Source organism: Elgaria multicarinata, chromosome 5, assembly GCF_023053635.1.
Source record: "Elgaria multicarinata webbii isolate HBS135686 ecotype San Diego chromosome 5, rElgMul1.1.pri, whole genome shotgun sequence".
Classification (NCBI taxonomy): Eukaryota; Metazoa; Chordata; class Lepidosauria; order Squamata; family Anguidae; genus Elgaria; species Elgaria multicarinata.
Genome location: NC_086175.1, coordinates 99156901 through 99445258, shown reverse-complemented (window position 1 = coordinate 99445258; position 288358 = coordinate 99156901). Strand labels below are relative to the sequence as shown.

The following is a 288358-nucleotide window of genomic DNA, read 5'->3' as shown; positions in this document are numbered from 1 at the left end:
TTGGGTCAAGGCAGATGGACGTTCTGCTCTTTCAAAATCTGCTTTGCATGAGGGAAATAGTGGGTGACATTTTTGCAAACAACCTCAACTGGAGAAATCAACGCAAGTAAAATGATGCTAACGATGTTGCACAACGATTTACGCAAAAGGGCAGTATGGAGGAAGTGGGAGACTTGTGGCTTACCCAATTTTTGAGCGACTGTAAGCACCATGTCCCATATTGAAACGTTTAGCCATTTTCAAATCATGTGAAAGCATTAGCTTTACTGAAATTTGTTCTACGCCACCAGATGTGCTCTGCTTGAATCAGTTTGTAGCTGGTTATCGATTCAGGCCAGATTATTCAATGAGCTACCGTATATCTACGCTAGCTGTTATTCCATTAGCTACAGAATAGATGCTGCCCAACAAGCTGTATGATGCAGCTCCCAGAATTGAACCTATGCATCTCATAGGGGATCCCACATCCTTTCATGAGGCTGCTGGGACTAGCCCAGCTGATTGGGATGTATGAAAGCCCTTTCCAGGCAGAAGTAAAAAAGACAAGCCCCTTCAGGTGTTCAAAAATGAACATGTGAAGATTGGAGGGGGTGGAATTGTGCACATTAGCCCTGTCCCCATAACTGGCAGTTTTTCATGCTCTCAGTGCAAGGATCTGGAGCTCCTTCCCACAGGGACCAGGACATTGGTGGGGGAGGATTTGCCTCCAAAATCCCACTGCACTCGTCATGTGTTCATTCAGAACACCTAGCTAGTGTTGTTCATTTATGTACCATTCAGTCATTGATGGTTCACATGATCACTGCAATCCACCATTGCTTGTTTAAGCCATGGTGGACTGAAGCACATATCTGGTATTTTTGTATTTGAATATTCAAGCCAGAGTTGCAATTTGTCATGTCATCTGAACCCGGGCAGTGGGGGTTGTGCAAAGGTTAAACAACCCTTGCATAACCCTAGAACAGGCCATGGATTATGTGAGGGTTGTTTAACCCTTGCAACCCACCACTGCCCATAGATTACTCACACCCTGCTTTAATTTTTTCTTCAGAGCAAAGGTGGCTTATGATATCTAATTTGTTTTTAATTAGAACCCCAAGATCCACCAACTGGAGCCAAGTGCAAAATAGTGGCTAAAGAGAGGGGACATCAAATTGCAGAATAAGGTGGTTCTGGCCCAGGAATTTGATTTCTGTACCAGGACTGGAACTTGCACATACATCTTTCACACACATCAAGCATTCTTGATTTCAGCTGCCTAATTTAGGAGGGGAGAAAGGCTTTTTGATATTGCTACAGTTAAACTACTGGAGTCAGAACCTTTGGTGATCTACTGCAAATCACCTGGAGATCTACCAGTAGATTGCAATCTACCTTCTCCAGATCAAAGTGTGGCACTATTCATTTTTCCCATCCATAGGTGAAAAACAGACTCTCAGAAAGCCTTCCCACAAGCAGACTTTGTCTTGTTTTAAAGCGCTACATTGTTTTAAACTATAGCAATTTTTTCTGCTTCCATTGCAAGGTGTACAAGCTGCTACCAGGGAACTTTCTGCTTTGCATGTTCTAGTCTGTGCCATCTGGGTTCCTGAACCAGTTGGTTCAGACAACTAGGCGGTGCTGAATCAATGTTATTAGAACACTTGTGCTATACTTTTGATCAATTATGTAGAATTATGGTTTTGTTATGATTTCTGCCTTTCTTCTTCTGATGTAGCCCATCTTCATGAGTATATGTGCAGCAACTTTTAAAATAAATAATATATAAATAAGTAAAAGACTAGTCATTTCTTGTTTCCCCCTTGTCCCGTCTTTGGATAATTTAGAAGATAGCTATTCTATTATTTCAGCTGAGTGTACAAACAAATCTTAACTTTATGATCATCTACACATCAAGTTAGGTTTCATTTCATGAACAAGGGAGATTCTTATAAGACATTTAGCCCAAATGATCCAAATATCACTGAAAACACATTTCCTCTGTTGACAAAATAATGTAAAGGTCTCTGATCTGTTTGTTCCCTGCAGAAAGGACATTCAGTGTTGCAGTAACAAGGACATGGAAGAGTGAAGTTTTAAAAATGCCCTGGCTTTTGTCACAAACCTATTTTACTCTTAATAAAAACAGTAGCGTTTTGAACTTTCACAAAGGAATGAACATGAAAGCTTCCAGAATGAAGAGATTAACACTGCAAGGAGGAAAACAATAGAATTCTTAGAACTCTCTATCTCTGCAAATTAACAAAAAAAAAGTGTTGACAGACTTCTCATTAAATTACCATGGTTAAGATTTAAAACAATTGTAATTTTCTCTATTAAATAAATTTTGTTCGCCATCCATAAATATTTGTATGTACTTCTCATCTCCTTTTGCAGATGCCAGTTTCTGTAACACATAGAGCTGGTGTTTAAATGCTATTCTCATGGCAGTGTTATGTCCCTATGAACTTCATTTTCTAGTAAACTGAATATGCTGACAGCTGGCATGGGAGAAGCACACAGAGAAACAAACCAGGATCTGAAACGCATGCAAATGCCAGCATATAAACAAACATATTAACTATCTCACATTACCTATCTCACATCTTCCTCACATTACCAATCTGTGATGGGGAAAGTTCTGCGTAATAATTTTAAGAAAGCATAAGCAGGGTTGAGCCATACATAACTGCAATGCCAGAGACAAATTGGCTTCTCTTCTGGATATTGGATCAATTACTGCTTATTTGCCTGCGTGTATACCGAAACCACCAGGCATTTTTTGGAAGATTTGTGACTTCCATGCTACTTGAAACTGCCTTTTTCTAATCCAAGTTGGTCTTGGAATGAAGTATGGGAAGAGAGCAACAAAGAAATCCACATAAATATTTACATTTGATTTATATCCTATTGGTTTTTTCCCTGAATGTAAGAGGTAGTTCAAGCATGAAACAAGCAAAGATGGGAATGCTTCATCTTGCAGTCTACAAACCCAGAAGAGGCAGGACTTCCCCTGATCAAAGCTTGAGACCAATTCAGTGGGCAACAGAACAAATCTTCACATACACAAGAGTCAGGTCTAACTGTCCAGCACTCTCAACAATGGCCGATTGTTGCCCAGGCAAAGGCCAAACACTTATAGCTCTATCATGAACTTCCTGGAAGGATGGATTTGCTCTAAAGCAGCCTTCCCCAAGCTGGTGCCCTCTAGATGTTGTGAACTACAATTTCCAGCATTCCTGACCATTGGCATTGCCGACTGGGACTGATGGGTTGAAGTCCAAGACATCTGGAGGATACCAGCTTGGAGAAGGCTACTCTAGTGCCTGGAAGAAGCTCATTACATAGGGAACATTTCAAGATGCAGCTCTTAGTGCAGTTGTGGGCACCAGGTGGCCCTCCAGATGTTTTTGCCTACAATTCACATCAACCCTCACCATTGGCTATGCTGAAAAGGGACTGATGGGAGTTTTAGGCCATCCCTGCTTTACTGGTTCACTACAAGAAGCAGTGGGGCAAATTATAACCCTGATGGCTTCAGATAGCTACACTCCAAATCACAGTTCAGTAAACTTTGAGTAAACACGAAACACCATTGAAAAATAAAAATAATTGTTCAAAGCAAACGCTTACCTGCAAGATCACTTTCTCCTGTACAATCCGCCCCACACACTCAGGTCCTCTGGGAAGAATTTACTCCAGTCAGACAAAACTAGGCTGACAACCGTTACCCAGAGGACCTTTTCTTCCCAGACTTTGGAATGGCCTGCCGCAAGAGATTCGCTGACTTAACAGTCTTTCCGAATTTAAGAATTGAAGAACACATTCATCATTCAAAAGAATTCTGAATAACACTGAGCAGATTTGGGCCCTTTCTACACCATATGGGTATAGCAGGAAGGGGGGGTTAATCCTGGACTTACCTTCTTCTGGGATCGTCCACGTGTCCAAATGGAAGCGCAACATCCGGGATGGGAGGAGGGACATTGCGTGAGTCACGGCCACATTTCTTTCTTTTTTTACGGAGACAGGAGCTCGAGCGCACTCGCGGTCTGGCTCAAGTTAAGTTGGGGGGGAAGGCCCGATCCTGCTCCCCCGCACCTCCAATTCCTCCCCGCCAGGCTCCTTCCCTCTACTGATCTACTAGTGGGGAGGAGGGAAGAAGCCAGGACAGCCGCCCACACATCACATGGTCTCGGGACGATCCTGAGACTGCGGGAAGAATCGGGTTTTCCCAGGGATTATTTATCCCTGGGAAAACCCATGCTTGTCCACCCCTTGCCCCCAGGAGTCCCTGTGCATCATTTGGACATACAGGGAGTCAGCTGTGACCAGCCCGGATTTCGGGGCTGGTATAGAAACAGCCTTGGTAGCTGTAGAGAAAGGGATCATTTGCTGCCACCATATATTATATATTTTGTTGGTACCAGATATCACTCACCTACATTCTAGTTGACTTCTCTCCCACTTTAGAGACTTCATCTATCCTGTATATCCGAGGATGGAACCAGTGGAGGCTGGTGGCTCCAACATCAGTGGAACAGTGAATCCGATCTGGGTTTCAGCCAGAACTGAAACCCGGAGCAGATTCACTGCCTCACTGATGTTGGAGCCCCCTGCAGGGTATTCTTTCCCCTGTAGTATTTCTCCCCCTAAATATTTTTGGTATTCCTGCAAAGTCCGCTGATACAGAAGAGCCATTATTCATGGTTGGTATCAATTTAGCTACCTGGTACCAACCATGAACAATGGCTCTTCCATATCAGCAGACTTTGCAGGAGAATGTGCTTACTCTTAGTATATAGGACTGATCCAGAATTGTCAAAGATTTTCTTATAATGAATTGTCTACTTCTTTCCCATTGGTACAAGGAAACACTTAGAAATTCCTTTTTTCCTAATCGTTGGAAAGAGCAAACCATCCTTTGGACCATCTCATAAGACAGCGGTCTTTAAAAAAAGATAGTAAGCAAAGCAAATGAATTCTGGAAAAGCTTGCTGGAAATATGGTAGTTACAGAAAAACTTATCTTGGCAACAGACTTTTGTTAGGGTCATCTCATAGGTAAACCATTTATAACAGTGCCGTCTTTCAAACCTTTCCCAGTCAATGTTGTTTCAGCTGTTTCATTTGGATTCCCAATTCTCCCTCAGTACCTTTAATAATTATTGCTCATTACACGCAAGATCATTTTTTCCTGTCAAGCTAAACCAAATGGATTATTTTTCAATTGCTAGATGTCTTACTTCAGAGCCTAAATAACCCCAAAAGTAGGACATATATTTACATTTCTCACTTTCTCCATTTGATGATTAGGATTTTGAAGAGAGGGCTCTTCCATTACCATCATCATTATCATCATCATCATCATCAATAATAATAATAATAAACAATTTCAACATGTTCTTAAAGATTACTATGTAATATCAAACTATCACCACCCCCATTGAATTTTGGGTTTAAATATATTTAAAAGCATCAGTTTTCCCAATTTGATTGTTGGGATACAGCTTACATTTTGGAAAATCTAAAATTCCCCATTCTTTGCTTTTGAGAATGCTTTTTCTCCCTAAAGGTGAAATTTCCATAGTGAAAATGCCCCCCAAATGTTGGAGAGAGGAAAGTTATATACCAGCGAAGGCCCTGCGTTGGGTCCATTTCATTGAGAAAGTAAGGTACAATATGTAGGGGTGGGAGAGGAGAAGCAGGGCCTTCTTCTCAGTGGTAGCCTAATGTCTGCGCTCAGCTGGAGATTAAGCTTGCTAGTTTTCAGAAAATGTCTAGATTTTATTTATTTAGAAATGTATATTCTTCTTTTCTATTGATACGAATGCTCATAGTGGAAAACATTGCAAACAGCTCTGTTTCAGACCTTAAGAATGTCTCTGTGCAGTTTTTGTGTTATGTACTTGTTTGTACTTTATTTTCCTTTCTCCTTTGTTCTCTGCAAGTGGCTTGCATCTCGTTTATCTAACTCATTGTCAATGCAAATGCAACTCAATGCAAACTCATTGTGTGAGTGCTGATCCGTATATATTCAGAAAAGCACCATCCACACAAAAGAGGGAGATACCAACAGGCTTGAAAGAATCCCAAACTTTGCAGAAGTAAAAATAAAAATAAAAATACTTTAGGGGGGAATGCCTAAGGGTGACCCCAAAACCCCATAAGCATTCTTCATGGGCACAGAATGCTGGGTATCTGTTTGGTGGCAGAAGCAGAAAATCTGTGGGGATGGAATGAAATATCCTGAAAGAGAGTATGGGCTGAAACCCTAAGCAGAATTCTCCATGCTGCAAGATTTTGTTGCCTAACCCAGTTTTTCTTCAACAGCAATGATAATGGGAACATTGAACATAACACTTTTAAGGAGAATTCTGATCCAGGGTGAGTGGGTGGGAGGAATCTTCTGGGTATCCACATCTGGGGAAAAACCCACCAGCTGAAGATTTGTCTAGTGTTAACTTTTCAGCTTCTAAATTAAAATTAGACTCCAATGGCTACTTTTTACAAAGGGTAAAATAGTAGCATATGGAGAAAAGTGAAGATCGAAATATCATTTCCAAACCTCAAATTTTATGCAATTTAATGCTGGCATTCTTTGGGCTTCAGCTGTTTTTGAGAAGCATTGAAATGACTGCCCCTAGAAGTGTTGATGTGAATTCAGTAACAGCTACGTAAATGGTTTAGTGAGTTTAGAATGGAAAGTATAGTGAACCAAATCCTGCTGTCACTCTATACTTTCTTTAATTCTAGAAGTATGGTTCAGTTTTGACCAAAGTGGACTGAATCCAAACCTGAACCCTTCTGACGCTTTGTTAGTGATTCAAAGGGACCCAGATCTACAACTTGCATCTAGTCATTACGAATGTGGAATAAAAAGCAAGATATAACACTATAAAAGTGGTGTATGGATTAGAATGCAGATTGTGCCCCAACAGTTATCAGTTCACTTCAATACCCCTATAAAGAAGTAGTGTAGATCTAGCGTTTGCAACAAATTATACATTTTGTGGCTGACACCTCTAGCTTCTGAACACAGTGGATGATTTTTATCAGGGCTCTCCAATCCCAGTGCTTTTGTGCAGGGATGTTGAAGTAATATATCACAATGTTCAGTGCTCTTTGCTAGTTCTTTCTCCCAGGACCAGAAACCTAAAAAGAGAGTCTGTGGAGTCTGTGGGAATGTCTACACCAGCCCTATATCCCAGGGTAGTCCTTGGACCATCCCTGTGCATCCAAATGACACACAGGGGATCCAGAGGGCAACCCAGGATGACCAAGGACTTTCCCCAGGATGGAGGGAACCATGGAAAATCTGACTTTTCTGCGGTCCCAGGACCATCCCGTGGAGCGAGGGCCATGTTGTGTGGCTGTCAAGACTCTGGGGGAGGAAAGTGGATGCTGGTAAGTCCGTGATCCTCCCCCTCCCTCCCTCTACACCCTATGGTGTAGAAGTGCTCTGTGTGACCTGGGAGGGTGTAGCACTGGGTGCTTACTTGACAAAATACTGGATGCTCAAATTCTTCTGTCACTGTCAACTCCACAGCCATCAGACATCTCTGTCCAATTGCATTTGTAAACTGTTTTTCATCCCTCATAACACTCTAGCCCCTGCACCTATCCTTCTGAAATTTTGCATGTCTTGCCTACAGACACCTCTATGATGTAGGTCATTTTCATACAAATTGTCCCCCAAAAAATAGGGGGGAAGCAAATTGCACATACACACACACACACACAGAGAGAGAGAGAGAGAGAGAGAGAGAGAGAGAGAGAGAGAGAGAGAGAGAGAGAGAGATTGAAGATTCCTGTTCCAGACAAACTACTGCCCTCCTGGGGGAAAAATCTTTCTGAAATTTTGCAGATTTCTTAGCTAGGACTATCTCTATACTGTATGTCATTTACACATCACTTGCAACACTATACCCCTCTATTTAATTCCTTCAGCCATGGGATTAGTTGGACATGCACATACTGAATTTAACACAAATTAGATTTTGGAATCTGAATGCAACTGCAATTTTTCAATTACTGTTCTTGAAATCTATGTGTAAGTTGGATATTAAAGTAAGACACTGAAGCAGTGTAATGACCTGAGAATCCATCAGAAGGTGGTATGTTGTGCTTCTTACTTGATACTCCTATAAAATCCCCACATATATCAATAGATTATGACTATTTTCTTGCCACATAGAAAGGAGGAGAGTTGCCTCCTTTCTATATGGAATTAGGCAGATTCACTGTAGCTTGCTTAAATTTCTGGCATCCATTCATGGACTCCATTTCTCCATACTTCATTTTGCAAATTAGCGGACAACTGCACTGCCTGCAGAGGTGGTTGTCAGGCAACCGTTACAAAAGGGCTATTGGATGTCACTCAACTAAATCCCTGAACTTATTTTGAGAAGCGATGAGCACACAACATCTTGTAGGATTCTCTTACAGCTAATGTCAGCTAAACCGAAGTTAGGAAGACTTTGCAAATAGATCAGATAAACATTTGCTGTAATATGGGTCTGCAAAGAAAGAAAACATCCCTTTGACAAATACTTTTAGCCTGCATTCCTGCACATGCTCACTTGGAAATAGTGAGCTGAAGGGAATGCAGTTCTTAGTGTATGTACTGGATTGCAATTTGGATGGTTGCGTGCCCACAGGAAGAATTGTACAGTGCATTGCATTTAGAAGTCCCCTATGCCAGTCCAGAGTTTATATATGTTCATTTAATTACCTTGCAGGGAGCTGATGTCCAACATACCAGTATCAAGAAGATGGTTTAACAATCAGATGCTTATATAAAATTTGGGTCATAAAGGATTGAGCTGGTTGCAAAAGTAAGGGAGAAACGTTGGCCACCACAGCGGTATTTGGAAAGCTGTCTTACAGTAAATGTCACCAGCTATCAGCCAAGTCTATAAATGAGCATCACAGCTGCTACGGTATTATAGAAAGGCAGCACACTTTGTCTTTTTCTACTTACTTGTGCTTCTTATGGTGCTAAATGTTGGACAGTATCATTGCAAAGTGTTGCAGTATTGGCAATATTGCTCAGAAAGGGCAAGACGAGATTTAACTGAATCGTCCCATTACTTTCTGGATTATTTTATGTGTTCAATTGTGATGCTTTCGCTCTACCCATTCTCCTCTATAATTATGCCTTCTGAGATCCTACTGAAACAAAGTGGACTTACTTCTACGTAAACATGCTTATAACCAGGCTGTCGTTGTTCTAGGGTTTCAACATTTAGGAACATAAGAAGCTGCCTTATACTGAGCCAGACCCTTGATCCATCTAGCCCAGCATTGTCGGACACAGGTTGGCAGCAGCTCTCCAGGCTTTCAGGCAAGAGTTTTTCCTGCCCTAGCTGGAGATGCTGGGGATTGAACCTGGGGCCTTCTGCATGCAAAGCAGGTGCTCTACCACTGAGCCAGGGCCCTTCCTTTGTGTAAGAAAAGCACACCACTTGCTTCTATTCCCCCAATTTTCAACTTTATATAAAATTCCAGGTAAATAATACATATATAGGTCGAAAAGTATAACATTTACTTTTGTTGAGGTCTACAGTGACCAACACTGCAGGATAGATAGCAAAATCCTTTAAAAATGGGAGAATACCGTACAAATTCCTTATAAGAAGAAATGGGTGAATCTGCCGAATTCTGATCTCTGTCACTTTCCCCTCATTAATCCACAAATGTATAAAATTCCTCACAAATCTCTCTCTCTCTCTCTCTCTCTCGTATATTAATGTCTATTTTTGCAGTGTAGGGATTAGAGTTTTGGACTCAGGAGACTTGGGCTCTAGTCCTCGCTCAGCCATGAATCTCACTGGGTGACTTTAGGCCAGTCACTGATTCTCAGCCTAACCTGCCTCACAGGGTTGTTGTGAAGATAAAAAGAGAGAAGGAGAGGACATTGTAAGCTGCCTTGGGTTCCTTGCAAGCAAGAGCAAAAAAGGCAGGATATAAATGTTGTTCTTGTTGTTGTTGCTGCTGCTGTTATTTTATTAATTATTATTATATTTGTACTGAAAATTGCAGAGAAGTGTGAAATCTGGTAAATGGCTTTCAGGGAAGGTGTAGAGAACTTTATTGCCTCTCTTAAACAAGAGAACAGAAATAGGAAACTCCTGGCCACCAAGATACAACTAATAGTGTCTAAATTATATAATTGCACCAGCAAGAAGCTAACAGTTTCTTTAAAACAACAACAACAATGAGTGTCCCTCCTGCAGTCATATATACTGCTACAACCTTGGGAGGAGGCTGAGCTCTTCTGGACCCCAGCCACTTACAGATACCCTGGAAAGAACAGCACTGGCTGCTTCCCAAGGTCACAAATGCAGCCTCAGAGGGAAGAGAAGGGGGCATTCTGGTGGGCAGGGGGGGGGGAAAGAAAAGGCCGTGATGCAAGAAATCTTCTGGCCTCTCCATCCCTGGCCCAGCTTCTAGCTTTGTGTCTTCACTAGATGAGCCCATCTAGAGGAAAATGTTGTAAATGGAAGAAAGAGAGGCAAAAATTGCCCCCATTTCTTCTCCTACCTTGCTGACTGCAGCCTGGCAGGGCTTTGGATATTCAGAAACTTCCAAGACTGGAGGTTTCCTTCTAAGGGAACATTAGTAAGAATCAAAGAAAGAATAGTAAGAATCAAATACTAAGGTATTAGGAAGAACCAAACATAATAAACAAAATGCATCCAGCTAGAAAGGCAATTAAAATCCAATAAATGAGTACACCTAAAACCAACCACAGCCCAATAAAACTCATTTTATAAAAAAAGCCACTGAAAACAAATGAAACATTAAGTCTTTCCTAAAAGCTTGCCATGATGGGACCTGATGGATCCCCAGTTGGCAGTGTGTTCCAGACATGGGGACCACTCTTGAGAAAGCACTCTCCATCATACCAGCCAACCACTGGCATGAGAAGGGCCTTGGTTGCTGATCCATGTGTAGTCAGGCTGATAGGAGTGAAGGTGGTCCTTCAAGCAACTTAGTTCCAAACTATCTAATCTTTTAAAATTATTATTATGTTTGTTGTTTTAATCTATTTTATTGCGTGGGCTGCCCTGCAAATGTTGTTAGAGGGTGGCACATAAATAAAATAAATAAGTAAATGCTTTAAATTGGGCTGGGGGGGGGAAATGGCAATTAGTACAACTGGTGCAGCACAGGATGAAACTGAAAGCTTATATAGCCGGAGCTTCTTGAGTCCCACCAAGGGCTCAGCTGAAGTTAATTACAGGCCCTCTGGTAAAAGTCCTGCTTGGGAGGAGCCAGGCCTTGTTCCCAATGAGTTCGTTCTTCTAGAGTTCTTCTTTGTAATCTAACACTTCTTCTCAAAGGAATGCTATTGGCTTGCCTCTTGAGGCACCGACACTCTTGGAGGTTAGGTATCGCTCAGCATCTCTCTCTGCCTCAGAAGCTGAGCCTTTTTGCCCCTCAAGGAGGCAGATCTGAGGGCATCACTCCTGAGGGGCCAGGACTGTCTTGAGTAGTGCCAGGGTACTCTGAAGCAACCTGTTTCCTGGGAACATCTGGCTCTGAAGGTTCAAGCTCTTCCTCTGATGACCTAGGGGAGTCACGACACCTTTCTCAAGATTGTAATTCTTAGTTATGCTTCGGGTACTATCAGCATCTTGGACATTTCACTTATAATACATGCCATTGTCCAATAAAAGCCAATCCATATGATCAGAGCAGGTGTTAGTTATCAAGTGTTTAGCTTATGACCCAATACAGATTCCTCCCATTGACAGGTGCCATGCTATTGTATAAAAAAGGCTATTGTATAAAGTCATGTTATAACTGCCATTATTAAATGCAAAACATGATGATGTGAACTTGCCATAACATAAAACAGTAATTTTTAAAAAGCAATTTACTTCCCCCGTTTCAATCAGCTGTAAGCTTGTATCATACACGTAATTAAAGAGATGAAGCAACACTGCTACATTTTTTTTCTAAGCAAACGTTCTTCATCACTTATACCAAGCCATCAAAGTTGCAGAACGTAACAGTTTGGCACTTTTGTGAACCGCACAGAGAGCTTAGCCTGTGGGGCGGTATATAAATGTAATAAATAAATAAATATAAATAAATAAATTTGTGCGCTTAAGGAGACACCACAACTTAATAAAGATTAAAGACAGATTGCTTTTCAATAAAAGAACCGTAAAACATGACAATGCCGAAAGGAAATGTTTGTTAGCGCACGCACACACATACACACACACACACCTCTTTTCCAATAAGGACATTCCTTGAGCTTCCAAGTCCAGGAAGGGCATCTTCCATAGGTAGTCCACCCTTTTGGAGCATTGTCATCTCTAGTCCCTCTGAATTCTTTATGAGACGGTGTCATTGCCTGGTTCTTCAAGCTTATATTGGGTGGTACTCAAGCCATGCATACTCCGGCACTCTGGCTCTCCCCTTGTCTGCTCTTCTTCATGAAAAATTTAGGTTTCAGCTTTTTCCTGGAGTTTTGGGAAGAACTGATGTGATTCATGCAGCCGACTTGGTTCCAGAAGTGTTAAGCCTATTCATGTCCAAAAAACCTTGGAACCTCAGCAGTCCTTCTTCCATTACCCTGGGGTAATCTTTTGCGAAGACTTCCTTCCTCAGCAAGCTCCTGCACAACTGCTATAAAGTGTTTGTAAAGAACAACTAATTCCATCACTTCATAAAAATGAAAGGTTTTTGGATGTCATGTACAGGTTCAGTTTATTTAAAAAATTGAAAGAAACCAGTCCCAAAATCTTACCAGTAGCATTGAATCCTGTGGAAGAGCCACAAGATTTACAAAAGAACACGTGGATACAGTTGGTTTTGTCACAAGCCCAGAGGGATTCTGGGATACGGTGGGGATGCGAGCATGCTATAATTTTTCATTAAAGTCGGTAAAAATAAATAATGAAATGCTGAGTATAATTTAGGATTTTACTCCTGGGTTATGTCGAACAGGCTGTTTAATTGCAATAACAATTTATAATAAATAAATGCTCTGTATTTATTAAGAACAGCTCAACTGGTGTTTGAAAAATAGTGAGGGATACATCCATACCTACTAAGTGAGAATGATTCACAAAGGTGTGGGAAATAAGGGGCTCCATCCGCCATCATGCAAGTAGATTTCATCTCGCAGAACAGGACTTCCCCTTGCTCTCCTCCTCCCTGCACTTCCCCTTGCTTGTACTCCAAATCTACTCTGGAGAGTCCCTCAACGCTCCAGAACAAATTTGGGGTGGGTGTGGGAGGGGGATAGGAATCCGTTCCACCAGCAATTTCTGTTCTGCTGGGCAGATAGACAGCACTGGATACAATCCAATGAAAATAATCAAATTAAGTGTCATAAATAGAGCTCTCTCTCTATATATAAATTACTGGGAATTAGCCAAATATAGAGAGGCAACGTGGAAACAAACAACCAGGAAATTATACATAACATGCTGGTGCATGTTGTCATGATGCATTATGTGATTCCATACCCAAGATTCAAATTTGATATTGCATGTGCACAAAACTCGTATCAACAGAACAAGATCTTGAATTAAAGGAGAACACTTGTCCAGGTTTACACAGATGAATTCATATCATCCCATCATTATTCATAATGAGTCTTTCAGTCAGTAGTTCTACATCATGAGCAAATAGCTCATACGACAAAATCATAAAGGAAGGTTTTACCCACAGAAAACTGAAGTTTCCAAATACTTCCAACCATCATTCTGTTGCCAATATAACCAACATTTTAGCACCTCTGACAGTTAGTTGGTAACATAAAGAAAAAACAAAAGGCAAAGATTTTGAAATCCTCTAAGGATTTCAAAAGTGCCTTACTGTAAACACAGTCCAGGATTTCCCAGAAATAACAAAAATGATTCTCTTATCTTTGACATTGTAAATTTCAGGTTTCAGTTTCACTCTAGCTAGAAAGAATGGGTACATATACAACATGTTCTCTAGAAGTTTACCAAAAGTGGGCTCTTGGCCAAAGCATTTTCCTCTCCAGCGAAGTGCTGTTTCTCACAAAGCTAGCAATTGATTTTATAACTATACATGTTCCCTAATAGGGTAAAACACTGAAATTATGTCATTCCAACTGTTGGGCTTAAAGGCATTCTAGATCCAGGAACCAAGGACTAATTACTTGTACCTGTTCCTTGCCATTTTGCTTTGCTCACAGAGAGAACAGAAACCAGATCCCTCAACACTCACGCCAGTGCCATTGCTCCCAGGCATAGTCCTGTTGCAGCTGCCACTTTGTTGGCACTCTGGACTCACTATTGATGTCAGTCTGCGGGCGTGGGGGGGGGGGGCGGAGAGAAAAATTCCCCAGGAAGGGGAAAGTATCTTCCTTAGGAGATATTTTGCAAGCATGCCTTTGGTTGCCTAGTAACCTCAACCTGCTTAACACCATCTATTGTCTATGAGGTGATAACAGCAGGGCTGAAACTGAAATACTGTCTACTCTAGGAGTTGTTAGCTGAAACAGGGTGTCACACCCCTCTGTTTCTCCAGTATATTGCTATTTACAAAACCATTGTATTGCATATTTAGGTCCTACAGTTGGCTGGGGAATGTTGGGAGTTGTAGGACTAATTCCCCCCCCCCCGCTAAACATGCATAGGATCGCGCTATTAGTGTACAAATAGACATAGCCACACTATGATTTGTTGGGTTTCACATCACCTACCACTGGCTTTAATTTTTGCTGGCTCTACTCTGCCATCCCGATTTCCTCTACTTTCAGTGCCTCTTTACTTCTCTCTGTTCTCAAGCATTCCCCATCCACTTTCTCTACCACTCTTCACAGTTCAAAGTGCACCATTTATATATAGCAGATGGGCACAATGGAAGGATTGAGGGAAATGTGGGAAGGAGATTTCGAAGGAGAATTAGAGGAAACTAGATGGAACAAATGATGGAATAACAGACCATTTAGATCAATTCCAGCTTCTATTCAAGAAACTTCTTTAAAAATATTGCATAGATGGTATCAAACACCAGTACAATTAGCACACATCACTAAAACTAGTAGTCCTCTCTGTTGGAGAGGCTGCAAGATAAAAGGCACGCATTTTCATTTATGGTGGTCTCATCCATATATACAGGGATTCTGGAGGTCAGTACATAGAGAATTAATGATTATTTCTAGAGAAACAATTGTATATGATCCAGAATTATTCTTATTATCAATATATAAAGGACTTAATGCTGGATTGAAATGTAAAGATTTAACAATATTCCTGTTGACAGCTGCTCGTCAGACAATCACGCAGCAGTGGAAAAAATTGGACAATTTGAATTTGTCTGCATAGTATCAAAACATATGGTCTGTGGTAATATCAGAAAAAAATCACTTATGACTTGCTTCAAATTCAAGGAAAATCAGAATCAACATTGTTCGAACCCATATGGAGGAGATTCATTCAATATGGGTCACAACCGAAAGTACAACAATGCATGCCTGTTTCAGTTCTGAATATATGGACATTGTAACAACAAATGAAGGAATACAGCACATTTATTATTTAGGGGTTGTTGTTTTTTTTTGTTTCTTTTCTTTTCCTTTTGTCTCCTTTTTTCTTTTTAACTTTTCTTTTTCTACTTTCATTAAGCCTCTTTCCCCTAGAAGTTGTATCAATCAACTTTTTTAAAAAAAATCCTTGTACATTATACATATTCATATAACTGTTGGTTTGATATTAATTGTTAGGGGATTGTTTGTATTCATTCCTTTTTTGTATCACTTTAAATAAAATAAAATCTCTTCACTGGCTGCTGATTAGTTTCCAGGCGAAGTACCTTTAAAACCCTACATGGTTTGGTTCCAGGCTACCTGCGGGATCGCCTTTTCCCGTACAATCCATCCCGCACACTCAGGTCCTCTGGGAAGAATCTACTTCGGCTAGTACAAACTAGATTAACAACTGTTACCCAGAGGACCTTCTCTTCTGCTGCTCCCAGACTGCGGAATGGCCTGCCGGAGGAAATTCGTCATCTTGACGGTCTTTTAGAATTTAAAAAAGCAATAAAGACTGATCTATTCTGGCAGGCCTATCCAGTGAAATTTTAGAAAGTTTTAAAGTTGTTTTAATGTTTTAAAGATGTTTTAATCATGTATGGTATGTTTTTAATCAGTTTTTAATGTGTATTTTATATCATGTTTTTAAACTGTTTGTTTTATACTTTCAATGGTTTTATTTTTTGTGAACCACCCAGGGAGCTTCAGCTGTTGGGCGGTATAAAAATGCAATAAATAAATAAAATAAATATAAAATAAATATATATAGCAAGAATTAGAAGCCCTAATCCAGATTGAGAGCCTGGTAGGGAAGGGGTTTCTTAACCAACCCTTCCAGTTGCAGTTTTAATCCAGATCAGGGCCCTCTGCTCCTGCTTTTTGCATTCAATGGAAAGCTCCCTTTGGCACCATTTTCCAAAATCATATGAGGATCTCCAATCTCTAGCCCTGTGCAGATGACAATCAAAAGTTAACCACCCTATGGAAGGAAGAGAAGGAGCACAGCAGCAGACTCCTGGAGCAGATCCACACATAGGCTTCGGGACGGCCTGAAGGCGCTTTGGGGTGTCCCGAAATCGATGATGTGTACCCTACCTTAAGCGTTCCAAAAAGAGGAGGAGGAGGAGGAGGAGGAGGAAGAGGAGGAGGAGGAGGCCCCGCATCGCCCCTCGCGGGGACGGGATAAAGAGTTGCCTTCGCCGGGGAATCAGCTGCTGCCCACCTACCCGCCGGCCTCCTTTTGCCGGCGAAAGAGCCACCCGGGCCCACCTCCGCCTCTTTTTGGAACGCTTAAGGTAGGGTACACATCATCGATTTCGGGACGCCCCAAAGCACCTTCAGGACGTCCCGAAGCCTATGTGTGGATCTGCCCCTGATCTCTATGTGTTGATGGACTCTTCTGCACAGAGTCTATGCAGATACAATTCAACCTATGCACAGGGATGGTGGCAGCAATCTTGCATCCACCTCCACATATTGATTCACCTTTGATTGTCATCTGCCCAGGGCAGCACACACTTGTCCAGGAAATACTTAGTGGGGGACACTTGGCTCAGCAATACTTGGCTCAGCAATACTACAAGCAAAAAAGATCTTGGAATCGTTGTAGTTCACAAGCTGAATATGAACCAACAGTGCGATGTGGCTGCAAAAAAAGCAAATGCTACTTTGGGCTGCATTAATAGAAGTATAGTTTCCAAATTGAAGGAAGTACTGGTTCCCCTCTATTTGGCACTGGTTAGGCCTCATCTAGAGTATTGCGTCCAGTTCTGGGCCCCACACTTCAAGAAGGATGCAGACAAGCTGGAGGGGGTTCAGAGTAGGGCAACCAGGATGATCGGGGGTCTGGAAACAAAGCCCTATGAGGAGAGATTGAAACAACTGGGCGTATTTAGAGATGAGAAGAGAAGACTGAGGGGAGACATGGTAGCACTCTTCAAGTACTTGAAAGGTTGGCACACAGAAGAGATCCGGGATCTCTTCTCGATCATCCCATACGGAATAATGGGCTCAGGTTACAGGAAGCCAGAATCCATCTGGACATCAGAAAAAACTTCCTGACTGTTAGAGCAGTACAAAATGGAAACAATTACCTAGGGAAGTCATGGGCTCTCCTGAACTGGAGGCCTTCAAAAGCAGCTGAACAGCCATCTGTCAGATATGCTTTAAGGTGGATTCCTTTATTGAGCAGGGGTTGGACTCAATGGCCTTATAGGCCCCTTCCAACTCTACTATTCTATGATACTATGAATGCTAGACACAGGCCATACAGCAACTATGTACTATAGCTTGTGATTTTCTATTCTCTAGATGCAAGAAAGAACAGATATGGGGAAGGAAAGAACAGATACTGGAGGAAAGGGAAGAGTGGGAGGTTATGAATAGTGGGCATGAGGGTTAGCATGCAGAATAAAGTTTTGTGTAGGAAGACATCCTCTATTCACAACATCCCTGATTTACAACTTGTAGTTAAATACAAGTAAATTAACCTGTAGATACAAATATTTCCAGCATATGGCAAGTGGGCTTTGGTGGAAATAATTCTCCTCTTTTGAATGGATGAGTAATATCTTGGATCTGAAGCTTGATGTGACTGTTAACATTGTAAATAGCTAGATAATCTTAAATGGTTGAATGATTTCTACCATACAGAATGTTACCCCTTTTGTTCAACCCTGAACTCATCAATATGGTTTCAATAAAATGTTTTCCAGTAATCAAGCTTACAGCCCTTCTAAGAAAAAAGCAAATTCTTTTGTAATTTCCTTTGAGGCAGTATCTTACTCACAAAGAAGATAATCATGAGATTAATTCAAGTCAGATTTTTCCTTGAAGAGAATTTGATGAACATTATTTATGAATATGAAATACGGAACAAGAATGTAATACACCCCTTTCTAGAATTGGAAGATGTAAAGATGATAGTGCACACACTGATAACTTCGAGGCTCGACTTCTGTAATGCACTCTACATAGGGCTACCTTTGTGCCTAGTCTGGAAACTTCAATTAGTTCAAAATATGGCAGCCAGTTTGGTCACTGGTACACCTAGGGGGGACCACATTACACCAGTTTAAAATCTCTTCACAGGCTGCCAATTAGTTTTCGGGCAAAATATAAAGTGTTGGTTATTACCTTTAAAGCCCTACACGGTGTGGGTCCAGGCTACCTGCGGGATCGCCTTCTCCTGTACAATTCACCCTGCACACTCAAGGTCCTTTGGGAAGAATCTACTTCAGTCAGCCAAAATTAGGCTGACAAGTATTACCCAGAGGACCTTTTCTTCTGCTGCTCCCAGACTGTGGAATGGCCTGCTGGAGGAGATTTGTCAACTTAACAGTCTTTTAACATTTAAGAAAGCTATAAAGATTGATCTATTCTGGCAGGCCTATCCAGTGAAATATTAGGCTGTTATATTATAGGATGTTTTAATAATGTATATTATGTTTTTAATCAGTTTTATGTATTTTAGACTTATAATTGTTCCCCACCTCGATCCAAATGGAGAGGGGGTAAGAAATAATTTTAATCATCATCATCATCATCATCATCATCATCATCATCATCTGAAACTTACAGAAAACCGTTTCGCGTTAGAAACCTCAAGTTAGGCACCATGATAGCTTATCCATACATGCTTGCCAAGCCTCAAGCCAATCCAAGCCTCCCCTGATTTTGGGGGAATTTATGAAAATCGGACACCCCATTTTCAGGCATGGACTGTTCTCCGACATTTTGACAGATAAATTCTTTTGAAGTGGGCACCCTCACAGATGCCATCTAGATCCACAATCATGCCAAGTTTCAAGCAAATCCCATCATCCCCTGATTTTTGGCGGGGCTTTAACCTCTAACGCACCACCCATAACCCCAATTCACACCCCTTTCGATATCTCCATCAATTTTCAAGTTAGAAACCTCAAACTCGACACCATGATAGATTATCCATGGATACACATGCATGCCAAGACTCAAGTCAATCCCATCATCCCCTGATATTTGGGGAATTTATGAAAATCAGACACCCCAGTATCTCAGAGATTTAAAGCTGCAGACAGCTCAATGGGGCCATTTCAAAGGAAATCCCAACATGCCATGAATTGGGGAGTAGAGATAAACCTATATGAATCTTCTTCCACACTTGAAAAATTGATTTGGAACTTCCAAAAGTCTAAGTGAGCACAGGAAGGACTTATCCCCTGAGTCAAAGCAAGACACACACAAACCATCCCTGTGAGGTGGGCAGGGGAGGAGGGAGGGAAGGCAGGCAGGCAGCAGACATTTCTGGGGGCATAAGGAAGTGAGCCAAGGATAGTTTCAAAGCCAGTAATGCAAACCATCCCTGTGAGGTGGGAGCAGCACAGAGAGATGCCTTTTCTTTTGCATCCCATAACTAGGAGGCTAGGAGGATAAGAGTAAAGCTTTGTGATCCTTGCTTCAGAGTTGATTGACTGCACTGTGATCACAGCCATTACTAAACAACAAAATAATAATGTTAATAGCAGTACTAATTAATATTAATAGCAACAACAACAACAACAACAACAACAACAAAGAGTTGAACCACAATGAAAGCCTGCCTGACTTCACTGAAGAGGAAAAGCCAGGAGAGCTTGGGCTATGGGGTGTAAATATAAAATGGAATAAATAAATAAATAAATAAATAAATAAATAAACAAACAAACAAACAAACAAACAAAGGAGGGGTGGAATTAAAAGCAGCAGTGTTGCTGAATAAACAACAAGAAGATTTTTTTTTAAAAGGCTATATCTGTCTTTTACTAGTAAGAGGAAAGTGGACGTGCCCAGGGGGAGGGGGAACTGTGCCAATTTTGACTGGCCCTGTCTAGGGACCAGTCTTTAAGAAGCGACCTGCCACTTCAACTCATGATAGGCATTAGTCTCCACTGGTTAACCTTTGGAGGACTCTGATGACCCTCCAGGGCAGGACACAGTGTGTGTGTGCACTGGGCACGTCCGCATGCCCTAGGGGACCTCGTCCCCTTGCACCACATCTATTCAGTTGTTCACCAAGGTTAGGGTGGGTAGCAGTGCTGTGTTTCCTATCTTATTCATTTGCTTAGCATATGATTTCAGGTTGTGTTTGTGCATTTGGTGGGGCTACTGTTTTAAAAAACACTGGGGAAAGTCCGTTCAGACTAAGAAAGAGAAGTTTCCCAGTATCCCAAGTTACCCGTTTTGCCTATCCCCTCCTCCAACTTTGGGATCATGTGATCATGAATCTCCCTCTCAGCACTTCAAAAAGGTACCTCTCCCGCTTTCCCCCCCCCGATTTTAAAAAAAATTATAGCAACCGAACCGCACCACGCAGAGAGCTGAGAGTAGGCTCAAAATGACCCCCATCCATGACTCTCTAAGCACAAGAAGTTTCAGAAAGATAGCTTAAAAAACAACACTGTTATCCCCTATTCTTTTCTGCAATGCAATCCTATGGGCGAAATTTTCCAAAATGGCGATCGGGTCGCTCTGCAAAAAGAGAAGCACTCCGCCTATGGGCGCTTCTCTTCGCCGTGCTTCTAAGGGTCCGCGGTCCGCTTCTACTCTGCCTCTGGACAAGGCGGAGCAGGCCAATTCGCTTCTGATTCTCCGATTCTAATTGGAGCGGAGCACATCCCTAGTTAAAATCCCTCTAACAGAACTGCAGGCCTGGGGGGCCAAATCTGTCCTGCCTGCGGTCCCAAACTTAGGTTGCCCAGATAAACTCACCTCTCACCCACCAAAAATTTGGTGGTGTCCTGGCTTTTGTACAGTTTTGTTCTCCATTATATAAGGTTGAATTGCCTCTCCTATGGCACAGTTGCTTGCAGTAGGAGCTTAGACCTAAAATATGCTGGTATTTGGGGCCTTGTCCCTTTTGGCTTTGGCTCCACCCACCACTGGAATGTGGTCCCTGAGAGCTTCTCCTGCTCTAAGACAAATTACCTCAATCCATTCAGTCCAGTGTAGAGATCTAACACCATCTCCATCTACTGCAGCAGCAGATGAGGAAGCCTGCTGTTTATGAAACCTCATGCCACAGTAAAGCAGGTAGGCGCTAAGATGCCGCAGTACTTTGACTTTTGGGGGGGAAATATGTATCTCTAAGGGTGATGAATCATAGAGTAGTAGGGTTGGACGGGGCCTACAAGGCCATCGAGTCCAACCCCCTGCTCTTTGCAGGAATCTACCTTAAAGCATACCTGACAGATGGCTGTCCAGCTGCCTAGTGAAGGCCTTTAGTGAGGGAGAGCCCATGACCTCCCTAGGTAATTGGTTCCATTGTCATACTGAATCAGTCATGCTGAATCAGACCAGAGGCTTATCTAGTCCAGCATTCTGCTCCCACTGTGGCCATCCAGGTGCCTACGGGAAATTCTCAAGCAAGAGATGAGTGCAATAGCATCTTCCTCCTCATGCTTCTCAGCAACTGATATACAGAGCCACACTGTCTCTGAGTCTAGAGGTAGTAGACTAGTTGCTATTAATAGTCTTCTCCTTCATGAACTTGTCTACAATCCTTTTAAAGCTTTCCAGGTTTGTGACCATCACTATATCTTGTGGTAGGGACTTCCATAGTTTAACTTAGGCTGTGTAAAGATGTCCTGAATAAACATCTAGGCTGAAGGCAGATGACAGTTTTTTTTAATGAGACTTGAAAATGCCGCCATAGATATTGTCTGTTTTTATGCTTTTGATGGTTTTAAATTTTGCATATTTGTTTTTAATGTTCACTGTTTGTAATCTTCGTAAACCGCCCAGAGAGCTTTGGCTATGGGGTAGTATATAAATGCAATAAATAATAAACCGATGCTTCATTTCCCATAGTGTACATACATAAATATTTCTTTGAAGGTTTTTGAAATACTGCAACACCTACTGTATTTAGCAGAGGCAATATGACAAAGTGAGCAATTATGCGTCTATCATAACATCCCTAACACTTTGAAAAAAAATACCATCTGCCCCTAAGGGCTATCTGCCAGAATTCAATGCAATGACAATTCCAAGTGTATGTGTTTTATGGGGTGGGGCTCCCCCTGAAAAGGTCCAACTCTACATCACTTTTTCATTCATAAGCCCTGTTCTTCTGGGTCCAATTATTATTATTATTATTATTATTATTTATTTATTTATTTATTTATTTATATAGCACCATCAGTGTACATGGTGCTGTACAGAGTAAAACAGTAAATAGCAAGACCCTGCCGCATAGGCTTACAATCTAATAAAATCATAGTAAAACAATAAGGAGGGGAAGAGAATGCAAACAGGTACAGGGTAGGGTAAGCAGGCACAGGGTAGGGTAAAACTAACAGTAGAAATGCCCAATGCCCAGAGGGAGAGGGAAAAGCAAGTAGAGCCTCCCTCTCATAAGAACAGCCATACTGGATCAGATCACAGGTCCATTTAGTCCAAGCAGAAAACAAGTGCATCGGCACCCTCTGATACTGGAGGAAGCACATAGTCATCAGAACTAGTAGCCATTGATAGCCTTCTCCTCCAGGAATTTGTCCAACCCCCTTTTAAAGCCATCACTATTTATTTAATTAAACTTATATACTGCCCCACAGCTGAAGCTCTCTGGGCGGTTTACTATGTCTTGCGGTAGCGAATTCCTCTCCTTCTCTTAGCTCCAGTCAGCCCTCCTTTGCTTGAAGGGACAGGTGAGCCAGCAGCAAGTAGTAAGTATAGTGGGCTTCCAGCTGGGGGATGGCTGGAGCAAATGCACAATGATGCTGACCCCTGATAAGAACATAAGAAGAGCTATGCTGGATCAGACCAAGGGTCCATCCAGTTCAGCATTCCATTTACACAGTGGCCAACCGTCAACCGGGATTTCACAAGCAGGGCATGAGTTTAACAGCACCCTCCTGCCTAGGGTGACCATATGAAAAGGAGGACAAGGTTCCTGTTAGGGGTGTGCACGGACCCCCCGCTCCGCTTCACTTGCAGATCCGCCATTTTCCGGATCGGGCCGCTCCGCCCCGCCCCCGCTCCGCCCACTTCCGCTCCGCTCCGCCCGGAGCTCCGGATCCGGATCTGGAGCTCCGTTTCCCCCCCCCATAGGCTTGCATTGAAAGCTAAAAAATTATACAACTTTTTTTCTGTTCAAGTTAGAAACCTCATGTTTGGCACCATGACACCTCATGGGGATATACACACGCACGCTAAGTTTCAAAGCAATCCCATCATCCCCTGATTTTTGGGGAATTTTTGAAAATCGGGCACCCCACACACAACATCCCTGCGAGGTGGGCAGGGGAGGAGGGAGGGAAGGCAGGCAGGCATGCAGCTGGCATTTCTGGGGGCATAAGGAAGTGAGCCAAGGATAAGCCAGTAATGCATATAAAATGGAATAAATCAATCAATAAACAAAGGAGGGGTGGAATTAAAAGAAGCAGTGTTGCTCAATAAACAGCAAGAAGAATTTTTTTAAAAAGGCTATATCTGTCTTTTACCAGCAATAGGGGGACGTGCCCGGGGGAGGGGGAAGTAGCTGCCAGTTCAAGACAGCCACCAACAGCTCTGAGAAGAAGTAAAACGCTCACTTCAACTCAGAACAGGCATTGCTCTACCACTGAAAAGTGACCATTCACTTCAACTCATGATAGGCATTGCTCCACCGTTTTACTCTCTTTGGAAGGCTCTAATGGCCTTCCAGTGCAGGAGAGAGTGGGGGCACGTCCACGATGAGATGCCCTAGGGGAGCTCATCCCCTTGCACCACATCGATTCAGTTGTTCCCCAAGGTTAGGGTGGGGAGCAGTGCTGTGTTTCTATCTCTTATTCTTGGCTTAGTATATGATTTCAGGTTGTGTTTGTGCATTTGGTGGGGCTACTGTTTTAAAAAACACGGGGAAAAGCCCGTTCAGATGAAGAAAGAGAAGTTTCCCAGAATCCCAAGTTACCTGTTTTGCCTATGCCCTCCTCCAACTTTGGGATCATCATGACCGGGAGCTGACTCTGCCCCTCAGCCCTTTGAAAAAGGTATTTTTCCCGCCGATTTTTTAAAAACTTCTAGCCCGCGACCCGTACGATGCAGAAAGTTGAGAGTGGTCTCAAAATGACCCCCATCCACGACTCTCTGTGCACAAGAATTTTCAGAATGATAGCTTAACCCCCCCCAGTTATCCCCGATTCTTTCCCTCAATGCAATCCTATGGGCGAAAAGCCGAAAACGCAGTTTGAGCCGCGCGGTTGACCCGATTTTCACAAAAATATAGCCCGCGACCCAGACAACGCAGAGAGGTGAGAGTGGTCTCAAAATGACCCCCATCCACGACTCTCTGTGCACAAGAATTTTCAGAATGATAGCTTCAAAAACAACGTAGTTATGCGCGATTATTTGCCGCAATGCAATCCTATGGCGAAATGTTTTCAAGATGGCGACCGGAGCGCTCCGCCTGAACTCGGAGCTCCGAAAAATGGGCGCTTCTCTTCGCCTTGCTTCTAGGGGGTCCGCGGTCCGCTCCTACTCCGCCTCTGGGTAAGGCGGAGCAGGCCAATCCGCTACTGCTTCTACGCTCCTAATCGAAGCGGAGCACATCCCTAATTCCTGTATCTTTAACAGTTGCATAGAAAAGGGAGTTTCAGCAGGTGTCATTTGTATATATGGAGAACCTGGTGAAATTTCCTCTTTATCACAACAGTTAAAGCTGCAGGTGCCCTGCCCTCTTTTAAATCTGGTCACTCTAGTATAGCTCCTGCACTTTAACTGTTGTGATGAAGAGGGAATTTCACCAGGTTCTCCATATATACAAATGACACCTGCTGAAATTCCCCTTAGCCCTGTCCTCCTTTTCATATGGTCACCCTACTCCTGCCCATGTTCCCCAGAAACTCGTGTACATAGGCATATCTCCCACTGATACTGGAACATAGAGTCATCAGGACTAGTAGCCTGACTAGTAGCCAGGAGAAGGCTGATGCCAGCCCTGCTTCGGTGCCCTGCTAGCTTGTGACTCAGACAAAATTGGGGCTTAAGGCAACAAAGTTGCCCTTTGTTATGGTCCCCACCCTAATGTGGCACAAGAGAAAGAGAGAATATTATGCTCATTATTAAAAATGTGAGATGAAAAATGTAAAATATTGGCTTGTCCAAAGCCAGGAGTGGTCTGTACCAGAACTGTGAGTTCTTGGACCAAAATGCAATTCTTAAAAATCTAATGAGCATTCCCTAGGATTGTCTAATTGATGCCACCCTTTCTGAGTAAAAACAGCAACAAACCTCTCACACCAGGAATCTTAATTTTCATCATGAAAATGGATGTTAATAGTCTTTTATACGAGGTTCTTTACTTTTATGCATCTTGACAGGATTGGACAAATCTCTTGTTGGAACGGCCATGCTGGCAGATGTTTTCCCTTGTGCACTCTCCCCCACCACAAGCAGAATGGCAGATTTTGTCAAATAATTGAAAAGGCAAGTGCGCAAAACCTTTAGCCAAGTGACAACGTCCTAAACTTTGGACGGCCTGTTGGAAATAAGTATTTATCACTGATGGAAGATATAGCGTTTAACCAAATAGGTTGAGGATCTTAAGGCAAATGATCTAGGCATGAAAGCACACGTGGCCTCCACTTCGTCGCTTCTGCTTTATTTATTCAGAAAGCAGAACTGTAATGTTTGGCTTTTTAAATCGTTCCTAGCAGCTGCTTTATATATATAAGCAGTTATGGACCAGGATGGAGTTTAGCTAGGGTGACCATATGAAAAGGAGGACAGGGCTCCTGTATCTTTAACAGTTGTATAGAAAAGGGAATTTCAGCAGGTGTCATTTATATGCATGTCGCACCTGGTGAAATTTCCTCTTCTTCACAACAGTTAAAGCTGCAGGTGCCCTGCCCTCTTTTAAATCTGGTCACAGTATAGCTGCAGTATACATCCTGCAGCTTTAACTGTTGTGATGAAGAGGAAATTTCACCAGGTGCGACATGCCTATAAATGACACCTGCTGAAATTCCCTTTTCTTTACAACTGTTAAAGATACAGGAGCCCTGTCCTCCTTTGAATAGCTTTAGGCTACTAGTTTTCAAAATGTGTTGCCACAGAAGGTAGAAAATACTCTGTGCCTTCCCTCATGCATGTAAAACACTTCCCTCCACTGTAATTGAAATTGGCAACTGTGGTGTAGTGGCTAAGGTGTTGGACTGGGAGTCAGGAGATCCTGGGTTCTAGTCCCCACTCGGCCACGGAAACCCACTGGGTGACTTTGGGCCAGTCACAGACTCTCAGCCCAACCTACCTCACAGGGTTGCTGTTGTGAGGATTATGTATGCCACCTTAGGTTCCTTGGAGGAAAAAAAGCGGGATATAAATGCAATAAATAAATAAAAATAAGGGCACAATCCTATGCATGGTTAGAGAGAGAAAAAGTCCTACAACACCCAGCACTGAATTGAAGGACTTTTTTCTGTCTAAACATGCATAGGAATGCATTCTAAGGGCCTTGCTAGACGAGGCCTTAGCGCGCTTTGAGACCCGGTTTCCCTGCTGTGCGTCCAGATGACGCACAGGGGAATCCGGGCCCAGGCCGCACTGAAGCCTGCCTTAACGTGCCATAAGTGAATTCGCTTATGGCGCGCTTTTTCCGCAGCCCCGGCCTGAGGCCGGGGCTGTGGAATGTCTAGCAGGGTCCGTGGCTTTTTGCGGCTACTCGCTTACTCACAAGTAGCCAGGAAAAGCCACGGACTGGGTACAGCGCTCAGCGCTGTGCCCATCGGGCCGGTGGGATCCCGGGGGGGGGGGAGATGGGGGGAAGGCCGGACCGGCAGGAGAGGGGGAGGGCGCAGGGTGACACGGGACGATGAGGGAGGGCAAGACAGGACGACGAGGGAGGGCAAGACGGGACGACGAGGGAGGGCGAAGGGTGGCACGGGACGATGAGGGAGGGTGAGACGGGACGATGAGGGAGGGCGGAGGGCAACACAGGGGATGGGACGGGGAGGGAGGGCGGGGAAAGAGGGGGCAGGGGGCTTACTTTAAAAAAGGGTGGGGGGCTAAATTTTTTTAAAAAACCTTCGCGTCCCTGCGCGTCGGCCGTCTAGGAGGCTGGGCAGCGCGCGCTAAAGTTAGCGCGCCGTCGCCCCACCTCCCTGTCGGCTTATCCGGCTTATCCCGGCATATCCGGCTGGGTCTAGCAAGGCCCTAAGTTTCCTTGTTGAAGGACCTTAAAAGCACAATCCTATGCATGTTTAGACAGAAAAAAAGGCTACGAAGCAATAGGCTTGTTGTCTGCTTGTGGCTGGTAGGGGCGGGCATAGTTACGGTAAACAGAGATAGAGATCATTCTAGGGCCATGTTTTAATGACAGGTGAAACCACTGAAGGTTTTGCGGCCCCAGTAACGGTGCGGGGGGAGGAGGATAAGGGTTACCTGTGAGGTCAACTCACGTCAGTGTTTTGACCTCACAGGTCACCCACTCAGTGTTTCGCAGCCCAAGAGGAAGTAACACAGGAGGCCCCCCAGGGGTGGCAATCTTTTATTTATTTATTTATTTTAAACATTTATATCCTGCCCTACATCAATAAGATCTCAGGGCAGTGTACAGATAAAAGCATACAGTATAAAACAGTAGACACCACTCAGCAGGCATAGAATGTTTTGCCCTATATAATGGCTAGCTAGTTGCTGGCATAACTTAGTAGCCCAGCCAGAGTCTCTCTTTCAATTAATGTGGTCTAATTTTCATACCATACACACATGTCCTATCTCTTTATTTCTTCCCCTCCTTTCATCAGCAAAGGATAACACTCTTAAGTTTTCTTCTTGAAGGACCTTAAAAGCACAATCCTATGTATGTTTAGCCAGGAAAAAGGGTCTACAACTCCCAGCATGCCTCAGTCAGCCATGCTGGCTGGAGCATGCTGGGAGTTGTAGGCCTTTTTTCTGTCGAAGCACGCATAGGACTGCACCCTAAGCACTGGATCCCCATTCATTAACAAGCCCTCCCCCACTTTCTTGCTCCTTCTTGCCTTTCCATTGGTATTGTCTCCATATCTTTCGCTACTGTTCCAGTGGCCACTGGTATTCCAACCTCAGGCCCTGCCTGCCCCCTCCCCATGTTTCCTTCTGTAGCACATGCACATGATTTAAGACCATTTGGAAAAAGCAGGTTGTTTGAGGAATGTGCATTCCTCTATGTATCCTCCAGTACTTTTTTTAGCAAATTAAAAATTCCATACTGCCTTCTTATGAGCTTGAGAACAGCAAGGCATGAAATCATAAACTTCCTTGCCAGGTTATATTGGAACGACCAGAGGACTTGCCATGATCAAAGAAAGTGTGATTCTTTTCATTCACCAGCCATATCGGCATGGAAGCTTGGAAAGAAGAATTACATAAGAGTAAGGAATTCAGAGCAGATTCTCTCCTTATTTGTTTGTGTATTTCTTTTTGAGCCTGACAACTTAACTTTGTGAACATTACAATAATAGCCCGAATCAAAGAAAAACGGAACACTTACATAGCACAAGTTGAGACAAAGTAGAAAATGTCCTGATATGCCCTTTGTAAATATGTACGTTACTATATTGCGCAAAAATAAAAGGAGCCTTAATTAAAGGGCTTTGACAACACAAGAACCTTTCATCGTTCTCATCCCACAAGTCTTTGAAACACTTGTTGCCCACATCAACACATGTTGCCCATGTAAAAGCTGTGATTTTAGCATTGCACTCTGACAGACTTCTTGCAGGAAATTTGTGCTGTCTGTTGAAAGCTGACAGTGCACTACAGGCTCCACAAAGAGATTAGCAACTTAAAAAGTCCCTGGCAGGGCTCTTAATACAGACTTGCAACAGCATTTCTCCTTGGTCAAGGAGAAGAGGGGACAGTACATAGTTAATTGAGGGGACAGTGCATAGTTAATTCAACATAGGAATATAAGAAGTGCCATGCTGGATCAGACCGAGGGTCCATCTGCTGCAGCGCTCTGTTTGACACAGCAGCCAACCAGCTGTCGACTGGGGACCAACAAACCAAGACATGGTGCAACAGCACCCTCCCACCCACGTTCCTAAGCAAGTGGTGCACACAGGCTTACTAACTCGGATACTGGACACTGCTTGAATAAATCTCATTTCCTCCGCATACAGAAAAAAGGGGCTGTGTGCTGTCTCTGTTCACACTTGCATCAAGATCTATCGTTGTCCTTCTATTCTAAGTGGCGTTGAGGGGCTTGAAACATCTCCGTATCTAGAGGATAAAATGCTCCTATTTCCATACATAGCTCTGCTGCCTATTGGAAATGTTAGCTTGTGGTGATTGAGTATGACTGGGTTCACACAACACACTAACCCACAGTTGTTGTTGAACTTTGGGTTGTTGGTTGAACCATGGGTTAGCATGTCTGAACTCAGGACAGGATGGCTTTTCATCCATGCAGTCTTGCTTGCTAATCACCCTGATCAATCCAACAACAAACCATGGGTTCTCAGCATGGCTTGTTCGAGAAAAAGAAGTCACAGTGCATGTTAACAAGCCACCCTGTGGAAAATACCTTGGGTTTAGACAAGATGTTAACCCACAGTTTAATAATAATCCTCACTCAACCACTGTGAACAGTCCATTGTCTTGGTTCCTCATTTAGTTTGGCAACAGATTCAGAGCCTAGAGGAATTCTAAAGGAATATGCCACCATTGGCTGATTCGAGATCACCAGTGTCCTCTCTGTCCCATGGCAGGGATGGATCCCAATGTGCAGGCCTTAGGCATTTGTGATTGCTTCCAAACCTATTGTGAATGCCTTTGATTGATCTGGTTTTATGAACATTAATCTCTGGTTTATGTATATAAATTAAGTACTATGACTGTATATAAATGAAGTACTATGGCAAGGAAGCTCTATGGCTGCAGACCTAGGCTGTTTCTACACCAACCTGAAAATGTGGGTTGGTCATGGCTGAGTCCCTGTGTGTCTAAATGACACACAGGGACTCTTGGGACAAAAGAGGGATGAGCACGGGTTTTCCCAGGGATAGGTACTACTTGGACAATACAATTCTTCCCACGGTCTCGGGATCATCCCGAGCCCACGGGAGGTGTGGCCGCCCATCCCGGCTTCTTCCCTCCTCCCCATGAGTAGCAGGGAGAAGTAGAGGGAAGGAAACAGGCCAGGAGGAATCAGGAGTGGGGGGGGAAGTAGGGTCGGGCCTTTTCTTTTTTTTTAAAGAAACCCTCACATTTTGTTGGAGTGCACACGTGCTCAATTCCTTTGAAAATAAAAATTTTAAAATGGCAGGCGCGACACCCTCTTTCCTCCGGGATGTCATGCCCGCATGTGAGCTAAGGGGAGGATCTCACAATCAGGATATTGTGAGATCCTCCCCCCTCACTCCCTCTATACCAGACTGGTGTAGAAATGGCCCTAGACACACTTATTTGGGAGTAAACTCCACTGAAAACAATGGCACTGTTAGGGCTCCATCACACCAGCATTTTATCGCACTCTTGACATGCCTAATTTGCTGTTTTGCAGTGCGGTACTCACATGATATCATGCCTGCCCTGCCCCACTTCTCCATTTTTCATGTTTTCCTAGAGCGGGGAAAGTCCAGCTTCTTTCCTCCATATGAGATTAAAGTGCTCTTCTGCCTCTGTGTATTGCCATCCTCGCACTATGTCCTTTGTTGGGGGCATGTGGTTTTAAGGGAGGTCTTGTTGATAAAAGAGGGCAGGGCAGTTCTCCTTCTCCAGCATTCCGTGTTGAACGAATGGGCTTGTGCTGAGTCAGTTGAACGGACGTTCACTGCTTCAACCCCACCCCACCTATGGGAGTTAACAAAAATGCTTATAGCTCTGTCATTTTTAAAGATAAAGAGATGAAACTTGGCAGTGTGATAGCTCTTAAATAAGGCATATAATTATTATTATTATTATTATTATTATTATTATTATTATTATTATTATTGCATTTGTATACTGCCCCATAGCCGAAACTCTCTGGGTGAGGTTCACATGCCAAGTTTGAAGTAGTTCAGTTCATCTCTTGATTTTTAGGATATATATTTTTTACAGTTTGAGGGGTGTTGTTTTTTTAAAATAAATAAATAAATCCATTGTCATTTTTAAAGATAAAGAGTTGAAATTTGGCACTGTGATAGCTCTTATGTAGGGCTTTAGGCATGCCAAGGTTGAAGCAGATTGGTTCTTCCCTTGATTTTTTTAGGAACTTTTTTATTTTTCTCCCCTCAAACCATTCCCCCCATAAACACACACACACACACACACACACACCCCTCTGATTCTACATTAATTCACCCCTGCACATTTGTGGAGGAAGCTTTTATCCTTTACTTTGCAGATCCACAGCTGATCTCTATTTTTAAGATTAGAAAAATAGCGCAACAATGCATGCATGTGAAATAGCGCAATAATGCACGCACGTGGAGCTCTTAGTCTCATCTTCTCTTAAGAATGAGTACACCACAGGCGTATTCCCATTGAGACTGGTGAAATAAAGATGTTATTCTGAAGTACCGCACTTGAGAAGAAGTGGCTCTTTCATTACTTTTGTAATCTTTTTACAAACAAACAATTACTCTTCCCATAGTTATCATATGCAGGAGTTCTTATCACTATGAGTTTAGTTGCTCAGTGAGAATGTTCCCTTTAATATTTATTTTTCTTGGCCTCATAGAGTTCTAAGGGACCTCCCTGCTCAATGCAGGATCTGCAGTGCAGGATGCAATTGCAGCAACCATGACAGATGGCTGACCATCTGTCAGGCAGAGTAGAACCCACCATCTCCCAAGACCGTCTGTTCCAGTGTTGAATAGCTCTTACCATTAGGAAGTTTTCCCTAACGTTTTCCTGAAATCTGCTTCCCTGCCATTTCCACCTATTGGTTCTGTTTTAGCTTCTGGAGTGATGGAGAACAAGGCTGCTTCCTCTTCTACATGAGAGGTTTTCAGACGTTTAAGATGCAGTCCTATGCATTTTTAGACAGAAAGAAGTCCTGCAACTCGCAGCATTACCCAGCCAGCATTGCGTCTATAATGATAGCTTTCATGTCTCCCCTTAATCTTCTGTTCTCCAGGCTAAACCTATGCAGCTCTTTTCAACTGTTCTTCATAGGATATGCTGCCCTTCCGCCCTCCCAGGCATATGTGCAAAGGAGCAACAGGGCAGATTCTTCTACTTATCACACTGTTGGCTCATATTCAGCTTGTGATCTACAACAATTCCAAGATCCTTCTCGGCAGCAATACTACAATTGAGAAGGTTCTTGGAATTGTTGTAGATCACAAGCTGAATATGAGACAACAGTGCGATATGGCTGCAAGAAAGGCAGATGCTATTTTGGGCTGCATTAATAGAAGCATAGCTTCCAAATCGTGTGAGGTACTGGTTCCTTTCTATTCGGCCCTGGTTAGGCCTCATCTAGAGTATTGCATCCAGTTCTGGGCCCCACACTTCAAGAAGGACGCAGACAAGCTGGAGCGTGTTCAGACGAGGGCAACCAGGATGATCAGGGGTCTGGAGACAAAGCCCTATGAGGAGAGACTGAAACAACTGGGCATGTTTAGCCTGGAGAAGAGAAGATTAAGGGGAGACATGATAGCACTCTTCAAATACTTAAAAGGTTGTCACACAAAGGAGGACCAGGATCTCTTCTCGATCATCCCAGAGTGCAGGACACAGAATAACGGGCTCAAATTAAAGGAAGCCAGATTCCGGCTGGACATGAGTAAAAAACTTTCTGTCTGTTAGAGCAGTACGACAATGGAAGCAGTTACCCAGGGAGGTTGTGGGCTCTCCCACACTAGAGGCTTTCAAGAGGCAGCTGGACAACCATCTGTCAAGTATGCTGTAGGGTGGATTCTTGCATTGACCAGGGGCTTGGACTCGATGGCCTTTTAGGCCCCTTCCAACTCTACTGTTCTATGATTCGATGATTTGCTGCTTAACTTGTTCTGTACTGTTTCCTCACAGCCCCCCCCCCAGAAAGCTATGACTTACTTCTGAGTAGACATAAGAGTGTGCTGTAAGTCTGCAACCCAAGGCACACTTACTTGTGAGTAAGACCCATTGAACTTAACGGGGTGCTCTGGACATTGATTCTGAGCTTGGTGGGTGGGAGAATTTGATCTCTCTTTTCCTTTTGTTGCAGAGAAGCATTTTTAACCTCTTCTCCCTCCAATTGGTCTGCAGTCGAGAAATGTACTGAAACATTTACACGGCCGACATATAGTTTGAACTGAGGAAAGTCCTTCCTCGGCAAGTTCATAGTACTACATTGGCATTACACACTGTTGATGTGGCACCATTAACTTTTATTACTAGCTCCTCTCCAAGAAGGATAAAGCGGGAAATGTGCAGGAGATGTCCTGGAGGTTGACGATGTTGTGTAAAAGACCCACAAAATTCTGTGAGTGACCAACCATGAGCGTGTAATAAATCACTCAAAAATGAAGAAAAAGAAAAAGAGATAAGGTTGTTTGGCAAGACTTATTCTTAATAAACCCATGCTGGCTCCTAGTAATTAAAGCATTATTTTTTAGATGCTCACAGACCGACTGCTTGTTAATCTGTTCTAGAATTTTGCCCAGTATCAACATTAGACTGACTGGTCTGAAGTTTCCCAGATATGCCTTTTCCCCCTTTTCCCATCTCCAGTCTTTCAACATGTCACCCATTCTCCAAGAAGTCTTAAAATTATTACCAAAGGCTTTGGATAATGTCCACAATTTCTTACTTCTTTAAAGTACCCAGGTATTCTCCAACCATCTCCTTATTTATCCTGGGTAGTAAGTCACTCCTTATATCATTTGTTCTACTTGTTCCAGGTTTAATACAATTGCTCTTGTGGGAGAAGACTGGGATGAAATAGGAGTTGAATAGTTTTGCCTTCTCTCTGTTACCTGTTAACACTTCATCATCTTCCTTAAGCAGCGGATCTACCCCTACTTAATTGGGTTTCAAAGTGGAATATATTTAATAATCATTTTAGCAGATTTCTTAATTTGAGTGTTAGTTAATATAATATTGTGAACTTCTTCTGCCCTCTAGTGAGAGACTGTTATATTTCATAAAGAAAATTATTGAAGACAGCAAAAATTGAAATGTTATTATTGTGTTGAAAGAATTCAGCCCCTCCCACCAATTTTCAAGCATGTTTTCATTTTACATAAGATGTTTAACACGTGAAAACTGCAAAATTATTTATCTTTGAATATTTGTAAAACCATTGAAATAATGGCATTCAAAACTATGCTTAGCGGCTGCAAACACATTGGCTTAGAATCAGATTAAGTTAGTTGCATTTACTAATTTACTAATTTGCATTTACTAATTGCATTGAAATCAATGGATCTTAAGTCATGACTAACTTGTCCAATTGATTTCAATGGAATCTAAGATCAACTAACTTTGGATCCAACCCAAAGTGTTTCTGGCCACTAAGTATATTTTTGAATGCTGTTATGTCTGTGTCTGGATCAAACCCAAAATTAGGTGTGCTTAGCCTATTACATCAGTGAGAATAAGCATGCCTAACTCAGTGTTAGATTAGTAGTTCTAGCTACTAATAATCAAAAATTAATTTTTCACTATCAATTAAAGAAAGCATGAACAATATCATGGAAGAAAATTGCAGAAAATGTATGCCATTTATTGCCTAACCTATGAATCATTACATCAGTATCAAATATTCAGAATTGCTGTCTAGCGGCCCATATGTAGAGTTTTTCTACATGAAGCTGTTAATTGGCTGTTAATCCACTATATCTACTTTCCATTTCATGGCAGAATTGAGATCCGAGCACTACATAATGTGTGTTTCCTTTCCTGCTTTTCTGCTACATACCTTCTAGGTGGCACTGTAGTATAGCGGAATAAGTGCAAATACACAAGGGGAAAAGTGGTTTCTTTGCATTCATAATTAAATGCTGCATTTTCCTTGCTCTTAAAAAAAAATGCCAATTGCCAATGGCACAGAAGAGAAACCTGAGTGCCATGGCATCATCTTCAGAACCCATAAACAATCAATAATAGGGAATAACAAGCACATGATAAATGCCTTGTGTCACCTTTTGAATACATTTTTGCAATTTTTCACAACTTATTATATTCCTCCTTCACAACAGCTAGCATCACCAAAGATATTGGGTTGAATCCAGACTGTTAGTTGCATATTGGTACCATTGAAAATCTTGGGTCAAGATTTAACTATCATTAATTTCAGAGGGAACTGAGTGCAGCTGAGTATGGATCCAACCTGCTGAATTTGGAATTGAACAAGAAGCAAATATTATTCTATTCCTTGGCTGTTATCTGCAACTATGTTAAAATATGCAGGAACATAGGAAAATAAGCAAGCTCCTTCTCCCTTTTGGGCACCATAGAATACATAGTCTCAATTCCTTTCTCAAACCTTTGATCTAGAAGAAGAATAGCAAGTCTTAACTGGTAGAAGGTGGAGATTTGCTGGTCCATACTGAATATCAAACATGCAGCTCTTTCTTGGCTCTGATGTACCAGCTACACATTACGCTCAGACAAAATGATAGTCAATGTTAAGGTAATAATCAACTCAACAGTTGTTTATCTAGGGGTACTCCCACACAACATGACAATATTAACTGTGGTATGGATTAGGATTAGCGCTGGGTTGACCATTAGTCCACACTGAGTTGACTCACTCATCCCCCACCCTCTCTCACATCCATTCAGTCCCCCCACTAGTATCCCATCAGCCATTGCTGCCAAAAATCTATCCTGCCAGATGGACTACAGTGGCAGCCACTGCTTTGACTGCTCTTGCCTTGCAACTATGTGGCTAATGAAATAATCAATCATGGTGAAGGAAATACCCAATGGTGCCCTCCACACAACATGATAACCAATGGTGGTTCAAATAGCCAACTCGGTACAGCATTGGTGATTTCAGCCAAATAACCAACTGTTAGTTAAAAAAAACTCCCTCCACACAACATGATAACCCATGGTGGTTTGAATTACCAACTGTCAACTATTTAAACCACCATGGGTTATCATATTGTCTGAACCCAGCCAAAGACTTCTGGGTGCTTCCTCAGAACAAAACAATCCTTGATATGCCTTCACAGGTTCTAGATAAATGGATTCAGAAGCAAACATTTGCTGTCTACAGTGGAAGGTTCTCACATCATAGCCATCAACTAGATTATCAGCTACACGATCAGAGCCTGTCAGGATATTCCCCCGCATGCTTGCTGAGAATGCTGGGAGTTATAGAACTTTTTTCTTTCGAAACATGCCTAGGATTGCACCCTTAATTCCCTTTTCCATGAGTAGCTTTCAATTTTGCTCATTTTAACTAAGACTAGGCAATATAATTCTTCTAGTCCTGTCAACATGCAAGTTGTAATCCAGTTTAATTGCAAGAGCTGTGTAAATAGGATCAGTGGACCTTTGCTGACTTCCAAGTACAATCAGCATATGGAAAAGCAGCAGGTTTTTAGTTAGCAGAAGGCATGTGCCCAAGGTACTGTAAATGACTAAGAATGGCAGACCAGGAAATTCAGCATGCTTACCACACACCATTTCCTTCCAGCTCAACCGTGGGCTTTTGTACATGCATTTATGCTTAAAGAACAGTTGGATATTTTTTTTAAAAAAATGACAAAAATAAAAATTTGTCAGGTCTCTTGTTTCATCTTCTTAAGTTTATGGTTGGATTTACTAGTCAACAACGTAAGAAATAAACAGCTTGTACATTGATGCAGCAACAATACTGAATGCAAAAAATGAAGAGGACAAATAGCACCTTCTAGGGATGGGTGGTTGGAGAAAATGTGGGACTTTGCTATGATGGCAAAATTAACATATTATATTATAACTGTTGAAAAAAGAAATGGAGGGGATGCATTTGTTTAAAAAAAATGGACATGCTTTCTTAATTTCTGTAGACAAAAAGCAATATAACCAAATATTCCATTTTGTTTTGAAATAACTTGTTTTATTTATAAAAGGCAGTAGGAAACAGGAAAGAGGAAGGAACTGATATCCATAAGAAGCATAATGTATATACAAGTGAGTGCAAAAATGTATATATGTTATTTAAGTGATTTAGAGAAGGGATATCTTGTTGATTATGTATTGTATTCCTCTTGTATGGTGGAACAAACATTTGAGGATCATAGTACTAGCAGAACCACAACCTAATAAAAAATGAAAAACCTCTTTTACCTATCAGTGAAGACAAAAGATCATTATGGAATAGAAAACCAAGTCCCAGGAATGGTTATGTGAATTAGCCCTCATAGAATTGTAATGTGCAAATTAAGTACTATGCATCTGTATTCAAAGTATTCCTCCTTGAACTGCCTTTTATGTTTGGAGAATCAACTGAGATGGGTCTTGCTCTGATTTTTTTTAATCAGTTCAGAATCTACAGGATGCAACATATGACTAGGGTTGATTTCCTGAATATATCCTCAGGGTTTTTCATTTATCATTAAAAATGAACACATTCCAACATGGAAAAGAAGCGTCAGCAATCATTGTACAGGTAAGTTCAATGTTAGGGCAAAACTAACACCTGCAAGAAACGAGGAATATCCCTTTCCCCACAGCGTTTTTACACTTCTTTCTCTGGCCATGAAAAGTGAAAAACACCCAGGCAAACAGCTTTCTCTATGTAACTTGTCCATTGATGCTACAAATATCTACCACTGTTTGTCCTGACTTTGGCCTTACAATCTGCAAAATCATCTTGGATACTGCTGAGCATGGCTTAAGGCAAACTACAGCCAAACAGAGAGCTCCGTCAGACATGGTGGAAGGATCACACTTACCTACCGTCGCTTCTCCACCCCCGCTTTTGTTGCTCGATACAGGGAGAGGAAAGAGGAAGTAAAGTACATGTGGCCCATGCTTCTCCTGCACACAGCGGAGATAGCGGTAACTTCTGTCTTTAAAAATAACATGGACTTACCGGGGGCTTTTTTGTCTTGCAAAGAAGGCTAGAAAAGGTGGGAGGCACGTGGTAGACAGATGATGTTGTGAGAGGGACCCGTGAAAATCCGTGAGAGGCCAGTAATGAATATGCAATAAAACACTCGTTTGATGATGCCCAGAAATGTCCCATATTTTTGTTTTTTAACTACTGTAAAGAAAATAATTCACACCTTTGTGTGTGTGGAGGGGGGGAATGGGAATGTTCAGATATTCGTAAAAGTGGGGTGAGAAATTCAGGGATTAAAAATATTTGTTGTTGATGATGATGATGTATATTCCTGTTATGGCTTAGCCCAGCTGAGAAGGCACCATCTGATTAATATTCAGATCAATCAATTCCTGGTAAAATGCTTATTGAGTCTCATGCTTGATTAGTCAGATAGCTGCTGGCATGGCAGCAGACTATATTTAACCCAGCGTTGGCAATCAAATGGGATAAAGGATCTCATCTGATTGATGGGAAACCTTGCAATAAACTTTTTCCCGGCCTCAGGGCAGGAGTTGAAGAGGACACAGAAAGGCTGTCAGAGTAATAGGTTTGATTTGTTCCATGGTTACTATGGCAACTTGGTACCTTTTCTTAGTATCATCCTATGGAACTTTAAATTCCTTTAAAGAAAGGAACTAGTCCTTTCCTCCTTTATTCTATTTTGCACACTCTTTTTTCTTGTACTGAATAATATGTGGTGGCTCAGTTTTAAGCCAAAGATCATTAATGACCTCACTGTCCAGGACACCTGGCTTTGACATCACTCTTAATAAGGTATCGTTGAGGTAAAATGCCGAGGCGGAAAGGTGAATAGCTAAGGTGAAAAGCAAATGCTCTACTGTGGCCGGGGAAATCGCATAGCACTGCAGGTGGGCGGCCTTAAACTAAAAGGCCTTTCATGAGTCTGTGAACTGAAATATTGAGCCCTAATATTGATCTTCATTTATGTGCATGTAAGACAAATATGCTGTCCCACAAATGCAAAAAGTAAAATATTAAGGGAGCAAAATGAAGATATTCTGTTATTTTCAGAATCACTCCCCACCCCCACTCAACAGCATTTTTAATTGAGTTTATGTGCAAATGATTGTCTCTTAGACAAGGAAATTTGGGTAGGGTGACCATATGAAAAGGAGGACAGGGCTCCTGTATCTTTAACAGTTGCATAGAAAAGGGAATCTTAGCAGGTGTTATTTGTATGCATGTCACACCTGGTGAAATTTCCTCTTCATCACAACAGTTAAAGTTGCAGGAGCTATACTGCAGCCATACTGTGACCAGATTTAAAAGAGGGCAGGGCACCTACAGCTTTAACTGTTGTGATGAAGAGGAAATTTCACCAGGTTTGCCATATACACAAATGACACCTGCTGAAATTCCCTTTTAGATACAACTGTTAAAGATACAGGAGCCCTGTCCTCCTTTTCATATGGTCACCCTAAATTTGGGGGCTGTCTAAATGTTATCTTTGCGCCATGGTGGCTGCAAACTGGTGATGTGTCAGTTATGGGCTTCCCAACAGCTGAATACTTAACCATTTTGGGATGTTTCTAATTGACATGAATCCACCTGACAGTTAAGAACTTCATCTGATTGTTTCAACCGTGCTTTCTCAGGTGTGCTAAGTTGTAACAGGAATGTGGAAATCTCAGCTATTAGTAAAAGGGTTTTAACATCTTTCTTGTTGATTATGGTGCTTATTTCCATTACCAAACCTCACTCTCAAGAGTTTAAACAAATTCTGGGGGCTACACTGCATAGGGCTTGTACTAACTGAGACAAAATGATTCAACAATGACACAACCTAGTATTTTGCAGGTGACAAAAACAGAATTTTTAATCTACTGTCACTTCAGTTTGTCTTTACAAGAAACATCTCATTATCTCAACTCCAATTATCCAAATGTCCTAACTATGGCTACATCAATTGTTTGCCCTCAGAAATGTGGGGAACAAAATGGAATGTTTGTGGAGAGGGATATATTATTAGCCTCCCCATACGTGTTCCAGCCACTTTTCAAATCCAGTGTACACCCACTAACTCCAATCTGTAGCTCTGGTGCCATTTTTTTCAATGGTGTCTTCCTGAGATGATACCAGCCAATCAGGGAACATGTAGGCAACTTGATGATGTTACATCATCACACAGCCAATCATGGATACATGATAACATCACACAATCAGATGGTGTAAGGATAGGCAGGAAGCCCTGTTTTAAGGGCCCATGTAAATAAACAAATTTGTCTTCATGATTGTATTATAATTACAAAGCGAAGCCAGAGTGTGAACAAGGCTCCCTACTTGAATGCAGCCATTTCACAGCCACCTTGAACAATAGCTGAAAGGCAATTTTCACTAAATGATTCCCCTCCTTCAACTCAGCCTGTGTCTTAAATAACCAGATTTACTGCACTTCCCAAATAGTGTCATGTCAATGTAATCTATGCTTAGTATTCTTCTTTTTACAAACTACCTAGCATTTTGCCCATTCTCCAAACTATTTTGGAAAAAGTAAGTGGGGGGAATAAGGAGGTACAAGTATTAAATTCAGAGATAATGAACCAAGCTCTATAGGTCTGTGAGGCAACATTTTGCTTTAATGGAAAACGTCTATTTAGCTGCTGGTGGTGGGGATTTCTCCCTGGACAAAGAAAAACGTAATTAATGAGAAGTATACCTGGCTGATGTGGTCAGTTCTGGCTGCCCAAAGAGTTCTCCATTTCAAGGATTGCAGAGCTGAGCTCTCATTACGACCACCTGTCGTTTCTAAACTAGATTGAGACCTGACCCCTCCCCCTTATAACTTCTCTGGATTAATAAATTAACAGATGGTAAATGCTGATCTAGTTGGATTTGAGCCAGTAATTGGAAGGAGAAAGGTACCATATGCTGATGTTAATCTCCAGAAGCATCAGGACCCAGCACACAGCTAATTTTCATCATGAGTTTATCCTTCTTCTATCATCTCTTGCCAGAATATCTGCTTATGGGCTTTGCCACTTGACTCCAGTGCAGGAATTTTAAAAAGTCAGGCTTATAATATGTTAAAACTAGCCCAAGTGAAGGGCATACATACCCCCCAAAATACCCCCAATTTAATTTTCAGTTAAGTGTCCTCTGAAAATTGAGTTTATCATAATCCCTAACTTGGGTTGCTTGCTACGCACTCATAATTTTTAATTAACTGTTCATATTTTGGGTGGTTCTGTCTATAGTAAGCAGAATGCTGTGTCTTTGTATTTGTTGTGATGGAGGCAGAATTGTGAGTGAGCAAACTTCAGTCAATCCTGCCTTTGGTTTAAAAATTTACATTTAAGAAAGAAATGGTGGGTGAGGAATAAAACGACCTCTCCTAGGCAGAAAAGAGCAACAGCTAGTCTGTTTAAACTAATTTTAAAGAGCTAAGTTTTGTTTTGTTTTTTTAAATATAACATATATTCTTTTGTCATACTTAGTCTGAAAAATGAAATCACTCAGTCAACTAATAAGGAGCCATAATGACCATTAGGGATTAGTAACCACTTTTCTATATTTAATAAATAAAATTACATTACTCAATAGCTATTATTCTAATGGTCTCAATAAGGACTTTTCTTTTCTCCTGGTTTTGCCTCATGGATTGGTATGATTGGCTGCATTTTCCAGTTTACCAGGTAAAAGGGGGGCATCCTACCTAGTACTCAGTATTAACATTTTTATATTACAAAGACTATCACCATAGAATCATAGAATAGCAGAGTTGGAAGGGGCCTACAAGGCCATCGAGTCCAACCCCCAGCTCAATGCAGGAATCCACCCTAAAGCATCCCTGACAGATGGTTGTCCAGCTGCCTCTTGAATGCCTCTAGTGTGGGAGAGCCCACAACCTCCCTAGGTAACTGATTCCATTGTCGTACTGCTTTTAACAGTCAGGAAGTTTTTCCTGATGTCCAGCTGGAATCTGGCTTCCTGTAACTTGAGTCCGTTATTCCGTGTCCTGCACTCTGGGAGGATCGAGAAGAGATCCTGGCCCTCCTCTGTGTGACAACCTTTTAAGTATTTGAAGAGTGCTATCATGTCTCCCCTCAATCTTCTCTTCTCCAGGCTAAACATGCTGAGTTCTTTCAGTCTCTCTTCATAGGGCTTTGTTTCCAGACCCCTGATCATCCTGGTTGCCCTCCTCTGAACACGCTATAATGAGCACTGTGCTTTGGAGCACATGATATGGTATTAAAGAAAGACAACATGCAAGAATCAGCAAGAAGAAAAGATTATAACAGAGCTGTTTGTGTGTGTATCATTCTAAGGCTCAGCAGGTGGCGACAAACGAGTGGCTGTTTGGTGTTGGCCCCCTAGTATAAGGAAACTTGCTTGGTGCCTTTACTACTATCTTTCTGGTGCCAGGTGAAGGCTTTCCTGTACTCCCAGGATTTTTTAAAAATGTCAGAGTCTTTTAAAGCCTTTTAAAATATTTTAGCATTTTTGTGTTTTATTATCTTAGACCCTGCAATGTTGTCTATTATCCTAGTTTATTACCCAAGTCCCTGCAATATAATATTGTATTTTATGCTGTGTTGGCATGTCTATTATTTCTATGTTGTTGATTTTATTTGTTTATGTATCATTATTTTAAAAGACCTAGAGAAATTTATTTTAAGAGGCATTTAATACAATAAATGGGGAATTAAAACTGAAGCTTCAGTAAAGCTATACCTTCTTATAAGCTGACTGCATCAACCTTGAAAAACTATATTTTTGCTAATAGCATTGTAGCATTTTAAAAATTAAAAAATCAGCTCAAGTGTTCCAAGCAACTAGTTAACAGAAGAATTCAAGTAATAAGAAGAAAAATTTGAACTATGGAAAAACATTTCCAAGCCTGCTGAGCTGAACAGGAGGCATAGTGAAATAATAAGCATATGGTTTAGAGCTTAACATTATGGAGAAAAGATCCGTACCATCTGTTCATGTGCTATAATGTGCTCAGCAACCACAACCATTCTTGCAAAAGAAGAAATACAAAAAACAAAAAGAATCACCCCCGAATGAAATAATGAATGCAACAGACTTCTTTAATGAGAAAGATATTTACTAGGGCATTCATTATTTTGTATCACTGAACTTTTATTTATAGTCCTTTTCACATTGTGGGCGATTCTTACAATTTTTACTATTCAGACTATTTGTGCACCAGCAGTATTGGAGGAGAAACTGAACAGATCACATCCAGTTCCCACTCTCCCTCCCTCTCTTCCCCTGAACTGTCCTTCTAATATGACATCTCCAAGTGACTCTCTGATGTCTCTGTTTCGATGCTTTGCTGCTTTTTCAAACTCAATATTTTATTTAGTCATTTATTTATTACATTTCTGTACTACCCAACAGCTGTAGCTCGAATATATGTCCTGGGCTCCGCTTTGCCACCACTTTGCTACTAAACCCTGCGGTTTCGCTGCTGCAGGGTAGCGGCAGATAATCTAAATTGCAGGAGGAAGCGCAGGCATTCCAGTGGCCATTTGGCTCGCTGGGCCTAACCCCTGCCCAGCTTCCAGCAACCAATCACTGGTTGCCATCCACCCTCGAACACCCCCGGTTCGATGCCAGAGCAAGGTCACATGGCAGAAGGTGACCTCGTAAAAGTACAGATCTTCCGCTCTTTCCCCTCAACAAAAAATTCTGGTCCACATAATTTATTTTTTAACTGTGCAGTAAGTCTGTAACCAACAACAGCCTTGTGGCACCTTAAAGACTGACAGCTTTATTTTGGCCTAAGGTTTTATGGACTACAGTCCACTTCATTGGATGCATGACCAAATATGAAAACAGATGTGCACATATTTCTGTCAATATTTAGACAAGAATTATTATATAGCTTAAATAAATTTCATACAAAATAATACCATAAGTTAAACAATGTTACAATGCATACAGATTTACTACATGGTAAAAAAGAAAGAAAAGAGGACTTGAAAAGGAGAAGTAATATTTGTGGCACATTTATTTTTCTCTGTTTACTCTGTAAAATATGTACCCCTTTTATCATATATCATTTTATACAGTATGCTTCCTTGGGTAGTATAGCAATTGCAAAAATGTCTAAGGTTGGCAGGTAAATTTTTCATGTTTCCAACGTTTGTACATGTTCAACATGCTGGTTATAAACTGTGCATGGCAAGGCTACTGACCTATTTACAAACCATTGGAAAAAGCAATTAACTCGTTTTGCTAGTGGCCTCAAACCACAAAATGATGCAGAACTAATTTTTCTAGGCTGTACCACTACAGTGAATCAGGACCTGATAACTGCTTCTTAGAAAAATAGATTTGTTGATGGTTCAGCAGCAAACTGTCAGAAATCTCTCTCATTCAGATAGGATGAACACTGACAAAATAGATAAAGCACAATCAACTGGGACATTTTCCTGCAGACGTCCCACTAAAATGAATGGGAGCTGTGTCACTACAGTGTTTTAGCTCACCTTCCTTGGCCACAGAATGAGGCTTCTGTAGAACAACATCTGGTTGATTGTCTCAAGAGTTAGCTCTACTAAATAGCAATGGGAGAGGTGTGCGTCCTTTGATGGTCTGTATATTTCAGGTTTCCTCTCTTACAAGCAAAAAAGCTTGAAGTCTAATTTTGCTAATGCCACATTTTATCTTGGGATGTGTACATCTAAAATCCCAGAAGTAAAATGTATTGCTGGTGGAAGTAAGTAAGATTATAAACTGTTAAGATTATATTCCTTGATTATATGATTTATTTATTTCTACCCTGCTCTTCAGCTGAAAAGATTCCCAGAATGGCTTACAAATACTGATAATAAGACAGTGACTTGGTTCACATAACATGACAGCCCACTATAGTTTAATTTACCTGCAGAGCTGTTGTGTTGTGCTGTGCGCCTACAGGTGCCAATTTGCATGGCGCCCATGGGTGCCCAGTTTGCCATGTCATACGAACCCAGAGGGCAGAGTTGTTTCATGGTTAGACAACTGCTAAATAACCCTAAAACAAAAAAAAGCAATGGTCTATTTGACCAATAGTCTATTTGAGGGTTGTTTCTCCCTCCAACAACTCCTGCCACCCTGGTCCAGACAGCATGGCAAATCTCGGTGCCTTCCCCCCTATGCCAGGAACTGAATATTCAAAATGGCCACACTGGAATGCACTGCAAGCCAGGGTAGGCTGCAGTGATTGTCCGAACCAGATCAAAAGACATAATACAAAAATAATTGGAGGAGAGGAGGGAAAAAAGCAAACTCAAGCACTAGTTATTAAAGTTCTTCTTTTTGGCAGAAAAGGGTGAAACAAGTTCCCTGCAGCTGCTCCATTTTTGGCCAATGTATGGGGCTGAACTGTTCTCCTCCTTTCCACAATATTCTTCCTTAGGAGTCAGGGTTGGGGCAGCCTCCCAGTGGCTCTTGGTCCTCTGCCATTGGAGGAGCCCAGGGTGTGCTGCTCCTCAGCTCTACAGTCACAGGGCAACCTTTGCTGCAATCATTTCCCCCCACCCACCCAACTTTTAAAATCCCATGAGATATTTTTAAACCTAGGTCTAACAATGTTGATGTCTTGACTTTGGAGTTATATTTACACATTCCTGTTTAGTCATGTAAACCTATTAGCTTTATCTCTCTTTCTGGAAGGAGTAGAATGGAACAGTGGAGGTGCTGACTTCCTCAACAAATGATTATAGATGCATGCAATGCATACCAGGAAACCACTATCTGCAGGTCAAACCAGGAAACAACTTCATTTAGTCCTTTGCCATGCCTGAGCTGCCTTGGTAATTGCTCTGTGGTGCCCTCCTTCTCTGCAAGAGGCAACTAATCTTTTACAATATTCTTTGGTCTAATCCTCTTTCATCAAAGCTGAGAGAGTTCTTTTGTAACTGCTTCCGCAAGACAGTCCTGAAGTCTTTAATACAGATTGGGCTTCCATCATTGTTGAGCACACTTTCCTATTCCCACAATGTTAAGTTCACTAGAACTAGCTGCCACTGACGTAGACCAATTATCTTCTCAACCGCACAGTTGGTGAACAACTGTTCTTCTTTCAACCTATATATCACATTACACACATCTGTGAATCCCAGGTTGGGATTCTCCTTCACTTTCTTTTAACTGCAGCCACAGGAGAGGAGATCCACAGTGGTGCAACTAGGTAATTTTAGACCCCAGACTTCATGGCCTTATGAGGGAGCCCATTAGATGCATGCAGTTAATATTTGTCTTCTCCACCGCCACCATTCCATATTTTACAACTGTATTTTCCATCCCTGCTCCTATCCCACAATACTTTGTTTCTTCATGGAGAAGAAAGAGGAAGTAAACAAAGACCACGTAGCCCATTCAGGGGTTGTTTTCATCATGCCGCTTTTCCTCCACACAGCAGGAAACGGTGGCACATTCTGTTTCCCCCCCCCCCAAAAAAAAAGTCAGATTCAAAGGGGTCCATTTTGTGATGGAAAAAAAGGCAAGAAGAAGTGGGAGGCATGCAGGAGGTGGATGCCGTCTAAAGAACGCAGAAAAACTATGAGTGGGCAGTAGCAAGTGTAGAATAAAACTCTCATCTGATTGCTCTGCTTCAGGCAGCAAATTGTCTTGGTCCATCCCTGTGTGCATTGAAGGTCTTGCTGCATATTGAGAACACCAATCCCTGCTAATACATGAAGGCCTCTAAACCAGGGGTGGGCAAAAAGTAGATCTCCAGATGTTTTCAACTACATCTCTCAGCATTACTGATCATTGGCTAAGCTGGTATGGGCTTCTGGGAGTTGGTCCAAAATATCTGGAGATCTACTTTCTGTCTGCCCCTGCTCTAGACAGGCCCTTGCAACTTTGAGGGCTTCTGAAACCTGGCAGAACGGCAGTGTAACCCACTAACTCACCCCCTGACCCATAATTCTATTGCAAGTTATACCTGGTTGGAATAGCAAAAACTGTCCAAATTAGATGAATCCACAAGTAACCCAACCTGTGTGTACAGCTTTTCAACAATGTGTTTAATGTTTAAGGACGTAGTTGCTATATAAAAGACAAATAATAATCCCATGGATTCTTGAAACAAAAAGCATTTTATTGCAGTGAAAAATAAACAGGTATTATATACAATAAGAAAAATGTTTCCTGTATACACAATGAAATATTCATTTTTCAGTATGACCAGAACCTCTTCAAGGCTAGCATTCAGAAAATCAGGAGCTATTGTTGAACTGCGTAGGTCACACAACACAGATTTGGCCTATCCTGTAGAGAATTTTCTCCTAAACTATTTGCTACATTAATTTCGATCAAAGCCTGCAACCAGATTTTAAGTCTGCAATCAAAGTTCAACACTTATAAATAAACCCACTTATAACTAAAATTCAATTTATTTGTATAACTGAAGCTGTATCTGCACTTAGCTTACATGTTATGTAGTATTCGTTTGCATTGCTTTCAGCACATTCGTCTTAGCAGGTTGTATTTCCTGTGCACCCATGAATTATAATTTTCTTTGCCCCTCTGCCTTCATTAAATAGACGAGGCTGGGGTAACTGAGCTGTGCCTTGAGATATTAGGACTAGAGTTCTTGTGTATCACAAGCTCATATTTTAAAAAGCAACAAAAATCAATCAATCAATCACAAGAATTGTGCTAAAACACACTCCTGCCATAACTGTGTAATGGGCAAGCAATTTGAAAAGCTCTACTTAGACAAGTGTGCACTCAGCTCAACCCAACTATGACAACCTTTATGGCAATGTTTTCTTGAGCTATATATTATGGTGATATAGAACATCATCAGACGGGTGGATTTTCGTGTTTCCCTGCCATCATTATGGCCTCCCACTGCTGTCCCATAACAGCTATGGGGTATGTCTAGACCATGAGGGTGGAGGGGGAGGATCTCACAATATGCTGATCATAAGATCCTCCCCCTCCGTCTACATGCAGCGTGCGAAGTCCTGGGAGCAAAAGGACATCGCGCCCACCTTTTTTAAAAAATAAAAAATGAGCACAGGAGTGCTCCAGTGATAAAGGTACTTAAAAAACAAACAAACTCCCGCTCCCCCCCCCCCCCCCGTGCCCAGTTCCTGGCTCCTCACGGTTACTTGCGAGGAGCCGGGACAAACTGGAATAGCTGCCCACACGTCCTGCAGTCTCAGGATCATCCTGGGACCACGGGAAAAACTGGGACTAAAGTGTAGGGCAATATCCCGGGGAGATGCAGGGATCTTCCCTGCCTGCTTCCGGGATCCCCTGTGCATAACGTGGATGCACAGGGACAATCCCCGGGATATCGCCCCATCTAGACATGTCCATTGTCTCTTTACACAGGGAAAGAGGTAGTAGCAATGACCATGTGGCCCATTCAGGGGGCATTTATGTTGCGCCGCTTTTCCTGCACATTGCAGGAAATGGTGGCACATTCCATTTTTTGAAAAACAGACAGATTACAAAGGGTCTATTTTGTGATGGAAAAATGAGCAGAAGTAGTGGGAGGCACGTGGGAGGCGGACGTTGTTGTGTAAAGGATGCACACACATCTGTAAGTGGGCAGTAGCGAGCATGCGATAAAACACTCGTCTGATGACACTCTTAGGCCTTAGCTAGACCTAAGGATTATCCCAGGCAAATGGAGGGGTCATCCCTGCTTGCTCCCGGGATCCCCTGTGTGTCATTTGGAAGTAGAGGGATGTATCCTGGGATATCCTGGGATATAGGCCTGGTCTAGCCATGGCCTTAAACTCTTTAAACTGGGATGATTTGTAAGTAAGATTACTCTGTGCCTCAATTCCAGCTGTGCTTCTTGCAGATGCCACAGGGAAAAGGCACTTTAAATTCACCCCAACTGAAGATTCATGTGCAGCAAAGCAATAGTGCAGACAAGCCCTAAATGGCAAATTACTGGTAGAGTATGAAGGCAGACAAGAAGGGTGAAGAGCTGAGTAGTTATTCCACAAGCACCATTTTATATAGTAATGCATTTCAGAGTCAGATCCCAGGTTCCCCCTCCAGATGTACTGCAACTCCCACCATCCCCACTGGTCGTGATGGCTGGGGATGATGGGAGTTACCATCCAACACATCGAGAAGGCGCTAGATTGGGGAACGCTACTCTAGGGGTATTCTTCCAACTGAAAGAAATGTATGCTAGAGAATTCATCATTCTCCTTATTGAGCTTCTTCTGCTCAACTGAATTGCAATAGTTTTGGGAAACCCAAAGTTGCAAATAGCATGGAGGCATTTTAAGGCTGTGGGATGGTATTGTACATGTGAAGATATTGAATGCTGATCACAGTTAAAACAGAAGCTATTCTTAGTGTGGGGACCACCCACATTAGTTTGCATCATAGCTTTGAATGTGCCTTGATTCTCCACAAGGAATATGACTACCAGAAAAACAGTACACTTAAAAAGAGGAGAATAACTAGATGTCCTGGATTTGAACCAGAATGATTTTTAGCATAATCCCTCCACTCGGGGGTATAACCCACTTCTATGCCAAATGGTATCATATTGTGGTACCAACTACTTTACATAAGTATCAATGATTAAAGAAACTAAAAGCCAGAGAGCCAAGTCAACTGTGCATGTGAATTCCCAGGATAAGTATTTATCGCTTATTGCTATCTGATGAGTTCTCAGTTGGAAGTGCATAATAAAGTTTTGCAGTTCTCTGATGGAGGTACATAATAAAAATTTCGCAGCACTTGCCCTCCAGCAATATTAATACATTGTTGGGACAAGTCCAGAATAATCCCAACCAAGGCTAGATCTACACCAAGCAGGATATAACACTTTGAAAGCAGTTTGAAAACTGTATATGTAATGTGTCCTGGGCCCGAACAGTTGTCAAAGTCATTATAAACTCTTATAAAGCAGTAGTGTAGATTCTGCCCAAGAAGAGGCCAATACAACCAAGAAGGGGGTGTTGTGAGGAGGAGAATCACCGTAGCAATTCCAAAGAAGTAAGAACTTCAATAACGTCTGTCTAGTCTAGTGGGTGAATGAGCTGGAATATAGTAAACCCTGTCCTATCTTCGATTATGGCCTATACAAAACCCTTATGAAAAAGTCTGTTAATGAGAAAAAAAGCAAGATACACAGTAAATACACTAACAATGCCTAAACTCTTTCTTTCTTTTTACTCTCCATTTATTTAATTAAACTTCTGTCAAAGTCAAACTCTTGTTAGTAAAAGAAAAAAGTTTTTAAATAGCGGTAGGATATTTAGTCCTTCTTGCCTCAAGTCATCAGTCTCAATGATATAGGTACAAAACTAGGATGCAGCCACTCTCCTATTTCTTTTGGTGGAGAGGGATAACTTCCTAGATGGATGTTCCAACTTCTCAAGGTTATGAATAGCATGAATGCCAACAGTAGGAACAACTAAAAGGTGCAACTGGCAATCAGACATTCTTTACACTGCAACCCTATGTATATACACTCATTTGTAAATCTCATTGGCCCTTTCTACACCTAAGGGTTATCCCAGGAAAATGGAGGGATCATCCCTGCCTGCTCCCAGGATCCCCTGTGTGGCATTTGGATGCATGGGAACGATCCCGGGATATAGGGCTGGTGCAGACATGCCTATGGATTCAACAGGACTTAGTCCCATGTAAAAGGGTATAGGACTACAACTTCAGTATGTTCTTCATAATAGTTTTTTTCTTATAAATTTATGATGGGCAAGAAAATCTAAATCTGCCTTACATGCACAATTTCTAGATAACCAACTACTGTTTATACTTTTATTAACTTTTATTAATGCACCAAATATTCCCTTTTATTAATGGACCAAATATTCCCTATTTCTGTGCAGCAACAGAAATAAATCTAGAAACTTGTCACATGCAACCCAGCATTTACCTCCCTACTAACACTTTTTAAACAGCAAAATGTAGCCCTCCAAAGCAGGGAACACCAGATAACATTTCTTATTTTTCTTTTTTATATACCAAAAAGAGAGAGGGGGGAAACATTCACAAGACAAAAAATAATAGTTACAGAGCAGTCTATGTGTCCGTTTTATTAAAATCAGCTCCTTGTTACAAGTGAGTGAAATTGACTTTCATGACCTTTGCAGCTCCATCATGGTCATCTTCCATGATGTTTGGTTGCATTCTGAAAATCCAAAGATAAACAGCCTTCCCTACATTTATCCATTCATTTAGAGGATGAGTGAATCCCTGCAACAGCAGTTAAGACCCATCCAATTCACTGAGAATATTAAAAGTAACTTTGCAGCCGCATCAGTGTGTCAGACCTCTAACAACACTATCCATCTTCATTTCCCGTGATCTTTCTACTGGATCCAGTTTTAAAGCAACTTCCTGAAAGGAAATAAAGGTAGCAGTGATTATTTAAGTACTTGTCAAAGGCTGCATACAGATGACACAAAGACCGGGAATGCAGATTGTACAGCTGTTGTTACCAATAGTACCCAAATTCACGTTTTCTGCCTGTGACACTTGCTATTGCCATTAGTCAAACTGACTTTGCAGCTTTTTACAGGACTTCCAGAAGAGCTGGAGCAAGTTTCCAGAAGTATCAACACCAATGCTGCAATAGTTATGCGTACACTTTGGTGTGACCAGTGTGTGAGTCACTATTGGAGTGTCTGACAAGTAGCCCAGTCTACCCTAGTGTGACCATATGAAAAGGAGGACGGGGCTCCTGTATCTTTAGCAGTTGCATAGAAAAGGGAATTTCAGCAGGTGTCATTTGTATATATGGGGAACCTGGTGAAACTCCCTCTTCATCACAACAGTTAAAGCTGCAGGAGCTATACTAGAGTGACCAGATTTAAAAGAGGGCAGGGCACCTGCAGCTTTAACTGGTGCGATAAGAGGAAATTTCACCAGGTTCCCATATATACAAATGACACCTGCTGAAATTTCCTTTTCAATACAACTGTTAAAGATACCGAAGCCCTGTCCTCCTTTTCATATGGTCACCCTAGTCTACCCCACATTTGCCTAGATAAATTCTGAACATTGCTTTATTTTTAGCACATAAAATATAGCTCTGTATATTTACTGTTTTATACTGTATGCTTTTATCTGTACACTGCCCTGAGATCTTATTGAAATAAATAAATAAATAAATAAATAAATAGATAGATAGATAGATAGATAGATAGATAGATAGATAGATAGATGGGTATGCATTCATTCATCCACTCATGTAATATCATAAAAAGTGTTAAGTGCAGGTTCCCTTAGGAGTGAAAGTGACTAGACCAAAAGCTGATCTAACCTTTCCCATTATTTCTTGTGAATTAAATGAAACCAAGGAGGATGGTTACAATGAGAAATCGGGAAGACAAAGAAACCTCATAATTTCAACAGAGAGACTCTTCCCTTTTCCATGACATTAATATAGTTATCAAGTTATGAATGCCAGGTTAGGGCTACCACCATGGTAGCAGTAATGGGAGAGCAGCTCCAGAGAAATAATTATCTTTGCACAACCTACATTTCCTTCAAAAGGTACAAGAAAGAACTTACTTTACTGACCACGTCTGGGAAATATAAATTCAATTTTTAAAGAAAAGTAATTCATAATTTCTAACAAGACAATGGTGCTCTGGTTATTGGGTAGTTTAGAAATGAAATATGTAAATAAATAGTGCCTTAGCCTGGTTGGAAGCTGCATCTTCTGACATGGCAGAACTAGGCATAGTTATTCAGCTGTTGAAGAATGGGCATTCTGCACATGCTCAGGAGCAATCTCATATTTAGTATTATTTCTAATGCTACAAAAACAAAAAGGAGAGTAACAAATTTGTCGCAGCATAATCTTTCATGGACTAGAGTCTACGTTATCATAGGCATACAATATTATGGCATAGTCTTTAAAGTGCTTACTGTTTTTGCTGTAAAACAGACTAGCATGGTTACTGCTCTGGATAGTGGCCTAATGCTATGCAGCCTTGACATTAAAAACAAGTTCTGGGACAGGGCATCAGTACGAAGAAAGCCATGTGAACCGTAAAGGAAATTTGGAAATACATCCATCCATTCAAAATTAAGGACATAAATGGTTGAAAATGCAAGTTTTAAAATCACAAATTGTGAGAGCCTGGGAGGACCGCCTGAGATTGAACTGGAGGCAGAACAAAGGAGAGATCTCACTCTGCTGGGTCTGCCTCTTTGCCAACACCCCCTCATCGCGCCAACTGGCTCGACAGTCCCCTCCTCGGGAGGAGGTGCTGCTGCTGGGTCTGTGCTGCTGCGGTGGCTGTACCACCGTACCGCTCTCCACCAGCCTTTCTCCCTTCGCTGCCAGCCAGAGTGCCTCACAATTCACTACTCGGCTTACTGCTTGTGTATATGGCATTCATGTCTTAACCTTTACTCCAGGAAATTTGTATAAGTGAAGCTGTGTGAGTTTTACACAGTGATGTATTTAAAATAAAGTACATCACTACGAGCTTTATATAACTTTTGCCAAAGGTAAATGCAGCAAAGAGTAGATATCATGAAAAGTTCCTATCTGCTCACTTATTATATCTCCCTATTTTGGCTGCTTCTGGGTGGAAGCACCAATACAGAATGCATAATATTTTTGCAGGCCATTGCATTTTAACATCCTTACTAAAATATAAGAACTAGTTTTGAGTGACCCAGAACATAGACCGGAGCTTGCAGACTACATTTTATCAACTAATATAACAGAATCATCAGAAGGTGTTCTAATGAATTTCCATCAAAGAGGCCAAATAGTTGGGTTACAGGCAGCTGGCACAGAATTGCACTGAGATTACAACACTTTAATATGACAAGCTTCCAACCTCTTACCATCCACAATAGCAAATATAATGTTCTACTAATGACTACAGGTTCTCTGTTCATTACCTTGTTGACTTCGTAGAATCAAGGACGACTAACTTGTAGGATTTGTGTTTCTGACAGCTTTCAAACTCCTATTTTAAAGGAAAAACTACTGAATATTAGCTAGTCTTAAACAAAGAAGCTGAACAGTCTCACCGGTTTTCTAAGATCCATTTGATCTTTCTGCCAAAAATGGCTCAGTTTTGACTAATGCTTTTAGATGGGCCCACTTCTACCTCAGAGCATTTAATTGTCTTCTTAAGATGTTAAAATAAAGCACGAATAGTTTGAACTTGTAACTGCACTAAAATTCAAGTCCACAATCAAATACAACAGCCTCTCTCTAAGCATAGTGGTGCCCGGAGATTCTAACAAATTGCTGAGTTTGCAGAAAGTTTTATATTCATATCAAATTTCTAATAATTTCAGAGGGACTTCAGCTCAGGTGACAGAGCACCTGCTTTTCATGAAGAAGGTTCCAAATTTGAACATTGCCATCTCCATGTAGAGCTAGTAAGAAATCCCACCTGAAAACCTGGAGAGCCACTGGCAGTCAGTGTTGACAATACTGGACTTGACAGACCAATGGCTCTGACTCCATATGAGGATTTTTCCTATGTTCCTAATACATGTTGTTATTATTATTATTATTATTATTATTTATTTATATAGCACCATCAATGTACATGGTGCTGTACAGATAACACAGTAAATAGCAAGACCCTGCCGCATAGGCTTACAATCTATGTTACTCAGTGGTAAAGCACATGCTTTGTATGCAAAAGGCCCCAGCCTCCATCCCTAGGTGGGCCTGGGAAAGATCCAAGCCTTAGCTGAACCCTATAGAACTGCAGCCAATCAGTGTAGACAATACTGGGCTAGAAGGACCAATTGGCTGAATCATTATAAGGCAGCTCCCTGTGTTCCTTCTTCACACACTGTTTATAGGTGGTGTGCATTCTGAAGTGTAAGGTATTGTTCTCGATGTAAAATGACTAGATGCTGTTATCTATTGAGTAGCAAAACATCTTATTGCTTTTGATTAACCTCACTTAGAAACCATGTTAATTTACAGTGTGTGACGGAGTTTGGTCAAACGAAATATAGGAAGCTGCTCAATAGCAGTTGTGACAGTTATAACATATATTGAATACATTTCTCTTTATTAATATAGATAAAGATATTATCAAATCACTGGGTTGTGAACAAAATTAATTTTAACAATAATTAAAATAAAATACAAAGGTAAAAACAAAGAAACTACTAAGCTAGGCATTAAAAACCACTATGAAATATAAACAACTGGGTAATTCTAAAGGAATTCCATTTTAAGAATTAGGAAAATAAATTATGTTGACTTGATGCTAATAATGACCAGTTTTGTACAGTGTTATATTTCCATGAAGGTGTTGCGTTTACTTTCTTCCTTACAGTTTGTAATATGGTAATTCAGCTGATCATTGGGGATCCACACAAATTTCAAATAGAATGTTATTCAACCCACTGTTTTAAAAAAATAAAATGAGCTCCTATATTCTTTTGAATTCATCACTATTGCATGGAACACAATGAATGGGTTCAAATGAGGAACATTTACAGTAGCATTTAAGAAAATGTCTTACTCACATTTGATGCTGCCTTACAAACTCTGCAAACTGCCGATCTTTGGCATAAAGTTCTATAATCCGTATTCTGTCCTGAATCTCCTGCAATGCAGGGAAAAACACAGTAGTTATAATCCTAAATAAACCACAACAGTTCAAACTAAAGATGCCCTGTTTTACCACACAGAATGGCACATTGTATGATATATTTTCAGCTCTATTAACTATGCTTTAATTTAAAAGAAATGCATTCCACGTTTAACACTGAAATTCTTTACTGAAGTACTATTATTTAGGGAGATTCTAGACAAGGCTTTTATTGTGCAACCTCCCTGCCGCATTCACACAATTTTTCAGGGGGTCCAGGCATCAATGTCTTCCATTTGTAACCGTCTTGCATTTTCCTACTTGTTCTTCTGTCTCTTGTCTTACCACTGAAAATCCAGTAAGGAGGGAAAGATGGAACAGCTGTACACCACCTTTTTACTGGGAGCACTAGAAACTCTCTGCCTGGAAGCACCAAAGTCCTTGAGATAGGATAGAGCAAAAACCAAATTAGATAAAGTTACTCACTTCTTTAGTTAGCTCACTATGTTCATAAATGTGCCTGATCTCTTCACTGCTGTACTCTGTGGATGTCTCATTGCTTGTTGAGCTGTACGAAGTAAGCTGTGGATATCTCCGATAGTAGTGGCTGTGTCCGGTAGCATCACTCTCATACATTGGGTTGTATTTCACTGCGTTTTCAATGGATGAAAGGCTGTCTCCTTGCCTATAAAAAAAATTAAAATGAAAAGACGTTGGACACTGTATTCCTCACTTGGAAGTTGAATGGATAATATTATCTGACATTCTAGGCAATATGCTGAGGAATAACCAGTGCCCATGGTGTCAAGGGCTCCATTTACAGTTCTATGTTGGTAAGACAACCTTTGCAAACTAGGACTCTATGACAAATCATAAAGAGTGTTGCCAAATTGAAGCAATGCTTCCAAAAGTCAAGCAACTGAGAATCTCATTAAATTTATTGGGGCCTACACAAGCTTTCTCAATAATTGTGGAGGTGATACCCTACTGTGGATCCATAAAGCTGCCCAACACAGTAGGGCCTTTCTTCCACCTCTGAGGCATTGGGTTGGCCTTTGACTTTGGCTAGCAGGTCCTAACATTCCCATGATACATTTCTTCTCAGGCTCTTATGCTTCTTTCTCCCAGCAAGGCTGAGATTGGCTTACTGATACTTCCAGTTCCCACCCATCAGCCAGGTTACTCTCAGGCTTTTCTTATCACTTTTTGTAAACTGCCCGGAGAGCTTTGGCTATTGGGCGGTATAAAAATGCAATCAATCAGTTTTAGACTTACCTAGAAGCAAACAGACAGGCAGTTCAAAAAAGCCTAGTGAAAAGCCACTTCAGTTTGGTGGACATATGTAAAGCATGGTTGTGCTCCACTCACAAGGATCCTCTGCAGTCCTGCGCACTTGCCTGTCCCCTGGCTCCTCTGATTACCCATCAAGCACGTAGGATTAAATGACCTCTTACTGATACTTACCCTAAGGAGTCCTCAATTTCACTCTTTGTGTACTGATCCCGAAGGGTTCTGGCTAGGAAGAAAATGACGGCGGATGCTACGAGGAGGAAGCCGGCTACCGAAGCAATAGCGATACCCACGACAAGCGGCTCTGACACATACTCTTCACAGTGCTCTCCTCTGTACCACCAGTTCTCACCTACACGGCATCTGTCATACACCCATGCCAACAGAGGAGTGATAAGAAAAGATGAAGAAAAGTTATGCTATTGTCAATCTGAAGTGAGAGAAGCTCACATTACATGCTAATCTTTACCAGTGGAGAACAGCGGCTGAGCAAAGCTCCAAGATAGTCTGCAACTAGTTATAACTGACTTATTTTAGTCATGAAAGGAGCTAGCAGACAAGTTTAAGGTACAATAACCTTTTCTACATGAGGCATTTATTGTGAGCTCATCAACGGCTGTTTACAGATTCTTTAGATGACATTGTAACCCTCCAGTTTCGCTTTTGTTTTTTAACAGTACTTTCAAGGAGGTTTTTTTAGAGCAGGGAAAAGATGATATTATTTAAAGAAACAGAAAGTAAATGCTATTTCCATTTGTGCTAGTCTGCTATATCACAGTGCCACCTAGAAGTTATGTAGCGGGAAACCAGGAAAGGAAATGCTTTTTGCGTAGTGTTTGGATCTCAATTCTGCCATGAAACCAAAAGTAGATACAACAGATTAAAAGCCTTAGGTAGGAAAGCTGAATGAGCAAATGGCTTTAGGGACAAAACCAGTATGGCTGCACAACTCCCTATAGTTGGGGTCATACTTCAGGGATCTATTGTGGTTTTATTTTTTATTTTGTTTCACTTTAATCAAGAATAAATATTAAAACTGGGGTAATGCACAGATAGGCCAATGTCTGTGATTTTCCATATTTGAAAGCCAATTGGACAATTTTTCACTTACCTACATATTGCCCCTTGCCCTGGGATTATGTCACATTTGCCATCATTTTGACAAAAGTCAGACTGCAGATCACAAATGCTGTTACAAGGCAATCCTTCAATGCTTAGATAGCCGGGGTAACAGACACACTCGGCTTCTTCACTCCATTGGTTCACCAGGCATTCAGAGAACTCATTGCATGCCTGGAACTTGCAAGGATCAGCTTGATCTCCTGTGAACACCAACAAAAAAGAAAATGCAAAATGAGGAGTGCCTGGTTCAGCTTAACTCTGTTAAAACACTGAAAAACCTTTTATTTATAAAGTTTTTTTTTAAATTAACATAAAAATAGAAATGGATGTTGAGAAAAATAAAATAATTATACTATTAGAATTGATACAAGGGATTTACTGTACAAGGGATTTACTGTGCACTCTTTATTCCTTATTCTTGGTTGTTTATAGGTCCTTTAGATGACGTTGTGACCCTCTAGTTTCTCTTCTTTTTTAATAGCACTTTCCAGGGGGTGTTTAGACTGGGGGGAAATGGAGTATTATATGTAAAAGCAAAAGAAAACTTTTTTTTTACTTGTGTAATTGAAATATTCTGCTATAGTACAGCACCACCTAGAGGATATGAAGCAGAAAAGCATGAAAGGAAAAACTTTTTGTGTAGAGCTCAGATCTCAATTCTATGACAAAACTGAAAGTAGAGCAGATTAACAGCCTCATGTAAAAAGCTCAAGGTTTGTTTCTTATAGTAAAAGCTAATTAAAATGCCCGTGCCATGTGCTAGTAAGGGCAATGTATACTAACTCTATGTTTGTGCTGAACTGTACTTCGTTTTTATAACTAGCCCCGTTTAAAATTATGATGACACAACCAATCTACCATAATGTTATTCTTATCTATGAGATCTGAGAGATGGAGAAATGGTGGACTGTTATGCTTGCAAGTCTGAACTGTGAATCAGGAACACCCCCCCAGGCCAATTCTCACCTCATCTGTGAATTCTTTAAAGCAGCTTTCCCCAACTTGATGCCCTCTAGATGTGTTGGATTCCCATAATTCCCAGTGAGCATGGCCACTGGCTGCACTAAAGAGTTGTTGTGTAAGGATTACCAAGATGAGATATGTGTGGCACTTTGAACATGAAGGAAGAACTCTATAAATGGCGATATGTTCATCATAGAGAACTAGCATGCCAGGGATAAACTCTGCTTAGCAAACTAGCATGTTAGGGAAAAGACTAAGCTGGAAGCTATCTCCCTAATATCTCATTTTCCAGACGGGGCAGTGGGGGGAGATGTTTGGTTTGGAAGAACTTTCAATTATCTGAACACCCATTTGCAGTCTGAAATCGTACAGCATAGGCAAGGGTTTGCTGCTGCAATGAGAATAAGGCCTGATTCTTCCGGCTCACTGCCGCAGCAACAAGATTCATTCTTTGCAGTACCTGATTCCACATCAAGGGAGTACTTGTCAATAGCCAGGTTCATGGTCTGGTAAGCCGTGTTGCAAAAGTCTTCCAGAATCATGTACACAGCGTTAGTGACATTACGAGGCACGGGTTTTGCAAACTTCATTCGGCTGTTCACCACAATGCTACCATTTCTGAAGTTCAGAATTTCCAGATTCTGGAAGCCTGTTAGATTGGACTGCAGGTAAGGAACCAGCTACAATAGAGGAAATAATAATATATCAATGTAGTGATTATGTTTCTTTTTTCTTGTCTAAGGCCAGATCCTGTGCCCATTTACTTGGGAGTAAGCACTATTTAATATAGAAGGGCTTCTGAATAAATATGCATAGGATTGCACTGCACATATATTTTGCTCCTTTAAACGTAAAGGCGGAATTCAGATGCCCAATTTTCCTATGTGTGCATTAGCTTTTAAATGCAAAGTCAAAATCATAAACTAGTTTTACTTGATTGGCAATGCATGTTGATTGCAAACATTACTGCACATTTAGTGGGGGGACTCATTAATCTGAATCCATATAAAACAGATATCTGTTCAATGTTTGCCCATTTTAACATCAACAACAGCAGTATGTGTTCATAGAAATTTCATTTAATGATTTGTTTTGTTGCACAGGTATAATGCAAAAGCATAGTACTTTATCTAATTAGAAAAATCCTACATTCCACTATCGGAATTTTTCCTTTCCCTTGATAAGTCAGAAAGACTGAATCGAAGTATTTGAATGTGAACAATCATAGCAGATCTAGGTGCATATCACTAGATCTGCTATGATCTACAAACATCAAATGTCACTGCAAACATCAAATGTCACTGATTTATAATCTATTCTCTAAAAGCAGGATCCCATTACATTTAGAATCATACTGTACCCCTGTGTTGCTTGCTCCCAGATCAAAAGTATTCTTGCTCATAATAGCAGCTGGAAAAATCTGAATTATAAAATAACTCTTACCAGTTCTAAGAATCTCTGTTCCAAGGCTTTATATTCAGGGGAATTTTTATTAAACAAGTCCTCTGAAAACATCATGTTGGTAACTCGAAGGCTAAAGAACACCACTAAAGCCCGTGCAGGTACAGTAACGTTACTGAGATTTTCATGAGTAGCCCCAGCTACACTGGCCATCTCTGTTGAATGGGCACTTGTAGATAGCTTCATATGACTCTCAGTCATGCTTCTTCCTTCCTGGTTCATTTCAGGGGGGTAATATGTAGTGCCTTCACGGTCCTGTTTTGTAATCAAATCTTCCTCCAATTCCTTTGCAATCAAATCTTCCTCCAATTCAGCAGAGATAATGGTAGATTGAAATACTGTTGGTTGTGTGGTAGGCATGTCAGTGAGGACAGGGATAGAGTACTCTGGTGTAATAGTCACTATTGCAGGGTAGCTTACTGCACTGTCAAAGCTACTAGGAGGTGTATTAGTGATGTGGGTTGTACTGAACTCTCCAGTGAAGTCATCAGAAGCTGTTGTCATTTCTATTAAATAAGGAACAGCAGTTGAAACTTCAGAACTAGTTGATTCTACTGAACTTGTGACTTCAACAGCAGGTTGATGAGTGACACTTTCAGCAGGAAGAGTAACTGGCTTCAGAGCAATTGATCCAGAGGCTTCTTGAGCTGTTGAATGAGGGATCTGCTGGTCCACCATAAAAATATCAGTCACTGGCCTTTCCACGGAAGGATCCGCTGTTAAAATTATTCCTGGTTTTTCTATTCCAGTTCTTGGAGAAATACTGTCTGGTTGTTTTATTGTAATGGCTATAATTGGATACTTTGTGGGTGACTGCTCTGTTACTGTTTGGTCTTCTATTCCAATTACTTCAGGAATGATTTGATAATCCTCACTGGAATCGTCCAATTCTATTATGTACTGCGATGTACTGTACATCTCAGTAGATGAAGCAAGAACACTTTCTGTTGTAGGTTCTTCTATTCCAAGAGGTGACTGGGATATGACTTCATCTAGTAGCTCCTTAGATGTATAGTCCTTTGAGGAAGTCAATATGAAATTTGTTTCTTTATAGTCATACATACCCGATCCCTCTGTCTCCAATGTAGGTCTATACCAAGGCCATATCATTGTTTGTGTTTCCTGTCCTGAACCAGAACCATAGTCATCTATATTACCTTCTTCTATATATATATAAGGTTGTAGAGTTTCCTCTTCTACAAAACTTGTAGATAACACTTCTTCCGTACTAGGCTCTATGGCTGATACAGAGGCCATTGGTGGTATAGGAGTGAGAGGAATCACAGAATCGCTTGTGGGTGGGATTTCTTTTGGCACCATGTGAGGGGGAGGTCTTGAAGGCAAAAGAAAACCTTCTGACTCCTTAGAATCCCCAAGCACTAAAAATAAACAAACACAAGGTTAAATAGTTCTTGTAAGTGTAGCATATTGGAGTTTTTTTCCTAGATCCCTCCCCCTCCCCACCAGGATGATCAGGATGATGATGATGATGATGATGATGATAATGATGATATTCTTTCTTAAGTAAATGCCACAACCACTTTAGGGCACATCCAAAATTAGAATCACATGGAGGGGCTCCCTAGAAAGGCAGGTAACACCTCCTTCCATGAACCAATGGCAAAAACAGGAATTCAGCAGTGCAAAAACCTCTGTCAACACAAGGGCATCTTGAGGGAAAGGACTCCTCCCCATACTTCCAGTATATGCAACAGCACTATTTAAAACTCCTGTTAATCCCCTGATTGTATCTATGATTTTAACTGTGATTTATATCTTTCTCTTTCTTCATCTGCACAAAGCAGGAAAAAACAAAAGAAACAACTGGCAATAAAAAGCATGATTAAAATGTAATACATTATTATTATTATTATTATTATTATTATTATTATTATTGCTTGTATCCCACCTTTAAAAATGAATTCAAGGTAGCTTATAAAATAAAACATCACAGAATATATAAAAACATATACAGCTATTCCTAAAACAAAGAAATGTGAACATAACAGGCTAAGAGGAGCCATACAAAAACAATCCCTAAACACAGTAGTCATAAAAGGATTAGCATTCAAAATATAAACCAAGAGAACACTCAACCAAGAACCTTCTTAAATAGTCATGTTTTAAGCAACCTCCTAAAACAATAATGTGTTGGCGGGGGCGGTGACGACTCTCACTTGGTAGGGCACTCAAAAAGACCCTTCTCCTAGCTGTTGCCCACCATGCTTCATAGGGTTGAGAGATCTGGTGTAACACCTCAAATGTTTGACAAAGCATGCTGGGGAAACATATAGAAGAAGGCGGTCCTTAAGTCTTCAAAGTTTAAAACCAGCACCTTGAATTTAGCCTAGAAACAAACTGGCAACTAGTGAAAGTCAAACAAAATGGGCATAGCAGATTCTCAACACCTGGCTCTGGTCTTCACCTTGGCCACAGCATTCTAAATAATAATAATAATATATTATTAATTTATTATTATTATTATTCTAGTATCAGTATTTGCGACATGACAAGAAGACTAAAAATCAGAAAGCCACTTTTAAAATACAGTTTCTAAAATATCCGTTTCCTTTGGTGCAATCAGATCCTGCTCAATGCGGGATTCCTCAATGGAATGTACTAAAAAGAAAAGGCCCTACTACATGACAGGCTTTCTAAGCAATGTAACCTTTGTTTCAATCTAGAAGCACGCCTAGAAAAATCTTTCTAAGTTACATAACTGTGCTGTTCAGTAGCAAGATAAAAGAATTTACCATCTTCTAACGAAAAAATAGAAATGCTTTCCAAGTCCACAGGAGAATCAGTCTCTAATGTTGATGGTGTGATGGGATGCAACTTCTGTTTTTCATCCACAAAAAGTAGTTCATCTGGGGGAATGGGGATATCAGTTTTTGAATGGAGGGTAGCTTTCGGTGTTGAACTGAAGTTGCTTTCGGGGCTCAGAAAGCCATCTGGTCTTAACCAGATTTCATTGTCATTGTATTGCTCCATATCAAAGATGAAACCAGGTCTAGTGAAATCAAGTGGCAAGATGTTGCTTACAGTTGACTCATCAGCCGAGGGCCATTCAGATACCACAACACGATCCTAAAATAAAGACCCATAATGGTTACAAGCCATGATTATGCCACTTTAGCAATCACAGTGTACAAGGCTCAGGGCTCACTCTCATATCCCACCACTTGTACAGTCTAAGTATGCAAAGAAACAGATGGGGACACAAATGCTCATCTCGCCACTGACCTAGGGCTCATCTACACTAAGCAGGATATTCCACTATGACAGTGGTATGAAAGCGGTATATAAAAGGCAGGAGCCACACTACTGCTTTACAGTGGTATTGAAGTACACTGACAACTGTTGGGACCCATTGACACATGCCATATACCGCTTTCATACTGTTTTCATAGTGTTCTATCCTTCTTGGTGTAGATGTGTCATGGCCCCCAACAGTTGTCACTGTACTTCAGTGCCACTATAAAGCAGTAGTGTAGATCCTGCAGTGCCCTTCAATACTGCTATAAAACAGTAGTGTGGCTCCTGCCTTTTATATACTGCTTTCATACCGCTTTCATAGTGGAATATTCTGCTTGGTGTAGATGAGCCCATAGTTACTTTAGCCTCCACTTTGCTCCAATTTCTAAATTGCTGAGGCTGAAGGCTTGCCAGCTGATGTTCTGATAGGGACAATGAGTTCCCACAGGGTGAAGGAATTTGGGTGCTGTGTCTCTCCATTGCTTGCCTGCTGGCTACATTGCTAACTCCACCTGTCTTCCCTTTCCTGATTTCCTGATTGTACAGTCTTCAGACTTCCTTTTTGTAAAGGAGTATGCAGGGGTGTCATTATGGGTGCTTCCAGACGGAGGGCTCATAGCGCTGCCAATCAGAAGGCATCGTGCAGTCATTCTGCCCTTTTTCCTTTAATGGATTAAAGTAAGAAGAAGCAGTTGGGAAAATACAGGGGAATTATGAGCAGAAGACTAGGACATATGGAAACCCCCACCCCAATAAAATTCCCTGAATGAGGCAGGATGATAGTGCTATAAAAGCATCATCTGGAAGCATCCTATGAATAAAGAAGCAGAAGAAAACAGCCCTCAAACATGCCCATTTGCTCTCAACATCATGCATGTGGAGGACTGTGGGAAGGAAAAACACAGGTGGGAAATTGAGAAACAGAAATGACCAGTGTTGAAAGGGTTAGGTACACACCCACCACTTCTGTCCCCCTCCCATAGCTGTTTTTCATTTAAACACATTTGTGTATAACATATTTAGGCTCTTGCTATCATGGGGCAGGCAGACAATCTGCCTTATTTCCACCCGTCTCCCATCTTCACTGACTGCCACATCAATAATTAACATTTAAATAATTAACATGCGAGACAAACCATGGAAATATAATACTGTGCAACACAGAGAAAAATGTGTAGAATTAAATATAAACACAAAGACTTGGAACAAATAATTTTCAATAGGAATTCTTGGAGCATTTGTATATGGCTTCCAAGAATGACACTTCATCATTTATTTAAATGCATAGACATACTACTGAGGCATCTAATACTATTCAAAGATTCTCAAAGTGGGACAGTACAATAAGAAATATAATATTATTCTGGCAATTTTTGCTTTTTTTGCAAATGCCATTTGAAGAACACACACACACACACACACACAACCTATTAATAGAACAGAAAGACCATTCTGCAAAAACAAAATATTTTCCACAACTTTCTGCCAGCAAGCAGCAAATTCAATAATTTAACACTGACCCTGTCTCACAGAAATATACAAAACTATTTAATATAAAAGCTATCATAAATGACTAAGACTTCTATCAAGTACTTCTTGTTAAACAAGGACCTGAGAACATTTTGATTCCATTTGAAAGAGCATTTGAAAGAGCTTTGACTTTTATCTTATTGTACTTCAACTATTTATATAATTTTATAAGAGGTTGAAAGACAACAAACTGCTAGATCAAGAAAACAAGATAGGAAAATGGACTTACATCATCAATAGGCTTAGCAGTAATTCGAGTCGGGTCTTCAGTTACAGAAGAGACTATTTCCTTTACTGTGGAGGCAAATAATAAGGCAGACAAACATGAAGCTTATGTAGAGTTTTAAATTTTTGTTATCCTAACTGGACTAATTTCATTTCCTAACTCATTAAATTACAGTAATGCCAATAAGAATTTGGAGAGAGGCCAGTCTAGAGCAAGGGTGCATAGCTCAACTTTCCACAAGGACTACTATTATTTTATTTATTTATTTAAGGATTTTTATGCCGCCATTCAGCCAAAAAAGGCTCTCACGGCGGCTTACAAAAGTATTTCTTGACAGTCCCTGCCCACATGACCTCACCATGTACATTCTATGCATCCTATATTAGAGATGGGGAACCTCCGGCTGTGGAAGTCCTCCATCCAGCTTGTGGAGGTTCCCTCCTCCAAGCCCCGCCCCCTAGAGGCTAGTGGGGAGATGAATCTGAGGGGTTGTCTCCAATGCTTGATCAGAGGTAACAACAGAGAATGATCTCCCCACTAGTCTCCTGGCAGATTGGGATGATAAGCAGCAGCAGGCGGATTGAGTCAGTCGCTCCTCCAGCAACTGCTGTTATCTCCATCCACTGATCAGTGAAGTTTTGGCTTCGTGTATAGCATATCAACTGAACTGAGTTAGTGATGGATATGTGAAGACAAGGACTCAGCCAGTGCTTGGACAAAGGCCTTATATCCATGAACACATCAAACAGCCAGAGCCACAAATTGTTTGCCCAATTTGATAGTTTTGTATAAAATGTGGGCTCTGCTGACACAGAATCCTTTTCCAAACAAAGGTTCTGAATATTCTGTAAGACATACATGCATAGTACCTTCTCTGTAGGATATATTAAATTACATTACACACGCACATATACGTAGACTCTTTCACACACACAGCCATGTGCTCAATCCCAAGAAGACAAGGATCTCTGTGGCTAAGAACAAACAGGATAGGTCCACCCAACAGTATGGAAGCAGCTCCAGCACGCAACAGGTTTGTTTTCTAGGATCTTCTGTGAAGTTTCAAAGATCCTAGAATATATTAGCTCATTCACAGCTTATGCTAGTGTGAGGTGCCTGAGGCCAAATAAGACATCAAGAAAAGAAAAAAAAGCACGTAACGTAAACTGGGAGGACTGGTAATTATGGAGATATTTACATTTAAAAACACACATCACCTGTATTTTAATGGAAAAACACGCTGATTATCAAGTGTAGTTGGGTCATAAGGGCAGATGCCAAGGACAGAGCAGATGCTAAGAGGAAGGTGTCCCAGGCTCATGTGTGTTATTGTAAAAGATTTGGGGGTCAACCTGTGTGGTTGCATCCTGCATCCATTTCCTTCGTTACTTTGTACTGGAGGTTGGAAGACCATTTCTGGGGAGGGGGGCTCATAATTCATGGACTGCATATAATGGGGGTGAGGGCAAAGACAGCTTGGCCATAAATTCAAACACATGAGGCTTTTCGAGGTCTGATCCAGAGAGGTGGCTTTTGACTAATGGCAACCTTCGCCAACCTAGTGCCCTCCAGATATTTTGGACTGCAATTGTCAGCATTTCTGACCATTGGCCATGGTGGCTGGGGCTGATGGGAGCTGAATTCCAAAACAATTGCAGGGCACTAGGTTGGGGAAACTTGACTTAGGAAACATGTAATACATCACAGTCTCTTAAATTCCTGAGGATAGATGCTAGTCTCATAGCACCTTATCAGAGTGAATACCACTTAACTTAAATGAAATAGGATTTCTTATTTAATACACACCATTAATGAGCTGGAGAGAGTCGGGATCCAGGTTCAACGAGGCATTCTCAAGTAAAGAGTTCTTATGAAGGATTTCAGCAATATAATGTCTGAAGTCACTGACTGTGTAAACAACCGTTGGGTTATCTTCAATCTCTAGAAAGGCATTGTCTTCCACTTTGTTGGACTGAAGGTTAATCAGGTCCCACGTAGCATTGCTGATGGCTTCCCCATCAAAAACCACAGTGTACAGAACCTCCACACCACTAAACATTTAAGAAAGGAGCTATTAGAGAGAAGCACGTGTGGTACAACTGCTCTTCTTTCCAACACTCACTGACCATTTTTACTACTCATATTTCTTTATGATAATGGCTAAATTCTTGTGAACTAAATTTTCATGGTTTGAGAATCAAAGCAAATGTTATTGTGTATGTAGCAGCTTCATTGGGCAACATAAACACACACACACACACCTTAGACACTGAGATTTTCATCATGACTGCAGCACGTGGAGCTTTGACCCTTCCCAAAGCTGCAATCCTAGTGAAAATCATCCTTTTCCTCACTGCAGTTAGCCTTAGGGGGGGAAATGCTCCCATTGGTGCCGATAACTATTAATCAGCTATTGCAATTCACTACAAAAAGCTTTCTAATGTCACAGTGGATCTTTGCTAGATTTGATGTCACAGCCTGTGATGCCTTGGCCACACAGCTGGTGCTTTGGAGCACTGGAAAAATATCTCAGCCTATCTTCCAAGGTCCATGGGTAACTTTATTTATTTATTTATTTATTATTGCATTTATATGCCACCTTTTTTCCAACAAGGAACCCAAGGCGGTGTACATAATCCTCTTCCTCTCTATTTTATCCTCACAACAACAACCCTGTGGGGTAGGTTGGGCTGAGAGACTGTGACTGGCCCAAAGTCACCCAGTGGGTTTCCATGGGTGAGTGGGGACTACAACCCATATCTCCCAACTACCAGTCCAACACTTTAGCCACTATATCACACTGGCTCTCACTTCTGACTAAACTAAAGAATTTTGGAGTGCATTTATGCTAGCAGCTTTCAGAATACCTTGTTAGTGCATGTTGGCTCCCTGGTCTTGGAGCCTTTCACTGCAAGGGGACATGACTGCTTATAAGGTAGCACATTAATAACCTATGAGTAGGACAAAATAAGTATTTAGATGTTTTCTTTACCTGTCTTCCGGATGAGACCTAAATGTTGGGATGGGGAGAAGTTAAAATAAAATGAGAAAAGGTGTTTGCCATATAAGCATTACAACTAAGCCCCCCCCCCCACTCACCCAAAGCAACAAGGCAAATCAAGATATCTGTAAGCAATTCTTCATAGATGATGATGATGATTCTACTTCCATACTGAACCGAACTTGAATATTCATATGATTCAGTGGAGTTTTTAAAAGCCAATATCTAAGTACCCACAATGTTGCCTTTACTGGTGGGAAACCTGGCTTCAAATTCTAGTTCAGCCATGTGTGATCTTAGGCTAACAAGGTAATTGTGAGGGAAAACCCACTTTAGACACCCTTAGCTTTTTCAAGGAATGGCAAGATACATTTATGATAAATAATGATTAGTAGTGAGAATGATTCATCCTGGCCAGATCTACACCAAGCAGGATATGACACTTTGAAAACAGTTTGAAAACTGTATATGGAGTGTGTCCTGGGCCCCAGCAGTTGTCACTACTGTTATAAACCATTTTAAAGCAGTAGTGTAGATCCTGCCCTGCTCTAGGTAAATGATGTTGTCCATGTAGATTAATGTAATGCAAAAAGGGGAGGGAGAAATAAAGCAATGGGTTCAAATGATTTCTACCAGAGCACTATTCTGACAAAGGTTTAACTCACCTGTGTTTTATAATATGATCACAATATAATGATTTCCATGGTCTTAAGCACATTTAACTCTGCGTTTGATTGTGTGGCATATGTTGTTATATGAAAGTCTGGATTACAACCCCCTCTTACTGATCTGAAAATTGTACCAGCCTGAAGAGAGGCAAAACTATCCTCCTCCAAAAAGGGGTTTTGAAATACCATGAACCATTTTTTGTGTCAGAAAGCATAATATATAAAGTGACCCTCAGAATAACAAAATAAACCAACCTCAAACATGCCAAGTTGCATTCAGACAACATGATAGTCAACATTGGGGTAATAATCAACTCGATAGTTGTTTATCTAGGGGGTACTCCACATAGAACATGCTAACAAACAACTGTGGTTTGGATTAGGATCAGCATTGAGTTGACTATTAGTCCACGCTGACTTGACTGACTCATCGCCCGCCCTCTCTCTCCCATTAGTCCTTCCACTAGTATCCCATCAGTCATTGCTGCCAAAAATCTATCCTGCCAGCTGGACAAGAATGGCAGCTGCCATTTTGACCGCTCTTGCCTTGCAACTCTACGGCTGACGAAATAAGCAAGAGTGGCCAAGGAAATTATCAACAGTGCCCTCCACACACAGGCAGAGATCACTTTCCACCAAATAAAGGAGACAGACATTAAAATACTTCATTTCACCTCTTTAACCATCTGTGTAGTCTTCAAAACATTTCTCCAAACCAAATTAGTGAGTCTTTGTTCAGCAGGGTGGAGTCTTGCACTGGTAACTTTAACCATATTAATACAAGAAGAGATGTAGTTTCACATGCTTATAAAACTTCATACCTGAATTCCGTGACATGGATATTCTGGTATCCAGGCAATCCTTCATATGCACTTTGAATCTATTTGAAAGACAGAGACAAAGATGATAGATTATTTCCATTTCCAGATGCTTCTTTTTTGTTTTATGTAATAAATATCCAAATGTTACGAATTTGTTTATTCGGTCAGGGATTGGGAGCTTCATCGAATCCAAGGGCCAAATTCCATTCTGAAAAGTTCTCATAAACTGCATTTCTCAATCAAACTGCCAGGGAAATTAGATTTGTCTATGCTGTAGTGCAGCTTTCCTGAACCTGTTGCCCTCCACATAACCTGCATCATCCCCAGTCGGCAGAGGCATTGGCCAGAATAGCTGGAGATGATTGATATTGTAATCCAATACATCTGAAAGGTGCCAACTTGGGGAAAGCTGCTCTAATGCAGCCACTATTTTCTTGCAAGTGCAATATAAAGTGTGGCTATGCAAATAGCTCGGAGACCGATTTGACAGTGTGGTACGTGGGTAGAGCATTAGCTCAGAACAGGAAAATTAAGGTTCAAAGTCCTTGCTCAACCTTGAAATTCACTGTGTTGCCATGCCTCTATCACTCAGCCTAATCTATTTTACAGGGTTGCTGTGAAGCTAAAGTGAGTTCCTTGGAGGAAGAGCAAAATATAACTATAATATATAAATAAAAATAATGTCGGTGCCATCATTAATTATTAGCAACACAATTCTTTCCCTATATGCAAACTATTCTCTGAGCTTAATTTTAAAAAATAAAAACTTATTTGGAGGTTGAGCCATCCCTATCCAGTACAGGAATTCATGGTTTTCAAAAGTGACAAACACCACCAGCAAGGCCACCTTTTTCACCTAGTGCAATGTCACATCTTTCATTAACCTTTTGCAATGTTTGTTCTTCCTCATCATGGACAGAGCACACATCTGTCCTATTACTTTTTTTAAAAGAGGTCAATATTTATAACCTCTGCAACTAGGTTCTCTCCTTACCCATTAATGGCCTAGAATGCCATTTTCTTGGTGGGAAGGTGGGGTATAAATTGAATAAAGATATATCTTTGTAAAAGGATATTAATATACTAATGCTTGATTAGGCCTACTGGGAGTCTAGCCCAAAGAATAAAAAGGTTGTTTTACTGTATACAAAGACCTTAAATATGCTAAAAGTACTGTGATTTTTTAAATCTACATATAAAACCATTTAGAAAAGAGGGGAAATTTTATTTTCATTGCACTTTAAAACAGAGTAGGATTTATTTACAATGCAAGTGAAGCAAGTTCATAATTCTATAAGCAAACTTGCCTAGGTGGCATTATAGTTACTAAATATTTATAGTAACTAAAAATGAAGGAATTGTAGGAATGTATTCAACATCTCAAGATAAGTCTGTTTCTTATGCATGAAAGCAATTTGACTCTTCACCTCAATATTCATTCCTTCTCAGTAAAAAATCTCTGTCCAGAATCAAAACCATCCAAATGCTGCTAAGTAGGAAGGGTGTCTTTGTCCAAGCACAGAGAGAACTAGGCAAAAGATGAAAGGAATATCCTGGTGCCAAGTGGCCTTTGTCCGATCAGACATTGCTTTCATTTATGGTATGGCACTGTTACTTGGCCACATACCTAGGAAAACTAAGACTTCTGGCCTAATTTGGCCATGTGTAACCATCGCAGTGATTCTCTTTGGCTGTATGATAGGAGAGGGTATATATTCCCCAGATGAGACGCTGTCAGAAGACTAGACCAGTATACTAAATCCAAAAGGACTTTCCAAGGCAAGATCCAGGTGAGCTGGAAATATATATATTTTAACTCTTATTTCATGGATCTCACAACAGCAGCTGTCCTAGTAAGTTGAGCAAGGGTTGTTAAGAGCACACTTAGTCAGTGGTGGCTAGAAAGCACATCTTTTCATTGCCAACTGCCTGAGCAGGCCAAAGCTAATGTTGCATTTGTAATGTGGCAGTGTATTCGATACTGAGCACTTTATAATTGATATCATCACCCAAGCCTAGGCTGGACCATTATACTAGCTTTTATATATGAAAAAGTGAATATCAAAACCCATTGTTCTCCCCTCAAGCAGCTTATAATATAAACAGATGTAAGGTTATGAGAAAGGGCAAACATTGTGAGGAGATGAGGAAGGTGTATAGTTACAGCAATAATATGAGGTCAGTATGAACCGATTTGCATCTGTGAGTTTATATCCTGTGAGAAGGCAAAGGAAGCTAGGGAGGCTTCCAGACCCCAGAACGTTTATTTTCTTTCAGTACCAACCTCTCTCAAGAAGGATGCCAGATGAAGAGAGAAACAAAGGCCTCAGCTCACATAACATCCTTCACAGTAAAGCTGTGAGAAGGGATGAGAGAACTCGGGGGAGGGGGAAACGGTTGCATAAAGGTGTGAGGTGGATTCTCTCAGTAACATGGCATAGAGTTAGTCTATAGATTTGTGGCCACTATCACCTCAAGCCTGAAACATATTTCAAGAAAAATGGGTGAACTATGCAGATAATGTTTTACTTGTTTTAATTTTAAAACATCAACAGTAAGATGGTAGATGTGATTTTGTTATCTTGTATTTCTCTGCTGGTGTTGGGAAAATAATGTACTCTTCTTGGAATTTTGATTATAGAGTGAATTGCCTTCAGACATGTTGAGATGGCAGCTTCTCTTATTATCAAAATCATACGCTGCACTGTCTTCTTCTTCTTCTTCTTCTTCTTCTTCTTCTTCTTCTTCTTCTTCTTCTTCTTCTTCTTCTTCTTCTCCTTCTTCTTCTTCTTCTTTACATTTATATACCGCCCCATAGCCGGTATATAAATGTAAGCTCTCTGTCTAATGAAAATATTAACGCCATTGCCATATTTGTATCACCAATGGTCCCACAGGATTCCATTTGCTGACAGACTCTACAGCTGAATTTGTGTTTGAGCAATATACCAGCAGTTGGGGGAGAAAGGTACTACAATATAAAGAGTAATCAATGGGGACTGGACTTTTGCAGAACAGTCACTCTCTTGGAATGAGCCAATTTTTCTAGTTACCAGTCTGCCATCTGCACAACCAGAGAACAGCATGGGAATCAACACAGTGCCTTTCTGGCTCGTAGGAATCAGGTATACTAAACAGATGCTTCTGACACAAGTTGAAAACCATCTGGAAGCACTCCTAGGCGCAAACTACAATTTATGAGGAAAACGTAGCTGCTACCAAATGACATCTTCTCCTTGTATCTCCCAAAGAGACATGTGATGTGATGTCATCATGCTTAGACTTTTCTTACTTCATTGGTTGCTGCTTATGGAGTGAAATTCTGAAACTGATGACATCATATCATCTGTTTTCTTTATGTAAATGTTCCCAAGAAGACTTAAAGGTGCTGGTCTTACTGGGAGCTATATTTTCTCTACCTATAGAGGACAGTAGCTGAAACAATGGAAGAATTTAGCTATTTGCCCCCAGAAAAATCCATGAATGACATTGCCTAAAAATGCCCCTACTCTTTCATCAACACATGAGACACATATCAAAACTGAACAGGTAAAGTCATTACTTCAGAAATAAACTGTAGAGAGAGTTGCTGGTACTCTTCAGTAAAGGGGTCACTCAGCTTGTTGGTGTATTTCTCTTCCGGAAGAAGAATGCTGAACTCAACCATCTGTTCATGAGCTGGTTTCATCGGTTTCCCATCGTCTTTTTTGATCTCATTGTTGGTCTGAGGAAAAAGAAACAATTTTATTTAGTAAATTGAGGTTAGAATCTTTTGACTCACTGGTACAGTTTCTGCAGCAGTTAGAATGAAATACCCTCACACATCCTTCATGCATTATACACACGAAGGGGTCCTCCTCACACAATTGTCAGATTGAGGGTCTGCATTGCTGATTTCTCCCCTAATGTTCCCCAAAAGTGAAACTGGGGTGAGGAAGTTATTGGGGAATGGTGATGCTGAAGATATGGAGGGACATACTGGGAAGTGGGAATATTGAGTGGGTGAAGAGGGAAGAGCTGAATCAAAAGGAAGTGGGTGGGACTACGGGATCAAAAGGACCACATTTTTCTTTCTCTCATTCTGTTGTGGTCTTATTGCAGTATGATTCTTTGATAAGGAATGTGCCAGGGTAGAGGGCTGAGTTGGATCACTTTCAGCTCCCTTCTAGACTTTTCAACTCTGAACCACAATACTGAACCATAAATAAAAATAGATTCATCTAAACAAAGAACAGGATTTTCATAAGTGCCAATCCTGAAGAGCTCATTGCACATACTTCAGGGTCTTCACTTTTGTTTGTGGTTCTCTCTGAAGGACTCTCAATTGAAACCACATCAGGAGGTGGAACATTGGCAGCTGCATCTAAGGATAAAAACAAGTGTCACCATACTTTAGCTAATTATATACTTGCTAGACTGTAGGATATTGTTATCTCCACTATTTCACATCACCTAATAAATAATGTGAGAGGGGGGAGACATAAATATGATGGCCTGAAAGGAATATCAGATCAACTCTAAGCTGGTTTGGAAATATTTATAAGATTTTTAAATGGTGGCCATTGCAGTTCAGTGAAACTACATCAGTCATTTTGGTTTATGTCTATTATTTCCTTTCTGGCAATGTGTCAGGAACGCCAATGACTCAAACTCTGATCCAGGGAACATCTGTAAGCTGCAGCAACACAGATATTGACAAGCTCCACTGCAAAGCCTTCTGCACAGCAAATTCTATTCCCTTCTTCATCTTTGATCCGGCTAGAGGTCCTTTGTGTCAATTTCTATGAACAATGTACCTCAAAAAGCCCAGCAGATACCATACAAAGAACTAGAAGTGACTGGGCAATCCCATGAATCATCCAGCTCATTGTTAATTAAAAACATCAGTCTTCCCATCAATTTATGAAGAAGTAAACAAACAAATATGAAGTAGAACAAACCTCTCAATGTGGTAGCATCACTAGCTGGAGAAGATGTTGGCATCCCCAAACTGAAAACCGAAGGCAACAAAAATAGATTAAGTGTAAAAATGGGATTAACGTTTTTCTTTTCAGAATAATCTTGCTCTTATGCAATGTAAGCCCTGGGGACTTTTTAGCAAATTGAAAAAAAACTGCTAAATAAAGTTGTCACTATGATAACATCTTATCATTGGCCATTATGAGTTTATCTTGGCCAGTTTGTTGAAGCAACGCTCTACAAAGTGATAGCTCCACTCTTTCTACCTGCTTGTTAGTGTTTGCATTTCAAGATTTGTCAGGGTGAGAACAAAATGGAAATAGAGGAGGAGGGTGCCTCTACAATGGTGAACATGGGTAGGGTTCAGTATGATAGGAAGAGGATCTCATCAGAGTGGCAGAAGAGCTAGATGGCTACGTGCCACCCCCTTGTAGATCCCTCCCTTATTCCTCAAGTTTTTGGTGGCCTGGCTACTGCACCCTTTGGCCTGGTGGTGCTATTGGTAAACACCAGGTCAGTCCAGAATAAGACCTCAGTCATCCATGATTTGATCTTGGATGAGGGAGCTGACATGTTGTGTATTATTGAGATTTGGGTGGATGAGCTGTGCAATGTAGATCTGACACAGCTTTGTCCACCTGGATACTCAGTGCAGCACCAAGACAGGCTGGAGGGTCAGGGTAGAGCTAGTTGCCTTCCTCTTGTACAGCGCTAAGGGTGCATATGTGGGAGACAGTGGCTCCTCCTCCTCACTATTGCACCTATCACTCTCGCATGGTGAGGCAGAGTGCAAGAAAGCAAGCAGTGGGGATCTGGCCTCCAAGGAAAACTGTAAGTGAATGAGTTGGTGGTATTGGTGAAAAGAAAGGAGAACAGTAATAAGAATATAAGAGGAGCCATGCTGGTTCAGACCAAAGGTCCATCTAGTCCAGCATTCTGTTCACACAGTGGCCAACCAGCTGTCAATGGGAAACCCACAAGCAGAACATGAGTGCAACAGCACCCTCCTGTCCATGTTCCCCAGTAACTAGTGTACATAGGCTTACTGCTACTGTAGGTAGCACATAGCTGTCAGTACTAGCAGCCGTTGAAAGACTCTCCTCTTCCAGGAATTTATTCAAACCATTTATTTAAAGTCATCCAAATTAGTGGCCATCACTATGTCTTGTGGTATCAAATTCCATAGTTCAACTATGCACTGTGTGAAGGTCCTTACTTTTATCTGTCCTAAATCTCCTGCTAATAAGTTTATGGCATGATTTCAGGTACTAATATTTTGAGAGAGGGAGAAAAATGTCTCCCTATCCAGCAGGCCCCTGTTGGGACATGAGCCATAGCAAGTACTTTATCCATGCCAAACGCTGGAGCTGGACCTGCTTTGATGACATTTTCATATTAAAGATTTCTCGGCCCTGTTATTGTAAGCAGAAATCACCAGATACAATTGAGGGCTGGCTTGTGTGGGAATATATGAGGAACCTCTATTTCTTTTAGGAGATTTTTTTAAAAAATATTTCGGTAATGATCTTTCACAGCCCCAAAGTTGTGTGATAGGGAATATAAAATCTGACTACACACTTAACAAACTGTGCTTAGGTGTAATCAATGGAAGCTGATGCCAAATATTTTTTCAGTGCAATATACGGTTTTATATCTACATGATAGCTTTTGGAATGCATCCTCTGGGCTCATATATGTACAAAATAGTTTGTTGGATTATGCTGGATTATTATATCCACGCAGGTTGCTCAATGATCATTCATTTTACTGTCTTTGACAGATTTTAAGGAAGGATTTCCATATACACAAAACCACCATCGTCACTGCAAAAATCATCATGTAGAATCTACACTTTAGATTCAAAACATTATTCAAAACAGACCCTAAGTATAGTTAAGTATCACAGTCTCATATGATAAGAGCCATTAGGACAGAACAGCGAGTCCATGAGTACAATGAGATATGGCTACTGTTCAGTTATGCAATGTGTAATTCTAAGTTTTGTGATATTTGCTATGGGTATAATGGGAGCAAAATGGGCTTTTCAAGGCCAAGCAGAACACTCCTGTGAGTACAATATAATGTTATGATATGAACAAGCACTGCATTTCTGAGGATGGACCTAATGGAGAGATTATGCATCAGTTCTGTTTTTCAAAGAATGCAATATAAATTTATTAATTTTCCATTCCTTGTCAAATAAAACTGTTGGTGCATAATGTGTGGTATGATGAAGATACCGCTATCACAATTCCGAGATTGAACCTTGAAGCAAAAAAGTGAATGTAACATTAACTAGTGATGCCTAACATATTGGGAGGCCAGTGGGAAATGGCAGGAAATTCTGCCATTTAGGACAAATCTCAAAACAAAACAAAAACCCCACATGTGCACATTTTATATAAAGTTTAATATTAGAAAAAAATATAAAATTACTGTTCCTAGCATTGCTCTTGAGAGAGAATTCACAAGAAACAGAAATATAATTAAAATCTTCATCTCAAGGAGCTGAGTCATATCTAGGAACCTGTGAATCCACCAATTCTTCATGCAAGGTAGGGTGCAGGCCAACACCCACATCATCACCACATGTAACCTGGTGCATTTTGTCCATGAGCCAAATATGTGATACAGCTGTTTCCCACAATCTTTCCATCATGTTTTTGAAGTGGGAGAGTAGCAGAAACTGGCCATATTGGGCAGAATCCAATGGGACATTTATACCCCTGCCAATTCTTCTCTACCCCACCAATTTCCTTCCACAAGCAATAGATCCTGATGATTCTGTTGCTTACACAACAGAGATTGCACATTTCCTAAGGGAAACCTCAAAACAAGTAGAAACACTCATTTCCAGAAGGAGACAGGTCAGTGGAGCTCTCTTATGCAAACTCTGCCAACCTCCTCCTTTCAGAAACGAGCATTTCTGCTTGCGTCAGGTTGCCTTAGAACTGCTAAATTACTGTTGCAGAAGTGGTGGGGGACACTTGTGCAACTGAATTGGCCCCATTGGATTCTGACCATGGTTTTTAATGAAGTCTGCCTAATGTTACTGCATATACATTTGCACAGGTCCACATCCCAACAAGCATAAGGGATCGTTGGAATTAGCAACATGTGAACCAACTCAAGGGAAATAATGTCTTTATTTTACCATATTGTGGATGGAATGTTGGACTTGGAAGGGATTATCTCTGTTAGGAATCCAGCATAGCATCTCATTACAGCAAAGAGGTTTCATAGCTCTAGGATCATAGGAAGCTGCCTTACCCTAGGCCAAATTATTTGTTCATCCAACCCCAGTATTGTCTATTCTGACTGGCAACAGCTTTCCAAGGTCTGAGTCAGAGGACTTTCCAATCACATGGTAGCTGATTCCCTTTTAGATGGAAATATCAGGAACTGAACTTGGGACATGGTACATGTCAAGAACAGGTTCGGTCACTGAGCTATGGTACCTCCCTGTCTATGCAACTTTTCTATTCAGTTGCTAATAAAAATAGGGCATGATTTCCTATTATTTAAATCTAAGTAGCCATAATCTAAACCCATTTATTGCATGTGTTCCTTATCAAACAAGAAAAGAATCATTGTTAAGCCCCAGTGAGTGCCACTTTTCTTGGTAGAAAAGCAGGTTACAAATCACATAAACAAATAAATAAACTAAGCCTTTTCTTAATAGCAGCCTCTTAATGTTGTTTTCTTTGTCTGCAGAAAACTCAGCAAATATACAATAAATGCCATAGGAGAATAATGAAAAATGAAACCAGTCATATGCACGTTTAATCCAATGTGAACTCTGAAGAACAGCTTTGTGTTGAGATCCACAAATTTAGGACATGTTGGAATGGGAGACCGTGGGAACATGGTGAGAGACAGAACATGTGACACACTCCTAATCAGCCCTGTGTGGGTGTTCAGCCTGCACATATGAGTGCTAAATGGAGGGGGCTCACATACATGTCTCACCACCAATGTCCCAGGGTGCCTCTAAAGACTTTTGTTGCATAGTGCAAGGTCTGTAGATGTTGTAACACTCTTACAAGTCTCCCTGTGATTGGGAACTCCGTTCAAAAATCTACAGAGGAGCTCGGCATGTGGAGATGTTGGGATAGTTTGCATAAACAAACCATCCACCATAGGCTATTTAAGCCATGGTGGGTTGCAGTGTATACAGGTGTCCATTTTGAATATTCAAGCCATGGTCACAGCTTGTCATGTCATCCAAACTGAGGATTGTTGTTTAACCCTGACATAACCCACGGTCCCCAGGTTCAGACGATACAGCAAGCTGCAGCCTGAATATTCAGGATGGTGCCTGTGGGTGCCGTGGCTCATCGTGGCTTAAGTAAACTACGATGAGCTGCAACAATTGGGCAAACCTGGTAGTTGTAGGCTGGACTTGTGTGCATATCCTCACCCACCACATTTTTAACCCTTACATGTACAGGATAAACACATATATAGGGCTATTTAGGTACCCCTTTGAGATTTTACTGTGGAGGGAAATGAGTGAGTTGCACTTCAGACATTATAAAGGAATGCAAAGAGGAAATGCAGTTTCTGGTGTCTCCCTTAAAATCTCAAATCTATGCTGAAAGAAACTGATTCAAACCACAAGGCCACCTTGTCTACTAATTATTGAGCTCCCATTGCAATTCCTCAGAGGATCCTTCATGTTTTCAGACATGCCTAGCATCATATTCATTTTAAAAACATAGCAGTTTTATTAATTCAAGGGGGGAAACAAAGAATATTTAAGTTCCACTTCACGACTATCAATCATTGAGAGAATGGCTCTTGGCAGAAAGGCAGTAACTTTGTGAGCTATCTAGGTAGGAGTGTTTTTTAGCTGAAGAATGTATAAGTTGAAAGAGGTAGATAACAGGTTCATATAAACACTCTGAAGTAGTAATCTCAGGTAGAACAATTCATTGCATAAAATAAATTAAACAGTACCAGCTTTGAGGGATGAAGTTGACGGATGTGTCTTCTTGTTTATGCAAAATGCTTGGCGAGGGGGTTGTGACCACCACCACCCAATTTTCCTGAGGGGAAACTTCATTTAGTGCCAAGGAATCTCTGTGGATGATTTTCATAGAGATTACTTAGTGCTCAATGAAGCTTCCCCTTCAGGAAAATCAGGGAAGCACACCTTTCCTCCCCCACCCCACACCTCCCTACCTCAAAGTAAACCTCTTCCCCAGATTAGGGGAAGGATTTCTCCCGCGGCTTGTTGGTCCCTTGTTTGTGAGTGGGCGGCTGCTTAAAGGTCCCAATTGGAGTGAAGGAGTCGGAAATGTGTCATTCCTGTCCCCTCCCCCGATACTGTTCCAATCGAGGCCTTTTCTATAATCTCCGGGAATGATACAATTTCCCCTTTAAGGCAACAATTGGAGTAGTGGAGTAGCAGTGCACTTCCGGGGGCCTCTGGAAAGCGTGCTTTCCCCTCCTCCGTGCAAATCAGAGCCTTAAAGGGGAAAACATGTCATTCCCAGACATTATAGAAAATCATAGAAAATCCCCCGACACACAGGATAGAACAAAAACACCAACATATCCAGGGAATTCCTGACAGTTGGTCACCCTAAGTATGCATTCTCTCCTGCCACTGCTTTGCTGCTTTTCCAAAGCTTAACTATTGCTCAAAATAATTGTGAAAATTTGGGGATATCCCCAACTAGTCAGGATTATCCTACATGCCTCTTCCTTACAATACATAATAGACAGATTCTATAAAATGCAAGCCAGTTTGCAAGGTAGGTTATGTTAAGGGCATTTTCACAAGTCTTGCTAAAAATGTCTTTTAGTATGGAATTTATCTGTTATTACAATATTTGAAATATTTCTATCACAGCTTCTAGCATAAAATGTCCAAGATGACTTGCAACATAGTTTTAAAACAAATAATAAATAACAATAAAATAAAAACAACAGCATTTTTCTACAGCAATGGAACGCATGAACTAAACCACTAAAAAACAATTACAAGTCATTAAAAGCCCAGGAAAACAGAATTGTTTTTACCTGGTGCATAAAGGTCATAATATTTGGCACCACAAGAACAGAAAGGGCCCAATCTCTGATAGCCATCTCAACTGATATAGAAGAAACACAGGTTTTCTAATTCACGAAGTCACAGATGCAGGAAATGAAGGTTTTAACAATTCAGACAAAAACACAACCAGACATGTTTAGAAATCTTTTATGATTAAGCAATGAAATATTATATTTAAAGTCAATATTCTGAAAACATCACACAGAAAGTAAGAAAACCAAATTTATCCCTAAATGCAGTCAATGATGTAACCTCCATCAGGGCAAAAGTTGGGCTTATTTAGGCTGTAGTTCTGTACTCATCTACCATTGAACTCAGTGGCACTTATTCTGATTAGTCATGTGTAGGATTGCACTCTTAATAGCCTTAGTTTTTCCCTTAAGAGTTCAAATATATTGCACTTATAAACATAAATGCCTCAGTGGTTCATAGGGGACATAACAGGCTACAAATGTTTGTTTCTCTTGCAGAATGGGAATTTGGGTGAAAGATAGAGACCTTTAAACATTTGTGATGATGATATTCAAAATGAATTACTACCCTTTAAATTAAAATACTGATAAACATATGTTTCCCTTTTATATCACTTGATCCTTAGCACAAAGCAGGGGAGTGGAGAAAGATTTATCCTCAGTCACATCTGTGCAGTCCAATGATGTCAGTAAGAAAAAATTGGTCCAGGAGATTCCTATTATAAGTTGCAGATAAAAAGATACATAACAATACTATAATATCTTTTGCCTACCTGCATAAATGAAGCTCTGGACCAGCATGGCTGGGTATTAAGCAAAATATTAATATATACATGTATCTGTATATAAGCAGTTTTCGTTTAAAGGGAGAATGAGCAATAGAGAACTAAATAACAGTAAAACAGAGGACTTCGGTCACGTAGTTAACTTTTGAAGCACAGACAGCCACAGTAACAGGCAAAATCCAAGACTGCAGGCTTAGTTCATTAGAAAAACCACACTTATACTGAAAACCTAAGATGAATTTGCATGTTCATTTTTACAGAGATTTCCAGTCTCTAAGGTAAAAAAAATGTCACTTAATTCCTTCTGTGGTTCTTGTTTCTAAAAAAATGTGTCTGAGGTATAATCATCAAAAATTTCAGTTTGTGAAAATATTCAGTGCTAGAAATTAATGATTTTTAGCCCTGGTTTCGAATGAAATCTGTTAAAAAAAAATTAACAGGAAAAATTACCTGACAGTGTCACTGGATCCCTTTTACTTCACTAAGGGCCTACTCACACAGTTAAATACATAGTTTGGCCTTACATGCTTATTTTTTCTACTTTACGTACCAACCTCACTGGGACTTATCAGGTCTTAGACCATGATGAGGGCAGCAGGTTTTTAACCCTTTAAAACCTTGGTATGTTTCTGACAAATCCACTGTGTTTCTTTAGTTACTAGTTGTGTTTCGAGGGAAGTTGCCATTTCCAAGTAAACGCATGGGGGGGGGCTGTCTTCATGGTGTCGAGGTGGCGCCACTCCACTACCAAACCCCACAGAATTGCTGGTGCAGGGTGGCAGCAAGTTACGTACATGGAGGGAGACAGTGCCAGCTTTCCAGCAGCCATAAGGCTTTCCGGGCCCGCCCTCTTGCTCTCCTCTGGCTTCTGGTGACAATTAGAGATTGCCTTCCACCCAGGAATGTCCCCCGGTGCAACACCCGAATGAGGACAGACAGGGAAAAGTCGCGCTAACCTTGCTGTGCGTCTTTGTCTCTTTGCCCTGGGCTGGCTCCGAATTGGCAGCTTCATCATATAACCTACGCAGCACAGATCCGGAGCCACCCTGGGGCTTCCAGAGTGTATAAACAGCCCTTAGGAATATGCCGCTGGTTGTGATATCAATAGGACTTCCAGGTGACTAACATTAGTTGGATTGGGGTCACTGTGGGTAGAATCCAACTAAAGTTCTACTTAGAGTAGACCCATTGTAATGAATGGGACTTAGGTTAGTCATGACTAATTCAAGTCCCATTCATTTCAATAGGTCTACTCTAAGTAGGACTTAGGTGGATTCTACTGCGTATATATTTCAGGAAACTACACAAGGGCCCCTGAAACACATTTTTCTGTTTAAAAATATGACATGGAAACAATTCACAAGTGAGTTTGTTTTCTAGAAAGGGCTGAATATTTCTGGGTTGTTTCTGGATTCAGAGAAGGCAAACAGCTTTCAGAAACATCTCACATGGAAGAAAAGATGTCAGTTTCACTGCTCCTATGTACACTTTTGGCACTTCCTAAGTCTTTCCAGTGCTGGAACTCGGGCTATGGAATCCTTGCTAAGACAGGCCCAGCTACCCCTACGTTTAATGACCTTTTGCTAGCATGCAAATGCATTTTTTATTTTTATTTGGCCCATAAGATAACTTGTAAATAAGTTGTAATTGGTTTTATCCTGTTGTTTTTTATTGATTTCATTATTTTACCCTCTTCGTTTTATTGTTTATTGTGCTTTATTATATTGTATTTTTTAAAATTTTATACAAAAGGAACATAATTAGAACAGCAAACATCAGTCATGTAAAAAGACAATATGCATCTTTATACCTTATATTAGTAAATATATGATACCATTTATAACAAATTTTGTTGTGCACCCTCACATTTTCTTTTCCTTACCGGTGGTTACATCCCTCCAAAAAGCTGCATAGACCACTGCTTTGAAGACCGTACATTTGCATAAGAAATAAAAGGAAACAACATTTCTGTAAATGAACCATGTTTTGCCATCCCTCTATTCAGTTTGCTTTTTTGTGTCAATCTTTCCGTAGGTGCTGTTTTCCAGTCTCTTAACAACCATCCATCTAGGGTGTATTCTCTTTAATTAATATTAGCTGCCCTGAGCACCATTTGGTAGAAAGGAGGGATACAAATTTAACAACAACAGTAAATAAAACAATATTAAAAGTTGAGAAGACGTTATATTAGGTACATTGTTATCACCAATTGAAGTCTTCTATGCTTAAAAAAATTGCTGAAGAATGTCTTTGTGCATCTGGCTCATTGACAGATTATATTGAAACAATAGATGTGAAAACAAAACATGAATATGAAATAAAATTCCCCTGCCCCTCTTTCAGGATTTGAAAATAATTTTCTTAAGTTTACATTGAATCATATTTATTCCGGCACTTACATGGGCCTTTATATTCCGTGTTCAAACCAATGGATTTACAAGGTGTCTTACAGCCAAAGGAAACAAGCATAGAACATTAAAGGAACATACAAGATTCCAAATAAAACAAATAAAACTAATAGTAAAACACCAAATAAAACAATCAACACCCGAAGCAGCATAACAACAGGCACCATTCATTAAAATCCCAACTGAATAAAACAATTTTAGACTTCCCAAAACCCAAGAGAATGGGCATGGGGTGGGACATATCACAGATATTCATGTTCTGGAAACATCTTAATTGTAATTTATGTAATGTGTTCTGCGTGGGGATGCCCTTAAAGATGGTTTAGAAGCATGGCATAGGTGGAGAGGAGCAGCTCTACCTTCCTCCTGTAGTATAGCTGGCAGCTCAGAGTGCCATGTAGCAGGACAGAAGACCCGGGGCAAATCAGCAGTGCCAATTGGTTCCCAGGAGTGGGGCCTCTGCGGGTGGACCTGGGGCCCTTCCACATGCCGTACTGAAGGCGCATGCATGCGCCCCAAGTACAACCCCAAAACGATAGTGTGGACTACAGCCAGAAGAGACGGAGGAGGCGGCTGGGGAATCCGGGCGTGTCCTTGCTGCCGCCACCGCCGCCCCGCCGGCCTCCTGCTGCCTGGGTAAGAGCGACCCGGGTCGGAAAGCTCGGCACCCAGGCAGCAGGAGGCCAGCGGGGAGGCGGCGACGGCTGGGGAATCTGGGCGCGTCCTTGCTGCCGCCGCCTCCCCGCCAGCTTCCTGCTGCCGGGGTAAGAGCGACCCGGGTCGGAGAGCTCGGCGGAGGCGGAAGCCGAGCTCTCCGACCCGGGTCGCTCTTACCCAGGCAGCAGGAGGCCGGCGGGGAGGCGGCGGCGGCAAGGACGCGCCCGGATTCCCCAGCCTCCTCCTCCTCCGTCTCTTCTGGCTGCAGTCCACACTATCGTTTTGGGGTCGTACTTGGGGCACATGCATGCGCCTTCAGTACGGCGTGTGGAAGGGCCCCTGGAGGTAGAGTTCACTCCCTGTTCTGCCTTTGGAGTATATAAGGTGGCCCCTCACTAGGCTTTGCTGTCATTGACTTCCCCACCCAATTACTATGGTACTATATGTTACTATGGATGTAGGTTGGCTGCTTGTTGATGAGGTAATTATAAATTTACAGCAACATGCTTGAGAGTAATTATACTAGGTGTTACATATACACTTACAACAAAAAGAGTGGACGGAATTGCCTGGCATATCAAGATTACTAAGAAAATAGGAGTCCACAAACAGAAAGCCAATGTATTCATCCTTTGTGATTTAGCAAATAGTACTCTAGGGTAATTCAAATTTTATGTGATCATCTTATGGTATTGCCCTACAAAACTGCCCATCTTACAAGCAGTGAATAAAGACACCCTCCATCCAACACAATGGATGAAGTTCCCTTCTTTTTTTCCAACGTGGCAAATAAGGGAAGAATTAATGCTTGTTAGCTGGATATAATCTATTTTTATAACACAATTCTATGCTTGTTCCCTCAGAAGCATGTTCCATTGAGTTCAGTAGGGTTTACTCACAAGTAAGTGTGCCTAGGATTGCAGCCCTAACCTTTACAAAGTCTTTATTGTATTTTTATGGTTGCAATCCTAAATACACTTACTAAGGTTTATTCCCCAACACAATTACTAGGGGTTAGGCCTTATTGAGCACAGTGGGACTTACTTCTTAGTAAACATGAATAGAATTCCATGACAAATCATGGAGAAAGTAATCCTATTTCCTCTAGACATCATCTGGGGCTGTGTGTGTGTGTGTTAGGATAGTTCAGATTCCTGGATCTGAGGTCAGAGTCAGAGCTCCAACTGCAGACCCAGGAGTCCAAACACCCCTCCCCCTCCCCATTGGCATGGAGAGAACTGCGCCAGCTGTCTCCCCAAGCTGAAAAAAGCCACCTCTGAGATTATGGGAAGGGGGTGGTTCTGTGAGCAGGGAGGGAATGGGAATGGGGAAGTGGAGAGAGAAGCTAAACCCAGCTGTCCCCAGCCTCCTTTCGTCCCTCTCCACAGAGCCCTACCTAGACAGGCAAAAATGCCCACCTAGAAGAAGTACTGAGACAACAATCACTTCCATGCTTTTCCGCTATGCATAGGACACCCATTAGTCTCTGGGTGCAGAGGATGACATGCATCCAGTTGAAGAATGAGTAGACATGGTACAGAAGAGCACCTTATAAATATTTAAGTAAATAAAATGGAATAAAGTACTAAAGCCTAATAGTTTTCTCTGTATTTTACTTCAGTTGGAGAGAGAGAAATATCTTTAGGTTTTTATGACTTCAACATCTTTATTTTTATTGTATTCTTTTCATTATATTCTCTAATACAATTATATAGTAGAAATTGTTGTTTCTGAAGTATCTCTTCATTTAAAAATAAACAAGTTTCTCTGAAACAGCTCATGGAGACTTACAATCTTTCCATGAGGAAGAATACTCCAGAATCAAGCATATACTATGGTGGAAATTTTGAATGACTAAAATGGCTGATACTATGTTAAAAACTTAGCAGGTCAGGAGAAAGTTATTGTCAGATAGTGATTTGTGCCCCCAGTAAAATACCACCTGATGAGGGTGTTTACTCTCCATGCCACAAACTGAAAATAGGAACACTGAAACTATGGGCTCATCTACACCAAGCAGGATATTCCACAGTCGCCTTAGCTAGACCTACCTGTTAGTGTGCGATGGAGGAGTGAAGATCTCGCATTGGTTTTATCGTGAGATCCCCCCTCTGTTTACACGTGGCACATGACAACCTCAGACGGAAAGGTGTCGCACCTGCCTTTTTTTCTTTTCTTAAAGGGGAAGATGTGCATGAACGCTCGTGCGTAGAAGGTAGATGTGCTTTTTAAAAAAAAAAAAAAAAAAAAAGCAAACTTATTTTCCCCACTCCTCCCCACCCCACCCCTGAGGGGTGCAATGCTCCTGAGCAGCTCTGAACCCCATGCGCGGGTCTCGGTTCCTAGTGAGGAACTGCGAGGAGCCAAGACAGGCCGCAGCGCCTGGCCACACATTCTGCAGATTTGGGCTCAGTCCAAGACCGTGGAAAAAACAGGCCTAAAGGGGAGGGCGAGATCCCGGGGCAAAGGAGGGATCATCCCTCCCTGATCCCGGGATCCCCTGTGCATCATGTGAATGCACAGGTACAATCTCAGGGATCACCCTTGGATTTTGCCTCATCTAGCTATGGCCTATGATAGTGGTATGAAAGCGGTATATAAAAGGCAGAAGCCACACTACTACTTTATAGCGGTATTGAAGTGCTCTGACAACTGTTGGGGCCCATTGACACATACCATATACTGCTTTCATACCTCTTTCATAGTGCTATATCCTGCTTGGTGTAGATGTGTCATGGGCCCCAACAGTTGTCAGTGTCCTTCAGTACCATCAGTAGTGTAGATCCTGCAGTGCACTTTAATACTGGTATAAAGTTGGGCTGTGCTCCGCTCCGTTCCAGATCCCTGAATCTGGAGTGGATCAGTCTGATCCGGACCCCCTAAATTTGGATCCGAATCAGGTCGGGGGAGGTTCAGATTGGTTTGAATCAGTTTGGGCTGATCTGGAGCTACGGACGCCATTTTGGGTCCAACCTCGTTTTTTTCCCCACTGACTTGCACTGGAAAAGAAAAATGCCTATAACTTCTTTATGTTTCAAGATACACACATGTAACTGAGCACCATTATAGATTCTAAATAGATACTTATTCATGCCAGTTTTGAAGTAAATCAAATCATCTCCCGATTTTTAGGGAATTTTTTAAGCTTCCACCCCATTTACAAAACTGCATTTATCTCTGTCATTTTTCAAGATACTCACATGTAACTGGGCACCATGATAGCTTCTAAATAGATCTTTAGTTGTGCCAATTTTGAAGCAAATCGGATCATCCCCTGATTTTTAGGAAATTTTTAAAGTTAAACCTCAACCACAATATCCTTCAGAAATAAAGTGTATTGGAAAGGAGATAGTGAAAGTGCATTTCAGGACACAGCATTTCAAAGGGAACACAGTGTTCCCTTTGCACTGTGTTCCATTTGAAGTGCTAATATTGTCCTGAGATGCACTTTTACTATCTCCTTTCCAATACACTTTATTTCTGAAGGATATTGTGGTTGAGGTTTAACTTTAAAAATTTCCTAAAAAGCAGAGGATGATCCGATTTGCTTCAAAATTGGCACAACTAAGAATCTATTTAGAAGCTATCATGGTGCCCAGTTACATGTATGTATCTTGAAAAACAACAGAGATGAATGCAGTTTTGTAAATTGGGGAAATGGATAAAAAATCACAAAAAATCAGGGCATTATCCAATTTCCTTCAAAGTGTCCATGCCTAAGGTCCTATGTGGAAGCTACCATGGTGCCCAGTTACATGTGTGTATCTTGAAAAATGACAGAGATAAATGCAGTTTTGTAAATGTGGTGGAAGCTTTAAAAATTCTCTAAAAATCAGGGGATGATTTGATTTACTTCAAAATTGGCATGAATAAGGATCTATTTAGAATCTATCACGGTGCCCAGTTACATGTGTGTATCTTGAAAAACAAAAAAGTTATAGGCATTTTTCTTTTCCAATGTAAATCTATGGGGGGGAAATCTGGACCTCCGGATTCGGATCAGTTTGAAAGAGGTCTGAATCAATCCAGAGCAGTTTGGACCTGATCCGGAAGGTCTGGATCAGGATCCAGAGCAGATCGGAATGTCCATGCACAGCCCTAGCATAAAGCAGTAGTGTGGCTCCTGCCTTTTATATACCGCTTATAAGTCCTGAAGGTTCTCGCAGGAATACTTCTTCAATAAAGATTTTTGGAGCAAGGCAATTTCAGGCAATATGGGGATAATTTTTTAAAAAATTAAGGCATTAATACCAGTCTGGCAGCCCCAAAGGCTGCCCTTCAACTGAGCAACATTTCTCTCTCTCTCTCTCTTTCCATTCTCAGGACCCTCTAGGTAACAGGGAGGAAGACTCCAAGGAGACAATGGGTGCTGGATAGGGGAATAGGTGGGGGAAGAAAATGGGAGCGAAGAGTCTGTGAGAAAGGTGCATTGAAATGCTAATAGTAGGCTCTAGTAGTGGCTAGCAAGTAAATTATCAAATACAATGCAGTATCATAAAATCTTAAAGCATACAACCATTCAAAAAACAAGCAGTCAAAGCCTACCAGGGGGGGAAATCACTTGCAGGCACCTACTGTGCAAATGCTTTCCACAACAAAGACATCTTGATCTGTGCCCAGAAGGTCTCCAAAAATTTGGCCAAATTATAATAATTGTGCATGGCCTTTTACATATAACAAGAGGACAGATCCCTGTCCTGAGGAGTTTACTATCAAAAATTCCATTTTTTTAGAGTGGAGCTTTGGGGCTTTGCCCCTGGATCACTTCAGAGTGGCAGCTGCGTCATGCCGCCACTCCGAAGCTACTGCGGGGAAAAGTGCCCGTCTAGACAAGCCCTGGGAAGACAGCAGTGGAAGTGGGAACAAGCAACTGCATTAAAGTTAAGTCTGCTTCAGACATATTTTTATTATTCTCTAGCTGCTCTTTGAAAAAGAACAGCTTTTCCTGTCATGTTTAATAGAAAGCAGCATAGTTTCTTGACATCTAAATACAGTCCCAACCAACTCCCTAGTTACTGTGCCAGTTCATTGCTCCTTGGAATGCCTGGACTTGGAAAGAACCCCTGGCCTTCATCTCCTTCTATGAAACTGAACACATATTGAAATTTCAGCTTTGCAAACGGAATCCAAGCTTCCAGCGCTGGGCACAAATGTTCCAGTGCTTCAGAAAACACTATGCTATAAAAATGCCTTTTAAAATGACTTGAAATTGTTTGTGGCACATGAAATGAGACCAGTTTTAAACAAGTAATTGCTTGAGTTGCTGTTTCTTTTTAGTCAGGTTATGTGAAACAAATCAGAGTTGAAGCAAACCTTGTAGAAATTTATATTAACAAAGGATAAATGCCATACTGGCGTGATTTTGCAAACCTCTACAATAAACAAATGTTGAATTTTGCATCTCAAAATGTGGGCTTTGTCAGTATATTCAAATTTCAATTTGAATACAGATGTTACATGCAATTGTAGTTGCATCTAGTTTGGCCATAAGGGTACTTCAGTAACATAAATGTCTGAGCTGTGTGTACAGCAGATGGCTGTGGATATAGAATGCAGAAAGGATTGCTCCACGAAGCAATATCAGTACATGCTGTGTAGCAGGAGCTATTTGGACACAGCACTGACACATCTCTGAACAGGTACAATCTACGAGGAGGTGGGTCATTCTGCAACACTGCAGACACGCCTTATTTATTTAATATGAATTCCTACCCTGCACCTTCCCAAGGGGGCTTGAGGTGGGCAACAATCATTAGAAACAAAACAAAACATGTACAGAGAGCTTCGACCATTGGGTGGTAAAGAAATGCAATAAATAAATAAATATACAATGTTTGTAATACTCAATTCAATTAAAGTTAGCTCACACCTGCTGAATTGGTGCCACTGAATGACATCCCAAAGAGGTACCTTTTGCAGGTCTTCCAGAAATAAAAGTACATTTGCAAATTTTGATGGACCTCTAGGAAAAAAGGTATTCCATAGTTGTGGGGCAGCCACTGAGAATACTTCTCCACATGGCCCTGTTGTATGAACTTTGCACACAGATAGTATATTTAAGAAGGTGCCTTAACCTAATATCAACAGTTGTGATGGTTTGAAATGGATAAAATGGTCTCTGTGGTATTTACTTGGCACCTATGACTACTGTGACTCATCATGGGTTAAATGACCCATAATGAGTCATGGGGTGTGATCCAAACCTGGTTTGTCTGTCACATGCCCCAGCTAGGAGGTAAATCAATGCATTCTGCACAAACAAGCTTCCAGACAGGCATCATGGAGTAGCCTAATGCAGGGCACATCTGCCATAAGACAAGAATGGATCCAACTGTTTCAGACATAGTAAATGACCCATATCTTGTCACTCCCGGTCATTTCTACCCCCAGAGTTCTACCCCCAGGGAAAGCTGTTAGTAAGACTGTGGGTGTCTGGCAGTGTGGCACAACTTTGTTTTCTCTAAGCGTTAGAAAAACATCTTCTATGATACTGAGGCTAGGAAAGTTAAATGAATGTTTATGGCCACACAATGCAGCTTTATGCAGTGTTTCTCCTGGCCTCAGAAAGATGGAAAAATACAACAAGCCAAATGTATAACTAGGAATAACTAGTCAGTCAAACTTTACTTGGGGCTTTTTTTCCAGGCTCAATTAAAAAACAAAAGAAGCAAAGCCAAATGGAAGCTCATACTGTTCATGGATAGGGTTTTACTACTCTGGTACTTCCTAGTCTCTGAGAAAGCACAGTTTGTTTATGCTGAAGTTGCTTCTCTCCATCTCCTACTACTAATATTACTACAGCACCATTTATAAAGTGGTGAGTTGTATAGATCAAGTGAATATGGGGGTGGGGTGGGGGCACAGGACATGACAAGGGACAGAACAGAAGAGGCCATGGGATCAGAATGGTTATCGTCATGTGGCCCAAGGTAGGATTTTTAAAAAGCAGGGGTCATGAAAGTCCAAAAGAACAGAGATAATAGAGGAGTGTGTGTGTATAGAGAGAGTGGGGCCACCATTTTACTGGAGTAAGAAAGAGATACTATATTGTATTTTGAAAGAGGCAAAAGTAAGGGAATATCAAGGCAGAAATGACTGGAATGATGCACAATGATGAATAGCTGTGAAAACAATATTGGTTTTGTCCAACCAGAATGGTAAGCCAGGATCCAGTGGATCCTGGCTTCCTGTGAATGAGCTGCATACTGGTGCACATAGTCTGTTCACTCCACTTGGTGCCTTCCATTATTATGAAGCTGCTAAACAAACCAAAAATAGTTTGCTTAGTGTGTCACCTGAATCTGTGATCCTAGTTCGTTCTGTTCCTTCAGAAGCCAGGATTGTAAATCAGGCCTGATTCTTTGTTAACAAATCTTGGATTGTTTGGGAGTAGCAAGCCAGAATCCTGGGTTTAGACAACATGCTAAAGAAACCAATCTGCCTGCATGGTTGCATGCAGCAGCACACAGTTTATTCATGGTAAAACAGGATTCCCCAGAAACCTGGATTACGATTCTGTGTCTTCTGTATTCTGCAATACGGGGGGTATAGGAGAAATAAATGTCACCATCTTAGAGGACAGCTATAAAGGCAGTAATGGAACAACTGAGATGTGTTTCAGGCAGTGCAAAAAGGTGCACTGAGCAGAAGAGAAAGGTCATGTACCAAAGGGCATTCTAGAGACAACAAAAGATGGAAGGGTGAAGAACAGGGGAAGAATTCAGTAAATAGGGCAAGGAGAATGGAGTTTGAGAGTGGTGGGCTCTGGGAATGTGGACAGGGCCAAAGTAAGTATGTACATTGCTGGAAGTCTTCAAGATGGAGATGAGTGCAGTAAAGTAGAACAAGAAGGCAAATGGTGGGGAGGGAAGAAGAGTATTTGCAGTGACACGGGAGTGTCTTTGTAGTTAACGTCGGAGAGTAGATAAAGCATTCTACCATTATAAAGGGGTAATTGGGGGGATGTCATTCTAACATTCAAAAAAATCAAAAATGTTTCACCAATCGTCCTGAAATTTACAAATGCCAGAAAGAAATGTTGGCTTTACATACTTTGAAAATTTCAAGAAGATTGGTAAAATACTGAGGGAAGGAGGAGAGTTTAAAGTACAAAAGAAAAAAACCTCTCCGAATCAAAATGGTTCTGATAATTTAGGCTGGCGATACATTATCCATGAAATTTGAAGTATTCAGCCCCTTACCCATTAATCCAGTGGTGATGTCTTCCTCCCTCATTGTAGTTGGTGGAATGGCTTTTCTTTTTTAAAAAAATTCCCTTTGGTTGATTTTTAATTAATATTTATTCATCCTATTAGAGTGAATACAGAAGCCTTCTTCAGGGATAGTGCAACACATGCTCAGTAGCATCGCTCTCCCCCTCCCTCCTGCCTCAGATAGATTAGAATGTTGAAAATAAAATGGAGGGGACACTGACTCTGGAGCAGAGGCTACGCAACCCTCTGACCCTCAGGAGTGCCACTGCCGCAAGCAACAAGCAAGTAGGCCTCCTGTAAGGAGTGCTGGGTTGCAAAAATGGCCTCCTCGGAAGAAAGCAACTCCTCCAGAGTCGGGCTCTGGCCAAAGAGCTCTGAGACTTGGTGGGCCTCTGAATGCCTAATTCAGAGAGCTGGCCACAAACTAATGATGAACATGACCCACAGTGCTGCAAAGGAGGAGTTCTATTTTACTCAAAATACAGATAAAAGAATATACACTGGGGAGGGCACATTTAGGGAATGCAGGGGGAGTTCTCCTTCTCTGACCATACCAGATTATTCCCCCAAAGCACTTATCTCTTTGGTTATCTATCTGTCTATAAAGCTGAACGTATTTGTGTGAGCTTCTAAGTCCAGAAATGTTTACTCACTTCTAGATGAACTACAAACTTGAAATTTGGGATGCTGACAGGTGTTCCTGTTCAATGTATAAAAAAATCCATAGACCTGAATTATTACAGTTTAACTATTTTTAAACAATTTTGATGTAGGCAAATCCTATGATGATTCCTGCAATTCCCAGCATGCCTGCAGGCATGTCAAGGAAGCACCTCTCAAATGCCGGGGCCATCTGCAGACCACCGAAGGCATGTTGGGAGGTGTAGGCATTTCAGAGATCTTGGGGGATTGCACACAGCCATGTGGGCGATCGCTCAAGTTCTCTGAAATGGCTCCACTTCCCAGCATGCCTTGCCTGCATCCACTGAGAGCCACTTCCCTCTGCTCCTCTGCAGTGCTGCTCCTCGAGAGAGCATCATCAGTGATGAGCAGAGGGAAGCGGATTAACATTATTCGGGGGCCAGAGCAATGCTGGTAAGATCTGCTAGTGATGTATAAAATAGGAATAACGCAAAACAATAACCAATGCGAATGTTCTGAAAATGCACTGCAATTGTGTGATGTAGGACATCATCCCTGGCTGGCTGTAGGAGTTCCCCCCCCCCACTGTCTAAACATGCATAGGATTGTGCCCTTATACTAAAGGCCTTTGAACCTTGCTTTGATTCTTGCTCCTGCCCTATTTAAATCTCATTGTCTCAGTGAAATCTGAAATAGCATCCTAGGCATTCTCACATATCTTTTCAAACAGCAGTAATTTACTCCTACATTTACTTCCGCTGTAGGGCATCACACATGTAATGTTTCCACTGCCTCTAGACTGGGGTTAAGTGTCTTATTTTCTCCTATGCTTTACCACAAGGAAGAAATAGGACTGGCCATCCCATATCGCTATGCATTGTGATTAAGGTGTGCTGCGTCTGGTATTTGTGCCCATTAATAGCTATGCTTCACAACTATCTGCTGTTTTGAAAGAGCAATAAACTATGGCTGGATCTTCTTCTAGGAGCAAGTTAGCATGAAGCTACTGACAAGTCAAGGGCAAAGGGTCCTGTCAAGCCATAAAGCAGCAGTAATCTGACATGGCAAACACATTCTGATTTGTTCAAAGTTGTTAATGAAATTCCTCCCCCTTCCACTCTCCAGCAGGGATGTCAAAATGAGTGAGCAAGAAAGGCCTCGGCAAACTTTGTTTGGGAAGCTTCAGCTTGGCCTGCCTGGCACGTGCTTGCTCTCCTCTTCCTCTGAGTCGTGTGCACAGTCACTCCTTCCTAACCTTCCCACCCTGCCCCACCACTTTCTAAAACAAGCCACAATTAATCACATCGTGACAACGAGGCCTCGAAGCCCCTGGAACTGGCTTGGAAGTGAATTAACCCCTTGTCCCCACTGCCGCTGCCTTCCTGGCCATCCCAGAATGCAAGCGCTTATAATAGGAGCCAGCAACTGGGGTAGCAGGCTCCTTGTTCGGGGGGGGCTTGCTCACTCCACCCCCCGGTGCCGCCACTGCCAGGCGGACAGTGTGTTTTGACTGATAGCACTGAGAGACCTCTCTGGAATCTCGAGTTTTATCTTGTGGAATGTTGTTGTTGTTGTTGTTGTTTTCCAAATTGGGGCAAGTCATATTACTAAGTCTGAAACTGCTTACACTCACATGCAAATGGTACGACCGCCATCAAAGTTTAGTGTTATGTCACTAAAAATGTATGATCAGGGAAAGAATCAAGCCTAGTAATATTGGAAGATGCCTAAAACGAATTCAGTGCCCTGCCCAATGCCCACAACATTTTGCTTTACAAATAACTACTTTAGTATTATGTGAGAAGAAGTATATGGGAGGGGAAACCTGAGTAGATGTACTTCCCCTGAAGCTTCTCTGAAACCAGAAAATTTGTAAAGAAGAGAGGAGGCAAAACATTTCATCCAAGTGTAGAAAAGAATAAGTCCTTTTGTTTTGGGAAAATTGCTTTTAGTTTAACTTCATGTTGTTTAAACTGCTATTATGGTTACGCAGTAATTTTATAAGAATTGTTGCATTTTGTTTTTAAAGGTTATCTTTCCAGTGAATCCATTACTCACATATACATATCCAAACCTACTGGCAACATTAAAAGGTTCCTTGTCATAACTTCTGGAACACTGCTTATCAGAATAATGCTTCAGAAATTATTAGGCTACAAGCCAAAGGCCTGAACAAATATGCCACTTTCCATCCACACTGTACATCCTCCTCAACATGTTACTTTCTTGCTATTCTAATTAAAACATTTTCATGTGGAAGCATGCGACTTAATGTTATGTTCAGGAAGGCAAAGATATTTTGAGCATACATGACAAAGGTGCACAGGGCCATGCAGCTTTGAGTTTTGTATGTGGGATCTTTTGCCTCTGATGTTACTTTTTGATGCTTATGAAGCATATTCTTAAGATGCTATTTTTTTACTTAACACCAGCTATAGCTGGAAAGTGAATAGGCTGTGAAGCTTAAAAAAGAGTGTAAGTAACTTACCCACACCACCAATCGCTGCAGGAACTGACATGAAATCAGAATAAAAGAAGAGATGTATAAATGATTGAAACACTGCTTCATACCTCTTACAATGAATTGTAAAATATAGAGCAATGTAGATACTCACCCGCCCATTGCTTCTTTAGCATAGGACAGTTTCTAGAAAGATAGAAAACCAAATTCCAGGTAAGGACCTGCATTTCACAGATTTGAAAGTTATATTTTCGCATCCTTGATTATACCAATCCCATTATTTTCTGCAGGAGAGCCTACAGAATGTAAGACTACTAGATATATATCTGTATCTGTTCAATATATCAGAAACATCCATTTATTGTATTATCAAAATTAAATGGCCACATCGCTGGGAGCTATTATTTAGATTTGGTATTAAATGCTGGTTTGTCATATTACGTGCTGGTTAGAGACAGATTTGCATTCTTTAGTTCTTTAGATTAGAAAGTACATGTGGCCTAATGAATAAGATTGAACTTTGTCTAAGCTTTTCAAAAACTATCAGCAAAACTGAATGGAGGTTCTTAAGAATCTGACTTGTTAACTACAGAACACCTCAAACACTAGATTGGGGACTTCTTAAATCAAATAGCAAAAATGGTCATCCTTTGAAAATGCTGGCCTGTATCCTCTTCTGCAGGTTAAAATAAAGATGATACAAAGTGTAAAAACAAAATATTAGGTTCATCCATAACATGAATATCTTAATTATCTTTTCTTTACTCACTGAAGAGGTTAAATAATTTGTTCAGCAGTGGAGGATGAATTCTAAAATCTGCTTGTTTCCCTAAAAAGACTGAAATAAACTTCATCTCTTGCTACAATAAAGTTCCCCTTTTCCAAACACTTTTAAGAAGTGGGTTTTGCCATTGGGTAGCTGTGGACGAATTAACATGTTTTGAGTGCAGGACATGGAATAGCTTACTACAGAGTGCCCCAAGGTCAGGATCAGCTTGTTTCCAAGCTAAATTTGATGCTTTAGGTGCTCTGTAGCAGCTACAGAGTGCTGATAGGATCAGATTTAGTTTGGAAACAAGCTAATTGTGTCCCTTTGGACGCTTTGTAGCCTCTACGCATGCCATTCCCCCCCCCCAATTCCACAATTTTGGGGGTAGCAAGGGCTACAACAGGGCATGGGAGGACCTGTGGCCCATGGTGTAAGCAGGCAGCAGTAACAGTGGTTGGACAGCAAGTGGTTTGGATAGTGGGCACACTTTTAGGACAGCGTCCTGTGAGCAACCATAGTTTACATTCACAACTCAAGATAAATGTCATTTTTGCCAGAAATTAGAGAATGTTACTGAATTGTTCGAACTCCAAGTCTGGAGGGCACATATAGGTAGCTATATTTTACTGAGTTTAATATGTTTCTTTCCAAATGCATTAGTATATAATCCTGAGAGTTTAAAAATGTTTTCTGTTAAGTTTTATGTTTGACTAGAAGTATTTTCTAGACAATTCTATTTAAATTAATAGGATTTTAGATCCAGGTGCCATGCAGTCAATTCTGCTCCATTTTTTGGATGTCAGCTATTTGGGAGTCTCAGGACAACAATGACAGGTGATGTGTCTTCTGACTTACGTATCATTATATACTCCGTCTCTGGCTAAAGTCTGCGAAGGGTGGAGAAATCTGACATTTTAATTTTATGTTAATCCTTTTGCTGGGTGAGGTTTTGTTGTCATTGTTGTTTGCTTTTATTACCTGCCCCAAGCATTCAGAATAGAACAGGCAATCAATCTAAATTAAAATGTACACATTGCCAATAAGAAATTGAATAGCAATGACATCAATATCTATGTGCCAGTGAATTTTGATGGCATGGCAGATACACAGCTAGTTTAATTAGGTATACTAGTCAACATGTGCATACAGACAGAGTTCTTTGGATCCAAGCCATTTATCTATAATATGGGAGAAATAATAACGGATATCACTAGTGCTGCATCGTTTAAGGAGAAGAGATGCAGGTCTTTTTCCAAATCCAAGGTGGGCTCCACTCCAGTAAAAAGACTGTGATCCTGTGCTAAGTAATAGGAAGGAAACTAGCAATACTATTTTGTAGGTGTCAGTTTTTCATTTAAGACGGCAGTTTTACCAGGTCATATTCAGTTTGTATTCAATGCTAGCCTAAGGAGCCTGTGAGTAACCCATATCAGCTAAGAGATGAATCAATGAGAGTGCCACCACAGCCATTTCATACAGTCTCCAGTGATCTGTAAAATCGTTTCCTGGCTGTAAAGTGGAATTTTGAATGTTTTGACAGTGGAAAAGCAAAAATGGTGGTTTATAACAGAGAATCAAGATGGGTGGGGGAAAGTATGCATTCTCCAGGGGGCTGTCTTCACAGCGCTGAGTTGGCGCTGCTGGTGTGGGGTGGCAGTGAGTAATCTTCATGAAGGGAGGTAATGTGGGCTTTCTGACAAGCATTGTGCCCAACCCCTGCTGTCTGCCCGGGCGGATGATGACCAATCTGGGGTTGCTGTCCACACCACCATGACCCCGCTGCAACTCCAGAGCGAGGACAGACAGCAGATACACTGCACTCACCTTGCTCCAGAGAAAAAGAGTCGGGGACTTACCCTGATTTTTTTCCTCTGCAGCTTTAACAGAAAGCGCAAGGTAGCTCTGCGGTGGCTGCTGTGTTGTGTAATCAAAGCAGCGCCATCGCATACCCACCCCAGGGCTTTCCATGTGTTTAGGCCGTCCCCAGGTATCATGGTTTTAAAGCTTGAAAAATGCCATTTCCCTGATATGACAGATATCCCATGTAACAATTGAGTTCTAAATGAACATCATCTAGAAAGGATATGGATGGAGAAAAATAGTGGTGCAAAAAGCCATCCACAATTTGTTTGGCATTCAGCAGTTCTCTAGCATGCATAGACAGCATTACATTACACGAGTTTCAGAAGAATAGGAATCACAGGTGTCTGATCTATTATTGTACCTTTATCACACGTGTTAAATAAACGGCTAATTAAAAAAAGTTAAAAATCAGAAATCACTCTGAACCTGAGAGACACTTGGGAAGTGCACCTCTGACTTTACAACATCTTAGTCCTACAGAAAGTTTGGATGGCCTGACAATATGAATAGTACCGTAAGAAATTTCTATGTTCCTTATAGTTTTTTGAAGTGAAGACTGAATCCACTTTGATAGAACATCAGAGTATCAGTAGTTTATGCACTCTCTGCATAAGCCCATCAGTTATCCTGCTTTATAGCCTTACAATTCCTCAGAACTGGATATAGCAAATCTGAATAGTGAAGAAAAACTTAAAAAAAAACACGATTCCCCCGAAATACATCTCTCTCTAAATTACTTAGGCAGCTGACCTGGTCAAGACTAGCAAGCTTAAAATAACACTTACCAGAAGTGTTTGGGTTTGATGGCCAATGTAAGTGTGTATTGTGGGATTAAGCACTCCTGCTGTCTGGGCTTAGGAGTCTGAGCAGGTGGCTTTCAGAAATATCCTGCACCAAGTCAGAAATACTGCTACTCCTGCCTGGGTTTGGTTTATGAACAAATACATTAGAAGATGCCTTGAATCTGAATAAGAGAGGTGAATCCTATCTCGGTCTTTCAATATTTTTCTGCAAGTAGAGCCATTTTCATGCATTTCACACACTCGTGCACACACACACTGAATGCCATGAACCTTTCCTCCCTTTGAAACTGCTGGTTGAACCAAAACCATTTTAAAAAACTAGACCCATGTTTAGTGAATGTCTTGAGATGTTAATTTCTGGTTTGTCTTGAGTGGCCATACAAAATTTTGTTCAGATGCTAATATTCAAGGGAGATGTTGCATCATAAACACATTGAAAACAATGAACAGGTGACTAAAACCTGTTTGCTTGGCTAGATTCACAAAATGTCTTGCCTTGGTATCAGTTGTTTACTCTTTATGGCTGCTGACGCACCCACCTCATACAGCCTCTCTCTTTCGAAAGCACCTTCTGTAACCCTTATAATGAAGTTACCCTTCTCTGTGAAGCAAGAAAACTATTTTGACTAATTCCTGGCAGATTCAATTGCTTCCAACAGGTTTCAGGCAAAAACTGAGACCAGAGGACATTTTCCCAGTGCATTAACAACCTGGGCATCCCCTTTCTGAGTTTCCTTCCCTGCAATGGATTCCCTGTTCACTTCAATGGAATGGTGTGTGTGTGTGTGTGTGTGTGTGTGTGTGTGTGTGTGTAGCTGCCCACTCCACTGAAAGGATTGGAGCTGTGTGTATGCTTCCCAGCAACACTAATTTTGGAACAAGAAATTTCCACTGGTGACCTTGGAACAGTTTGATTGATCCTGCCAGTCAGTTACATAATTCCATTAAAAATATAGTCTTGATGTTCCCCTTATAAATATCAACCCCCTAAAATCAAAGGTATATAGCAAAGTCTGCTTAGCCTTTTGAAAGTTAAAAATGAAGTATCTCGTAGCAAACAAGTTGTGTGTAATAGCATACAGTTATTATGTATACAGTAAGTACATACATTTACATGTTTAGACCGCAGGTTGTAACAGAATTTACTAGTAAAACATAGATATTTCATCTCAACAAATTATGTATGTGTAATACTTAATGGCTTTCTTAAAACTGGAAATGCAGGTTGAGTTAGATTGACTCAACATATGTGATGTGTCCCAAGAAAATATAGCTGTGAACACCAAGCTCTGAACAAACTGTTGAAAGCTTCGGCTATTGGGCGGTATAGAATCACAATAAATAAATAAAATAAATAAATAAGCAGTTTAGCCTGCTATGAATGCTGCCTTGAGTGCCATTTTCTTGGTAGAAAGATGGGGTAGAAACACCATCACACATTAAAACATCTGCACATGTTAATTATAATAAGGGAAACTAGTAAAGTGGTGTTTCTTCATATATAACTCTTGGCATTACCCCTTCTGTCCTACAATGGGTCTGTTCAGACAACACACTACGCCACGGTTAGGCCGCTAACCCTTTTGCAGAAAATGGTTATTGAGCATGTTTAAACTGTGGTTATGTAGCCACCATGGTTAGGAATGGTTCACATGACATGCTAAGTCATGGCTTACATGACGCACTCATCAGACGGGGGGAAATGCGGTTCTCTACCATCACTTCTCCACTCCTGTTTCTGTCGCACAATACTTCCTCTTTCTCAACTGAGAAGAGGAAGTAAACAATGATGAAGTGGCCCATTCAGTGGCCGTTTTTATCGCACCGCTTCTCCTGCACACAGCAGGAGATCGCGGTAAGTTTTGTTTTTAAAAATAAATCGGACTTACTGGGGTCTTTTTTTGTCACAGGAAGAAGGCCAAAAAGAGTGGGAGCTGCATTGGAGGTGGATGGCGTCGTGAATAAGACCCGCAAAAATCAGTGAGTGCCCAGTAACGAGCGTGCTATAAAATGCTCATCTGATGATCCCCAATAAATCCCCTACAGATTAGGGAATCCCCTTTCTGATACTGTATTATTAATTTAATCATTTGCATGTAAATGTTAGTTTGTATCAGAAGTAGGGCTGTGCTCTGCTCCGTTTCAGGTCATAGAAGCGGGAGCGGAGCAGCCTGATTTGCCTCCGCCAAAGACAGAGCTGAATCGGGTTGGGGGAGCTGTGGATCGAGCTCCAAACACAGGTAAGTGTGGTGGGAGGGGGGCTTACCTGCTGCCACCGGCACCATTGCTGCAGTCCGTGCGGCGATGGCGGTGGAGCCAAGTAAGGGGACAGGGGGGAGGGGGGCTTACCTGCCTCCATTGCGGTCCGTTGCCAGCTTCAACTGAGGGCCAGGCCTCAAGCCGGAAGAGGCCTGGCCCTCAGTTGAAGCTGGTGATGGACCGCGACGGAGGCAGGTAAGTGGTGGGGGGAGGGGGCCTTACCTGGTTCTGCCACAGTCTGTGCAGTGGTGGATGGCGGAGCCAGGTAAGGGGGATGGAGACTTATTTGCCCCCCATTTTGTCCCCCCTTCCCTACTTCCCTGCCTCCGCCATGGAGGCAAGAAAGTGGGGAAGGGGGGTAAAATGGTGGGCGAATCTCAATCCGACCTTTCGGATCTCGCTCCGGGATCCGATCCAGAGCAGGTAGGGGGAGGGTTGGATCGGCCTGAACCAGTTCAGGCCCAATCCGAAAGTTCTGGATCAGGCCACGAAGCGGTTCGGGGGGGGGGGGGGCTGTTGCACAGCTCTAATCAGAAGATACCTGATATAATATTTCTTGGTGCTACAAAAATAAAAAGAAATATGATATATACCAAGCACATCATTAAAATATTGAAGTTGCAATCCTATGCATATACAGACAGAAAAAAGCCCTACAATTCCCAGCGTGTAAAAATGACTGCAGCACTTAGCAGTGTATTATTGTAATCATAGATATTTCTATCCAATTCATTGCCCCTGTGCTGATATGTTATTTTCCTAATGAGATATTTCACTGTGTAGCTCTTCAGTCCACCATCACCCCTCCAAGTTTCATTCCTGTATTCTGTACTGGCACAAATAATATTGTAATATCACCAAAATGCCAATAATAATAATTATTATTATAATAATAATAATAATCTCTCCTGCCCTTCTCATCCCTTTTTATTCTTAGGCCACATGCCAGATAAGCCTGTAGTCTGGTGTATAGCAACAGCTTAGGCTTGTAGACGATAATGCAGCTAGGAGAAGAACAAGTTTGGGCAGCCCTTTGTGGGAGAATTTCATAATGCTGCCTAATATTTCTAATTCCCTGATTAGGCTTTTAGACACAAGCAGAATTTGGTAAACTGTCCCCACCCCCATGCACACACTTCATCCCTTCACTTAACAAATCCATGTTTGAGACTAGTCAATAACATCTGTAAATCATAAGATTAATATTTTTCTGAGCAGAGCAACTAAGGCTAAAAATTGACATTTCTTTAAATTTATGTCTGCAATATCTTTCCCCCCATTTTTACTCTAGACTAGATGCAGGGCCCCAGTCTGCATCAGGACCCCAATGGGGAGAGTAGGGAGGCTTTTAAGATTTGGATTTCCCCCTCCTGCATCTACTCTAGAGGAAAGAGGGGGGGGGAAATGTGGGGGGATCTACACTACTGCTTTTAAAGCGCTTTAAAGCGCTTTGAAAATGTTTTGAAACTGTATATGCAGTGTGTCCTGGGCCCCAACAGTTGTCAAAACTGTTATAAAGCGCTTTAAAGCAGTAGTGTAGATCCCTCCTGTCACTGCTAGACACAGACTAAAGTAATGTCTGTTTTGGCCCTTATTTGCTGACTGGGTGGTTAGTTCTACTTTTTACTACCTCCTTGCCACACAATGCACTTAGAAAAATATTGCCTTTAGCATTAATGAAGAAAGCAGTAAAACTCAAGGGAAATAATAAAAGCATGGGATCAGATTTGGAAGTGACCAAAAAGCCCATTAAATCCAACCCTCTGTCCAAATGCCAGAACCAACAATCTCCAAACCGATTTGTCCCTGTTCCCCATAGCTCACTCCAAACATATTGTGCCAGAACATGAGAGCAGGTTTACTGTCTAAAGGTGTGGTGCTTGTCAGGAAAATTAGCTCCAGATGATCCAAACCAGCGTGAATTATTTACCACCATTTTCTCAACATTCATGATTTGCATCCTGTGTTGTATTTGCAATCCATGTGCACTCTTCATTTACTGTTACTTCTATATCACTTTTTAGCTGACACCCACAAGCGGCGTACAAAAATAATTCTAATCACAGTAGATCAATAACACAAAATTAAGTTGAAAACATCTATAACCCCTCAGAACTGCAGAAATATTGGACAAGTACCAATAGCAGAGGCTAATTCCTAAAAGCCAAACAATACAGAAGAGACTTTGTTTCTGCAACAAAAGGTGCCAAACAAATGGCTCATTAAACTAAAGAAGGAAAGTGCAAAATTAGAGGGGAAAGAACAGAATCATGGCATCAAAAAGCCATATTCAATCCTATGTGTTGGGATAGATCTGCAAGTCATAAACACAAACCAATTTGGGGGGACTTGATCTCAGCATGTATGAAGCAGTATGCTGAAAGCACATCCCCATAACACCTCAGAAAAATGAGGGAATGTCATTGGAAATTAAGGCTGTAATCCTATACCCATTTGAGTTCCACCAAATTCCATGTGATTTACGTCTGAACAGTCATGTATTAGGATTGCACTGCATATGTGTGTTCTATATCCCTTTCCACGCATAAAACTCCCACTGCCCAGCATGCAAAACAATATTCTTATTTATTTATTTATTTATTTATTACATTTTTATACCGCCCAATAGCCAAAGCTCTCTGGGCGGTTCACAAAAACTTATCTTGGTTACGTTCAAAAAGTTAGTCTTGGGAGGTTTTAAAAACCTGTTTGCCTTACCTTCATTATGAGGCTTTGATGCTCCTCAGACTGACTGAAGTTAGTGCCCATCTCAAATATACTCAGAGTTCCTTCTTCACATAGATTTAGCCAGTTTTGGTATTCTTCATGTCCTGGAAGTCTATCCCAGAAAGTTTTGAAGACTTCCCATACTGCCTCCTGGCACACTTAAAAAAGAAATTAGATTATGATGATGATGATGATGATGACGATTCATCTTACTTACTGCTACCACCACCACCACTACAACAACATAAGATCAAATCAATCATCCTTCAAAGGAAGGCAACCTTGTGCTATCCAGATGTTTTGGACTGCAACTCATATATTGGCCCTGTTCAGACAACACGCTAAACCATGCTGCTTAACCACAAAGTGGTTAATGGAATGCATTAACCTTAATGCACTCCGTTAACCATTTTGTGGTTAAGCAGCATGGTTTAGTGTGTTGTCTGAATGGGGCCATTGTCTGATAGTTGGTCATTCTGGCTGGGCCCAGTCTATCATTTGTTTTCAACAGGGCTAGAAAAAGCCCAGGTCTGGAAAGCCACACAAAAGAGAGTATGAAAGTGACAGTCCTACTCTGTTGTTTGTCTCCAGCATCTGATATTATACCATATTGTTCTGATGATGATGACGACGACGACGATGATGATGTAGCGACTGACTCTGAACATGGAGATTATGGTTTGGATCCAGTGACGGTATTTGCATGAGTGGGAAGCATTTCCACTTGGGCAAGGGTGCGTTCCCAGTTTTTGGTGATTTCTCCAGTTTTTGGTGATTACGTTGATGAAAGGGGAGGGAGAGACAATGCCATGCTCTGCAAAGGGTTGTTCAACCCTTAGGTGCAGATTTTGGGGCTGCAGGGGGAAGGGAGAGACAAGAAAGGCCAAATTGGTTCAAGGAATGGAAGTTACAATCCAAGCCTACATCCAGTATTGGGATTTGGATCAGGGAGACTTGAGCATAACCCCGAACTTATTCATCCATGCAGATCAGTGGATGACCTCTTGGACCAGTCACTGCATTTGTGCTTAACATTACAGAGTTGTGAGAATCAAATGGCATAGCACCATGCATGCTGCCCTACTTTCTTTGGAGGAAGGACAGGGGGGAGCAGGAAACATATGCTAGAGTAATCTTTCTCAACTTGCTGTCCTCCAGATGTTCTGGACTACAATTCCCACAATTCTCAGCCAGCATGCTCATTGGCTGTGCTGGCTAATGATTGTGGGAATTGAAGTCTGAGAGGTCCAGAGTTCACCAGCTTGGGAAAGGCTGTGCTAGAGATTCTCTACACACAGCCTTTGAAAACATTCTTCCTGCACTTCCCATTGAACAGGATGGATTGCTGGACGAAGGATAATCAGCTACTCTGCAGGGGTGTAAGTGAGAAGCTTCCCCATTTAGCTCCCTCCCCCTTAGCTCCTTGCAGTTTGCTACTGCAAAGTTTCTCTTTCTGTCCACCCTTGTCAGATCATGCTCATATAGGAACCCCTCTGTGACCCAGGAGAAATAAAGGAAGAGGATTCCCCCCCACCACATTACTTAGAAAAATAGGGAAATAAAAAATAAGAGAGTGGTGGGTGGGGATGAAGTTGGCCTTAACTCAGCTTGCACAAATCAAGTACCAACATCCAAGCATGCTGGTGACAATTGTGTTCTGAGGTTACACACAGAAGGGTTGACGGAGGGGGCGTGGTTTCTTTCAGTGAAAGTCTAAAATACAGAGACAGGTCCTGGAAAGGACTGACCTTGAACTAGTCATAAGGAAATGAGTTTCTTCAATCAGCTTAGAAGGGATGGGGACAGGGACATCCCTTCATTGCTTTTTGTTGGAAACTCTCTGTACTTACTTTCAAAGATGGGCCAGATCTACACCAAGCAGGATATAACACTTAGAAAGTGGTTTGAAAACGGGATATGGAATATGTCCTGGGCCCAAACTGTTGTCAATATTGTTATAAACCATTATAAAGCAGTAGTGTGGAACCTGCCCCAAGTCTTTGTAATATCAACTTCCACAAAAGCAAAGTTTATTCAACTTTGAAAAATAATAATACCCCCTATATTTTTCTGTCCAGTTGCACAAATTGTGGGATTCACCCCCTTTCCCCCTAAAGGTAATGAGCTTTTAAAAATTAACTTATACAATTATGTATAAACATAGAAAAGTATATTATACTTTACAATCTACTCCAAGTCTTGTCTTTTTTGTCTTTTATGAATTGATTCATGTGCCAAATGCAGCTAACTGGATGACTGATAAGATAAAAGGCATGCTTTTCTTTTTAACCCCCTCTAACCTGTTATAAATTGTATATAAACTTTTTAAACCCCACTAACTTGCTATAAATGATAAATTGCACTTATACTGGCTATCAGATGGATGACTTTGGCGTAACATAGGTTTGGCAGCTTTAATATGGGACAAATTTCTAGGGTTCTCCCAAGATATTTTGTCTACCCACACCACCACTCTGAAGTCAAGGTGTGTGATATTCATAGGTAGTCAAGCTATTTTGGCAACTGGTGTTTAAAAATCCACAAGCACTTCTCCCTCTCCCTGGCAGTAACAATACAACAATAACAAATTTAAGGAACTAACAATTTGCTGCCCTTTTATGACACCCAGAATTAAGCCACCAGAGGCAGCCACCTCACTTTGCTGAATGGTAGGACTGTCCCTATAACTTTAAGAGACGTAAGAACATTCTGACATAACAAGAGTTATGCTGGATCAGACCAAGGGTTCATCTAGTCTAGCATTCTGTTCACATAGTGGCCAACCAACTATTGATGTGAGACCCACAAAGAAACCATGAGTGCAACAGCACTTTCCCCTATGTGGTAATATACAGTAGCACTTGAAATGGGTGTAGCCTTTTTATGATGGTGTTTAAATATGTTCTGTGGCTTCTGGTTTGACAGGCGTGTCTATATCAAAAGGTAGAGATTCCAACGAACAGCTAAGAGGGTGAAACTACCAAGAGTAGTAATTTACAGGCAAATATGAGGCGCACCTTGCATTTCAGAAGAATTATAAAAGCTGATGAGTAGAGCTGAAACAATATTTCACGCAATTTCAGACTTTAACCATTTTAATTTCAAACATTTTTAAAACTTGCTTTTGAAATGTAGATTTGTGGGATACTTTTCAAAAAATAACACTTGTGGATGAATTTCATGGAAACATCCAATCTCGATGTCCAAATTTCAATTCTTTTACAATTTTTTTCCTAATATTCCTAAATTCAACAGAATACTGTAAAGGAGGAGAACAGAAATTCAAATGTTTACAAGCAAATGAATGGTTGAGGAACATTCATTGAAACCTTTTCTCTAAATTTATTTCAGCTCTATTGGTGAACAGTGGCACCATTTGGGCTGGAACTCTCCAGGTGGAAGTCCGTGGGACCTGCTCTCAGCAGAATGAGAGTGGCATGATGAAGCCTCCCTGCCTCCCATCTTTCCTATGGCAATGTGAAAGCCTCACCACATGCATTGGCAGCAGCCACTCTTACTCACATTGCCGCTGAGTGGATGAGGAGGCAGAGGTAGCTAAATTACAAATTTAGCTTCCCCTCTTGCCCCACCACATGGCCTGGCCTTATTTTTAAATCAGGCCGTTTGTATCAAATAAATAAATAAACACTTTTGGCCACCATTTCAGCTTATCACCTGAATCCACCCATCCTGTAGGCCCAGTACATTGGTGACTAGCCTGTTGAACTACTGCTGCTGCCACCTTCAGTTGCCAGTTTGCGGGAGGGAGCATTTATTAAATGGCCAGCGTTCCTGAGGGTGCTACTGAAACCTACACCTGGCTTTAGGAGGAGCAGCATCCTGGTCTTTCATTACTCAGGAGGAAGAACAGCTGTTGCCTTCCCCCGCTTGGCTGTTGCCAAGTTTGTGCCAAAATAGAGAAGCCATTCCAACCCTGAAGGAAGTAGTTGCAGGCCTGGCCTTCTCTCACCCTTGCAATGTTAGTGACTGACTAAAGAGCTGTGAGGAGAAAGAATAGGTTGCCGAGATCACCAGATGCAAAGGGGAAAAAGCAGGGCCAGACAGTCATGCAGTAGGGTGAAGCAACCTGAATTAGGCAGTGCCACGAGAGGGAATAGATGAAGGAATTGGTGTGTGAACAGTGCAGCGAGACCTTTCAAAGTGTTGGCTCTAGCAGTGCGTCGGCGGGGCTCTACTTCAGACAGTAAAATGTCTTGGGGCTAGCACTGGGAACCAGACCCTTGGGCAAGACACCCTCAATGATTTTCTCACAACCATTGTCACCAGCTGTTATTGCTCCTTATCCTCTTTCTTTCTCATCATCACTTGCTTGTTTGACAGGCAGAGAGCTGATGAGCAAGTATGCAATGGCATCTACTGCTCTTCCTTCTCACCAACACCGTTGTCTGGGTGAGAGCGAGAGGCAGGTGAACAAGCAGGTTGCGATGGTGAAGAGCAAGAGCAAGCCAGTGGACCCATGCTGGGATGTGGGCCCTTGGCAGGTGCCTACCCATGCCTACCCTTGATGCTAGCCTTGTTCCTGTACTTTTACAGGTTGTGAAATGGAGGGGATTTGGGCAAGTAAAGCTTGTCAAATCGTAATGCTGCAGGGGTGAGGAAAGAGAAATGCTGTACCTCCTAAGATATCCTCTTCTACACAGCTCTTAAAAGCACAGGATCTACTCTGAATCTGGTCACCTTGGCAGCTGAAGAAGTGCCACCTTCAAACAATGCTGTCCGCATACATGCACAACTTGGAATGAATGACTCACATTATTTTTTTAGGTTTTATGTTTGCTTATATATGTGTATGTGTGTGTGAGTGTGTTGTTGTTGGTGGTGGTTGTATTTTAATCTTTTAGAGTTTATGGTTTTATACTGTTATTTTATTATTTTATTTGTTGTGATCTGCCCAGACTCCTATTACTGGGCAGATTAAAATCTAATATATTATTCATTTCTATAGCGAACATAAACAATTTTCTATAATTACAGAAAATGGGTGATATTAGAAAATGGGGAACAGGGCTTTGTTGTGTGGGATTATTCCACAAGAAAAGTTTGGGGAAACCAATCTAATTTAATAAAGATACTAATTAATATGAAACTTAATTTGTTTACAATCTCAGGGGATATGTACACACGGTAATGAGTGTAAGAGGAGGGGAATGATATGGAAATAAGTAGTAAAGGACTGGATCATTCCCTTACTTTGTAATCTTTTTTCTTTTCATTCTTTTTTCTCTTCTTCATCTCTCTCTCTCTCTCTCTCTCTCACTCACTCACTCTCTCTCTCTATTATTAATTTTAAATTGAAGTAAAGACTTATCTATTATTTTAAGTCTACAAAAGCACCATGAATGCTGAATACTACAAGCAGATTAAGCAGGTCCAACGAACGGAGAGATCCCAAGTTGAAGCTGCCACAATGGCAGTCAACAAAGAACTGAAGAGGTGGGCGGGAACCCCTGGGGATATGCGCAGAAGGGACGGGGTTCACGCCAAAACTCTAGGCTATGGAAGTTTCCCAAATGAAGCTCCGCGCAGGCTCAGAGCCCATCAGTATGATGCACAGAGACCACGAAGAAGAAAGACTTGATCCCATTAAATAGTACTTTGTCTATGTTGCTCTATGCTAAACAAATGGATTGCATTTCAAGACAGGAAGGCGCAAACAGATACAACTGACCAGCAGCTTCTAGTTGTAATATTTATACCTTTGATGAAGTGTTCTGGGGAACTCAAAACCTGGCACAATTTTGTGGAATTTTGGTTGGTACTAAAAAGATTTTGCCCAAAAGTGCTTTTGTGTGTATGTGTGTGTTTTAACTTCTACCAATGTAGAAACATCAGACAAATGCTAACAGACAATGACATGGAGAGCACTGGAGTAATAGGAACTGTTAATTAAATGCAATTTTCTTTAATACAACACAATTTTCTTGCAAAGGACCCCTATTGTTTTCTGTAATAGCTTCAGACTCCTAGTCCTCTTGATTATGACACCTCTCTGCTCATCTTCTTTTCATTACTGTTCCATTTTTTAAAATGAATTAGGCAAGGCTACTGTATCTGAATGCAAGCTGTTCCTTCTTCTAACTGCCTCAATCAGCTCCTGCTAGCTTAAGGATTTAGTATCTGTCCTTCCAGTTAGTTAGTGTGACAGCCACCCCACTGAGTCCAGTCTCAAAAGCACGGCACCATCTGTAAGTTCTTAGTGCATTAACCAAACATGCACTTAGGAAGGTAAGGCCTCTCTTGCGGACAGAACGGATAAAGCTTTGGGAAGTCCGTGCACCTTCTGCTATGTCAGGCAAATCCACTAAAACTGAGGGTACATTTTTCAGCACATGGAAACAGTGCCGAGTCCAGGTTCTTGAGGGCCTTTGGACAAGAGCTCCTCGATGGGGGCCCTTCCCTCAGTAGGTCTACCTTCTCACCACCACTGTAACGAGCTGCTATTGCTCCTCAGCCTCTTTCTCATCTTTGCTACCTCTGGGGATGGGCAAACTTACCACAGCTCACTGGACTCCCACCACCCACCCAAACTTGCTTGCTGTGCTTGCAAGCACCCGGTGAGCAGCCACCACCACACCTGATCCTTTGCAGAGCCACCATTCTGTGTAAAAATGACAGCTTTTTCATAAAGGGCCATTTCCATAACTGGTGCCATAAAGGGCACCATTTATGCAGAAATACAGGCATAAATGGTTTATTTACACCAATAATGTTTAAGATTATTTTTAGTGATTTTTAAGATTATTTTTTAGTAATTTTTAAGACTTTTTAAATTTTAGACTAAGTTTTAGTATTTTTATAGACTATTTACACTTTTTAAGCCTGTAATTGTGCGTAAATGGGCCCTTTATGGCTGCCATTTATGCAAATGGGCCTTTTTATGAAAAAGGCTGACCCACCATTTTTACACAAAATGACTCGGCGAGGGAGTGGGGATCCTCGTGCTTGGGTGACTCAGCACATGCCAAATCAAGCAAGTACGGGGATCTATGGATTGTTGTCCAGGGGGCTGAGGTGGTGAGAAATTGCTGGGTCTTGACTTGCGACATCCCTAGCTACTACTTGCTTACTAGAGAGGCAGAGAGAACCAGTGAGCAAGGAGGTAGTGGCATCTACTTCTTCTCCTTCTCAACAACAGTGTTGTCTGAGCCAGAGTAAGAGGCAGGTGAGCAACCAAGTTGCCATGGTGAAGAGCAGGAGCCATCCAGGGTGCTTTTGCAGGTAGGCCCCTGCTTGGGGAAGGGCCTTTGACAGATGCCTACCCTTCACACTATCCCTTGCCTACCCTTCACAGTATCCCTGCATGGGAAAATGAAATATGCTATCAATGGACATGCTTATAGTGCATACTTAGCAATATTTTGTATGTTTAAAAAAATGAAAGAGAACCTTCTTTATCTTACAATGTTGAAAACCTGCAGCATTTGGTAGAAAGAGGGCAACTTATAAATCATCTGTAGTTTATTCACAGCACAATCCTATACCCACTTCTTGGTAGAAAGCCTCACTCATCTCAATGGGACATACTTCTGACTAAATATGTATAAGATTACACTATCAGTCTGTGAATTTGCATGCCAGTGCATCCCAACAGCAAGCCTTATCTCTGGTAGCAGCCACCTTATGGAATGCCCTCCCCACTGATATTTTGGAGGTGCCAACTGTGGGATGTTTAAATACCAAACGAAGTCCCATCTCCTTACCCAGGTCTTCTCTGACTGATTGTGCTGACCAGTTTGTTGGTTAATGATGGCATTGTGAGTACTTAGTTTTAAAATTGTTTTTTTTCTAAACTATTTTAATGTATTCTCTTTGTAAACCACTTAGATTATTATTATTTTTTGGTAAACATAGTAAGTGGTATACAAATCTATTAAACAAATAAACTTAAACATACCCATTCAATGACAAGCAGTTCTTGAGCCTAGACTGAAGACACTGTAGACTGTGGGCACTGAGGTGGATTCAAACAAATCAGAATTTTATAGTGATCAGATACAAAAGCGGGCAGGGCTCCTGCAGCTTGAACTGTTGTGATGAAGAGGGACTTTCACCAGGTCCTTCATGCATACAAATGGCACCTGCTGAAATTCCCTTTTCAATACAACTGTTAAAGATACAGGAGCCCTGTCCTCCTTTCCATATGGTCACCGTAACAAGCACCAGTAATGAATAATATGACTCCCTCTCTATGACTTCACCATTTTGTGACCTATCCCTATAAGCTTCACCTCTATGGAGATGTGGTGGGAGAACAAAGTTTTCTATCAGAAATGGAATTTCCATTTAATATTTCTATTACACTGTGTTCAAAATGAACTGATTGAAACTCTCATAAGACCTATGGGTGTTTCAACTCTCATAAGACCTACTGGTGTTTCTTATAAGAGGCATTATTGTTTTCAGGAAGTGCCCATTTAGGATGGCTTTTATTGTTCAAGGGCTATTTACCTTTCCAAACAGTAAGAGTGATTTAGCCTATTACGACTCATTCCATAGAAAGGGATTTGCTAGGTTAACTGGAGGGACAGCACATGACAAGTACTGGGTGCTTGCTAGGGGGTGGGTTAGCTTGCTTGGTCATTTGTGTAAATGAGCAGTACTCAGATTTAATCCAGGGGTAATCCCATTTGTACTTCTTAAGGGGTGAACCACAGCAGCTAGTAGTATATTGACTCAGGCAAACTATCCTCTTTTAAAACTACACAGCCAAATGGGCAATAGCTGGTGACTCAAGACAGTAGTGAGGAAATTAACGAGGGATGCCTCACTCCCAAAGATTTTATAGCACTCGCTGTACAATTGCTAATTTAAAGGGGTTTATAATGAAAGGTCCATTTAAAAAAAAAAAAAGCAAAAGTAAAATTAAATGTTCTAGCAGTACTTACTACATGTTGACAGTGGCACAAATTATCTGTGTGTGTTTGGCTACAGGGCTATACCTCACTGGAGGTCTTCAGAGGCTGGAGAGCCCTCTGTTGTGGATGCACAGCACCATGTACATTGATGGTGCTATATAAATAAATAAATAATAATAATAATAATGGATTTCCTGCATCAAGCAGGGAGTTGGACTAGAATGGTCTACAGGACTAGCTCCAATTGTTTTATGAATGCTACCAAGATGTTTGCTGAGTGCGTCAAACTTTATGTGGGAACTGATGGTCGGGCCTAAAATTTGACTGTTTCACATATTATGCTTCTTATATGTATATACAAAATGTCTCATAGGTGAATATAAAAAAGTCAAGAATGCATGTCATGAACACATGTTTGTGAGCCTGTGGATATGCAGGTGTGGACAGCAGAAAGCCAGGCTTTATTCTTCATCTTTTTTAAAGTGCCATCATTGTACATGGTGTGTTATAGAGTGAAATGTACAGGGTACTTTACCTAAGAAAAGTAACCTGTACATTATAAGCTCCTTAGGGCAGCTCCCTGCCCCAAGGAGGTTATAACCTGGTTGTGCTTTTATATTGTATTTTATATTATGGTTTTATACTGTTGTTTTATACTTTGAATGGTTTTAATTTTTGTGAACCGCCCAGAGAGCTTTGGCTATTGGGCGGTATAGAAATGCCACGAATAAATAAATAATAAGCTAAATTCTGATACTGGGAAGACTAACAAAAGGAAAAGAATGAGTGGTGGTGCAGGAAGTTCACCACACACATGGTGGCAAAAATGCATTTGCCTCCTCATAATCTGTGAAGCAGTCTATTGCATTGCTCTGTAGTATCCATTCCTAAGAGAAACAGCATCCTGCTTTTTGCAAGAACTCTACTACAAAGTACTCCCCTTCTATACATTATTCACAGTTATTTCTCATCACAGTCAATAGCTCCCTCCTGGGGGCTGTCTTGACATCTTCTTTGCACCAGGGTGGCTCCTAATCTTCACAGCATCGGTTAGATGATGCAGACACAGATTTGAAGCCACCCCAGGGCAAAGAGCCAATTCCACCCCCCGACTTTTCCAGCCAGAGCAAGGGCAGTCCAGCTCTTCTACCAGTCTGTCCTCACTCTGGAGCTGCTCAGGACCCTCTCCGGGGCATGGGACTGGCTGGCAAGAGGAATGGCCACAGTAACACCCCCGTGCTGCCTTGCCATGGGGAGAAGAATTTAGGGGAAATGAATGCTTTTCTTCCCCCAAGCTGCCACCGCGTCCTCCTCCTCACCCTATGGCTTTTCTTGTCTCTTTTGAAAGGAGGAAGAGGGGTGGGTGACCACCGTAACCCCCATGCTTGCTCCTTGGTGTGGGGAGTATATGGTGCAAGCCCGCAGGAGCAAAATCACAGGGCTTTGGGGAAATGTGGTGCCAACTCAGCGCTGTGAAGCTAGACCCCTGATGACATCAAGCACAAAAGTGACAGTACATCGAAAGGTGTGAATTGGAGTCTTCCTCCATCTTGGAAGTGCTTCCTCTGGAGATTGATCAAGACAAATAAAAATAAAGCCAAACTTCTAGAAGCATTTTCTAAGACACCTTGTACTTCAGAAAGAGGCCAGTTCCCCCAGATAAGACCTGTACATTGGAGTGGATAAAATGTACACCTCCAGATATTTGGGACTTCAACTCCCAGAAGCCTCTGCCAGCATGGCAAATTGTCAGGAACCCTGGGAACTGAAGCCCAAATCATCTAGAGCTCCACTTTCTGCTCACCTCTGCTCTACATTTGGGGGGAGTATGAGAGATCACTGTGATGGGGAATCTGCTGACTGATTGGGGAGATGGAGGACAAGATTTCTGGAGAAGGAGATGGGGAAAAGGCAACACACAGAGAAAGAGTGATGGGGGAAGGGAAAGAGGCATTAAGGGGAAACCTGCATGATCCCTGGAAAGAGACTTTCAGGAAGAGGGAATGAATGATGAGAAGGAAACCCTCTCCTTCTTCTCTATTCTGAGGCCAACTGAGTGAAAGGAAAACAAACGAGTCTCCCTCCAACCCTCCCCACCCATATTGATGCATCCTACTACACAGGAAGAGCCGTGTCAACATCCTTAAGCTTAGATAATACCAGTGACAGGGAAAGATGAGTTATAGTGGCTGAAAGGCGCATACAGCAGATGCTGCAGAGTACAATCCTCGTTCTATAAAAACAAATGTTGAGCAGAGAACATTGTTCAATACACGTTCCTAGAGTACTAAATTCTGTGATTCCTTCTTTATGATTCCATTTATTTTACCATTGTAAATAAGAATTTAGTAGTATATAGCTAAGACTGTGATTTCAGGTTTCAGCAGGAGGAGGGGTGGCAGCAAAACACAAATAGATCCCTGCGGGGGAGGACAAGATAATAATAACCTTCCACATAGTATGCCTCTCCCACAAAATAAGGATTCCTGAAGAATTATTGCATAAGGTCTGAAGTTCAAAGGGAAAGAGACTGCCCATCCTGTCCCCTCTAAGCAATATCCCTGATGTGTGCTGTCCAATCCTTTGCGTCAGTGAGGAGACTGACAGGTGATCTGCCAACCAGAGCCAGATATGGGATTTACTTATTGAAAGTAGGGGGGTATATGAGAATTTCGTTTCTGTTTGCAAATCCTGAGAATATGTCCCATTCAAAATCCCAAATGTGAATGCAGGCAAGAGCGCTTCTTTTAGAAGAAATGTTTGCAAATGCCCAAATTTGCTATTGCATTAGAGAAATACATTGGTTTCTTTTTTTAATGTGCACTTTAAAATTCACATTTTTTAAAAAATCTGATTTTTCATGCTTTAGTCAAGGGGGGGATGTGCAGTTCTGAAGAAAATGCACAGAAATGTACACTTTCCCTTTCGAATGAGCCAAAACAGGTTGTAAACCAAAATGAAAAAAGGAAATGAGCCAAAACAAGCTTCAAAGTGATTTGAAGGTAATTTAAGCAATCTCAAAAATGGCTGGTTCTCCGATCCCTAATTTAACGCATTTAAAGGCTCTGAGACTGGATTACAGATCCATAAAAACATCACAGTTGCTACCCTCACAATCTAAAAAGACATGACAGAGAAAGGGAACAAGAAAACTCAGGCACCAATTCTTAACGTTATACGTTATTATAATATAAGGTGACCATATGGAAAGGAGGACAAGGCTCCTGTATCTTTAACAGTTGGCTTGAAAGGGGAATTTCAGCAGGTGTTATTTGCATGCGTGCAGCACCTGATGAAATTCCCTCTTCAAAAGTACAGGGCTCCTGCAGCTTTAACTGTTGTGATGAAGAGGGTATTTCACCAGTTGCTGCACACATACAAATGGCACCTGCTAAAATTCCCCTTTCAATACAACTGTTAAAAATACAGGAGCCCTCCTTTCCATATGGTCACCTTATATAATGATGAGTTATGATGGAAATGGGTTTCAGTGAGGCTCTAAGGAACAGCGTGCTGAGCTGACTTTCCTTGATGCGGCCGCAGCACAGCTAGAAGTTTTTGACCTAACAGGGCGGGGACTTGGCCTTTTGGGGCCTAGCTGGAAATTGCTGGCTTCTTATCACTTCTGTCAGGGGGCGCAGATGATGTTATTACCTCCAGAGCAATTGCTCTTCCTTCACAGGGCAATAGATCGTGAGTGGATCTTCGCTGGTTTTAGAAAGTGCTGCATGTGCGAAGCGAAATCACATTCTTGTTGGAATTACAACCACTAATTACTTATCCTTGCAAATGCATATAGACTCTGATCTTCTATATACTTGAGCAAGAATATGATCACAAACAACAATCAAGACAGTTAAATCTCTAGCAGTAATGAAGATGTTAATCTTAAACCTCCACCCACATGCTCATATAGGCTCTGACCCTACCCTAAGCATTTTGAATGCTCTTACAGCTTATGCCTGTATCTGTGATATTGCAGTCTTCTCACATCAACATGTATCATCTCCAGGCCTGCAGATTCAGTGTCTGCAGGGCTGGGCCTAAACTTCTAATTCTCCTAACATATTTTAAAACATCGTTGGTATTTCAAAATTATAACATGTACAGATCTCTATTTATTATCTGTATGAGATAATAACCCACACACATCTATTCAATAGAGCAGAAGCCTCAAGAAGGTGAGAGCAAGGCATTAAAATCTAACAAGACAATTGCTATTGCAAAGAACATTTTGTGAGGAAGAGGGGAGAGACTCCCCACATAAGTTCTGCAATTTAGATCATCTGTTGGAAGATGAGAATAGAAGGAGACCATGCCTTTCGCAAAGTTTGATAAACAATAATATATAATGAAGATGAACAAATAATAGAGATGATCAAACACTGAGGAAGGAAAATGTGGCATTTCCTCTTTTGCCCCCAGAAAAATAGTCAACTTGTAAAAGGGTAAGGCTTCAGGCATAGGCATCAATAGAACGTAGATATCCTGCATGTTCAGCTCCTTTCATAATGTCCACTTGGTCAAATAAGTTATGGGATCTATCTCATCTTGGGTTGAGCTGTCCTATTTCCCCAGGCCTCCCATTCCTTAGAAGGCCTGTCTGTGTTGACACACTCCTCCTCCCAACATGCCCAAAGTTTTCATTTGCTGAAATTACCCACACAGTTGCAACCTCAATTTTAGATGAGAGACAGACAGCCTTATTCCACTTCTAATGACCCAGGAGAAGCCCCCGTCATGTTGCTTTTTGATCAGGGAGGTCACTTGGTACCTGTCAACTATAACCATGGCTACTACCTGTGCAGCTGCTTAGAAGATAATCTGCCATTGTCTCTGACCAGCCTGCATCCCTCATTGCTACACCTCCTAAGTGGTGTATGCCCAAGGCTGTATCATAGGAAACATCTTCAGATAAAGAAATAGCACTGCAACTAGGCGTCTTTTAATAAAGGTTTTGGTTGTGCACCAGACATGTAGTGTGTGCATCCTTACATTGCATTGCTTTGCAAGAATGTTAGTCTACTTACCTCTGAGTTTGAAGTATTTCAGGTGGTTGGCAATAGCTTGTTCAGTAGACTCGTCTGGACATATTTTAACCCCAGTAGGAAAGAAGATTGATCTCTTCCTTCGAAATAACAAGCGCCTGCTGAATTTCTCTGAGTCCCTGAAATCAAGAAGGTGCTTAGAATCCAGAAATTGGGGGAGGTTTCTAATCGATTGCCAGTCATCGCGTAGATCTGGTGCAGTATCCTTTGCTTTTGTGTCCTCTCCTTGTAAATAGGATTCTTCTGCAAAATCACATCACAAACAAATCTCTTTCAGAAGCTCCTCATATATTTTACCAATACCAGTGATTTTCACTAAAGAATACAGTTTTTATTCCAAACTAAAATGATTTTGCTTGTTTCTTTAGACATTTAAATATCATGGATGCCAATAGAGAAGGTTCTGGCTCTGCCCTTCCTGTTTGGTGGTATAGCCTAGAAATTACCATTCCACATCCATTATGCACCATGAAGTTCCTGATCTCACCATACTCTTACTGCTAATAGAAAATAAATCTTCAATATAAACAAAGTTAAAGAAATCAAACTGATTCAATGGCTGTTTTTTCTCTTAACGTCTGTCCACAAGAGAGAATAATCAACATTTCAAGGGAAGCTAGAAAGTTTGCTTAGTAAGAGATGGACACATTATGGCCCATTCCTAATTTCTCGTCAACTACAAGTATTGAGGAGGCCCAGGTTCTAATCCTCACTCTACCATAAATCTCACTGGGTGACTTTGGGCCAGTCACCGACTCTAGCCTAACCTACCTCACAAGAGTGGTGTGAGGTAAAATGAAGAGGAAAATCATGCCTGTTGTCTTGGACTCTTGGAGGGATATAAATGTAACGTAGAAACAACTAAATAATAAATACAAAGGCAGGAACTGTATACCTGCAAGCATATTATTTTCTATCCCTCTAATTAAATCATTTTTTTGTTAAACGTAATGGGTTGGGATCAGAATTAGTCCTACTTTCAATCGATGCACTGAAATCAATGAAACTTAAGTTGGTCTAATTTATTGATTTCAGTGGGTCTGCTCTAAGTATTACTATATCCGAATCCAACCGAATATTCAAAGAAATATTCAAAAGAATTGCCCCCAAAATAAAAAATGAATAAGGAAGCATTTTCTTACCTGCAAATGCTTGAAAATCTCCTTCAGTCAACACTAATATCCAGATTCCAAAATAGATTTTCCAGGAAAAGTCATACATATTTTTCTGGTTTTTTTTTTTAAAGGCAAAAAGAAAAGAATCAAGTCCCTCTTTAGCCGTGTCAGCTGCCCTGAGCGTGTTAAACATCCAATAAGGTTCCCTTCTGGGAGCTTTGGCGTCACATGTAATTGCCTTTGATAAAAAAAAAGGATTAGTATAACTTCTGCAGCAAAAGCCAGCCAAAATGTTACTGGATTATTTTCTGTTAAAAGAAGTCATTCCATTCTCATTTTGGAAGTCATGAGAAGTACCGTAGAAGAGGCTCCTTGATGTTAGCCAATGGACTGCAGAGGCAATTTTTTAGTTTTAAGCTGGCGAGCTAAGCCAGCTTTACTGGAGCTTCTCATGTCGTTAACTGGCAGTCCACACAAGGACAGTACCTTTCACACTTAATTAAGCACAATTTTCATTGACTTCCTCTTTAAAAAAAAAAAAAAAGCTTTCTGTCCGAGCTGTAATTTATTTCAGCATCATGGCCATCACTAGAAGATCCTCTTCCCAGAGTGCTTTTGTTATTGCCATATGAAATCATAAAGGAACACGCTTGATTTGAATTAGCATTATGACTATCTCAGGTAAGCTGAAACAGGAGGACCCCATTTATTGTTTTGCTACATCAGGTTGTAGAAGCAATGATGTTCATCCTTTACATTTTGCATAATGGCATTGACAGCCCCCTTTCAAAAAACAAAACAAAACACACACACAAACAGGCTTTTTATACATTCACGATAAACATTCTGTGCATACTGAAAAATGAAAAAGGGTAAATACTTGAATGGTTGGTTGGTTTACATATGTATAAACACATGCAAATGATTTCACATTGGTATATACAAAAATCTGACTACATAAAAATGGCAAAACTAAGGGGCATGAAAACTATTTCAACCAGCTTAAAAAAAAATTGCAAATATAAAATGTAAAACGCCTGGGCAAATAAAAAGGTTTTAGGCTAGCGCTGAAAAGAATACAATGTTGGCATCAGGACAGAGATATTCCAAAGTCAAGGTGCCACCATAGAGAAGGCCTTGTCTTTTGTAGATGATAAAATGTTTTTCTCTTATAGATGGAACATATAGAATTTTCCATCAGAAAACTTCCCTCCTTTCCCATAAACACTGGTGCACAGCTGAGACATAACACAGGTTGGAGAGAAATGTCGGAGTCTTAGGGCTTTGCTAGACCTACCTGTTAATCCGGTGGGGAGTAGGGGCGAGCCCGCGCTGCAGCTAGCGCGGGCCGTCGCCCCAGTCTACATGTGACACGCAATGGGGTAAGGGAAAGCCCCGTCGCATCGGCCATTTTTTAAAAAAAATTAAAGGGGCCATGTGCGCAGGAGCGCACCAACGACAAGGTAGGTCTTTTTTCTTTTTTTTTAAAAAAAGGGTTCCCCATTCCCCCGATTTATCCCCACCATGTCCGATGCCCCCCCGCCTGCTCGCCATGTCCGATTTCCCCCCCCCCGCCACGATCTCTGATCCCCCCTGGCTGCGATCTCCCCACCCTGTCTCCGCTCTTCCCCCCCATCTCTCCTGCCGGGTCCGCTCTTCCCCCCCTGGCACCCATCTCTCCCCCCCAGCCCGACAGGCACAGCGGTTTCTCCCAGCTACTCGTGAGTAAGACACATAGCCGGGAAAAGCCGCGGAACGGGCTAGACCTTCCGCAGCCCCGGGCTCAGCCCGAGACTGCAGGAAATACCGGGCCAGAAGCTGTGCCGGTTATCCCAGGCCAAGGGAGGGTTTAGTCCGGGCTGACCCCAGGATCCCCTGTGCATCATCTGGATGCACAGGGGTGAGCCGGGTATCAGCCCGGGCTTAAACCTCGTCTAGCAACGGCCTTGGTGGACCAGCTATGCACTGTGATCTTCACATTGCTTGCACCTTGCGTTATGTTACGAGGGAAGTACTGGCCCAGCTTTCTAGCATGGGTTAGCCATGAAGACGGAGGCTGCAGTTTGTCATGAAACCAAAACCACCGCTCAATATCCCACACAAAATACACCTATTTCATGTACTGTCCACATGGACTTTTAAACCAGAGTCTCTGCACTAATCACCAGCTCGCAGCCTTTAGAAAGCTGGATGATTTGGAGAAAGGCCATTGCTCAGTAATACAGTATGCTTTGCAAGCGAAAGCGCCCAGGTTCAGTACAATCCCCTAACCTCTCCAGGTAAGACTGAGAAAGATCCCACCTGAAACTCTGAAGAGCCACTGCCAGTCAGCATTGGCCAGGGGTAGGCGATGTGGTGCCTGCAGGCACCAGTGTACCACTGGACACCTTCATTGGGACCCATGAAGACACCCTACTCCTCCCAATTTTTATTTTAAAAGCTTTCTTATATTTTCTTACTGGCAGCTGGGGTCTTCAAAGCAAAGTGGGAGCCTCTACCTGTTGCTGCTATAATTTCCCATGAACACCTTTGGGCAGCTGCTTTGTCCTTTGCGACAAGCCATTCCCACCCATGGAAGCCATTTTATAGCTATGACCTGGACAATTTCTCCAATTTCCAAACGTGTAGACAATAGTGAGATACATAGAGGACTGGTCGGAATCTGACTAGGTATAAGGCAGTTTCCTATGAATGCATAATGTTAGCTCAGTGCTTTCCTGAAATTGCTTTTTTACTTAAGTAAATTTGAGGTATGGCATTTCCAAATGAAATCACAGAATTTTCTTTGTAACCGGGTCCCAGAGCACAAGTAACTTCGTGTGTGTTTAGGTAGAGTGCCCAAACCTCTCCCATACCTGCTAACAGAGCTGTCGGGTGTGTGTGTGAGTGGAGGAATATGGAGCTATATTTAATCTATGGGAATCTGTCATGCAGACACATGGCACCCATAACAGATATTACCATAACAGCACCATGTACATAGATGGTGCTATATAAAATAATAATAATAATAATAATAATAATAATAATAATAATAATAATAATACCAAAGATATTTTAATATTAAATACAGTGGCACCTTCAACCCACATTTTCACTGGACAGGGTCCAGATAAAGGGTGTGTGCAATCAGGCTGGTGGAGTTTGATTTCCCTGCCTCCCTCCTAGAGAGACCCACATAAAGGCTCCTCTGCTGAATGCTGTGGCATGGGGACTGAGGGGGAAAGGGAGGATAGCTCAGTGGTAGAGTACCTTTGTATGCGGAAGGTTCCTGGTTCAATCCCAGGCATCTTCAAGTAGGGCCTGAAACTTTGGAGAGCCACTGCCAGTCAGTGTCAACAACACTGGGCTAGGTGGACCAGTGGTCTGACTTGGTATGAGGCTGCTTATGTCCCTCTGCCCATTTTCAGGGCCTCTTCCCCCCTCAGAGGTGCTGGGACTCCTGGAGGGAGAAGCAGGTAGGGAAGTCGGCTTGTTACATGCACATTTATCTGGATCCAGCCTATTGTTATTTTACAGAGAAAAATCACTTGCACATGGTAACATAAGACATGTGGTAAGAGCCAGTGTGGTGTAACTACTGCAGTGATGGACCGACTGGAAAGATCCAGGTTCGGAACCTGCTTTGCAATGTGACATAGGCCAAATCACTACCTCAAATAGTTGTTGTGAGGGGGAAAAAGGAGAGTTGGGGAAACCAGCCCAAGCTGCTTGGAAAAATGTCTGGGAGGGATAAAAACGCAACTAACAATTATGATCCTGAAAAAAGTTGCTGCTTCTTTTACTTTGAAAAAACAATCCAACAGCAAAAGCAGGTTGGTGAATGTTATGATGTAAACTAAACGGACATCATCATTTATAGCAATAATTCAGAAATCAACAGCTCCCCCTCATGCCATTGAAAATAATGATGTGACCCTATTCGTATTTTCAACAATAAATGTGAACGTATTTCTCAGTTAAGATGCTGTAGGCTTAAGATCTGCATGACAGGGAACTGGTCACCAGGTTCATAACCTCATACTTGCTACTAGGGCTGTTCTGGTTCTCCTTTCCCCCTAGCACTCACACTGAGGCAATGAGAGGGCTAGACCTGCTAAGCAAGTCTATGGCCATTTCTACACCTGCCTTTTCTCCCCGGGATCATCCCTGTGCATGCAAATTACACACAGGGGATCCCGGGAGCTGGCAGGGACGATCCCTCCATTTTCCTGGGATAATCCTTAGCTGTAGAAAGGGCCTATGCCAAGCATGAAACTCTTAAGTGTGTTGGTTGTTTTTATGCTCTTCATGGTTTTAATTTTTGTGAACTGCCCAGAGAGCTTTGGCTATTGGGCGGTATAAAAATGTAATAAATAAAATTAAAGGACAAGAGTGTGCGTCTGGGAGAATATCAAGAACACATAGTTTAAGGAGACATAACACATAAGCTCATTGAAGGTACCTTGAAATTCTTAATTCACACAAGAATGGCAAAGGAGGTGGAGTATTTTAAAAAGAAATATGAATAGGGAATCCAAAGAAAATGGCCACAGGCCAAGAATTGTATACCAAGGGCCTTTCTACACCTAAGGATTATCCCAGGAAAATGTAGGGATCATCCCTGCCCGCTTTTGGGATCCCCTATGTAGCATTTGGATGCACAGGAACGATCCCGGGATATAGGGCTGGTTTAGACATGCCACAAGTGCCCCTGCTAGGCACCACTGGCTGCAGCTTGTAGTGGAAATATTTAGTAAATTGACATCTAAACATTTTCTACTTCTTGTTGTTATACTTTTACACTTTCTAGTTTTGGATTTGTGCCACTTCAGTCGGGGCGTTCTTTCTACATAGAGATAAATAATGTGTAGACGGAAAATGTATATTTGAGAACAACATCAAATGACTATTTTGCAGTAATGACAACTGTTTCAAAACCCAGTGCAGATTCCAAATACATTCAGAGCAATATACACACTCTTATCATTTTCAAAACTGGCAGCGTACATAGTTGTCACCTGACCTACATAGTTATTATTTCATGTAGGGAAAAGGTTGTGTGAACTAAGCCTTCACAATTATTTGTGCTTGATAGTTAAGATTTCAGCAGCAAACATTCTGCCATGAACTGAGGCACTGATCTATTGTAACTAATAAATCGGTTGCAGAAACCAATGGAAGAAACAAGTATTTCTGTACTTAAATAAATGTTCACCTGGTTTCCTTGGCTTTTGTTTTCTAACTCATTAAATTTGTATTATTTTACAATATATGAGTTTTAAAGAGAGAAAAACATACTGTAATAATGAAACAATAATTTGCCTACTGGATACTAAACAAGAGGAAAATGTCTTCTCCAATAGCGACTTTATCCCTTCTGTTAGCGATCACACAGAAACATGCATATGAATGTAGTCAACTTCCTCTGAAAAAATATCTATATTTATTCAGTCAGTGCTTCTACCTTATCAAATACAAAACCAACCCACATTTAAAAATGTGACTACTTCTTCACACCATGGAGATTTACTTCAGTTGAACCTCTTCCATGAATAGCTTTAGCCTCAAGTATAAATACTTAGGAAAATTACGTGTGTTCAGCTTTTCAAGACACATTTTGCCTAAACATTTTAAGTCTTGAGTAAAGTGGTAGTACTTTGTTTTAAGAAGAAAAAAATTCTCTCTGTAAAATTGGGTTACATTATTAACTGCAATGCGACTTCAGCGTGTTCAACAAGGCTTACTCCCAGCTTGAGCATAGGGTTACAGTCAAAGTGCCTAATAATTACATTGCTCCCCTCCCCAAAATAAATATCATGATTAAAACAAATAAAGCAATTTTCACCAGGGTGATATCTTTCCAGATGTAAGCTACAACTGTATCCAGTACAGTGAAGACCATCTGGCCTTATATCAATATATATTAAAATACATAGTATTCATACCATAAAACAAGTGCTGCATAGCAGAAAGAGATTAGGGCCCTGAATCTGCAATCTGGACTACGTGATCCAGTTACCCATGGGAAAAAATGACACCCTCACTCCCACTTATATTTCTAAATTTCAGGCAAGGTTTGACATTCTGTTCTTGAGTTTTAAAAATGTAATGTAAAATGTTTTTATGCATGTTAACTTTGAGAAAGACCAATATACCCCAAGAATCAAGAAGCAGATCAGTAGCATTTGTCTTAACCAAGGTAGCTAGAATTATACATCTTTTTCACAACAAGGGAGTTTTCTGCAAGCACACTCAGTTTAGCTTTGGAACATCACATGGGAAGCGTCCATGCGGGCTCAGCTCCCCCAGACCCAGATGTGCTTGGAAAGATGGAAATGAACCTTTTAGGGGTGAAATGTTTTCGCATCTTTGCAGCACATTCCTGTTATGATGCTTCTGTTTCCCCAAATTAAAATCAAATTACACAGTGCCACAAATATTTACTTTAAATTACATAATTGAAATTTATATACCTCCATTTCCCCACAATGTCCTGAAATACAAATCAAATACAAAACCCCAGGATAAACATAGAAGCGCAACGTTAAGTTGAGTTTTTCCTCTTTGCCAGACTGAAAGCACAGATGCTGCTGATTGGATTTCTAATACTTCTGGACCAAAGTCTTTGTCTGGAAGATCAGAAGAAAAGTCTGGCTAGCTTTTGCTGCCACTCTGCTGCTGCAAGTGAAGTTGCAAGATCAAGTCTCTAATTTCTTCTCGCTTGCTTCTCACCACATGGCGAGGGAACCAGCGCTCCAAGTGCATTGGAAGTTCAAAGTTAACAACAGGATTCTGATGATTAAAAAAGAAAAGTAAAGATGCTGTTACATTAATTTTAAAAAAGACAAATATTTCTCTCTCTTGGCAAAAATCCTTTTTTTTTACTAACATTAAACAAGTAATAACTAAAAGAAACCTATACTATAAAGAGTTGGATCTGAGAATGCATGAGTGGAACAAGTTCATGCATTAGTCCTGTTCTAAGAACTGTTGCTCAATGATGAATAGAGCTGTGTTTGCTGCAGACACCAGGATCAGCAAGTGGTGATAGATCATAGGGTAGAACAGTTGGTAGAACATAGTTGGTAGAACCCAACTACCTTATTATAGATGTTTCCACGCTCAAAGCTTTTCCGAAAACTTATGGAACTGCCATCCTGAAAGGGGGTTCAAAATAACCTAGCTGAGTCCTCTACATACAGACAAGAAATCAAAGACCCAAACATTCCTGAAGCAGACTAAATGTATATTGTTTGCATATTTAATCAAACATTAAATTTGCCTGCTAGCACCATAATGGCTACCACTGAGTAGGTGGTACTCACTAACTACATCAGTTATTGAACACGAAATTAATTAAGAGACAGAAATAAACATTGAATGCCTAATAAAAGATCTCATCTCTACCAGGTGAAGACCTTTTTATTCTCCCAGCATTTTAACAGTCTATAAATAAATTTTAACTTGGAGTTTTAAATTTGTAATTTTGCATTGCTGCTGTTTTTATCTGGTTGAACTTTTATATTGTATTTTATATTATGGTTTTAAATTGTTGTTTTATACTTTGAATGGTTTTAATTTTTGTGAACTGCCCAGAGAGCTCCAGCTATTGGGTGGCATAGAAATGTAATAAATAAAAAAATAAAATACTTCTCGCCCAGCAGTCAATGGAACCTCTATCAAATCTGGCATTTCCAGTCATCAAGTTGTCTTTGGTAGGAAGATTCTGAGAGTTTTCTCCAGAAAAGTATAAGAATAACCTAGAAGAGCATTGAAATTCTTTGCACCTGGAAGAAAGTTTCCACATATTGCAGTAAATACACTCCACAATCACTATTGTTATCCTGTTTCGGGACTCTCGGACAGAAATCCACCATCGTTGTTTTGTTGAACTCCCGACATGTTTTGCACTTTGCTTCCCATTCTGCTTCTAGATATCTGAAATTAAAACAAGGAAAGATTCTGGGGTGGAGCCAGATTAAGTTAGTTGCACTTATGTCAACTAAATCAGTCTAGATCCACCACTGAAATCAACGTGATAAATTAGTCACGGCTTACAGAAATCTCACAGATTTTAATGGGACCTAGGTATAAATAATTCAGAGTGAATCCAACTTACTCTCTCTGTATACTTAAAAAATAATCACATTTAAGCAGTATACATACTTGGTTAATAATACAGTATTTTAATAATATTTAAAACATTTACACATCACCCTTTCTCCTATCAGGATTTCAGTGTGGTGTACAATTTATTTTAGCACAAACAATAAAACAACAGATAAAATCATCAACAATTAAGAAGTTTACAACAAATTAAAATGTCTGGGCAATAAGAACATTTTTGCCCAATGTAGGCACCTGGCAAGCCTCTTCCTTTGTTGTTATATAAGGTACGTCTGATAGAGGAAACACCTGGAAAAAGACCTTGATAGAAGATCTTACAGATTTATTGGTCAACTTGATTCATTTTCTTTCAAATGGATAGCATAAACCATTCCTTTTATCTTCTACTAGGACACGTTCTTCCATAAGGTAGAACATAAGAACATGTGAAGAGCCATGCTGGATCAAATTAAGGATCCACCTAGTCCAACATTCTGTCCACACAGTGGCCAACCAGTTGCCTGTGGGGAAACTCACTGGATCTTCTGTGGCCATGATCTAAGTTGCTGCGTAGGCATGCAAACATTATTGGGTGCGTGCTCCTGGGGCTTCTCTTCTCTACTCCCCAATAACAGGTCCTTGTGCTGGCTGAAGTCTTGGGTAGTGCAGGAGAACTATTGGAAGCAGGGACTTTGAAGGCCCTTCTACCTGACTGGAAGCTCCTCCACACATTCCCTTTCATATTCTAATTTTAACTGATAACTTCTAAATGGCTCATCTTCCTGCTAGCAGATTAGGGAGCACTACAATCCTCTGCAAGAATCTATTGTCTCTTTGGGCAGCTAATTCTTAAAGAAGGACTGTAGTTTGACTTGAGAAAAGGAAGGAAGGCGAGCAATGTTGGCTTTGTCCACTAACTTGCTACAGAGGGAAGGGAGACATAGGCCTAATCTACACCAAGCAGGATATTGCACTATGAAAGCGGTATATAAAAGGCAGGAGCTGCACTACTGCTTTATAGCGGTACTGAAGTGCACTGACAACTGTTGAGGCCCATGACAGATATCATATACCACTTTCATACCACTTTCATACTGCTATATCCTGCTTGGTGTGGCTCCTGCCTTTTAAATACCACTTTCATAGTGCAATATCCTGCTTGGTGTAGATTAGGCTATAGGCAAAGTGTGATTTAGTGTTCTCCTCTCAAGGGCCTCAGCCACTCACTCGCATTTGCTTCTGAGTTGATGTGCACATGGGAGTCATCAGCTGAGGTGCATAAAGGAAGACCTCTGCCAGAGAAAACCAAAGTGAATAAAGGAGGAGTGCATGTTCTGAGCCCGACAGGATGTACTAAAGAGCTCAGCTGAATCCTGGACTGCCAGTTGCTTATCTCTATCACAGTACTAGTATCAACTTACACAACAAATACATATGTCAAATATTGACTAACAACCAATATTATTGCATATATTTTACTTTTATTTTAACTTGAATAAATATATTCTTGTCTGTTTCTCACAGATGTAATGCACAGATGTTTACAACCAAACCAAAATAAGTTTACACTGAATTTTGCCTGTAAATCACAACAACAAGCTCAACATTTTGAACACTGTAGTTGTAAGTATTGATCCATGGAACATCCCTTGACCTAAAAAATCTGTTAAAATGCAGAATCAAATGAAATGCAGCATTACTCACTCTCTCAAGACCTGAACTGTATTCTGTACAGAAGTTGCCTTTAGAGAATCTAAGATGAGGATACATGGCCTATATAAGAGGAAAAAAATACTTTCATTTTCCATTACTCAAAAAATCAATGTTTGTTTCATGTGTTTCAGGGAAAAATTCAATAAAACAGTTGTGTGATAAGGGAAACAAGCTCATAGCTGTTTGTATTATGTGCAGAAATATAGTGTGTGGCTTCACCATTAAAAAGTAAATATAGACAAATAGTGTAGTATTATTACAAATGCAAATGCCTACCTTTTACAAACTTTCTTGCTTTTAAAAGTGCTTGAGAAACTCTGAAAAACATTCACAAACTATAATCACAAAAAGCAAAACAGAAAGATAAGCAAATCCCTCATAATACTATACTTGTAACAATACTTTGGCAATTAAATAAATAAAAGCATTCCTGGCTAGTTTATTTTATATCTGCTTTTCCAAAGCTCAATGCAGCTCATAACATCAAATATATTTGTTAAAAAGCTAATTTAGTTCTCTAATTAAAATTTATGTAAAATACAAGTAATCATCCAAAGAAAACAGAGAATTGCTTCCTAACACCAGAAATAAAAACAGCAGGATTTAATACTGGATGGTTGTTGTAGAATTCTATTTCGTTTTAGATGCTGCAACTGTAGTGAAGGACATCAGAGGGCTGCTTAATACTTGTTGTGTGCCCTTCTGTGAACCACCCGGAGAGCTTTGTCTATTGGCTGGTATAGATATATAATAAATAAATTGTACAAGGCTATACAATTTAAATACTTAAAAATCACTTGCAGCATGGAAAGAGCTATTAGTCCAAGCAACTATTATAGGCCTCTTCCAGCTCAACTATTCTATGATTTATTCCCACACTAGAGACATTCAAGATGCAGCTGGACAGCCATTGGTAAGGTATGTTTTAAGGTGGATTCCTGCATTGAGCAGGGGGTTGGACTTGATGGCCTTATAGGTCCCTTCCAATTCTATGAATCTATGATTCTATGAAAAGCTTGTCTCTTTCTCCTTCATGGCAGCTGTGTCCATTGTCAATTTTAAGTAGCGTTATCTTTCCATTAGTCCACAGTTATACGTCAGGACACAAAGATGTTCATATTTCTGCTTAATAAGCTGAGATATGAATAAGCATATTGTTCACTCCTTCTGAAAAAGAAGGAATAAAGAGTCAATGGAAGGTTTTTTTTAGTTTTGAGCAAATTGGGAAACTATGGTTACCACTTCAGAACAAGCTAGGATATTAAACCATGATCTGAAGTTGGTTTAATATCCTGAGTCCTTCTGAAGCTGGTAACCTGAGTTTCCAGGTTGAACAAAATTGGGAACTGTGATTAGAGACTTCTTGGTTTGATTGCTCATGCTGAGAAGGGAGGAGTGAACAGGCTGTGTGTGCAGGCAAAAGACTGGTTCATATCTTTGCTTATTAAGCTGATGTATGATCGGCCAAGGGCACTTACTTTAGGAGTTTTGGAATCCAATCCTGGAGATACAGTTCCTGGTTGAACATTATCTAATATGATAAAGAAAACAGAATATGGTTAAAAGAAAACAATGATCACCTTGGGTGTGTGTGTGTGAAACTTGAACTGTCCCACAATGCTAGAGCTCTTCCATCAACCTATGTGATCCTGGAGTATGTGACTGGGTCTTGATTGAGGGAAGATGAATGCCCCACGGTGTGTTTCTGTCTGCTTCTGTGGCTGTGTGTGTGGGAATTGCTCTGTGGAATATGAGTTTGAATCACAGGATGGGATCTCCTCTTTTGCAGCTGGCATGACTGATGCCCACCAGGCATGCCCTAATGCCCCATGATGGTGCTTGAATTCACTTCTCGAAAGGTCCAACTTTGAGCCCAGTCTGGTGAGCCACCAGAAGTCCTGCTATAAGCATGTGGTTGTGGCTTCCCTTGTTGGCTATCCCTCCCTGTCCCTGCTTGGCAAAAGACCCTGTTTTCCCTTGAGGAGGGCTGCATGTTGTCTCAACTCGTAATCTTCCAAGGGAGCTCTTTGGATGCTGTGCATGTGGCCTCTCCTTCCTTCCATTTCTTCGTTGCAATCAAAAATGGTCCTTGTGAGCTGCGTGTGCTATAGGAGGAACTGAACTGCTACATGCAGTGATGACTGGAGACCAACAGCTTGTGCCACAGGAATTCAGACATCTCTTATTGTGTGTGTGCGCGTGCACACGCCTGTAGTTTGGTTATTAAGTAGGTTTCATTTTTTAAAAAAAAGACTTTTAACAAAGTAGGTCATCAGAAGAGGTCCAGTGAGTCATGGGTTCTACTGACAGCTTTAGAAACTGATATGTGTGTGTTTTCTTTTTGTGAAGCAAAACACAAAAGGCTGAGCTACTGACTGCTTAGCACCAAGACTGACACTACAACCAACCAAAGGAAGGAAGGAGATAGTAATTCAGGTGCTTTAGCTGCACACAAAATGGCTTGGTGGAGTTCTGTCGGCATAGTGCAACTGGATTACTTCTTTCACATCCCTGGGCGTGATCTCCGCCAGCTGCCTCGGGTCATGTGGTGCCACGAGCTGGAGGATGAGGAGGGATGTTGACGCAGGAGATGCAACTAGCCTGGCAGCAAGAATGAAAGGGGATAAGCTGTGATCCCTCACCGCCACCTCCTTTCGTCATTGCCCTTCAGCAGTATGTTCAATACCAATGCCGCTAACGCTTTAGCCAGCAGTAGGTATAGGCCGTGAAATTCAGCCGGTGCTGCCATTGGTTTCAGCTCACCTGGAGCACAAAGTTGCAGTAGTTCAGGAACAGTGGCTCAGCAGCAGTGGGTCATGGTGAAGGGATGATGAAGAGAGGTGGTGAGGGAGTGCAGCTAGAGATGTGAAGGACCACAAAAGACCCTGGAAACATTTGGGAAAAACATTCCCTCTAGTTTGTCCACCCACACACCCCAGACTTCCTCTTTCTTTTTTAGTTTTTCTGAAAAATGGGACAATTCTGGATTATGAAATGGTTTCTTTTAAAATAAAATGTGTAAGGCAAGGTGTTCATATATTGCTACTACTTGACCTTTATTCTCCCAAAATGATTTCTTAAAATGATGTGACAGCAAGAATTTTATGTAGTACTGGAGATGTAAAATTACTAAACATTTTGAAGCTATTGGGATTTTTTTTTAAAAAAAAAATCCTCTCTGTAAGATACATTATTCAGCATATGCTCTTAAATCATTACCTTTGGACTGCAGGCTGCTATTTATTTCTAGGTCCTCTTTATCATTCTGGGCATCATTAAAGACTAAAACAGTTTCTGTTCTAGCAGTCTTGCTTTTAATTTCTGGCCGACATGGAAATTGCTGGAAGCCTGATTGTGGACAAGACTGATCCTGACTATCCTCGTATACAACTTCTTCTAGCCAAGGGAAGCAGATGACTGCAATGTACCAATGAGACCTGGCAGGGAAAGGAAGAGAAAGTCAATATCTGCTACTCTAAGGCTGCTATCGTATGTTCACTTACATCAAAGTACCATTGAACTCAATGGGGCTTACATCTGAGTAGACATGTAAGGATTGCAATATAAGAGGAGTAAAACAAGATTTTGACTATGAATGAGATTCTGCACCATGATTTCCATTAAGGCATGATAATAAAGATGCACATTTAAAAGGAGAAAATAACGAGGCCATTTCCCTGTTAAAAGACCTTCAGAGGTATATAATTGTATTCCCCTCATAAAACCATTTCCTGGGTTTATTACCATTTTTAGAAACACCCAAGTTCTAACCGTCAAGAGCAAAGGCAACAAACACACAACAAAATTTCTGAGATAAAAAATACATGGCAGGAAGAGGCTGAAGTGCCTATTAAATGCAGAAAACTTACTCTTCATTCACAGGCACAAAGATATAGTCTTTATTAAAAATGTTTGTTTGTCGAGTCCACCTTTTTACTCTTCCGTGTCTTCTTTCTGCTATTCTGTGTGGATGCAAAAGTATGATTAAGAAACTAGTCAGATAACTTTCCACCAAGAGAGCAAAAGGGGTGTGTCATAACATTCCTTAATTTGGCAAGATAGCCAAACCTCCAAGGATTAGCTGGCCTACCCTAGGGGGTCACTAGCCAGGACAGCACTGCCCACCGTTAGGATCACTCAAGCTCCTGTCCCAATAAGGGTGTAACAGCAAGGCATACACAGAATAGCCAGTTGCAGTCACAGTCCCCTTATCCATTCTGTTGACATCTTGGCCTGGTCTGAGATGGCAATAGGAGAAACTGCCACCTGCAATCCCCCATTAGGAGCATGGAGAATTTCTGGTTGCTCAAATGGTAAAACTGGACTTGGGAACCTTTAAATGTAACTTGCCAACCTGTAAAAAGCTATTTCTTCCCTAACCTGTTGCCCTCTAGATGTTTTAGACTACTCCACACATGATCTCTGACGATTAGTCATGCTGGCTGTGGCTGATGTGTATTGTAGCCCAAAACATGTGGAGAACACATAGTCGGGGAAAGCAAATAGCAAATAAACAAACAAAAATCACTGACATGAAAGGAATTTAAGGCTTCATTGTAAATGTGAGTGGCTATTGTAGAGGAATATATTTTAAAACATTTTCCATTCAAAATACACATAAAATTTGTTTGAAGTAACTAGAGCAGTAATCCTATGCCCCTTTATCTAGGGAAGTAACTTACTTTTGAGTAAACATACCTAAGAATGCACTGTATCGTAGAATCATAGAATAGTAGAGTTGGAAGGATCCTATAAGGCCATTGAATCCACCGCCCCCCTGCTCAATGCAGGAATCTACCTTACAGCATCCCTGACAGATGGTTGTCCAGCTGCCTCTTGAATGCCTCTAGTGTGGGAGAGCCCACAACTTCCCTAAGCAATTGGTTCCATTGTCATACTGCTCTAACAGTCAGGAATTGTGTCCAGCTGGAATCTGGCTTCCTGTAATTTGAGCCCATTAATCCATGTCCTGCACTCTGGGAGGATCGAGAAGAGATCCTGGCCCTCCTCTGTGTGACAACCTTTCAAGTATTTGAAGAGTGCTATCATGTCTTCTCTTTTCCAGGCTAAACATGCCCAGCTGTTTCAGTCTCTCCTCATAGGGCTTTGTTTCCAGACCCCGGATCATCCTGGTTGCCCTCCTCTGAACACGCTCCAGCTTGTCTGCATCCTTCTTGAAGTGTGGTGCCCAGAACTGGACACAATACTCAAGATGAGGCCTAACCAGTGCTGAATAGAGGGGAACCAGTACCTCGTGTGATTTGGAAGCCATACTGTAAAAGGTTTTTCCTAGTCCTACTCATGATGCACACAACTAGCAGTAGCTTCAAATGAATACCACAGAACTGAACTGGGAGCTTGGCCTAGTTCTTGCTGAGGAAGGCTGACACTTCTTTCCTTAATGGTTTCAATCAGTTTAAAGCATCAGATCAGGAATAATGACCTTGTGGTGGTTTCACTTCCTTTCAATCACTTTAAAGATGTTTATTTTAATGCATTTAAATAAAACTTACGAAAGGTTTGGATTTTCTTCAGAGTTCTTCTCTGTCCTGGTCAGGCACTTATAGAAGAAACTGCTAAATATGTGTGAACGGTCAGCAAGTTCTTTGGGAGCTTTTTCCAGTAATAGGTACCTATCCAAGAGGGAAAAGAAGTGCAAACGTTTTATTTCTTATGGGGAATTTTCTTTTTTTACTCATTTATTTTCCTCATTTCATCACAGTAGTAGTGGTAACAGGGGCTTTTGAACTTTGAACTGAACTGCCACGCAGCGTTTTGAGGCGGGGAACGGGCCAAAGTCTGTTCCCCATTTTTCCTTGCGAGTAGAGTTCTAATGTTAAGACTGTACTCAGCCACAGCTTATACTATCCTCTTATTCAGTGCAAGAGACTGTTTTGACTTGAGGAAAGGGGGCCACTGAGGAGGAAAATATATGAGCCCTTCTGGTTCTGACAGGCATTAGTACATCCTCTTACTGTGTAAACCTAAGAATGCTTACTTAAAAGTAAATCCCACTAAGTTCTATAGGGTTTACTCCCCAACAGTAAATTTAAGATTGTGGCCTTAGTTCCATGCAGGAAACCTGGGAAGTTTTCTGCTGCTTAGCTGAAACTGCATGGAATCTCTAGTTTAAAAAAGAAAGACAGTCTACTGTCATTTCCTCATCATAAAAGGAGATGTTTTACCAAGGGAAAGTTATTTTACAGAAGGATTGATTTTGCAATTATTGTGCTACTTCTATCCCTGGTTACAAATCCTAGCTAATAGCAAACCCAGCTCATGTCAACCATGCATAAGGCCGGGACTGACAAAGAAATGGTAAAATCCAGGAGGGAAAGGGAAGGTGAACTCACCTTGGGGAGTGGAAGGGATTGGTGGGAAGGAATCACACAACCTTACTATACGGGGGGAACAGAGTGCACAATCTCGAGGCCCATTGTTGCGTTAATAAGAAAGGAGTTGCTATGAAAAATTTAGAAACCCAAGAGCTCATTTTGCCTCTCTGAGCAGAACTTCTCTCTCTGTTTGTTTCTATGAGAAAGTTGTAGCATTTAAAAGCCACACAAAGCTTCTCTGTGCAGTTCTTTCAAAATACGGTTTTTCACAATTGAGTAATTCATATATAAAAGGAATCATTCTTGAAAGTTTAATACGTAGCCCGTCCTTACAAATAAGTCCACAAAACCTATCAGACAAAATAAAAATAAGAGAGCATACTTTCAATAAAGCTTGCCTTTCTGGTTGTCTGGAAGCAATTCTTCTTGCTAGAGATGACTCGCTATTTCCACTGAGTAGTTAGAAACCAATGCAATAAGTGTATTTGATATTTTGAAATAAGCAGCAGGAGATCTTAAATAATCCCACTCCTAGCTTGTTGGTATTGAACAATTACAAATGGAGGGAAAAAATGATTGTTCAGACTCTGATTCCAAAATAGTCTCCTTACTGGCTATTGGCTGTGTTCAACCAGAATGGAGCTTACCATATATATTACTTACTTGAGGTAAAAGTCAATGATCACATCATTGAGGAATTCACCATATTCTAAACATACCAGATCCTCTTTTGTGACGCCTAGCCCCCCTTTGGCAGGTGGTGGAGGGTAAACAATCAAGCTAGAAAGAAACATATTATAAATTACATTTATGGAATTGTAATTGGGTTTCTCAATTCTCCATGAGAATATCATTCATTAAGTCTTCATACTTATGAACACTGCATTGCTGCAGTTTTGCTGAGTCCCTGCCTGAAATCTCAACTTATCTCCATCAATTTGTTTCCTGAACCCTAAGAGGTTTGAGCTGGAAGCTTCGAACCCTAGACCAGGGGTGGGCAACTTGTAGCCCTCCAGATGTTTTGGTCTGCAACTTCCATCATCCCTCACTACTGGTTATACTAGCTAGGGATGATGGGAATTGTAGGTCAAAACATCTGGAAAGCCATAAGTTACCCTTCCCTGCTCTAGACAAACACTGGATAGCCACCAATACGCCAATAGATTCTGGCACCCTGCAGGAATGTATGGCAACCTCTAGGCCCAGAGCTCTGATGCTGAAGCTGATAGTGCAAATAGCCTATTCCTAAGAATCCTAAGAAAGGGACTCAGGTTTTTTTTAATCTTCAAGACCATCACTTCAGAAAAAGCCTTCCTTTGCCATGCTTAGCATTTCAACCATTCATCCATTCCTGTCCACTCTGGCAATATTCATCAAATATAAACTGTAGGGTCCCTGGGTTGGATCTGTTTACGACTAAGCTTCGATCCAAAAAGCCCCTTGCTCAAGTGGAAGGCATTTCCATTCGTACAGGGCGCAAGGGGTGTCTCAGATCACCACTCATGCCACACCCCAATGACATATTGCACACAGTTCTGGCTGGTCACCTATCCTCAGGAACTGCTTTTCGGGGATGAAAAGGTCTGCAGTGGAAAGGTGGAGTGAGAAAGCCCTATAGTGCAAGTGGAACTCTGCTCACGGTTCTTTGGCTCCAACGTTCTGCCTAGTACAATCTGCCAGTGCAAAGCTTCTATCGCTTGCGGATACCCTATTTTTATCCTTGTGCAAATGCCAAATCCTATACTTTGATTCTGCTTGAGCAAGGTATTGTACAACGCATTACAACTTCAGACTAGGTCAGGGGTGGGCAACCTTAGGAGGTCCGGAGGCCATTTTTGCTACATGGACTCCCCCTCCCACTGAAGGCCACATGGTGCTGGGGGGGAAAAGGTGTCTGGAGCAGCCATGGAGCACCAAAAGGGATAAAAAGGGTCTAAACAAGGTCAAAATGGCAACTCTGGACGCCATTAAAACATTCTTTTAAAAAAACAGAACAATGCCAATGCTAATTTTTCCACTACCATAATGTTGGACTGGTCTCTGCTACTGTGGATGTGGACAAGGTAATCAAAGATATCAGTGGCATTCAAATTAAAATGTTTCTAGCAGGGAAGCAAAACTTAAGCCAATTGTATGGACCAACATTTGTCTCCTATTTTGATTTCTTCCAATGGTAATGCTTTTGTGGCTTGTAGCTAGACCTAACAATAAAGTAACACATTTTCATCAACAACGCTGCATTTATGTATCATTTTTCATTAAAGGATTACAAGATCGTTTACAGCAACTAATTAAGCCAGTAGATGTTGTGAAGGACCAAGGGGGGTGGGGAGTGTTGTTGAGTTGTGAATTATACCAACTTCCTTGTCCATCAGTAAATTTGTTTTTGAAATGCATCTGTTTTCCTGTTGAATAGTAAACTATGCCTTCCTGCTAGGTAGTAAACCATAGTGGTGATAGTAGATACCGAATAGTTTGATATGTTTATGGGAGGTATCTGGCCAGCCTGCCCGCCGGCGCCAAGACCCAGTTGACATGTGGGAAAAGGTGGGAGTCAAACTTCCCGAGGTCAGGCAAAGGTTTCACACCTGCGGGCTATCTCCTACCCGGGCTAATTGGCCTTTGTGTGAGAAGAAAGAGCAAGTACCCTCATCAAGGGAGCAGGAGATAAAAAAGGCTGATTGGATTAAGTTGGGGCCGGTCTTCAGCCTGGAGGCATGGACGTCTGCCGCTGCCCAGCTCGGGAGCTGAGAGTGGGTTAGAGATCTGTTTGTTGTGTAGAGTCTGGTTTTCTGAAGGCAAGTTTTGGTCGCTTTGACCGGAGGGGGGAAGGGAAGTGGAGAGACTGCCTGTTCTTTTCTGGAAGGATTTGTGGGTGGTTCTGCCTGATATCTGTCTACTTTATTCCCTTCCTCTGCTTCCTTATATTATCCTTTTTATTGGTATTTTTTGTAGCTGCTACTGACCAAGCTCCTATTTAGTACTTGTGTTTTCACAATAAACTTTTATCTTGGTTATTCTGGGTGTCTGTGTACCTTTATTCCAAAGTTATACCGGTCCCGTGGTGCAAGAGTTGGGGGAAAACACCCCAGAGGGACCCTTGGGAAGGACTGATTGACTCAGGCTTCCTTTACAGATGTCTTCCTGTATAATTTGTTTACGGACATTTCAAGATCACATAAACTAAACATACTTCCGAATAGGTCCTTTGGTTTCTCTCAACTCTTTCCATTCATTCTTTTGTGTCGAACATATAGAAAAGGAGTATTGACCACTACTTTGTCTCCGCAGTAAAGTGTAATTGGGCTTGGTGAGGCTTGATTTTGATTCCTGTCAGAAAGAAAGGTAAGATCATCTTTTCAATTTTAACTTGAAGGAACCATTGTGTATAGAAGGAAGATGCAAGTAGATTAGGTTGCAAGAAATAACATCTGACTACTTTTTAAAAATTTAAAGACATTTCTCGTCCCTTGCTAATTTTATCTTCTGGACTACAAGCTACTATGACTTTGAGATGCTAAACTCCTTATAGGGGAAGACTTATATTACCAAGCAAAAAACGAATTAAATCTCTCTCTCTCTCTCCAAATCACCTCCAGAACAAGGGACTAGCCCTATAATGCCCCACGGCTAGTGAAAACTCACATTATGGGCAACATACTTGTTGATATTAAAAACAACAGAAGAAAGCTTATGTTATGTCATTAATAAGCTTGTTAGTTTTTAAGGTGTCATAAGGCTGTGTTGTTTTGTTTCATCAGGCTAATACTTTGGAAATCGTTACAATTAATGTTAAAGGTTCTGAACTCAAATACAGATCTTGTTCTCTCTGGGGAACTGCTGTAATCCTTCCAAATACAGGTAAGTGTTCTTACTCGAAATTATTTTTACCTGGGGCGGTGGCTCAGTCAGAAGTGATGCACTGTCCTTCTGTAACAACTTCTGAAATGACTCATAGCAATCGTCCATGAAGGTGCTTTCTTCACAGGAGACTTCTTTAATGGCTTGCTCCCAAGGTAAGGAGTCAGTGAGGTCTGGAGACATATTCGTTTTGCTCACTTCCAGAATTATCTTGTTCAGCATGTTCTGCTCCTCTTCTGTGAGAGGCTGAGAAAGCTTGATAAAAATGAATGTAATGCTCTTAGCTGTTAAAAGGGGAAAAAGCAATGCAAGAAGTAAAAAAAAAAAAGGGTTAGCAGAGATTATTCAGGAAGTCATATAGAACTGCAATTATTTTATCTGTTAACCCAGTCCTTAAAGGCCCAAGGAGCCATGGTGCATTAAAATGGATGACAGTAATGGAGAAGCCCAGCTCTGCGTGAGCTGCTTGTACTTTTGCTGAGACAAGCTGATAGCCAGTGTGAGACCTTGGAACCCAAAAGAAACATTGTGTGTGATAAGAGAGAGGCCTAGAAGAGCACTGCCTGGTGGCACAGGAGCTGGAGATGACACAACATACTTGGTTTTGTTTTGAGAAATATGCTGATAGGAAATTGGGATCTAAGAATGGGCAGCACAAGATTCTCCTTTGAGAGCATGTCCCACAAACGTGGCACCATTGTTTTAACCGATATGCATGCGATGCGATGCACATGATGCGCACTCTGAAAACAAAAAAGACAACCACTAGTAGTGCATCCATAATACTTACTCACCTTTGTAGTATATATGTGAACACGGATAGTGATATGATCCGCCCCTTTCTCTTACTTTATTGTCTTCACTTTATGGTAATAAATCTAACACAGGTAATGTATTTATTGTAATTACGCATTTGTTAGCATGCCTAAATTCCAATTAACTACAAAACCACACATACCTTGCTTATTTAATATAGATGTTCCTAGCTGTTTTTCAATTTGTTTGGCATAATTTGATGACAGCCAAAGAAAAATGGTAGCATTACTCCCCGAAGTTGAGGACTCATTATTCGTCCATAGTCCATACCTCCTTAAGTGCATTGAATCCACAGATAGTTCCATTTTCTTATTAAGAGTCACTGCAGGGAACAAAATTGTAAATATGCAGATGACATGCAAGATTGAACTGATCCTGCAATCACTTCCTATTAACACCTTTCAATGAAATAAACACTAAGGCTGCAATCCTAACCTCCAGATATGCTGTCTGGAAGGGGTCAGGATGGAGCAGAAGTGCCTCTCCCCTGGTGAGGAGGTCCGCTGCCAATTGAGGACAATGTCCACCCCAGCGGCCCCTGGTATGATTGTGGAAAGGTCTGTGGCTATAAATCTACTGCTGGTGGAGTCTCCAAAATAGACTGTTCTAAGGGTAGGTTGGAGAAAGATTCACAATGAGGATGATCTGGGGTCTGGAAACAAAGCCCCATGAGGAGGGACTGAAAGAAATGGGCATGTTTAGCCTTGAGAAGAGAAGACTGGGGGAAAACATAATAGCACTCGTCAAGTAGTTGAAAAGTTGTCACAGAGAGGAGGGCCAGGATCTCTTCACGATCATCCCAGAGTACAGGACACAGAATAATGGGCTCAAGTTACAGGAAGCCAGATTCCAGCTGAACATCAGGAAAAACGTCCTGACTGTTAGAGCAGTATGGCAATGAAACCAACTGCCAAGGGAGGTTGTGGGCTCTCCCACACTAGAGGCATTCAAGACACAGCTGGACAACCATCTGTCAGGTATGCTTTAGGGTGGATTCCTGCATTGAGCAGGAGGTTGGACATGATGGCCTTTTAGGCCCCTTCCAACTCTACTATTCTATGATTCTATGCTAGATCCAAAGTCATCGAGAGGCCTGAGAATTGGGCTCATTACCTACATAACACTGAAGCTGCTATATGTAATGCCTCCCTGCCACTGCCCACCACGGAAAGCAATGAAGGGGATTTTTTTTTTTAAAAAAAGAATATCCAGTGAAATCCCAGGAAGGAAACTGCTCCTACCACCTCCTGCTCTGGCTGGCATGAGCCAGCAGGGCTTTGGAAGTAGCAGATTATTTGCCGCTTTACTCGCCCCACCCTACTTAGGATTGTTTTGTCAACAAGCTTCAAAAACACATGAACCCACTTCTGAAGATTGTAAGTGGCCATTTATTCAGAACTGTAATACTTATAATCACATAATTTCAAGTAGTCAACACTTCTTTCAAAATCAATTATCCTACGATATAAAATTGAAGTGAGCCTGCAACCACTACTTTGTATAGAAATCTGTGCTATATATCAGGTCTTTCCACTTGCCCGTTTAGCAGTGGCTTATCAGTGTCTTAGACAGAGGCCTTTTACTCACCTGATCCTTTTTAAATTGTAGATGCCAGGGACTCTCATCTGGGATCTTCTGCATGAAAAGCATTTTGCTCTACTACTCCCTTTGCAGTAATAGTATTCTGGATTTTCCTTCCCCTTCCCACCCCCATAAATACAAGTACTATAGACATTTCTGGAAATGGAGTATTAGGTTTTTACAGTTGCCAATACCTTCTCACAACATTTCTTCATTTTATATAAATAGTTTACAGAAAAGCAATTAAGGGAAAGAGCAGATACAAATTTTGTTGAAGAAATGTATTTGCAAGAACTTTTTGTAAGGTGTTGCAAAACACCTCACTCAGGAAATGTGATAAAGCAACATGGTATCTTACCTTCAAACGGAATCTTAATGTACTTGGCTGTAAACTTAAAACAAAAAAGAAGAAAATTAGTCTTCTTAGCCAAACTGTTTAGAAATATATTCCATTAATATATCAGAAATTGAACTGCCAGAAAATAAATAGCAGTGGTTTGACAAAACATTTCAAACTCAATGTTCCAAGTTCAGAATACAAAATTCATATCTGCATGGCAATCTTAAGCACACTCACTTCAAAATTTGATCAACTCGAACTATGAATATCTCATAAACTTAACTTGAAGTAGATGTCTGAGATCCAGCAGTAACTTCAAGTAAATGTCTGGGATCCAGCAGTGACAGACCTCAACCCACATGGCACAACCCCTTTTGAAACTGAGGGAACTTCCGAAATAAGATTGTATAGCATACTATGAGGCAAGCTTCTATAATCCTAGGCAACCATCTTGACCTGTTATATCTGCTTACATCTTAGGAATTTCAGCAACTCACATGAACCAGCGATTGTGGATAAGTTCGTAGCCCAAGAAACAAAGGCCATAGCTAGACCTAAGGTTTATCCCTGGATCGTCCAGGCGTCAAACCTGTTCATCTAGGTGACACACAGGGGATCCAGTGCTCAGGCAAGAGCGAACCCTGGATGATCCCAGGATAAACCTTAGGTCTAGCTGTGGCCAAAGGCTAGGATCCACAGAGAGGCTCACATAAGGAGCTTCAACTGCCAGCCCAGTGGAATCTTTTTGACTCCCCTTCCCCCATACTTCAAAAGAGAGTTTCCCATGTAGAATGAGGGGACACTGCTGTTCAAGACAAACAAGTTCAATAGACTCTTTAGGAGAATGATTTAAAGGGTTTTTGGATCTTGGTTTCAATCAGTAACAATAAACTTACTCGGACACAACCTGTTGCTGTTCCTTTATATTTCCCAATATATAGCATTTCAGATTTTATATCCAAGGCAAGATCCATCTCTTCACTGAAGGCACTACAGTCTGCAGAGGAGTGAAGTGTAAGCGATTCAGTTGAAAGCTATGGGGGTGGAAAACACAAGAGTTAACTCTGTACAAATTCAAGAGTCAATTCTTCCAAATTCAAACAGCTATGAGAATAATTCTTATAGTTCTAAAACCGGTTTTCCATATTCCAAGTTTACATACATTATGTTAATCAGAGTTTTTACTAATATCTGCAACACAGTCAACAAAGAATGTACCATATTGAGGCACTAAATATGCACACTGGTGGCATTTATATACTCACTATCCAAGAAAGTACTGCACATGTTTCTAAGGCTCCTTGTCCATGAGCCCCTGCCAAAGGAAGTGAGGCAGGTGGCTACTAGGAGGAGGGCTTTCTCCGCTGTGGCACCCCGGTTGTGGAACGAGCTCCCCAGAGAGGTCCGCCTGGCGCCTACACTGTACTGCTTTCGTCGCCAGCTGAAGACCTTTTTATTCGCTCAGTATTTTAACACTTAATTTTAACTTAAATTTAAATTTTACTGTTTTAACTCTGTATTTTAATCTTATATCAACTTTGCTGTGTGGTTTTATCCTGGTTGCGCTTTTTATACTGTATTTCGTAATTGTGTTTTAACCTGTTGGGTGTTTTACTGTGGTTTTAATTTTTGTGAACCGCCCAGAGAGCTTCAGCTATTGGGCGGTATAAAAATGTAATAAATAAAATAAAATAAAATAAAAATAAGGGCCGCCTTGTGAGGGCTTCTGCCCTGAAAGGCAGCCAAGAAATGTTTTAAATAAATAAATAAATAATAGAAATCCTACGGGGATAGTTGTCAGCCCCCAAAGTTGGAGGCTGACGACTATCCAATGCAGGTCAGCTGGTACACAGAAGTGATCCTTGCCTCCATAATCTGGCCACCCTGCATTTCTTTTTACTACACAGACTATTTCACCTGTTTAGTCAGGGAGCTTCAAAGTGGGAGGGGGAAGGCCACGCAGCGCATAAAAAGCTGCATAATGCAACTTTTGCGGTCATCTCCCCTCTACGCCCCCAGGATCTCCCCCGTTACCCCACCTCTGTGCTCTATTTTCAAGAGAACTGTGCCAGCTATAAGGGTTTCTTGGCTCTGAGTTTGGAGCCCTGGTTCTGACCTTGGAACCCACAAACCAAAAGATCCTATGTCCCCCCAGGCCAATCTAAGTATGTGCTTGGAAAGGTGTTTTTATTTTGTTTGTTTTTTGAACAATCTATACAGATTCACTGTCTGCTTGTAACTCTTTTAAGCAGAGCTTTTGGAAATAAGTTCCACTGAAAATGTGATTAAAACTGGTGTGTCCATATAAGGCTGATCAAAGGAAGACACTATAATGATATACAGCTTCTAGTAATAAATATATCGAGCCATCATTCCTGCATGGTACAGAGAGGGGTAAGTTCTTACAGATAGCATACAGAACAAAGATTTATTACTTGTTCAGTTTTGCTTTCAGTTACACCATGCAATAACTCTTTTGATAAAGGTAGTGCAGACTCTTGTTCTTTCTTCTTCTTCTCCTTAAGTTTATGGCCTTTTCCAGTCTGGAAATCTCTCTCTGGATCTTTTGTTTCAGTACTTCCCTCTTCTTCATCACTAGAAAGAACAACTTAAGCAAAGAAAAAGTAAAGTGAAATGGTGTAAAACTGAACTGATAAGATATTTATGTAAGTTTTTAAAGCAAGGGAGTTGCAATTACATACTTGGCTCAGTTGAATCGTCTGTCTCCTTATTTCTTTCTGATCTATTCAACGGCTCTTTCAGGCGCAGAATTATATGCATTTTCTGCTTCCTACCAGAGCTGGTTAGCGGTGAAATCTGCTCGGCCTTATTGGTGGCAGAATGCTGCTTTCTCCTGGGAGAAGAGTTTGAGCTGTTTTCACCTGGACAGCTTACGGCAGTGTCTTGTTTAGTGGGGATGAATGTTTCACTGCAATCCGATTCCAAAGGCTGGGGAATATTTTCCTGCTGAGGGTTGTGCTGATGACTCTGCCGATTTTCATTTGAGCCTCTCCAGCCAGGTGATTGAATTGGTTCTATCCTCTGTTCTTCCTACAAAAACATAAAATGAAACTTTTCTAAAAATCATGCTGACTTGTTGTTCAAAGTGTCATTCCGCAAACTCAAAATCAGCCAAATTTTCAGTTGCGCAAGTGCTTGTGCATTGCACTAGCAAGGCACGCGCTAGAGGATCACCTGAAAGCGCTTGCGCAAGTGTTTAAGGAAGTGGAACTTAGCTGGATTCTCTCCTTGTGCTTAGTTCAGATCCTGATTTCCACTAGCACAACTTCATTGATGCTGGAATGGCGCTGTTGTGTACCGCCCTGAGAATTACTAACACATTTTAAACAAGAACCACTGCCTACAACAAGACACATGGACTACAAGCGATAGCGCAAAGGACCAATCAATGCGGAATGGAGCAAGATACATGGAGGCCTCTGAGCCCCAGTAAACCTCCAAATGAGATATCAAGGCGTGCCTTCAAGGTTGCTGTGTCCCTCCTGCTACCCTTGCCATTCCTGTGGAGTTATGCATGGCTATGAGAGGAACCCAAGCGACACCAGATTTAATAATAATAATAATAATAATAATAATAATAATAATAATAATAAATTTATTTCTTACCCGCCTCTCCCTCTGGATCGAGGCGGGGAACAACACTGAATACAAAAATACGATAAAATACATAAAAGTGATTAAAAACATATAAAACTAATACATTATTAAAATAACAGTCAGACATCTTAAAAACCAACTGGGTAGGCCTGCTTAGAGACCTAAAATATAAGAACATGAGAAGGGCCATGCTGGATCAAACCAAAGACCCATCTAGTCCCACTTTTGCAGAGGAGGATGAGAGAAAGAGAGTGGAGACAGGCAAACCATCAGTCAAAAATGGGAGCTCAGAAATCCAATCATGTGAGGATGTGCCCTGGGGAGACAGCCTATGGCAGAGGTAGAAGAAGGTAAATCTCCAGATGTTTTGAACTTTAACTCCCATAAGACCCTACCAGCATGGACAATGGCCAGGAATGTTGGGAGCTGAAGTCCAATACATCTGGACACCTACTTTTTTTCCCACCCCTGGCGTAGGAAGACCTCTGCAGTCCAGTTCTTGACCACGCCTGCCTGCCTCCTGGGGAGAAAAAGATACTTACGTGGAGTCAAGGAGGTGCATGGGCTGGCCCTCCAATCAGGCAAGAGTGAATCCCCTGCCTCAGGAGGCAAATTGTGCCATTCTCTCCCCCGCTCCTTCATCCAATGGGTGTTCCAGAAATCCCCACCAGCCACTCTCCCACCATAGCATTTGCCACAGTGGAAGAACAGAGCTGGCATAGGTCTCTGGACCAGCCGCCCACTCAGGAATGCTAGCTCTAGAGAGCTCCACCAGTCCCACTCTCCTGCTCTGGAAATGTGACAGTGTGTCCAGGGAGATTCTCTGGAGCAGCCATCTGCCCTCTACTTTGCTCTGAGGGGATCCAACAAAGGGCAGGTGGCTCCTCTCAACTATCTGCCTTTTGCGCTAAGAACCCTCTCAGCGAGAGCTGGCTGGCTAGCAAGCAAGTGGCTTCTCCAGAAAGCTGATGAGGCAGCAGTAAAGGAAAGGAGAAGGGGTGTTACAAAATGAGGGAAGGGGGCATATGAAAAGGAAAGGGGTGGGGTGGTCATGCAGCACAATAAATGGAAGGGGGGATTTTATTATTTATTATTTATTTATATAGCACCATCAATGTACATGGTGCTGCAATGGAGCGATGGCACATGTTCTTTCTCACTCAGGCGGCGAGGGACTGTGTGACAATGAACATTAGACTACCCTGTGTCTGGTCTTTCTCTTCCTTTTTCTCCTCTAGTTTTCAAGGAGCAGGGAGATGCACCCAGGCTGGCAGGCGTGTGTGTGTGTGTGTGTGCACGCGCGTGCGCACAGCTCTTGTCATATTAACTTGCCCTGCCCTGCCCTGCCCTGCCCTGCCCTGCCCTGCCCAGCCCTGCCCATATTTGACTCTGAAATGCAGACCCTGACAAGTTCTGACCAAGGTGAATGGGAAAATAGGAAAAAGGTTCCCTGACCTGTCCTAGTCTACACTGATGTAGGTATGCATTATATCTAACTGCAACCCAGACATGCAAAAATTACATACGCTTGCCAGTGGTGATTTTTGTGGAGAATATGCATTCCGCTGATTTGGAAAAACATCACGCCTTGTTTTTCTGCTCTCACTATTTTGAAAGCTTGCCTCCCTCAAACCAGGAGAAGTATTCTTGGGATCTTTTCTTTCTTTTTCTGGACGATCTCCTTCTTTATTCTTTATGCTGCAGTCTATTTAAAATAAAGAAATCAACAAAGTAAAAGGTAAATATAGCCATATTTTTATTCAAGTATACTTGTTTTACTACTTTAGACGCAGGACCTCAGGCTTAAAAATCTACATTAAAACTAAAACTAACATTTTCATTCGTTCCAAGTTGAATTCTGACTCTGGAAACTATCGCTCTACCTCCCTCTGTCCATCCAAACGTTGCATCTTCTTCCTAATCATAGCATAATATTTAAACCATCCCAGGTCCACCAAGGATTTAAGGGACATAAAAAATAAAAGTTTTCTACCTTATTAAATAATCGCAAGCCGTTACCATCTTCAGTTCTGGACTCATAATCAAGACAACAATAATTACCATACCAAAGATAAAATATATTGAAAGATTTGAGGGGAAATAATCATCTTGTTTCACTCTATTCTCTGATTCGCATGTATCAACGACCCAGAATACAGGTTGAGTATAGGTAGTTTTTGAATTGTGGGTTGCCATTATGTGCGAACCCTGCAGTATTATTTAACTATGGGTTAACCATGAATAACCAAGAGTTCAGAACTCAACAACAAAGAAGAACTTTATCTCAGCCAATCCAATTAGTTCAAATGTTATTCACATATTGAAATGCATTAAATTTCTTAATTGCAAACCTTCTAGCACCACATCACATCTTCTTAGAGTCAGCAAAGCATTATTATTTTGTGCATCTCTAGATGGCTTCTGGTCATTTGGCCTTCTTTGATACCTGGAAAAAACACAGCAATTAATCTTCCCTATATTTCAAGCTTTTATAGATACTGCATAATGCTAAAACCTCTTACCTGATTTGGAACTTTCATAATGCTCATTAAAATTAAAGCAAACACTCAACAAGACATATAATCTATTTCTTATGTCAAGTAAAAATTGTAACAATAATTTGGATAATATGGTTACCATTTAGATCTGAATAAACATACATAGGACTGTGCTGCAATTAAGCTAAGGTTTGTATTGCAAACAACTAGTGTTAGAAAAGTAAATATTTAAATATTTTTAAAAAATCAATGGCCTCAAATATATTAAATTGCTATTAATTTAACTCATTTGTCAGAAAGAAAAAAAGGAAGATATTCTTATTTACGCTATATGGTCCTTTCACTGTTTTAGCAATTTAAAGAACTCAAAATTTGACGTAAAATATATTTTTGTATCCTTTAACTTTTATTATATTTCTACTGATATTAAGGCCTAGTTGAAAGATTATATCCTCTATTTCTCCCTGGCTTGCTAGTTTGCCAAGTGCAAGGAAGATGATGATGATGATTTGAATGAACATTTTATCATATCCATCAAGCTGCAGTCTGAAGTGGTACAGCCTAGACACAGCTTTACTAATTCAGTGATACGCAAATCTAAGAATTAGGGCCAAAGTGGGTGCGACGTAAAATGTGCCTTTGCATTTAGCATGTGTGTTTTTAAATACAATCTGCAGTGTCTGTGTGTGTGCTGATTAGGATCACAGCAAGCAAGGAGGGGGAATTTAAGCCTTTCCTTCCCTGCTCCGGTCCGGAGGAAAATTCCTGCTATGAAGCTGTTATTTTCATCAGCAGGAAATCCCCCACTGACATCACATGATAACACTGCAGGAGAGCTAGCAAGTTGACAAGCAATGTAAAGAGGTACCAATGGTATGGACCAGCACCTTCAATTGGGTCTATACATGTGTTGGGCCTTTTTTGAGGAGTCATAATTGTGCAAATTCTAATGACATATCTACAGGCCCAACGATCCCTACCTGGTTGCAATTTGACAGGTTATATGGAGAACACAGAATGACTTGCCAATATTCTCATCAAATATAGTGCAATTAATTTTAACTTCTGTAAACTACTTTCTACATGAATATGAATTATAATTCAGCTTTGAAATGTAGATACACCGGTTCTGAAGGAGTAAGTGAAGTTGGAAGATCTGTTCCAGCAGCTCTTTACACATGCAGTTGGTCATTTTTGGTGTCCTCACTGCTTTAAAAATTGAAGCAGAAGATGATACCCTTACTTGTGCTGACACTCCATGTGTGCTTCTGAGCTCTCTGGTGGAGCTTTGTTCTGAGTCTGAAGTAAAGATGTGAAGGCCCACAAAAAAGCCAGATTTTTTCTGTGTTTTCCAAGGATCGTTTTTGTTTTCCCCCCAAAAAACTGAATAGCTTATATATTGTTACCAAGTCTTTACTCCCTTGCTCCCAAATTATTTCTAAGAACTACTTAATACGAAGACTTTTACAGAAAGACTAGAGATGTAAAATATCCAGAAATACTGCAGCTATGGAGAAAAATGTTTTTAATCCTCTCTGTAAAATTCTCAGCATATTTATTTCTTCAATTTTGTTATTAAAATTATTGACTGAATGCATGTTTTGCTGATAAAATTTTTGGATGCTCCAAGTCATGCTCAGTTTCCTAACATGTGAATAGAGTCATCATTATCAAAATATGGAACAAAATGTGTACATTTTTACAGTTTGGCCTAAGGTCTACAGAGGGCTCATCTACACCAAGGAGGATATTCCCTTATGAAAGTGATATATAAAAGGCAGGAGCCACACTTAAGTGACCTGACAACTGTTGGGGCCCATTGACACATACCAAATACAACTTTCATACCACTTTCGTAGTGTTATATTGTTAGATCAATGTTCAGCTCATATCAGCCTCAGATTCTGAAAAGAACATTGATCTAACAATATCCTGCTTGGTGTGGATGTGTCAATGGCCCCAACAGTTGTCAGTGCGCTTCAGTACCACTATAAAGCAGTAGTGTGGCTCCTGACTTTTATATACCGCTTTCATACTGCTTTCATAGTGGAATATCCTGCTTGGTGCAGATGAGCCTAGAGTCTTGTGTTTCTGAACTTGTATTCCTCTGCCTCCGGTTGTCCCTGCTTCTCCTGGCTTCTAGGATGATTGAGATGTTTCAGGGACTACTTGCTGGTCAGATATAAACTAGGAACTTAAAACACGTTATGTATAACTTGGCTTGCTCATAAAATCAATCTCGTTTGGTATATTAAATTTTTAAAGTACAATTTACTCAGTTCACTTTAACAACCCATAGTTCACTTTAAAATTTTCAAATAGAACAATAATTTTATCAGCAAATCAAGTTATACATAATACAGCTTTAGGAACATAAAGGTAGCTTAAAATCCCTAAAGCAACCTTCCTCAAATTGATGCCCTCCAGATGTTTTGGACCACAGTGCCCAACATTCATGACCAGTGGCCATCCTGTCTGAGGCTGATATGAGCTGAAATCCGAATTATATGGAGAACACCAAGTTGAGGAAAGTTGTCCTAAAGCAACAAAGTATTTGAAATGCTTATTTTTAATTTCATCTCAAAATTTCTATTTAACCACACCAACCTAAGGAAAAATTGGGGTTTTTTTCTCTATAGTTTCAAAATTTCTGAAAATTTTACGTCTGTCACCTGTAGGAATGAATTTAATGAGAAAAACAGACACTTTGAAATAAAGAATAAAAAAACATTTCTTGAGGTTGATTTGCTGGGATCTTTTCAATGGAATAAAAGAAACAAGAAAGATATGAAAACTACGTTGGTGCAATTAGGCTTGTGAAACTTAGGTTTGTTACTAATTTTAAAACATTGTTGAATTTTTCTCTCTTATTTCTGCTCCAAGGCTCTGGAACTCCCTTCTCAGGGAAGCTAGGCTGGCTCCCTCGCTACACTTTCGGAGGCAGGCAAAAACATTTTTGTTCCGGCAGGCTTTGGACCTGTGTTAATGTATTGAATTTTTACTTTTTTTTTTACTTTTTTTAATCTGTTACTGTTTTTAATTTTTTTAAAATGTTTTTAATTTTACTGCAGGTATAATTCTATTTAACTTTTGTAAATTTATAGTTATAGGTTTTAACTGTACATGTTTTAACTTGTAAACCGTCTTGAGTCCCAGTACTGGGAAAAAGGTGGAATATAAATATAATAATAATGATGTTAAGAACAAATATAGATGCCCCATTTCCAGGGATTATTATTAATTCATTCCAAATTATTCTGAATATGCATTTTCAAAAATATATATGACCAAAGTTTCTTAAATCAGAATGGGGGGAGCAATGGGTTGCGGTGATATCAATCTTATGTCACAGTATTGGCAACATTGTTGGCAGGCACTTCGACATGAACGTCTTAGGGCAACGTTTAAGAATTTCAGTACTGAACTTTCCTTCTTCTTTCAGGAATTCCTTTTCTTCATTTATTATTCTTTTTGACCCTGGGATACCTGTTGAGCCAGCAAATGCCATTGGTGCTGCATTAGAGATAGCTTATACTATCGCAATGTAATTTAGTTTAGTGCTAGTGCTGAACGGGATACTCCCTATAGACTCCCAATAACTGGCCCCAATTAATTTTTGCACGGGACAGGCTGATCAAATATGTTAAAATAACTTACTCTGTTTAGTAATTATTCTTCACCTTTCTATAATCAAGATAGCTCACAGAAATCAATGATCAATAATATAATAGATAAAACTTTACTAAAATAGTCAAAACAAACCAGAATCAGAAGTAGTAGCATACAAATGTTTAACAAGCCCCTGCTGAAATAAGAGAGTCTTTAGTACCTGCCCAAAAGAAAGCAGTGACAAAGCCAAGTGAACCTTCCTAGAAAGGCTGTTCTAAATTTTAAGTGCCACCACTAAGAAGACTATTTGTTGGAGCCCACTTGTTTCACAACCGACAATGGGAAGACTTGGAGATGCGTGTCCAAAATGAATCAGAGTGCTTGGACAGGACTGCATTTGGGGGTCTGGAGAAGGATAATTCTTAAGATACTCTGATCTCAGAATGTTTACTGCTTAAAGAGCAAAATCAGCACCTTGAATTGGGCCTGGAAACAAATTCGTAACCAGTCTAGATAGAACAAGATTTCATTAATGTGCTCCAGTCTACCAGGGCCAATTAGCACCTTGGCAATTGAAATTTGTACACACTGAGATGACTGAACTATCTTCAAAGGCACTCCTGCTTAAAATGCATTACAATAACCTAAACTGGAAGTGGTGAATAAGGCTGCAATCCTATGCATGCTGAACTCAATGGGGCTTAATTATGAATAGATATGTATTCATATGGTGTGTCATGAATTACAGAAGCCAGGTCTGAAATCTCCAGAAAACTGCAAAAACGGTGCTAAGCCTAAACTGCCAATTATTTTCACCACCACCACCACCTGACCATCTAAGAACATATAGATCCAGAAGGGACACCCAGACTGCAAACCTGCTGCTTCGGGGAAAATAATTTAGGACTCCTGCTTCTAAAGTCCTAAATCCTTCCAACACCACTCTTTTCCTCATGGAAGACACTCAGGGATGGATTCCTTTGAATGAAAATAATTTAACACTGAAAAGTGATCCAATGTTCCTAGTGATCCAATGTTGCATAGTCCTAGCAAGGCTGCTTACATAATCATAAAACATAAAATACATTAGAAACAAGAAAACATCAGATAGCAATACATATCCCAATAAATAAATACTGCTATTAAAACAAAACTCAGTCATTTTAAACGAGGGGCATTAGGAGACCTCATGGAAGAGAAGGTTTAAAAAATGAAGGGTGAGTCAGCTTTTGCCATAAGCTAACATAGAAATATTACACAAAGTGACAACTGGAATTCTAGGTTTCTGGTGTAACTGAACTATCATACAAGTACTTATTTATAATAAACAGTGATTTGAGTAGCTGAATTCTTAATACACTATACTGTTCTTCATACTTTAACTAGGACCTTTAAACTTCAGGCTCTATATTTTTGCTTATGCGTGTGGATATTGTGAGAGCTTCCAATTTCTTTTAATGTTAATACATATCTCTATTTTAAGAAAATTTGGACAAAATGTTTTTCTACATGGAACTGCTTTTGGAGAAATACAGGTGCAAGACATTATGTTGGAACCATCAAATACAGGTGGATTCTCTGGGCTAACTCCAATGTTACAGAAGTAGACATCCACTCACACAACAGGAGTTCTCCTTCCCCCACATGCCCCCCTAATATGTTCCAGAAGGTTCCCAACCCTTCAGAACAGATTAGGGGGTGGGGGCACAGGGGCATGGAGGATTTAGTCTATTAATGTGAAATTTGATTTGCCACCTGGTGGAAGGAAACTGTTGGATCTCAACTTCTTCAAAACATTTTCAATGTGTATTTCTCTATAGCACTCATACCAATGGATGGCTATGAACGAAAACAACATGCTGAAAAAGGAACTAACAGAGTATGCATACATGCTCGTAATCACACATAAACAAAGCCAAAGTTAAGTTAAATACACCCCAAATTACTTTAAATTCCGTTGATTTCAGTCAGTGAGTTAAGCATGTGCCTATTTCTCTCATGCTGAAATTACTAGGAAATCACTAGTGCATAACTTCGGTTGGACTGTTTTATTATTTCTTCAAATGTATATTCCCTTATACATTGATTTCAACCATATCAAATCATCAAAATACTGTGCTGAATGACATACCTTTTAGATAAAATACGGCATTGTTGAGAGCTTATTTTTTGACATGATTCTAGGCTGGCAAAAGATGACGAGGGCTGTTCATCTGATTGCAACTTGTTAGCATCAGATAGATTAGCATCAGTTAAAAGATGTCTTTGCATATATTTTCTTCCTGCTTTCGTCCTCAGAATATTCGTCAAGGTAACTTTGGGTTGCCTGCCATACATATAATAATTAATATTCGGAATCCCATCAAAGGAATGTTTTGTTGAATTATTGTAGCGTAACTGTTTCAGTAATCTTGAATTTTATTAAATATAACTATCAAGAAGATTCCAATAATGAATGAAAACAGATGGTGACAAGTAAGGGAAGTGTTCCCAAGCAGAGATTCAGGTTGAGATCAAATAGAAGTGATATTGATGGTCTTATGTTGCCTTTGGAATCTCAGTTTTGATGTTTAAATTCATTAAACTTCGTGCAAAATTGCAGCATGCATAAAAACTGTAGTGAGCTAAGAAAATCCACTTCGAACAGAGGAAAAAGCATTCAACAAAAGCAGATCTAGTATTTACGTAACTATCAGCTGGTTGACAGTGTAATCAAAAATGAGTAACACAATCCTAATTAACTGTAGTTTTTTGCCATCAATTTAAGAAGTCCTGGGTTGATATTTCTGGATGTGTAAATCGTAGCTACTGGAGAAAAGAAGCAGCCAACATATGCCTATGCAGAGATGGTTGGTTATCTCTCCAAATGTACAAGACTTTCTCATCCAACTTTCTAAATATGACTAAACTATGAAAACTATGTAAACTACGAAGGTGCTGATTGAACATATCAGCCCCAGCGACCTTTTAGACTCGTTACACTTAAACTTTGTTGTATCATGGTTCATGGCTAAAATGTGCCTTGTTCTTTCAGGGCTCTGCATTCCAATGCAGATGCAGTGGACAGGTTAAAGGGAGAGTGGAAGCTTTGCCAATTATGAGGTAGGCACTACTAGGTTTATTGTTTATTTAGACTATTTTTTATCACACCAAGTTTCTATATGCTCCACAGTCACTGAGACGAATGTCAGTAATGACACTATTATTCCGGGATGAATGCTTTTTCATTAACTTCACTAGTAGGTTCAGTATAGGTGTACAGGATGAAGTACAGCTCTAATCTTAGGTTCACTATCCCTTCTGAAAAAAGCCTCTTAACATTTTCCACAATTATTTTAGTTATGCTCTCATTTACTTCCACACAGAAGTGTCTTACAGACCTCTGGTGGTACATGGCCCACAGTTGAAATATCACTGTTTCAGAAGATGATCTATGTTCACCATCTTCTGTGATCTGACTTTGCTAGTTATTCTCTGCATATTTTGGGGAACCCTTGAGTAAGATACCCTTGGGGGTCTACCTCCCTGGTTAGTCTCATTTCTTCTTCACTGCTGTTGCTCTCAGCCATTTGCTTGCCCTGAACTTCTTCACCCAGGCTGCTGCTTCCTTTTCTTGCTCCTGTCACTGCTTGCTCACCTGGAGAGGTAAGGTAAACACACAGCAGTGATGACGTGCAGCAGGGTCAGGAGGCTTTGGTGGTAGGCATGGGACATGGGCTCAAGTAGATGCCCAACAATGTCAGCCCGCTGACAGACCTGCTCTGCATTCTTCTTCACATGTCTCATCTGTTAATTATTTTTCATGCTCCACTATAGGTTTGAGATATCAAAGGATATTTTCAATGCAAAACAGTGTCCTATGGGTTTCACAAAGGAACAGACAAGTTGCTATTGGTAACATAATTATGCCTTCTCTGCAAAGAGGAGAATTGAAGAAGATACAAGCGATGGTGCTGGTGGAAGGGAAAAATTAAGAGGAAAAACTGCAACTGGAAGAAGAGCGAAGACTGGAAACCAAGTTCTCTTGCAGATGTTAATAAATGCTTTTGTTTAATATAATTAGGAAAAGAACTTAGAATCTAAGAATCCCAATAGCTTAGCTAGAATTAGTCCTGCTATTAGAAAACAATTAAACTTAGGTCTCTCAAGAGATGTTAGATGGAAATTCCTTCCTTAACAAAACTGAAAGTGAAAATGGCTAATGACAACAGTGTAACACAAAAAAATAATTATTCATGGGAAATGATCACATGCAATGTCTTTTAATAATATCTAGGCAAAGTTGTATTATGTCTGCGACAGTCAGACTTAACAGAACATACCTTTTAGATATAAAAAGGCTTTGGTGAAGAGGGCTTAAGATTTGCCATATCTCTACAGTGTCAACAGACGATGAGGTTTGTTGATCTGACTGCAACTTGACACCATGAGATAAATTAGCATCAGTTATAAGCTGTGTCTTTATGTACTTTCTTCCTATTTCCGTCTTCAGGACATTCGTCAAGGTAACTTTGGGTTGCCTGCCATACATATAATAATAATGATGATAAATAATGATGTCTAAATAAGATACATGAATTCAACGAAGTTTCCTGTAACAATCCCAATATTTTCATTTAGATGACCTTGGCCAAGAACATATACTGGGTCTTAGTGTACAGATGGAAGTTCAGGTTCTCTCTACACCTAATCTTTCTATGTATTCTTGCTTGAAACAGCTTTGTTTACTATATAATGAGTGCTTGACCACTGCAGTCCTCTTTAAAATGGTGCTAGCAAATCATGCCTGAAAGGTTTACCAAGGGTCGCTTTAGAGATGCCTGCAGTGTAATATGTCACCATGGTCTTACATTCTTTACAAGTGACAAAAGTCCACTGGACATCTTCACTGAAAGATTATGAACAGCAGTGTAGAAATGTGCAAGCGCTGATACCGAAGATTTTTTAGGTCACAGAATGATCAAGTGGAATCCAGAGAAATCAGGACTTAGACCTAGAAGGGAACTCGCTTTTCCAGAACTACAGCCATAGTTTATTCTTCTAGGTTCAGCTCAGCCCATTCTGAGAGGCCAGGAGACTGTGGCAATCTTACTTTCTAGTCCTTTCTGAGATATCCTCAAACATTCAGTTGGGCGTCTATGGGACTGTTGAACTGGTGTTCCTTTAGCAACTTTAGAACTGTAACCCAGGGATGATTTTCCTTGCCAGCTACAAGCCTTCAAACCCAAGAAGAGATATGAATACTATACAGAATCACAACAAGGTTTCCCTACAGGTAATCATGCCTTTAACACAATCACAGCATCTAAGCAAACTCTCAGAGAGTTTAGATATAAGAGATGGCTCCATCAGTTTCAAATCTGCACACCGAAAACTGTCTCAGGCACATGTGATAAAACTAAGTGTCCATTTAGATAGGTTTCCAATCTAAATAGGAATACAAAGCAAACATATAAAACAGCACACAAAGCAAGTTTTATGTCCTAGAAATTCACTCGCTTCTCAAGGTTGTTGTGTTTTTTTTAAAAAAAAAAACCAGTGTTACATGGAAAAAAACCAGTTCCATCTCATAGAGAACGTAACTGTTGGCATTCTCAACTTTTAAAAATTACTTCACAAAGAAAGTGAATTTAAATGGGCACAGCGATATAGATTCAGGTTCATGTCACATTTAAGAACTGACGCGTTTCTCTACAACTATTGGCAACAGAAGCAAGTGAAATGATTTAATTAGATTATACTGCTTTAAGTCATAAAATAAAATGAAACTAATGCAAATAGGACAGAACCTAATGAAATCTATATATGTATAAAGACACATTCTTTGGTGTCTATAATTATACCTAGAATCTCCATAGAGAATTGCCAGTTCCAAACATGCTCTCTCTTTTGCCATGCCCTTTGAAGCTCCAGTTTCCATCAAACTAGCTTTACACCAAGAAACAAAATCCAGGGAGACATCCCTGAGGGAGTCCTCTTTCCACCATCCCTTGCCTGTTCACTAGCCAGTTCACTAGCAGTTCACTAGCCAGTTATAATCTTTTAACTATCAACTTAACTACATTATTTAAATAAGAGTAGTATTAATGCTAATTTTATCTCCTCGGTAGAGTTGCTGCAAGAATAACATAAAACAAAGATATCGGCTGTGTTCACATGCAAGGCTAAACCATGGTTTAGCACTACGCGTGTGAACTAGAATAACCGAGACTTCAGCATGTGGTAGGCCCTTTCTACACCTAAGGATTATCCAGGGAAAATGGAGGGATTGTTTCTGCCTGCTCCCAGGATCCCCTGTGTGTCATTTGCATGCACAGGGATGATCCCAGGACGATCCCTGGAAAAAAGGCAGGTGTAGAGATGGCCTTAGTTGTGCCAGTGCAGATGCAATCTGTTGATATCCAGAGGAACAAATATACACTCTGCAGCTGAGCATTTGTACCCTTCTCCGCTGCTGCCTCATGGCACCAAAAGGTAAGGTGGGATTTCCCCTCCCCCTTCACCACCCCATAGTGGCTGCTGGCTATTTTACCAAATGAACTGCCCCACATGTCACTACTGTGTTAGTGGAATCTACTTCTTTGGCAAACCTCTGCTGCTTCACAACACTGAAAGGTAAGAGCATAATTCCCCCCTCCTTGGATTGCTATGCACTGGCTGCTAGCAGTTTCACCAAGCAAACTACCTCATTGCCCATCACTACAAAATAACTAGGACTGATGAAACTCAGGGAGGTTACCCAGCACTCACTAACCACAATTTCTCCTCTGAGGTGGACTAACACCCAACTGATTTTACAGCAGAGAAAATAAACATTTTCATAGCAATATATTGCTAGTAAGGAAAACATCAGAAACAAATCTTCACCATATGAAACGATCAGCCAATATAGCTGACAGACGAGTACCAAACTTTGCTTGGGTTATATATCGAATAATTATTTCGCTGACATATAAACAATTAAGGGCCTATTTAATCAATACCAAAAAACCTGGCATTATGTGTATGTGGAAGCAGACCTGTAAATATGCTTAAGATTGAGGTTTTAAATGTGCAACAACTATTTCAATGTTCATAAGGTTGTTAAGATGTTTTTAGAATGCATGTTATATTTTAATTCAGTTTTATGTATTTTATATTTACTGTTGTTCCCTGCCTCGATCAAAACGGAGAGGCGGGTAAGAAATAAAATTTATTATTATTATTACTATAATTATTACATGCAAAACAATGAAACATTAGAAATACGGCTGTAGAGGTAATTTGACTATGAATTTAAAGCAACATTAGTTTACGATAGTACAGTACTACAGTATCTCATGAGTCTAATCTAAAGTAGGTTCCTATATACATTGTCTGGGTTCAGACAGTTGCAGCAGGGGAAGCCACTATTGTGGCTGCTCCCTCTGCACGTGCGCAACCGCCATTTGCTTCATTCCCTCTGCTGCAGTGCAGAGTGGTGTGCCATCCGAATCCAGTGCGCAGCGAGGGGCAGGGGAATGTTGAACCCACCCTACAACCTCCAACATGCCGTATTATTATTATTATATTATTATTATTATTTATTTATTTATATAGCACCATTAATGTACATGGTGCTGTACAGAGTAAAACAATAAATAGCAAGACCCTGCCGCATAGGCTTACATTCTAATAAAATCATAATAAAGCAATAAGGAGGGTAAGAGAATGCACCAAACAGGCAGTATAAAAGTCAGAACAATTCAAGTTGTAGAGGTTGTAGGTTGAGTATGAAGCCCCCCTGCCACGCATCGTGTTCAGATGACACAGCAAACCACCCAGCAGTGCTGGGGAATAACACAAATGTCAGTCACACACGAAACATACAGGGGGAAGCAGCCATGATGGTTGCTTCACCTGCTTCAATTGTCTAAACCCAGCCTTTACGTTAGAAATCATCTCTTGCCTCAAGGGCAAATAGAGGAGCCCTCTCAGTGCATTATTCAACGATCCACCATCATGGAACTATCTTCTTGTAGAGATTCATCAAAGTCTGACCCAATAATTGTCTAGAAGTATTGCAAGACTTACTTTTTTGGACTTACATCCAATTCCAAACTGGCTGGAGATTAAACTCATATAGTCAGGTTTCTATTTTAATATACTGTATTGCATTTAGCTGGTTTTGTTGCTTGTTTTTAATATGGTTGTAATCCACCACATTGGTCTTTGCAGAACACTGTGGATTCGTAGAGGGCAGTTACTTGATTAACTATACAACTTTTAGGTTCTACCCTTATACACACTTACCTGTGAGTATGTCCTCTTGAACTCAATGGGGCTTACTACTAAGTAGACACATACAGGATTGCACTGCACATTGAGTAAGGAATTCAGGCTGCATTCCTACATACACTTACCTGGCAGGAAGTCCCATCGAACTGCCCATGGAAATATAGGATTGTACTGTAAATTTATACAAACTCCATACGAGCAAAAAGAATTCTGAAGAAAAATGCATACTTCCTTTTTAGATGATGCACACACATCACAGCAGGCATCACCTTAGAAATGACATTTTCTCCTGTGTGAGGTAATGGGGGAACCCATCTAAGAAGGCATTTGCCACCTGCAGGTGGTATAAATACTTATTCTAAAAATACAAGTTTATAGTTGGTTTTATTGTTTTATTATTATTGTAAGCAGCCCAGAGAATTTTGTTATTGCATTGCATATAAACAGTAACTATTTCTAACAAGAAGCAGCTCTCTAAACAATAAAAAGTGTTTAGAGTAATTAATAGACCTTCATAAGCTTGTAATACCCAAAATATTTATTTATTAAAACATTTGTATCCCGCCCTATTATCACTGGGATCTCATTATGGCCTTGATTTCTGAAGCATCCTCTGCTTACCCTTCATCGTCGATGTAACATTTCCCCCAGTGTCTTTTTCTCTTCCGAGTGTCTTCTCTTCTGTACTTATTTCTTTGTATTGATGTCCGCTGAAATGGGTGGGTAGGAAGTTGAGATAAAAAAATATTAACACAAAATGGAAAAGTGAAGGAGGTATACCTTGAAATTGCAAAAAGCACAAGCATAAAGACGAGAATCCCTCCCTTCCCTCCTGCTACCAACTGTCGCTGCTGTGGCCATCAGAAGGAAAGGAAGCAGAAGTCATCGTGCCTGTATCTGTATGAGGCTATTTGAGGGAGAGGAAGAAGCAGCAGCCCTTCCACTGTGTCCACGCAACTCAGAATCTAGTTCCTAGAGTTGCTTTCTTTTTCCTCCGCCCTCCCAATCCCCTTTCCTTTTGTGTCATGTTTTTTAGATTGTAAACCAGTGGGCAGGGATTGTCTTAAGAATTATTTTTGTAAACCACCTTGAGAGCCTTTTCTGGTTAAAGGGCAGGAAAAAGTGCTATAATTAATAAAGAAAGAAATGTTAACATATTCCATGATTTTACTGAAATGATAACACATTCTAGTGTAACCAAATATAAACCCAAACCTCACGATGAAAGAAATACTTTTTTTTTTACTGAACTATAGCAATGGACAAATCTATGAAGTTTCACTTTCCCTCAGTTTCTCATTTTCCCTGTCTTAAATTTGTGTCTTCCTGTTTCTGCGTCAATTTGCAAATTAGTTTTGGTTTTTTAAAGTCCACACAAAAATCGTACACATTTTCATCTGCATTTCTCCTAATATAAGCATCTTTATATGCAATTTGGCCTAACAGATGCACTTTTCCAAACAATTTCCCCTAATATGAACTTTTGTATTTCCATTAATATACACATTTTTGTGTGCACGTCCTCCTTTTATGAACTTTTGGTCAAATTTGGTCCATGGTTTTCTCCACCATTGGTCTAATCATCAGCCAAGATGCTTAGGCTCAGTTGATACAACACATTTCTCAACAATGGTTTTAGAACTCCATGGTGGACTTGTTACACCAACGTTGAGAAATGTGTTGTCTGGAGGGAAAACTCCATCCCACGTTGTTGTTGTTGTTAGAAACATTCCACCCTGAATATCCACGCTGTGCAGAGGAGAGTTCCTGCACAACTGTTGTGTTTTGTGTTGTCCGGAGGACTCCATGGAGTTTCTTGCTGCATTGAGTGGAGTTTCCCCACTGGCTACAGAGTTCCCTGGCTAGAGTGGCCAAAGGAGGAAGTGCTGCTCTACGAGAGCTTCCAGAATTGTTTTTTTTTTCACAGCAATAGCTGATGGGATTGCATCCGGAGGACCGGGAGAAGTGAGAGAGCAGAGGAACTGTCAATCAAACGCCATGTTGAGTTTTATTCTACACCACAGGAGCCCACATTCACACAACGGTGGAGTTGGAACATGTTGTGTGGTGAGTACCTCCTAAAAACTCCACCGTTGAGTCAAGTTTTCACACTGCATAGAGAAAAGTGTTGTGCGAGTCCCAGCAAAAGCAACTGTGTCAACTGCCTGGGTCATCTCCCCATTCTACAGATCAACCAGGGCTTTGACAGGATTGCCAGCTCTTGTGCCTGGGAAGTCCCGCAGAGCATTCATGAATCGTTCAGGATCCATAGTCACCGAGGGTGGATCAATCAAATAGGTCCCCCACTCCTGCAGCGGTTATGTGTCCCAGAAAGTCTAAACCCTATTAAGTAGCGATCTGTCCATGGCAATGGAGTTTTTCTGAACCCCAATTACCCACAGATCATTCTTATCCTGATCCAATCAAGTTTCACACTTATTTATTTATTTATTACATTTCTATACCACCCAATAGCCAAAGCTCTGTGTTTCACTTGCAGATAAAGTGCTCGTTTCTTCCTTTTTTCCATTTCTTCCTTTTTCATTTTTTTAAAGTGTTTGTCTCGGTGTATTTCTGAAACACTTGTATTCATAATTGACCCTTTTAACAACTATAGAATATTTAATTTTCAAAACTTGAATAATGTGCTTATCCAAACATAGTTCTTTGCAAATCCTTCAAAGTAGTAGAGAGCAAATTGCTTCTATTTACCCCTTGTAATGGATGTTCCCTCTGGTGAGTGTCTCCGAGTCTGGACAACGGGGACTGAAAATGGGCATCTTCTGACTGTGTGTTTGATACCTTCTTTGGTATTCGATACTGAAACAAGACATCACATTCACATATGTTTCATGAAAGAAAAAGGGAAACAATACTTATCTCCAAATACTAAAGTACAAAAGGAATATTTATTAACAGCAACTACAAATCAAATTAATCTTCCTTATAGATTTTAACTTGCCAAACATGTCAAATATGATGTCCTCCCTTGCACTGTAATTCAATCCTTGTAGTTAGTCATGCATTTTTTGTTTCTAAAACTGCTGCTTACATTTGTGTATTTACATGTATATGTCCTTTCATCCAAAGTGACAATGTTTTAGGAAAGCTGCAGAACATTATGAGCCAAATTGCCAAAATAATAGATGTAGATTAAGGACAAACTTACATTTTGAAGACCTGAAGATGGTTTTGTTCCACATCCTTCCATGTTTGCTGCTGTGTAAGACAGACATAAAATAACAGTATTTTGCATCACACTATAATAAGCATTTCCAAAAGTAGCTAATTAAGGTTCACAGTACTGATAGGAGACATTACACATTTCCCAGATGTTAAAGGTACACATCCCTTGTGAATAAAAAGGGTTCTCTGATGATTGCTTTCCCCCTAAACTGATACATACTTCCAAGGTAACTGCTGATCTTAAGGTTGCCAAGGTGCTAGGAGGAGACACTTACACTCTGCTACTGTAAGGAGGTTAACTGATCAGAAGTAGGTTTGTATTGTTTGGCAGATTCCAAGCAAAATAGGGAAGTAGAACACATACCAATCTAACTGTATAGGAGCATTTATAAAGAAACAAGCAAGCTAGAAACCAAAAGGCCTATGTAGCTGCAATTGGTATGGCATTTTCTATACCATGGGTACAGATCAGGCTTCTCCAAGCTGGTGCCCTTCAAATGTCTTGGACTGCAGCTTCCATCATTCCTAGCCAGTATGATTGTTAATCCTCGTGAAAATGCAAAGCTGCTCAATCTTTTAATTATGGGTAGATTTAGAATGCTTCATGGATGTTCATATTCTTCCTCCTTCTTGCTCCTCTTGTTCTTCTGAGCTTGCACATTACTTTCCTCTCCACAGATTCCCTGCTCTCTTTCTCTTTCGGCACTAAACTACGGTTAGCATTATTTGATCTAAATGGACCCATGGTTTCCATTTGGTTTGGAGCTTGAAGTAGCTTTTGATAGTCAACCACACAATTTTGAGACTCCAGCTTAAACAGGTGTTGTGTTGGGTCTGCCTCCTGAGTGAAGCACGCTCAATGGATCATCACTGGTTATTCTCATTTGGCTCATTGCTGACTAACATGCAGTGTGTGCCATAAGGCTTGAGTTTATCACAGATGCTGTTTAACAGTTATAAATAGGAGCTGGGAGAGATCACCCAGAGATTGAGAGTTGGGTGTCATCAATATGCTGATGATATACAGCTTCAAGCAAGCATCCAGGACCAATTGTCACTTCGGTGGGAGTATCTGAACCAATCAGACGCTGCCTATGGGGAGGGGGGGGGAACAGCCATTGAGAGTCCAGGAGCAATGAAAGGATGGTTCATCTGACGGGTTCAGATCACTGCTGCTCAAAACGTAAGGTTAAGAAAAGGTTTGTTTTATGATGGAGCTGTGTGGGTAATACAGGCTTGTCTAGCCAGCTGCTGCGCTGCTTCATTTTGCTAGCTGAGCTGACCAGGCTAGGAGGAGCCTCCTTCAGGTTAAAGAAAAGGAGGGAGGGTAGGAAGGAAGGAGGGAGGGATGGCTGCTGGGGCACAGCTCAGGAGGTGTGCAAGTGGGGGGGGGGCATTGGCAGCACTATATTTAGGGCCTATTGGAGGCTTGCACCAGCCTTGTTCACAGCCTCCTTCTGTTGGACTGCCCCATCCCCAGGGTTAATTGACATCAACTGGGAAAGAAGGAAGAGTGAGGGAGACAGGAGTAGGTAAACGAAACATCAGGGCCTCCCCACACCCTAAGAGATGAGAGGGGTAGCAGGGCCATTCTACTAGCCTTGCTTATTGCCTACTTATTTTTTCCCTCTTCCCTCCCAATCAACTTTTCCTTGTGTGCCATATATTTTAGATTGGAAACCTGCAGGCAGTGGCTTTCTTTTTTAATGATTGATTGTAAGATGTTCTGGGAGCCTTCTTTGGCTGAGCAGGATAAAAATACTTTAAATAAATAAAATACTTGTAAACATGTTAAACCTAAACTTTCAGTCTCATAAAAATGAAGTTACCTACCAGTCAAGCATGAGTATTCTTTTTAGCTTTTCATCATATGAAAATGGCTTTGTCTCTAACCTATCAGCTTGAATGATATGGGCTTTCGGTTTCGGTTTCTCTAACTACAGTCAATTGGAGGGGAGGGGGGGGGCAATCCACCAGTCCTGCTAAAGACTACTTTCATGAAGGCGCCTCCTCCTTCAGCTGCCACTGTCAGTAGCCATTCAAGCAGGCTGTACTGACGGAGATATTATTTTGAGAATAAAATGGCCAGTATCATGATGCCTTTATACAAATCTATGGTGCGACCACACTTGGAATACTGTGTACAGTTCTGGTCACCACACCTAAAAAAGGATATCATAGAGCTGGAAAAGGTGCAGAAAAGGGCAACTAAAATGATTAAGGGGCTGGAGCATCTCCCCTATGAGGGAAAGTTACAACATCTGGGATTGTTTAGCTTGGAAAAAAGGAGGCTGAGCGGAGACATGATAGAGGTGTACTAAATTAAGCATGGTATGGAGAATGTGGATAGGGAGACATTTTTCTCCCTCTCTCAAAATACTAGAACCCAGGGTCATCCTATGAAGCTGACTGGTGGGAGATCCAGGACAAATAAAAGTACTCCTTCACACAGCGCATAATTAAATTATGGAACTCACTACCACAAGATGTAGTGATGGCCACCAATTTGGATGGCTTTAAAAGGGAGTTAGATAAATTCCTGGAGGCAAAGGCTATCAATGGCTACTAGCCCTGATGGTTGTGTGCCATCTCCAGTATTCGAGGCAGTAAGCCTATGTGCACCAGTTGCTTGGGAACATGGGTGAGAGGGTGCTGTTGCACCATGTCTTGCTTTGTTGGTCCTTGGCCGACAGCTGGGAGAACAGAACATAAAAATTTAAGAAGTGCTATGTTGGTTCAGACCAAGGCTCCATCTAGTCCAGCACTCTGTTCACACAGTGGCCAACCCAACCATCATCCAGGGACCAACAAGGCAGGACATGGTGCAACAGCACCCTCCCACCCATGTTCCCAAGCAACTGTTGCACACAGGCTTACTGCCTCAAATACTGGAGATGGCACACAACCATCAGGGCTAGTAGCCATAGATAGCCTTCGCCTCCAGGAATTTATCCAACCCCCTTTTAAAGCCATCGAAATTGGTGGCCATCACCACATCTTGCACAGAGTACTGGACTAAATGGACCTTTGGACTGATCCATAATGGCACTTCTTATGTTCTTATGAGATGAGAGCAGGGAAAGCAAAGCCATACCACCATCCCTACTGAAAGACTTTTGAGTTCTCTGGAACTTTTCAACAGCCTAAATGGGGAAAAAATCAGGTTGAAGAGTTCTGGAGAATTCAGAAGCTTGCACAATTCTGTCGAATCTTGGTTGGTCCTAATAAAGGTTTTGTCAAAATGTGGGTTTTGGTTTTTCCCCCTCATGGATCAACATACCTTTGGGATTTTGTGTGTGTTTAAAATATAAGGAATCACAAGAAATAGTGATTGATTACTGTGAAGATCTTGTATGCACCTGAACTGTGCAGAGCATCGAGGCTGTACCACTTGCATTTTGTGGGCCTTTTCAGCACACTGGTGTTAATGTACCAACTGGGAATAACTCATGCATCTGATGAAAAGAGCAGAAGCCCACAAAAACTGCTGGCATAAATAAAACTTAATTGTTAAGATGCCAAACCTATTTTTGTTATCCTTGCTGCAACATGGGCTCCCTTCATTTGAAAGAAATGAATGCCAGTTATTGAGATTATTTAACCCCAATTAAAAGAACAAAACCATTGATCAAGTAAGATTTTGAGTGAGAGGCATCAAGGTGTTAATAAAGTGGCATAAAGCAAATGAAGCCGGGAATTTCTTCCACTGCCTACAGCTCTGTGTGCATTTATTGGGCGCAAGCTCCTCTCGAATACCGCAAGGTTTCCTTCAGAGTAAAATATACAGCAGCTTCAAACCAAAGCACGTTGGGTAAAGAGAGCAAGCCCCATTGGATAAAACACGATTTACTACTGAGGAATTGGATCCAGCGTAGGCTGCTGATGGCTCGCATTTCGGTGGGGTTGTGAATCCATTCTGGGTTTAGTCAAGGGGTTGAACCTATTTTGGGGATAGGATTTGAGCCCCTTGGATACCTCCTTTAGAGTTCTAGCTGTTTCTGACGGAACCCCAGAATGAATTCACAGCCCCACCGAAGTCGGAGCCACCAGGCTCCTCTGATCCCACTTTCAATCTCCCCCGTGGCCATCTGACAAACGAGGGCACAGATTAGCCCACCAATCGTAGCCATTCGCCACTTAAGGGGGCGAGCATCGTAAATGCGTTTAAACCCCCGCCGGGAGCAACGTCCCTCCAGAAGGAGGCGGCTGTGCAGGAAGGAGAACACGAGGCACCAAGGCAGGTCTAGGTCTGACTCCGGCCGTTGCCACCCCAACCCCCTTTCCCCGACACCTCCCTTTCCCTTCTTACCTGGCTAGATATGGGCACGTTACTCCCCCGGTTGCGCTTCGCCTTTGTTTATCCCGACGGTCGCCGGTAGTTCGTTCGTCCTGCGCCCCAGCTCTCGGCGGTTTCCGGCACAGGCGCCGCCCCTCAGCTTGGCTTATCAGAGGGGAAACGGCGGCGAGCGGTTGGGTGCTCCGGGCCTAGCTGAGGAGGGCGGTTGGAGGCCTTCCTCGCGCACCTTGAGCCCCCAGGAGGCCCTTTCGGGAGCCCAGACTTCCCGTTTCCATAGCAGCTACTTGGGCCTCCTGGGTGTGTCTCCCCTCTCCGGACTTTAGAGCCCTCCAAATGCTCTCCCTTCCTCTCTGGGGCATTCAAATACGCCTTAGAATTTGCCCCGGCCTCTTGAAGGGGCAACCGAGAAGGACTTAACCTTGCAGGTAGTTAGTTGCATTGGTCCGTGAAAGAAAAAAATGGCAAGCCAACTAAAAAAGAAAAGGAAAAAAAGGCACAGAATGCTAGGCCAGGTTTTGGGTTCAGAGGAAGACTTCTTCAAGCTGGATGTTCAGCCAAAAAAGAAAGTGGGGGACAAACGTGGAGGTTAAGAGATACAGATGTTACTGGGTGTGGCAGTATATAGTTTGTAAAATGGAGTAGAGGAGATGCTTGGAAGGTATACAGTACGGTCTTATGCATGTTTACTTAGAAATAAGTTACATTGAATTTCAGTAACTCCCAAGGACCGTGCTAGGTTGAGAAACATTTAAAGGCTACAGGGACAAAGAAATAATGTTTGCTCTCCCTTTGAAATACTGTTGCTATTCCCCACTTAACCCTAGAAGTAAGTTCTAAAGGGACTCTGTCTTACCCAGATTTGGCTTCCTTTGGAAGCACAGAGCATTGGAAACGTACACTGTTTATTTGGGCTTATTTTATAATATATAAGTACAGCATAGTTGGAGGCAATTGGCATAACTCCCACCAACAAAGAGCAAATCAAGTGACCTACATCAGATCTTCAGAGAGGAACCCCAGTACTCCTAGATGCTTATAGTGCCCTGCTAGTTCTGTCTCACTGGATGCTTTCAGACTCCAGAGATTATGCAGCTGTTTGGATTTTTCCCTTTACATATTTTTTGTGGATTTCCCAATATAGTAGTTATAGGGTTAAAAAAATGAAATGAAATGCAAAGCTTAATATAACAAAATTTAAGGACCATTCTAGTATGTTACCAATTGTCATTATCTCTCACTGCCCCTCCCAACATGTAGTAGAGATCTGAGTATTTTTAGTTGGGAGTCTTTGGATGCTTCCAGATAGACAATGCTGCCTGGTCTCCTGTAAAATTCTATGAATGAGGCAAGTTGAGTGCATGATGATAAAAGCATTGTCTGTAACACTCTAAGGTTATGGGCTATTGTAAATGACTTCTGATCTTTAGAGTTGGCAGCATATCTATACCTTCATTAGGAAAGGATAGAGATATTGATCTACAACTCAGTATAATGGTTGAATCTGTTCAGACAGATTTCCCAAGCAAAGTATACCGAAGTAACTAAGAAGTCTTTTCCATTACTCTCAAGCAACATGAATGTAAGTATGTTCTGCATAAACACACGTATTAAAGCTTATTCTAATTATACTCTCCTTTCTTGGAGTAAGATGATGCTCAAACATTTATCAGCCTAGGAAATCAATTCTATAGCCCCTAGACAGCTTCTTGAGAGCATAAGTTAAATCGGATTCTTGGATCCGAGATCAGGATCAATGCTCTGATCTTGGACCCATAAGTCTGAACTCCTGACCCTGTCCCTCACCGGCAACCTTGGAGCAAAGGTAAAAGGGGTGTTCCCATGGGTGGGGAGGGGGGGGACTGTGGAGGCCACCTTATGAGGAATCCTCCGGTCTCCCCAGCCTCCTTCCCTCCCTTGTCTCGATGCCTCAACTAAGGCTAAAAAGTTCATCTAGCTGAAATGCAGAGAGGGAGAAGTGCAGAAGCACTTCCTGCTCTGTATTGGATGGCCATAAGCCTCCAAATTCATAAGTCATTTCTAGAGGATTTCACCCTAAATAATTGTTTTTGTGGGTTATATAATTTAAAAAATGTTCTGAAAAAATCATTCCAATCCCCCTACCCCTTCTTGCAATCCATATCACCAGCATTTAGTAGGACAACTCAGGGGTCAGAAAATACTGTGCAAGCATTTGAGATCTCCAAAACTCTTCATCAGGCGAGATGGTAAACAACGCAAATAAAAAAGGGGGATGTTGGGGGGGAAAGCAGCTGATGTTCAATCCATGGAGCCAGCATTTGGCTACAGTCTTAAGATGGACAGTAGGAGGAGGCTGTAGACATTTAACTTAAGCTCTAGTAGGTACAGAAATAGTTTCAGGTTGTGCCTGGGACTCTCCCAAAGGTAACTAAGAAAAATGGTTGAGTCCCCCATTTAAAGAATTATAAAAACCAGCTGTTACTCCAAAATTTTCTTCATCCATACACAAAACACAGGTTCCTTAGTAGGTGAAAAAATAAGTGGGACAGACTAGACATCTTATGCTTTATCTACACTAGTTCTCCATGTTGTGTTCATGTCAAATTTACCATGTTTCAGGCCTGTGTTACCTGAAATAAAATATCCAGGAATGCATGTAGATAGGTTAACTGTACTGAAATTGTTAATGAAGTGATGCATATGAACAGAAATCTTACAAGTGGGAATATGAAGGCGTTTCTTCTAAATAGCTCATTGTTCCCTTCCTGGCCTGCTCCTTCTGATGAATGCATAGATTATTTTTTAAAAATAGGGAGGCTTATGTGGATGACACAAAATAAACTACAGCAAACATCCTGAGAAAGAGCAACAATCTGCTGTCTCAGTACAGGAGACAATATCAAGTAACTGGATAAAAGTTCTTGATGAGCGATGCAAATTAGAATAGTACCAGTCAGTTATATTCAGACATGGTCTTATTCCTAGTCATGCCAATAGCTATGCTATCAGAGCATCTGGCCTTTATTTCATACTGAACAAACTAACATAAGCTCTTGTGATCATCTTGTGTGCATACTGTATCTACTGCAAAGATATAACTGCTATAAATGTCTTAACATGTATTTTTTGGCCCATTTCTGGATAGTGTTAAGTACAGCTACCCTACAGATATAACATCTGTTTAAACCAATCTAATTTTCTGCTACTAAGGCACACTGATGGCTATAATTTCACAATCCAGGAAATGGTCTGAAGTTGTTTGGTGTAGTTGTATCTGAAGCTTAATTGGTTTGAACCTAGCCATTTGAAAAGCATCTATGAAACTACATGCCACTCTGAACTACTTTGAGAACGGGCAGGGCAGAAATGTAGCAAATATAGGGCATGATCCACCAAAGCGAAGTACTTTTAAACAGCAGCGATTTCAATGGGAGAGTTAAGTGCTTAACTCCTTTCCATTGAAATCAATGGGACATAAATTACTAACATTGGTTGGATTATGGCCATGCTTCTTGAGGTGGGCAGTAGAAGTAGTCTTGTTACAAGAACTCAAAAATATATGCTTAAGTTATGTAGGTGTGTGACATGATCTGCCTATCTATTTTACTTACAGTGGTTACAGATGAATGAAGATCTGAGCTTCAGAAAACTAATAAATGGTTCAGAGTGTCCAGAAAATCTCAAGTATGACTTTAACAAAAATGGTGAGCTTAGGCACATAGATACCAATGAACCTTTTATTTTTAATTACCAGAAGTCATATGATGGTAATCACAAACGTTACCAAATTCTTGGACACTTAATTACTCGGTATGTTTATGAGCTCCTGGAAAAGGCTTGCAAACTGCAAAAGATTTACATCCCAGCAGATGCACCAGATAATCAACTTCATAGTTTCTTTTTTATGAGTGAGAATGCATTAACAAATTACTCAACTTTAGTTGTCCTTCTTCAAGACCAGGGGACCTTTCGTGCAGGTCAATGGGGGCAGAAGACCATAATTCATGAAGGCCTCCAACATGGATCTCAAGTACCATTCATTATAATGGCTCTGCAGTGCTCTTGGGGGGTGATTATTTTAAATCCTAATGACAATTCCATTGATCTGAAGACAAAACCAGAATATTTAAACCTCTCAAAGAAAGAAGACTCCACTTGTCCTCCGCAGTTATCCTGGGCAATCCCAAAAAGAGACAGCAGTAGTCCTGAAAAGCATACACTCTATGTTTGGGACCACTTCATTTCAAAGTCTACAGCTAGAAATGTGGCTTTCATTGCCCATGGCTATGGAGGATTGGTTTTTGTCAACTTGCTCATGCAGAGAACTTTGGAAGTGATGAAGAAAGTGTATGCTGTTGCACTTATTGACTCCACACACCACACAATGCACCAGACAAAAGGCAATTCAGAGGTGCAGGCATGGATATGGAAGCACTGTCGAGAATGGGTATCAAATTGTAAACCTTTAGACAAGTCAATAGGCTGTCTTGTGAAAGTGGATTGCCCTACTGTCTCTACAGGTACTGAAAAATACAGCCTGGCCCCTTCCTCTAGTCTACAGTCAATTTTCAGATATCTTAAGAATTCACTGAAAACTGGCATGAAAGAATGTTTCATTCGTTCACCTATTGCAACAAGGAGCAAAAAAAGAAGTTGAGTATATGTGAAATTGATATGTTTTCTTCTGCCAAAAAAATTGTATATACTTTAGATGCCTACACTCCGGCATGAGACATATTTTATATAGATTGGTGGGGGGGTGGTTTCTTTTGATGTTTGGAAAAGTAATTTTGAATTACTGTTTATGATGTCTTATTTCAATTTCTGAAAAGAAACTGCAAAGGTTGAAATATAAAAACTGTTCTTTACAATATTTTACAAAAAGTATGGTTTATAGCAAAGCTCATCCTTTACTTTGAAAAAAATGTTAAATCTGAGCCATCAATAAATAATCCTGAATATGTAAACTAATTATGAATTGGATAGCTTTGTATATAGCAAAAATAGGTTTAAAATGTAGTTTGAAAAGTTAGCTAATGCATTCAACATCCCCACTGCATCATTGTAGTTTGACCCAGTACTGTTGAATTTGACACTAAATATCAAACACTTTTTGTGCTAAACCAGTTCTATAGTATAAATAAGCTCCTGCTATCATTCAGAAGAGAACTTCACAATTTAACCTGTAACACCAGGAATGTATTGCATTTCTAAAGATTAGTGTCCACAGTTGTGTTCATTTGATTGCTAGGAAGTAATGACAGACATTGGAACCAGTTTAATTTTAGCAATTCTAAAGATATAAGAATGTGACTTCTTTCTCAGATTGCTTCAGTAGGATATGATTTCTATAGCTGTTTTGATATACAGCCCCAAAGCATCTATTTGGAACCAGAGCTTGCTCACGTTACAGCAGTTTCCTTGACCAACAGCTTAGGTGTAAATAAGCGCTAGCATAAGCAAGTAAGAACAATGATTCACCAACTTTTTCATGTACATACAGTAGCTTTATTTAAAGAAGAAACTAATGACAGAATGTCTGTCTCTTTTAATGGCGACCAATATGATCTTGAGGATGAAGTCGAACTCAATTCCTTCCTTCTAGTTTCAAATGTGATAAATATTGGAAAAAGAGTTGGAATAAATCATTCTTCGGATGTTCACAATCCAGTATTTACTCTTCTCCAGGTGGGGAGATAGGGCATTTAAATATCTTGGTAGAGAAGGTCGAACTTGGGAATATTCTTTGGGTCAATTGGACTACGTACAATTAGTTTTCCACGCATCGCACCACGGTAAATCACTTCAATTAAGTCTATGAAGTCTTGTTTTGTTTTGAAACTCCCCACAAACTTGGTATGATCTGGAGATCTAATTAGGAAAGAAATGGCAAATGAACTTTGGAATTAAAATGATGTTAAAAGTTTTGAAATAATTATAATTCAATGCCTGAACACCCAGCCACCCCCAAAAAACCCCTCATATCACCAATCTCTGATAGCCTTTTAAAATGTCAGAACACACTCAACCTTGTTAGATCACATCAAGGATCTATTTGGTCCAGCACTGATGCTTCCAGGATGTCAACAAGCAAGGTAACGTTGTTCCAACAACGTACTAAGCCATGGTTAGTAGCTAACTCCTGCAGTAAATGGTTAGTGAGTGTGTTTAAACCATGGTTATGTGGCCACCATAGTTAGGAATGGTTCACATGACACGCTAACCCATAATGTTTAGCTCAAAATGCTTAATCACCATGGCTTAGCTTGTCATCTGAACAGGGTCATTGAAGGCAACAACTTCAGCAGCATACTGCCTCTTAACCTTTTATTAGCTATCATAGCCAGTAGCCATGTTGATTTATTCTCCAAGAATTTGGTCTAAAACCATCTAAACAGTGGCCATTATCACATCTTGTACCAGAGTTACGTTAAGTAAGAAGTTCGTTCTTTTCCCTATCCTGAATCTATTACCAATCAGTTTCACTGAATGACCCCACATTCTAATGTTATGAGATGACGAACATCTTTCTATCCACTTTGTCCACACCATGCATAATTACGTATGTTTATATCATGTCTTCCCTTAGTCATTTTTCTGGAAATGAAAAAGCCTCAAACACATAAGCATTTCATTATACTGAAGTTCTCCAATCCTATCAACTTCTATAATCTACCTATATACTTGATGATACTATAATTTTTGTGGGAACAGACTAACATTGCTGTTATTCTGAAATTAAATATATTCAGCCAATTTAAAGCTTGAACTATTTTTGGAATGCAAAAAGGTGATATTAGTATTCTAGTGTGAAGAAAGTGATATTAGTATTAACATTAATCATGCCTCTAGAACGCAAGAAAGTTTACTGTTGTTTGGGCAAGATAAGTTTTACAAGTGTAAAGTAAAACAACACAACATATTTGAAGTCTTTTTATGTTAAACCAAGGCCAGCTTAAGAACAGCTAACATGCTACTCTGAAACCTATTTGACAGTAAGTTCCATTGTTTGCAATGGGACTTTTGAGAGCATACTTAGAATTGTAAACTTAGTTTCTTTGCATTCTGAGATCTGAAGAAATCTTACATGAATTATATATACTATTGAAGCTTGTAGCTATGTCACTGCAGTGCTAACTATCATGATGATAGAGTGATGCATGCATACAAGTCATAGAATGCTACAGATTTTCATGCAAAAAAATCAGTATATACACGTTCTTAAGGAGAATCTTTCTTTGACCTTTTGTGTGTTGATCCAACTTATCAGCAACATAATCTCTCTGATGCTGTTTTATATAGACTAAGCTCATACCAAGCAGGGTAGCCATACATGATTACGTGCAAACCAACTTACCCATAATCCACTTTCATGTGCTGACCATTGAAAAAGAAGACTGTTGATGGAATATAACTGATGTCGAAATACTGGGTGTACACTGGCACCTTGTTTACATCCACCAAGTAAATTGTTGCCATTTTACTTAAGTCATGAGATTTTTTTGCAAGCTGCAAAAAAGCAGAAGTTGTCAAGTGGTATCTGTTCGAGATTAAGAAGTACATTATCCTATCAGAAGTAAGCCCCATTAGCTGTATTCAGAAGACACCTTCAACCATGGCTTTAACCATGCTCTTCTAAACACGTGTCTTCTGAACACGGCCATTGAGTTCAATGGGATGTACTCCTGGGTAAGGGTGTAAAGGAACCTTAATTATGGAGTTGTACTATTTATTTAATAGAGATATAAACATGTATATAATGTGTAGCACAGGATCTTTTGAGACTAATGTGTCATTTCCTTGTAATACTTTTAATTTGCTTTTCTTTTTTTAATCTTAGTGCCATAAATTGCTTGATTTGTAGTTTTTAGCTTTTTTTCTTTTGAATCACATCTATTAGATGCAAAAGTGTGTGCAGGGACAGTTGTGTTTTCTTAATCTCTGTGTAGTAGTTAGAAAAACGTAGGCGCTGTTAAAATAATAACTCCATCGGGGCCTTAGTAACACCCCCCTCCTCCAAATATCCTACAGTAACTAAAGTTAAAGAATGCGTAAGCGAAGTAATTGCATATTTCCCTGTCCCATTTACTCGTCCTTCCCTCTCCCACTATTTTTAGATTGTAAGCCTCTTGGGTTAGACACCTGCAAAGCGCCGTACACATAGATAACATTTCATAAATAGCCATATTGTTTGTCTGAGCTATTGTGATAGCCATGGCGCCCAACCTTGTTGGGACCGGTAACCAAATCCTAATAAAGTGAAAAGATGCGACTACAAGACGCAAAGCCTTTGCTCACAATATCATCCAGCTGCATGCAGACAAGATCCTCATCTCTGCCAAAGCGAAGGACCAGGACTTTCTCTGCCACGCTCTTAATCGCCTCATCCACCTCCTTTTTGCTGGACAGTTTGGGCAGCAGGAAGCTCATCGCAACGGACAAGACAGACGGCGAGACTCCTGTCTTGCTAGAGCCCCCTGCAGCCCACACGACTTCTCACGTCAGGACGCATGCGCATACGCTTCTTTTGCGGGTAGAGGAAGTTTATGAGTCCGTCAGCTTGGTTCATTGAGCTCTAGCGCTTCGCGATTGTCTAGGAAGTTCCGCCAATCGATGGCAACTACCGCTTAGCTCTTTCCACGCATTTACGGTTTGTTGAAAATTGGTGACACTTGGCGGAATCATTGGACAGAGCCGGAACTCAGAGAGAGAGAGAGTGTTTACCCACTTCCGGCGGGAAGGTGTTTAGGGACGGACCGGCAAGTGTGCACGCAAAGGAGCGCGCGGCTCACATCGTTGAGGTGAGTGTTAGGGCATCTTTTATCTTCCCAAATTGAGGGAAAGGAACGAGAGCAAGTTAAATTACGGATTTAGGTCTCCTGGAAAGGGGTTATCGGTTTTTTGAAGCGAAGCGGTAAAAAATCTTCAGTAAAAACAGCAAAGAGTATCGTGACACCTTTTAGAACAACAAAAGTATTGCGCTATAAAATGTTATAGACTAGGACATGTATTGTTGTAAATTTGGGGGTTAGTCTGAATTATCTGTTGAGAATCCCCCCCCAATCCTATGAGTCTGTGGTTTTGAAAAGATAGTACTAGAAAGAATCAAACTGGTTGGTCAAACTGCCACCCCTAGATCAGTGAATAGAAAGCGTCCGAATAAGGTGGATTATATAATCCCAGCTGGTATGGTAATTGGCCATGCTGGCCTAGGGTGATGGGAGTTGTAGTCCAACATACCTGGAAGGCATCAGGTTGGCGAAAGGCTGCACTAAGGAAAGTACTAAATTGAAGCAAACTAAGTCTGTAGTGTGCTCTCACTGTATTGGAATAGGATTTGAAAAAAGGCAAGAGAACTGACTTTGCTCTCTGCAGAAAATGCTATGGCACTAAGGGTTCTGCTAGACTTTGGGTGGGAAACAGGAATCTTTTAGACTGCAAATTCTGTGAGACCCTGTTGCCCCATCTAGTTCAGTATTACAGCTCTCCATGATTTCAGACAGAAATTTTACCAACCCTACCTGAGGATGCTTAAGACTGAACCTGGGGCTATCTATATGCAATGCATGTTCTCTGTCACTGACCTGTGGCCCTTCTTCCACAATAAAGAGGGTGAGGAAAGCAAAACAAAGGAAGCCAGATTCCAGCTGGACATCAGGAAAAACTTCCTGACTGTTAGAGCAGTACGACAATGGAATCAGTTACCTAGGGAGGTTGTGGGCCGTCCCACACTAGAGGCATTCAAGAGGCAGCTGGACAAGCATCTGTCAGGGATGCTTTAGGGTGGATTCCTGCACTGAGCAGGGGGTTGGACTCGATGGCCTTGTAGGCCCCTTCCAACTCTGCTATTCTATGATTCTATGATCCTCATAAAGAAAAATACTAGCAAGGTGTGTGTGTGAGAAAGCTGGCCTGGAAGTTTTAACATAAAAGGATGAACTGAAACTTCCAGTTCTTTGAAAGAGTTAAATACAACAGGCACCTTTTGTATAGTTTAGAGCAAGTGTGCAGAAGCTCAAACCTGAGGGCCAAATCTGGCTCATCTGGGGTGCCCCTCTACTGTTCCCAGATGGCCACACTCCCATTCCCTTGGCTTGTGATCATTTGGTGATTTCCCAGCTATTTGCATGTTTTCCCCCATTCTAAAATGCCTCTCCTATGTACTAGTTACTGGCAGTAAGAGCTTTAAGCTAAAAAATACTGGAATTTTGGCTTTGCCCCCACCTCTAGTGAAATGCAGCCCCTGAGAGCTTCTCTGAAATCAAATTCATCCCTTGGACTGAAAGAGGCTCACCACTGTTTTAGAAAGCATCTCTTATAAAGGTTGGGCAAAGTCACCAACCTTCCTATATTTAAGAACACTTTAAATGAAACTACATGGAAACAAATGTTCTAGAAACTTCTGGTGTTTTCTTCCCCCCCCCCCCCCCCCCAAGAACCTGAGATCTTGTAAGGGTGGTAAATATAGTCAAATATTTACAAATAAAACAGAATACTTAACCAAAAAAAGTAACAATTTTATCATATATATATATATATATATATATATATATATGACATTTCTGATTTGGGGTCTGATCGACCTTACTTTTTTTGTAATATTTAAAGTGCATAACCTATCTTCCCCAGTTAGTTTGACCTTTGAGACATGCTTTGGAATTTGACAATGACTCAATTGCAGATGTAAGCTAAGGGGCCTATGACGGAGAGTGGATGAGGGGTTGGTAGTGTATTGGTACCTCAGTGTTGTTAAAATATCAGCAGAATCAGCTGATGGGGGCTGGGTTCCTGAGCTAAGGCACTCTGATGCTCCTTTTTAAATCCCTACACTGCTTTTCCCAACTTTTATTTCTTGATCACTGCCTATGACATTCAGTTTTCCAGCTCTGCTATCCTGAGCTGACTGAAGGTCTCCTGCTGTCTTAAGATAGTTTCACCCATTCTCCCTTTCTATATTACAAGGCTAGAATACATACTTTAATTGATTATATAGATTAAGCAGCATACGTGTTTGTTTTTATTCCTGGTCTTTATGATATTTAAGATTAAAGCAGTTCAGTTTTGCTTATATTTGTTAATACTAAATTATCTTTTGTTTTCTATATATAATTGTAGATAACTGTTGGACACCACATTTTCAAATATGAACATTTTTAATATGCACCTGTTGAATGTTATCAGAAGATCTGTCTTCCAATTAGCTGCACAAGATGGGGCAAAAATTAACTTATTTTTAATAATGCCCAGCAAGGCCATTAGTTGTAGAACACTGGTTTTGTCTACTTGGTGGAACAAAAATACCCTGCCAAGTGCCACTGAAAAATTAGATTTGGATGGATGGAAACAGGTCATGCGAACTGCCTTGCAAGAGGAAAGTACATCAGAGAGTGAAGAAGTCAGTGAAAAAACATCGGAGAGCGGAGAAGACTCTCATGAAGCAGCTACTAGGGAACTTGTTGAGATGTGGAGACTTTCAGGTAAAGCTGTTCCAGAAAATATCAGTGAAGAAGAGTTAAAGATCCTAATGGAACGTCCCACTAAGACTTCCAAAAGGAAGTACTTAAAATTCTTGGCTATAAAAGAAAATCTGAAGAAAGCCAAGAAAGAAAAGCAGAATAAACAAAAAGAAGCAAGGAAAGAATTAATCCAAAAAGCTATGGAAAATTCTGATGGTGAACTAAAAAATACATTTCTCATGAAATTTTGGACCAAGTCAGAGGATGCTGTGTACAACTGGAGAGCTGCTCAGTCTATGATCTTTGGGCAACCTCTGGTGTTTGACATGGACTATGAAAATTGTATGTCACATAGAGAAATAAAGAATGCAGTGAAACAGCTCGTGGAATCTGAAGGGGCCAATCGTAGAGCTATAGACCCATTTCACTTGCATTATTGTAATTTCAAAGCAGATGGTCCATATCACAAAGAATTGATCACATTTTATGGAGAAGCATGGGACAAGTTGTTTGTGACTGCGACACAGAAGAGTCATGTTGAAATCTTTCCAAGAGATCAGCTTGTCTACTTAACTGCTGACTCTCCCAATGTGTTGAAAGTATTTGAGCATGATAAAATCTATATAATTGGAACGCTAGTTGATAAGTCTATACAGACAGGAGTCTCCCTTGCTCGTGCAAAACGGCTTAAATTGGTAACTGCACGACTTCCTTTGGATTCATATTTGCAGTGGGAGGAAGGTGCCAAAAACCTCACTCTTAATCAAATGATGAATATCTTATTAACTCTGAAAGATACTGGGAGCTGGAAAGAATCTCTGCAATTTGTTCCACAAAGAAAACATGCAGGATTTGTGGACACCACAAAGCAACAAAGTGACATATGGAAGAACAAGATATATGGGAGAACAGTTACCCAAGAAAAGTCACACAAGCCATTTGCAAGGAATTCCTCTAGATTGGAAACACAGAAAAAATGGTGGGAAGACGCAGTCTAATAGCATATTAGTCACCCAGTTATGATTGATGTAAGTTTTCATATAAATCAAAATTTAGCGTAAATGGGTTTTTCATTACTTAAGCATTTCTCTGGCACACTGAAGTCACATTGATAAGTAGTTTAAATACATGTTTAATTTTTCTACAGAAATCAGTAGAACAAATTCAGCTGCATTGAGTTAGTGTTAGTGTTTAGTGATGGAAGAATGTCCAGGCACTTAAGAACTCAACGATAACAAAACGTGACTGTGCAAGTTGAGACTTCTACTAATGTGGCATCATGTTTCTAGTAAGGAATTCAAAGCTTTCTTGTTCTGGCTGCCAAATAAACATTTCCCTCAATGCTATAACATGAGGCCAGAAAAGAGTTGCAGCTTTCAGGCTTGAAAAGATCCATAGATGTTAATGCCTGAGATCTGCTATTAGCCCCAACTTGGCAATGTGGAATGTGTGGTTTTCTACAGCCTCCCTTTTAGTAGCTCATAGATGGGAAGCATCTGATAGTTCAGCAGGTCTACTCAACAAATTGTGGTTGCTTTAAACATTTGTCAGACAACAAGGACCCTAAACTTTGGGTAACTTGCACATGTCAACTTTATTCAAGAATTACTTAAATATTGCAAGAGGTATTACTGAAAAATAAATTATGATTTCTTTGACTTGCAGCTGTTTTGCCTTTTTCTTTACAAGGAAAAAACTGAATGATATAATCATATGAATTTTAAGTCATTGGTATACCTGTAACCACTTGGTAATTTTGTTGTCTGAACTTCTTTTAGTCCAAAGATGTATAGCCTACCCATAAATCAAATGATCTCTAAGGAGGCTTACAACACACTTGAGTAGTTCAAATACAATAGTTCAAATAGTTCAAATACAAAAGTTCAAATAACTTCCAGAAAATAGTGCTGTGGCCTATGCTCCACTTCCAAAATGACACTTCCAAAGGGATAGTTTCCTTTAACATTGCCCTGCTGGCAATGGCCCCAGACAAAAACAACCTCCCCTTTGCAGGAAGTGTGCTGCATGGCATCACACTGTTGTCACTTAAGGCATGAAGCTTTTGTTGCAGAGAAGAGGCAGCTAAGAAAGATGTGGGGCTGGGGCAATGATGACAAAGCATCTCTAGCTGTGGCATTTTTCCTCTTGTCTTTGCATGGTCTGCCAGATAATCTTACCACTTGACAAGATTACATGGATGAACAAACTGCCCTGTGGTGAGAGCTCATCCCAGAGTAGTTTAATGTGTGGTAAAATAGTTCTCTGGATAGTCTATCTTCCAATTAAAAAAATTATAATCATGGTAACAGCAAGAACATAAAGGCTGTATTGTATCAGACCAAAGGCCTATGTAGTCCAGCATTCTGTTTACACAGTGTCTAACCAGATACCCATGGTAGACTTACTGCAGCATATGAATGTAATAGCATCTCCTTCCTGCTCATGTTCCCAGGAACTGATATGGAAAGCAATACAACTTGGAAGAAATACGTAGCTCTCATGAATAGGAGCCATTGATAGCATTACTCTCCACTTGCCAAGTGATAGTATGTTTACCATGTTAAATAGCCATCTGAATTCACTAAAGTATTAGGAAGTAGAGAACGTCCACATTGATTTTTCTGAAGAAAACTTCCCATTTTTAAAGAACCCTACTGTTCCATAATGAAATTCTTAACTTTTTATTAGCGACTTTTCAAGGAGGTCAGGGTATGTGATAGTTGACTTCTCTCTTAGTATTTGGCTGGTTTAAATTAATAACATGAAAGACCTGCTTGATTAGATTCAAGGTCCACGTATTCCAGCATCTACTTCCCAGAGCCAGATGCCATCAGAAAGTCAAGTAGCCTTCTCTTCGCTGCTGCTCTACACAGCAAGTGCTATTCCTCTGAATAATCAAATCCCCCTTTAAAACCATTTCTAAACTGGTGGCTATCGCTGGGTTGAAGGCTAGGAATTTCGACGTCATGTCTAACCAATGGACAGTCGTGCAAAACAAACGCCTGTGGCCGACGTTGACGGCTTTAAGCGGAAGCGTCTCCCAAACCGGAAGTACCCGAAGACGTGAAAAAAAACTCTCGAGGCGCTCGAAGCATCGCATGCTTTGCTGAGAGGAGCCTCTCTAGCCATTCCTCTCTTCTCCCGGACGGAGTTAGAGGGCTTAAGCGACGCTACGGCGCATACTCGGGATGCAGTAGCGGGGAGGAGGTGGGGGAAAATGGCGGACGGCAAAGCAGGCGATGTGAAACTGAAGCGACCGCGGCTTGACGGAGGTAAACACGTTGCGCCGTTGTATCCCCCCCGGACCCCCTTTCTCTGCATGCGAGGTTCTGGTTGGGAATGTGGGGCCCGGTTGGGGTCGAAAAGGTCAGGGTTAGGGCGAGGCGGGCTGGGTTTCGAGGGCTTCAGGCATCTTTTCCACCACCCCCCAGAGACCTTGGGGCGGCTGGCTCCCTTCTCAGGCTCGCTCATCTGCCTCTAGCTCGATGGGCGCCCTCCCACAGACGAACCCGCGGCCTGGCCTCCCGGACGGTTTCTGGGGGTTCGGTCCGTGGGTAAAAGCCCCGCGGCTTTGTACGGGCTCGCCTTTGACGAGCTGGCTGACGTCGTATTTCCAGGGTGCATCTTGCGGGCGTCCCCGGGGGAATTGTCGTAGTGTATACATATCCCGCCTTCTGGCATGGTACGGTTGCAAATGCCGCTTTACCTAAATTATTGCGCTGAAGTGTAGCTACCTCGGAATGCAGATGCCCTTATACTAGTACTCTTTGCAGTTAGCACACCTCGATTAACGTGATCGGCGGTTCTCCCTGGTCATGATTAAGACGAAAGGTTATAAAGTTATCCTGCCCAAGGTCCTATATATACACACTTACCTGGGAGTAAGTTTAATTGAACTCAACGGCTCAGACTTCTGAGTAGGACTGTACGCTAAACTTGTTGGCCTGTACAGGTGTGATGTAATAGTGGCTTGCTTTCTTCTGGAGCATCAATTTGGACCAACGTTAGGTATACAGTTTTGTTTCAAACTATGTTAATCTCAATTAATTTGATATTAGTCTTGAATTAAATATAGATGTGGATGATCCATTAGGCTTGTGCATTGTAAAGGAAAATGCAACTTGTTCAAATTCTTGATATGTTTTGTTACATATTTAAAAGGTGAAGGGCAATTTTTGGTGCTGGTGAGGGAAACAGTACAGATCTTAGTCTTCTAATATTAAGGGGAGAACTACTTAATGATTTTGTAGTAGCTTTATATTGTACTTTATTGTACAAAATAGTATAGTATTTTTCAACCAGCTCTAGTTCTGGCTTGTCCAGGGCAAATATCTATAGGAATTCTAAGATTGTTTATCGTCAAGTCCTGATGTATTCATTTCAGGATGTATAGCTGCACACTTTAGCATATACTTTTATTTAGTTTAGAATTGTGTGGTTGGAAAAGACCCAGATGATTCAGGGTTTCCTAAAGGAGATTACCCTGGTCCCTAGAAAGGAAGGAAAAGAAAAAGGTGTTGCACATCTGTTTAAAAGTGCAATGGATGAGGAAGGCAATCACTATGTAACCATGACAGAGATGGACACTGACAGATTAGACCTTAGAAAACACACAGTTTAAAAACAAACAGTTGTTCAGGATTACTGTGGGGGGGGATGACAAAAAGGGGGAAATAGGGATTTAAATAATTTGTATCACGATATAACTTCAGAGGGACAAAATTGTCACACTAGTAGAGGAGCCTTTCCTTACTGGTTTTACCTTTAAAGGTAAAATAAATGTTCTACCTTGGATCTAAATTTAATGATACCTATAGAACACCCATTGAAATTAGTTGGATTTAAGATTTTGATTTCAATTGATTTCAGGATCCAATCTTTTGTTTGCCAAACTAGCACCTATATATAACAAAACTCTGGCATTGCAAGTAAACAATAACTGTTCTCTCTTCCCTTTGCCTCTTTTGTTTTGAGCCAGGATTTGCTAGAACTTTGGTCAGAACTTGTTTTTACTGCTCAGGCTCAGCCTAAGAGGACATGAATAGATACTCTGAGCAAAGTGCCAATAATAAGCAATGCTGCATAATCTTCAAATGCCATACAAAAGTTATTTCAAGGCTATCTTGTCCTAAAGCAACTGGAGATACTGAGCTAATCACAGTTCACATTGCACATTTCTCTGTAGCATAACCACAAAGCAAAGGAAAAAGAAAACAGAAAGATAAGAACTCCTTCCAGAGACAGGGCTATACTCCTAGAGCACAATCTGCTAGCTCTTGACCTTTCTTTTATTTACTGGGTCATGGTTCTAGCAAATCAAAGCTGGAGGCTTCTAGAAAGAGAGAACTGACTTGGCAGTTAGGGAAAGTTCAATGGAATTTTATTTATAAAGGGCTGAATGTGTGCCTGGAAATACGCTTCAAATCAGACCCCACCTGGTCTCCTGAGAGCAGTTCTTGGTGCTCCCACCCCACCCTGATATTATTAAATTCTCATTGTCCCAAGAGTTTGGCATGTTATAAATAACCTTCTGGAGATGTTAGGCCTACCTGTTTAGGCTGTCCTTTGGATCGGAGGGCTAAATCAGGAAGAATCATGCAATTCTTCACTGCCCTTAGCCTTCCGTGTCCTGGGTAGAACAGCGTATCCTGAGAATAGAAGCATTATTACAATGTGTGGTGCAGAGTTTTCATCCATTGATGTAGACAATGATTTAAGAAATCATAGTTAAGTGTCAACATTTGTATGAAATCCAATTTTCAGGCTTTTCTTAAAAAGTTGATTATTAAAGCTTTCCAATAAATTTAATTACTTTCTTGAAAGAGATTAACTAGTTTCCATTTCAGATACTCTTAGTGCAATCCTTTGCATGTCTACTGAGAAGTAAATCCCATCGAATTAAATGGGGTTTACTCCCTGGTAAGTGAGTGTAGGATTGCAGCATTAAATCCAAATTGTTATCCCAGTCATTGTTACTCAAAAGTAAATCGTACTGAATTCAGTGGGACTTACTCTTAAGTGTGCTTAATGTAACCTTGAGTGTGGTTTCTAAAGAAAGTCCCTCATGGCAAACAGCTATCTAGAGAATTGCTAGCTTGAGTACACTGCATGAAAGTCTTGGTCAAGTATGAGGTTAGTAAAGTACCTTAACTAGTTGGAGAGTGAGGCAAAAATAAAAGGGAGCTGACTAAAATGAATGAGCTTTTTAAATCATGGGAGTTTGAGAAACTTTTTCTTGCTGGTTGAGACTTAATAACCATTAATTCAGTTCCATGCAGATTTAATTTATAGCTTGAAACTTTTGTTGATGCCTTGATTTTTCTCAAGTGATTTCTAAAAAAAGTGGCTGATAGAGAAAACTCTTGCCAAAAACACTAGTTGTGACTTCACTTTTGCTTGCAATAATTCTCTTTATCCTAAACGGTTCTCTATTGACAGCTCATTGTACAGTTCAATATTGATTATGAAACTGACAAGGATCATGGTGTTTCTCCATTCCACACACACACCCCAGCGTCAAACCTAACACATTTATTATTATTTTCATGGTGGTGGCAGCCAGTTATGTAATAAACCATGTTCCCATCTCTGAATGCATGAAAAGTGCTATATAAATGCAAGTACTATATCCAAGCTGTTTTAAGCTGAACTTCTTAAATAACTATTCCAGAAGTCACACACAAAGCAAAGGTAGCTGTGTTGTTCAAAAGGAAAATGCCTAATTTCCCCCCTCCAAAATCCATATCACTGTAATACCTTTATCAGGCCAGCTGAAATCAGGCAAGATGGTAAATAAAACCACCCAAAGAAGTGGGGATGGGGGGAGAGAGGAAAAAATGGCTGATGTTCAAGCCATGCAATCTGCATTTGGTTACAATCTTAATATGGAAAGTGGATGGAGGCTGCAGACATTCAAACTGGCTCTAGCAGTTACAGAGATAGTTTCAGGTTGTACTTGCAACCAAGAGTCAAATACAATAGTTGATCATCCCACCCTCCATTTTTAGAAATCTAAAATGCAGCTTTTACTCAGTATTCATCCTTACGGGAAACACAGAAGTAGAGCAAAACTTGACAATGGCGATATTAACGGAGCTGGAGATAATTTTGGATGATTTAGTAGGTTAAATAAAGGTCAGTTGAAGGCAATTTATTTGTAGCTATTTGCTTTTTGTGGCAACAAACCAAGGGTTCTGTGACACCTTAAACTAAGAACTTTGTAGTGGCATAAACATTTGTGTTTTGGAAAATAATGTTTAAATTATCAATTTAAGCTACTGATCACAGGAATTTACAGTCTAGATTCAGTGATGAATGTACATAGGAACTGTCTAAAACTAGACTTTTAAATTATTCCAAAAGGGCATGTGTGTGCCAACCAAAAGTTCTTTATTGTGTCTTAGCAAATTGCCATTATACACAGGGCATGTGTGTAGAAAACACACTCTGTTTTGATCTGAACGGCCCTTGCAGTTGCTATAATGGTGTCATGCACGTCCAAGACTTTCATTTCAGTATTTGTGTGTAACTGAAGATTTTTGTTCTGTATTAGTCAAATGGAGCTCCCTTTACTATATGTCTATGTCCTTACAGTGTGCTCTGTATAAGCAGTTGTGGAGGTGCTGACACTGTAAGTGCAAAAGTCTCCTCTGCATAACAGTGCTTTATGAGGTTGCTGCTCCCATCAGTCCACTCAGTAAAAATAGCTCATCTTGGTAAGTTGTTTCGACTTCACCAGGACCTGAAGAAGAGGCAGAAAAACCTGTGAAAACTAAGACTGTTTCTTCCAGTAATGGAGGGGAAAGCTCGAGTCACAGCGTGGAGAAGCAGGCAGCTGATGAAGAAGCCGAAGACTTCTCAACAAAGCCTGCTCCTGCCAAAATGTCCAAGTTTGGGTTTGCCATTGGCACACAGATTGCAAAGAAACCACCTACAATATCCATCAAACTTGGAGCAAATGTAAGCTGTTGGAAAGTTTTCTTGCGAATGATAAAATCGTAGTGTTCACTTCTTATTTTCAAAGAGGGGATGCTAAGTTGATATAAATTAATCTTAAAATCCTTTATTTCAGATTAATTAGTCCACATATAGCTTTGGCTATTGGGCGGTATAAAAATGTAATAAATAAATAAATAAATAATATATATATATATATATATATATATATATGTGGAATAATTTACTATCACAAAGTTCAGATAATTCCTGGAAGATATTTGTGGATGTGGCATTTGCTTGGAACATTGATAAATTAGTGACTTCTACTCTAGCATGTATTATGTAAGTGTGATAGGTATTGAGTGCCCTACCTGTAGCAAAATTCTATGGCTCCATGTTATCCTGGTAAAAGATGCATGGAGTAACAATATATACTTAATACTTGTGCCTTGATTAAAAGTACAGGAATTCATTGGTTGGAATCCAAAGAGCAGCTTAGTATTAAGGAACTTAAGTAAGAAAGATAATAATTCTAAACAATGTATTTCATCTTTTAATGGCCAGTCAGCATTCCCCAGGAGGTTTATAAAACCTGCCACCTATTTAAAACAAACTAACATTTTAGAGTTCTTTGTGAGTGTCAATAACCATGTGGGTAGGGGTGATCTAGTAAATATTGTTTACTTGGACTTTCAAAAGGTTTTTGACAAAGTCTCTCAACAAAGACTCCTAAGCAAACTTAGCAGTACTGTTAAGAATTGGTAGCTGGTTAAAGAAAACAGCACAACACAGGATGAAAACTTCAGCCAATAAAAACTCACAGCAGCTTAAGATAATATCTTTCTGATTCCCAGTGCTTAAAAGCCTGGTATTTGCCAGACACTAAAATAATAGCAAAGTCCCTGAGGAGGACATTCCAGAGGAGAGGCATTGCCACTAAAAAGACTCTATTCCTGATTGCCACCTGCCTTCTGGTAGCAGGGAGAAGAGCCTTAGATGTAGATCTTGGCACTCAGGCAGATAGATAGATACAGGAGAAGACATTCCAGCTATAACTGGGTCCTAAGCTGTGTAGGACTATCCAACTGTATTTTTGACTTTTCTTTCAATGGGTAACCTTTGGGCCATATTGAATTCCCTTGTTTCAAAAGCAATTTGCATACTGCCAAGTTTCAGTATGTGCAGACTATATTGCTCAAGGATGTCTAAATCCATTTTGGGCTCAGGAAGCTAGTTTAAGTTTCTTTGATATTTAGCCATTAATTACTGAGACAGGATTCTAAGGTAAATTCTGTCATATGAAGAGCAGTGTACTAGCTTACATTTAAACTCCTTGCCTCAATAAAATGCAGTCCCTGTTCTCTTTCAGAAACCTAAAGAGCCTACTCCAACCCTAGCTCCAAAAACACTTTCTGTAGCAGCCATTTTCAACGAAGATGAAGATGTAAGTAATATCTCCTTGTAGACGGAAAAGTATTGTGTTCTCTCACTTAACTAGGTACAGGAAAAAGGGATTCTTAAATATGCTACTAGTACACTATGACCAAACTGGCATAGGATTCTCCTAAAATACAGAATGTATAAATGGCCTTTTCAGGACTCTGAGCAGTTGGTTGTCCAAGTGTCCTAATAAAATTGGCATTTACCTTATATCTGCATGGGGCTGGCATATTGTAGGAATTTAAAGTATCTTTCCAGCCTCCTGGATTCTTTTCAGACTTGCTAATGGAGTTGGGTTTTCCAGTCTTCTACTGAAAACAGATCAGCCCCTGCCTCGCTTTGTGTGTTAAAGCTGTGCCCATCTGATCTGAATATCTGAGCCTGCTCTCTGCTTCTTAATAGGATTGTGGGAAGTGGACGAAATTTAAAGGCTGTGTATGCTTGGGTGTGGTGGTGGGGAGTGGTTCTGTTTAGGATTTCTTTTAATGAGGGAGACTGTGATGTTAGGAAGCTTTGCAGAGCTTTGCATTTGAGAAGCTTGAGAATTAAAAAAAAGGCATATGGGGCAGGGGGGAGTCAGGAAAAACTAACTGCACACATATTTTCCCCCTGCACCTAATACCTCTAGCTATAAAAGCTGCATTTGCCCTCTTCCTTCTCAATGCAAGTATGAAGTTCTATTTGTGAACTTTAGATTGGATAAGGCTTGTAATATATTATATTTTTGAGGCATTGTGCTTCTATTGCATAGGCAATTAACAGTTTGACTGTAACAAGATTAGAATTTGTGACTATTTTCTCAATGTCTCTTTTTAATTAGAGTGAACCTGAAGAGATGCCTCCGGAAGCTAAAATGCGCATGAAGAATATTGGAAGGTAGAGTAGCTCATCTTTTTAAAAAAAGAACAGAAAAAAGAACAATGAAGGTGGCAGAAGATGTACTACATATTAGTGGTTTAGAAAAATATGGAAAGTAGAAAACATGATAGCTTTTGGAGCTTTGCTTTCTACAACGATGAGAAAAGATATTGCAGTATTTTTTCTTAGCTACACCCAAAGGGTTAAATCCAACATTAGAGTACACCCATTGAAATGAATGGGACTTAAGTTAGCATGACTAAGCTAAGCCCTATTCACTTTAGTGGGTCTACTCTAAGTAGGAGTAACATTGGATTTAAAACCCAAAGCAATTTGGTATCTTTTCTCTCTCTTCTCTCTCCCACTCCTTGACTTACCTTATATCCTCTTCCTCACCCTATGTTGGTTCATAGTGACCCCAACACCTGAGGTTTTTGGAAACTTCCAACAGAAGTCTTTTCCCTTCAACGGTATGATAATAATTACATTGAGATTCTTAATATTCCTTTCTTCATGCATTTTAGTGAGATCCTTAACTGTTTCCAATGACCCTGTTCAGACAACATGCTAAGCCACAGTGTTTGAGCATTTTGAGCTAAACATTATGGCGTAGCGTGTCATGTGAGCCATTCCTAACCATGGTGGCTGCATAACCACAGTTTAAACGTGCTCATTAACCATTTGCTGCAAAAGGGGTAGCAGCCTTACCATATGGTCTGAACACGCCTGTCATCACATAGTGTTCAATTTCAATGTTTTATTATGTTAGAACATAATGAATTTTGCCATAGTTGCTGCTTCATAGTAGCGTATGGGTCCTACTTCAGTACATGTTTCCCATTAAGAGAATAATTCTAGAGAGGCATCTTGGAATCTGTCTGATTGGTAACACTGGCAATGAATAATGTGGTGGTGTGTTTTTATTTTTCTACACTACTGAAGGTACCTGCTGTTATCCTAACAAGCTTAGTAGTGTGCATTAAGGCCTCTAAAACATGAATATGAAATTGGTAAAGTTAACTGTTTGCTTTTGTCCGTTTATCACAGGGATACTCCAACTTCAGCAGGACCAAATTCTTTCAACAAAGGAAAGCATGGGTTTTCTGACAACCAGAAGCTATGGGAACGGAACATAAAATCTCACCTTGGAAATGTCCGTGAACAGCAAGAAGACTAGTTGCGTATTGAGGTCTGGGAGTTGGGGAAATGGAAGGGTATGATATTAAAGGAACAGTATAAGGCTATTTTGGGTGCCACTTTTAAACGTTTCTAGTGGTGCACAAAAATGAGTTTAAAAGTAGAGGTAATTTATGTTTTGTATACAGATTTCAAAGCATTTGCTAATTTTGTAGCTTCGTGCAATTAATTTCACAAGGTTATGGAAAATAAAGACATTGGAAGTGGTACCTTTTTAAAGAATTTTTTGTTACAACTATTCTTATATGAAGACAGAAAAGGTTACTGTCTCTTTAATCAGTTAAAGTTAAATGCTGCTGCACTCAAACTTCCAGCTCCTCCTCTGTAATAAGTGAATTGCTTGTCTCTTTAAGGCTACTTTTATAGAAGGGGAACAGTACTATACATAAAGTCTTGCTAGACTATTTGGCATTCTAGTTAGTATAAAACTTTTAAATGAGACTAATGCAAAAGTAAGTTAGTATGTTTAAACCTTCACAAACTAGGACTTCTGGCTGTGGTAGCTTAGCTCTATAATCCTGTTTTCAAACTTTGTGTAATCCCTGTTAGAAATGGGTCTTGCGTGTATAAATATAAAAAGTCTAACAAAGATTCATAACAAAGGTAAATCAGTATTCTTAATCATGAGTCTTGACCAGTACTTGTTAATGTTTCTTTGTCAACTTGAGAAATTCATGCAATTATTAGCAACACAAAAAGGCATTACCAAAAGGATAACTACTTTTACCATATTTTAGTTTGGTTCCAGTATTTTCCATAATCTCTTAAAAGGAATAGAAGCCACATACAAATAAACTAGTAGATGCTTACTGAGGTGCAGAAATTAGAAATGTGCTTCCATATTTTGATGGCTTGAAATCTTACTTTATATGCTAGAAGAACTTTCTCTTAATTTTTAATTAAGGGTCACTATCAGATTTAAAGACAACTATTTAACCCACATTAGTGAAGTTATTAAATAGTAATTGGTAGAATGTACATGTAACTTTTCACTTTTATCTCTGGCTGTTTTACACCTCAAATTGGTGGAACAATGTTGCTAGGTAATTACTTCTCTTAGTTGTAGTGGTTTATATCAGAAGCTGTCAATTCTGTTAGCCCTAATGTACCTAGAAGCTTATAACATACTTGAGGTCTTTTCAGCAGGGTTTATGCTACTTAGGTACTTCGGGGATTAGATAGTATCAGCAGCCACTACTAACAGGTCTAGTGGAAATAGACAAACACTTCTGAAACTGTCTGTGGGTCTAAATTAGCTAATAGTGTCTGGTAAAACTGCAGCTTCCAGCTGTATTGGGTTGCATATCATGAACATATTCCAGATCACCTACCATCTTTTAGTCATTGTGCTAAAGATTATGGTAGCTAGTAAAGAAAAATTGCATCCAAGTTTTCTTTTTAATTTTAGAAGACCTTTGACCAAGTAGACCTTTGTGTTTAAGTTCTACACATATTTGTATTTTGGTATTTGTATGTGAATTTTTTGTCTGCAGTTAAAAACCTGTAACATATTTTTTTTAAAAGCTTTGTTATAAGCATAAGAAATGTAAAAGTTATTTCTTCCTCTAAAGCTGCATTTCAGCTACTTGTGAAAGTTCAAGACTTTAAAAAAATTGTTGACTCATCTTGTTGGCTCCTTATCATTGAAGCCAATGGCACAAAGCTCTTAACTGACCTTTATGTAAACAGGAAGTCACAAGTTACCACTTACAGGCTAAAAACAACCCCCCTTCAACCTATTAGTGCCTTCCTAAAAGTTCTGGATAATCAGTTGCCTGGGATTTTTCAACTCTGGGTGTGTATTGTCCTATACTAAATTTAACGTCTGTTTGTTTTCAGTACCCTTCTTATTCTCAAAACCATTTAAAAGTACATGCACCCTGTGACTTGAGCCTAAAACAGCTAACCTCTTGAAGTTTCACAGTTGTATTCACAAGAAGTTGTCAAAGGGAGAGTTTTGAGTGTTTTTCAGGATGCATTTTAAGCTGGAGAAGAAAAATGGGAACCAAAAGGTATAACTTTTTTTGAGCTTTGCCTGTGCTGATGTTGTATAACCTTTTGGCATAGACTCTGGCTGCTGAGGCTAGAGTCTAAGGATAAAAACTCGTCAAGTAAAACTACATTCTATGTGAAGTTCATGACCTGTAAGCAAAGGAAGTTATTTGTATTCTTGTGTTTACCAAGACAAGTATGAGAACACAAATATTTCTTTAAAAAAAGGTTTTGCTCGTGAATGCAAACATCTTGTTTTCCCTCTAAGGGTTATCAGATAAAATTATCAAGGAAGTCAATAATAGGTTGTATCCAGACTTGGATCTACTGAAATCAGTGGCACCCATATTAATCATGTAACCCCCATTGAATTCAGAGGGTCTGCTGTAAGTACGACTTAAGTCTGGATCCAACCCATAGTTTGAATATTTGCTGATGAAAGCAAGATAGGCATTTCTTAAAGTTGCTGTGAATTACTACAAGTTATGCATATAATAGTACAAACTCTGCATTCAATCACGTTTTGAAAATATTTTGATGTAGAAAAGATAAAAGAAGTGCTGTAATGACTTAACCTTCATTACAGAAAGTATCAGTTGTCAAATATGACAAGCATATGCCCTCAATTTAGCATAGATCATCCTCTTTCAGGAGTCTTAAGATATGGTGTGAGCCCACCTATTCCGGTTTCTTTGAGCCTAGTTGTCTAATCTCCAAATCTGAAATCGGACACGTTGCCAGTTCATACACCTTGGGTTTGATTTGTTAATGTATAGGCAGCGGAATTTGCTTTGACAAAATTCCAAGTTTCAGTAATCCAGCTGCATTTACAGAGTTTTCTGCATCTGCCTTAATATTGAAATGGCATCTTGTTTCTAGAAAGTGTACTTGGGTGGGGAAATAATGTGAGAGTAGGATATCTAATACTGGTGTAATATTTGGAAATGGCAGCTGCTGTAAAAATTATACTTGCTGTACAATTCCAGCATTTGGGACTAAAATGGCAATTTCTGTACTTTCTTTGACTTGTTTATACAGACATCTAGCTGTACAAGTTAGATATAAACAGAGCCTAGTAATTAACATAGATATACCTAAAGTTCTTCCTCTGTGTACAACATGAATTTAACAGTAAGCATATTGCTGGGCTGTCTATATAAACCTTAACATGATTATAGTGTAGTCAGTATGGCTCCAAAATGCATGCACTTTAGTCGCATGCCAAAGTTTGAGGTGCAGTTGCAAATTTGACTAGCCTGTTTCCCTCTGAGCTGCAAAATATTAAATACCTCCTCTTATGATAATTACTGCTATTTAAGTAGTTATTTTGCCAGGAGGACAACAGTATTAACATTTTATTTTCCAATGGGCAACAAAAGACCTTTACTGCTCACAGAGTTGTGAAGTTCATTAATAGGGCTCCTGTATTGCTAAGAATTGCATTGAAAGACAAACCTAGTACTCCATATGTGTACTTTAGTAGTGACAAAAATGCTGTACATACAGAAAGTTTGGCTTATGTAAATTTTAAAGGCATGGACATAGTCCCCCTCCCCTACTAAAACACACACACAAAACACAGGTGCACTGTTTCCAACCACCACCATCCTATTTTGTTAGATCAGTTTACAGTATCATAACAGATTAAAACTGAAGTACAACGCACAAATATCTCCCAATCCTCATTATATGCACATGAGAAAACTCAACACAATTCTCCAGGATTCTACCCACCCCTGCAATATTTTAATAATCAAAATATCTGTTTTTATCTATGTAGTGAGTTGTTTCATCTTTAGCAATTCAAACGTGCAGATTTTCAGTTAAGCAGGGTTAAGAGATCTGCTTGCTAGATCTTAACATGTTTATTACAATAATGCCAGGTATTTAGTCAAAATATGGAGCAAATTTTTGAGTTTCCTAGAATGTTTCTTCAGACTCGTTATGAAGCAAAATACAAAGTTGGGGGGTGGGAATGGAATTATGAACTACCTTACCTGTCACTATCCCCACCCCCATTTTTCCAGGCTATATGTTAACAAAAATAAGTTACCATTTCATTTCCATACTTCCCCATAACCAATTCATGAAAATATAAAATACAACTTAATAAAAATACTGTACATTTTTAACATACAAAAAATAACCAATGTAAAAAGCCAATAACAATTTAAATAGTGGTTTTTCTCCACTATTTAGACAGCAGACCATTAAATTGCATATGATGAGTTCTGGGGGAACTCAGAAACTTGCTAACTACTTTGTGACACTGCAGTTGGTCCTAATAACAGGTTTTCTAATGTATAGTACTTTAACCATCAAGAGCTGTTAAAATGAATCAAAGAGCTGAATTTGTAGACAACTACAGAAATAGAACAGGCTCTGAACTAGTAATACATATTAAGACATCTTTACAGTTATGAAATTCTTTCCTCGAGAGATCTATCAGACCCATATTATTGCAGACTTTGAAAGATTAAAAATGTGTTTGGAAACATCAGTGTTATTGTTTTATAGTATTACGCTACTTTATTTGTATGTTTTTGTGTTGTAAACTGGTTTGAGGGCCTCTTAGAAGACGAGCATGTAACATTTTAATTAGAGAAATAAGATTGAAAACACTCAGCCATTTTGAAAAAAACAGGCATGAGGAAATTGTCAGAGGGAGGTTAGCTATAGCTATTCCTAGTTAGCAGGAATGTTTTGTAGTCACCCATTACAGGGCAAGGATTTGTTCCAACCACGTTGATTACTGGGGATTGTGATTTGTTTACAGAGATGCCAGAGCTGTGGGTAAAGTCCTTGTTTTCTCTGTATAATTAGTATTGTGCCTGGCTTGGAGTGAGGTTTTTACCCCAGCGAAGGATGGCTGTTTGGAATACAATACCTGTGGTAGAAGCTTCCTCCCTACTTTATTCCAGCAACTGCCAGAGGTCCACAAATAGTGTGGATTTGTCGCAGTGGAGGACTGTTTTGAGGTGTGACATTCCCCGACCCTGTCTTTCCCAATCTTATCCCCATCTATTACCTCCTCTCCAGCTCCCTCACCAAGAAAGCGATCTGCTTCTATTATGACTCTTATGTTCTTGCCCTTAAATTCTTGACAGATAATTAATACACCTATTTTTTCTTCTGTATGCCAGTTGTTGGGAACATGGGCTGTCACACTCAATGCCCTATTTGTGGGCCTCTCACAGGCAGCTTATTGGCCACTGCGTGAAAAAAATGATAGGCTACGTGGATTCAGTTGGTCTGATTCAGCAGGGCTCTTATGTGTACTCTCTCACACTGACACATACACATGTGATGTACCCATCATGCATGCACACAAATGTCATTCCCTTGTCACTATAAGCCCACAAAAGCCAATTTCTTTCTTTTAGGATCCTTCCAAAATCTGTCATCTTTGGATTTGCCTCTTAGGCACACATGGACCCCTCAGCCATTTGGATATACAAACACAATTCTCCTGGCTCCCAAGGACTCCTTGCTACTCTGCCTAGTCCCCTCTCTGCTGATTTCCTTGATGTTCCAGGTGGCTTAATTGCTGCCCTTTGGCTTACCAGACAGCAATGACAGCAGCAACTGGAGGCCCTAACTTTGAAGCCAGCTGCTACTAAGAAAAAATTTTTTTTTACAGTCAACTCTGCTCTACTACTGAACTTTTCAGATCTAATCCCTCATCTCTCATATTTCTACTTGAATTCTTTCACAATCTCAGTATATCCAAGCCCTCTTCTTCCTTTACAATATAAAAAATTATCCACTCGGCAATATTTCTGGTCTTGTAGTCTCATGTTGAGTCAGGATTCCACTGCCAAAGTTACTCACCTTTTTTTTCTTGACTGCTAAAATCCCTCCTTAAATCCCTACACTGGCGTCCTGTCTACTCCTGGATACTGAGTAAGCTTCTCATATTTTCACCAACCTAGTGCTCTCTGTTCTTACATCCCAACACATGCATGCCCATTCTCCATGCATCCTGCTCCTCTACCCTGAAAGCCGCATGCTGCCCCTTATGTCTGGAACTACCTCACAAAACATCACCTTCCATGAAGCCTTTGGCACAACCTCCTAGTTTCCAATCTCCTACTTGTAACTCAACTTAAATATATTGCCTTCCTTTTATTGCATCCGTTTGCTATCACTGTGATTGGAAGGACTCCTCCTGTGAGGTCAGCTGTCTCACTGTGCAGAAGCAATTACATTGCAAGTCTGTCTGGGCCCTTAGATTTATTGCTACATTCTAGTCTATATTGGTTAGAGACCTTTGTAAAGCATCATCTACATGGATAGTCCTATAGTATCAGCATATTTTTGAGTTTTACATTAAACAAAGAGTTCCTTTCACCTGTTACTTGGATGGAAGCTTTGCAAGAACCATGTAGAGCAGGGATGCCAGGAGCCTGACATTTAGAAGCTTACATGTGAGCATCTCCTTGCGCATAGGCTTTTCTCATACACAGGACTATGCTAACATGTGGCCATTACAGGAGGGTAGCATGACCAATGCCAGTGGCACATTCCCTCTCCTATTACATGCATTATGTTCCTTTCATGAGAGTAGGGGAGTAAGGTCTTTGTAACATATATATACATCCTGAGCTTCAAGTTCCATTACAAAAGAGATGCTTTCCTGTAGCAGAGAAAGTGTTTCAAAAGACACCAAAGATTATTTTACTGGAACATGATTGAACAGTAGACAAATTCCACATTTCTGCTCACCCTAAATAGCAATATGACAACAGTATTCTTTAGCCAGTTATCCTTTGTTTAATAAAAACAAAGTCAAATGAGACAGAAAAGTTTGCACCCATGGAAATTTACACTTGTTGCCAAGTATCAGAATTTCAACTGGAATTTCATTACTCATCAGATAGGTGAAAGCGTGAACTTGATACAGGCACAGTAATATTCTAAAATATTTAGAAGCAACCATTTTCATTGTTGAGAATGAAATGAATCATATTCCAGTCTTAAATACCATCACTTCAACCTCTTGAGATGTTCCCACATTGCCACTGACACAAACATTGGGTATGTCAGGTCAACATAGCTGTATCTGGACCAACTCCCTGGGCTAGTGCATGTTTTCCAGAACATGCTGAAGAACTTACACCAGGACACAGAAGTCTGGACCAAAGCACAGTAGCTAAGTCTTTGCTCCTACTACATCTACTCATAACGGGATTTGCTGTCTCACCATTGCCTTCCTTGAACAGCTGTATTAGATGATCTCCAACCCTCCAGAGCAGATTCTGAGGGTATGCAGGAGGCTACAGATGGGATTGCCCCCCTCCTGGGAGAAAAAACTGCATTCGATTTTGCCCATTCTAAGTAAACACAGTTCTAATAGTAGGTGGAATATTCAAGAAAATTATTTCTGTGATCTAATCCAGGTATTATACAAAGGTTACAGACACTAAGCAATGTTATGTTACCCATTTTGGCAAACTTTCCCATGTAGGTTGATAACAAACCACCTATCTACAATCTACAGAAAACAAATAGGTTCCCACATAGGGTTTCAAATCATTGGTTCTGTATGGATGTTTTGCAGATGCTTATCTAATGTAACTGAAATACACAGGACTAGAGCTTTATGGGGAATGGTTCAATGTATAGCACCACTTATATTCCTTTCACTTGTGTTACAGGGCTTTTGCCTCTCCATTGCAGCCCCCAAAACTCCAGAACACTTTAATGGTGCACGGGGGCTGCAGGGGTTGGGACAGATGTCCCCACCTCTGGTCTGCTGATAGAAGTTGTTCCATTGGCAGAATGGGCTACATAGACGCAACTTAACAAACAAGCTAGTTAGAATACTAGAATGCACTTGTGCGTCTTACTCTCATGAGCCTGATTATTTTTTTAAACTAAGCTTCATATTGAAATAACAAACACAAAAAACCCCAACCCTCCCCCAAGTTTTATTTCATTAATTCACAAGACAGCATATTTTACAAAAAGTAATTCACCAAAACCTGTAGGTTTCAAAAATAACTACTCTTCGTTTTCCTATATACAACACTTATGCCTCAGTTCATTCTTGGTTTATAGTTTTCTTAAATAAAGCATAGTTTCACCAGCTATAAAGTATACAAATATGTTTACTAGTCTCAAGACATGCAATCTTGAAGTATTTCAGGTTATGCAAAAAATTTACATAAGGCAAGAATTTACACTCATTAATACGAGCCAGTTTACCTGCGAGACTGTCTTAACTTAATGTAGGTTGAACTACCGAGGAACTGTACTTAATTACAATGTAAAGATTATGGAAATAGCTTTCTTGTAGAAGTCTTAATACACAAGAAAATTGTAGGTCTACACATCCATGTTTAAAGCTGTGCAGAGATTTAACCAAATAAACATGTCAGAGCCGGACCATCTTACAATAATTCCCATGAACACAATATTCCTCATGATAAGAGTATTTGCGTGTATCAATAGGGTCATAGTTTTAATTCACAATCACACCTGCTGTTCTATGAATGTCAAAATGACTGGCACAGCTCTTTGGTATACCAAACTACCCTACAGAAGAAAACAACTGTATAAAAGTAAACAGATGGAAAAGGAAAACAAATACTACATCATACCTACCTACTATCACACAAATGACTTTATTTTTAGATTATTCTTTTTTTTTCTAAGTGATTACAACTGATGCAGTAGTCTTAATACAAGTCCACGGCTTATCCTGTCGGTCTCTTCAATTTTACTTTTTTAATTACAGAAGCTGGTATTACGTATTCAAGAAACTCAGAACAGGGTGTCGGAATTACTGTTTAATGTAAAAGTCCAGTCATTTAGTACTTTGATATTTGAATGCTGCTTCACCCAGGTAATCATTTTGTGACTTAATAAACATTTGTATTTAGTCCGGATCAGAAACATGCTCTACCTCTACTTCTACAGTTTGAATAGCTTCTGTAACCTCAGTTATTTTCTGTCCCTGTTGTTGTGCCAATACGTAATTGACAACCTGCATGATACTTTGGTCAGAAAGCGTGGAAACAGTTGTGCACTCTTCAGTGGCTGCAACAGCTTCAAGTGTTTCTTCAGTCACTACTACTGTCTCAATCTCTTCAGTACAAACCTCGGTTTCTTGTTCCGGCACATCAGATGTTAAAATACTGATGGCATGTTCAACTTGTGTCCCCTGATTATGAAACTGAAGTGTGTCTTTTTCCAGCATAATTTTACAAGGTACATAATCCCGGTGGAACTTGGTCATATGCTTCCTTAAAGTACGGGCATCTATGTAAGCCTCATTGCATACTGGACAAACATAAGGCCTCTCTCCAGTATGTGACCTCACATGGCGCTTTAGAGAACGTGCATCAGCCCAGGCCACTCCACAAGTCAGACACTCAAAGGGCTTAACACCTATATAACAAAATAAAAAAGAAAGAAGTTACCAAACCTTGAAATGCTGAGAAAAAATTCAAAATTATCACTGAAGAATGGATAACTAGGCAGCATTCCCGCGCTGATACAGTCAGGCCCTCAGATTACAATATAGGACTCATCAAAGGTCCTTTTTTGGCTGATTTGCATTTTGATATATCACTGTGAACAACTTGAATTCTTTCGCATTTGATATTTTGACATAAATGACATGTTTATTAATATTCCAATACAGATTAAAACTCACCTTCCATAAAGATTTAGAGATAAATTATACCTTAAAGACACTGCTCTCTCTGGTACAAGTAGGCAACAAATTTGCACAGACATAAGACAGGGCTGTAGATTTTGAATGACAGTCTCTTCTATCCAATTTTATTTTTTTGATTGTTGGTTTATGTACAGACGTACAATTTATACCCAGCTCATTATTTTTACTGCTCTGTAGACCAGCGCGAACTGGAATGATTTCTCCAATTTAATGTCTTGTAATTTTTTACACTAAACCTTTGTTTTCGTTCATTTTTTAAAACATGGCACTATTTTTAAAACCAAGCTTGTTACATTTACCCTCATGATTGTTCATGTGTCTTCTGTACTCCCGAAGCTGAGTGAATTTTCTCCCACAGTGTTTACAAATACGTTCCAGATTTTGCTTTGCTCTCCCTTTCTTCCCATGAGTGGCTTTTTTGACATGCCTTCTGTACAAAGCCTTCTCATAGAATTCCTTTCCACATACATTGCACCTAAAAAAAAAGTGGGGAAAAATGAGCTGTATAGAAAAGACCTAACAGTATGCTTAACTCTTTTATGAGAGCAGCTTTCACGGTGCAAGTTTTAATCTGGTATTTTAATAGCCTACAACAGCTTTCTCCAACCTAGTGTCCTCCAGGTGTGTAGGTCTGAAACTCCCAGAATTATTAGCTAGCCAATGGCCAGGCTAGCTGAGAATTATGGGAGTTGCAGTTCTATTTATCTGGAGGGCATGATGCTGGTACAGTGATAAAGATTTTTTGGACTGTCACCATTTTTGAAAATGAAGGCAAGTGAAGGTGGGGTGATCTGGTGCTAAAGTGCTAACAGAGTTTTCAGGAAGGCTTACAGGTACTTTGTTTTCAAACTTGAGGATTAAGTGCTTTATATATTGGGGATGAGGAATAGTTTTCACACAGATCAGATTACTTGTCTTCCAAGTATGCTATACTAACCATATTCCTCATCCTACTCACATGATGCATCTGTTTCTTGATCCCTGAAGGTGAGCACCCTGTAAACTAGATAATCACAAATTGTATTCTTCTATTATATGGACTAATCTGTTGAAGACGTTTGGATCTAAAAAGAATTATGTCTTTGTGAAGGGGGTTGTTGGAGTATCTCCAGGGCATTACACATATAGGAAGGCACCTTTAACATATTAAAAGAAAAATCTTAAATACAGTGGATAAGCAAAATAGTTCTAGTTCCATGTTCAAATTTTACCTTAACCAGGAATTCACTAGGTGGCCTTCTGCAAGCCACTATTTTCTTAGCCTCATTTTCCCATCTGTACTACGAGAATAACAATATAAGTCTACCTTACAAGGATGTTGTATGGATTGCTAAGAATGTATGTGAAGACTTCGAATAACAGAAATGTATTCCAGGGCTATGTTCACAAACAATTTACAAATGCCCATATATAAAAGCATTACCAGTACTTTACATGTTGAAAAACATTTGGAAAGTTATAATGCCATCATACAATTTAAAAACATAAGAGCCCTGCTGAATCAGTCGAAGAGTCTATAGTTCAGTATACTACTACCAACACTGACCAAACAAGACACTTCCAGGAAGTTCACAGCAGGGCAGGAATGGAAGACAAACCCACCTCCGCAACTGGTACTTAAGAGGAATGCAGCCTCAGAGTCTGGTGGGTCCATTCAGCTATCATAGCCAGTACCCACTGATAAATAATTAAATGAATTTGTTCAATCCCATTTTCAAGCCATCATTGCCCATGGCCATCACCACATCTTGCAGTAGCAAATTATGCATTTATGAAATACGTTTTTTCTGTCCTGAATCTACTGCCAATCAGTTTCACTGGATGACCCTGAGTTCTAATACCGTAAGAGAGAAAAAAGTTCTCTCCTCAAACGCTGTATACTTTTATAAACCTTTCATACATTTTTTTCTAAACTATAAAGGCCCAAACAGCCTTTTCTCATAGGGAAGATGCTCCTTAAACACTTTGGTTATCCCTTTCTGCACCTTTTCCAGTTCTACAATATCCTTTTTAGATAGAGTGCATCACACAGTATTCTAGATGTAGTCATACCATTGATCTGTATAAAAGCATTATACCACCAGTTATATTTTCAATCATTGTTGGAGTGGATTTTTTCTTTGACACTGCTACAGCACACTGAGTTAACGTTTTCATTAAGCTACCCACCATGATCCCGAGATCTCTTTCTTGTTTAGTTGCTGGCACTTCCTATCCCATCAGTGCATATGTAAAATGAGGGTATTTTTACTCCTATATGCATCACTTCACACTTACATTGAACCTAGTTTGCCATTTAGTATTCTATTTACAGAGTATGAATGGAATACCTTTTGGAGCTCTTCACATTTCACCACCCTGAATAATTTGGTGTCATCTGCACCTTGACAAATCTCACTGCAATTCCTGATAGTTTAGGAACAAATTAAATAGCACTGGATTCTTTGTGGACCCTAATTACATCCCTCCTTTCTGAAAAATGTCTGTGCTCCTAGTTCCATTACTGTTCTCTCCTGGTCTTTAACGTGTGCATAATTTTGGTCCTTTTATTTGATATTTAACACTGCATTTTATTGTCACAATATATATTTAAAATATAAGCTGCTTTAGAAAGTTAGTATGAAAAGTGGGGTATTAATCAAATAACAAGACCTTCAGCTCTTGGGCAGTGTAGAAATGTAATAAATAAATAAAATACTTTAACCATTTACTGGCCCATAAGAGGACCTGTCTTTGTATTCCATGATTGCCAAGTGTATTAAAGAGCTTCTGTCAGAAATGTTTTGGAAGTGCAAGTAATATAGGTCAGTATTCAGTGTCATTCCACTAGCACAAATGATGTTGCGCTAGCAGAAACTAGTTCTGAACTATGTGCAAAAGGAAACTCCAACAAAAGTTATGTTTGTGCAACCAGCTGCACACTTGCACAAATGTAATGGACAGCCGCTTGCGAAACGAAAAGATCTGGCAAAGCTCTGCTGATGCTAGTAGAGTTTGTGGAATGACACTGTTGGATACTGCCCATAAAGTCTACTTGAATTAAGAATTCAGCGAAGGTGAGAGTGGGACAATGGTGGTCCTCCAGATATTGTTGGGACGTCAACACCCATCAACTGCAGTCAACACAGGCAATGGCCAGGGATGATGGGAATTGTCACTCACTTCTGAGGAAAGGAAAGTTGAGCTGGCTCAAAGCAAAGCCCTACAAGTTGCTATCAAAGATTAAATACCAGGACTGGAAAAGTATTGTGAGCTTGTTATGAAAAAAACAAAGCTGTCAACTGTCAGGATGGTTGTTGTGGTTATAAAACAAATTGAGCAAATCAAAGAAAGGCTGTTGAATTCTAGAGTTTTGGTCCTCTCATAAATACAGAGGAATTGAGAATGAAGGCATTGCTTAAATACAGGACCAATTGATTATACACAATCTCTTTTACATGCTGAAGTTGAGGCAACAATTGGAATATTTTTTTAAATAAGTCACTCCCCTTGGCTGTGACTCAGCAGGCCATTTAAACATGCACCCCAAAGGTATCATATTAGGCATGAGCAGAATTACAATAAACCCAGACTTGGCCACAGGCCTTTATCATCTGAGTATTCATAGCTTAGACTAGTTAACTTGATTTACCTGTAAGGATCAGTAACAGAATGGGACTTCACATGAGAATACCAATCTTTTTTCCAACTATAGCACTTCCCACAAAATTGGCACTGGAATGGTTTCACACCAAGATGCTTGTTCATATGCTGCCGGAGATCCCGAGGTTCATAGAAACTTTTCTCACATCTGAAATGAAATGCCATGGGATTATACAGTGTGTTGTTAAGTTATTAAGTTATTATTGCATTTATACCCTGCCTTTTTTCTTCCAAGGAACCCAAGGCGGCGTACATAATCCTCCTCTTCTCCATTTTATCCTCACAACAACCCTGTGAGGTGGGTTGGACTGAAAGTCTGAGATTGGCCCAAAGTCACCCAGTCAGCTTCTATGGCCGAGTGGGGACTAGAACCCAGATCTCCCGACTCCCAGTCCGACACTTTAGCCACTACACCACATTGGCTCTCTTGTATCTACATTTGTGGAAGGAACCTACTGTGGAAGTTTATTAACGTGGGATCATATTTCTACATGCAGAAATAGTGTTTCATGCCTGAAAAATAATCTCCATTGAATAGATAAGACACTCATTTACTATTTCGCAATATGACACGATTTGCTTTTTACAAAAGTTTGGTGTTCGGCTAATCCTCTACCCTGACATGGCTATGACAAAAAAAGAGTCTGATTTTAAAGCCTAAAACTGTCCACTGTCTACCCCAGAAGTGTTCCCATGCCTTTTACAGACAAGAATTCAACTGTTTTCCTCACTCTTACAGTCATTCACCATCCTCGTATCAACTACTATGCTATCGCAAGTTACATATAACAAGTGATAAGAAATATGACACTAATTCTCTTCTTGCATGAGCCTGCCCATCAGCTGGGTCTTTTCCACATCATCACTGTCAGATGTTGACAGTGTTGTTGCTGCTGTTGCCTTCTCCTGCAACAGCAGCAACAACAACAGAACAATAAGGACTGTGTGAATGTTGAGTGTCAGTTGGAAAAGAAAAATGGGAAATGGAGGTGAGTGGTGGTAGTGTGTCCTACTTGAGCTCCTTACAGATTATAGTATCCTGGAGGGTAGAGCTGGCTGGTGCCCTGAACAAGAGCATTCTTGCTAGGAGACAAGAACACACTGCAACGTTTTGGTACATGTTCCTCTTGTTAATTATTCCCTCTATTAGCAAACTCTGCTAGTGAGTGCAATAGGAATGTAGATAAAACTGGGCCACTGAGAAGTAAGAGGAGTTACCAACCAGGATGCTTAGGGAATTCTGAAATTTGCAGAGGTACAAAAACAAAAATCTTTAGAAAAAACTTAAGGGGCATAAAACCCCAACCTCAAAATAGTCCAGAGAGGACTGAAAATAATCTGTGGCCAAAGACAGAGTTGGCTTATCTGAAGCAGAATGAAGCCTCCGTTCAGGCAGCAGATCAGGCCAGGCCTCTGCCTATCTTCCCCCCCCCCCCCATTGGATCGCTGCTGCCGCCAACTTTCCTACCAACCACAGCAATAATGTTGGTCTTCAGGCTCGCAATACAGCCTCGCTTAGTTGCTGCTATATTTGCAGCTGTGCTGCTGTGTGTACGTTGCCAGGCCTGCTTCTCTGTCCTGTGTTCCCCACTGCCCACCTGGCCTCAGAATCTACAGAGCCACCTGTGAAAGCTGCTGCATGTGTCTCACCACTCAGGGTGCCTTTGTTTTTCTGTGCAAAGTCCAGCATGCTGCCAGAGAGAAGAGAGAGATGGAACTAAACTTCAGTCTCTCCTCCCTCTTGCACAGCACCAGAGTCTGGATGAGGAAGAAAAAGGGAAGGGAAAGGAACAAAACAGCAGCTCGATGTGGCACAAGCGATCCCCCTCTTCAACACCAGGCCTGCTGGCCAAGTGGAGTGCACATATTCAGAGGCTCTACACAGTACACAAGGCACAGCGAGACTCCTGACAAGCAAGAAGTAGGGGAGGCTCAGCAAAAAGGCGTGTAGAGGCTTGGGCAGCAGCGTCATGAGGATTAGCTTGCCTTGAGTTGGGTACAGATGAGCAGCAAAAGAGCAACTGCACTGCACATGCCCTGAAGCATATACATTAAGTATTGTATGATCTATAAATATTAATCAACCTCATCAAATGAACGGCAAAATATATAGGTGTTTTAAAATTTAATCATAAAAATCTAGCTTATCCCACTTTAAATGTGTGTTCTTAGGGAAAGGGTTAGAATGAAGAAACATTTTTAAAAATATTGCTGATATGAAATCAGTGGTATGTATATTTGAAAAGTTACCTAGCTGTTTGAATGTATACATTCCTGCAACCCTTCATATTCTAAGTAGTCTGCTGAGTTTTCCCCAATATTTATTTATTTATTAAATTTATATACCACCCCATAGCCGAAGCTATGGTTTGCAAAATTTAAAAACAGTGAACATTAAAAAATTATACAAAATTTAAAACCATCAAAAGTATAAAAACAACAGTATAAAACAACAGTAACCATTTAAACAACATGTGTCCCCCCCCCCACAAGACTTTAATTGTATGTGTTCGATCCACAAAGTGACCCAGTTCACATGATCAAACAAGCCACTGTGGCTTAAATAAGCATCACTGTGAACAGGATGCTTTAATAAGCCATGGTGGCTTATTTTAATCCCCAGCATGTGCTGGTGCATACCAAGAACCATTTCTTAATTACCTGCCTGGGCTTACGTTATCATGATGTCCGAACCTGGGTTGGCATGGCTTGTTTGTGGGGGAAACAACCCTCAAATAACTCTACAACAGGTCATTGTTTGATCATGTGAACTCTCCCAGTGTAACTGAACAGGATGCATAAACAGTAACAGTGGAATCCTATGCATGTCTACCAAGAGGTAAGCCAAACTGAATTCAATGGCACTTTCTCCCAGAAAAATGGGTAGAGGATTGCAGCCTAAAAGAAATAAAGTATTATCTATATCAAATCACTGGCTTGCATGTTAAAAAGTTACATAGCTGTTTGAAATTAAATATAAACTGGTTCACTTTATAATCTGTATAGATCATCTGTCCCCATTTCTGCTGCTGTTTTTCTAATTCTCTCACACACACACCACCCCTTTCCAATGTTCATTTCCAATATTTAATCCAAGGAATGTTACTTTGAACAGGAATAAAAGGAAGTCTAGTAGTGATAAGGAGCTAAAAACTGCATGGAGAGAGGGTAGAAAGAAGATAGCAAAAGTTAATTTCAGTGAAGGTAGTAAAAAGCTGCTTGCGGTGTTTAGGATCCCCTTATATACTCCAAACCATCTTATTAGTTGATATTGGAGTTGTAAGCAATACACAACTCTCTAGATCATTGTCTAAGTACGTCCAGAGTGTGCATTTTTATGCAGAACTTTTTCTTCGCCCCTTTTAATGTGCCTTTAGGAAGTGAGGATGTGGAAATGTAAATCAGCCTTTTGTCCTCCTCCTGAAAATATGCCCCCACTCCATTGCTATAAACTTTTTAAAATAAAAATAAATCCTAAAAACCAGTTTACATACTCTTCTCTGAGCTTTGTAGCTCTCGCTCTCTCTTATTACTGAATCACCTTTAAAACTTCTTGGCAGTTCTCCACACTATAGCCAAATAGGACACCATCCCACTATTCCAGCACAGGACCGGAATAACTGCAAGACACCAGCTCCCTGAGGAAGCGTGTTTAGGGTTGTTGCCTTTTGTGCCTTACAGCAGTGTGAAAAGGGGGGGGGGATTTAATAGTGATGTTTCTTTCACTTCTTGACCATCATGCAAAATATGAAGGCATATGAATGGGGCAAATGAGGAGCAAAATGATGTTGAATTATTAGTATCCATTTAAAGAGATGGTTAGTATCAGTTTTTAAGATATGCCGCACAATCCAATACACCTTTATTAAGAAGTTAGTCCCATTATGTTCTACTAGGCTTACTTCCAGGTAAGTGTGCATAACTCTAGGTATTCCCAACCAGAATTTGGAGGTATAGGACTTTTTTTGTCTAAACATGCATAGGATTGCACCCTTAGGTGTCTTCTCAGGGTCAGCTTACATGGGGAGGACACCATTTCATGGTTCACCTCAGGCAGCAAAATGTCTTGGGCTAGCCAAAGAATACCAAGTGTCTGACTGAGGGGCAAAGGAACTGAGAGGGAGGGAAATGGAATGGAGTATCCTGGGGAAAAACATGACTGGCTGGAACCCTGGACAGGAGTACCCCACATTGTAATATTTTGTTGCAGGTCCGACTTGTAATAGTGCTAAATAAAAATTAGACATTAAGTGACAAATATGAAGAGTGCTGTTCACTGATTTCCTTAGAGCTATTGGAAAGTTTGTACTATTTTAACAACAGAACAAGCTTCCATAAAAGTTATTTCCTTATCCACTTTTGGCTTTCTTCAGTGAAAGTAACACAGGAATTAATTTTGATACCTGATGAGAAAAATCTGTTGTGCTCTTTAACGCTTCTAAAGCCATAAAACATCTTTAACGCTTCTAAAGCCATAAAATACTTACTGGGTACATTGATATCCACGAATTTCAGGTTTTGGTTGGTGTTTCTTTATGTGCTTACTAAGTCCTGAAGCTCTATGGAAAGACTTTCCACAGTGGGAACAAAAGTATTTTGATTCTCCTGATAAGAAAAGAATGGCAATGTCTTTAATGAACACTACTTCATAAGACATAGGAATAATTACACTCAATGTCATGCAAAAGTAGAATTACTCACACATTAAATATAAAACAATTAATTTTATATGCTCAGGAAAGTGGAATATTATGAGTGATCATTAAACTAACATCAGAGGCAGCAAGGAGGAGGTAGTTGAGAAAAATGGGGCAGACAGACATAACAGGCTGAAGGAAATGGCAGAGGAAGAGAGAGATATTGAAGCTTAGGAGGGATAGGCCATGAGATGGAGGGGTTATTGAGCAGTGGATACTCCTGAAAAAAATGTACATTGATGGTGCTATATAAATAAATAAATAATAATAATAATAATAATAATAATAATAATAATAATAATATGGCTGGATAGAATCTTAGCGAAGAATGGAGAGAGAGAGAGAGAATGGCAGAAAGAAATTAAACAGCATTGGAGTGAGCCTATGAAAAGACACAAATAGAAGCTCTAGGTGTTCACCCAGTGCTAGGTATATGTGATGTTTTTATACAAATGTGAAGCATGAGAATTTTACAAACCAATTAGAAATAAAACTCAGACCTTTTACCTCCGCCATGGAAACTATAGGTTCTGCTCAATTATAATTCACCCACTCCTCATTCCAGACACTGGGTAAGCTGCTGTAATGTCAGATACTGCTTCTAAACTTTCTCATTGGTTTGGGTGGGGGTGGGGGGGTAGTCAATGAAAGATCAGCATAGTCATATGTAAAACAAGAAACGACCTTGCCTGAAAAAATTCTCACATCACAAAATACTACAAATAGCTGAGACTGTGGGAAAAGGGATTAGAAAGGAGATGAAGAAAAAGCTTCATGCCTGTTCCAGGGGCAAATGGCTGACAAGTGCTGTTGGTGGTAAAGAAAAATAATGTATTATTTCTATCTTCTGCTGATTCAGAAATGTTAAAACAATATTAATATGCAGGGAGGGGCCATAGTGCAGTGTGACAGAGCAGATGCTTTGCATGCAGAAGGTGCCAGGTTCAACCCCCAGTTTCTCCAAGTAGGGCAAGGGGAAAAATCTCACTTGAAACCCTGGAAAGCCGCTGCCAGTCAGTGTCATAGAATCATAGAATAGTAGAGTTGGAAGGGGCCTACAAGGCCGTCGAGTCCAACCCCCTGCTCAATGCAGGAATCCACCCTAAAGCATCCCTGACAGATGGTTGTCCAGCTGCCTCTCGAAGGCCTCTGGACTAGATAGACAATGGTCTGACTCAGTATAAGGCAGTTTCCTATTTTCCAGTTCTAATATGCAGTAAATGTGAAACAGACAATACTAAATTTCACATAGTGGTTCAGTGTAACCAGCCCAATATTTGCCATAGGAGGACTCTAATTGCCAAGCTCCCTGCCCAAAGGCAGGTAGAATGCTGGATTTCAATGACTGATCTGAAATCACTAGCCAAATATTTGGTTACAGTTTGCAGTTTAGTATTCTCAGTTTATACATTCTTGAAAATTAAGTGTATAATTCTTGCATTAAATAAATAAATAAATAAAACGAGTCTGTATCATTTACCTGTGTGAATGCTTACATGCTCCTGAAGGCTTCTTTTTGTGACAAAGGACTTATCACACAATTCACATTTAAACTGCTTCTGCGCCTCATGGAGTGCAAGATGCATCTTTAAACCATGTTTGTAGGTAAATGCCTTTCCACAAATCTATATAAGATAAAATTGTCAGAGAACGTCAGTGTCCTTCCAAACAGACAACAACATACTAGGATGAAGGAAGGTTTGCTGAACATGCTTGCATTGCATAGTCAGGAAGTAGCTACAATTTTCTTTTTCGGATCCTAGCAGTTTTAAAGCAAAATAAACTAGATCATTTGGAAGGGGATAAGCTCTGTACCAGCAGAAATACTTTAACATTCCAAACTTTCTCGAACGGCCAATTTTAATTTCAAATCTGAAATTACAAAATGGCAAAAATGGAGCACATGGCAATTAAACCCCAATACCTATAGTATATCTACAAAAATAATAGGAAGTTTTTATAATGTACACAAAAGGCAGCTAAAGCCAAACTCAATTGTGTGTGCTGAACACATTATCCACTTATGTACTGAAAGAACAGTTTAGTTATCCGGAGCCAATGCTAAAAATTCCGAAGACCCTGGGTTTCAATTTAAATCAGTGAAAAAAAGGAGGTTACTGATATTAATAGTATCCATATTTTTAAAGTAGTGCAGAGCACAGATTCTAGCTACAAAAAGGGTTCCATAGCTTAATGTTAAAGCTTTTCAAGGTCTGGGCTACACTAAAAATATTTCCATCCATTTTTCCTCCTTTAATTTAGGAACCAAAAGGCTAAATCCAATGTAAGTCCACTCACACGGTGGGAGCTCCCATTCCCCTACTCCCACCCCACAGTTCCCCACATACCCTCAAATCTATTCCAGAGGGCCCCTCAATCTACCAGCAATGGCCATTCCACTGGTAGAAGGTGACTGTTGAATACAGTCCAATATATTATTAAAAGTTCTGTTACTTTCCAATAGTAATTGACTAAATATAAAATAATCTCAGCTTTAAGTTACATGGCTTAAATATTGTAAGAGTTACATCAAAAAGGTGAGGACATCCAAGTTTTACTCTTTTTTACCTTACATGCATGTGGCTTTACACCTGTATGTTTCAACATATGGATTCTCAGAGAGTAGAGTTTAGGTAAGCTTCTTCCACATATATCGCAGATAAACTCCCGTTTAGTTCTGCCCTTCACAGCTGCACCACTTTCTTCTATACTAGCAGTTGCAACAGTCACTTCATTTTTTCGGGTATGACGAACAAGATGAGCTCGCAATGAGGCACCGTACTGAAACTCTTTTTTGCAAAGCTAAGGAAACAATAATGTGTATTCATTTCTCACAAAAAATCTGTTGTTTTAAAAATCTGTTATTGTAATAGAGGCTATTACAATTTTGTAAATGCAAGAGTTATTTCCATGTCTGCCTATCTTCTATTGGTAATGTATGACTATCAATGTGTAGGTCTGGCTTTCAGAGAGATCTGGAATTCTAAATAATCTGTCCCAATTCAGACATATTTCCAGTTCATAAACTTGAATGGCTACCACATTTGCCATGTAATGATCCAAGATCTGGGGACTATAAAAGATTATCTGACTGAGGGACTGAAACATATGGAAGAGTAGAATCATAGAATAGCAGAGTTGGAAGGACCTATAAGGCCATCAAGTCCAACCCCCTGCTCAATGCAGGAATCCACTCTAAAGCATACCTGACAGATAGTTGTCCAGCTGCCTCTAGAATGCCCCTAGTGTGGGAGAGCCCACAACCTCCCTAGCTAGCTGGTTTAAGAGTTTAAGTTGGAATTGTTACCTTGTTTTAGAAACCACTCTGGGAGACTATCAAAACATTAAATACCAAATACATTATTGAAAGTAAAACAATGAGAAGGGTTCCTAAAAAAGAAGGCAATGCACCTATACAAATAGTGCTTCCTGGGGCAGTTCTGGATTGTACACAATAAATGCATAGATCAGCAGTCTGCTGCTCCCAGACTGTGGAATGGCCTGCTGGAGGAGACTCGTCAACAACTTAACAGTCTAGTAGCATTTAAGAAAGCTATTAAGACTGATCTCTTCAGGAAGGCCTATCCAGTGTAATTTTAGGATGTTTTTAAACTGATTTTAGGAAGTTTTAACAATGTATATTATGCTTTAATTCAGTTTTATATATTTTATATTTACTGTTGTTCCCCACTTCGATCAAAATGGAGAGGCGGTTAAGAAATAAATTATTATTATTATTATTGAAGTGTTTGCTCAAAGTACATTTTAAAAGCAGCTTACTGGGCATTTATAATTTTTCGTCCTTTCATGCTTCAGTGTGTGCATTATAAGAGCATAACGTCTCTGAAAAATCATTCCACATTCATTGCATTTGTGCTGAGCTTCTGTCTCACTGTGTTCTGTAGTCTCTCTCTTGGGCTGCTTCATCTTTTTGCCTCTTTGCACCAGCTTCATGGCAACCTAATAAGAAAATTGCTAATTAAAATTAACATTACATAGGCAGAAAACAGTCAAATCAATGACATGACAAAAGCAAAGGAGGAGCATTATACACAACCAAATTATTTTTAAAATATATGTCAGAAGTTTATTTATTTATTTATTTAGAATATTTATATACTGCTCCCCATTGAAAAATTTCGGAGTGGTGTACAAGGTAAAATGCAAATAAAAACAGAATGAAAACAGTTAAAACGAAATTTAAAAGAAGCAATAACAGTAATCCAAGGCTGCATGTTAGAGAAAGGCTTCATGGAATAAAGATGTTTTCAGGAGGCGCCGAAAGGAGTACAAGGTTGGCGGCTGCCTGACCTGCAGAGGCAGGGAATTCCACAGGAGGGGCACCACCACCACGCTGAAGGCTCTTCCCCTGGTGGATTCCAATCGGAGGATGGATCTATGTGGAACCACCAGGTGAGATAGATATATTTGATCTTTCTCGTAAGACCTACCTACTCAAATTAATTCAGACATAATTTAATACAACATCTGACAGAGCACAATATATAGTTATGCATTAAGAGCCACCTAGAAGTGAAGCTACTATTAATGTTTTCTGCTACCAAACCACTCAAGTGTATTTATTGACTGTGCTTCTTTTAATATGTCTTTTACAAATTAATTCAGAGGTTCTCAAACACTATTGCAATAAGCTCCCTCAAACGAAGAAACACATGAGTTAAGCTTCAAATGAACCTAAGACAAAACAAATATGAGCTTGTTCTTGTCTCGGGCATAGTGTAAGCTGTATGGATCAACTGAAAAGGGGAGGGTGGTGGTCCCAAAGGCCATGGCAGAGCCAGTAAGACCATACAGTCTATATCAGTCACCTTGTTACTGTGTCTGGAGGAAAGAACCAGATTCATATCCTACCATATTAACATCAGGCCATATTCCTAGTGGGAAGAGATACTGGAGTGCTGGTACCTTCCTGAGGAACTGTTTTCAGCCCCATAGGAAGGCCTGCCACCCTACATGCTCAATACTGATAAATGCTTGCAACTACAAGACTTTTTAAGCTGTTCTGTGGACATATAGAAATTTTATTTTAAATTTTGGACTAAGATTTTTCTTTTAGCAACTTTTCATACCTGCTGGATAGCTGATTTGGTGGCTGGCTTTCTATTCTGCAATTTCTTCTCAATACCCTTGTGCAATCGAATATAGCCACCCTCGCTAACAGAACGCTGGCGAAGTTTGCTTTTATAAGTGTCATCTTGACTGGAAACAGAAGACTCCAACTGTGACTGAGGAATGCTCTGTGCTTTACATGGCCTGCCACGTTTTCGTTTAAGTCCTTCCTGGGAATCTTCAGCGGACACATCTGCATTTGCTTCACTGCTCATATTTTGTTCACCACTTACATTTTCATCTGTATCACTTTCTGCCTGACTGCTGACAACTACTTGCTCTGCTGCTGGAGGCTCAGTCTGCACCTCCGATATAGTCTGATTTGTTGTACATTCTACTGTTTCAACTTTTTCTTCACTTTCAGTTGTTTCGATACTCGTAGAATGCACTGGTGGCTCTGGAGGATTGTCCACAAGAGGCTCTGGAGCTGTTTGCAGTGCAACCTCTGCTGTGGTCATCTCTTCTACATCAGTGCTCGAACATGTTCCATTCACAGTTGCTACTGTATCTTCTGTAGGTAAAAGCTGGTCAGTCCTGTCCACAGGATTTTCTTCGCTTTCATTCTGCTCTAAAAGATTCTGAGCTACCTCTACTACCTGAACATCTCCTTTCTGGTAGACCGTGATTTGTTTATCTTCCATTTGTTTGTGCACATTTTCACAGATTTCCAGGACTTCCGTCATAAGGAGATGCTGAGCCAATTCAGCTACTGCTGCCATGTTACAGAAATCAAAAGTTAACTCTGAGGTATAGGCAAATTCCAGCAGAGGGAGGAAACTGGCCTTGCGAAAACCTGCAACAAATAAGGAAGAATTTAAGAGTTGACACACAATTTATTTCAAGATAAATGACTGTTTGTATTAATTATCAGGTAACTATAATAGTAGCTTCAAATTATATGCACAGTCCTCAGAGGGGATTTTTGGTTTGCAAGAACACACCCTCAGAGCTCTCAAGAGAAAATAAATACAGTTAGGATTAAGCACTGTGGGTGAAGGAGGGAAGGGTGTAGAGGTGCAGCGAAAGGATTCTAGAAACCAGACACCGCATGGCAGAAATGACAAATTGCACTAGAAGCCCTCACAAATAGAAGTTGCCAGCTTTGACCTCTAGTGGAAAAGAGAACTTCTCTTCTCTTTTCTGGACAGGTTATACCAGCAGAAAGAGTAGCTCCGTGTGCCACAGATGAAGGGCCCATAATTCATTTACCTGCTCTTGCTGGTAGGAGAAGCCAAGCAACTGGGCAGTTTGAATCAAGATGCTGCTTGACCCTGATAAACCAGAGTTCTCCAGAACCCTGACTTATCAGGACATCAGTGTTTTATTGATTTGTTGTGTGTGTGGTTAGCTGCTGCAATTTTTATCTGGTTATTTTGATTGATTTTAAATGAACTACTGTTTTTTCAATTGTTGTAAGCCGCCATGGGAAGGCGGCTTACAATTAATATAAATATATTAAATAAATGAAACAAAACAAACCAGTTAAAAGAGATTTGTCAAACTAAATTAGTTGCCTGTCCGTATAAGCAGGCTGCACAACAAATAATGAAATCAAGCACCCAGTCCTCTCAAACGGTTTTTTCAGGTGTGGGGAATAAGCCATTGTATAGCCTTTAAAAAAGACAGCAGTAAATTGTCTATCGTAGACTAGTTTAATAAATGTATATTCTTTATGGTTTGGTTACCTGAAAGATCCACCACAGCTTCATGACTGGAAACAGCTCCTTTTTCGATGAAGAGTTCTCTGAAGTAATCACTATTAGCTGCTAAAATAGATTTGTGTGCTTTGTACACTTCTCCTTCAATAAGCAAAGTAACATCACAAAATTGATTGGAAAGCCGCTGCTGATTCAGTTGGTTCAAGACAGACTGACAGTGCTTTGGGGAAACCTGTTTCACAAGGCCTTTGCTATCAACCTGAAATTAAAAAAAGCAACAAGCAGAGTGCTGTCACGACTGCTCTGTTTGAGTCTCCTTTTTACCTCTTTCTGTAAAGGATTCCAACCTTGTACCCAGTCGGAATATTGCTGCTCACTGGTTCTGTGTTTCACTGACCCTTCCTTGGCCCCACAGCAACCAGCCCAGTACTCTGTGCTCCACTCAAGTCACCCTTTTACTTCATGGCTGCCACCATATATCCCCGTACCTTACCTTAGGTACTTTAAGAATCCAATCCAGTTTATGAAACAAAATAACTTCTATTTAACAATAAGTAAGTTCATGCTGTTTATCAATCTTGTGGTTTCATCTGTTGCAATACTTGTTTGTTACAATACAGTATCTCACGTATCCTTGCCTACTCTACCCACTAGTCAACTCTATCTCCTCCTATTCCCTTTTCCCGAAACAATAAAATGCTGATCCTACTCTGACCTAACCCTTCAGCAGACAAATCCAGACTCTCTCTCACTCTATCAACTTGCCACACACAATTCTCAACTACCTCTAACTGCTAATTGTCATTCAAACACTTGAACCCAACAGCCAATCAGCATTCACGCCAACCTTCCATTCCCTCACTCCCCCTTCCAACAGCATTAACCACTTACCATCCTAAGTCCAAACAGCACTTACATCACAAATAAATAGCAATAAACAGTAAAACATCACCAGTGTTACGACTAATAAATTCCATCTCAATTTCTCACTTATAACAATAGGTAATAAAAATGTGAAATAAACCCTCAGTGCCATATTATATGAAGTGTTACTTACAAATACAAGCTCATGTTTGGCTATTGGTTTCTTTTTCACAGGTTTTGGTGATGTTGCTGGGAGTGACGCTGAGTTACTTATTTCATCGTCTGTTTCATTACTATCTTCATGAGATATTGTGTCTAATCCTAGTTCTTCCAGCATTTCAGAAGGATCTGACAAAGATCTGGAACGATCTAATTTTTCCTGGCATTTGCTACATTCTTTAATATAATCTTTAACTTGCTTTAGAATACCTGAAAGCAGACATTTAAAAACACACACATAGGGTTCATTGATACATTCATGTAGAAAAGGATGGCCTTGCTTTTGCTCTTTCAGATAATATTCAGCAATTATTCAGGAAATTGACAGAATTTGTCTTTTGTTTAAATTGTCTAGTTTAGTTTAGTACTGAATCAAAAGCATAGGGAGTTCCCCAGAACACATGTCTTTATTTTAGACCCATTTCCAAGTCTCATGCCAACTCTGAGAAATGTTCCTGGTTGGCAAGCAAGCCTTGCCCATCAAACTGCTAGGTTTTCTTTCTGTCCCACACCCTAAAATCATGCAAACCATGGCCTGATCCTTCACATTTCATGTTTGCGCATGGTAACTTCGAGGCTCGATTGCTGCAATGTGTTCTACATAGGGCTATCTTTGTGCCTACTCCAGAAACTTCAACTAGTTCAAAATATGGCAGCCAGTTTGGTCACCGGTACACCTAGTGGGGACCATATTAATACCAGTTTTAAAATCTCTTCACTGGCTGCCAATTAGTTTCCGGGCAAAGTATAAAGTGTTGGTTATCACCTTTAAATCCCTACATGGTTTGGGTCAAGGCTACCTGCGTGATCGTCTTCTCCAGTACAATCTGCCCCGCACACTCAGATCCTCTGGGAAGAATCTACTTCAGTCAGCCAAAATTAGGTTAACAGGTATTACCCAGAGGACCTTCTCTTCTGCTGCTCCCAGACTGTGGAATGGCCTGCCGGAGGAGACTCGTCAACTTAACAGTCTATCAACATTTAAGAAAGCTATTAAGACTCTCTTCCGGCAGGCCTATCCAGTGGAATCTTAGGATGTTTTAAAAATGTTTTAGGATGTTTTAACAATGTATATTATGTTTTAATTCAGTTTTATGTACCGTTGATCCCTGCCTCGATCAAAATGGAGAGGCAAGTAAGAAATAAATTATTATTATTACCCCTAACAAATAATCAGCTGGCCTTCTGTCTACATAGCAGTAGGTTTTTATTATTTATTTTATTATTTATTTACAATATTTGTATACTGCTCCACATCCAAAGATTTTGGAGATGTGAACAGCAGAATAAAAACACCATGTTAAAATAATTACTATTTTTTAAAAGAAACAGTTCTGATAAAATGGACTTTTGATAAAATCAAGGAAAGCTTCCCTACCTGATCTCTAAAGGCAGGGAATTAGGAAGGGGATACTACATTGATGGCTCTTCTCCTGGTGGACTCCAGTTGGACCATAGGTCCTTGTGGAACCACCAGGAGCATGCCTTCTGATGACCTCGATGACCGGGCAGGTTGGTAAAGGAGAAGGCGCACTCCCAGGTGTCCTGGTACCAAGTTGTTTAGGGCTTTGTACACTAGTATTAAAACCTGAAACCTGGCCCAGTAGCAAATAGGCAGCCAGTGCAGTTCCCTGTAGAAGAGGAGAGAACTCCAGGATTTACCAATGCTATATGTAATTCATTTGCTTGAAGTTGTTGTCTCTGTGTGTGTGTGTCCGAGCCTAAATATAGGCTTTTAAAAACAAGCTCAAAAGAAAATACTATGTTGGATATAAGAAATATTTTACATTTTTGGTTTTATTATAATATTCTTAATAGTCCTACAACTCCCAGTATTCCCCAGCCAGTCATGGGGAATGCTAGGAGTTGTAGGACTTTCGTTTTTGGCTAAACATGCATAAGATTGTGCCCTTAATGACTTTTTTGTATATCACTGTTGGGTGTCTAGAGGATCTCCAAAATTCTCCTCTCCTCATCAATTGTCATATAATCAAATGAACACATTCCACACTGCATGCCCCTGTATTTGTTTTCAAGAAACAGATTCAGCTGATCTACCTAGCACGTTATCATCTATTTTTATTTGGTCTGAATAGTTATGCCAAAGAAGAATTTTAAAAAGCACTTACAGTCAAGCCCTCTGTTTACTCAGAAAGAAGTGTTGATTTGCATGGAATTTCCAAATACTTAGGATCACCTTCCTCATCTGGAAATAGTAATCTACTTAGATATCCACTGAAATGAATAAAACCTCTGAATGAACACAACTATAATTGGGTTTCTGGCCTAGGAATAATACTGATGTACCTCGCTTACACTGGCATGAAGCTCTTTGAATACCACAAATGCCCTATATAAATACTAAATATTATATTTAAAAGCATGATTCTCCCTTTGGCTGCAATCCTATACACCTTTTGGAGACGGGGTCATTGGGCACATTTGGAATTTTGTGAGTGCTGTGGGTGCTCACAAAACGGCTGCCATGGTGGGCATGGCAGGCCAGTCACAAAACACCCATTTTCCAATGTGATGAAACTAAAAAACAAAACAAAAAGGACTATAGCCGATAACCTAAGAACAAAGCAGAGGTGTGGTCTGAGCTCCAAAACACAAAATCATTCTTCTGAATCTAGGTTTCCGCTCCAGCACCCATTTCAAGAAGGCAAACCAATGACACTTTGAATCAAGTAACTTGGCCAAGAAATTGAGCCACAAGGGGAGAGATGAAGACTGAGACCTAAATGCCTGATCTCTTCTTTGACCCTTAAAGAACAGAAGACCCATTTCACAGGAGGCAACTAGTGATGCTCTAGGAAACACCCCTTTCACTCCCTTCCATGGCCTCTAGCCCCCACCCCAAGATGTTTCTCCCATCCCCAAGCCCTTCAGGATGCTCCCCATGACTTTCTGCCTACCTTTCCCTTTTTTCTAGACAGCTTGGCACACTTCAAAACAAAACACTGTACTCCAGCTACCCATCATTTTTATTTCCTATGAATGTCTCTTGGGCCTAGAAATAAAGATGGTTCTTGAGACCCAGTTGCTTTGCAGCATCCTAGCCTCCCAGGTTTTTTTTTAATGAAAAAAATCTTAAAAAATAAAAACAATGAGGGACAGAGCACTTGGAAGATGTCTGCAGGCATAACATTGGGGACCTCACCTATACATACTTACTTGGGAGAAAGTCCTAATCAACTCCATGGGGCTTCCTTCCAATAGATCTGCTCAGTAGTTTCTAGAGTTCTAAATTGTTTCCAAAGACAGCTAGATACAGCTAGAAATTACTTTCTTTTAATTATAAGGTCTAGCTGTCTTGAGTAGCACACCAACACAATACTCTTCTGTTTAGATTTCTGAACATGCTTAAGAGAACCATTAAATCTGCGCTCCTACCCAGAGATATGCAGATATAATAAACCCCACTGGTTTCGAGGGCACTTCGCGGAAGTGCATCTCAGGACACAGGGAATCCCCCACCCCACTCACTCCTCCCGCTAGCAGTTAGACGCCCCGAGGAGCGCGCCGTCCCTCTCCACCAGGGGCGGCGCTCCTCAAAGGCTGGGCCGGCGGGGGTGTGGCGGGCGAGTCGCGTGTCACTGCGCCGCTGCGAGGCACCTTCGCCCTCGGAGGGAGGGAGGCAGGGAGCCTGCCTGCTCGCTCGCTCGCTCGCCTGCCTGCCACGGCCACTGCCACCTCCCCTACCCCAGCCCATGTTCTCCGTCTCCCTCTCCTCACCTCGCCACCAGTAGCGCCTGGAGAGGCGTTGCCATGTCTGCAGGCGGGTCCGGTGGGAGCCTTCGGGCTCCAGGTGGGCGGCCCGGATGAGGCGGGCGCGGCGCTCGGCCTGCAGCACCACCTCGAGCTCGGCGAAGCGCTGCTGGTCCCGCTGCCGGCGCTGGTAGTAGAGGGTGCCGCCGCGCACCACATAGCAGGCGGCCGCCTTGCGGATCTTGCGCTTGGCGTTGCCTTCGGTGCCCGGCGCGTAAGGCTCGCGTTCGTTGGTCAGGTAGCGCAGGATGGCCAAGTAGCTCTCTTCGCTCGACATGGCCAGGCAGGGGCGGGCAAGGGCCCCCCTTCCCCTTTCTCTCCCCCCCGCTCCCTCAGCGGAGGAGAGAAAAAGGGGGGCGGATAAGCCGCTGGAGGAGGCGAGAGCACGTCGGGGTGGGGTGCGCCCTAGAGCACCCTCAGGAATGAAGGAGGCGCGTGAAAACACTCCGGAGGAGATGGGCCGGGGAGGAAGGCAATGGGAGGGGGGGCGCACAGGTGTAAGGACGAAGACGAACCTGAGCGAGGGAATGGGAAAAGCAAATGGGGACCGAGAGTGGTTGGGGAAGGTCAAACCAAAAAAAGAAGAAAAAAGCCCAAGTCGTCGGGTCTAGAAGGAGCCGGGCCCCAGGGGTGGAACTGGAGTTTCGCAGTCCGCGGCGACGGGTGGGAGGAAGAAGCTCGGGCAGCAGGATCAACGGAAAGACAAAATGGCTGCTGCACAAGCGGAAGTGAGGTCTAGGAAGATGTAGCCTAGCCCTCAGCGCGGGTGAGAGGGGAAGTGGTTTTGGAAGAGCGCCGCCATGTTGCAACCGGGCAAGGGCTGCCAGGCTCTCAGTTTAGTGGCTAGTTTTTCGTAGGCAATGACAGCTGGACGGGGTGGTATCCCCTCCATCTTTGATAAGGGCAAAGGATCCAATTATGCTGCCCGTAAAGTCCCCCCCCCCAAAAAAAAATTAAAGTGACTTTCTTGAAATATGAGTATCGATCTAGCCAGCTTTTAGATTGCAGTTAGGTTATATGTTGGAATAAGTGAAGTTAAATCAGTCTGCCATCATAGCCTAATTCTGAATAGTGGCACAGCAGGAGTTCCCTTCTCAGATCTGAAGGATGCAATTAAGGTTGTACTCCTATGGTGCAATCCTAAATGTTTTTACATACCTGTGGTGCAATCCAGAATGCTTTTACCAAAGACACATTAATTTCAATCGGATTTCTGTTTCAGCTGGTCATTTGAAGAGCTACTACATAACTTGGTATCTTTTCCACTTATTATATTTATTTGTATCCCACCTTTTGTCCAATACTGGGCCGCAAGGCGGTATTACAAAGTTTAAAACATACATTTTAAAACATAGGAAAAGAAATGTTAAAAAAAGTTTAAAATACAGAACAAAATTATAAGTCAGTAGGGGGTGAAAACAAAACAAATAAGGGGACAGGCCCTCGCCTTGGTGTCGCCCCCTTCGGAGGTGACCTCGCTGGTGACAGTTGTTTATTCGTTCAGTCGCTTCTTACTCTTCGTGACTTTATGGACCAGCCCACGCCAGAGCTTTCTGTCGGCCGTTGCCACCCCTAGCTCCCCAAGGTGCCCCCAAAGGAGCCTGCCTCTTAAGCTCCCAGTCCCAAAAAGTTGCTGGAGCTGGGGGTGAGATGGTTGTGCTGGGAGCTTGAGTCTGCTAGGAGGCAGTTGGAAGGTTCTGCAGACTAGGCAAACCCCCAAGGCAGAACAGCAGCCGCTAATGGGCCCCTTGCTTTGTCGGCTTCCTCTCCTGGCTGGATCAGATGGACATGATCCTAGGTAGCAGGAGCTTGCCTCTTAAGCTCCCAGTACCAAAAAGATGTTGCAGCTGGGGGTGAGATGGTTCTCATGTCATCTTTTACACTGTAAACCCGCATGCAGTTATTTCCGTTTTATTGGTATTACATAAGCTGCTGTGCAAGCTTGATTACCTGCAGGACATGGCAAAAATTTATTTAAAATATATATTTACCGCAATTAAAATTATCACCATCAGTGGCAGATAATCACTGCTTGGTAAATAGTTTTGCTTGGCATCTAAGGGATAGTAATGTTGGCACCAGGCAGAATCTCTGGGAAACACACAATCTCTGGGGAAACCACTGATAAAAACGCTGTCTCCTTTTTCATTGTAATCATATTAAACTGCTTGGAGGTTCCTTTGAATTTAGTATAAAATCCTAAGTGAAGATCCAGTTAAGTGTAATATTTAATTATAAAGAACTGAAGCTCAATCTTGCCTAATACCATCCTGGGAATGTATAACTTAACTGAGGTTTGAACACCTTAATTCTGTACCAGGCAATCTAGTTCATTTTTTTAGCCTGGGTCTCTTGTCCACAAGTCAGTTGTAGCAGTGTAAATCCACCAATATCTAGTATGCAGGCTTTGACAGGATTGTATTATAGAAAGTTAAGATATATATGAAATGTTTTAGAAATTGTTAACCATTTGTTTAAAATAAGGAAATAGAATGCTAAAATAGCCAACACACGTGCAATAAAGTTAATTGAACTTTTGGGCTGCATCTTAACCTGTTCCTTAATTTTTAAATCCTTCAAATATATTTCAGGTTTGTATAATTAGCTGCTGGGTTGACACTAAACAATGATATTAAATAAAAATTCCTACTGTTAGACCTCTGTGTCACAAAATGACTCAAGACATCACAAATTTATTCGTTTTAAGTTTTGTCAAATGAATGGTCAAAGTTGAGGGTTTCACTTTTCAATTCACCAAAGGCATGGTGGCAGCGTATTGCAAGACGTTTTTATCCACAACTTAGTATAGGAAGTCTTAGAAGTGGGTCTACACCCACCCTATAAACAGAAGCTAATTTTAAAGTATATTTTCTATCTAGTTACATGGCTTGAGGGGACTCTTCAGGATCATATGCATTCCCCTGTGAAACAAAAATCTCTTACAATACAGTGTTGCTCTCTACTGGATTTGCCCTGAACCTGCTATTTCCACCCATGAAGAATGGGGAGGGTATGTGATCCTAAGTCTTATATCAGAGAAGATACCATCTGAACTGGTCCAAAACATTTCATTTGAAACAGGGTAATAACTGCATGATGTTCAACCACTAGTTCACAGGCTGGTTGACAGCAAAGGTTGTAGGAGTATTGATTCAACTTCCATCTCTTACCAATTCCTGAGCGGATGCTTGCTCGTCAGTATGAAAAAACAAAATAGTAGCCTAATAGATTGGATTCAGATGAAGCATTCAAGCAGGTTAGGCAAAGATGTGGTGAATTAAAATTTTAATTAAAATTAAAAAAAGAGAGCCCCCTCCCTCCTGCTACCAACTGTCTCTGCAGAGGCCACCAGTGAGGGAGGAAGCAGCGGCCAGGCACCTCTCCACCGTGCCTGGGTCTAGCTCCAGCTCAGAGCACCCCTCCCTCCTGCTGTCACCTGTAACTGCTGAACTTTCCAACTAAGATTGTAGTGCCTGAATTTGCTTTCCTTTCCCCCCTCCTCCTCCTCCTTCCTAATCCCCTTTCCTTTTGTGTCATGTCTTTTAGATTGTAAGCCTGTAGGCAGGGACTGTCAAGAAATACTTTTGTAAGTCGCCATGAGAGCCTTTTTTGGCTGAATGGCGGCATAAAAATCCTTAAATAAATAAATAAATAAATTTTAAAAATGGATCTACGTAGAGGATGAATGCATACATCTTCCTCACCATGCCTATCATTCCACGCGTCGCTTAACTGTAAATTCCTTTGAATCGTTCAAGAAAGAAAATTGCACTAAATCCCTAGGAGACCTTAGGAAATAGACAAGTTTTAAGCCAAATGTTTATTTGATGTAATTGAAACAGCACAAATTAGCGTTTCCCACCAACACGAGGAGCAGAAACTTTCACAGGCTTCACAATTTTTTGCTTTGGTGCAGCCTTTGTAGGTGCCTGTAAATAGAAAATGAGATACTAATGAGGATATGCTACCTATTATCAAGTTGTCATTGTAAACTAGGTCAGGAGTTCTGAAAGCATGAAACGGACTTCCCTAGGGAGAATATCAGGTTGAATGGCAAAATGCAAGCTCTATCCTGATTTCTCCTAACCAGTGTTTCAACTGGGGCAAGAGAAACAGCATCCCACATACTCATCTCCTTCCAAACCACTTGAACACACAGAAGAATGTTTGCAACCTGGGTAAAACCCAGGCAATTATCTAACTTTCACTTCAACAGCTTGATATTTTAAGCTTACTATGGCTCCTGTATGGCTATGCTACTTCAAATGTTGACTTGGGATGGGGGGGAGCAAAACAAAGTGCTACCTAAGACTATAATATATCATATACTTTAACTTGGCTATACCGTTCTCTTAATGTGTCTCTCAACATATTTGAAATGCCAAATTAAGCAAGTCACATGTACTCTTAGTAGCCTACTCCTATGTTTACTTAGAACAGAGCCCCTAAGTGCAATGAAAACCAGCATGATGTAATAGCTAGAATTCTGAGCTTAAAATCCCTACTCATGACATGAAGCTCCATGGATGACCCTGCAGTCAATCTTAAAGCCTAAAAAACTTTGCAGGGTTGGTCAAAGAATAACATGTGCTAACCCTCATGATCAGTAAAATGTGATACCCCCCAGGGAAAGGGTATGATACATGGTAGTAATAATAAATGGATCTCTGCATAGATTTTGCAAGCTAATCTGAGTATTTGCACAGGAGACTACTACAAAGCATACAGGAAATGCTGGACTTAAGGGCTACAACTGGTTTAAAAATGGGAAAAATAAAAAGTACACCCAATTTCTCATCTTTTAGTATTTTTTAGTAGACATTACCTTTGTTGTGGAGGGTACAGTTTTCTTAGTCGCCTGTTTAGCCTTCTTTGCTTCCTTGGCAGCCCTGTAAATGACAAGAATGGATTTATGTTTCTTCCTTTATCATTCCAGAATGAAGAACTAGGCTTGGTCTATACACACAGCAAAATGAGGCATAGAGTGGACAGGATCATTCCAGACTGCAAGCAGAAAATCACATTTTGAATGTTCTCCTGCAAATGGAAAACCCACAGCTTGCAAAGTGCTAGGACAGGAATATTCTCCCAGCTGTATTAGTTATCTCTTTACAGGGAAGTTTTTTGTTGTTTTCTTAAGCGGAAGACCACAGAAATATGGAACTCTTCACTAGCAGTCTGAAAATGTGCAATTCATTCTATAACTGTTCTCTTGCAAGTGTAAACCAGGTCAAAAGTAATACCAGGCATTTCTTCTTATTTGTAGTGTTTTATCCAAGTCATGATCAAGAATTAAACCAAACATTGCAATACTCTACTACTTTTACATTTGATACCTAGTGTGATTTTGAAGCACATTTTTCTAGTTACAAATGTATACTTAACAAGAAGTCCACAAATGTGCATGCCATGGTGAGCATCCCACTGCCTTCCCCTCGTTGAGCATCATGAGCCTCCACAGCCTAGAGACCATCCTGCAGTGATGTTGAACTTTTGTAGCTGTGCTTCAGAACACATGATTGTGTGGATTATCGTCAGCTCTTAAGTTTGGGAGAAGGGCTTGGGCTAGTTGAATGGCAAACGAACACTGAAAGCACTCCCAAGTCCCTTGAAACCAGTATGACATGGCTGAGCTCTGGTCCTCCCCCTTGAGCTTGTGGCGGGGGTGGGGGGAAGAACCAGGTTAATTCAGGGTGAACCTGGAGACAAGGCACCAAGTTTGATGGGCAGGATCCTGGCTTTCATGAATTTTACCAAGGCTAGCCAAAATTTATGGATCTCCTACTAAACCGAATATTAAAAATTTGTACTCAAATGTCCCTTGTTTACATTCAACCAATACAACTAGAAAATAATTGAATTCTTGTAAAGAAAAAAACCCCAAGGAAAATGTTGCAATTACTCACCTAATGGCCTGTTCCCTTTGGGCCTTACGCACTTCAGGCTTCTGATTTCTCTTGGCCATTATTTCAGCCAAAGAGGCACCTGTGATCGCCCTATGGCCCTTGACAGCACGGCGCGTACGTTTCTTTTGTATCTCTTCCTGAACAACAAAAAATAGAATGCTAAAAAGAAATCTATTCACATTGCAGCAGCAGAAAAAGATGTGTTGGGTGCATCTTTTCCATAAACCTCTGAAGATGTACAGAAATCAATAGACTATACTTCTATATAATTACTGGTACTGAAGATTTAGAATTCTTGCTATTATTTCACAGCAACTTCTCTAACCTTTTGGAAAAAAAGGTTAACCTAAATGTGGAACAACCCATGTTTCTTAAAGGATTTTCTACTGCAGACACACAAACTGTACTCTTCAATCCATGTTTTCCCAACCTGGCGTGGACTGCAACTCTTGGAAACATTCCCAAATCCCTTGAAACCAGCGTTCTGGCCTTCCCTCTTGAGCTTGGGGGATGGAATTGCCTATGCTGGTCAGAAATGATTGAAGTTGCAGCCCAACACAATGAAGTGTGGCACTAGGCTGCAGAAGACACTTTAATCAATGTCATCCTCATTCTTTCCCTTTTTTTAAAATACCGTATTTCTTCGACTGTAAGACACCATCGATTGTAAGACGCACCCTAATTTCAGTACCACCAACCGAAAAAAAAAACCACTAAGACACACCTGCGATTCTAAGACGCACCCCATTTTTAGAGATGTTTATATGGGAAAAAAGTGTGTCTTAGAATCGAAGAAATAGGGTAGTGCAGTGAAAAGCCTTAATGCTTTCTTATTTCCATTAGATTCAATGCTGAAAAAAAATCTTCACATCAGTGGTCAAAGAGCTTCTTTTTTAAAAAACAGATTTAGAAAGGCCAGAGACACAGCCACAAACACTGTGACCTACCTTAATAGATCATGCTAATTCAACCACCACACTCAGAACAGTGATTCACTAGAGACAGGAAAGGTTTAAGCCATAAACCAAAATGGTAGTTTTCATCTAGTTGTTTCATGACCATATTTATCAGTGCAAACGCAAGTGTGTTTACTCAGAAGTACATCCCGCTAAATTCACTGGCACTTACTCCTTGGTAAATTTGTTTTGGATTGCACCATGAGTATATAATGGTAGTGTGGCCCTCAACAATTACCTCTGTGCCCTGCCCACTTTCTGTAACCACTCAGCTGCTCAGCCAGGTAACAGATTGCTGTTTCAGTGCTGTTATTGGGAATGGGGAAACAACAATCCTGATGAGAATTGAAGGGGGGTTGATATAATTTCACCCCTTCAATGATTCTCATAAATATTGCTGTTTGGAGCATTGAGGAAACAATTATCTTGAGCAGGACTGTTGGGGCGGGGGGAGGGGGTTAAAGCTTCTTTTTCTCTTTCATGTGATTATCAAGATCACTGTTTCCTCACTGGTATCTGCAATGACTAAACAGCAGCCTGCTAGGGGGAGTAGCAAGGTTAAAGCCCCTCTCTGCTCCACCAGCAAGTGTATGCACATGCTGCCCATTGCCAAATGTGCCTCTTGGGGGCAGAAACAGTTGCCCAGCCCTAGGGATAGCCTAACCACAGTAATACATGAACTGGTAACTTCCCAATTAGACTACTGCAATGCACTCTACATGGTGCTTCCCTTGAAGACTCAGAAGTTGCAGCTAGTGCAAAATGCAGCTGGGACATGTCATAGAGGCAATGTAACACCAGTCTTTAAAGAATTGCACTGGCTGCCAATACGTTTCCGGTCGGAATTTAAGGTGTTGGTAATGATGTTTAAAGCCCTAAATGGCTTGGGACCTCGATACTTGAGGGAGCGCCTCTCCTTACACCTGTCTGTTTGAGACCTGAGATCTGTCAGAGGAGCCCTTCTCCATGCCCCACCAACGCGAGATATACGCTACAGTGGGACATAGGAGAGGGCTTTCTCTGTTGTGGCACCCCAGCTGTGGAATGCCCTCTCCCCGGAGGCCCGACTGGCGCCGGCACTGGCTTCATTTTGGCACTACGTTAACACATGGCTTTCTAAAAAGCTTTGATGGCTAAATCCACCTGTCTTAGTTTAATTGGATTTTACTGTTTTAAAATTTCATATTGTTTTTGATATATTTAATGGTTTAATTTCTTTTAGAATTGTATATTGTTCTATTTTATCTGTATGATTTTATCTGTACACCACTCTAAGATCCTTGTGATATAGGGAAGGATATAAATGTTTTAATAAATAGTATATATGATCATTTTCAATTTCAGAAACTCAACACAAAAACAACAAACTTACCGACTGTCCTTTCTTGTGTTTCCGTCTGTATAGAACAGTCCAGTTGATTTGACGGGGGTTTCTCTTGGAGAGGAATGCAGACTCACATTTTGCATTCAAAAATTGAAAAACCTGGAACATTAAATCCATTTTAAAAGTATTTAATTCACAAGCTACACAGTATTATTTACCTGCAGCTACATCACAAACAAGGTTATCAAAGCCTTCTAGAGAACTGAACGTAAGAGGTGACATACTGGATCAGACCAAGGGTCCAACCAGCTGCCCACAGGAAACTCTCAAGCAGGACACGATTACAACAGCACCCTCTCACCCATGTTCCCAAGCAACTGGTGTAAATAAGCATACTGCCTCTGATACAAATAGCCACTGATAGTCTTATCCGTTGAATTTGTCCAAGCCCATATATTATGGATGTTCTTTTATCTGTCTTGAATCTTCCACTGATCATCTTAAAAGGGATGATCCCAGGTTCTAGCAACATAATGGGAGTTGTCAACTGGGCAGTCTATAAGTCAAGTCTCAATTTAGCCATGACCTAACTAGGTAGTTTTATGTGAAGCCATCAGAGAGAAAAATAATGCAGTATACGATGCTACAATGTATTATTTCTACTATTCAAGCATTTCCTCTCAAACCTATTGCTTAAAAGTCTCTCCTCAACACTTCAATTGTGCTAATATCAGATGTATTAGCAAAGTAACTCTTTTACCTAGACTAGTGGCCCCAACAGAATCATAGAATCAAAAGTGACATCAAAGGCCATCTAGTCCAATCTCCTGAATAGTCAGGAAATCTGTAGCTTCAGCACCCCTCGCAGATGGCCACCCAGCCTCTACTTAAAATGTTGTTAAGGAGAGGATACCATCTTCTGAGGCATCTGTTTCACCGCCAAATAGTAATACCATTAGGAAATTTATTCTAATGTTTAAGAGAAATTCCCTTTTTTGCCATTTAAACTCCTCGGTTTGTCTAATAATCCTAGCACTCCGTCCTTCCTAAATAGTCGACGCAACAGAATGAAAAAGAGCATTTCAATTGACTCAGATTTCACTTTAAGAGTAGATACCAACGCTACACCTTTAAAAAATCCATCCACGGCCGTCTTCCCACATGAGCATAGACCAGTTAAACAAGTTTGTGGGTCAACTCGTAATAGTCATCAAATGCGAGGCACCATAGAGGCCCTGAGACCCAGATGACTTGCTAAGCCCACCTCTACCCTCGACATTTGTGCCTCGGCCCTTCCTTTTTTGCGTCTTACCTTGCCGTCTGTACGCGCATAGCGTCGACCGTGGCCCGGGTAGATTTTGTACCCGCTGAAACTGCACAACTCGACCCTGCATTGCGGAAAAAGGAAAGCGAGAGGTTTAGCCAGACGAGGGAAGCCCAGCCCAACCCACTGCGGACCGGCAACCCGGAGGATGGCATCAGATTAGATCCTGACACCGGTTCTTACTTCATAATGGCGGCAGCAGGAGCTCCCACAGAGGCAACTCCGGCGGCGAAAAGAAAGAGAGGATCATGGGAAACCGGATTCTATACTCGCGCGGAGCACGATGGGAGCACCCGCTGGGCCGATGCATGATGGGAAGCACAATTTCTTCTCCGGCACCTCGCTTATTCCTAAAATGCGTAAAAATCGTTATTCGTGACGCCAGGACTCCCCAAAATCCTCATATTTTCATGTAAAATATCTAAAAAAATTTTTTTTTCAAGTGGTTTCGACCGTCCAATCAACGTTCAGCGCTAGCTCCGTTGCCTAGCGTTGTGAGCAAGCGGGAAGTATGGCGGCGGCGGCGGCGGCAGCAGCAGCGGCAGTTGCAGGGACATCAGCGAGGAAGACTGAGACGGCCAAGGCAACAATGGGCGGTAGGGAAAACCCGGGGGGCGGGAATGGGTTCTCAGTAGTTACAGTCCGAGGCGGGAGTGGGGGAGAGTTGTAGGCAAATTAGGGTAGCTGGTTAACCGATAATTATCTTTGACTGTTATGGGGGTGCCGCGCGGGGCTTTATGGGGGTTGTAGTCTGTATTGCAATGCATCTGGTTGATGTCTTAAGTTAATATCAGGATTGGACTATAAATCCCAGAGGGCCCAGCGGCTGGCCCTCTTCTTTCGGGGAAGAATGGGCATAACGCATTTTAGTTGGCCTGAGCCTTTCGGTTGTCCTTTCATTGGTACGAACATCTAGTGAAAAGAAAGCGAGTCCGCTTTGTCTCCAAACCTTTCTTCCTCTGCGGCCTCTCTCTCTACATGCACTTAAAATGGATGTCTGATGACAGGTGCAGTCGGCCATATAAACACATAAGACAATGGGGTGGGGGTGGGGGTGGGGGTGAGGGTGGTATCATTCATTCTGATTGTCGAGCTAGTATTCTGAAATCTGTTCTGGTACTAGGTTCTGTCATAGGGAATTTGCTAATGCTCAGGCTCTTCAATTACATTAGTTAGTTTATTTGTGCATTGAATATCAAAGCTGAGTAGTGGAGCATTCATTATTATTATTATTATTTATATAGCACCATCAATGTACATGGTGCTGTACAGAGTAAAACAATAAATAGCAGGACCCTGCCGCATAGGCTTACATTCTAATAAAGTCATAATAAAACAATAAGGAGGGGAAGAGAATGCACCAAGCAGGCAGTATAAAAGTCAGAACAAAATCATTCATTCTAACAAAGCAAAGAATCTTACAGCAGCTTAAAGTTTCAAGGGTGCAATCCTATGCATGTTTAGAGGGGGGAAAGTCCTACATCTTCCAGCGATCCTTATCCAGCATGGCTGGCTGGGGAATGCTGGGAGTTGTAGGATGTTTTTCTGACTAAACATGCATAGGATTATGCACTAATACATTTATGCTTGGACATTTAGCCCATAAATGCATATGCTTTCATGGACTATAGTCTGCTTCATGAGATAGATGGAGTATTATGGAGAGTTTCGGGTTTTTATTCAATATATATGTGGATGGGGGATGGATTATAAATTCTTCCCTGCCACCCCCATTTAACTGTAGAAAAATCTGAGATTTTCCTTAATACTCCATTTATTTGATGAAGCAGACTATAGTCCATGAAAGTATATGCCAGTATAAATGTGTTAGTCTTTCAGCTGTCACATGGCTCTAGGTTGTTTTTACTTCAGTAGAATAACATGGCTACCCTCTGGAAGTTATAAAATAGTATTGGCGATAGAGTGCATTCATGTAGCTTCTCTGTCCTCAGCACTGAGTGACAAGAGGCATCCCCAGACAGCTGGGATTAGGGGTATGGTTTTATAGAGTTAGAAAATGTAGCTTCAAGGCAGGCTTGACACATCAGTGGCACTTAAGGCGGCTTAAAGGTAAAACTCTCACCTTATTCCTATTCTGTATTATTGGGAATATAGTGCAGGCTATACAACTTCACAACAACTTTAAACATTAGAATATTTTGACATTATTATTAAAGATACTGTTCAACATGGATGTTCGCTTAAATCTTATCCCAAACATAAGAAAAAAATAAAATTTACCAAGTCTGTGTACCTTTCTTCCTGAATTTGCTATGTTTATACCTTTTTAATTTTTGTTTCCGTAGGTTCGTTAATTAATTGGTCAGGGCAGGGTTTACAGAAATTAGGGCCAACATTATCCTGCGATGCAGATGCACATACTTTGATTTTGGATAAAAACCAGTTAATTAAATTGGAACACCTGGAGAACTGCAGGAACCTGATGCAGGTTAGTTGCATACATCTATGATATAAATATTAGGGGTGTGCACGGACCCCCCAATCCTCTTCCCAGCCGATCCGCAAATTGCAGATCAGGCCCGCTCCGCCCCGCCTCGATCCGCCTGGGGGCCACTCCGCTCCACTGTGAAGCTTCGGCTCCGAATCGGAGCTCCGCAGTGGCGGGGAGTTGCGTCAGGTAAGGCCCCCCCTCCCACTTACCTGTGTCCGTCGCGGCCCATCCCAGCTTCACTAGAGCCCGCGGCTCAACCAGGAAGTGTAGGCCCCGATTGCGGCCTACACTTCCTGGTTGAGCCGCGGGCTCTAGTGAAGCTGGGATGGGCCGCGACGGACTCAGGTAAGACCCCCCTCCCCCTTGGTCCCTTACCTGGCTCTGCCGCCGTCGCTGCACGGGCGGCGGCGGCGGCAGCAGCAGGGCCAGGTAAACCCCCCTCCCTCCTCTCCCTTACCTGCGTCCGTCCGCGGTCCCGCGGCTGCTTCAATTGAGCCCAAGGACCCAACAGGAAGACTAGGCCGCAGTTGCCTAGTCTTCCTGGTTGAGTCCTCGGGCTCAATTGAAGCAGCCGCGGGACCGCGGACAGACTCAGGTAAGACCCCCCTCCCCCTTGGTCCCTTACCTGGCTCTGCCACCGTCGCCGCATGGGCGGCGGCAGAGCCAAGTAAACCCCACTTACCTTTTTGGCGGAGCTCTGGATCGAGGCAAAGGATCTGCCTTCACCTCAATCTGCTCCGCGGGTCCCCCAATCCCCTTCGCCTCCGCCTTAAGGGTAGGCGAAGCCCCCCGCTCCGCTCCTGCTTCTCCGGTTCGAGGAGAAACGGAGCACATCCCTAATAAATATGCTATGCTTATTACATTGTGAACCGCCCAGAGAGCTTCGGCTATTGGGCGGTATAAAAATGTTATAAATAAATAAATAAATACATTATCCCTGCTTTACAGTTGCAGGAAAAATCTTGGAAAACATTAATTCTGTATACATGGTTCCTTCATTGATCAGACTAAAGGGAGTTGCTCCCTGTAACTATGGCAGCATGAAAATGCATGCCTGATTGCCATGCCACCTCCCAACTGACAAGCCCACAAGAGTATCTTTCAATTGACTAATCCAGAGTCTTAGCGGTAAATTTGGTCCAACACTGAAGCAGTTTAACTGCTTAGACAAGCCCACAAGTTCCAATACTATGTGGATGATCTTAATGAACTATTTCGTTTTGAATGCTAGTAGCTAACTGCCTCCTACTTTACTGTGGTGGCCCTGTATAGACAGCTAGATGTCAAACGTCCCTGAGCTTTCTTTTCATTCTCCAGCGTCAAAGTATTGTTCATTGTTTTGGCCAATCCTGGATCCAGCCTCTGATCCATCAAGTCCTTTGTACCCTTTGTTTTGAACCCTGTAAATGCCCTTGAGTTTAGACAACAATTGTTCATTCTTGTGCTTGGGCATCCTTCATGCTGGTCAGTCTGAGATCAAAAAATAACTCTGGGTTCAATTGGCTTCTCCTATTGCTTCTCTTTCCTAGCACAATTCTCAGGTCTGCTCTGCCTCCACTGTTTCCAGGCCAAGAGTCCCCTGCTTTTTTATTGATCCAACGTGTTGCCACATTTGGCTAGAGAGATCTGTTTGCCTTTTGTAACCGAGATAAAGCTTTGCCCCTTGGTAAGGCACCCAATAAATGCAGAGCCTGAATTTACAGGTTGCAGGAATGCAGCTCAACCTATGAGACCATGCAGGCATCTGGTATCCTGTGTATGAGTCACTGTCCTTAATGGTCTCATGAGTATTGGGAAAACATGAAAACAGTATTCAAGTAAAATCAAGGTCTTATAAAATCATTGCTGTGTTGAGTGCTGTTTACTAAATAAGGCATTTATTATTGTTTTGTTACCTTGTAGTTGTCAGTAGCCAACAATCGGTTAGTGCGGATGATTGGTATAGCAAAACTGACTCAGCTTCGAGTATTAAACTTGCCTCACAACAGTATTGGCTATGTAGAGGGTTTGAAGGATCTGGTGCAGTTGGAATGGCTGAATCTGGCAGGAAATAACTTAAAGGTAAACTTTACTAAGATTTCCCCCCCTCCCCCCTAGAATGTAAAAGTAACTAGGTAATTGCCAAACACATTATTATGATAGATCTAATCTGCTCCTATTTAAGATAATTGAAATTTCTGTCAGGGATTGCAAACAAGGGATTGCAAAGCAAAGCCTGTAAATAGCAGTTTTTTAGCGGATGCTCCACAGGATTAGGAATAATACACTTGCAGCAAGTTTAGCAAACACGAATATAACTTTACTTTGAGATAGATATTTACAGGATCAAGACATATATGCAATACTCACGAAACACAGCACATTTAGAAATACATCACACAGGAGAGAAAAAACATACTCTACAGACACTCTTTAAGTACAGATTCAGCAGATCACATGAATCAATCAATCAATCACACCATACCCCAGCTGTCAATTAACCCTTGACACTGGCTGATGCAATGACTTAGCCTGATGCAATCTTCCTCAAGACTTGCCTCAGCTCTGGTTGCCTCAAACATCTGGACAATGAAAATCCAACCCTGACAATTTCTTCTTCTAGCTCTACTTAAAAAAAAAACCTAAATTCTTTAATTCTCTTAAAGAAGACATGGGCAGACTTCAGGCTTCCAGGATCTAGTTTTGTGTTTTATTAGAACCTCAAGGTCACCACTTGGAGTCAGCTGCAAACTAGTGGCTCAGGGGAAACATACATCAATAGTATTAAGGAATGAGTTGCCTTTGAGCACATGGCTCAGACTAAGGATTTGTTTCAAGTATCAGAACTGAACTCATTGTCCTTCCACACAAACATCCACTACTGGTTTCTCTTCACCACCCTCTTCATTTTGCCACCCTGATTTAGAAGGGGGGCAGTTTTTGTTGTTGCTTTTAAACAATTGGGAATCAGAAAAACCTGCACAGCAATTGTAAAACACCCAAAGATCAACTAGTAGATACTTCTGTCTACCCCCTTAAAGTAGCACAACCTGTCTACAATCTATCATCATCCCATCATTTGCTACTTAATTCCATTTTTGGGTGACAGATTTTTTTTTATTTTGTAGTGTGGAATTTATACCACCAAATGGATTATCTTATCGCAAGGCCTGCCATTGTTCCGCTAGTGGTTGCACAACTATTAGCAGGACAATTGGCACAAGTAGCGCAAGCAACACCTAGCCTAATGAAGTTGGAATGCCTTGCAGAAGGGGATTCAGAGTAGTTGATTTGACATTTGTTCAAGGATGAAAAGGAATTTCCACTAACAGTAGAAACTTGATGCTCGCGGAATGCCGCAATTGAATAGTTCTGTACTAGATTAAGATGGTGTTAAATTTTGCAAGAAAGATGTATAGGTGAAGCAGTCTTGTTCTATAGATGGTCCTTTCAGAAAAGCACACATAATAATTTTATTAAGTTTCATACTGAAAAATATCTTCTCTTCCTGTAGACTATAGACCAGATCAATGGCTGTACATCTCTTCAACATCTTGATTTGTCAGACAACAATGTATCCCAAATAGGAGATATCTCCAAGCTTTTATCTTTAAAGGTGAATATTCTTTGGTTGTTGTGGATTGGATTATTTTTGTGGATGAGATTGCTGTTCTTCATTAAAACGACAATCCAATACACACTTACCTTGGAGTAAGTCCCATTGAACTCAGTGGGATTTTCTTCTGAGGAGATTAATAGGTTTGTACCGTAAAGCTCATTTAATTGTAATGCTAGCTTTCCCAGCTACGAATATTTTTGAAAAATTGGTTGGATCATAAGAACATCAGAAGAGCTATGCTTGATGAGACCAAGGATCCATCTAGTCCAGCATTCAGTTTACACAGTGGCCAGGTGAACCAGCTGCCTGTGGAAAACCACGAGTACAGCATGAGTGTAATAGTACCATTCCATTGGTGTTCACTAGCAACTGCTATATATAGGCATATTGGAGTTAACATAGAGCCATCATGACTAGCAGCCTTTGATAAAAAATATCAAAGCCAATAACATATTTTATTAAAACAATTATCTATACGTTGCATTTTCCTCCCCTTCTGCTGTCTTTCAAGACTCTGTTGCTGCATGGAAACATCATAACTTCATTGCGTACAGCACCTGCATGTTTACCTCAAGGTCTGGCTATTCTTTCATTGGCAGAAAATGAAATCAGAGACTTGAATGAGGTAAGAATAACATTTTTCATCCAAATTGAGTAGTTGCAATTCTATGCACATCTACTGGGAGATAAGTCCCATGGAGTTCTATGTGACTTATTCCTAGGTAAATGTATATAGGATTGCAACCTAAGTTAGACTTCCTACTCCACAGTTGTTCAGAGCAGGGCATTTACTGTAGTGGCATCTGCTATGTGGAATAATCTTCCCCTTGAGATTAGACATGCTGTAACAATTTTTATTTTTAGGTGGATGTTAGACTTATCTGTTTATGCAAGCCTTCCTCATGTAGTATAGCCTACCATCTTAAGTGTAATGATACATCCTTTGCATTGGTCTTATTTTCATTGTTTTATTATTTATGTATGCCACTTTAAAATCTTTAGATTTAAGGGGCTTATAATTACTTGTAAATAAATAAATACATATCTTTTTGAGAAAGGCAATGCTTGCTTTACTTGCAATTCTGTTTTATCCAGCTAAAATTAATTCATTGCATTTTTAGTTTCCTACTTATATCCATAAGCAACATGGGAAAATACATAAAGTATTTCTGGCTCAGAGCAACATCATCATTAATTTAACAATTACTCCTGAAGGGCAAAGAGCAGTCTGTGGGACAGATCATTATAATAACTTCCTTTGTGGTACAATTTCATAACCTGAACCTGCATTATTATTAATAATTATTATCATTTGTAAAGCATCTAAAATGCACTACTTGCTGTACAATTATTTTTAAAAAAATAAAGGGCAGTCCCTGTTTGCAGGCCTGCAATCTAGAAAATAAGCCAATTCGGGCACTATTTCCTAAAGTTATATAGTTGTTATAGTGACAAGCTTGAATAGAAACAATTCAGGTAGGAGGGGAGCCAAATGGCAGCCGGTCTCTCGGCTGAACTGATAAAATGAGCCTCACTATTCCATCTCTCCTTAAGAACATAAGAAGAGCCATGCTGGATCAGACCAAGAGTTCATTAACTCCAGCATTCTGTTTACACAGTGGCCAACCAGCTTTCGACCAGGAACCCACAAGCAGGACACAAATGCAAGCACACTTTCCTGGCAATTTTCTCCAGCAACTGGTGTACAAAAGCTTACTGCCTCTGATACTGAAAGTAGCACATAGCCATTAGGATAGTCTTTTCTTCCAGGAATTGATCTAACCCTTTTTTAAAGCCAACTTTGTGGCCATCACTACATCTTGGATCAAATTCCATTGTTTAACTATGCGCTGTGTCCTGAATTTTCCACTTAATGAGCTTCGTGGGATGAGAGACACCATGCATAATTTTGTACACCTCTATCAGGTCTCCCCTTACCCTCCTTTTCCCCCCAAGCTAAGCAATCCCAGGTGTTGTAACCTTCCCTCATAGGGGACTTACTCGAGCCCCTTGATCATTTTAGTTGCCATCTTCTGCAGGGCCATTTGGAATGGCAGCTAAAAGAAGATACATGGCGGAGTAGAGAAGTACCTATTCTCTCAGCCATCAATGGAGTGAGCTGTGCTGTCCCAATTTCCCTCCATCAAATAGCAGTTGATCCCAGCCAAGCCAGTGTACTGGGCCATGCCTCCTTTTCTTTCCCTCTGCCAGAGCCAAGTGGAATGCTAAATATCTGGATCTTCTAATTATTTGAATTCATTGGATGTTCTTATGAAACTGTATTTAAATAGAACTTTCTTTTAGATCCTCTTAACTATCCAAATATTTGAATGCCCTTCACCTATGGCAAATGATGCTGTCAGTTTGAACTATAAACCAGGGTTGCTGGTGTCTCACACTGGAATTCTGAACTCTTTCCAATTTTGGGTTCCTACCTAAGGTCAAATACAACTATGGGGTTGTTGTGAATATGTTTTGATTAAGAACTGTTTGCCATCATTTGTGCTTTGGGGCATCAAGATGATTATGAACATGCAGAGTTCTGGTTTTATAGGTTAAAAAGTCTTGATAGGTATTTGTCAAGAATATTTTAGATACTTAGGACAGCAAATTGGACTAGATCAGGGATGTTGCTCTCACAACTGCGTCCAGAAGGGCTTCTCTTTTTTTAAAAAAATTCTTTTTATTAACTTTTACAACAGTTAACAAAAATAAAGAAACATAATACATAAACATAAAATAGCATTTGTACAGAAGGGCTTCTGAGGAACAATGGGGAAAAAAAGCAGATTAGCAGAGCCATGAACAGAAAGCAAAGGGAAAGGAGAATCAGCAGAAGAGAGGGAAGAAAATAGGGACAGGACAGGCCAGCCCAGAAGCAGAAGAGTTACAGTGCAAACCAGAGTGCCGTCGGATCCTAGAGGACAACTGCTTTTAGTTCTCTTCTATCTTTAAAGAGTTAAAGACCAGGAGAATGAGAGCCATGAGTGTAGCTTTCTGTGTTTTTCATCTGACTTCTGGGCCAGTTAGAATAATAGTAACTGACAGAAATATTAGGAATTTCATTTCTGTTATGGTGAAGCTAATAACTGAAAAGATCTCACTCCTTTATATGTCTGGAAAATTTTGAGATGTAGAGGAAATTTTAAAAAGGCCTGTGAATGAAAAGAAGTCAAATAAAATGTGACTTCAGTGTGCTATGCTGTTGTTTAGTCCACAGAATTCAATTGCTGAATGCTGAAACATTCCAATCGATCAGCAAAACTATTGTTTGCTTTTCAGATTTCTTTCTTGGCTTTCCTTCCTGACCTGGAGCAATTATCAATTATGAACAACCCCTGTGTGATGGCCACACCTTCCATCCCAGGGTTTGATTATCGGCCATATATTGTCAGTTGGTGTCTCAGTCTTAAAGTCCTTGATGGCTATGTGATTTCTCAGAAAGAAAGGTAAGAAAATTAATAACGTGGTTAATGAATTTGTATAAACTGAAGTAGCATACTATTTTGCATGTTCATGTTTTTGTTAAAATTGATCACATTTCCAGTTCCTTTGGACATTTCAGCATCTGCTGTGATGATGGTTCTGATTACTAGTACTACTACAACAACAGCGTGTCCAGCTGTAGAACAACAGCGTGTCCAGCTGCATTGAGCAGGGGGTTGGACTCGATGGCCTTGTAGGCCCCTTCCAACTCTGCTATTCTATGATTCTATGATTTATGGATTCACAGAGGGGATCTCTGCTTGTTATAGAAGTTTCCCAGACTCCTTTAGTCCTCTGGGACTTCAATATGTTGCCTGAAGCCCTGCTGGATGTGACCTGAGAGTTAATGGTCTCCTCGAGAACTATGGCTTTTTCCTAGTTTGTCATAATATTCCTACATTAAACATTTCACTGCTGTTGCTTCTGAATTGTGATCTATTTCTTCCGGATTTGTTTTTTGTTTGTTTGTTTCTTATTTTATTGTACGGTGCTTTGTGTATTTTTTGTAGAAAAGCATTTCGGAAACGTGTAACATGAAAAGTAAGTGCGGCCCAGATGATGACTTTTCACTTCTTCCTTGTAGCTTGAAAGCAGAATGGCTTTACAGTCAAGGAAAGGGGAGATCGTTTCGACCAGGCCAGCACATTCAGTTAGTACAGTATCTGGCCAGTGTTTGCCCTCTTACTACTATGCTTGGGCTCCAAACGGCAGAGGATGCCAAACTAGAAAAAATACTACATAAACAAAGGTCAGTGCATAAGCACTGGTAATCTACTTTTACCAGTGGGTAAATTTTAATAAAACAGGGAATTGTTTTCTGTGGTAAAAGCAGTGAAAGAATAATCTGTTTAATTTTGACAGCTTCAGACACCACCAGCCCTAATTCCTTTGAGTTGTCTTTTTTCCTGTTCAAGGGAACTGGCTTGTATAAAGTATCTTATGCATACTTGCTAATTTTTCTACTATTAAAACATCGGATGGTTCTTAGAGCCACTCTGCTTCAGTGTTTTATGTGAACAAAGCAAAACAAATTTTGTCTTTAGGTTGCATCAGAGGCAACTGATGTACCAAAGCCAAGCTGATGAGCAACCTGTATCCTCAACTCTGCATAAAGGGCTGCCTGCTACCAGTGAGCCAAACAGCCCTGTCCACGGGCCACAAATAATGACTGAAAGTGGTAAGATCATGCCCATCGTGCTTTCATACTGGTCCTGGTGATGGGAGCTGTGGTTCATTAAAATGGCGGTCAGTATTTCCATTGACTTGGGTCAAGATAAGAAAGAACAGGAATTTAGGGGAGAGAGAGGCTGTGGCTCTACATTGTGTTGTGGTAGAAAGAAACTAGCAGAGGGAAAGAGGGAGTCGAAGCTGTGGAAGGGATTCTGATGGCTGGACCTCTGGGCTACTGATCAGTTGGTATATAATGTGGAATAGGCAAAACATGACTAGGCAGCAGGCTGTCCCTGCTACTGTAGTCAAACATTGCTTCATTGGGTAAGTGGAACAGTTGTAGCTCTTCCGTTTTAGGGAATAGCAGCATTTTCCTAGAGATGGATTTCTCTTCCGTTATTCCCAACCAATGCAGAAACTGCAAAGTGCACTGCTCCCTGGTTTGCTGGAATTGACTTTTTATAGTTCTGGTATCTTGTGTTGGGTAATCACTGGTTTGCACTGTGAATGGAAGACCGGCATTTGATTTCTTGCTGCTTTGTTGTGATTCTTCCCACAATTTGATCTATTGAAAAAGAAGCACAAGATAACTGTAGGTTCTGTAACTTGTTTACTACTTTTAGATCCAGTTGTTTGGTTCCAGGCTGCCCATTGTAGGTTATCTTTTGGTAGTATTTCTAGGTACAGAACTTGTAATCACTCTAGCTCTGTGCTTGTGATACTAGAGCTGGTGTAGCCTAGAGGCTGAGAGTGTGAGCTGGAATTCCCAGTTCAGCCGTGAATGCAGTGGGGCACGAGCTGTTATCTTTTATTTTCAGCCCCCAACTATAATGTGGGGATAACAACACTGGTCTTCCTTTTAGGTTTCTTATGTGGATTACTTGAGATAATATACATGAAAGGTTTTGAGCATTTAAGAAAGGGTTTTCAATACTGACTATTATGTGTTAGTTTTTAAAAACTTAAATCCCATTTTATTTTCTATAGATTTATGGTGGGTGGGATAGGTGTGGAGTATTTGTACATGGCAAGGGCACGTCGGGTTTTCTGTGCATAGAGAGGCAAGGCACTATCCTATAATAGCCCTGTCAGTGAGGGCCAAGCCAGCTAGTTTTGATGGTGGAGGGCACCCACACCACAATGGTAGAGGTTTTCTTTTCTCTACAGGAGTGCATGGCAGCTATTCATTTATGTGGGGTAAAGTACAAGGGGGAGCACTTGATAGTACTACTGAGGTGGGGTCTAAACCTATTCCTTGGTGTCTTCCATCTTTTAATCAAGCCTACTGCCTATCAGACATAGTGAAGTGGGATGATGGGATGTTGGGAACAGACTTTTATGAATATTCAGTACGATACATTGCTCATATGCAAAGGATGACACACACACCCAGCAGGTGGAATTGAGGCCTTTCCTCTCCTCTCCTCTCCTCTCCTCTCCTCTATGGGCCCCCTGGCCCTCAGTCAGATGTCATTATTGGATGGGCCATCATTGATGGTAACAGGGTTAGGGTAAGTTGATGGCTCACAGGGAAGGGGAAATTCAATACTGCTCTGAAGGGGTCCCTGATATGTACATGGGAGGTACATAAGTCATATTGGTTTACTTAATTAGTGTTCAGCACAACACAAATAACATGAAGCTGCTGTAGCCAATACATGCAGCTCCCAAGACTTTTAGTGTGGCCCCCACTGCCTGCTGCCCTGTCACCAAATTTCAGTGGCACAACGCAACAGATGATGAAAAGAGCCAAATGTAGTTTTAAAACAAGCTAAATTTGGGGCTTTTCTGACTCAGACATCCTGCTGCACTTCTGAATTCTGGTAATGTGGAAGCAGGGATGCAGCCCCCAGGCATGTCCGAGCGGTGGAAATTAGCTCCTGGACCTGATGAAGTTGCCCACCCCTAACATAAAGTATTGTTGCCTAGTTCTCTCTTATTCTCCTTTTCCAGAACCTGTTATCAAGAAGAATACCTGGGTTATGACAAAACCCAATGATGACCATTCCTATGCAGTTAAGAATGTTTGTCTGGCCTCAGTGCAAGCTGAAAGAAGTACTTCTAAGGATCTTTATCTGGATGATATACAAACTGATGAAGACAAGTTGAACAGTAGTCTCCTATCCTCAGAGTCTACTTTTATGCCTGTGGCTTCAGGGCTCTCTCCAGTGTCTCCTACTGCTGCAGAACTGAGGCTTCGTGGAATTTGTATTGATATAGAAGACATGGAGGGTGCTGATCTTGAGGGTAATAAGCAAGATGAAACCATAGAAAATACATCTATGGTTCTTGGAGAGTATACCATCAAGTCAGCAGAGATTGTGGTGGAAACTCAACAGGAAGAAATATTATCCGCTTCTAGTTTATTAGAACCCACTATTACTCTGTCTGCTGGAATTAGCAGTTGTCAGACATCCTTTGAAGACCTCAAGCAATCAGAAACACCTGAAGAAAAATTAATCAGAACAGTTTCTCCAACCAAATCTCTAGAAGAACTGTCTGCTGATGCATCTGCTACTTTAATCCAAAAGCAAGACGTGCTTGGAGAAACAAACAGAGCAGCCACCAAGATCCAAGCCCTTTGGAGAGGTTTTTACACAAGGAACTACCATCCCAGAGCCAAGGAAGTGCGCTATGAAATTCGACTCAGCAGAATGCAGAATCATATTATGCATTTAACTGAAGAAGTAAAAAAGTAAGTTGGCAGCCATATTCAAGATTAACGTAATGCCATAAAAATGATAGTTTGTGGCATTTGCTACAGTTTGTGGTTAGATATAAACCCTAACTTATCTAACAATGGGTTGGATCCAGATTTAGGCATGTGCAAGTTGCACTAGCAGAAAGAGACATCCCCTCCCGTCCTCCCCATAGCAGCCTCTCCAGCCTCCTGGAAATGCTACACAGAGGGTCTGGGAACTTTGCTGAATAAGGTGAGCTGGGATTCCCAAAAATCAGGTGAAGCTGAGCACTTCCATCAATGGAAGACAGATCCTGAATCCAACAGAATTGCTAGGACAGTAGCAGAATATAGCTGTTGTATCCTCTTCAGTTGATAAGGATTTATCTCTTCTTGTTTTTTCTCTAAATCTCTGTTTGGAGTAAGGTGAAAGAAAACTGGAAGAGCACATGAGTTTCAGAAGTAACAGAAGATATTATTCTTCAGTGTAAATTACTTTGATGTTTAATGTACAAAAAGAAGAGCCTTCATTTTTACTAACCCTAGGGGAAAAAAGGTTTTTGCTTATTATTATTAGAACAATTGGTATAAACATTGATACATTTCATTAATACATGGTGAAAGTGATATCATTTTAAGGATAATATTCACTTTCATCTACTCTTGCAAATGTAGGACAAGAGTCCATCAATTGGTTCTGAAATAAATAGAAGATCACAGCAAATATGTTTTGGTAAATGGATTTGAACAGTTTTAAAGCTTACACACATATATGGTTACCATTTATAGATTAAAAAAAGAAAAAGATGAAGAGAAGCTTCAAAGACTTGTGCAAGAGGAAGCTGTGAAATTCCTTTGGGACCAGGTAAAAATCTTATCCTTAAATCATTTTACGAGTTTGTATCAGTAAGTCAAGACACACTAGGGAAAATGGAGATATATGTATAGTAGGCCTGACCAAGGGGCACGTCACAGGAAACATTTCCTGGATGGATACTGAACTTATTGATGAAATTGCATGTTTGACAAGGTGTTATGTCTCTTTCAGTGAAATTATAACACTTACCTTTTGTGGTCTCTGCAGGTTAGAGTCCTCCAGGAGTGGCAGCTTTCAGTAAACCCACATCTAACTACTATCGGTCAACATGTAATTCCTACATCAAGCGTTTTGGGCCCTGTCAACTTACCTACTGAGTCATCTAGACCAAATAAAATATATTCTCCTGTTGATAGTTCAACCTGGTCAATTTCAGCTGCTGAGGCTTGTCATCGGAAATATTTACCAGAATTTCCTGACTCGGGCTTCCATTCCTGTGTGACTGATCAAAACTGCCTTCATGAATCGCAAGGGTCTGAAGAAAATTTGGCAGAAGGCAATGAGAGCTCTCTAGGGAATACTTTGGAAACGGTCAGACGATGCAAAGGTTCTCCTTCGGAAGCTGAGGAGGTCCAACTGGACTATGGGGAATATGATAAGGAGAGCTTCAACAGTGATCAGGACGGTAGTCTTCTCCAGCAGTATTTAAAATCAGTTGAGCAGCTAGATCAGGCCGATGACAAGACAAATTGCAGCAATGAAACAGAAAGCAGCAGGCCCCATACGGCTGTTTCGTCAGAAGACCAGGATATCTTACGCGATGCTGTGTCAGGCTCTCAAGTGGTGCTTACCTCAGAACAAGATGGAATTGGTCACGCCCCAGAAATGTGCAATTTGAATGAAGAAATGAAAGAAGGAAGACAGACAGACTTTGATTCTTCATTCCAGACACTTCCTGTTAGCGTATCTGTGTAGCAGGCACATACTTGTTGAAAAAATTAGAAAAGCCACGTTAACGCTTTTTGTTATTTATACACATTTTCTATACATTTTTCAAGCTTGTGCTCTTTTGCTGTTAGAACAGTTTTGCTAATCTGCTAATCTTTTAACCTTTGACTGACATTGTGTTAAACTGTAACAAGTAAGGTTCACTATGATGAACATGATGCACTTAATTTTTATGCGATTTGAACAGTCAGGTTTCTATGAAATATAATTTTGAAGATTCTAACTACTTTTCCTATTACCTTAGTTGAACTAAGCACTTCTTTTCTCCCAGAAGACAAAGCATACCTGCTTATTATAATCCTCATTTTAATAAACTATAGAGAGACATTCAAATAGTCGAGAATACTTGTAACTTGAAGGATATAGGCAGACAGGACATACACAGAAAAAATATTGGTTTATATCCAGATTTAGGTGCATGCGACTGGGCTGGTGGAAGTGGGCATCCCTGTCCACTCCTTCTCACAGTGGCTCCTGAACATGCTGCACAGAGTACCCGGCTCCTCTGCTGAATGGAGTGGGCTGTGGCGCACTTCCAGCAGTCCAGTTGCACATGCCTAAATCTCGATCCAGCCCAATGTGTTTTGACCAACAGCTCAAAAACATATGCTTAAACTCAGGTACTAAGCCATAGCTTGGATATTTTATTTGCCAGTCTTGCTTACCTGTACAAATCATCTTGTTTTAAGGAAAGACAAAATAGTCCACTTCCCAATACATACAACATGCTTTTTCCAAATTTGGCTGCCGAGTTTCACACAGCCCAGGCCTTTATCATAAAGGACAGTCATTATGATGCAGTTTTGACTATAATCTCGATTTTCCAGCATTAAACAAAAGCTTCTATAAATACGATGCAGCAGAACCTGCTAGGAGATTTCAAAGGCTAGGAAGTATTTGTCATCAGCCTCTAGCACTGCATTCCAAGAGTCACAAATCTGACTTGATCTTCTTTTAGCTGTACAAGTTCACTCTGGCAAATTCCTTAAATAACAGTGGGAGAGTTTTCTTTTAAAGTCAAGTGAGTCAGAGTTATATGGCTATTAGTCTTGCATGGGTTCTACTCCATTTATTCTGGTACTAGCCTCTCGTGGTGCTGTAACAACTGAAGTTTAAGACAGGGGCTTGAACATACATCAAGAAATTGTCTTGGTTGCTGACATTGTCTGCTCAAACGGTCTCCTCTGAAATAGCAGGGACATAAGAGAGGCCAGTGGTTGTAATTGCTCACTGCTAAAGGAGGATTGGCCCCTAAGCAAACTACCCTGCTACATTACTGTGACTCATGGGTCTTGGGATTTCTTGCAATCATGGAGAGTTGTAGGTCCTCCTACTTCCAGTTGTAGCTATCAGGAGAGTAGCCACTATGTTCCCCTCACCCACTGGTTTCCAATTAATAATGTTTTCAATATTAATCATGTGTAGTTGCTGTCACTAATAAATAAGTATTTTATATTCATGAAGTTTTGGAACATTTAGATGTGATGATTGGTGACTTGACATCCAACATTGTTTAAGTAAAAAAATCAAGGTTATAGACTGCCTATAGATCAATGAATCAATTATAGAAATTGCCGTGGAGAAATTACTTTACGATATATATGGATAGGCATTTGTAAAAAGGCTTAACACTTGAATCCCAACCTTTAAGTTTACCACTCTTGTATTTTGGAATGCAAGAATTTATGCTGTGGTCTTGCATTTTGAAAAAGAAAGATGAAGAAAAATGGGTTTAATTGAGGAATTGCTTAAGAGGTCTTGGACACTTAGCTGCTATTCTCCATGTTACCTACTGCATTTTTTTATATTTGAGCAAATACTTTTTTAGTCTTTTTCTCCCATTTTAAAATGTCTTGGAGTTACTAGTATTGCTTTCTTGATATGTCTTCATTATAGTCCATTCCCAATCCCAAATATGAAATTATTCCATGTACGCAAAAGCAACACAAGACCAATGCACTACTGAAGTTTGTTATGCAAACAAGTATTTAATTTGTTAAATGCCTATTCTGTGCTGGAGAGAGAGGCCTAAAAACATTAGGTAAAATTCACACAAAGGACCCATTGATTTGAATGAGAGAATTAGTTTAGGAGTGTTCTTAAACTTTGAAATAAATGGGACTTAAGCTTAATTTTGCCTTTTTTTTTTTTTGGTACTTTGTACAATTGTCTTTGTAAGGATAATATCTGTATATTTTGATGATGAACAAGGGCACATTTGCCTTCTAGGGTGTAATCCTTTACATGTTTAGTCAAACAAAAGCCTGCAACTTCCAGCATGTTCCAGTCAGCCATGCCGGATGTTGTAGGCCATTCCCCCCGCCCCCGCTTCCCGGTCTAAACATACATAGGATTGTGCCTTTATTTGGCTTGATAAAATCTGTCTTCCATCCCATAGAAATTAGTAGGAGTTGAAAGATGCAGCATTTTGGAGACTTGGGGAATTGTAGAGAACTATTTTGGGTCCATTCAGTACAAACAGTGATAGAGTATTAAAATAAATACAGTATGATTTTAAAGAAAATCTCTGCTGTGTCTAAAACATTGTGAAGCTAAAAGGAGTCATGAGTTTGTATTTATATGGGAATTACTGTTTCTCTGCTATGATGTCGTGTATATGAATGATTGGCTAGATTTGGCTGCAACATGCTGTTTGAATGTCAGGAAGACAATCAGACTTGTAAGTGCCATAAGAGGTGATTCCACAGGAAAATCACATTTTCCAACAACTTCAGAATTATTGTAATGTCTATCTATGCTGGGAGGGGGTGGGGAGTCAACTGAAATTTGGTGCGGGGTGGTGGTAGTGGATGACACCCCACCCAGCCCTTCGCAGGCCGAATGACCTAAAAGGGGGTGTGGTCATGCCATTGGGGAGAGGATGTGGGGTAGGTGAAGCTTCTTATCTCCTCTGCCTGGCTTCGCTTGTCCCTCACCGTCTCTACCTGGGGGAAGCAGAGGATGAGCGAAGGAGCTCCTGCAAGTGCCAGGTGAGTGTAGAATTGCAGCTTCCCCAATCTCTTTGATCAGGGATACCAAGGGGAATCCTCTCTCTGGCTCCTAAAGCCCCCTGTTGCTTCCAGGCTTGAGGAGGGCCCACAGAGGGAGCTCAAGCCCCAGTGGGCCAGATGGATAACCTCTGCGGGCCAGAGGTTGCCCACTCAAGATTTATGGCAGTGGAGCTTGAAAAACCATATGCACAAAGGAGCTTTTGGCTGAATCCATGTTTTTAATACAAGGGTTTGTTTTGCTTGTGTGCTATGTCTACATGTAACAACTAAAATGTGGCTTTGTGCAAATATAGTGTAACTTTTCTCAACTTTGCCATACTCAACAGCGTTCTGTTTGATACACTTTGCATGCCTATAACAATAGGTATGAGGCTTTGGTTAGCTTCTGCAAAGTTATGTGTAACTTGTTTGTATAGACTAAACCAAAAGGAAAAGTATTACTGCTTTTGCCAGGAGGAAGGAAAAGTAAGCTGTTAGAATGTTCAAATTAACAAAACAAAGTAATTCTTAATTGGTTCCTTTTGAGCTGTCACTGGATTCTTAAAGCATGATGTTATAGTGTGTGTGTGTGAGAGAGAGAGAGAAAGAGAGTGATGTGTTTGATTCATATATCATCTTTCTATTTTTTTAAAGCCTGAGTTAAATGGATAAAACAATAAGGTGGAAAAAGTATATTTTTGCCAGTTCTGCAGCTACTGCTACTGCTTAGCTGCCACCTATGTGTCCAAAGGCCCCAACCCAACTGCTTTTACCATTTCATAGTAAAGTTGGAAAAGGGAATTGTGATATACTGCTGGTTTTCTTCCTGCTTCCATGCAACTGGCAAAGGGGCCAAAGAGATGTTCTTAACCCAGTAAACAATGGTGCAATTCATGGTAGTGTGCTGATGCAGGTATTTTTCTCTCTAACACTCTCCCCTTTCCCCCCCCCCCCCCGACACATACATATATTTAAAAAAAAAATCATGGAGGCACTGGCCCCACTCTGGCAAACATTGATTTCTATTTTAATAGTGCATTAAAATGTGTTTCTATAGTTTTTCATTGTCCGGTAAGCAGCCTTATAACTGTGTGTGCTCTAATGTACTAATCAGGAGTTTTTTTCTGGCATTTGCTTCTTGCTGTAATAAATTTGTTAGTTTTTAAAGTGCCACAAGACTCTTTGTTATATTTAGGATAGTACATTTTGTGTATCTTTATCTTTTCTCTTAACTTCAGAAAATCTGAAAGAGAATATGGTCTATAGGTAATGATAGATTGGCCAGTATTGATAAATGGAGTGAGTCCTGTGTATGACCTTCATACCCTTGTGATCTAATGCTGCTCTTACTGAAATAAATCACAAAGCTTCCATGTCTTCATAAAAAGGAGAAGGACTGAGAGAAAGTGCTCTTAAGAATTAATTTTTTGTATACATTTCCATCTATGAAGTGTTGTCACCATAATACACAAAGGCAATATGATTACAAGCTGGATAATTGTAATTTGCTCAGTCAGGAGAAAATGAAAATGTCATTTGCAGTGGACTTAATCTAAGTATAATACTTTTTTAATGTTGGTTTTCTAAAAAAAAAAATACCCTGCATGCTACAATTTTTGAAAATTTGCATTTGGGAGTAATTTGTCTTGATGTAACTGAATAAAGATGTTTTCTGAATTATGTGGGACATTTGTCAGTTTGCAGAATGTCCTTGATTATATACACACACAGCATGTTTATATTTTCTATGATTGCCTGAGCCTTCTCTACCCCATTCATAAATTGGAAAGATTCAAGTGAGTATCTTAGGGACAGATGAAGCTATTGTAGAATCTCTGTGTTTCATCTTTCCTTCCATGCCCATCCAAAGCACACAAAGGCATCACAAATTAAGCTGTTCCTCCTCCCATTTTGCCTCTGGACATATGGTGCACTGAACCACACTTTATGAAATCTTAAGGATTGTGGCTGACAAACTATTTTGTCTTCCTTGTAGGATTTCCACCTGCCTGATTTACACTGCCTGGCCTTGCTAAGACAACCAGTGAGAAATCTGGGGGAAACATGTCAGTGTGGTCACCCCCTTTCACTTCTCCCTCACTGCTCAAAATTTAGACAGCAATTGCACCTCTCAGTAGGTGGTGATGAGCAAGAGAGTGACCACCTGCTCCTTCCTAAAACAGCACTTGTGTGATAGTGTTGATGCTAAGGCCTCTATCACAGGATTTAGTTATTGTGGGGAGGGATCCAGCTTGATGTATTGGTTAGCATGTTGAACTCTTAAAGACAGCCAGGTTCACATCCCTACTTACTGGTTGGCCTTGGGCCAATTATTGTCCCTTACTATAACATGATTCATAGAGGTTCATCAGATGAGCATTTTATTGCACACTTGCTATTGCCCACTTAGGGATGTGCACACGTCTTTTAGATGATGTCCGCTTCCCCTGCGCCTCCCACTCGCGCTTGTTTTTCCATTGCAAAATAGAACCCTTTTAATCTGACTTTAAAAAAAAACAACGTGCCACAATCTGCTGTGTGCAGGAAAAGCGGTACAATAAAAACACCCCCCTGAATGTGCCACATGGTCTTTGTTCACTTCCTCTTTCTCCTTCAAATGGAAAGAGGAAGTAATGAGGGACACAAGCGAGGGCAGACAAGCGACGGTAAGGAAACACGATTTTCCCCTATGTGATAATCCTCTTTAACTTGTGACGTTAAATGAATGTAGGCTGGGCGGGGAGAAATCAAACAGGCCACCCTGTTTTAGTAGGCTAAAAACAGAAGCTGCTTATCTTTTATTTTTTCCTTTTTGTTAAGGAAAAAGCAAGAGCCCTTGTTTAACCATTTATTATTCAAGGTGTACCATGTCTTAATTCATTCACTTATTATTATTATTATTTATTTATTTATTTATTTATATAGCACCATCAATGTACATGGTGCTGTACAGATAACACAGTAAATAGCAAGACCCTGCCGCATAGGCTTACAATAGGCTTACAATTCACATTTGTGATTTTGGTAGTCAGATGCTTCTTATGATTAATGAATGTGCACAGTCCTGCTCCTATGCCAGGAAGATTCTGAGACTTCCTATTTTAAAAGGGAAAGTATTAGTCACTTGCTGCTGGGGGAAAACTTTCTGCTATACTTTCAGGGGAGTTTTGTGCAGGGAGGGGGAAGGTTTTAAAACTCCCAGCTTTGTTCCTTGGTGACTTCTGTATGAAAGGGAGATAATAAATTCATGTTATTCCAGAATCTGTGCCTTCTAAGGTAGAAGCTTTCTCTTCGTACCTAATGGTGAAAGAAACAAACTTTGCACATGCTCAGATCTTTTTACTTTGCACACTCCAGATGTGAATCCTGCTTGTTATCATTGTAGACGAAGGCCAGAGTCAATCTGACCTCCTTGCAAGGTAGACCCGGGACCAACCAACCAGGGGAGCCAGAGATTCCAGGAATAAAACGCACATACACTCAGCGTAAGGGCCAAAGCAAGTTTATTATAAATCCGCTAACACTAACATGTAAGGCTTTGGCCTAAGGTAGCATGCATGACAGGGAAGAGGGATATAAAGGGAAGGAAAGTAAGGGAAAGAAATTAAAGGGTAGATTACAAAAGGAGAAGGCACAAATACACAACGCTCCATTTAAAACTGACAAACAGATAGCCCTCCCCTAGCCATAAAAGCGGCCAGCCTTGTCTCAGGAAAACCAGACCTCTAAAACATAAACAAAAACTCTAGCTTACTCCAAGCAACCATTCTAGGTGGCTTTTGATGTTCTTCCTCCAAACCCCTAAGAGAAGACCCCCTCCTAGGTAGGATGCCCCTTTTTATCCCCTTGTGGCTATAGGGCCTCATGACCCCGCTGAACCAACCTCTAACTCAGTTTGACTATTAACGCCGCTCCCTTCTTGGAGGAGGCTTTGCCCTCTCTCTCACACTGAACCCAATTATCTTAACGACTAGGGAGATAACCTGCAGGTGCAAGGTCCAATCTTACCTTGGAGTCTTGGCGCCTAGAGTCCCGGACTCCCACCTCCACTTAACATACCATTGTGACTACACAACACATACCAGAACAGATACACAGCAGAAAGAATAATACAATTAAAAGCCCATATACTTAAAGACCCAGTACATTTCAAACATGCAAAACCCCATGTCCTTCACAATCATTCTTGTTCTTTTTGCAAAAATATAAAGAGTATTTTGTTGTTGTTGTTGTTATTATTATTATTATTTATATAGCGCCATCAATGTACATGGTGCTGTACAGAGTAAAACAAAATAGCAAGACCCTGCCGGATAGGCTTACATTCTAATAAAACAGTAAGAAGGGGAAGAGAATGCACCAAACAGGCACAGCATAGAGTAAAACTAACAGTATAAAAGTCAGAACAAAATCAAGTTTTAAAAGCTTTAGGAAAAAGAAAAGTTTTTAGCTGAGCTTTAAAAGCTGCGATTGAACTTGTAGTTCTCAAATGTTCTGGGTTTTGGTGGGTTTTCATAACCCCACCTCCACTCTACACACACACACATCTTGTGTGTGTGTGTGTGTTTTAATCTTTACTCTGGAAAATAATGATTTCAGTTTTAATCTGTGCAAATTCCAGTCAGACAATACTTTTATTAGAACCAACCAAAGGTGCACAAAATTGTGAGCCAGCTTTCAAGAGAGGGGCCATTAACGTTTTGTAAATCGCAGGTTTTTTGTTTAATGGTATTAAGAAACCATGCCCAAAATAGTGGCATGTGTTAGAAACACAAGAGAACAATATTTTAAGACTAAAACTTTTGCAATATTAAATTATTAAACCCATAAATCCCAGAACACATCTGGAACAGAACAGAATGGCCCAGAATTAATAGTAATTGCAAGGGATTTAGTCCTAAAATATTGTTCTCAAGTGTTTCTAAAACATGCTACTATTTTCCTGCTTTTACACCATCCCCTCTCGAGATGTTAAAGTCAAGAAGTCTGGAAGGTCAGTCTTCAGAGGAAATGAAGGAAGGGGCACAGTCTTAAACAGGCTGGCTCTTCGAGATGTTAGCCGTGTTTCAGTTTATGTCTAGGAACAAAGAAGTGTGTTCTGACAGGTCTTAGAAGAAAAATAAGATATATATATTTGTTACGTACCAACATGCCTTACTTTGTTTTAGTGTATTTAAAAACAAAACAAAGACTAATAACTGCCCCGTGGTTATAATTAGGAGTGTTTTCTGTCATTTCCTTTGCTTCCTCATGGATAATCAGGATGGATGAACTAGCCACAATCGAGAATCACAACAGAGAAAGAACACAGTACGCAGGTAGCAGTGGAGGCTGGTAGCTCCGATTTTAACCGTGGCCGTGGATCCATTCTGGGGCCCCTTCTACACCTAAGGATTATCCCAGGAAAATGGAGAGATCGTCCCTGCCTGCTCCCGGGATCCTCTGTGTGTCATTTGGATGCACAGGGATGATCCTGGGGCGATCCCGGGGGGAAAGGCAGGTGTAGAAATGTCCTGGGTTTCAGTCGGAACCAGCCAGAACTCTGACGGCACTATCCAAGGTTCTGAACCTATTTAAGAGGCAAGGTTCAGCCTCTTCGATAGTTCCTTTAGGATTCCGGCTGAAACCACGAATGGATTCACAGCGCCACCGGAATCGGAGCTACCAGCCTGCAGTGTTAGCTTGGCAAGGCCAAAACGCAGTGCAAAATACGGCACAGCGGGTAGGATGCCGCCCTCAAGCGTGAACGGAATGCAGCAAAGCTAGCGGCAGCAGCAGCAGCAGCAGCAGCGATCACCAGATGCAAATCAATGCACATGGACCGATAAAGCTGCAGGCGGGTGTCGCTGAGGCTGGCGTTAGCGACTGAGGGATGAGTGCGCCCGCGGGGGCCTGGCGGAGAGCGGCGGCCGGGGGAGAGGAGACGCCTGGCCATCTGCGTCCAGGCGATGGGGAAGGCCAGCTGCACAGCCGCACCTCCAGCGAAGCCCCCTTCTCGGGGTGGTCTCGTCCGCTTCGCTACGCAAACCCGCCTCCGATCTGAAGGCAACCAATGATTATCGGCGGGGAAAGGAGGAGTGGGCGACGCAAGCGGCTGCATTTCGCCTGGGTCGGAGGAGGTGCCCCCGCTGCCAGCGACTAGGGGCCTGGTGAGTGCCCGGGAGCGCGTTCTGCTGGGCGGGCGGCGGCGGCGGCTTCCCCAATTTCCCCCATTGTCCGGTCTTGGGCTCAGCGGATAAAAAGGTCAGGTAGCCGGGAGGGCTCAGCCCCGTCCTCAGTCTTGCCCTGCTCTGAGCTGAAAGCGTCACGATAGAATAGGCTTTGCTCTTTTTCTTCTACCTTATTATTATTATTATTATTATTATTATTATTATTATTATTATTATTATTATTATTATTATTATTATTATTAATTTACCCATGTTTTATCCTTGCAAGATAGTGTTCCCCCTCCCCCACTCTGCGTCTTACTGAAATATTCCAATTCATATAAAGTGTCAGGCACTTCTAGTGCATACGAATGAAGGGGTGGGCGGTGGCTGCGGTGACTTCTCCAAGACCAGGGGGCTTCGTGCTGAGCGGGGATTTGAACCCCATACGGAAGGGTTGTGATTTACCATTTGGTACCATGCTAGGGCTGTGTAGGTTGTCTGTAGTGGTTCCTCCTAACACGCAACACTTGCCTTGTACTACTCCTGAAATTTTATCTTTTCCTTTACAAATTCCCAAATGGTTTAGGGATAAGATGCACTTTCTGTGAGCAATCTATAATTGGATCAACTCACACATTTGTTTTCGCTTTAATGTAGCCCTTGAGGGCTCTGAATTTGATTGGGGTAGTGGTTTAACCCAGCCCCATAGAGAGAGAGAAATTCAGATGGGACGTAGATTCTGGATGTAGATTCTGGATTCTTTCTTTTTTTTAATTCTTTTTATTGACTTTTACATCAGTTAACAAATTAAAAAAACCTAATACATAAACATAAAATAACATTTATATCATATAATCAAATTAATCTATTAAGCATATTCATGCTAAACATAAAAGTGCACCCCCCCACCTCGGGATCTCATTTCTGTTTCCAAAAACTCATAGTTTCTTCTGTTGGTGGTTTCCCGCTTCCCTTAGAAAACACAAATACTAAGAACTTTTCCCATATTCCCTCAAAATCATTCTTTTTTGCTAAACCTCTTTTCATTTTAATATTACATGTCAATTTATCATTAATAGCAATATCCCACACTTCTTTATACCATTCTTCAATACAATAATCTCCTTGTGTCTTCCAGTTCCTAGCTATGATTAACCTTGCAGCCGTCAGCAAATTCGTTATCAGTTCCTTGGTTTCTTTAGAACATTTAAGATCTTCTTGCAGTGAGAGTAATGCAATCCTTGGTGTGTCCTCTATTTTCAATCCAACAATCTGTTCAATCTCAGTAAACACCATCTTCCACAACTTTTGCACAAATTTACAATCCCACCACATATGTAAATACGTTCCTTTTTCACCACAACCCCTCCAACAATCTGCTGAATGCTGTTTATCAATCTTATTTAATCTGACCGGAGTTAGATACCACCTCCATAAGATTTTATAATAATTCTCCTTTATTCTTACTGACATATTTCTCAACACTCTCTGTTTCCATAGTCCTTCCCAACTCTGCTGTCCTATCTGTATCTTTAAATCTGTCCCCCAAACCAATTTTCCTACCCTATCCGACACTCCTTTCTCAATTAATATATCATATAGTTGACTCATTAAACCTTTTGTCCCTAAATTTTGTCCCTTATCGATTTCTATTTTCTCAATCAATTGCTCAAACTTCGTCCTCTCTCCGCTCTCTCCATTTTCTCTTACCCAATTTTTAGTCCATAATTCCAATTGTCCATAATTTAACCACGTTAATTTTATATCTTTCAAAACCTCTTCCATCTTCTCTCTTGTATTCATCCCTCTTAACCATTCTCTTAATTTCAGTTTATTTTTTGATTACCTAAATCCTCAACCCATTTTCTTTTCCCTCTTTCCTTAAAAAATACATTCTGCAACTTTAATTCTATATTGCTTGTGCTTTCTTCCTCCATCCAATCTAGGTCACCTACACCTAATATTGCTTCAACAATGTGTCTTAACCTATTTGCTACATAGTACAAATTAAAGTTTGGGAGTCCCAATCTCCCCTTTCTTTGGCTTAAATACCATTTACTTTTATTAATCCTTGATTTCTTCTCTGCATTGCAATAATTATTTATAATATTCTGCCAACTTTTTAACTCTAAATCTGTGATTCTTATTGGTAACATCCATCCTAAAAACAAAATTAATCTTAGGTAATATCTTCATCTTTATTAAAGCTATTCTTCCAAACCAAGAAAGGTTCAGTCTCCTATATTTTTTTATTTTTTCTAATATCTCTTTTTTTAAACCATTTAAATTCTCGTTTTCTAAATCTTCTAAATTTTTAGTGATCCTAATTCCCAAATATTTAATTTTTTCTTTACTTTTCAAATCTGTGACATTCCCTTCCCACTCCTTTTCTTCCTTTTTAGTATAATTAAATAACATCAATTCCGATTTTGCCCAATTTATTCTTAAACCTGTAACTTCTTCAAACTCTTTCAACTGCTGTTTAATTCTTTCCATCTTGTCAATAGGATCTTTAATAGTTATCAAAGTATCATCTGCAAACATATTCAGTTTAATTTTTTTCTGCTACCTATCCCCTCTATCTCCCCATCTTCTCTTATTACATTTGCCAATAACTCCATAACCAATACAAACAGGACCGGCAAAAGTGGGCAACCTTGTCTTGTCCCTCTGGCTAGTCGTATCTTGTCCGTAACTCCATCATTTACTACCACTACGGCTGTATTTTGGGAGTATAACTGCTCTATTATTGCTTTAAATTTGTTTCCAAATCCCATTTTATTTAGAGCCATCTTTAATGCTTGCCAACTCACACAATCAAAAGCCTTAAAACTATCTAATGCTAAAATGCCCGCTTTAATCTTTACCTTTCTTATCCTCTGAATTACATTCAGAACTCTACCTACTAAAGTGTGCATCTGTCTACCTGCTATGAAACCACATTGGTCTTCACCTACATACTTAGCTATAAATTTATTTAATCTTTTAGCCAAAATAGCTGTAAAAAATTTTGCATCTTGATTTATTAACGAAATCGGTCTATATGAATCAGGGAGAGCCAGATCCTTATCCGGCTTCGGAATTAAAATTATTATAGAGTGCTCCCATGATTCCGGAATCTTCTCCCCTTCCATTATAGCATTATATAACTTCAGTAACTTTCTGGATTCTAATGTCACCCAGGAGAATACAAATGGATGGTAATAGCAGAGTCCAGAGGGGTGGGAACAAAAGTCATCCCAGTTTTATATCAGTTTTTTTCTGCAGCTAAACCTTGCTTGAGGAAGACCTAAAGTCCTAAGAACATAAGATGACCCTTGATGGATCACTTCCTTTAGTTACTTCCTTTAGTTTGACCTGAATCTTCCACCACTCAGTTTCATGGGATGACCTCCAGGTTCTAGTATTCTGAGAGATGGAGAGAAAAAACGTATCTTGATCTGCTTTTTCTACAGCATGCATAATTCTCTAACCTTACTCACTTTCTTTTCTAAGTTAAAAAGTCCCAGAAATTGTGATTTTCCTTGCAGGGGAGTTGCCCCAGCATTCCTTATCATTTTAGCTGCTTTTTTTCTGCACCTTTTCCATCTTTTTTGAGATGCAACAATCAGAACTGTACACAGGATTGCAAGTGTAGTCGCACCATAGATCAAGATATTACAAGGGTCCCCAACCTTTTTGGATCTTTGGGTACATTTGGGATTGCTTCTTTTTGCAGGAAGGTTATTACACAGAATTGTTTTGTACGGGAACACTCTGTAATATTTACTGATGTACATGCTCTTTTAAGTTATTTACTTACTTTGTGGAAATTAAAAAATGGTCAGCGTAAATGGATTCTCTGCACCCTTTTGACAGCTAAAAGACTGATAATACAACATTGGAAGGATAAACACTCACCTATCATACAATGGGTGCAATATTTTGAAGGGTGGCATATAGATGTCACTTTCCAATGGCTACTTATTTGGAAATTTAGTCCACATGTGTTACAGCCTGTGTATAATTGCTAGAAAGTTATATGGGTTTCATACAAATCCATGTGTGTATATTTAAAAATTAAGCAAAAAATAAACGAGTGCCCACAGACACCATGTTAGGGATCCCTGCATTAAAATACCTTATTTTCTATCCCCTTTCTGATGATCCCTATCATGGAATTCACTAGTTTCACAGTCAGCATATATCGGGTCATCATTTCATTGAGCTATCCATGACAACCCCAAGAGGCCTTTGATGATCAGTCTCACTGCCAGCTCACACCCATCAGTGTTTATGTAAAGTTAGGCTTTTTGCCCCAATGTGCATCACTGTATGCTTGCTTACATACTAGAGACATATTATTGTCCTCCTGACCAAAATGGTCATTGTGATGTCGAGATAGAAAATGAAATCACAAAGCCATCCAAAGGAGAAATTGTAGTAATAGGCAATTTCATTTACCCTCACATTGATTGAGTAAAACTGTGTTCTGATCATGACAAAGAGTAAAATTTCTAGATATCCTAAATGACTGTGTGCTGGAACAGTTGCACCAAAGGGGAGGTGTCCCTCAACACATTCCAGCTTGAGAACGCACAGCAGAAATCCAATCAGACTTATGATGATGGGATCCACAGAAAATAGGTCATGGTATCTGAGCGCAGAGAGCTACCAGACTGAGATTCCAGTAACTGGTCTTGAATAGGCCTTACACCATTTGGGTCTTGACATAAATCTTAAGTAAGGCATTTTCTATTTTGAAGGAGAATCATAGAATAGTAGAGTTGGAAGGGAGAGCCCACGACCTCCCTAGGTTATTGGTTCCATTGTCCCAGGAGAAAAGCCAGTCTGAGCTGAAACAATAGCAACCACAGTAATGAATTTCTTCTGGACACTGTTTTCTTTCCCACACAGCAATTCATACACATCTCTATAAACTGAGTGTGGAATATTGCCCCATCCCCTGGATCGATATTCCATGTATTTAAGAGAACTGCCATTCAGTCTGTGTGCAGAATCAATAAAACCATGAGGTTTTATAGTGAGCTAATAAATACAAGTGTTTTCTGTGAGATAAGGCCCTACAGCACACAGACAGTTAAGGTTCTTCTATAAAGACATTCACATGTTGTTTCTAACCTGTATTAAGGGATACGTGGCTTAAATGCCAGTCTGGCAAGAAGTAGCAGAGATGGAAACATACTATATAGAAAAAAAGTACCTATGGCCTTAAGGAAGTTTACAGTTATGTTGTTTTGACAGTTGAAGTTCACTGTTTTTATACTCGACAGTGGAATCAAGAAGAGGGCCAAAGATCTGGCACTGATAGACTATTCCCTCCTTGATCTGTCTCTACTCGTTGGCTCTTACATATAGGCCAATTTACCAGAGGCTGGCAGCAAGCAATGGTTGCTCAGAGGAATAAGAAAACAGCTGAAATCATAGAAGGCAGAAACTGAGAGTGTCTATAAAGAAAGAATTAAAAATATGTATCTGCTATTTGCAGCTGAACTCAGGAAACGGACTCTTCAGAAAGCAGCAACTGAAAGATCTCTTCTTGGCTGTATCCTTAAACTATGAGTCTCTGGTCAGAAGGAAGACTTCAGGCATAGACCTCTGAAATTAACTGTGAGTGCGAACTTGGGACAAGTTAGGAGGAGGGCAATTGGATATTTATTTATTATTTATTTATTGCATTTTTATACCGCCCAATAGCTGAAGCTCTCTGGGTGGTTTACAAAAATTAAAACCATGAGAACCATTCAAAATATAAAACAAACACTATAAAAGCATAGTATAAAATACAATATAAAAACACAACCAGGATAAAATTGAGCAGCAATGCAGAAATTAATACAGATTTAAAATACAAAGTTAAAACAGCAAAGTTAAAATGTTAAAATGCTGAGAAAATAAAAAGGTCTAAAAGAGTATAGTGTAGGTGCCAGGCGAACCTGTCTAGCGAGGTCATTCCAAAGTCGGGGTGCCACAGCAGAGAAGGCCCTTCTCCTGGTAGCCACCCGCCTCACTTCCTTTGGCAGGGGCTCAATGAGAAGGACCCCTGAGGATGACGTTAGGGTCCGGGCAGGTACATATGGAAGGAGGTGTTCCTTCAGATAGCCTGGCCTCAAGCCATTTAGGGCTTTGAATGTTAATTCCAGCACTTTGAATTGGGCCTGGACCTGGACTGGCAGCCAGTGAAGCTGGAAAATGACTGGTGTGATGTGGTTCACAGTGTGTGTGAGAGAAACTTCTTTAAAGATATAGTAATATTTTAAAGCCAGCACTAAAACTAATATCCTGTGGGTTGTGCCCTGGGTACTCCTAAGCCTCTGAACTTGGGGCCTTACAATTACTCTATGCAGAGCTGGCGCCTTCCTTTCTGCATTTTGCCTAGATGGGCAATTTTGCCCATCTTGTGGAGGTTTCGGAGAAGGAGAGGGAAGTAGAATCATAGAATAGTAGAGTTGGAAGGGGCCTATAAGGCCATTGAGTCCAACCCCCTGCTCAATGCAGGAATCCACCCTAAAGCATACCTAAAGTAGGCTGGGTCGGCAATAGAAAAGGGTGTAAGCCAGCCGCCCCAGTCTCCCCACTCCTAGGAATGCCCTTTCCCCTCATTTGCAAGCATGGTGAGGTAGCCAGCATGGTTTTCTCTGCATTGGTTACAAAGGAGAGGGGATGGGCAGCACAGTTTCCTGGCTCCAAGGTTGAAGTTGTTTCTCTGACCTCATATCCAGGAAAAATAAATATTATTACATTTAGTTCAACTTTAAGATAAATTTCCTGGTTTGTCTTATTTCTATGGCTTAACCCATCTACTGACCTAGTTTGCTCATAATGTTTACCCATGGTTTGTTGCCCTGCCCAGGGTTTGTTTGGCAGACAATTGAACAAACCAAATTTTCTCAACCCAGTCCTTCCCTGTATCCCAAATGTCTTTGTGGAGGTATAGTACTGGCATGTCTGGGTTTTTTTTATCGCTTTTGCTTGCCACCTCTGTAGACTGGTGAAACAACCCATAGTTCTAGGATAACATGTAACAACAACCCATGGTTCAAACAATCTAGAATTCACAGCCCAAAAGTAAACAATGGGTTCTCTTTCTGGGTTGTTTGCAGTTGATAAACTATGGTTTGTCAGCATGGGTCCATTTGCACAGCATGATAACCTAGAATTCAATAAAACATTTGTATTAATTAAACCATGGGTTAGCCTTATGTACGAACAAATACTTACTATATCACAAACCGATCAGGATCATTTTCTGATATAGTGATATTATGTGAATAAAATATTCCAGTAAAGACATGTTCCTTTTAATAAAATATAGCTTGTTTCCCAGTGTTTTCTTTGTCACATCTCAAGTTTTGCTGGAATAATTATCGGAGAATAAACAGGAATGACTTGATCTATTTACAGAAACTGAAAATGTTAATAGAAGCCACAGGCTGTGAACAATCATTGTTAAGAAATTCAGTGTGCTATAATGTAAGCCACTTCTTCACCTGAGACTGTAAAGTTTATATGAAGTAAGTTTCTCCATGTACTTAATACAATCTACTTTCAGTGCTTTCTTAAGAAGAGTGGTTGAGAAATTCTATTTCCCAATCAATAGATTTTATGAAAAAGTATGCATTGCTGACATTAGTGTTCAAGAAAAAAGGGGGAAAGGGAAAGGAGAATCCTATTTAGCTTTAGAAGTTTGCTAAGCTAAACATAGGGTATTGTGATTTCGAATCATTCATTTCCTTAAGATAATAATGCAAGATGTTAAAACAGGCTAAGGCTTCCATCACACCAGCAATTTGTTGCACACTCGACATGCCTGGTATGCTGTTTTGATGTCACATGACGCCATCCCTGTCCTGCACTCATTTCGCCTGATCCCTTCCATGTTTCTTTTCTTTTTAGAGTGCAGAAAGTCTTCCCCCCCACCACCACCATGTGAAATAAATGCACTCCTCCCATGTATTGCTGTCCTTATGTTCTATCAGACCATCCTGTTCTTTGTTGGGTGTGTGTGTGTGTGTTTAAGGGCGGTCTCGCTAACAAAAGAGGAGGGCGGGGCAGTTCTTTGCTGAACCATGAAGGGGGAGGGAGAGAGGTCCCATTTAACTCTGTTCTTACTCCTGAGTAGAAATGACCAGGGGTGCATTTTCACCTTAAAAGAAATTAGGAAAATGTACCGGGACAGGGATGGTGGTGGTTCACCCCCGCGCCTCTCTAGAACTGCAAAGCTTTGCAGTTAAAGACTTGGTTTTTTTTTAGAAATGGAGTGAGCCACTGCCATGACTGATATCCGAGCTGCAGTGCATGTTTGCTCCTCCTCCCCTGTAAACCTTTCGCACGCCAAGCAGCAGCAGCAACAGTCTTGGCCCAAGCGCTCCCTCCTGCTTCCTACAAATGGCCTCCCTTCCTTCTCTCTCCTCGTGGTTTGTTTAATATGATCTTAGGGGAAAGTGTAGTGTGTTGTTTTACTGTAATTGTGCTGCTTCAGGCTGCTGTACTATTGTATTTGTGCAGTATTATAAAATATAAAAATATTTTATAAAAAATAAAAAATTAACTGCAGGGGAAAGGAGGATGTAGGGGGTGGTGCGGGAGATTTCACCAGCAGAGTAGCGCTCCAGGTGAAAAGATACATCAGCTGAAAGAGCGCAGCAACGCACACACATGAAAGTACCCAGCGCTCAACTCGCTAAGGAAACGGAGGGGGAAACCGTGGATGGAAACCGGATAAAAAAAAATAGGTGTGATGGAGCTTTAAGAATTGCTTGCTGTCTATGAGCCCTGCCATCCATTAGCTAAGTTACAGTGATGTTATAGAATGCTCACATCATTCTATCTATTCCATGGAAACTGCCAGCAATTAGAATATTGACAAACAGGTCAGCTTCTGAGAGGAAGTAAAAGATCTGTCTGGGTGGTAAATATATCTTCACACAGGGCCTAAGGATGAGAGAAACTGTTCACAAGAAGAAGGGAACACAGACAGGGATGTTGGGCAATTGGGAAGTGCAGGGAAGAAAGATGATGAGGGTGCTAAGAGCAATTAAGACATAAGCAACTCTAAAAGAAGGAAACAGAATAGGCAGTGGGCGAATAATAGGAACATGAGAAGGGGGAAGAGGTGAACACCCATTTTTCTTTCTTTTAATTCCGTCCATGTACTGGAAAACAGTGTCAGGAAAAACTGCTTCCTAGAGGAGAAACAATCCTCTATATTATGGACAAAGGCACTATATAGTGGTGTGGGGAGGGCCCGGATCTGGTAATGTTTTCCTGAACAATCTTCTCTTGCCATTCTGGTCAGTAGTATATTTCACTTAGACTTGGATCTAGATAACAATCTCCATTGTAAGGCTTGTTATCTGTTTATTTTTAGCTAAGTCAGTTGAAAAATAAACTGGCAAGGTTGTCTGTATTATGTGTTAAAAACAAGTTCTGTTAACAGTTGAGAAACAATATTCGTCATTTTATAGCCTGTTTTTCTTCTCCGCTCCATTTTGGTGGTATATGCTTCAAATGCTAAAGCCGTTTTTATGTTTACCCGAATTTTATTATCTAATCAGAAGTTTTTTTAAAAATGTATTCACAGGAAAAGGCAATGCAGCAGCAGTCGCCTCCTGATGAGATTACTTGTGTGATACTGAGTAACAATGACATTGGTGCCTGTGGAATATGGGCGACGTGGCAGCATCTTACATGGGTGAGAAAGAGATGAAGGGATCATGTGGCCCAATTTCTCCAAAATACATATTTTCTGCTTCGTTCTGGCAGTGCTGGCTATTCTGGCTTTAGTCCACAATTTCTATCAATTGGAGGTGAGTCATTCAACTCTCTCAAAGACAGAGCAATCAGGTTGAACATCATCCTTTCAGTCCACCAGTGTTTTCCCATGTTAGATTATTTAAGTGGTTTGGGGTGACTGTATAAATCCTTTCATGCTTCTTATATATGCCATGAAAAAAGCATACCAACGAAATAACATGCTCTGGAAAGATTTTGGAGTCTGGGCCTAAGGTTCACCACTGCTGATATAATGGGCAAATTGTGTATTTGTATTATCCTCTAAAGTTTAATATAATGGTTTTGAATGATGGCGTGCATAACAAAGATGTCATATAAAGATGCTTCAAATTGTTGCCAACTATGGAAGCAAATACAAAAAAAGCAAATGAAGGACAACATTGAGAGTTGAACTGATTATGAATAGAAATGTCTCAGACTTGCAGGGAAATACATTCCATATCTTTGTGGTTAAAGCATGTTGTTTTGATCCCTAGAACTGCTTGGATTTTATTGTGAAACTGGGCTCTGGCAGAAACATTTGCTATGACTTTGGACAAGTCAGTTTCATTATAAAGAAAGAAAGAAATTTGTAAAATGGGAACAAACCCAAGGTTAGGAGTTCTTCATGGGAAAACTGCGAATGATGTATGAAGCAAAGTGTGGATAAATTGGCATATGAGTGTTTCTGTCATTGTACACAGTACCAATATTGAGCAAAATACAAGGATAAGTGGTACTTAAACAGATGGCAGGATAAATTTGCAAAGCCTGCTCTTGACATCATTGGCCCGAGTGATTATCCCGGCATGCTATTAAGACAGAGCCCTGTTCCACCATCCCAGCCGTTCCCTCTGCAACAGACTGCTGGAGAAACTGCCAGATATTAATCAGCTGTAAATTATTGCTTTTCATGTTCCAGTCAACAGCTTTTCAACAGGAAAACGTTTTGTGGGCTACCTTGTATAGTGGTGGTGTCTTTCTAAAAAGAGACGTGATAAGGCAGGCTTAGGTCTTCCCCGAAACTACTGCTGCGTTTTGTAAGAGTTGGTCTTGATAATACGTTTTCCATGGGTTGGGGATCAGCATACGTGGAGTTGCACTCTGGCCATATTATCACTCTTGTTTTTAATTTTGACAATTAATAGTGCCCCTTCAGCTACATGTATTAGGCCATTGTGTCATGAGTTTCTCTGCCATTGCAGTTTAGTACCATTTGAAGTGGATCACAGGTGGACAAACACATGACATGATGGCCCCTACTTGTATGGGAACCTTACCATGGGGAATCCAGATGCACCCTTTTTATGCTTGTATGTTCTCTTTGTTGCATGTCCTAGAATGAGCGGGGCTCTGATAAGACTTAATTCAAATGTCTGCCATGGTTTCTAGCACAGAGCGCCACACCTGGATTCCCATGTTCTGCCAGCATTTGCTTCAGTTTGAATAGGGTGACCATATGAAAAGGAGGACAAGGCTCCTGAATCTTTAACAGTTGCATAGAAAAAGGAATTTCAGCAGGTGTCATTTGTATATTTATTTATTTATTTATTTATTTAGAATATTTATATACCGCTCCCCATTGAAAAATTTCGGAGCGGTGTACAAGGTAAAATGAAAATAAAAACAGAATAAAACAGTTAAAACAAAATTTTAAAAGAAGCAAAAACAGAAATCCAAGGCTGCATGTTAAAGAAAGGCTTCTTGGAATAAAGATGTTTTCAGGAGGCGCCGAAAGGAGTACAAGGTTGGCGCCTGCCTAACCTCCAGAGGCAGGGAATTCCACAGGAGGGGCGCCACCACGCTGAAGTGTATATATGGAGAACCTGGTGAAATTCCCTCTTCATCACAACAGTTAAAGTGCAGGAGCTATACTAGAGTGACCAGATTTAAAAGAGGGCAGGGCACCTGCAGCTTTAACTGTTGTGATGAAGAGAAAATTTCACCAGGTTCTCCATATATACAAATGACACCTGCTGAAATTCTATTTTCAGTACAACTGTTAAAGATATAGGAGCCCTGTCCTCCTTTTCATATGGTCACCCTAGTTTGAATGTCCACCAATCCCATTTATTCGAGATCAGACGTATTACAGTCCATTGCAGTCCTCCAGAGAGGTGGATAACTTACTGTCTTCTAAGCTTATATATATCTTCTCTTTATTCCCTCTTACTAATAGTTCTATTTTTATATAATTGCCAATTCTCACATTCTTGTATATTTCCTATAAAATCTTCGTTGGAAATCTTTAATGACCCAACTGCATTCATGTCTTGCCTACTGATTTGACTTTCTAGTACATTGTAATAAACATGTGCATTAATAAGGAAAATAATCATTTTGTGATTATATTATATACAGTCATGTTTATGTGTGTGTGTATGTAAGTATACAGTATGTGTACACATATACTCCTAGGCTTGCAGTTTTATGAGGTCTCTCACATTTGTTGATGCCCAATGTAAATTGACATCATTGGCCCTCAATCATTATCTTGGCATGGGGTATGTTTTCAAAAATGTATTTTATTGGTGGTAAACCATCTTGAAAGCTCCTTGTGTAGCCAGAAACTGATATATATGTTAGATATAAAACAACTGCTAACATTTATATGGTTCTACCATTAATAGGCCTGTTTCAAAGAGCTTCCTTCTTTTGTAGAACCTGAATGCCACAGGTTTGAAGTGGTTGATAGAAGATGATGACCAGCAGCCTTTATCACAGGTGACTAAAATACCCAGAAAGCTATACTGTGGTTATGAGCACCAAGTTTTATCTAAGAGGGAACAAGAGGAAGAAGAATCTTTATTTGCTGCTATACAGTGGCCTAAACCCCCTGAAGACAACATCCCATTTGTGAGGAGCACAGACCCTTCTCATAGCAACTTTGTCATACTGAATAGTCACACACATTTCAAAGTTGGTGATCAGCTGGAGGTGCTGGTCCACATGAAAGATTATGAAGGGAAACCAAAACAGTATGGTGGAGATTACCTTCAAACAAGAATCCACTCTGCTCATCTGAAAGCTGGAGCTACTGGAAGAGTTGTAGATTACCAGAATGGATCTTACAGAGTTTTTTTCACTTTACCCTGGCCAGGGGAGGTCATGGTATCTGTGTCTTTGGTCCACCCAAGCGAAGGGATCCAAGCCCTTCAACGTTTACAAGAAGAAAGACCAGACAGGGCCTATTTTAAAAGCCTATTCAAATCAGGGAGAATTTCAGAAACCACTGTGTGCAATGTGTGTTTGCCTGGAGACATGCCAGTCTGTAACTTTACAGATCTTTACACTGGCGAGCCATGGTTTTGCTACAAACCAAGGAAACTCTCCTGCGCTACCAGGATCAGCCATTACAAAGGAGGATATCAAAAGGGGCTTTTGACTTCAGAAGAGAGTCGCCTTTTCCAAAGGTACATGTTCACTTATATCATGTGTTTACTGTTTCTTCTGTTTTAGTCAGTTCAGCTTCATATTGGTTCATTCCCTGTAAATTGCTTGTACCGGCAAAAGTTATTGCATGAATGCCTTTTTGCGGACTGAAATTGTCCATGGAAACAGGTACCAAGCAAACCAAAAAAAGGTGGATGTTTTTATATGTACAGCTCTGTTATAATGTTTCTAATTTGCCTGAAAGGTGTAAGAGACAGCAGTTTAATGCTAAATCTGCTTCACATTTTCCAGAGACCCATTACCTTGGGGCTTCTGTGGTAGCTGTTACAGGCAGCATACCACCACTAATAAGTACATTTAGCAGAGAAGAATTAACTGTATGTAACCCTATGCAGTGTAGCCCTCTGGCGGTATGCCAGCTTCTTAACCTTTTTTGACTTTCATGAGCTGCTGTAGGGATATTTTGAGCAGATGAGGAGGAGAGAGAAGGAGCCAGAGATTTAAAAATAAAGGTTTGTGAAGAAACTGGGAAGACCCAGAGACAGAAAAGGGAGGTCCCGAGGAAGCTGGGGAAAGACCAGGAAGGAGAAAGCAGCAGTATTCTGCTTTTCAGCTGGTTAACAGTCAGAAACATCCCCAGAATTAACTGCCAGTACCTGAGGCCTAGTACAGCTACCCTGGAGTCCTGGACTACACAGCTTGAGACAGATTTTAAGAAATCACTCACCTTTGTGGACTGAATAACAATTGGACTCCCTTCCTTCTATTTTTTTTGTTTTAGGGACTTACTTTAAATCATTTATTCATTTGAATCTTTGTTTTGCTTCCTGTTTCCCCCTTCCCTTTCTTGCTAAGTAAGTCTTAGTTCTTGTTTTATAAGTTGGTCACTGGTTTTTCCTCCCACCCCTTTGCAAGGGAACAGAGGTCCTGGTGGGCTGGAGGCACAACACAGTAGCCTGGGGTCAGCATTTTTCTCCCAGACCCATCCCACTACTATCCAAAGGAAATAACAGCGAGCTGGGTGGGCGGGCAATTCTTGTCAGGATCACAGCAAGGAGAAAAGTTAAATTCCCCCTTCCTCCCTGCCTGCCATGGTCCTGATCCTGATCACTCTCTGTATTTTTGCTTTTAAAAATAGTTAAAAGCAGTAGTTTGGTTTATGTTACATGTAGTGTGGCTCTCCAGTGTTCTCTAAAGTCTCGTGATCTGAAATGTGAGAAATACAGATGGTTGGAAGGGAGAGGCTGGAAAGGCAGGGTCATAATTGCACTCTGCTTTGCAGTTCACAGGAGATATGACCAGAGTTAGGGAATCTGTATTCCGATTCATGTTGAGCTGCATGCCTACAGTCAAAAGAGGATATAACTATAATATACCAGTGGTATAGCTAATGTATAGTTTGGCCCTGGGAATTTCACCTTTGATAGATGTAGTAATGGGGTGAAAATCCGCCTGGGTGCACTGTGCAGATTTTTGCCCCATGACTGGTGCAGGACAGTGGGGGCTCAGTTCCGGACAGAACTCACTTCCGCTCCCTTTGTCCTTTCCCCACTTTATACAGCACCCTTTACACAGTGGGGGGAAATATTCACTTTCCCTAGCCTTGGGGAAATCGCATTCCCCCCCCAACCAATGGGGAGTCCTAAAGGCCCTATTAACAGGGCCTATTAAGCCCCTATTGGTGGGGTGGAGAAGGTTTTTTCCCTTCTACTCTAATGGCGGCAAAATAACCCTTCTCCTCCCCCTCCCACCTATTGGGGCCTGAAAAGGCCTCTTCATACTTACATTAAGGGCCCTTTCAGGCCCCTATTGGCACAGGGGAAGGGAAAGTGCAGTTCTGGGTCCCTGGAAAGTGTGCACTTATTTATTTATTTATTACATTTCTATACCGCCCAATAGCCGAAGCTCTCTGGGCGGTTCACAATGGGCACTTTCCCATGCCCCTCCCTCATTCTACACCAATTGGGGCCTTAAAGGGCCATCTTAGCACAAGCGTTAAGAGGCTCTTTCAGGCCCCGATTGGCGCTGGGGGGGGGGAAGGAGGGAAAGCGCACTTTCCAAGGCCTCTGGAAATTGCGCAATTCCCCTGGCAGACCATTAGCGTGTTCGTGGAATTGCATATTTTCCAGAGGCCCAGGAAAGTGCGCTCTGCCTCCCTTCCCTCTGTGCCAATCATGGCCTTAAAGGCCCTAAGGCCATGATTGGTGGGGGAGGGGAAGGCAAGGCATGCTTTCTGGGGCCTCTGGAAAGTGCACAATTCCCCCGGCATGCTAATGGCATGTTGAAACAATTGTGCACTTTCCGGAGCTGCTGGAATTGGGCTGGCCGGGCAGCGCTCAGCAGATTCGTGGGGCAAGCACCCCACCCCGCGTATTCTTCATCCACTAGATAGAAGTGCCTTTTTTCATTAAATTGTGTTTTGTTTTTTAATTTAGTGATGTGAATATTAAAGTGCCAATATCCTCAAGTGGCCCTGATACTGTGATCGTAAGGCCTTTGGGGCATGCAGGTAAAGTAAACGTTTGAAAGACTTGTTATGAAACCACTGCTGCCTTGTTCACATGTTACATTTCGTCCTTGAAATTCACACAATGAGTGCAACCATCAAGGAACAGCTTGATCAGTATGATGGGGTATTGCTGATCAACTGTAAATTTTATATTATTATTATTGTTATAGTTATTATTAGCATAGCTTGGCATTTTTAAAGCATGTCAGGGTGAAAAGTGCTTCATATTATTTATCTCAGTAATCCAATGAACTGTATTGTAGATCAGTATTATGATCCTCATGTTACACATGAGGGGCTGAGGGGTGCACTGAGGTGAAATTTGAATTAAGAAGGTTCAAGAGTGCATTCGCAGCAACTATGTGATGCCAACTCTCAATACCTGTCAAAAAACAATGATCAAATTAAGATGATTAAATTAGATAAATAACAGCTCAGCTAATCTTATGATGAATTGGCTTATAAAACATGTTAAGTCTGCTCATAGGTTTTGTGTTGCAATTCAAAGGCACATTTATTAGTCTTTTGTATCTCATGATTTGCAAACTTAGCTCCCAGATTTAACGAGCTACCTAACTGGCACCTGGCACTTTTGATTTGAACGGTTTAATAGGTTTCCCATGCACATTAAAACTTTGTAAAGGTCACAAAATGGTGTCGCCGTTATGCAGGCAGAAGCGGTATAGCTCATTATCAGTGATCTCAGTGGCACTAGCCAATAGTTGCCTTGATGCTCCCCCAACCATAATTGCAGTAGGCATGCAGTGTCAGAGGGGTATTAGATTATCCTGGCAACCAGACATTGATCACAGCCCAACTGTGTATGCTTAAATCTCTATCAGATTGTGGCGATTATGTGTTGAGGGCTGAGGAAATGTAATTAATGAATTTTTTAAATTAATTAATTTATTGTATTTTTAATCCATGCGATAACAAGTGTTCTCTGGGCAGATTAACCCACAGCAGAAATGCTGCCTTGGCGACAGATGTTTAGAATCTCTATAATGTTGGACATTTATCAAACACACACATAAAACGTTGCCTGGAAAAGCTTTTTTGGTTTCTAAAATTTTGTTGGATGATTCACCAGCATTTTTCCCTACACATTTAAGCAAACTTCCATTAATTGCTTTCCAAAACTTGGAAATTGACTGCAATGTGCTCATTACATCTAAATTTGAAAATGTTATCTTACAATTGGGTTTTAGGAAGATTGATGTTACATGCATTTATTTATCTCCAATTTATTTATTTACTTTCTTATCTACTCCTAGGCATTTGATGACAGGTGCTGGAGCTTCTTAAATTTAGTTCTTTTATCAGCATTTGTAATTGTTTTTACTGTTTTAAATTGTTTATGTTTTAATTTGTTGTCAGATACCCTGAGTCATTTTAAAGAAAAAACATATTATTATTATTATTATTATTATTATTATTATTATTATTATTATTATTATTAGGTTTACTGCTATAATTGTAAACCTGTAGCTTTTCATTTTCTAATGTATAATTAAAAATGGCCTCTTTCAGAGATGGACAATATGGAAAGATCTCAAAGCCCTGATGTATTTCCTTCTGGATATTATTATCAAGATGAGTGGCAACCAAGAACACAGTGGATTCGTCATTTTAATAAGTCATCAGATATTACTGAATGTTTAGAGGGGAAACTTATCCACTTGTTTGGAGATTCTACAATCAGACAGTGGTTTGAATATTTGACAACATTTGTTCCAGGTTACTATTTTTGCCTTACCTTGTAAACAAAAAATACAAGTACAGATACTCTGAATGTAGATTGTGAAAATTTGGTCATCATGTTTTAACTGATGTTCTTGTGGTTGATGTCCCTGTTTCTGGAATTCGGAAGAGCTAGAGAAATTGGGGGTGGGGAATCCTTCCAATCTCCTCCCTAATTCTGTTTCACCGTAAGTGTTTCAGTTTTATGGCCTTTAGAGAGCATCTGAGGCCCTAGGATATTTCAGTTTCCTGGAACTGAGGTCAGAGATAGCGCTCCCTGGCTCCATCAAATCCAGTGCACAGAGAGAGGGCATTCCTGTGGTCAGGGAGGGGAGGGGACCAGAGTCCGGCTTACGCAGTTTCCTCAAGCATTTCCAGCTTCCCTCTCTCCCCCTCTGAAGCACCAAAGCTAGATGAACAAAAAAGCCCTTCTCCAGTTTGGTGTGAGGAAGTCATCCCACAATGTGTTATCTCCACCTATCACCCAGGAAAAAGCAGGGACCATGTGACTAAAATGTTTGAGTATTCTATTGGTCCCAGGCTCCTCCTTGTCAATTTCGTCCCTGCTTTTCGCCCAGGACAGAGCTATCTTTTATCTTCTCCTACTCAAAACTTCTAATGTCTTCAAACTCTTAAATTTTTAATCTTTCTTACCTCTTTAAATCTTCATCTCAGTAATTCCTTTTCCTTTTAAAAAATAACATTTCCCCTCTGTTTTTCTGCTCTGCCTTCTGTTTTCCTCATGGCCCCTCTGGCTGTAAAAAAGGCCTCTATCACTGCAAGAAAGAGCAAAACAATCATGATCATTAGGGACTATTGAAAGACAAAAGTCCTGATTTTTCAGACCAGGCTGGAGAGAAGGGGAAGCAAGATCACCTGCCCGCAGGTATATACCGCTTTCTGAGTCTTAAGAACATAAGTGCCATGCTGGCTCACACCAAGGGTCCATCTAGTCCAGCACTCTCTTCACACAGTGGCCAACCAGCCATTGGCCAGGGAACAACAAAGCAGGACATGGTGCAATAGCACCCTCCCACCCATGTTCCCCAGCAAATTTCATCCAATTTGCTCCCCTTCTACATTGGGACAATCAAAAACATGTTCATATTCATCTCCTTCAGATGATTTAACCTGAACCAGATGCTTCTCAGCTCCTGTTGGCTTTCCCCAAAGATTTAGTCTTGCCAAAGATCACAGAAGCCTTATTAGCGGCTGAGCTCAAAGGAGTTGGGGTGTCTGAGTCTTTGGACCATGCCACCCTCTTCACAGAGGAGGTGGAGCTGGCCATCAGAGGAGGAGGAATCAGCTCAACAACAACCAGATGCTGAAATCTCCAGAAGGATGAGATTGAGGGTGCATTCCCCTCCCCACCAAATTGAGCAGGCTTCCCGCCAAATTGAGCAGGCAGCCATTTTGCATAGCAGTTGCAATCCACACTGCCAAAATGAAACCTCCCCTCCCCCAACCCCTTCTACCTCCAGGCAAGGGAATAAGTTATACCACCCCTCCACTATTAAGGACATTTCTCAGTTAAATTACACAGTACTCCCCCAGCTAACAAAAGCTGTTCTTGATAATTTAACTGATTGCCTCTTGGACAAACACATTTTTAAGAACAGGAGTGCTGATAAAGTGTAACAGCAATTCCCACACCTCTGAATTTTCTTCCTCCCCTCGTCCAAATTATTTCACTAGACATTATAAAATCACACATGCCTCGGCAGAAGCTTCTTTTCCAACAGGTACTTACACCATCATACAGTATATTGGTTCACTCTCCCACCCTAGTTGGAAGTTAGCTTTAGCATATCCCATTGTGGGATGCCTTCCACACCCCAATCTAGAGAATGGACCATTGGTACTTACCAAGAAGGTTCCTTCTGGGTTGGTGCGTGGAAGGCATCCCAACCACACCCTACAATGTTTACTGAGCCTCTTACCATCTCATCATGCACATATTTGCCTCTGCGTTCACTGGACAGACTTCCTTATGTCACATCAATGACAGTGTGACCATATTGTTTGTTCCTATTTGTATCTAATGTGTACTCCTACCAGGAGATCAACCTGTAGTCTTTTCTTCTGAGCTATAGCCATGGACAGAACTGGCAAGGAGGAACCTGGGACCAATAGAATACTCAAAAGTCTTAGTCGCATGTTCCTTGCTTTTTCCTGGGTGATAGGTAGAGATAACCCATTGTGGGATGCCTTCCACACACCAACCCAGAAGGAACCTTCTCAGTAAGTACCAATGATCTGATCTAAAAAAAATGCAGAGCAGGAGGCAGGGCGGAGGCAACAATTGCCTCCACTATGCCTCCCACTCTACACTGGATGCTTGTAAGTCTCCAAGTTCAGAGGCTTACTAGCATCAAGGGTGAATTTCATAGGACTGCACCCTTAAGAAGTGCTTTTTCATGTGCTCCAGGTTTTCTATTTAAAGCCCCCTCTCCTGACAATGGCTGTCCCCAGGAAGTGCATTTCTCTTATTTCTCATACTATAAATGTTGATAGTGGTGTAGCAGTTATTACAGAAGCAGGAAAATAGGAGAAGCAATGATAATAGGAAGAATGTGAGCACACACCTGGGCTTCGGTTGGAGGTGAGGGCTAAAGGACTGAACAGGTCCTTTAAAAGGTGGGAAAGGTGGGTTTTTGAGGAGGGATTTGAAAGAATAAAGCACTGTAGGCCTATATGGTGTTCTAGAAAAGAATTCCAAACATAAATGGAATTCAATAGAGAAGGTGCTAAGGGGTTGCAAGGCCAGGGACAGCATTATAGGTAAAAACAAGGAGTTTGATCAGAATTTAGAAAAACATGGAAAGTCAGTGTTGTTGATGTTTTGAGGAAGGGGAGTTGGATGCTTTAAGCAGCAAGAGAAGTACATTGTCTTTGCTGTAGAGTTCTGGAGAGAAGAGAGAGAACTTAGGTGTGGCAGATGAAAGGCAGGGAAAAGAGGGTTGTAGTAATCAAAGTGTGAGATGGCCAATATATGAATCAGAGCTTTAGCCAAGGCAACTGAGAGCAACACTTGACACTTCTGCCACACTGCGTAGCAAGAAAATTTCATGATTTGGTAGTAGATTAAATATGAGGAGCAAAAAAGAAGGAGCAATCCAAAGCAAAGCCAAGGCTTAATACCTGCTCACCAAGGTGAACAATTTTAATGAGATTATCTGTTCAGATGGTTCCGTTAACATGTACTATTTTCCGTTCTGCAAGACTTTTCTAGTTGAATGTACATCTCAAACACTTACAAATGATTCAAGTTGATGCACTCCGGGCATTTATTTCTTGATCTTACATGATGATTTCTCAGAGGCTTTAATGCGAAGGATAAGGGTGTTGTTTTGGTTTTACTGACAGTTACAGATGGTGACAGATTGCAGGCAGTGACACCATTATTCTTTTATTTTTCAGATCTTGTGGAGTTAAATCTTGGCAGTCTTAAAAAGGTTGGTCCTCTCATGGCTGTGGACCTGAAGCATAACATCCTACTAAAATTCCGCTGTCATGGGCCCCCTATTCGCTTTTTCACTGTGTTTAGCAGTGAGCTACACTACATTGCCAATGAACTGAATCGCATTGTAGGTGGGAGGAACACTGTGATAGCCATAACTATCTGGTCTCACTTTAGTACTTTCCCTGTAGAAGTGTACATCAGGAGACTGAGGAACATTCGCAGGTCAGTTGTTCGGTTGTTGGATCGGAGCCCCAAAACTCAGATAGTCATCAAAACAGCCAACGTTCAGGAGCTTGGACCAGAAATTAGCCTTTTCAACAGTGACTGGTATTCCTATCAGCTTGATACAATCATGAGGAAGATGTTCTCAGGAATTGGGGTGTACTTTGTGGATGCGTGGGAGATGTCACTGGCACACCATTTGCCACACAAATTACACCCGGAAGATGTCATTGTCAAAAATCAGTTGGATGCTTTCTTGTCTTTTGTGTGTCCGCTGGAAACGCACTATAGCTTCTTAAGAGGAATACATAATCAAATGTGGTCTCTGTTTCTGTAATTCAGTGTCACTCATGTTCTGCACTAGATGTTTACCATGAGTTATTGCTGATTTGACCTGCATCTTATCTGCTCAGCCTGCGCTATACTATACTTAATAATATTTGCAATGTTTGGGGGCTATACTACTATAAGCACACACGCCTTTTTGCGGTGCGCATCTCAGCGTGCAGGTGTTCACAATTCCACTCATTGGTGAGTGTTCCCTCACCGTCTGGTGACGGTAATGAGAGGGGCTTCCTCTTCAGCTTGCAAGTTCCGCTTGCCCTTGTAATTGCACTGAATTTCAGGGGTGGGGAAAGACTGGACTCAACAAACATGAACTATTTGCTTCTGTGCAGCCCTAACTCCCAATTCCAACAGGTCTTACATGTTCTCTTGCAGTGGATAAAGGATATCCTTCGATAAATTGCTCCTCCCACTGAGTCCGTTAGGCAAGACTATGCTTATTTAGGTTTTTGAGCGCCTTCAAATGAGAAGGAGCAGCCTACTGTAGTTTTGTTCAGGCCTAGCTCCGAAGCAGCATGATGATGGTATTCTGACGATACTTCTCAGTCTTTTCCTTCACAGCTTATCTACTTCCTTCATTTTTCCTCTCAGCTTTTCTAAAGGGATTTAGAGCTTTTCTACACAAGGCATTTATTGTGTGCTCGTTATTTCCTACTGGTATCCATTCTGAGGAGGAAAGTCCCAGGTTGTCCCTGGATTCTGTGAAGGGTCTCTTGGTCAGCGATTTGGCCTCCTGGAAAAGACAGAGCAAGGCAGACGGTGCTCTTCAGGCCAAGGCCTTTTGTGATAACATGACTCCTGCATACTCAAGTCTGTTTCCTGCTTCTTGCATGCCAGTGAGGCTTGTTAAAGCAGGGCAGTCTTGGAGAAACAGACCAGCTGGGCTCCCACCCCCTTCTCCTGGAGTTTTGCTGCTGGATATGGCTGATCTTCCTTCATAATGGAAAGCTGAGGGAGGAATCTGCCTTACAGCAGGTCAGCAGGGATGGCAAGTGGGAAGCCTCTAGTCTGCTTGTTTCCCTCCATGCTCCCCACTGTAGCTCCAAACCAGCTGACAGATATCAGGATCACTGTAAAGGGCAGGAGTCTTCCTCTACTCCCTCCTCTCCTTGGCCAGATTGCTTTGCCATCCCAGCTCAGAGAGGGGGTGTTTTTGTTCTTGTTTCTTGTCATGTACCCGCCACATTAGGTGCAAAGAGTGGGGCTCCTCCTCTGATTCATAACTGCCTTTACTACGGCATATTGATCAGGGCATGCAGAATAAATTGGTCCCAAACCAGACTATAAACTTCCAGATGATTTTATAGACACGATTCATTTGGAATGGTTTGGGCCTTGATCATGTAGGCCAATTAGTTCCTTTATCAAAAAATCCTACAAGTTGCAAAAGAACATGGTGGGTAAATTGACATTTTCCTCCAGTGGAGGAGAATATCCTTATGTGTCGGTTGCTCCTCCCACTTCCTCCAGTAGACAGGTCTATTCAAATTAAGCTAGAGTGCTCCTTTTAGTGGGAGAGTTTGTCAGTTTCATTCCTACCTAGCTCTGAGCAGAACATAGGGAATGGTTCTAGGAGAAGCATCCGGTTTAATAAATAAAATACAAAATGAAATAGAATAAAAACATCAAAGAATAAAGATGACAGACTACCTTTCGAGAGCCTCTGAGGTCAGTAAGCCTGCTTTGCAGTGGTTGCTACCCCCTCTGCAGATGACAGCCCAGAGATGTCATGTGACTCTACTGCACCAGTCTTTGACATAGGAGAGCAACTACAGGGACGTATTAGTTTTTGCGGATCCCAAACCCCTGGATGGCAGCAAGAACGCAGCAGAACTCAGGCTTCCTTTCCCAGGCTGTCTTCCTCTCCGAGGAGCAGTGCAGGCCTACCACAGTAGTGGCTCCCAACCCCTCCAGGACTATTGGAGGCCACTTTTAGAAACCGTGGCAAAAAGATTAGTGAAGTCAGGGACCCAATACTTACCATGGCTGGCCATTGTTTGCCCCCACACCCAGGCTCTCTGTCCTGAATTTGTCGATGGATCTGGGAAGTGGTTGCCATTGAGGAGGTCAGCTGCTCCCTCAGAGTATCCAGCCCACCATTTCCTCACATTGTTTCTTGGGGGGTGGGGGGTGGGTCTCTCTCTCTTGAAAACAACCATACATAGGTACCCCACCTAGTACTTATACAAAGTACGGAAGGCCCTCACCAAAGCCCCATGCAAGCTTTTGAGACAAGCATCCTTTAAGGTTTTGTTGTTGAAGGTTTTATTTGTGGTAAGCAGTGACCTCCACCCAAAGTGCTTTTTCACTTAGAAAGGAGCTCTGTATTTTCCACCTGAATTCTATCATCCTCTGCCAGGACGTGACCTTCACTCCCAAGGTTAACCACTATTCATAGAGTGCAGGAAGTCAACCTACCTTTCTTTTGTCCTCACCCTGCAAACAATTAGAGAAAGAGTGACATTATCTGGATGTTTGGGGGTGCTTAAGATCTAGTTCAAGCATACCAGAGATTTCAGAGTATCTCACTCTCTTTTTGTGTCTTGCCAGCCTGTAATTATGGGACGTCACATCTCAAGGTCTATTCTAGCCAGGTGGATCAGGGAATTCATTTATCTATGCTATGGAGTGTCTGGTTCTCTTCCTCCTGGGGGATTTTTGGTCACTGAACCAGGAGTGTGGCTACCTCAGCAGTCTTGGACACAAATGCTCCATTGATGGCTATCTACAGGGTGGCCTTTGATTGGCAGTATAGGTGGGACAACTTTGCCTCTTCCAAAGCCTCTTTCAGCAGGAAGGTACTTCAATAAGTAAAATATTTTGGGAAACCTTTCCAGCATCGTATAAACCACCCATTTGGGTACTGCTGCTTTATGCCCCACAAATAAGGATATTCTCCACTGCAGGAAAAAGGAATGTTGGATACTTACTGTGATATGTTCCTTTTTGCAGTAGATGGAGGAGATCCTCCCCTCATGTAGCAAGGTGCTGCCAGAGTGGGAAAGGACTTGCTGGGCTTAATGGATTTCTAGTAATTTAATTTAGAGTTCATGTTAGGTTAAGTGGCTATTTTCAGAAGCCTTAAATTCTTCGAGGATCTTTTTGGAGTGTCTCTCTTGATTATGAAACTGACAAAGGGAGATCGTTGCTCTCCCACTAGAGGGGCATTCCAGCTTAATTCGAATAGACCTGTCTATAAGCAAGTGGGAGGAACAACCCACATGCTCCCTCCCTCCATGGTATCCAATGTTTCTATTCTCTGGGGGAGATTTTAGGGGCTGTTGCCTAAAAAAAGACCCTGAGGTCAGGAAGGGTGACCTATTCAGGAAGTCACAGGAGGAGAAGCTCTGTCCATAAGGGCCATCTCCATAGTTTTCATTTTTACCAGGGATTCAGTACTTTGTTCCAGGGACTTTGTTATGGAAATGCTGCAGGGTAACATCCACCTTTGACAGGGCCCCCAATAGGGGTTGTGGTTAAAGCTACGGCTTTTGTAGATTCACTGAAGTTTTCTGCCAGGACTCTAGAGCTCAGACAGCTCTTCCTTTTGCCTAAAAGGAGGAGAGGAAAGGAAGGGCCCCAAACAGTCTGGCCATTCTTTTCCGATCTTCAGAGTCTCCTTTAGAGTAAGGGACAATCGGGAGAGCATTAAAAAGCCTAATCAGTCCTGTCTATCATAGCAAGTGGAAGGAGCAATCTATCCAAGGATATCTTCCATCCACTTCCGAAAAGGAGCATATCACAGAAGACCTAATGTTCTGTTCTCTGCTGCCAGCAATGTGTATATATGCACAGTCCTTGGTTCTCACCAGTTGGAGCCTAGGACTGTCCACCCCTGCTTCCCAGGGCTTTCCTTGAGGAATCCTCCTATTTCTAGGTATCCTCTCCACTTCTTTTCTTTCCCCATTTTTGGTGTCCAGTGTGTTTGCATGCAGGACATCTAGTTTATGAATACTGGGAGTATTTTTTTATTATTAAATTGCACAGTTTTAAATGGCTTTGTAGGCTACCTCCTTAATTACTTGATACTTTCCTAGGGAGAAATATACTGTCACTAATGCTGGTATATAAGTATTTAAGATACATTAACTTTCTGTACTGCATGAACATGGACACTGTTTTCAAGGCAGTTCTCAGTAATTAATAGCGGAAGGATGGGATGGATCACTTGGAGCATTTATTTATTTGTTTATTTATTTGAAGCATTGTTACCCTGCTTTTGAGCCAAAAAGCTTCGCAGAGTGGCTTAAAAAGATCAGAAGGTCCTGGCTTTCAAGATTAACATCTAAAAGGCATAACACACAAGGGGGCAGGTGATAGAGAGGGAGGAAAGGGGTGGGGGAAAGCAAGTTCAGGTTCCAGTTCTTAAAATTCCAGTTCTTATCATGACTACCAGGGATGGAATCAGTTTGGTAGTTGGATAGAATAGCTGCCATTAGGCGATCGTTGCAAGAGGGTCAAAGGCAGCTGGTCTCTCAACAGAATGGAATATTCCTGCTTCTCTCCCTCTGCTCTGCAGTGTCATGTTTCTTTTGTTCCAAAGCTGCAGGTAGCTGCAAAAGGAATCCTTAGATCACATCAAAGAATTAAAGAAGTGTTACATGTCTTTTGATCTCTTGCTTTAAAAAAAAAAGACCCTGGAAGACTAATTTTGAGGATTCTGAGACAATGAGGAAGTTGCTGCTCTTAACCTCGTAAGGCTTTTCTACATGAAGCTTTTAACCTGCACGTTCCGGATTCTTTGCGGGATTAAGATCAGCTCCTTTACATGTCCCCCCCCCCCCCCCGGTTTTCTTTCTCTGCCTTTATATATGTTCCACTAGGTGGGGCTGTGGTGGAGCAGAATTGTGCAATTATATAAGATTTCTATGGCATTATAGAGACCATTCACAAACCACCCCACCCATTTTCTCTGTTAAGAAAAAAAAAATCCTTCAATAATGGTCACAAAGCATGGAAGAGGCCCCTGGAGGATGACCTGCAAACTACCATGGGTGAGCAATCATGAGTACACAATAAAAGCCTCATGTAGAAACGCTTGTAGTGGTACAGGATGACATGGTTCTGGTCTAGTAGAGAAGACATGGATGAGGCCGAACGATAATGTAGTAGCAGTAATGGCAATGAGCCAAGAGAAATCTGGACGGCAGAAGTGAATCAGATGAAAGCAAGGAGTTGGGTGGTTCAGAGAAACCTGCTAAAGAAACATTTTTTGAGGAGGAGAGAACACAACAACAGATACAGAGTATACTGGAAGACACTTGGTAGAGGTGTATGTGTGCTGATAGTCTAAGAACCAGCTACAAAGTTCACTGAGAGTGTACAGAATGGATTCCAACTCTTTGAGCTATCCAGTGCTTTTTAAAAAAAGTTTGTTGTGTATAAATTAAGCTCAGAGCACCTTATTGCTGATCCATAACCAAATCAAATGTTTTTGTTTACTGCTGAAATTGTTATTGTTTCTGGTGACTTAAATAAGTTTGCAGCCACACCTGTGATTAAAACTATTTCTCTATCCACAATCTTTTCTCATGTGTATACCTTTGGTGGCATTATTGTAGGACAACTTAAAATCACTAAATTTTCTGCTATTTCTTTCTTTGTGAGGGGGTGAGCTTATAGGAGGTCAGTGTCTGACCAGATAAAGTAGTTGGGAAACTTGGCTGCATTGGACTTCGTCACCATCTCAGATAATTCATTGACCTAATATGCACTTCTAATATTTACAATTGGCATCTATTATCCAACATTGCATCTTGACATTGTGGTTATCAGTGTCCTGCTTTCATGTAGGTTTTGAGGCTGGAATTTGGACCAAGACATTATTATTATTATTATTATTATTATTATTATTATTATTATTATTATTATTTATTTATTTAGCACCATCAATGTACATGGTGCTGTACATAGTAAAACAGTAAATAGTGAGACCCTGCCGCATAGGCTTACATTCTAATAAAACCATGATAAAACAATAAGGAGGGGAAGAGAAAGCAAACAGGCACTGGGTAGGGTAAAACTAACAGTATAAAGTCAGAACAAAATCAAGTTTTAAAGCTTCACTTTACGGTCAGGCATCTAGGAATTTCTGAGACATTATCCATGGGTTACAATGACATCTTAAAGGGTTTTTACCTGCAAGAAATTACTGGCTGCTGGCAAATGTATTTAGGACTGAAATGCCAGTTTTGGTTCTTGCTTATTGATAACAGCAAGAATCTCCATGCTTCGGGTAGCCAGGCTGTTTCGCATAAAAGCCTGAGAGACACTTTCCCCTGCTATTTTGTGTGAAATGGTGCTGTCACTTTAAAAAGTTCAGTCTGACATCCTCTATAGAGATAAGCCTGCAGGGTGTATATCTCCAATCCCGAATGGTTGAAGAAACCCTATCAAGCAACCATGCCATAAGGTCAGGAATTTCTGCTCATATGTTCAAGACAAGATTTAGCAGTATGACTAAACCACAATAAGAATTAGGATCTCACAATTAGATTAGACACAGTAATCAGGAGGTAGGTATGAATACACAGCAGATGAAGAGTCACCTACCCCCTTGAGTGTTGCAAAATTAGTGATAAGTGTGGTCAGGCAGAAGTTCCCCACACTTAAGTACAGTGACCTTGAAGGAGTAGTAGTTTGATTAGATTTGGTTGTGGTGATACTGTGATTTTGATTAGATTTGTGTCAAAGAATCTGTGAAGTGTCAAAAGTAATATTCTTTCAGTTCAGATAATCATCCCAGCAGTATATACAGGTCCAATAGACTCTTCAATTTCCCTCACAGGCCTTCAACATCTGGCTAAGAGACAAGCTCTAGCCAGATATATAGTCTGCAGATGGGCAGGGCAAGGCAAGCACCCACCTAAGGGCAGCCCAAGTAAAGCAGTTCTCCTTCTAGTCCTCCCCCTAAAAAGCCTCTGGTGAGCTCTAGTCAAATATATAGTGTGGAAATGGGTGGGGCAAGGCAAAAACACAGCTGAAGATTGTCATGGGCTTGGCCCATGGGCCCTTTAAGGAACATCTTAACTTTCGTCCCGGGAGGAAGGAGAGGGGTTTCTTTGTGTCCGAAAGGGAGTAGAAGAGCTGTAAATGCCAAGGACGCGCCTTCCCGTGGTGCCCAGCACCTGATAACAACTAACCAGGCTGGAATCGGTGAGAGTACATTCTGGGTCTGAAAAAGTGTCCAGCTGCAGCTGGGCAGGCTTCAGGAGTGTCCCCCCTCCCTTCTGGTGAGGCTGGGGGCTTCTGAGGGCTTCTGATTGGTTGGGATGGATTGGGCGACTTAGGTGCCCTAAAAGAGATAAAAGCTTGGGCACCCAAGGGTTTGCTCTCTTTCCTGTGTGGAGTGCGGTGCGTGTGAGCAAGGAGCATCCAGACCGGGTGGCTGGATGGCGGAGCTCCGCGTGGGCACCGAGGGAAGGAGTTAGTTCGAGTGGCTATTGAGCCGAGTCGAAGTGAGCGACAATTAAGTCGAGTCATAGTGCTAAGTGTTTGTTTTTTGTAGTATTAGGTTTGGGTACTGGGGCACGGGACCTTGCCGAGTTACGGCTGGGAGTGGTTGGCGGGGAGTGAGTGTGAATCCAATTGGCTTGAGTGAGAACGGAGGAAGGGTAAGGTATTAGTCCCTGCTTCCCTGAGTTGTGTCTTTTCCTTTGTCTATGTTTCCCCCCCAAACCTCCTAATTGTTTATCCTTGGGGAGATCTACACTACTGCTTTAAAGCGCTTTATTACAGTTTTGACAACTGTTGGGGCCCAGGACACACTGCATATACAGTTTTCAAAACATTTTCAAAGTGCTTTAAAGCGCTTTAAAACCAGTAGTGTAGATCCCCCCCATGTGTGTGGACCCTTAAGAATAGTAAGTGTAATAAAGTCGTTTGGTCCCTACATCTAGCCTTGTGTCGTTCCTTGGAAACCAAGACTCAAAGGGGTTAAATTGAGGAGCGGAGAGGCATGTGCTTGAGCCGGGCTGGTCAAGCCCTTCTCCTGCCTAGGAATCGCTGAGTTAACCCTCGCGGTTCCATCACAAAGATGACCCAGGGAGAGCAGCTTCTCTTTCTAGTCCTCTCCCCCGATTACCTTATGACAGCCATACAGCCTTAATCCATTGCTTTTATTCCCACATTGCTGGCTGGGCTTTCAGAGCAGAGTACAACAATCCAGCAGTGTAATTCACTGTTAAGTGTCCATTGCAATTTGGATGTTCTTTGCAGAGAGAAGCTGCCTTTGAAGACAACCCAAAAGCTTCTATTGATCCAAGGTAGCTAGACTTTTATCTGGCACTAACAGGTCAGAACATATAACTCTGCTATTACATCAACTTCATTGGCTTCTTATTTGCTTCTGGGCTGAATTCAAAGTCCTGGTTCCAGCCTTTAAAACCACCTTTCAGGATGTTATTGTCCTCTCAAGTTGGTTCACACAGTTTTTAAAAAACCATAAAACCAACTGAAAGTAAGAACATCAAACAATTTAATCAGAAAGCCAGGAGTTAAAATAGCAACAGTTAACACTAAAATATAAAAGAGTGGACCAGCCTCAGATGAATCAATTAAAAGTAGCTGGGAACAACTGGGGTTCAGATCTACACCAAGCAGGATATGTCACTTTGAAAATGGTTTGAAAACTGTATATGTAGTGTGTCCTGGGCCCCAACAGTTGTCACTACTGTTATAAACCATTTTAAAGCAGTAGTGTAGATCCTGCCCAGGTCTTTAGACCCCATTTAAAAGGAATTAGGGGGCTAAATACATTTCTTATATTAATCCAAGATGTTGGAACTCATGAAATGTGTATTTATTTTCATCTATATACCTGCAAATTTAGAAAAAAATGACTATAATTTAAATAGAAATACAATACGCTTTCCTGTGACCGGGAGACATTGGTCTGCTGTTCAAGTGTTGCTAAACTATTGCTTCAAGGCCCCTGTTGTTCTTCCTTCCTTTGATTCTTTATCATTAAACCAGACTTCGAGTTGCCAGCTCTTCAGATAGAGGACACCTTTAAAAAGAGAATTGTTCTCTGACAGCCCTTCAAATAGATGACTGCCCTCTGTAAAGTAGAACACCTGGCTACCCTAGGTGTAGTTTTAAAAGTCATTGATAAGATCTGATGCTGGTTGGAAAAAAGATAGCCAATAATGCCTCAAGCATAATTTAGTTCCAGCTATGGATATTCAGGAACTACCTGCAACACATCCTTCAAGTTCACATGATCATAAATGTGCAATGTTGTCGGTAGCCGAGGTTGCTAGCTCCGTAGTTTTAAGGGACACATCTTTTTGTAAACATCACGTGTCCGTTGATCACCAGGATACGGAACACCACAGCCTCAAGCAATTAACTTATTTTGAAACTTTGCTCAGTTGCCGAAAGTGTTTCCAATAACAGAGGAAAGGTGTGACCAACAGATGCAATCAAATAATTGCTCTCCATTTTTGTAACAAAGGGTTTGGCCCTGCAACTTCTTGAATGCTCTAATGCAATACACAAGCACTTGAATAAACACTTTTGAAAAAGCAGTTTGCCCTAGTATTTGCCATCTTTATGTTTTATTTGCCTATGCCTTATAGCTTTTCTCCATGCACAAAAGATTATGCTGTTTCCCAGATATGCCCCTCTTCTAGCTAGCTTGTAATATTACTTGCACTTTCTGTTTTGGTTGTTGTACATCTGTGCACCATAAAGGCTGAGGCATAACAATGGGCTCAGATAGAGTGCAAAAGAAAATGAACATAAAAGCAAAAATGTAATGAAAGGTCATGGTAGGAAAGGCTTTCAGAAAATGTGATAGTACAGACATACTGTACACTGGGGTCTCCGAAACGGTGCCCATGGGCCCATAGACTAGGGTGACCATATTTTGGAAACCAAAAAGGAGGACAGCATGGTCGCCCCCAAGGGGGCGTGTCCAGTACCAAGGGGGCGTGCCCACCCGAACATAGCCTTGGTCACATGTCTGATTTTACAGCACACATTTAAGACAAATCTGTTCTACATAACATCTTAATGTTAAAATCACTGAAATAAAGAACAAGTGAGAGATTCAATGTATCTGAAATTAACTTCACTCACGCCTACTTTTGTAGGTTTTGCTGTACTTTGAAGCTTTTGCTATACTCTGTGTGTTACATTCTCCCCTTCCCTCAAATATCTTTTCTGACTGTATCTTCACTCATTGCAAGCTGCTGTTGTTAACAGGGTTTGCTACTGCCCCCAGATCTGTTTCAAATTTGGTACAGCTAAAGCTCTACCTAAAAGCTATCATGGTGCCAACTTTCATCTCTTTATCTTTAAAAATGATGATTTTAAAACCTCAATTTTAAAAAAATTCCTAAAAAATTAATGGATGAACGGATCTGTTTCAAATTTGGTGTAGCTAAAGCTCTACCTAAATCCTATCATGGTACAAAGTTTCATCTCTTTAACTTTAAAAATGACAATTTTAAAAATAATAATTTTAAAACCTCAATTTTTAAAAAATTCCTAAAAAATCAGTGGATGAACGGATCTGTTTCAAATTTGGTGTGGCTAAAGCTCTACCAAAATCCTTTCATGGTGCAAAGTTTCATCTCTTTATCTTTAAAAATAACGATTTTAAAAATAATAATTTTAAAACCTCAATTTTTAAAAAAATTCCTAAAAAATCAATGGATGAATTTGTTTCAAATTTGGTATGACTAAAGCCCTTCCTAAGAACTACCATTGTGCCAAGTTTCATGTCTTTATCTTAAAAAATGATGGAGTTATAAGCATTTTTGTTAATTCCCATTAGAGCTGCTCTTTGCAAAAAAATCTGGATTTCCCTTCCCCTCCTGGATTCGCCCTCAAAAACCCAGACAAATCCGGGCAAATCCGGTCATATGGTCACCCTACCATAGACACGAAGCTTCCTGCCCCTGATGTATTCTTTTTTTTTTATTATTTTAACTAGCAGACTGGCATGCTGCAAAGTGCAGTGCTGCCCTCCAAAGCCATGTTTATTTAGATTCAAAAGAGTGGATGATGATGATGATGGTAATAATAATAATAATAATAATAATAATAATAATAATAATAATGAGGTGGTGGTCTGCTGGACATTGACACAATTCATGCTAAATAGATAAAATCACTCAGAGAATTCTTTCACACTAAAAACAACCCTGTTCATAAATCAGATAAAAATTACCCCCCACTCACAACCTAGCACAACAAAACAAAGACCAAACACGACCGCTCACACTCGCAGAGAAAAAAAGAAAAATGAGCACAAAAACACTACATGGAAAGCACTATAACATATTACAGAGTCCACAAATAAACAAAGAACATCAAATAAATGGCAACCAAGAACTACCAAAAATACATCATAAAAGACAACAGTGAAACAACAGGTTAATATAAGAAATCTCATCAATCCGAAGAATGGACTATATGGACAGACACAATACAGCTGCAAAAATAATTCAACAACTGGTTATCAAATTCAACCTCATCAAACAACCTACACCATACTATACATACTCACCTGAAACAATCTTGGAAAATGCAGAGCATAAAATATACTGGGACAAAACAATTCAAGACAATACTCTGCAAGCAACCAGACACAACAGTCATAAACAAAAAAGAAAACACACCTACCTCATTGATGTAGCAATACCTAATGACAAAAATGTTATAGAAAAGGAAGAGGAAAAGAGAGGGAAAATATACACCACCAGCTATGTAAGTTAAAGAACTATGGCAACAGGAAAAATTACAATTATTCCATTAGTCACATCAGTCACCAGCATAACATCAATTTTTTAATTTTTTTTTTACAGAAAATCTTCAAAAACTAGGTCTACCAAAATATATCCACAGTAACATCCAGAAAACAGTTATACTTAAAACATGTTCAGTAGTCAGGAAATTTCTGAATCAGTAAAAGAATTTGCAAAGCCCATCATATGCATCTAGAAAAACCACCACGAGTGAGAAAAGAGAGATTATTTATTTATTTATTTATTTATTACATTTTTATACCACCCAATAGCCGAAGCTCTCTGGGCGGTTCATAAAAATTAAAACCACAATAAAACAACCAACAGGTTAAAAGCACAATTACAAAATACAGTATAAAAAGCACAACCAGGATAAAACCACGCAGCAAAATTGATATAAGATTAAAATACAGAGTTAAAACAGTAAAATTTAAATGTTAGTTAAAATTAAGTGTTAAAATACTGAGAGAATAAAAAGGTCTTCAGCTGGCAACGAAAGCAGTACAGTGTAGGCGCCAGGCGGACTATTATCTATAATAATAGATAGGAGTGGTTTTGTGTTTTGGAACTTGTGCTTCAGTTCTTGGACAAGTTACTTTTCTTTTAGTCTCACCAGTTTACCTTCTAGAAAATGTGTGTTGTGACCAGCTAGGCCCAACATGGTAGCCATTTTAGCAATGGATAAT

At 40.8% G+C, this 288358-nt stretch overlaps 10 protein-coding genes across 13 annotated transcripts; 5 read left to right on the top strand and 5 right to left on the bottom strand.

Moving 5' to 3' along the window:
• Positions 1-54296: 54296 nt before the first annotated feature.
• On the bottom strand, positions 54297-119993 carry IMPG2 (interphotoreceptor matrix proteoglycan 2). Its single transcript, XM_063127630.1, has 20 exons — positions 119915-119993; positions 118755-119015; positions 104840-105006; positions 96582-96613; positions 96455-96478; positions 75213-75262; positions 74550-74635; positions 73835-73996; positions 70273-70331; positions 68775-68792; positions 67589-67833; positions 65786-65850; positions 63525-63858; positions 60754-62150; positions 59771-59990; positions 58337-58547; positions 57400-57588; positions 56422-56620; positions 55871-55950; positions 54297-54336 (listed from the first exon to the last, which is right to left on the bottom strand). Exons 1-20 carry the CDS (start codon positions 119991-119993, stop codon positions 54297-54299), a joined length of 3918 nt encoding a protein of 1305 aa, XP_062983700.1.
• A 5300-nt stretch (positions 119994-125293) lies between these two features.
• On the bottom strand, positions 125294-168177 carry SENP7 (SUMO specific peptidase 7). 3 transcript variants are annotated; one of them, XM_063126875.1, is made up of 24 exons: positions 168098-168177; positions 163772-163821; positions 163315-163422; positions 161224-161312; positions 156669-156866; positions 154478-154672; positions 148591-148685; positions 147766-147944; positions 145324-145672; positions 145057-145229; positions 143518-143655; positions 142640-142673; positions 140843-141022; positions 139915-140168; positions 139217-139353; positions 136687-136803; positions 135202-135321; positions 133558-133650; positions 132908-133125; positions 131167-131219; positions 129965-130023; positions 129680-129748; positions 127657-127807; positions 125294-126661 (listed from the first exon to the last, which is right to left on the bottom strand). In XM_063126875.1, exons 2-24 carry the CDS (start codon positions 163811-163813, stop codon positions 126524-126526), a joined length of 3189 nt encoding a protein of 1062 aa, XP_062982945.1. In that variant the 5' UTR covers positions 163814-163821; positions 168098-168177; the 3' UTR covers positions 125294-126523. The 3 variants fall into 3 exon arrangements, with proteins under 3 accessions (XP_062982945.1, XP_062982946.1, XP_062982947.1); XM_063126876.1 differs by having other exon boundaries at positions 129965-130005; XM_063126877.1 differs by lacking the exons at positions 154478-154672; positions 156669-156866.
• On the top strand, positions 168003-172822 carry LOC134399076 (putative protein ARB2BP). The gene is made up of 3 exons (XM_063126878.1): positions 168003-168035; positions 169599-169664; positions 171678-172822. The coding sequence occupies exons 2-3, from the start codon at positions 169659-169661 to the stop codon at positions 172719-172721; spliced, it is 1050 nt and encodes a 349-aa protein (XP_062982948.1). The 5' UTR covers positions 168003-168035; positions 169599-169658; the 3' UTR covers positions 172722-172822.
• Positions 172823-173549: 727 nt separating this feature from the next.
• Positions 173550-176544, bottom strand: TXNL4B (thioredoxin like 4B). The gene is made up of 3 exons (XM_063126873.1): positions 176363-176544; positions 175422-175573; positions 173550-173935 (listed from the first exon to the last, which is right to left on the bottom strand). The coding sequence occupies exons 1-3, from the start codon at positions 176492-176494 to the stop codon at positions 173770-173772; spliced, it is 450 nt and encodes a 149-aa protein (XP_062982943.1). The 5' UTR covers positions 176495-176544; the 3' UTR covers positions 173550-173769.
• Positions 176545-176631: 87 nt separating this feature from the next.
• Positions 176632-181178, top strand: TRMT10C (tRNA methyltransferase 10C, mitochondrial RNase P subunit). Its single transcript, XM_063126872.1, has 2 exons — positions 176632-176865; positions 179180-181178. The coding sequence occupies exon 2, from the start codon at positions 179208-179210 to the stop codon at positions 180516-180518; it is 1311 nt and encodes a 436-aa protein (XP_062982942.1). The 5' UTR covers positions 176632-176865; positions 179180-179207; the 3' UTR covers positions 180519-181178.
• Positions 181179-182655: 1477 nt separating this feature from the next.
• Positions 182656-191160, top strand: PCNP (PEST proteolytic signal containing nuclear protein). The gene is made up of 5 exons (XM_063126870.1): positions 182656-182792; positions 187259-187479; positions 188828-188902; positions 189719-189774; positions 190804-191160. The coding sequence occupies exons 1-5, from the start codon at positions 182738-182740 to the stop codon at positions 190931-190933; spliced, it is 537 nt and encodes a 178-aa protein (XP_062982940.1). The 5' UTR covers positions 182656-182737; the 3' UTR covers positions 190934-191160.
• An 8422-nt stretch (positions 191161-199582) lies between these two features.
• On the bottom strand, positions 199583-221202 carry ZBTB11 (zinc finger and BTB domain containing 11). Of its 2 annotated transcripts, none has more exons than XM_063126868.1 (11): positions 220578-221202; positions 216814-217049; positions 215784-216015; positions 214059-214891; positions 212749-212928; positions 211537-211770; positions 210449-210593; positions 208759-208876; positions 204261-204419; positions 200929-201104; positions 199583-200337 (listed from the first exon to the last, which is right to left on the bottom strand). In XM_063126868.1, the coding sequence occupies exons 1-11, from the start codon at positions 220885-220887 to the stop codon at positions 199826-199828; spliced, it is 3135 nt and encodes a 1044-aa protein (XP_062982938.1). In that variant the 5' UTR covers positions 220888-221202; the 3' UTR covers positions 199583-199825. The 2 variants fall into 2 exon arrangements, with proteins under 2 accessions (XP_062982938.1, XP_062982939.1); XM_063126869.1 differs by lacking the exon at positions 220578-221202 and adding an exon at positions 218969-219074.
• Positions 221203-224415: 3213 nt separating this feature from the next.
• On the bottom strand, positions 224416-230388 carry RPL24 (ribosomal protein L24). Its single transcript, XM_063126867.1, has 6 exons — positions 230304-230388; positions 230109-230184; positions 228845-228955; positions 226517-226653; positions 225436-225499; positions 224416-224539 (listed from the first exon to the last, which is right to left on the bottom strand). The coding sequence occupies exons 1-6, from the start codon at positions 230306-230308 to the stop codon at positions 224459-224461; spliced, it is 474 nt and encodes a 157-aa protein (XP_062982937.1). The 5' UTR covers positions 230309-230388; the 3' UTR covers positions 224416-224458.
• Positions 230389-230664: 276 nt separating this feature from the next.
• Positions 230665-248116, top strand: CEP97 (centrosomal protein 97). Its single transcript, XM_063126871.1, has 11 exons — positions 230665-230716; positions 232427-232569; positions 234475-234633; positions 236066-236167; positions 236682-236795; positions 239453-239619; positions 240240-240404; positions 240700-240833; positions 242780-243521; positions 244296-244371; positions 244591-248116. The coding sequence occupies exons 1-11, from the start codon at positions 230710-230712 to the stop codon at positions 245296-245298; spliced, it is 2517 nt and encodes an 838-aa protein (XP_062982941.1). The 5' UTR covers positions 230665-230709; the 3' UTR covers positions 245299-248116.
• Positions 248117-264087: 15971 nt separating this feature from the next.
• NXPE3 (neurexophilin and PC-esterase domain family member 3) lies at positions 264088-276716 on the top strand. Its single transcript, XM_063127629.1, has 5 exons — positions 264088-264282; positions 266909-267660; positions 270076-270149; positions 271680-271886; positions 275310-276716. The coding sequence occupies exons 1-5, from the start codon at positions 264190-264192 to the stop codon at positions 275909-275911; spliced, it is 1728 nt and encodes a 575-aa protein (XP_062983699.1). The 5' UTR covers positions 264088-264189; the 3' UTR covers positions 275912-276716.
• The last annotated feature ends 11642 nt before the right edge of the window (positions 276717-288358 follow it).

What these genes read in the sequence shown, in the direction of transcription:
- NXPE3 (XM_063127629.1), top strand. Translation starts at nt 264,190, where the DNA reads ATGTGGCCCAATTTCTCCAAAATACATATTTTCTGCTTCGTTCTGGCA. An exon ending in ACAATTTCTATCAATTGGAG is followed by an intron (nt 264,283 to 266,908) that starts GTGAGTCATTCA and finishes CTTCTTTTGTAG; the next exon opens with AACCTGAATGCCACAGGTTT. An exon ending in AAGGCCTTTGGGGCATGCAG is followed by an intron (nt 270,150 to 271,679) that starts GTAAAGTAAACG and finishes GGCCTCTTTCAG; the next exon opens with AGATGGACAATATGGAAAGA.
- SENP7 (XM_063126875.1), bottom strand. Translation starts at nt 163,813, where the DNA reads ATGGAAGGATGTGGAACAAAACCATCTTCAGGTCTTCAAAAT. An exon ending in CAGCAACAGGTTGTGTCCGA is followed by an intron (nt 142,674 to 143,517) that starts GTAAGTTTATTG and finishes TTTTGTTTTAAG; the next exon opens with TTTACAGCCAAGTACATTAA. An exon ending in ATCATTGACTTTTACCTCAA is followed by an intron (nt 135,322 to 136,686) that starts GTAAGTAATATA and finishes CCTCTTGGATAG; the next exon opens with GTACCTATTACTGGAAAAAG.
- IMPG2 (XM_063127630.1), bottom strand. Translation starts at nt 119,993, where the DNA reads ATGTATGACTTTTCCTGGAAAATCTATTTTGGAATCTGGATATTAGTG. An exon ending in CTCTCTCCAGCTCATTAATG is followed by an intron (nt 65,851 to 67,588) that starts GTGTGTATTAAA and finishes TTGCCTCCACAG; the next exon opens with TAAAGGAAATAGTCTCTTCT. An exon ending in GAAATTGAGGACTCCTTAGG is followed by an intron (nt 56,621 to 57,399) that starts GTAAGTATCAGT and finishes TTTTTTTTATAG; the next exon opens with GCAAGGAGACAGCCTTTCAT.
- TXNL4B (XM_063126873.1), bottom strand. Translation starts at nt 176,494, where the DNA reads ATGAGCTTCCTGCTGCCCAAACTGTCCAGCAAAAAGGAGGTGGATGAG. An exon ending in GCATGCAGCTGGATGATATT is followed by an intron (nt 175,574 to 176,362) that starts GTGAGCAAAGGC and finishes GCTTTTTTGCAG; the next exon opens with CTTGCAAAAAAATCTCATGA. An exon ending in CACATGAAAGTGGATTATGG is followed by an intron (nt 173,936 to 175,421) that starts GTAAGTTGGTTT and finishes TTTCCTAATTAG; the next exon opens with ATCTCCAGATCATACCAAGT.
- TRMT10C (XM_063126872.1), top strand. Translation starts at nt 179,208, where the DNA reads ATGAACATTTTTAATATGCACCTGTTGAATGTTATCAGAAGATCTGTC.
- ZBTB11 (XM_063126868.1), bottom strand. Translation starts at nt 220,887, where the DNA reads ATGTCGAGCGAAGAGAGCTACTTGGCCATCCTGCGCTACCTGACCAAC. An exon ending in CGAAAAATTATAAATGCCCA is followed by an intron (nt 211,771 to 212,748) that starts GTAAGCTGCTTT and finishes TTGTTTCCTTAG; the next exon opens with CTTTGCAAAAAAGAGTTTCA. An exon ending in ACACATGAACAATCATGAGG is followed by an intron (nt 200,338 to 200,928) that starts GTAAATGTAACA and finishes TTTGTTATATAG; the next exon opens with GTGTTAAGCCCTTTGAGTGT.
- RPL24 (XM_063126867.1), bottom strand. An exon ending in ATGCGCGTACAGACGGCAAG is followed by an intron (nt 228,956 to 230,108) that starts GTAAGACGCAAA and finishes TTAATGTTCCAG; the next exon opens with GTTTTTCAATTTTTGAATGC. An exon ending in CTGTACCCTCCACAACAAAG is followed by an intron (nt 224,540 to 225,435) that starts GTAATGTCTACT and finishes TTCTATTTACAG; the next exon opens with GCACCTACAAAGGCTGCACC.
- PCNP (XM_063126870.1), top strand. Translation starts at nt 182,738, where the DNA reads ATGGCGGACGGCAAAGCAGGCGATGTGAAACTGAAGCGACCGCGGCTT. An exon ending in GCGACCGCGGCTTGACGGAG is followed by an intron (nt 182,793 to 187,258) that starts GTAAACACGTTG and finishes CGACTTCACCAG; the next exon opens with GACCTGAAGAAGAGGCAGAA. An exon ending in CGCATGAAGAATATTGGAAG is followed by an intron (nt 189,775 to 190,803) that starts GTAGAGTAGCTC and finishes CGTTTATCACAG; the next exon opens with GGATACTCCAACTTCAGCAG.
- CEP97 (XM_063126871.1), top strand. An exon ending in GTGATTTCTCAGAAAGAAAG is followed by an intron (nt 239,620 to 240,239) that starts GTAAGAAAATTA and finishes TCTTCCTTGTAG; the next exon opens with CTTGAAAGCAGAATGGCTTT. An exon ending in TGAAATTCCTTTGGGACCAG is followed by an intron (nt 244,372 to 244,590) that starts GTAAAAATCTTA and finishes TGGTCTCTGCAG; the next exon opens with GTTAGAGTCCTCCAGGAGTG.